Genomic DNA, 288,358 nt, shown 5'->3' with positions numbered 1-288,358 from the left:
AGAAATTCTAGGAATAATAATCATGAGATATGATATATTCTTTTCTTGTAGGGAAAGGATACTGAACTAAGAATTAAGCAACTTGAATCAGATATTTCATATCTTATTCTGAAACAAGAAGCAGAATTGTCTTCAGGAGTCAACAGTGCTGCATATCATGGGGATGTATTCAGCTTGAAAGGCTTGATTAGTGCTGGAGCAGATCCATGTAAGATGGACTACGATGGGAGAACGGCATTGGTTTGTCTTCTTTTCCCCACATTGGCAGCTTACCACCTATTTCTTTTGCTTTCCTTCACAATGCTGACATAAACTTCTCATTCAAAATGATTCTTTTCACATAATATCCAACATATTAATGAATTACTATTTTTGTTTATGAATTTTTTCTTTTGTTACGTACGTCTTCCGATGCTAATGTTTTAGTTCACTTATTACACGATATCTTTTACAGCATCTAGCTGCATCAAAAGGATATGAAGATATTGTAGTTTTCCTGATACAAAGAGGAGCAGAGGTCAATTGTATAGGCAAGTGATTAAGGCAAACGTTTTGTTCTGTCCATTTTTGCTTGCATTTACTGTTTTGGTTCCGCACGGATGTTGACAGTCGTTGATTGTAATTTTTCATTATTGATAACCGTGTCCTACCATGTGGACAGTACAGACAATTTTGGAAATTCACCTCTGCTAGAGGCTGTCAAGGCTGGTCATGATCCAGTTGCTGCAATTCTTGTCAAGAATGGAGCTTCTCTAAATTTAGAGGATGCCGGAAGCTATCTGTGCAAAGTTGTAACAGAGAGCAATGTTGATCTTTTGCGACGACTGCTGGCCGGTGGAATTGATCCGAACTCAAAGAATTATGACCAACGGACACCTCTGCATGTTGCAGCTGCCGAAGGGCTGCACATAGTGGTGAATATATTGATAAAGCATGGAGCAAATGTACTCTCTAAGGACAGGTATTCACAACAATGCGTTTAACGTATATAAAAAATAGTAAAAAATAAGCCGAATCAACTCAGTGCGAATTGATTTTGGGCATATACGATATGAATCGGCTAATTCAGAATGATACTGACCACGATGATCTACACCAACTTGGACCAGACATTCTAATGTTTGAACCAAGAAATTAATCAAATCAAACAAGTTGGTCTTTCAATGTTGAACGGATTTCACTTCATTAAGTAGATTGGTGTCCAGTTTCATTAGAAGATTAATACACCAAAGGCTTGAGTGTTTTAGTATGCCTCTACTGCACGTAAGATAACTATATATCTGAAGTATCATTTCGACTTTCTCTCTCTAAAAAAAAGTATCATATCGACTTGATTGGAGGAATCTGGAGATTTGATCTTTGAGCTCCTTGAATTACTTGAATTAATAATTTCAGTAGCAACCTTTATGTATAATACCTAGTTACAACAGACACCTATTCGTTCAATTTAGCTTGATAAGATCTTCCGCTATTAAGCATGTGCTGACAATATATTAGATCCGTATTGTTAGGTGGGGTAGAACTCCTCTTGATGAAGGACGAATTTGTGGAAGCAAACCGTTGATCAATATTTTGGAACGTGCTAAGGAAGAACTCATCACGAATCAAAGGCTTCAAACAATTATAAAGGTGAAATATTTTTGTTAAAAGTTGTGGCTATCATTTAATATTTATTCTTTTTTTTAGAGAACATCTGTAATATTTATTCATATTCTAAGGTAAAAAACTTCTAATGCTAATGTATGATATTTTTGAACGTTGCAGGAATAAAGGAGCACGCTCTTTGATGGCTTTGGATAGTTGTTCGTGTAAAGGAAAGTAGCATGAGCTGGAGGCACATGTCACATGTGGAGCTAGATTGACTGAGTTCACCATCTCCCACCACAATAATAGTAGTGTTCACATTATATGCAGCGGCGCTGCATCCACTGCCAGCCATCCATCTTGGTGTTTCTTGAGATGGGTGTGGTCTGCATCTTGAGAAATGTTGAGATGGGTGGCTGTCAGCGCAGCAGGGGCACTGCATAAAAGATTCCCTCAGTAATCATCTCTCTCTTGTACATATGTGTGAAATGTTCATTCAATGCACGTGTTCGGTGGAAACATATTTTATGGATTTCAGTCCACATTAAAACACTAATAAAATTCACAAAATTCACGCAATTGATTTGCCCACAAGGGTTTCACTCATATGGTAGATTCGACTCTTGAACCTTTACCATTTGACATTCAAAAGTTTAAATGATCAGGGTTCTTTCCCACGACGCTAAAGCTAAGGGCACGTTTGAAAGAGAAAAAAAATCTCATAGAAAAAGAAAGTTTTGCTTACGAGAGATTTTGATATGAGAAGTTTTTCAAAAAAATAAGTTTTTCGCTTGTTTGTGTAGCATGACAAAAAAGAGTGAAAAAATGTGACAAAATGAGAGGGAGGAGGAGGAGGGTGGTGGTGAGATGGGTGGTGAGGAGTGTAAAAATAAATTTTCTCTTGGTAAGAAACATTCCTCTACCCTCCATGGAAGAATGTTTCCTACCAAAAAATGTACTTTTTTAAAAAAATCTTACATCAAAAAGGTCACGTTTGGAAGCATTGAAAAACCCATACAAATTTTTCATTTTGCATCACTTTTCTTCCAAACGTGCCCTAAATGTATTCACTCACGAGTAAGGGAGACCTGGAGTTTATACCAATAAACATGCAATTGAGGTAGTTTTCCTCAGCTATCTAAAAAGGAAAGCTCTATGGTAAAGCTGCTTGGAATGTTTGACGGCCTAGATTCAAATCCCATGGGGGACTCTCTGGGGTCAAGGAGTAAGCCCTCAAAGTTTTACGTTGACAGGACAACAGCCATAAGTATGGCAGGTTGAGCCAACATGGTTAGGTCTATGCGCTTGTGGTAGTTTTTTTTAGTATAAATAAAAAAATTGTTGTTAAAATCATTTCTTTAAGTGAACCAGTAACACCTCGAGATTTTGAACCTTTGAAAAATGCATAAAAATTAAAAACTTTCTTTTTCTTTTAATGTAAACAGCGGAAAACATATTTATCTTCGGTTTAAAACCTCGAGCAAGAGAGTGGTGTGTGTTCTCTCCGAAACACAAATTACGTGTTCCTGTGTGTATGGAGGAATATCTTGGGACATGCAATAATTCATATGCCAATGTTGCCCACGATGACTTTATAATAAAATAATATATAAAAAAGGTAGATATGATTTTGACAAAAATGTTCTTCGATAAGATAGATATGTGTTGGATGAAAATGTCCTCCCGCTCTCCGTAAATAGATTTGCATGTATCGCATTTGTTTTTAGCTTGTGTTACAACACATGGTCGCCTTCTTGTTCCTACCTGATGAGTTATGGAGCCTGATTCATAGTTTTTTGACTTACAGAAAGGGGGGTCCGGGGGTTCTCCCGGCGCGGGTCCTAACTTGTTTAGGTTTAGGGTTGTCGTCCTTGCCTTGTATAAATTCTTTTTTTTCTTTCTCTTTTGTAATTGTTGAAAAGAGTGATTAGATTTCTCTCTGAGCGGCCATGGTTTTTCTTATTCTCTCTCTGTTGAAAAGAGCGATTTACAGTAGAAATCAGATAAGAGAGTAGCGATTTACAGGAAAAATCAAATCAGAGAGTAGCGATTTATAGTATAAATCAGATAAGAGAGTAGCGATTTACAATAGAAATCAAATCAGAGAGTACCGATTTACAGTAGAAATCATATCAGAGAGTAGCGATTTACAGTAGAAATTAGATTAGAGAGTAGTGATTTACAATATAAATCAAATCAGAGAGTAGCGATTTACAGCAGAAATCAGATAAGAGAGTAGCGATTTATAGTAGAAATCAAATCAAAGAGTAGCGATTTACAGTAGAAATCAGATCAGAGAATAGTGATTTACAATAGAAATCAGATCAGAGAGTAGCAATTTATAATAGAAATCATATTAGAGAGTAGTGATTTACAATAAAAATCATATTAGAGAGTAGCGATTTACATTAGAAATCTGATTTGTACTGTAAATCGTTATTCTCTTATCTGATTGCTACTGTAAATCACTACTCTCTTATATGATTTTTATTGTAAATCGTTACTCTCTAATTTTATTTCAACTGTAAATCGCTACTCGCTTATCTGATTGTACTGTAAATCGTTATTCTCTGATTTGATTTCTACTGTAAATCGTTACTATCTGATCTGATTTCTACTAAAATCTCTACTCTCTGATTTGATTTTTACTGTAAATCACTACTCTTTGATCTGATTTCTACTGTAAATCGCTACTCTCTTATTTGATTTTCATTGTAAATTGCTACTCTTCGATCTGATTTTTATTGTAAATCGCTACTCTCTGATTTGATTTTTATTGTAAATCGCTACTTTCTTATCTGATTTCTATTATAAATTGCTACTTTCTGATTTGATTTCTACTGTAAATCGCTACTCTCTTATCTGATTTCTATTGTAAATCGCCACTCTACACAGTTTGACTTTGCCATCATTATCTCTATTGTAAATTGTTATTCTCTGTCTACTCAGTTCGACGTTTGCCTCTCGTATCATGATGAACAATAGACAAAATGTTGATTTTTTTAGTAGTTCAACTATTTCTCACGAACAGACAACGACAAAGGGTGCTTCGGCAATAATAGACGACGACGGCGGCAAATGATGCTTTGGCAACAATAAACGACGATAAAGGGTGCTTTGACGACAACAGACAGCAACAAAGGGTGCTCCGACGATAGCAGACAATGACAAAGGGTGTGTCGTCAATCGAAGTTCCTGTTACAGCAAATGGTGCATTGCCAAAGGGTGATCCAGAACATTTAGGGTGACATATTGTGAGGAGCTCCTATTAAAGCAGAGGAGTTTACTCCTTAGGGTGAAAACGATTATAATTTTAACTCTTTCTGGCAGGAGGACATTTTTGTCCTTTACTCAAAACATCATTTTATGGTGCTAATGGCGGGAAAGGGTACTTAAGTATTTGCAAACGCACTAGACTCCGATGCTAAGTGATGTTGACACACATGGGGAAATGAGCCTCACGTGCTTACATACGTGGTGCTCATTCAGACCCAAGAACACGCACCTGCATGTTTCGGGGGGAAACATATAACCTGCTTCGACCTCGAGTAGATTGTATTTCACAAACCATAATATAAGAAAAGACAATTAAATTTAAACAACCATTATTTACACAGTCTTTTACACAAGGTCCGGACAATTAAAACATTTAGGATTAAAATTTAAAATAAATCCTAAAGTAACCTCGAGATCTTGTAAATCTAGATTCTTCAATGCTGCTCCTTTCCAATATTGACTACAATATAGATTCCTTTATACCTGAACTTGTATTCCCCACAAAATAGGGTCTGACTTATGATAGCCTAGTAAGTAAATACCAATTACAAGTAACTTTAAAATATCAAATCATATTAAGGAATCATGATTTAACTCTACTTATGTCATTCAGATTTATATCATAAAAATAAATATAAATATATTCAGTATCATGCAAATAATCACTCGTGCATTTAAAACAAATAACAATTCATGTATTTAATACAAATAATGATATGGTTCACTGTTTTGCAAGTAGTTATTCATTATTAGAGTTTTTGTTTCGATATTTATTGCAAGTAGTTATTAATTATCCCAAATGACTAGTGTACGGATCTTAAGGAGAACGATTTGTAATCGAGAGAATTTTCTCAAGGACCACTAAAAACATTGATACTGATGCATCCTGAAACTTCTGTAGAAATTAGGCTAGTCATTTACCCCACTCTCCAAAACCTATGAGCGACTAGAGGCTCATGGGAATCTATCGCTCAAAAAAAAATCATATGTCACGTAAGGCTTGTACCACCTACCCTCTCTAAGGTATACCACAATTGTATTGTGCCATGTTTTTTCATTAGATTTTTTAATTTAGTCAATGTTGCTCTGTATATATAGACATTGAGCTTATGAAAGTAGAAAATCACTTCAAGTTTATGTGTAAGCATGATTTATTTAACAACTTGTACATAAGAAGAATTTTAATACAATGATACTTTTCAATAATAATCACATGCTACACATTCATCAATATGCTCCATGACAATAAATATTACTCAAACCTTGACTATAGTCTGGCCAAAATAATTTATTTCATAAACAACAATTTCAAGCATTTTAATTCAATGTTTGTAGGGTTTCATTAAACCCTAATCTTATTATTGAATAACAATCTCTATAAGAAACATTCAAGGCATACTAACCTGAATTAATGCTTGTAAACAAGATTTAATGTATGTAAACACGGTTCAAAGCATGTGAACATGGATCAAGGTATGCATACTAATCTTAATTGATGCATGCAAACATAATTCACATCTATAATTCTGATACAAGTATCCATAATATATTTAACATTTTAAATTACAAGCTTTTCATATAATAACTTATCTTGATTTTTATGTAGTAACCAGTATATCGAGGTAGGATAAAAGGATCATTGTTGTTAGTATTCTGATAAAAAATCTATTATATTAGATTATATTTTTTAAATAAATTTTGGGCAGTATCTGCCCTATAAAAACTAAATAAAATCATTTTTAAATAATCTCTAAAAAATTTTAAAGCTATTTTAAAATGATCTTAAAAATTTTATAGATTTTTTTATAGAGTTTCCTCTGTAATAACTCAAATATTCGAAAAAGGTCTCGAACTTGAATTCGAGTTGTAAAACTTCTAACATGACTTTGCGTCACAAATATTTTTATAGAGGTTTTTCAAAATTTTTGATTTGAATATCTAAAAAGGATTTCAAAAAAAAATGGTAGAATTTTCTTTATAAAATTTGTTTTTTTCTAAGATGCTTACAAAATTTTTGACATAATTCCTACTAAAATAATTCAAAATTTATAAAATATCTCAAATTTTTTTTGCTAAAATTCTGATTATAATAATTCAAAAATTCTTAGAAAAAATTTGCCAGAACTATTATTATACTAATTCTATTTTTTAGAAATCTTAAAAAAAAATTGCCAGAACTACTGTTAAAATAGCTCTATTTTAAAAAAAAACAGAAAAATTTTGCCAGAACTTCTGTTATAGTATTTCTGAATGTTTAAAAATACTTACAAAAAATTTAACAGAACCTCTTCTGTATAGAGGCAGGGCTACATTAAATTTTGGCAAAATTATCGTAGTTTAAAATTCAAAGAAAAGTCCTAGGTTTCATGAGAAGAATAGGAGGTCCTACAAACATAAATTAGGCTTTAGAAGAAGGATAATAGTACTAACCTGGTTTAAGAAGATTTAAGCAGCGCTTCTACAGCCCTACTTAAGAATTTATGCTAACTTAAGCAAAACTTCTACTGGTAGCACTCCAGAGGCCAATTCTGACCCATCAAAACTCCTTCGAGGGGATGGAGACCACTTGTGAAAAGAGAGAAGAAACTAGAAAGGGGTTTGTCAGAAAATTTTTGGGTTTTGATGAGAGTTCAGATTGAAATTTTAGAGAGAAGGGCTATTATTTAGAAAGAAAAAGAAAAAAATTTAGGAAAGAGGGAGAGCTAGAGAGAAAAAAGTGGGAGAGATCAAACATAGCAGAAAGAGAGGAGGTATTTATAAGGGGGAGAGGAGGTTCTGCCCCCCCCCCCCCCCCCCATGAGCCCCACTTCTAGCTAGGTGTCACCTTTTTAGGGAGAGATGAGAGGTGATGACTTACCCTTCTCTCTTTGTCAAGTGTTGGCAAGAGAGAGGATGGGTGTCACCTCTCTTTTGTGAAGATGACACCTCAAGCTCAAGGTTTTGGGTAGGTGGTTTTCTCAAAACCATGGGCTGGTAAATATTATATATTAAAATATTAATATAATATTACATCTTATTTTACTAACTAGTTTTTATACCCATCAGGTCTCAAGTTTCACACATGCCATTTTAGAAATAAGAAGTTACCTTTTTACTCTTTTGGTAGTTTAGAAATTTATTGGACCTGCCATTGGGGTAGCAAATTAACGTTATGCCTTGATAATTTTATTAATTTTTTGAAAATATTCTTGATATAAAAAATACATTTTTATCCCTATATAATTGAAGAATTTATCAAAAAATGCCACGAGAGTGGTAAATTGCTATTTTGCTCTTAACAATTTAATTAATTATGAAAATATTACTAAATTCTGAATTTTGAACATTTATTTGCTTAGTTCCGTCTAGAGTTCATATCATTATTCGGATTCACTAATTACTCAAAATCAGGGTTTGTAGACTTTAAATCATATCCAAACTAGTTCAGAATTCAATAAGACTTGATTTTCAAAATTTATTAAACATTGAAAATTTTTGAATGTTTCATAACTGGTTTCTTAAAAAAACCTAAGATTCAAATTAAAATAAATCATTTGTAAATCAACAACTTTTTAGCATCAGATGATGCATGCTAATTGAAATGAATCATTTGTGAATATCAACAGCTTTTTACCATCAGATGACATGTGTTATTAAATAAAAAAATATTAAAAAATATTAATTGAAATTACACGTGAATCAGCCCTTTTGAATCGGCTAAGGGCCGATTCAGATGGATTTTAACATCGGTTTTACGAATATTGAAATCTGCATGCACATTCAAAGTTTTCAAAGTACACTGAATCCGAATTTGGTTGATGTAGCCATCGCACATCAAATAGACCCATCACTTTGCCAAGAAAGTGCTCAAACTTTAAGGGCATGTTTGATTTGGTCACTTGTGGGGATGAGCCATCATTATTGAAAAAGTTGAAGCATAAGAAAGTAGGTCATTAGCCTAGTCACAAGACCAACTTTATCAAGAGTTTTTAGAGATCAACATTCTCAAGTGAACATCATAGTCACAACTTGCACTTGCTCATGTAAAAAAGGTCAATTTTTTATATAACCCCACCATTTACCTAATATTCATGTCAGGTACAAACTTTTTTGAAATTTTGTATTCAGTGTAAAGTTTTCTTCAGATTGGTCAAATAGGGGTCTAATTTTATTTTTATTTTATTTTTTAACAAACCATGAGAATCGTATCAAGGTGTAAGAAGTTTCTATTTTGCCCTTACCCATTAAAAGCACATGATTGCCTTTTTTTAACACATAAAAGTAACACATCTACCCCACTCATCCACCCTTTGATGATGAGCTTATGAATGGATAAGAGCTCCAACTCAGGTTTGAAATGGATTTGAGTCATATTTTGATTGTGAATAGAGGATATTCAAGTTTGGTTAAGATCCGGAAATATCTAGGTTTATTTTATATATTAGAATTGAATAATCATTACACTGGGGTTTAGATTAGAATAGGATAACCCAACTATTTGTACATAAAAATCAATAATTTTAACTTGTTTTTATTGCATCCTGTATCTAGGGGTGTCAACTGGTCGGTTTTGTTCAGACCCAGACTTGATTGAGATGCTGGTACCAGGTCCGGACCCAGGTCCAATCAGACACACCATAAGAGAAACCGTACCCAAATCCTATAAGGATTACATAAACCATAACCGAACCATACCTAAGTAAAATAATATTTTTTTATATTTTTTACATTGAAAAATTATGGATCATAATTAGAACTCGGGTGGGGCCGGGGTCTGGTATAAAATTTCACAAACCATACCGGGCTCCAAGTTTGATCCGGATTAAAAGAAGAACCAATCCACAAAAACCAAATCTAAAACATATCTGACTAATGGTTTTGTATTGCATAACATATTTGCTTGGCTATCCCTAAAAAAAAGGAATGTGTGAATGGCTTTGTGTGCTTCACTTTTATAGGTATAGCTTTCTTAGCAATAGAGTCGCGGTGACCTCCACTCTTTTATTGGATTAGGTGCACTAACTTAAATACCTTTTTTACCGTCGCTATTGCTCCCTCATTCCTTTGGTAGCTTTGCTCCCGCTTTCATTAGTTCACTAGCCATAACAAATATGTTTGGTTTTATTCAAATTTTAGGTTAAAAATGGATAAGCGTTATAGTTGGGTTTGGATTAAAACTAGTTCTAACCCGCGTCACTTGAAAATCAATTGGTTTAAATCGTTTTGAGCATATCCAACATCACAAAGCTTGCGTTTTGTAAACCATTGATTTTGTATCGCATTCAATTTTGGAATAACGTTGCATGATGTTGGAACCAAATCCCAAATCAATGGGTTACACAATGCAACCTTTATGATATTGGTTCTGCTCAAACTGAGTTAAACCAATTGATTTTCAAAAAGAAAAAAAAAGTTAGATGAGTTTGACTCATGCAATTTTGGCCCGAACCCAACCATAGTTTATTCCAATATAAAATCCAAATGAACCCAAATATATTTGTTATGTATCTGACTCCAACTTATATATGCAATCTAATACGAAGATATGCGTCAGATCCAATTTTTGGTTTTTGAGGATTGATTCATTTTTTATATATGGATCCCACTTGGATATTATGGTAAAGTTCTGAATCTAGTTGAAAAATGAGACCCCTATGATATGGGATCCAAGAGAAGTTGAACATATTGGTTTTAATGTAAAACTGGGTTGGCTTAAAACCTGGTTTTAAACCAAATCTGGATTTTATGTGCAAATGACACATTATTTTTTATGTAAAAATGGATTGGAATCCAATAGTTCTTGTTCAGTTCCAATGTGAGTCCAAGTTTTGTGTCTGTTCCTATTCGAACCGACCTAAATTTGGACATATGCTACCGGAGATGCGACAGAGAATGAGATGGGGGTGCTTTCTCCGGTTTTTTTTTAAAGGCAAGCTAGGGTTAGGCAGACCCCTACCAGTTAAACTATACCATTGGGTTTTAAACCTACAACGTCCCAACACAAGGTAACGTTCACTAGCTGCTCCTACCAGACAAGCTGAGCCCATGTTGGTGTGCTTTCTGCGTCCCTTGCCACAATACACTCATGTGTGCTATTAGGTGATAGGAATGCTCTTCCCTTCTCAACCATAGAACCCTTTCCCTCGCTCTACTCACTATATTTTGCGTCCAAGCATGAAAATCTGACCTACAACTTTCTCCACTTTTAGCATATTTTCACAGCATAAAACAAGGTTTTCTTATCTGATCAATCAACAGTAAGATTTACCAACCAGTTTGGAATGAAATGAGTTGTTTTCTTATCTGATCAATCAGCAGTAAGATTTACCAACCAGTTTGGAATGAAATGAGTTGTTTTCTTATCTGATCAATCAACAGTAAGATTTACCAATTCACCGGTTTGGAATGAAATGAGTTTGCTAATTTATGTTGTATACCCCTCCCTTAGCTCTCCTGGCCTTAGCGGGACCTTGTTGCTTAGAAGACTTGTGTTTGGTAAGAAGTGCAGGCTCTTATGTTACCGATAGGGATGGCAGTGGACCCAGGGCGGGGGGACAAGGTCTCGACTCCACCCCATCTCAAAATCCTGCCCTCTATCCCCACCTTCATCCCTGCACGGGTCTTGATTTTAACCTTCATCTCCATTTCATGTCTTCCATCCCCGGTCCAAACGGGATGGGGCGGGGAGCATTTTCCTTTGATCCATTGTCATTCCTAAAGAAGGATCAGGGACGGGGCGCGGTGGGGCAAGGCCGGGATTTGATATGGGGACAGGACAAGGAAAAGCATAAGGCCATCCAAGCCTCCATCCCCACACCAGTTTTGATTTTGACCTCCATCCCCGGTCCAAATAGGCGGGGCGGGGTGCATTTTCCTTCGGTCCATTGCCATTCCTAAAGAAGGATCAGGGTCAGGTGGGGCAAGTCCGGGATTGAAGACGGGATGGGGTGGGGAAAAGCATAAGTTCATCCACGCCTTCATCCCCGCACCGGTTTTGATTTTAACCTCCATCCCCGTTTCATGTCCTCCATCCCCGGTCCAAATGGGACAAGGCGGGGCGGGGTGGGACCCCATTTGGACCGGGGATGGGGCGGGGCGGGGCAGGAAAAAGCGTAAGTCCATCCCTGCCTCCATCTCTGCACAAGTTTTGATTTTAACCTCCATCCCTGGTCCAAATGGGGCGAGGCGGAGCGGAACCCCATTTTCCCGGTCCACTGCCATCCCTAGTTACCGAGGCATAGGTCATACTGTTCCAAACCGAGCTAAAGGCCGATTTGTAGAAGGTAATTTTATGGGACTTAAAAGGCAATGAGGTGCTTTTGATGGGAAAGGGCAAAATGCTAACTTTTCACACCTTTATACGTTTCCTGCTGTTTAAGGTCTTTATTTGGCCATTTCTAGAAAAAACTTTAGGTTCTATCAGAAATTCTGGAAATGACAGTACCTGACATGGAATTTTAGGTAAAAGGCGATCTGTATCACGAAATTGTCCTTGTAAAATTTTGAAAACGTCGTTAACACGCTCTTTCATGTGAAGCGAGGTGTTTCATATGAATTCCGTGTTTAGTGGACTTCAGGTGTGCCAAATCTTTTGACCTTATCATATATATATATATATATATATATATATATATATATATATATATATATATATATATATATATATATATATATATTCAAGAGTTGTTTCATAGGTTTTCGACCATGGAGATCACATCTGTACAGTTGGATTTGCCGAAAAACACCTCTAGATATGGTTTTTGATGGTGAGAACCATAGTGCCAAAAGTTAAAAATGGCAAAATCTCTACAGGAAAAAAATTCGGGAGTTTTTAAAATTTTTCATAAATCTCATATTTTTTTGGCAAAATCTCAGGAATAGAAAATAAAATTAAAAATATAAAAAATATTTTTTATAAGAAAATAAAAATAATATACATTTAAAAATAAAATCTCAAGGGTTTTCACGACAAATATCTTTTAAAAAATATAAATATCATGATATTTGTCACAGTTTGAAAATCTTGTGAGAAATTATCATTTTTAACTTTCAAGCAGTTTCTCATGATATATCAGCAAGATTTTTATAAATCTCACTATATTTGTCACATAGGAGAGAACTAAGAGGTGGATCATTTAGAGTGAGGAGTACGTGCTTAATGAAATATGCTTAATGATACGTGTTTAATGGGTTTTTCAGGGTTTTTTTTATTTTATTTTTAAATTTGACCATACAGATATAGATAGATATGATCTATGTACTTGATTTTATAGGGATCAGCTCTTGAAGTGTTCTATTCCGACACATGGGTGGGTTTTTGTAAGGTTCGAAAAATCAACGGTTCAAAATCTTTGTAAATTCTTTAGGCTCCATGAGTGAATGGGTGGGTTTTTGTAAAATGCTTAAAAAACATTGATATAGCATGAATGAGCTCTTGAAATAGAGCTAAGAGAAGCACAAGAGAGTTAATGGAGCTAGTCCAACTACTCTATTTGTAAGAGTTGGACTAGCTCCCGTAGCTCTCAAACTAGTCAATAATATGTTGACTAGTTTAAGTTTAGTTCAAATGGAACTAGATAATAAATAAATAAATATATATATTATATAAATATATATAATATACATATATACTACATGTATATACATTGGTATGTACACATTATATATATATACATACTTTTTAACACTTTTTCTCAAACTTATGGTACAATGACCGAAAGTTTGTCTAAGAGAAAATGAAATGTAAGAGTAGCGAGAGGTTTGGTGAAGAAATCTGCTAATTGATATTCTGAGGTAACATAAGGCAGATCAATAGTCTCATGTAGATACTCCTCTCTGACATAGTGACAATCCACTTCAATATGTTTGGTGCATTCATGAAATGTTCGATTGATGGCTATGTATATTACACTCTTGTTGTCACAGCACATGCATGATGCTTTTTGTCACTTCAACTCACATATCAACCAGCAATCTTCTGAGCCAGGTTACCTCTATGGTTGTAGTTGCCATAGCTCGATATTCAACTTTGGTTGACGAAAGAGAAACTTTTTGTTGCATCTTACACTGTCACCGAAATCAACGATTCTTCTAAGAAAATACAAAAACCAGTGGTTGAGTGTCTATTATTGGGAGGTTATAAGACATGATTTTGGCATGCCTCATTCTTTTCACTTAATCTACTTTTGGATAGAAATGGACTTCAATGTGGTTGGCTTCACCTAACACAAAGGAAGGTGTGTCCAAGTGTCGCACCTGCTTGGGTGCAGGTGCGACGCACATGCGGTGCCCTGTTAGAAGAGTCTGTGTAACATAGAAAACAGGTAATCAAGATCCTAAAAGGAAATAGATGAAGTTAATGACTTAACATTGACTGTGTCCAACATTGGTTTGACTATGTCCAAGAAGTGTCCTAGAGTGTTCAAGTGTCGTATCATGTTGACATGGGATATGCATACTAAGTGAAGTGTTTGTGTGACATGTCTTGTCGATTTCCCTTTAAACTGGATCAGATCTGACTTCATATTTTTTTGACAAAAGGGCGCTATCTCTAATATGTCCTCCCTTTTGTGCAGGTAACAATACCAGACGATATGTTGCTTGCAGAAAGTATACCGACTATAAATGCAGAAAAAGCTTGACATTTCTCCAATATATCTATTTGGAAAGCAATCTTATTGGTGCATCCTACTTTATCTCAGGATCAATTATCTTGGATTGTGCCATCTGACCATAACAACCAACCTGCTATCACATATCTAGATTTATCACATAGACCAGCCTCTACTTTATCTCAGGATCAGTTACTGTGACATCTGATCATAACAGTCAGCCTGCTATCGCATAGGCCAACCTCATTTGTGCATATATGTTACCAACATTTGTTGTGTTTTTACTGTTACCATTATCTTTTACTATTATTGTGTAACCATCTCTTGTAAACTTTTATATTTGTTAAATTCATCAATGAAATGATCAATGAATTTCTGAGCAGTCTCACATTCCACATGGTATCAGAGCTTGAAGGATCCATTTGATCTTGTTACCCTGTTGTTGAGCCAGGTCATCATTCTTTTAGCAGCAACCTCCATTGGTGAATCAACCACTCTGTTTGGTCTACTCAGAGATATAAAGTTGATCTCACATTTTTTTCTATGGCCGATCAAGTTTCATGTTCTAAAATGTAAGCTGATGTCATGTCACCATATTTGTTGCACCATTCTGACAACCCTAGAGTTGTTCTTGTTTCCTCTGTACTAACCAGTGACAATTACTCGACCTGGCGGCATGCTATGAGGATAGCTCTGAGCACCAAGCATAAGTTCGTATTTGTTGATGGCTCTCTCCCAAAGCCAATAGTGTCGTTTATGCGGTGTCGATGCAAGGATATGGTCTTGTCTTGGCTTCTCAATGCTCTTTCTAAAGACGTCGCCAATAGTGCCATTTATGCGGACACAACTCGGAATGTTTGGGTAGATTTAGAAGAACGTTTTTCTTAAGAAAACACTACTCACATTTACCAATTAAAGAAACTTATTTTCGATCATCGCAAGGCACAGAGTTCCTTCACTGCTTATTTCACCACCCTCAAATCACTTTGGGATGAACTCGAATTGTATTCCTCTCTTTCAACATGCAACATTCAAAGACTTTAATACTTGTTTTGAATGAAAAAAAGTTTATCAATTTCTCATGGAATTGAATGAAACTTTAGTTGCAATCCGAAGTCACATTTTAACTATCGAACCTCTTTTGAACATTAGCAAAGTCTACTCCATGCTTCTTCAAGGAGAAACCCAGTGACTTCTCATACCACTTAGTGGTGGCACTAATGATAATCTTGCACTTTCGACGAAATATCACCTGTCACATTCGACGGTTAATCATTTTTTCTACCAAAAGCAATAAGCCCCAACCAAAGTGTAACTATTATGGGCTATTAGGCCATGTCAAAAATTATTGTTATTCTCTTCATCGTTACCCGCCACGTCATCTAAAAGTGAATTCCAAAAGTGAAAATTGTAGATCAGCCAATGCAGACTCTCAACAAGAGCATGCATCACTTCCCAATCTGCCTGAATTTAAATTTACTTTCATTCTTTTACAGCTTACGAAAGATCAACTTGGAGAAATCGCTTATTGGCTTAATGTTGATGTCAGACCAGCCTCTTCCAACTTGGCAGGTAATCCATCTTTTTATTCATTTTTTTCCTGGGTCATTGACACATGAGCTGCACATCACATGGCACCCCATTTTCAAATTCGTTCTAATATTATTGTTTTATCTAAACCACATCTGATTAGCCTCCCAAATGGTGAAAAATTTCTCGTTACCCATATGGGCAAAGTCAACCTTTACCCCCATCTTAATCTTGTTGATGTTTTCTATGTACATAATTTTCACTACAATCTTTTATCTATCCCGAAGCTAGTATCTTCTATTCCCTGCATAGCTACTTTATTTTCCGCTTTTTGTCTTTTTCAGGACCCTTTAAAGAGGACGGTGATTGGAGGGGGTAGACTATGTGATGGCATTTATCATCTCATCCTTCTCAACACCCATCATGCTTTGACAATTTTTACACCAAATAAAGGCATCCTTTAGCATATGCAATTGAGTCAACCCTCACGTGATCGAAGGTTTTTATTAAATAAGTTTATCTCATATTTTTTTCTTGATTTCAAACATGTTTGTGATGTTTGTCATCATGCTAAGCAAACACGATTTTCATTTCCAACTAGTTTAAGTCGACATGCTCACCCATCTGAACTTGTCCGTTGTGACATTTGGGGTCCCTATAATATGATATCTCATTCAGGCACTCATTTTTTTCTTACCATTGTTAATGATTTTTCTCGCTGCACCTGAATTTTTTCAATGAGATATAAAACTAAAACTTTTTATTATTTTCAACGATTTTGCGCTCTAGTTTTAGAATTTCTTTCAATCCTCAATAAAATGCCTTCGTAGTGATTATGGAACTGAATTTACTTCTCGTTGTTTCTAAAATTTTCTCCATCAAAATGGCATCGACCATCAGAAATCTTGTGTTGGGACACCTCAACAAAATGGGTGGGTTGAACATAAGCATAGACACCTCTTAGACGTGGCTAGCGCTTTATGTTTTCAGTCTCATCTTCTGACTCCCTTTTGAGGTGAATGCATTCTCACTGTCGCTTACTTGATCAATCGCCTCCCGTCTCTACTTTTGAACAATAAAACACCTTATGAATTACTTTTTGAAAATAAACCTCAATACCTTATGAATTACTTTACGGGTGTTTGGATGTCTATGTTTTGCAAAAAAATATGAATGCACACCAAAATAAATTTTTCTCTCGCACCAGACGTTGTTTATTTGTTGGATATCCAGTTGACCAAAAAGGATATCAACTTTTTGATCTTGAGACAAAACAAGTATTTGTTAGTTTGCTCTACAAGGTCATGTCGAAACCGATGACATACCCATTGTTATGCCACTTCCATTACTTGACACTGATGATCCGGATCCAGCTAGTATACCTTCGGACCTACCTCCCAATCCCACCTACACATCATGATCCGGATACGGCTGATTCACCACCCATACGGCGATCTCAACGAGTTCGCTCTACACCATCTTACCTTAAAGATTATGTCTGCTCGGCTCTCACACTGGAATCACATAGTCTATCACCCACTTCGAGACCCGTTTCTTCCAAGTGTCAATATCCCATTGACATTTTTGAACACTTTCATTCTCCATCCCATGTTGCTCTCCTTTCATCTCTTCTTTCCGATGAAGAGTCTAGACATTTTGGTGAGGCAGTTAAACATTTGCATTGGCGCAAGGCTATGTCCAATGAAATTTTTACTTTGGAAGATAATCACACCTGGTCCATCAAAACATTTCCCCAAGACAAGCACCCTATTGGTTGTCGTTGGGTATATAAGGTCAAACATCGAGTAGACGGATCTATTGAGTGCTATAAAGCATGACTTGTGGCAAAAGGGTACACGCAAATTGAAAAGATTGATTATCATGAGATGTTTGCACCGGTAGCCAAACTTACTATCGTTTGGTGCCTAGTCTCCTTGGCAGCTATGAAAGGTTGGCTTATCTATCAGCTTAATGTCAGTAATGCATTCTTACATGGAGATTTACATGAACAGGTCTACATACAGCTCCCTCCTGGTTTTCATGTAAAAGGCCGAAATCAAGTATGTCAACTCCACCCAAACAAATGTTTTGTAGAAAGCAAACTATGTGCATGGTACCAATCGTGCACAGACACCTACTAAGGGGGTAACCTACTCGGTAGGTTGTGAAGAAAAAGTAAGTTGGTCTCTAGTGCTCATAAGCATGTGGTTCTACAAGCCTAAGTACTGAAATAAACTAACAATCCTAAGTAATAAGTAGAAAAATAAACTAGCAGCCCTAATTAAGTAACAAAAAAAAACTAGCAATCTTAAGTAAAACGAGAACACGCAATGGGCAACAAAGTGAATACTCGTATTTCTATCATCGTTCCCTGACAACGGCGCCAAAAATTTGGTGTAAATTTTATAAAATAAATTTTTAAAACAATATCTTTGATGAAAATGATTTATGCAAGCCAGACACCAAATAATAAAAACTGACTCGCATGAGTGGTGGAGTCCGGGTTGATTTCAGGGAAGGGGAGAAACACTTTGTATTCCACAGAAAACTAATCTACTCTTTATTGCCTTGAAAATAAAAATAATTAAATAAATAAATGAGAGTGTGGCCCTCTGTGGAGGGCTTAAACAAATAAAAATAATTAAGTGACCTTATTACAAACCCAATAAATAAAATAAATAAAATAAATCCTATGCTAAAAATAAAAGAAAAATGTCTTTAGTGCTTTGAGCTTTTAGTCCCTTCTTTGAATCGATGTATGTTCTTCTTGCTTATTTGATTCATAAGGGGCTCTTTGAAGGACCTTTTAAAGGGACCTTTTAGGGACCTCAGACAACTCTTCGAGGGTACTTTTAAGGGCCTACCGCACGTCTAACCACTTCTCTATAAAACAAAAATCACAAAACAAGACAGAACAAAGAGAAACTACACAAAAATCTAATGTTAATTCAAAGAAAAATAACAAAAACAAGAATTTAACTACTAAGAACAAACTAACTACATGTAACAATTATGAACTAACCTATAACAAACTAAACACTAAATAAAAAAAATAGCAAAACAAACTAACAAGCAAGAAACTAATTTATAATAAATTACTAAAAGACAAAAATTAAAAACAACTAAATGAATCTAATAAACTATATGTTGTACATATTCAACTTCTTTAACAAATCTGAAGCAAACTGACGAAGAATTAACTAAACTACCTAGAATAACTACTTAATTTAAGTAAATTCACTCTAAATGCAAGAACCGACTATTGTATTTTAAATTAACTAAACATGCAATATTAAAATTTAAGCTAACTAAGATTCACTTAACATGAGGCAATGTAAACTAAATCTAACTAACCTCTAATCATACTGTACAGAATTCACAACTGAACTAATTTAAATAACAAACATAAAACGATAATAAAATAACAAACCTAACTATTTAATTTGATGAATTAAAAATCAAAAGCAAGAAATCAGCTAGGTTGTATTTAACTAATTTGACTATGAAGGATAAAAAAATATCAAGACAAACTAAACACTCAGATCTAGATTGTCGTGAATTAAACTAATATCTTGCAGCAAACATGAATTAAAACATCACTAATATAAACTATGCTAACAAAAGTGATAATTGAATTAAGAAGAGAATCAACTAAGTAGTTTTCATCTAAATTAATTATGCTAAACTAATTAATCTAATGGCATAAGACTAATTACCAAACTATTCTAATTGCTGTGAAACTAAAATTTGACCTGAATTAAAACTGCAACAAAAAAAATTAATGCTTAATATCTAATTTGGCTAAGCTACTCTATTTAATTAAAAACAATAATTTAGCAATAAAACAATTATTGTCTAATCTAATTAACAAAAATCAAAATGCTGGAATTAAATTAACACAAATCTAACTAATAACAAATAGGAATTAAATCTAATTTATTTGGTTGAAATAAATAAAATAAATCTAATTATTCTGTCTATTTTACTCTATCGATTTCTAATTAGTTACTAAATAACGATAATTATAATTAATTAGAACTAATTTGATTATGATGAAAACTATCAGGATGTGATTCATGCAATAAAGACTAACCTTTAATAAATACAGTTGTAGACGTTAGATCTAAGAGCCAAAAAAACAAAAAGAATTAAAATTAGTATCAAAACCCTAATCAACTATTTTAGAAATAACACTAAATTAATTTTAATTGATATCAAAAATTTAATCTAAACTAACCTAACCTAAATCTAACATGAATTGAATTGAAATCATTAAAATATCACAAAACTCTATATTAAATCTATTGATTTGAATAAAATAATATTATTTTATACGCAAATTAAGAAAATCAGCTAAACTAGAGTATTTTATATTTTTTTATATTTTCATATGATAAAAAAATAAAACTAATCTAAAGTAGATGTGATAAATATGCCATGAATAAATAAAACTACATGAAATGATATGATGTATGCTATGAAGAAACTAAAACTACGAAACTACGAAACTACGAAGAAACAGGAGAGAAGAAATATACCTTTCAATCTGTTTCTGACTGAGGGATTGAGAAAAAGAAAGTAGCCTTACCTTCAAGTTGTACGTATCTCTGATGATGGGGACAAAGAGAAGTTGGTGATAGAAGGGATTAGAAGGAAGACGAAACAAGAGGGAAAGAAAGAACCGAGTGAGGAACCGGCCAAGAGTGAAACAAGAGAAGAAGAGAAGAAGGGGAGAGACAGAGAACTGTGTTTTCTCTGAAGGCAAAAACGTGGGTTGCAGCTGAAACAATACTATTTATAAAAAATAAATTAGGTTTACATGATTTCTATGGAAGTTTGGATAATTTTAAAAATTTCACAAAGGGTCTTTCAATAAAAACATGTTTTTCAAAAAAGAGTACTTCTAAACAAACTAAAATTAATTAATACACTCTTAATCTAGTTGGACTACAGATTAGAAATTTACAAACTAACTAAAACTCTGGAAAACGCAGGGAAGAGCTTAAAAAATGTGATTCTACCTTTATTTTCAATTTCAAAATAATTTCTCAAAAATACTGATAAGGATGAGTTTTTAATGCAATTTTTTACTGGATCATGCATAAACTAGTATGAATAAAATGATAAATATATGCATGATCAACCGCCTCTTATAAACTTTTATATTTGCTGAATTCGTCAATGAAATGATCAATGAATTTCTACGCCGTCTCAGGTTTCACAAATCTGTAAAATTTTCATTTCTTTTGGTGGCATATAAGAAATAGAGAACCAAATCTAGAAAGCACTTCGTAATACTAGTTAGAGAAAGGTCATGGAACCGAAAAGTAAAAACACTCTACTTAAAACTCCAATAAACAGATGATCATTTTTTTATTAAGTTTACATTAACTGAAATGATGTTATTTCCTTTCCCTTTTTCTTTCTGAACAGCAGTCAGAATTTGGTACCAAGAAGTGTCTTTTTATAAGGCTCTCACTACTGAAGTTGAGAAGTTTTATAGCAACATGATCCAGAGAAAGTTAAACTGCTTCTCTATCAGTTCCCAGATGAATCATGGGAAGTCATTATCCCTGCCAAGGCGATCCCTCAGAATCGACCTTGCTGGGAACAATATGCAGGAGAAATCATCGATTGTTGCCTTTCATAGTGACGTCTGGCTATGTTGATGTTGCTTTCTACTTTGGTGAAGTTTTGGCTTTGACAAGAAAAGGAGGCTCTTCAACATCATGACATCATCTCCCAATGATATTCGAGGTTGTGATGGGGGTTTCTAGGAAGCAAGCTAGAGAGAAGTCAACAGTCTACTACCAATATCAGCAGAAAGAGCAAGTCGTGCAAAGTTGCAATTCTGACAGTCAGAACCTCAAGCAAAATTGACAAAGGCGCCCCGAAAAGGGGTGATGAGGAGAATGACGATGAAGTGGAAAGATGAGCATGGTGATGCATTTTGTGGGACGTGGTAACAACAATGCATCTGTTGAGTTCTGGATCTGTTATGATGTCTGCAAAAGATGGTTCAGTGGGAAGTGTGGGAAGATTACTCCAGCAAGGGCTGAGCATATTAAGCAGTACAAATGCCCAGCTTGCAACAACAAACGGGCTAGAGTCTACAAAGTAGGGGAACGATGGAATGTGTACAGGACTGCCTTTTCTGAAGCTTTCAGAGGTGTGCGAACCACTTAGCAGGTTTCTGATATGGGATGCGTTCGAGACTTGTTTAGTTGCATTTTTCAGATATGCTTGTTCTTGTTAGGACATGCAAAACTAGGAGGCTGTGTGTGTGCGAGAGAGATTATCCACCCCTTTTGGATGATGAAAGAGTACACATTAGCAGCCTAATTGGTGGGCGTCCATTTAAGATAGGAACAGCACAAGTTTGTTTTTGCTCGTCTCCATGTGGCACGCTTGGTTAAGGTACATTGTTTTGCATGCACGATTGACATTGACTCGGTTGCTGGGGTTCATGATAGGTTGGAACGGATGGAGCTAAGGCCTCTGATTGAGTTCAGTTTCAGCGATAAACAGCCCCCGAAGATGCAACAAGTTCAGCACTTGGGAGCAGCTTCCAGAGAGAGAGAGAGAGAGTATAACTACGTAAAGTTTGTTTTTGGTAATATTTGATTATGGAGATACTTTGTCCACAAAAAACATGAGGATTAAGCACTGATACTCTAGGGCATCTGGTGGCTGTGTTAGTATTATTTAGTTATCTAAATGCTTTTACACCAAAACGCATTAGGGGATTCAAGGCTGTTACTCTATGAGGCGCTAGTTGTAATACATTCGATATCCAGGTGTGACTTGCCGTTAAGCGGTTGATTTGTTATGGAAGCTGCTAGTAGCCAGGAAAAAAACCACAAGGAGGGTTGGTGTAGTGGGGTGGGGCTTTGGCTGCTAGGTTCAATTCCCATGGGCATCAACCCTCTGCACAAGCCAATGCCCAGCATAGGCCCCAGGGGCAGGGGTCCTAGCATTGGAGTTTTATGCAGCCGGCATGTCTTGCCAGCTGAACCACGGCGACCAAGTCTTCATGCCGGGTGCTTCAGGTTGTAAATCCAAAAAAAAAAAAAACAGGAAAAAAATCCAATGAAAAAGATGGATAATTTATCTTGTAATTAGGCAGAACATTCCTATCAATACATCTCTTCAACTCCAAGACGCAACGCTTAATAGATGTAATTCTTAATTTTCGTGCAAACCCCTCTTGGAACCAAAACTTATCAAGTCTTGTTTAATCTGCCACATCTGACGCATGAACACCATCCGCATCCGTGAGACCGGGCTGTTTTCACTTGCTTTGCCTGCCATAAATGCAATATAAAGAAAGAGGATCAGATTGAGGAAATTGAAATTCTCAGCAGCCTCCAGTAATATTAAGCGTTGAGAATTTAGATTTTTTTAGCACATCCCAGTTTGTGTACCTTTTCCTTGCGAGGTCTGATGGTTTTCCAGCAAAGAATTCCATTGCAACCTGGCCCGGACTCATATCCCCTACAAGACATCAACCTTCAAAGTAAGAACCAACCAAATGATATTTTGAAAAACTGGCAACAAAACAAACTTGACAGCTTCTTGCACTGAGATTTATTGCTTAGGATAACGCTAAATCCATGCACAGGCCCCAAACTCATTATCTCAGCTAAAAAATCCGTTTTTTTTTTTTTCTCCCTTTTTCTCTTGACCAAGCGAGCTGGGAGATACCTCAGGCTGGATCAAAACCCAAGACCCCTCAGTTGAAAGAGTTGGATTCAACGATCCAGCTATTGCAATTGACTGAAAGCTGCAGTGAAAGGAGATTATTTTGAAGCAAGTCCATCATGGATTACAAGATTAACTTACATGTCAGATTCATATTTGCGGCTGTTGGTGTGAAGTAAGCTGGGCGACAGTGGATAATGATCACCCCTATACCTACTTTGGTCCTGGCCCCTGTTTCCAACAACCCCTGTGGATGGGATTTTAAGGTTGGCATCCTCCACAGGGCATCCAAGGGTGGTAATGGGTTGCATTGTGGTTATGTTTTGGTTGTGACAGAAATCATCTTGTGGGACTACTTGATTTCTCATATGTTTGGACTGATTCATGGATCCTGGTGTACCTTTTTCTGCTGCCTGTAACCAAGCAGATTCCAACCTCTGTTCATCAATAATGGCATCTGCTCCATCAACAGAAATCTCATGATCCATATATTTTCTGATAAAAGGCCCTCCATTTCCCTCTGTGGAAAATACTGGCAAACTTGACCCGTGGAATTTCTCTTCCATTGCTGAAGAGCCTTCACACGAATCATCAGTGCTGCCTTCCAAAGTCTCCTCAGGATTGCTCAGGTTACAAATGGCTGCTTCCTTCTGTAATTGCTGATCAGAGTGATCATTTTCATTGATAAGATCTGTTTTTGTCTCTTTAACCATGGTACCACTCAATTCTGTCTGCTTTCCTGGTACAGCATTTGGCACCTCATCTGCAAATCTAGAAGATACATCAGCCATTTGAGATAGAAGTCCTACTGTAACCTTTACATTGTGCCTCAAAACAATTTCCATTGAATTTGTTATGCTTTTCAAAAATCGTTCAGCTCTGTCTTTCTGATCTTGGTGCTTAAATGCTATAGAAGCAACTAGAATGCCTGCATGTAGAAGCACACTGACAATGTTAGGATAAGTAAGATTATGAAAATAACAATTTCTAAAGACATTTTCCAACAGCATTTATTTTATCCTTGAGTCCATTCACTCTTCTAGTCCAAATGTAATAGGTGGATACCGGTATGGTAGAAGCATTCAAAGTTTCAAACCCATTCTATGGAAGACAAAAAGAAAACTATTTTCTGGCACACTCCACAACAAAACTGGCACCAATGCTTGTTAGCCATTAACACGTTTCAGAGAAAATATGTTCAACTTATGGAAAACACAACAAATGGAATGGAAAAAAGTACACAATGACAGCTGAATGAATGAATTGTGAACTTCATAAAAGCCAGCAACCAGCAGTTCCAAGACAGAAACTGTCACATAGGTGCGGGTGCAGCGATGCAGCACTTTAAAAAAACTTGGGTGCGGGGAGGGTATATATATATATATATATATATATATATATATATATATATATATATATATATATATATATATATATATATATATATATATATATATATAATATAGATAAAACTGGACTTGGTTAGGGTTAACTGAATCTACTTTTGGACAGAAATGGACCTCAATGTGGTTGACTTCACCTAAAACAAAGGAAGCCGTGTCCAAGTGTTGCACCCTCATGGGTGCGAGTGCGACACGGGTGCAGTGCCCTGTTAGAAGAGTCTGTGTTACACTATTAAAAAGTATTAACTAAGTAACAAGGTAACAGATAAGCAATCACAGTTACTAATATACGAATAATCAACAGTAAAGTAAATAAATACCTAGTGTAAGGACCATTTAATAATCATGATGGAGTAAACCCTTATGGTTATATAGGATCCTGGCAGATGTGAAAGAAAGAACCTAAGGGAAACTTTCTTCCCTTGGAGAGAGAGAGAGAGAGAGAAGGCATTTCTCCCTTGAAATTTGCCTCTAATGGAAACTAATGTCTAATTTGTGCCTTCTACAGCAAGATAAAGAATAATTCAGAAAAGCCCTTGCAGAAGTGGGAATTGGAATAAAACACAAATATCCAATGAAAAGCAGAAAAGAAATTATGACATGAGCATAATATTTTGTAAAGGGTAGATAACAATCCACGTTTGTACAGCAAGATAGAGACTAGTTCAGAGAAAGTCCGCCTTTTGGTGGGCCACAGTAGTGGGGATTGGAATAAAACAAGAATATGCATGATAACTAGAAAGGAAATTTTGACATAAGCATAATATTTTTGCAAAGAGTAGACAAGAATCCACATCCAATGACAATCAAAACTTACCATTATCTTCAGAAACTGATACCAGCTTTCCATCAGTAAATAACAACTGCCGTAAAGTCTTCGAATGACATCTTTCTACAACTCTCCTCCAGACCTCATCCAGCTCACATCTGTTTATGCATACAAATCTGCTACTATTTGTCTCAATTTCTTCCTCAGCAGCAGCCAAGGTACCATCCACTGATCTGCTGCATGTTGGCAGATAATCCTTGATATAATCATCTGTTTTAGAATTATAAGATGAAGGAATAATGTGCCATGAAGCATCTCCGTTTCCTGATCTAGAAAGAGGCATTGATGTTGCCTCCTGCTGCTCATTTTCAATATCTGACTTCATCTTATGCTCAATAGCTTCTTCAGCAGGCAAATTGACATGTTTCCTTGCATTGTCACCACCATCCTTAGTATTTTGTTTGGTTTTATTTGTTGTGAGAGCCAGAGAAGTATAATGATTAGAACCAATCTGCAATAAAGCTGCAGTGAACCATGTCGAGCGATCACTTGACAGACGTAGCTGTTTTTCAGCTTCGGAAAAAATTTTTAGAGCATGCCTTAGTCTTTCCAACTCAGCTTCGGTCACTGGATGATCATTTCAAAAGATGTAAATTTTTGTTAGTACCTTTGCAGTGACAACCATGACCTAAAGAAGATTTGCTTCTGAAGTAAACTTATGGCAGATTTAGTTTTCTTTTTTCCTTTCTTGTTTTTGTGAATGACCAGGGTTGGGCACGAGACCATGATCCATTTGTTTTAGGATGCTACATCTCGAACTGTTCAACCATCACATCCCATAGTTAATATTTTCAAATTGCCTTCTAACAGATCAAATGTATGTACTGCTGTTGGTTACTAGTGAATGCTATTTGAAGTGGAAGTTTAACATGCTCTGTCTCTTACACCAATTTGATATAATATTATATATTAGAATGTAGAGAAGGCAAGCATATTAAGCATGTCATTGAACTAACAGAAAATAGTAAGTATTTATAACTTCCATCTGTTGGAACTTTGAACGGAACTGCCTTATGTTAGAATATATATATATATATATATATATATTCTTTGTAATAGGTAATACCCTCTAGGGGTATTGTGGTAATTTTATACATGTAATAGGCTCTGCCCTTTAGGGGCAGAACTGACCTCTTTTTATTTTATTTGTATTCTGTCCTTTACACTTTTGTAAAGGGAAATTTTGTCTTTTAGTCAATATAGTTGTTGGGAATCTCCAACAGCTATATTCAGTTTTGTCTTTTAATGAATATGGCTGTTGAGAATCTCTATATTTCTAACTGATGGAGCCTTTCCCAACAGCTATATGGGTCCTCTTCGCCCTCTTGTTTGTATATAAATAGGGACCTCTTGTCCCATTAGATGTAATGCATATTTGATACATAAAGATTATTTCTAAAAATTGTGTTCTTGTGTTGGCTTTACGAGTGCCCCTTTGTGGGTTCTTGTGCTCTTGCCTATAGTAGGCATTCTATATTTAAATCCTTGAGGATTCATTACACTGGCATGAGCATTATATTGTACCTGATGCTTATGAACAATCAAAAACATTAATTTTCAATTTTCCCTTCAAAATTTTTGGATGATCATATCTTTTCTTAAACCTTTATGATAACATGTCTTCCAACACATTGTTACTTCACACTAAGGCCCATCGATGTGTTAGAAAATAATACATATATGTATATACTTGAATATATATATATATATACACACACACATATACATACTCTTCGTAATACAAGAGTATGTATATGTATAAGTATATTTATATAAATACATATTTAAAGTATATACATATATTCTTGTATTATTTATTTACTTATTTTTGTAATTTCTCATTTTATTTATTTTTCTTTTTCACTTTTTGTACCCTTTCTCTGCACAGTCAGTAGCTGACTGTGTACAGTGTACAACAGTCAGCCACTGCCTGTGTACACAGTCTCTCAAATAAGAGTCGTTGGGCTGAATTAGAGCTGTTGGGAATAGCCCAACGACTCTTTCAAGGTGTAATGCATTATAAATAAGGGCAATGAGCCCATTGTAATAGTTCATTCAAGAAAGGATTTTATCCCCTCATATTAATGACATAGTGCATTTGACACACTTGTTCTCTTTTGTGATGTGAAGCTTTTTTATGCTATTTTGTGTTGGCATACGTTTTGAATATCAAGTTATTTGGAAACTTGAATGTGTGTAAGACTTTTCACATGGTATCAAAGCTTAGTGTATGATCAACCGTGCATTGGAGGGTTGCCTCGAAAAGCGTGCATATTCTCCTTCATGGTGATGATTAGTTTTTCTCTTATAATTCACTATGGGTGAATTTTTTCCACACAATACAAGCAACTCCAACTTTATTTCGCCATTCAAACTTGAAAGCAACTATAACATTTCAGCGGGACACTTAGAGACATTCATCAAGGGTCAAGGTTTGTGGGGATTCGTAAGAAGTACTATTCTTGAACCTACTCCCAAAATTACATTAGATGAAAATGGGATTGAAACTAGTCTTGATGAAAGAAACAAAGCCATGACAGAATATTACAAGAAATTAGATAAACGAAAAATAAAAAACGCAAAAATTCTTTAATGAATGCTAAGTGGAGTTGAGACAAAAATTGCCTCAAACCTATTATGCTAAAAAAAGGCTAATGAAGCATGGGAATATCTTAGAGGTATGTTTACCGAAAAAGATATGGCCCACAAGTATTATCTCCAAGAAAAAGTTAGAAATATCAAACAAGGAGATAAAAATGTAAGAGATTATCTTATGGAGTTATCTTCCATATGGACCCAACTTGCCCAATTTAAACCCAAATGGAAAGGTAAGTGTATAGAAATACGAATAGTTCAAGTTGAAGAAGATAGACTCTTCACTTTTCTCTATGGTTTGAGGCCCGAGTTTGAACCAGAGTTACCTGAAACTTCTTAGATAGGTGGGAAGTTCGCTTCCCGGAAACTCGCTTCGGAAGCGCGATACTCCCTGCTTCCGAAACTTGATGAGAACCTCAATTCTTCCACGCTTCTCATATGCTTTCCACACGCTTCATTTATTCTTCTTATATGTTCTCTTACTCAACTTGTCTCGTTTTTTATGTGTTTTCTCACTTTTCTCAATCACTTCCATGTGATTTCTCTAAATTGGTAGTCATTATTTTTAGATTTTGTTAAAAAATTAATTTTTACACTAAAAAACATGAAATTTAATATTTTTCACTTTTATTTTAGTTTTTATTTGTGTTTCATTTTTATTCTCATTCAATTATTATATTTATTTATTTTTTTCATTCCTCGCTTTCGCTTCCCGTATCGTTTCCCGCTTCCGCTTCCTCGTTTGACAACCTTGGTTTGAACCAGAGTTACCAGTCGAGGAAGCGGGAGCGGGAAGCGATACGGGAAGCGGGAGCGGGAAGCGAGGCACTTTAAAAAATTTAGGAAGCGGGGAAGCGTGGGACCACTTAGAAGAAAATTCCGAACCGTCTCGGAAACGACCTAGGAAGCGAACCGGAAGCGAGGGGAAGCGAAAAAAAATGAAAAAAATGGGGGAAGCGAGGGGGAAGCGTGGGGGAAGCGTGGGGGAAACGTGGGGGAAGCGCGCTTCCCATTTATGGGAAGCGCGTTTCCCATAAAAGGGGGACGCGCTTCCCATAAAAGGGAAGCGCGCTTCCCAAAAAAGGGGGACGCTTCCCCTCACGCTTCGGAAGCGCGACGTTTGGCGCTTCCGAAGCGTGCTTCGGGGAAGCGCGCTTCCCCTTTTGCCTAGGCGCTTCCGGTAACTCTGGTTTGAACAAACAAGGGTCTCCTTGCTATCATCTTCATCTCCTCCTCCTATTCATGAGATTCTCACTAAACTTAGTGGAGAATAAACTAGACTAAATATGAGTAAAAATGTTAGTGTGTTTGCTACTTCTAGCAATGGCCAAGAAGAGGATTGTGCATTTGCCGCATCAAAACCAGGGCATCATATCAAGCAATATAAACCTTTTCATTTTACCAAGAATAGAGGATAATAAAAAATCATTTGCCATAACTGCAATGAACCTGATCATATTAGGCCTCAATGTCCTAGATACAAATATAGGCCTCAAGAAAAACGTGTTGTCGCTACATCATCAAAATAAGATAAGGATACTCTGAATCTCAAAGACCTCACCAAATCATTATCTCAACTAACGGAAGCATTGCAACCATTACTCAGATGATCTACCTTAGAAGCGGCCATTGCATCCTCTTCTACTCCTGGTATGTGCTCTTAGCTTCTTGATTCAGGAGTTTCTTTTCATATGACCCCACATAAGTCTATATTATCCGAATGTCAACCTAATTTGAATGCATCTTTTGTTTCCGTTGCCGATGGCATTGCCTTAAAAATAAAGGGTGTTGAACTTTTAAAAATGATTTGTCAAAACATAACAAATTTTACATTCCAAAAATAAGACTTATACCAAAACTTTATCTTAACCTACTTTCAGTTTCTCAAATATTGAATCATGGATATAATGTCATTTTCTCATCAAGTAAATGTTGAGTGCAGGATCGCCAGTCCAAGAAATTGATTGGAGAAGGTTCTAGGCAAGGAGATCTCTATTATATGGATTTCCTTTGTATTCCAAAGGAATCGTTTTATAACACTGCCCAAACAAAAGACATACGGACTTGACATCATATACTTGGGCATCCAAATATAAGTAAATTAAATTTTGTACCAATTATCAAGAATCTTTGTAAAGATAATTTTGAATGTAAAGAATGTTTACTTGGTAAAATGACAGCATTGCCTTATGGTCAAAGAACTTTTTACTCTTCAATACCTTTTGAATTAGTTCATTCGAATGTGTGAGGTCCTGCTCCTATTGCTTCTAAAGGAGGATTCTCCTACTACGTTATGTTTATCGATGACTTCACTAGATATTATTGGATTTACTTCCTTAAGTTTAAATCAGATGTATTTGCAACCTTCAAAACATTCCATAATATGATTAAAAATCAATTTGAAAGTAAACTCAAAATTCTCAGAACTGACTCTTGAGAAGAATATTTGTCAAATGAGTTTAAGCAATTTTTAGAAAACGAAAGAATTTTACATCAAAAATCATGTCCTAGAACCCCACAACAAAACAAAATTTCAAAAAGAAAACACAAACATATTATGGAAACTACAAGAACCCTTTTTATTGCTAAAAATGTTCCTAAAAATCTTTGGGTTGAAGCTGCATTAACAGCAGTATATCTCATAAACAGGATGTCTTCAAAAACTTTGTCAAATGAAATTCCTTTTGAAAAATTATTCAAATATCAACCTGACTATCAAAGACTGAGAATCTTTGGTTGTAAATGTTATGTTTTAAATGATAAACGAGATAAACTATACGCTAAGGCTATCCCCTGTGTGTTCATTGGTTACTCTGAAACACAAAAAGGATTTAAATGCTACGAAATAAAAAATGATAAATTTCTTGTCTCAAGAAATGTTAATTTTGTTGAAAATAAAAGTGGATTTGAAGGAAACACGTCACAAGACATAAATTATTATTATTCTTTATTGTTTAAACTATTGTCTAATGATGAAAATAGTTACGTAGAATCTCCTATTAAAGATAGAACAACAGTTGAACCAATAGTATATACTAAAAGAAATCAAAATGCAACCAATGAAAGTGTAAATCAAAGTAACAATGAAGCATTAAAAATTTATTCAGAACAAACAACGATTTGTAGATCTGAACGAACCTCAAGAATTCCAAATAAATTTGTGTCTTATGACTCATTCTCCCCTAGACATAGAGCATGTCTTATAGCTATTCATTCATATTTTGAGCCCTCATGTTACAATGAAGCAAAAAATTTACCCGAATGAATAAAAGCTATGCATATAGAATTAGATGCTCTTAAAGAAACTAACACTTAAGAAATTCTATATTTACCCATTGGAAAGAAGACCATAGGATATAGATGGTTTTTTAAAGTAAAAACCAAAAGTGATGGATCATTGGAAAGACATAAAGTCAGGCTAGTTGCCAAAGGATATTCTCAAGAATATGAAGTGGATTACGAAGAAACTTTTGCTCATGTTGTCAGGATGACCATTGTTCGAATGCTTGTAGCTATTTCAACGTAATATATTTCAAATAGATGTTAAAAATGCTTTTTTGAATGGGAATCTTAATGAGAAAGTATACATGGATGTTCCACCAGGATTGATAATTCCTTCAGGTAATGTGCTTAAATTAAAAAAGGCATTGTATGGTCTCAAACAAACACCTAAAGCTTGGTTTGATACTTTTAATAATGTTATTACAAGATATGGTTTTAAACCATGCTATACTGATACAACTTTATTTATTAAGAAGTTTTTTGCAGGTATTATAATTTTACTTTTATATATTGTTTACATGGAGTGACAAAGAAGGAATCAAGAAAGTAAAACAGTTTTTAAAAAATTCTTTTGAAATGACAGATCTTGGGTTCCTAACATGCTTTCTTGGTATAGAAGTATCATATTATAACAGAGGGTACATATTGTCACAAACAAAGTTTGCTTTAGATATTATTGACAAGTCAGGACTATCAGATGATAAAGTTGTTGACACACCAGACACTGTTGGAATGAAGATACGAGCTGATGATGAAGTTACTTTAGACAATCCAACTCCCTTCAGACAGCTCGTGGGATCTCTTATGTATTTGAGTATTACAAGACCAGACATAGCCCATGTTGTACATATAGTCAGTCAATTTCAACACACTCCAACATCAGCTCATATGAGTGCAGTGATATAGAATTATCAAATGCATTAGAGGCACAATAAATAAGAGAGTTTTTTTATCCTCTTCTTCCTCCTTAGATCTTATTGAATATTTTGATGCTGATTGAGGAGGGATCCAAATAATATGTGATCAACAACTGGTTTTTGTGTGTTTCTAGGTGAATCTTTGATTTCATGGAAGTACAAGAAACAACAGAAGGTGTCACTATCATTTATAGAAGCTGAATATAAAGCAATGGAAACTACTACCATGAAAATCGTGTAACTCCAACAACTAATTTCAAATATGAGAATTCATCTTCAGAACCCTACAAGATTATGTTGTGACAACAGTCAGCCACTGACTGTGTACACAGTCTGTCAAATAAGAGTCGTTGGGCTGAATTACAATTGTTGGGAATAGCCCAACGACTCTTTCAAGGTGTAATGCATTATAAATAAGGGCAATGAGCCCATTGTAATAGTTAATTCAAGAAGGGGTTTTATCCCCTCATATTAATGACACAGTGCATTTGACGCACTTGTTCTCTTTTGTGATGTGAAGCCTTTTTATGCTATTTTGTGTTGGCATATGTTTCAAATATCAAGTTATTTGGAAACTTGAATGTGTGTAAGACTTTTCACACAATGTCCTATGAATTAACAAACTGACAATCTTTAACATCAGCCTCTCATGCGTACACTTACATTAATATTTTTAAGAGATGAAACATGTCCAAGATTAGATGTTTGTGAAACTATGTCTAAGAATCTTGAAATTATGAGCTATTTGCATTTGTGAATCATCAATCAATGCATATTTAACATGCTGATGCTGGTATCCATATTTTTTGTAACAGTTCAAAATAAAATCCAAGACTAAGATCCTATTACAGCAAGTTGTTTAAAGTGTTTGCCCAATACACTATTCATGAAACCAGAAAAAAAGAAAAAACAATAAAAAAACTCCAAAACTGTGTCACATAGACATGGATGGGGTAAAGGGACACAATGTAGATAAATTTGGTACGATATGGCAGTTCTTAAAAATTAGGATACAGGGACATGGCAGTATCGACACAGATATTATGTGTATGTGTGTGTGTATAAATTGGGAAAATATTGGCTACACTTCAGGGTAATCTCAGGCTGAATCTCATAGGTGTGAGCTTTATTTGACCACATGAATACCTTGAGCATGATACATTTATTAGGAAATGCACTTTGTATCAGATGGTTTCGACATAAAACTAAGACTTTCTTAATCAAATTTTAACACATTGTAAACTATTGAATTTTTGTTACCCTTAGAAAATCAGCTTATACAACACAATTGGATGATCTAAAACAATATTTTGACGGAACAAACCCTATAGATCATATCTACAGGGTTTGTTCCACAAAAAATCAAGAAAATGTGAATGAACAAGTGGTTTCTACTAGAGGATTACATACACTCAACGGTAGCCAATATTTTCCACACACACACACACACACACACACACACACACACATATATATATATATATATATATATATATATATATATATATATATATATATATATGTATATATATATATATGTATATATATATATGTATATATATATATGTATATATATATATGTATATTCTAAAATTAAGTGTACCTAGTGCCTACAATCTAGTTAGTATGACAAGATGCCAGTGATTTTCTACTCAATCTAAATGCGCAGATGTGTTCGGTCTTCGAATGGTTGATTTAGTGGGAATCGACCCTTGGGTCGTGTTTCCGATGAAAAAATATGTTTTTTTAGTCAACATATTTTGGTGCATTTACGGCAATGTCACTGATATCACCGATATTTTGAAAATATTACAATAATATTGGCATTTTAAACTGAGCCGAAGATATCAGCAAGAAATTGTGATATTTTCAAAATATCAGCAATATATATAGATATATATATATGTATATAATATTACAATATTGTTGTGATATACAAGTACAAAAAAACAACCCACTTTTTGCCTTAATAAAAATCCAATATTTTTTTAGAGATAACCTGCTAGATTTTATCAGATTTAGGAAGTTTTTTTTTCAAATAAGAAAGAAAAGGAGAAGGAAGGAAGGAAGGGCAAAAGGAAATAAGGAAGTGAAGAGAAAAAGAAAGAGAGAAGAAAAGAAGCCAGAGGGAGAAGGAAGAGAAGGAAATTAAGGGAAGAGGAAAGAAGAGGAGCAAGAGGCAAGGAAGGAAAAAGAAAGAAAGAGGAAAGGAGAAAAAAAAAAGAGGGAAGAAGGAAATTTTCTATTTTATCTTAGTTTCTTTTTTTAACTTTTCTTTTTTTGGTATTTTTATTCAATTCTTAGAAATTTCATTTGAATTTTTACATTTCCAAGATTTTTCTGAGAAAATGACTTTTTTAAAAAAAAACTCCAAGAGAACCCTTAGCATGTCGAGATTGATACTCCTGACTATGATTTACAGCAATCAAGTTTTGCATTGCCAGAAAAAACCTGTACACACATTGAATCCAGTGATTCAAAAATCTATTCCTACTAAATGGAGTGTGTAGATCACATTTATGAGGTTAAACTAACCTAAAGAATGGGTTGTGCTAAGACAATGTGTGTGTGCACTAAATCACTATAACATCATATAACAAAACTAAATTGAAATTTAATATAATTGATGGCAAATTAAAAGAAAAAGAACACAACTGAATACACATAAGTAATGAAGAATATAAAAAGAAAAAAATAAAATTAATGAGACAATGTTGACCTTGTACATGAAGTGGCCCGGTGTGTCTGAGTGCCATGTCATGTTGACACAAGATACACATACTAAGTGATGACATGACACAAGATAAACATCTAAATGTTCGTGTGACGTAGCTCCAAAATAGCACAAATTCCAAAGGCTCAATCAAGTTCTATTTCAGTATATAAGACCATGACAGTTTCAAAGAAGTCATAGTACCAACTTAACCAACCACCATAACAAGATAGTAACAACTAAAACTCAAATCTTGTGTTCTGTTGGGATTTCTGCTGCAAAACTTAATAAATAGAGGTAATGCATATTAGAAGAATGAACCCAAAAAACAACAAACACTGGAAAAAACATGAATCGGCATTAAAATGGAAAAATGAAGGATTTGATTTGAGTTTTTATTTGTACAGTAGAAAGTTTTACGAAAATTGTTTGTAACGGTATCTACAGTGTTGAAGGTTCTCCTCCTGTATCACGTTAGAGAGAAGCAGATAGTAAGAAGAAACAGGGAAAAGAGAGAATAGAGAAAGAAGAAAGAAAAAAGATAAAGAGGACAAAGGAGGAATACAGCCTATCTTCAACACCCCTTAATCAATTAAAGTGTACTAGGGGCACAATCAACAACAAAATACCCCTTAGTCGATGTTTAAGGACAGCATATACATATATATAGAGAGAGAGAGGGGTAGGTGCTTAATGAAATATGCTTAATTGTCTCGTAATTTTTTCCATATTTTTAAGACCTAAAATATAATTTTTAATTAAATATTTATGTTGAAATTACTTAAAATCATTAAATATGGCTGATGTCAATGTGAGTCTGGACCTGGTCCAGGGCCCATTCAAGATATTTAAATATGACATGTAAAACATGTGAAATTTATTTATTTTAACCTTTAAATTTGAGTGAAATTCAGGTTAAAATCAAGTTAAATTCAAGAGTGAAATGGATCTAGGACAATAGTTAGATCCGTTATGGAATGTAGATCTCGTAGAAGATCTGTTTTATCGAATTCGGATATGAGTTGGTTCATAAAATGCATTTTTCTAATTTGACTGACCTCTATTTTGGGTCCTTTTCGATTTTGATCGGAGTCGACCAGCTCCATTTACATTTGAGTTGACGTCAATATGGATTTGTACCTAGTCCAAGATCCATATTGACTAGTTCCCATGAATGGGCTAGGATCCAAATGGATATGGACTTGGATCATGGGTCCAACCCGGACCGATAATCCATCCATAACTTATCTAAAACACAAAAAAAGGAATTTAAACTTTAAGAAACATATTTATAAGTAAAATATATATATATATATATATTTATTTTTTTATTTTTTTAAAGAGGACATGATAAGATGGAGTTCTACCTTAGAAGGGGGTGTCCCCCCTAATGTGGAAACTTCCTCCACAAGATAAGAAAAATAAATAAATAAATAATAATAATAATAATAAGGGTAAATAAAAATAAGAAAGAAAGTAGCCCAATCTATCTAGAAGGGGGCGTCACCCCCCCAAACGAGAGAGCCTCTCATTAACAAATAGAGAGATGTTAAACCTCTCTCTAAGTTATCTAGCTGAAAAAAAAAGTCAATAGAGAGGAAAAAGGAAATAAAAGAGAAAAGGAGAGAGAGAGAGAGAGAGAGAGAGAGAGAAAGAGGAAAGAAAAGAGAAAAAAAAAGGGAGGGTGCGGCGTCAAAGTCACCACCATCATCTTCTAACTCTCTAAGTTTTCGCAGATCTTCAAGTCAAGGTACAGGATTTTCTCTTAACCTAATAGAAAGGGGTTTAGCTTAGGCTGAATCAAGCATAGTTTTGAAAAGGAAGAAATCAAATATGTGCTCCATACACATTTCTTTTTATTGTTCTTGGTTTTATAAATCAACGATTTTTTTTTAAATACCCTGATAATCTGAACAGATTAGCGAGTTAAGCAATATTTTAACAGCAAGCACGGATTTATTTTAGATTGACTAAATTCTGATTTTTTGTTAACATTTGGATCAGGTTTAGGACTCGTTCAGATTTATCGTTTGTTCATTGTTTATGTACTGGTTTTTATTGATGCATAGGATAAAGACCATTGGAATGCGACTTCTTGAACTATCGCATGTTCTGGCCTCTTTTTAGGGTCAGATCAACGTGCGCTCTGAACTTTGACCATACACAGTTGATTGTGTGTTCAAAAAAAAAGAATTCTGTTTATCACATGTCGAAATGGATTTTATAAGAGTATGTACAGATTTATGTTTCCTCTAAACCTTGCCTGTTTTTCACTGATTGAAGTATTAGTTTTCTGATTTGGATTCTTGTGATCATGTGAATGAATCAATATGTTTCTCTTTATTTATTGAGCATGTGAATGAATCGGTATGTTTTTGCTGATTAATTGTGCATCGTAAACTGGGTACTGTATAGAAATCGAACCCGTGTATTGATTCCTTTTTTACTCACGTTAACTCGACACCTGTGAACCCATGTCAAGTCTGGATATGAGTTAAATATGCATACTGCTTGGTTATGTGTATCGGTATCCTTAATACAGATAAAAACCTGAATTTGTTTATAGTCTGTATCATTGTCAGTGAAAAACCTGTGTTCTTCTGTCTAAAATCTGCATTATTGTCAGTAAGAACCTGTGGTTTCTCTTGCTTAGAATTTTGAATTCGGTAAGTTTCATTATAGTTATTTAACTCAATATATATATTATGTTGGTTAATTAAAATCTGCCCATGTTATGTTTATCATGGCTGAAATAAATTGTAATATACCTAGTTTTCTGGGATATTTTCTGTGTACAGCATGAATGAAATCCTCTATTTAGAACTCGTGTGGGATTGCTGAATTAGACCTGTTGACAGATCGGTTCTGTATATATATATATATATATATATACCAACGTTGAGCTTTGTGGTCTGTTAGAAATCCAGCATGCTGACTATGCCTTGGTTTCACAGACAACCTACATAAATTCAGCTTCCCCTATTTTGGTAAACCTGAATTTGAACTATTATTTAGTATGGTCTTGGATAAGGGTTTTTATAAATTAAGTGTTGGTTTCTGTTTAAAAGTCTGGTTTTCTTTATGGTTTAAAAAGAAACAAGCTGATTTCCTTTTTACAATGGATAAAATTGGTCTGTTGTGGTCAGTTAGTAAAATCAAAATTTTTATCAATCCTAAGCTGGAATTTAATCTATAGAAATATGATTGTTTCCTACAATCTGATTTCTATTAGAAATCGTGATACCTCACTTGGTTGGCATGGATCGGGTTTTACATTTATTCTGAAACCTGATCTGATTGGTTAACTGTCTAAATGATTTGAAAACCTGATGTGGAAATCAATTTAAAATTTTGATATTCTTGAAGTTCTTATAATCTGCATTTTTATTTAACCTGATAAAAATCTGATTTCTATTGAAATTGTGAAATCTGATCGGTTTTGGATATTTAATCAAATCTGAGAAGAATAGATGCTGAAAGTGGTCAGTTTGAAAAGGTTTGAGTTTTGAAAATTGGCCTGTTGTGGTCAGTTAGTAAAATCTGAATTTTTATCAATACTAAGCTGGAATTTAATCTATAGAAATCTGATTGTTTCCTACAATCTGATTTCTATTAGAAATCGTGAAACCTGGCTTGGTTGGCATGGATCTGATTTTACATTTATTCTGAAATCTGATCAGATTGGTTAACTATCACAATGATTTGAAAACCTGATGTGGAAATCAATTTAAACTTTTGATATTCTTGAAGTTCTTATAATCTGCATTTTTCTTTAACTCGATAAAAATCTTATTTCTATTGAAATTGTGAAATCTGATCAGTTTTGGATATTTAATCAAATCTGAGAAGAATAGATGCTGAAACTGGTTGGTTTGAAAAGATTCGAGTTTTTGGTTAATGTGATAAATCAGATTTGCTTGATAAAATTGCATTCATTCATTCATTGACCATGAACATGCATTGATGTTGTGTATCGTGAGCATAAGTTTGTATATATATATGTGATTTATATTCACTTAAAATTGCAATGTCATAAATTATTATTAAATTGAATAGTGGTTATGCATGAACTACTGATAGGCCTTTGGAGGCCAGGAGCAGGAGCATGTGTTGCTTATAAGTTAGTGAAACTGTTTATGCATTGCAAAATGTTTTCTAGAAAGTTGGTTTCTAAATTAATTACACTGTTGAATTGATAGGGCAAAGTCTCAAATTTGTTATTGCATGATGATTTGCATAATTGTTCTTCTGTAAAGAACTTTTAATTGATTAAGATGGTAAAATAGACCAAACCGTGTAATAATTTTTTTTCCTAGTGTCACACTGAAAGAGTAGAAACCTTGGATGGCGGTCATGGAGAACCATGAGGATACTAAACACCGTGTGCAATTGTTGTCCCCAAGAACCCGATGTGTAGTTCATGTTCCCGGCCACGGTTGTAGGAAACTTTCAGCGACTTTGTCTGGGGTGGTGTTGTTAACTTAGTTGTAGTTATTGGTATACCAAGAAAGTGACATGAATGGATGCAGATTTCTTTGATGTTCTAACATTAGGTAACCAATTGATGGTGTTGATTTTTTATATCGGTCAGGAAACAAGAATAGAACCCAGTAATTAAAATACAAATTGTGTGTTAAACTATAACCGAGAACTGCATTGAACCTTGGACACTTTACCCGCTTTGAGTATTTGTGGGTTTGTAAGTGAAAATTAAACTTGTGTGCATTTAATAGAAACATGCATGCAAAGGCAATTCTAGTGAGTTACTTAAAAAGTTATTCATTCATGTTGCATTGATACATGCATCCTTAAATATTTATCATTAATTTCATACATCATTGAATGTTTGATCTAACATGAAATTGTTGAATGCTTGCTTGAACTATTCGGATGGTAAGTTAATTCTGATGATTTGTTGCATGTGATTCCTCTTAAACTTGTAATTAATTTAATTTATGTTATTTCCATAATGTTGGATTTTTAGAGAATCTCGTACGAGAACTTCGGTTCTTGACCGTTCTCTAAAAATGTTTTTCAAGCACTGAGGGTTAGTGATGAGAGCAAATAGCTGGCTGGAGGACTCGAGGTTTATAATTTGGTGGCCTGGGTTCTGATGCGCATCGGATTGGCTAGAATGGATTTTGAATTTTATAAACTTTATCGACATGTTTGATTTAATAAATAAAGTTTAGTTCATGATTTTAATTTACTCTATGTCTGAAATGATTGATGGGCTGTGAATATTAAATTTGTAATGCACTCATGGTCCTTGGAAGGTTTCTTGCAATTGTTTAAAAAAATCTGCATTTTTTTTAGGGTCAGTTTGGGGTCGTTACATTAATCATACGTGCTCAATGGGTTTTTAAGGTTTTTTAGTTTTATTTTTAAATTTTGACCATACAAATGTGGTCTATGTACTTGATTTTATGGGGATCAGCTCTCGAAGTGTTTGATTCCGACACATGAGTGAGTTTTTATAAGGTTCGAAAAATCAATAGTCCAAAATCTTTATAAATTTTCAAGGCTCCAAATATCACTTTTCATCGAAAACACATGATCCAGGTGTGGATTCCTCATAAATCGACCATGCCCAACACATTTATGGGGTCGAAATTGCGAAAAAAACACTAAAAGAGCAAAAAAAAAACAATAAGCATGTATCATTAAGCATATTTCATGAGACAGCTATGCTCTACTATATATATGAGTACCTCTTGAGGTACCTCGATACACTTGAATCAACATGAGTTTGATGAATAATAGAAGTGTACATACTCTGGTTAGGACTCCAACAACATATGAGATATCTGGCCTTGTGATGTTGAGATAAAACAACTTACCAACCAACCTCTAATACTTAGCAACATCTTCATATGGTTCTCCATCTTTTTTATGCAATTTGTAGTTTTGGTCCATGGATGTGTCCATGGGTTTCATCTCCTCCATATTTGTTTCTTTTGGCAAGTCCAAAACATACTCTCTGAGCAAGTAGGATTCCCTTGGACGATCCAAGAACTTCAATTCCCAACCAGTACTTCAATGCTCCATGGTCTTTGATACGAAAGGTTCTCTTCAAATAGTTGTTAAGTCTTGAGATTTGCTCATCATTATCACAAGTCACAATTATGTCATCCACATAGAGTATGACCACAGTAATATGAGATTGTTTCTTGACGAAGAGAGTATGCTCAAAAGTACATCGAGAGAAGTCAAACTCAATAATAACTTTGCTAAACCTTTCAAACTATATACTCAAGGTGATTGCTTAGACCTTCGAGAAGTGTTCATACTCCATAGTGCTTCACATTGACTTTTTGCTGAGCCTATACATAGCTTTTTAAACTTGCACATCATAGCCTCTCTTTAATCTGGAAGAAAACCAAATGAAAGTGACATATACACCACCTCTTTAAGGTTTCCATGTAGGAAAATATTTCCTACATGCAACTAATGTAATGATCAAGATTTATAGACTGCAAGAGAATATGATTCTAGTGAAATTTAGTTTTGCTACTGAGCAAAAGGTTTCTGATAATAAATGTCATATGTCTGTTAAAATATAGACATGTATCATATATATATATATGTACATTTTTTGTAGTATCCAAAATACCCGATAGGGGTATTTTGGTCCTTTCACCATGTAATTTTATTTTTAGGGTTTTTCTTCTTTTCTTATTTTTTTTTCCTTTTGTATTTTTTTTATTTTTCTATTTTCAACTTGGGACCATTGAGGGCCCCACTTGTATAGACGTTAGGGTCCCCAACGGTCATTAATATGACCGTTGGGGCGCCCCAAAGTCTACCTAGTGGGAGCCCCAATGGCTCCCTCTCTCTCCCTTTTCCTATTGTATATAAAGGGGTGCAACCCCCTTATTTCCTTGTGGAGTTTAACTCTCACCTCAATGAAGATATAATTTATTTTAGCCTTTTGGCTCTTACCCTTTATGGGTTTGTGTGCTTGCACTTCATGTGCTTACGGTTACCCCTTAGTGGGTTTATGTATTCGCAGCTTATGTACATATTTATCGGTTCACTTTTGAACCTCTTGTGTTTAAGATCAGTTTCTTAATTGGTATCAGAGCTAGGCGGTGATCAAGTTGTTCTTCGGTGCATCGAGAAGCGTGTCACTCAAGAAACTTCAAGAAAAATGGTGAAGTATTTGTTGTTTCTCTTCTCTTTCTCGAAGTTATTCGGTATGTATTCTTTTTCTTAAAGTATCATGCATTATGAAGCTAATTTCTTGATCATTTATATGCATGTGTTTTCTCTATCATTATGTTTTTTAAATCAAAATATATTTTGCACATTTAGTGCTTGTGTTATTCATTGAGCTTTTGCCCTTTTCGCTCTTGCACATTAAGTACTTGTGTTATTTGGGTTTTCATTGAACCCTTACTTTTCCGCATATCACATTTCACTTATTCGCATGTTTTGAAATTTTTTAAATAATAATCGGTGAACTTGGTTTTCTAGATATATGATTGCTCAAAACTTGCTTTAATGGGTCGTTTATCATGTTTATCTTCCAAGCATAATTTGATGTCAATCTTACTTGAACTCGTGTGTATGGATTTAGGAGTTTTTATGATTATATTTCAAGTCTTGCATGTGATTTAAAGCTTTGCATTGATGGCCATACGTGGTTGTGATAAAATCGGTGACTCTTTGAATTTAAATTTTTATAAAATAACTTTGGTACCTTGAAGTTATATGTTTAACGTTGTTTGAAAGCATGAATTACATATGTGTGGGAAGTTCTTAAAGAAAGTTGGGTTGAGATTGAAATTTTTAGTATATGAAAGATTGTGATAATTTTCGTACTTTTCTACAAAAACCATAATGGGTAGTGATAGGATGTTTATTAGAGATTCCTTACATGTTTGTGCCTATCCACTCAAAGTCTGGTTTTTTATAATATTGTGTGTTTTCGGGAAAAAAACTTGACATATAATTGGACCGTCCATGAAATTTCTATAATATGATCAACAAAGTTTACTTAATGAGTCATTTCATATATATTTGAGAAATATTTGGTTTAAAACTACTCTTGCTTTATTTATTAAAAGGAATAATCGTGACTTGGTATTTGTTTTGAGATTTCTCTCTTATGTAGTGATGTTTTTCTTAAGAATCTCAAATATGATTATCTTCAATTATGTGTCTCATTGTAAGCTTTATACATGTCCATTATTTGACTAGATTAATGCTTGCTACATTCTTTTTTCGCATAATTGTTTCGTGATTGACTTATGAGTTGGTTCTAACTTCGAAAATCATGTGTTTTATTGCTAATGAGTCTTATTGATCTTTGCTTAATGCACTTGACTCTCATTTGTAATCTAATCACTTTTTGTGAGGTTCTCTCATTTAATAGTCTTGTTTGTGTGTCTTAGTGCACTTTTGTTACTCTTTGTGTAATTAATATATGAATGCTTTTAGTAATTCTTGAGTGTGGATTTCTCCCATTTGAATTCAGTTTTATCTTTCCTCTTTGCTTTGCATACTCATTTTTTAGTGTTGTAGTTCTTGTTGGTGAATACTATTTGTGAGACTTCCACAGTTCTTGTGAGAAGAATGTTTGTGAAGATCCTTCGAAGTTTTGGTTTGTGAAGGATTGTTGTTTGAGAATCTTGGTGGTTCTTTTGGGAAGTTTTGTTGTAAGCTTTAAAAGGTCTAATTGTAGAATTCCATTCCGTTCTACAAGCTTAATCCCTTACTTTGGATTTTCTCCTAATAATGCAAGTTTGTAAACTTCTCTTTTGTGTGTGAATTTTTTCACATGAGATTTTTAAACTTCTTAATTTTATCATCTCTATTAAAGGATGCCTACGTTGGCCGTGATTTTTTCAAGATTTTTTTGCATTGAATTGCACTTGTTGTGCATATAAGTGCATAGCTAAAGCTTTATTTGATTCTTGGATTATCCCAAAATGATTCTTTCACATGGCATTGCGTATTTGAAAGAATATCTTTTTAAGAGTATTCTTTGCCTTTTATGGCACTTATGTTGTCCATCACAAGTTGTTATATGATGCATCAATCCTTTTTTGCCTTATTATTGTTTTATGTTCTCTAATTATGAGTGTGTGATATCACTTGGTTTCTCTTTGGCCGTTGATTTTACTATGGATGCTCTTTATTATGAGTACATGTGATGGATACATATTGTTTTTTAAATCATAGTGTTTCGAAATATGTTTAAAATTATCAATTTTATTTGCATTAGTGTTTGTCATTACAAGTCTTCTTACCTCAATTGACTTTCTCCTTTTATGCTTCCGATCTAAGTATCACCTTACGTAGACAAGAAATGTTGTTCACACCTTCATGTGTGTTTTTAGCCCATTGTTGGCTTTGTTTTCTTGATCTAGTAGTTGATACACTTGTCTTGAGAGTCATTATATGAAGACAAAGCTTGTCATTTTACACCATTGTGTGTGATGTTGGCCCATGGTTGGCTTTTATGTTCTTGTTCTAGTCGCTGATACACTCATTTCAAGTGTTATTTTATGTAGACAAGAGATGTTTTGTCACACCTTCGTGTGTGTTTTAACCCAGGGTTGGCTTTGTACTCTTGTTCTAGTCGTTGCACATACTTGATTTTGAGTGTCATTATATGTAGACAAAAGATGTTTGTTCACACTTTTGTGTGTGACTTCTAGCTCATGGTTGGTTGTTGTACTCTTGCTCTAGTCGCTCATACACTCACTTCAAGTATCATTATATGTAGACAATGTTAAAATATGTAATCTCATATAATATCTCATATGTAATCTCATAGACATGTAATGTTTTATCTCCTTTCTAATTAGGATTTTTCGTTTAATTAATTCTAGTTAAAATACAACTAGAATTAGCCAAACCAGTCCATCATTGGACTGATTTGGCCTTTACCTTTTTGACTAGTCAAAAAGGTACCTTTTTGACCAAGTCAAAAAGGTAAATCCAAAAAGAGTTGTTGGACTCCCCAACAGCTCTATTAGAGCCGTTGGAGAGTCCAACAGCTCTCTTAAGGCTTCTCTCTACCTCTCTATAAATATGGGGCTATTCCCCTTGTAAATACTTACTCTTGTTTTGGGTTTTTATCTCAAATCAATAAAATTGTTTATTTTTCATTTTTATACCCGTTTCGAGTTGTGTGTATTCTTAAGTTCTCTTTGTGAACCTTTGTGGTTCTTATGATGTATTTGTGAGAACTTGTTGAGAGACATTTGTTGTAGCGTATTTTTCACTTTCTTACATGGTATCAGAGCAAGGTCGGTGGACGTGTATTGGGAAGCGTGCCATGCAACTACTCTTCAAGAAAGTGAAGTCTCTTTGAAGGAGTGCTCGTGTGTAGCCTTGAAGGGCGTGGAAGGCTACTTATTTTCAATCATTGTGGTTAAAATATTCCTCTTCCCACTTGTTTTTCTTCTTCCCCTCTCATTCCCAAGCTTGTAAAATGGATGACAATGATAATGTCACCATTAAGTCCATAAAACTCAACGATTCAAACTATGTAACATGGGCTTCAATCATGAAGCATCTTATTTGAGGAAAGGGTCTATGGGGCTTAGTTGATGGAACCGATAAGGAACCTAAACTAACGCTCATTAAAGAAGAAGGTGGAAGAGAAGTACCTCTTTCGGAGGTGGAAAAAACTAAGGTCATCTCCACATATGAAAAGGAATGGAAAGAATGGAGAATGGGTCACGCCAAGATCATGTCTTGGCTAATTTCTAGTGTAGACATAAAGAAGTGTTCAAGTCTCGCAAAATTTGAACATGCTAATGATGCGTGGGAATATCTTAAGAGAATGTATTCTCTTAAAGATATTGCTCATATATGTAACTTACAAGAAAAGGTTCGGAATATGGTTCAAGGAGAGAGAAGTATTAGAGAATACTACAATAGCTTATCCAAACTATGGGAAGAGTTGGCTCTTCTTGAACCAAAGTGGCATTGTCCACAAGACATTGAGCTTCGCCAAAATCAAGTAAATACAGAGCATTTTTTTCAATTTATAAATGGGTTGAGACCCGAATTTGAATCAACCAAGTCTGCTCTTCTACATCGAGGAAATGTTCCCTCTATTGAAGATACCATTGAAGAGCTAAGTATGGAAGAAAATAGACTCAAGAAACGAGTCGACAAAAGCGATGATGATACAGTTTTAGCTGTATCTAGACAAAGTATTCACATTCGCGCATACAAACCTCCACATATTGGGAGAATAAACAATGAAAGGAAAGGAGGCGATTTTGAAAGGAGAAAAGTTATTTGTTATTACTGTCATGAACCCGGACATGTTAAAACTTATTGTCCAAAGTTGAAAAAATCTTATGAGAAGAAGGTAGCTGTTGTTGAATCAAAAGAATCAAATGAGACATCTATTGAAAACATGTCCCTGTCTCAGCTGGTGGAGGCTCTACAACCTCTTCTTAAAGGAACTTCTCCCTCGGCTGGAGTTGCGATCTCTTCTGTTGGCACCTCCGATCCAGGTAAACCCCTATGGCTTCTTGACTCTGGTGCTTCTTTTCACATGACACCAAATTTAAAATTATTGTCGCATTGTTATGACTCAAGTGGATCGAGTGTTTTTACTGCGGATGGAACATCTTTTGAGATAAAAGGAATAGGAAATTTCGAAAATAACTCTCAAAACTCAAAAGGATTTTGTGTTCCAAAGATTAGATATATCCCCAAACTTAATCTAAATCTCTTATCTGTTTCTCAATTAACTGATCATGGGTGTAATGTTTCCTTCTCTTCTCATGATTGTCAAGTACAGGATCACCAGTCAGGGAAGCTGATTGGGGAAGGCCATAGAGAAGGAGGCTTATATTACATGGATTTTTTGGAATTACCCAAGAAAACATTATGCTGCAATGTTCAAAAAGTAGGCTTGGATCTTTTACACCAAAGATTTGGTCACCCTTGTATATCCAAGCTTCAGTACTTTCCAAACATGGAAAATTTTTGTAATTTTGAAACTTTCACTTGTGAAAAATGTATTCTTGGAAAAATGAAATGACTAGCATTTCAAGAAAGAACTTTTGTCTCCACTCGACCACTTGAATTAATTCACTCTGATGTTTGGGGTCCTGCACCAGTTACGTCAAAAGGTGGGTTTTTATACTATGTAATTTTCGTGGATGACTTTACACGATATACCTGGATTTACTTTCTCAAACACAAATTTGAAGTGTTCTCTTTTTTTCAAATATTTCATATGGGCAAAAATCAATTTAAGAATGATATTTCAATATTTCGCACTGATTCAGGGGAAGAATTTTTATCAACTGAATTTAAAGAATATTTGAACTCACATGGAATTTCACACCAAAAATCTTGTCCCTATACCCCTCAACAAAATGGGTTAGCTGAGAGAAAACACAGACACATTATAGAAACAACTAGAACACTACTTATCACACATCAAGTTCCTAAAGTTTTTTGGGTCGAAGCTATTTTAACTGTTGTGTATCTTATTAATAGGATGCCATCATCCTCAATAAAGAATATTTCTCCTACTGAAAAGCTTTATAAACAAAAACCTGATTATTCTAGACTGAGGGTGCTTGGGTGCAAGTGCTTTGTTTTTACAGATAAGAATGATAAATTCTCTCCCCGTGCTATACCTTGTACTTTTTTAGGATATGCAAATAATCAAAAAGGATACAGATGTTTTGACCCTAAAAACAACAAGTTATACGTTTCAAGGAATGTATCCTTTCTAGAAAATGAAAGTTTTTTTGAAAACAAAAATTCTACTGAAATAGATGAGTATTCCTTCTTGTTGGATCTAGTTCCAAAGGATAGTGAAAGAGAAATTGATCTAGATGATCAAATGGAAGTGATTGATTCTGATCCTCATAGAAATAGTCAAGATTGTATTCAATACTCTAGACGAGGAAATTTAGAAAGACAGTGTGTCCTAGATAAATACACAAGGGAACATGAATCTGCCTCTTCATCTAGAAAATCCACTAGGATCTCGAGGGTTCCTGCAAAGTTTGTGTCATATCAGTCTTTTTCACCAAAACATCAAGCCTTTATTGCTCTAATTTATTCCTATGAAGAACCTCCCAGTTATGATATAGCCAAGGATCAACCAGAATGGGTCAAGGCTATGAAAGTCGAATTAGAAGCCTTAGAAAAAGCAAATAATTGGACCATTCAAGACCATCCTTCAAACAACAAGAAACCTATTGGTTGTCGCTGGGTGTACAAGGTGAAAACCAAGAGTGATGGCACTCTTGAAAGATTCAAGGCCCGGTTGGTGGCAAAAGGCTATTCTCAAGAATATGGAATAGACTATGAAGAAACCTTTGCCCCAGTAGCTAGAATGACCACTGTTAGAATCCTAATAGCTCTTGCATCAATAAAGGGATGGCATACCTTTCAAATGGATGTTAAAAATGCTTTTCTAAATGGAACTTTAGCTGAAGAAGTATACATGGACCCACCACCAGGAATGAATATACCTAAAGGGAAAACACTTCGCTTAAACAAGGCTTTATATGGTCTTAAGCAAGCTCCAAAAGCTTGGTATGATAAGTTTAGTAAGGTTATGCTTGATTTTGGTTTTCGATTTTGTCTTACTGACACAGCTTTGTTTGTTAAGAATTCTGATGCAGGTATTATCATCCTTCTACTCTATGTTGACGACATGATCATCACTGGAAGTGATAAACAGGGAGTTTATGATATTAAAAAATTTCTCAAAACACATTTTGAAATGAGTGATTTGGATTTTTTGAAATATTTTCTTGGTATAGAAGTTGCCTACTCACCTAGAGGTTACTTGCTAACTCAATCTAAGTTTGCATTAGATATTGTTGTCAGGTCAGGTATTTCAGATGAAAGACATGTTGATACTCCTGAGATTGTGAATGTCAAAATGAAGATTGATGATGGAGAGCCACTCGAGAATCCGACTCCGTATAGGCAACTTGTTGGGGCTCTATCGTATCTATCTATCACAAGACCTGACATTACACATGCGGTCCATACAGCCAGTCAATTTCAACATGCTCCAACTTCTATTCATATGGGAGCAGTTTTGCGTATTATTAGATATATCAAAAATTTTATTTTTCGAGGATTATTTTTATCCGCTTCCTCTAACTTAGAATTGCTTGCTTATACTGATGCAGATTGGGGTGGTGATCCAAATGACCGCCACTCAACTACAGGTTTTTGTGTCTTTTTAGGAGAATCCTTGGTGTCTTGGCGATGTAAGAAGCAACAAAAGGTCTCTCTCTCATCAACTGAAGCTGAATATAGGGCAATGGCTACAACTACTATGGAATTACTCTGGCTTCGACGTCTACTTTCCGATATGGGAGTTGAAAGTCCAAAAGCATCAAATATGTGTTGTGACAACAAGAGCTCTATCTATATTGCAAGCAATCGGACATTTCATGAACGCACCAAGCATATAGAAATGGATTGCCATTATGTTCGAGAGGAATTTTTGCGTGGCACCATCAATCTTCCCTATGTTGCTTCAGAATATCAGTTGGTTGATTTCTTCACCAAGCCTCTCGCTGCTCCTAGGTTTCACTTTCTCTTAGGCAAACTTTCGGTTATCCAACCGTAAGTTTGAGGGGGAGTGTTAAAATATGTAATCTCATATAATATCTCATATGTAATCTCATAGACATGTAATGTTTTATCTCCTTTCTAGTCAGGATTTTTCGTTTAATTAATTCTAGTTAAAATACAACTAGAATTAGCCAAACCAGTCCATCATTGGACTGATTTGGCCTTTACCTTTTTGACTAGTCAAAAAGGTAAATCCAAAAAGAGTTGTTGGACTCCCCAACAGCTCTATTAGAGCCGTTGGAGAGTCCAACAGCTCTCTTAAGGCTTCTCTCTACCTCTCTATAAATATGGGGCTATTCCCCTTGTAAATACTTACTCTTGTTTTGGGTTTTTATCTCAAATCAATAAAATTGTTTATTTTTTATTTTTATACCCGTTTCGGGTTGTGTGTATTCTTAAGTTCTCTTTGTGAACCTTTGTGGTTCTTATGATGTATTTGTGAGAACTTGTTGAGAGACATTTGTTGTAGCGTATTTTTCACTTTCTTACAGACAAGAGGTGTTTATACACACCTTCACGTGTGTCTTTAGCCCATTAGTGACATTATATTTGTGTTCATGTTCTAATCGCTTATACACTTGATTTGTTGGTTTTGAATGACTAATGAGGTTATTGCTTGTAATGGATGAACTTGTTAAAATGTAAAATTTTTTTTTTTTATTTAGTGTTTTGGTCAAATTCCGATTGAAACTTGACCAAACTCTAACCGTTGGAGCTAGTCCAACGGCTAGAGGGAGAGCTCCTTATGAGCTCTCCCCTCCTCTCTATTATAAATAGGGGTACATCCCCCTTTGTAAAGCACTTGTAGAAAATGCTTTTTAAGCATTTCACATTTTAATAAAATTCCTTTTTTTCTTTTTGTGTTTTCCATTTTTACCCTTTTACGGGTCTTGTGTGAAGTGTTTTTCTAGACACTTGTTCGCTTGGTTCAAGTGCTTTGGTGGAACACCATCACTTTCTTACATGGTATCAGAGCCGCAGGATTATTAGATCTTGGAGAAAGTCTGCATCGGTTTTCTTGCCCCTTGTGCAAAAGGTGTGTTATCACCTTGTTCTTGCAAAAGTGTTTCGCCACTTGGAGAGAAGTGTTTCATCACTTCATTATCGGCTTCAAAATGTATCATTTAAAGGGCTTCAACATCATTGTATTGTATCTCTTTCCCTTCTCACACAATTTTTTTTTCTTTCATTTCTTTTCTTCTATCCTTCTTCTTTCTCCTCCTTGTAAACGATGGATGATAATGAAAAAGTCATCATCATCCCCATGAAATTAAGTGACACAAACTATGTAACGTGAGCTTCAATCATGAAGCACCACATATGGGGTAAAGGCTTATGGGGAATCGTGGATGGTTCTGATTCGGAACCTAAAGTATCCCTTCCAAGAAAGAGGGAGATAAGGAGGTCCCATTATCGGAGGAAGAAAAAATCAAGGCTTTAGCCTCCTATAAAAAAAAATGGAAAGAGTGGAAAATGAGAAATGCAAAAATAATGTCATGGCTTATCAATAGTGTTGACATTAAAAAATGTTCTAGTATTGCCAAGTTTGATCATGTCGATAAGGCATGGGAATACCTTAAAAATATGTATTCCCTTAAAAATATTGTGCATGTGTGCAATCTTCAAGAGAAGGTTCAGATGATGACCCAAGGCGACAAATCAATTCGATAATATTACAATGGGTTATCTGAACTCTGGGAAGAACTATCTCTTTTGGAACCCAAATGGCACTGTGCCGAGGATATTGAGTTTCACCAAAAGCAGCTCGATGTTGAACATTTCTACCAGTTTTAAGGCCAGAATTTGAGTCTACCAAATCGGCCCTCCTTCATCGTGAAAAAATTCTCACTATTGTGGAAACTATTGAAGAATTAACAATGGAAGAAAATCTTCTTCGGAAAAGCACCCCTAAAGCTGATGATGATTCCATCCTAGCAGTATCTAGGCCTGGGAATCATACTCGTACTTATTGGCCACCTCACTTTGAAAGACAGAATGGTGAGTTTGACAAGAGGAAAGTTATTTGCCACCATTGTCATGAGCCAGGACACTACAAGCCCTAATGCCCTAAACTAAAAAGGAGGGATGAAAAAAGGATTGCCACCGTTGACGTCGAACCAAAAGATCAAGATGTGCCTGTTTCCATGGCTCAACTGATGAAGATCCTCCAACCTCTTCTCAAAGGGGTATCATCTTCAACTAATGCCTCAACTGGAGCAGCAGTTGCATCTGTTTCCGGTCCAAGTAATTTTTCTTGGCTTTTAGATTCTGGTGCTTCATTTCATATGATCCCAAATGACAAATGCTTATCCGAATGTCTTAAAAACAACTTAAGTATATCAAAAGTTTTCACAACAGATGGAACATATCTTGAAATAAAAGGAATAGGCTATTTTGAAAATTATCAATGTTTTTGTATTCCCAATGTTAGATATATAGAGATAGAATTATGGCACAAAAGACTTAGCCATCCTCATATGTCTAAAATCCAATTCTTCCCAAGTTTGGGAAAATTTTATAAATCTGAAAATTTTGCTTTTACAGACGACATTCTTGGTAAAATGAAAAGATTACCTTTTTCTAGTAGAACCTTTATCTCTACAAAACCTTTTGAGTTAGTGCATTCGAATGTTTGAGGACCCGCATCAGTTATTTCTAAAGGCGGTTATGCATATTATGTCATCTTCGTTGATGATTTTTCTAGACACACTTTGATTTATTTTCTTAAGCATAAATCCCAGGTTTTTGTTCATTTTCAAATATTTCATAACATGATTATTAATAAATTTCAAAGTAATATCGTCATTTTTCGCACCAATTCAGGGGGAGAATTTGAAAATTATTTTAATCTGTGTGGCATTACTCATCAACGATCATGCCCACACACACCTCAACAAAATGGTCTTATTGAACGCAAGCACCACCACATTATGGAAACCACTAGGACTTTGCTAATTGCAAGTCAAGTTCCAAAAGGCTTTTGAGTTGAAGCAGTCCTAACTGCCACCTATCTCATCAATAGAATGACATCCTCTTTAAAAATATTTCTCCAATTGAGAAACTTTATGATTTAACACCAGACTACTCTAGGTTGAGAGTTTTTTGTTGCAAATGTTTTGTATTTACAGACAAAAATGATAAATTTTCCCCTCGGGCAATCCCATGTGCCTTTTTTGGATATGCTGAAAATCAAAAAGGTTACAGGTGCTATGATATTCAAAATGGCAAATTATATGTATCAAGGAATGTGTCTTTTCTAGAAAAAAAGAATGCTTTTAAGAGTGAAAAACCTAAAGATATTACTCAATATTCCTTTCTACTTGATTTAACCTCAAAATTTGGTAAAGAGGATTTCGAATGAAACTTTGACAATGATCAAAGCTCATTTATTCCTGACACTGATAGCAGAGACCAAACCAGTAGGGATGTTGGATTGCAGTATACAAGACAAAGAGTTGGAGAACCGCATCCTCCATGTGCGTTAGAAAGGTTCTCTGAAGTTCCTCCTTGACGGACTTCTAGAATTTCTAGACCTCTCGACAAATTTGTTTCTTATGACACCTTTTCACCATCATATAGGGTTGCCTTAGCATTAATCTAATCCTACGTTGAACATTCCTTCTACTCTGAAACCAAAAATCATAAAGAATGGGTTGAAGCCATGAAAGTAGAATTAGATGCTTTAGAAAAGGCTGGGAAGTGGTTCATTCAAGATCTTCCGCTTGAAAAGAAACCAATAGGGTGTAGATGGGTTTATAAAGTCAAAACCAAAAGTGATGAGACCCTAGAAAGATATAAAGCACGACTCGTAGCCAAAGGTTATGCTCAAGAGTATGGCATCGACTACGAAGAAAAACTTTAGCTTTTGTAGCCCATATGACTACTATCAGAACCCTAATCGCCTTGGCCTCTGTTAAAAGGTGATATATTTTTCAAATGGATGTCAAAAACATTTTCTTAAATGGAAGGCTTGTTGAAGAAGTTTACATGGATCCTCTACCTGGTATTTCTATTCCCACGAGTAAAACTCTTCGTCTTGAGAAGGCTCTCTATGGTCTCAAACAAGCACCAAAAGCCTGGCATGACAGGTTTAGTCATGTTATAACAGATATTGGATTTCATTCTTGTTTAACTGACATTCTTTTGTTTGTTAAAAAAAATGATGCAGGTATCATCATTCTTCTCCTCTATGTGGACGATATGAACATCACTGGTGATGACAAACAAGGAGTGGCAGATATCAAAACTCTTCTTAAAACTCATTTTGAAATGTCTAATTTAGGATTTTTAAGATATTTTTTAGGAATAGAAGTTGTTTATTCTCCTCGAGGATATCCAATCTCTCAATTTAAATTTTCTTCTGATATTGTTTTCAGGTCTGGCATTACAGATGAAAAGACGGTGGACACCCCTGAAGCAGTTAATATTAAAATGAAAATTGATGATGAAGAGCGTCTTGATGATCCTACCTCCTTCAGACAGCTTGTTGGAGCACTCTCCTATCTTTTCATCATTAGGTCAGACATTGTGCATGCAGTACATACAGTCAGCCAGTTTCAGCATGGTCCCACCTTTGTTCACATGAGAGCAGTTCTACGTATTATTAGATATTTAAAGAATTCTCTTTCACGAGTACTCTTCTTGTCTGCTTCATCATCATTAGATTTAATTGCTTATACCGATGCTGACTGGGGAGGTGATCCTAATAATAGGCACTCAACCGCTAGTTTCTGTGTGTTTTTAGGTGAATCTCTCGTATCGTGGAGGTGCAAGAAGCAGCAGAAGGTTTCTCTATCCTCCACTGAGGCCGAATATAGAGCTATGACAACCACTACAATGGAGGTCGTATGGCTCCGTCGTCTGCTTGCGGACATGGGAGCTGTAGCAACACATGCTTCACGAATATGTTGCGACAAGAGTGCAATCTACATTGCAAGCAATCGGACGTTCCACGAACGCACCAAACACATTGAAATGGATTGTCATTATGTCAAAGAGGAGTACTTAAATGAAACCATTGATCTGCTATATGTTACATCAGAATACCAGTTAGCAGATTTCTTCACCAAGCCTCTTGGTGCGCTCCCCCCCCCCCCATTTCACTTTCTCTTAAACAAATTTTCGCTCATTGTACCGTAAGTTTGAGGGGGAGTGTTAAAATATAAAATATTTTTGTATTTTTATTTTTTATTTATTTTTTTATTTTTTTATTTTAACTATCTAGTTCAAATAGAACTAGATAGTTAGAGTTTTGGTCAATTTCCGGTTGGAACTTGACCAAACTCTAGCCGTTGGAGCTAGTCCAACGACTAGAAATCTAGTCGTTGGACTAGCTCCAACGGCTAGAGGGAGAGCTCCTTATGAGCTCTCCCCTCCTCTCTATTATAAATAAGGGTACATCCCCCATTGTAAAGCACTTGTAGAAAATGTTTTTTAAGCATTTCACATTTTAATAAAATTCTTTTTTTTCTTTTGGTGTTTTTCATTTTTACCTTTTTATGGGTCTTGTGTGAAGTGTCTTTCTAGACACTTGTTCGCTTGGTTCAAGTGCTTTGGTGGAACACCACCACTTTCTTACCGAACTAGTGTTCAGATTTGCAAAATTTCATATTTATGGGAATGTGTAATTTGGTTTTCATTTGCATATGAGATTTTCTAACTCATGTTCATGTTTTATAGCACAATTTGTATGTGCACATGTTCTTTGGTATCTAAGAATATATCTTTGTCACATAAGTGGATTTGCATGTGTTTTTACACTTTGTTCTGGTGTAAGGTTCATACCTTTTCTTTTATCATTTAAAGCATTTCCTTTTGAAAAAATTCTCTCAAGAGAATTGCTCTATACTTGTTTTTGCCTCTTGTAGGCTAAGTAATATACTTGATTGAAGTATGAGCGTCCATAAGTCACTTATTCTAGTATCAATTCATTACATGATATTGTATGCATATGCTCATAATAACTATTACTCTTGGGCACTTATTAGAATTTTCTCATTTTTGCTTATTTTCAAGTATAGGTTCTTGAAAGTTGGTCTATATGAGACTTCTTTAAGTACAAAATTATTGCATGATTCAATTTTGCCTTAATTGCTTCTAATTGATTCAATGTTTTTAAGTGGTTGGGCATCATTATTTTGTTTCTGCATACTGAATCATATGTTCTTTAATGCTCAATGTTATGATCACTTGAAAAATGAGTTGATATATCTTACTTATTTTAAAATTATATATTTTTGTATACTTTGAGCTCCCTGATTTGTGTCACCGGATCTTAAAAAAGGAGATGGAAGAATAACCTTGATATAGACCATCTGAGAGAGTGCTTGGGGATTATCACTATTGAAGACAATTGAAGGCTCCCCGTTAAGACCAATTGAAGGATGACAGTTGCCAATTTCACTGACATGCTATAAAGATGGCGTTTTTAATGAAGACTCTTGAATACTTGAAATTCTTTCTCTTGTATTTTTTCCTATTTTCAACTTGGGACCATTGGGGGCCCCACTTGTGTAGACGTTGGGGCTCCCCAACATCTACCTAGTGGGAGCCCTAATGGCTCTCTCTCTAGCCCTTTTCCTCTTGTATATAAAGGGGTGCAACCCCCTCATTTCCTTGTGGAGTTTAACTCTCACCTCAATGAAGATATAATTTATTTTAGCCTTTTGGCTCTTCCCCTTTGTGGGTTTGTGTGCTTGCACTTCCCTTAGTGGGTTTGTGTATTCGCACCTTATGTACGTATTTATCGGTTCACTTTTGAACCTCTTGTGTTCAAGATCATTTTCTTACAATGTCTAAGTATAACCCTTAGCTATCAGTCTGGATTTATACCTTTCAACTGATCTATTTGGCTTGAATTTAATGGTATATACTGACTTACAACCAATCACTTTCTTTCCAGGAATAAGGGCCACAACTACGAAGGTATGATTCTTATACCTCCATCTCTTTGATCATTTCATCTTTCTACTATGGAAACTTTAGGACCTCTTCAACATTCTTTAGGACAGGGACGTTTTCATTGCTTGTAACAAAGGTTTTACAAGGTTCATATATGAATTGATATGAAACAAAGTTACTCATAGGTACAAGGTGCATCTTCTCTTTCATTTCCTTATTGCAATGGGCAAGTCCAGATCACTTACTTGCGGAGGTAATTCATGAGTCTCATGCTCACAGGTGGCTTCAAATAGCCTTAGGACCGGAATAACTTTTGGTATGGCTATGGAAGGCATAAATTAGCTCTTTCTACTCTTCAATAGGTATGAGAACTCTTGAGTTACCAAGGGTCTCACGACTCATAAGACCCCAACCACATACCCTATACGAGCAATGGGCATATAGAATATATATAACTCATTCCCATTCTAAGACTCTTCAATATCACAATTGACGAAATGTGGAGTACCATCAAAGAATGTAACATTTATAGACACATACCTCCTCTTAAAGAGGATCATAATGCATATAGCCCTTTTATGATAGGTGATATCCAATAAAGACACATTTTCAGGCTCTAGGATCCAACTTATTTCTATAGATACCAGAAAAATAAACATAGCATATACATCAAACACCCTGACAGTGATAGGAAAAGTAGGAGCCTGAGGATGAAAAACATTCATGGGAGACCTTTCTTCCAAAGTATCAGTAAGCATATAGCTAATAAGGCACACTGCGGTAAGAACTACACCAAAATCCTTTTGGTATATTCATCTCAAGAAGTAATATCTGAGTGACTTCCAACAAATGATTTTTCCTTTCAGCAACTCCGTTCTGCTGAGGCATATTAGGACAAGAGGTCTAAGACTCGATTCTGTTATCTTTACTATAATTTTGCAAACCCTGAGTGATGTTTTCGACCATTGTTAGATTGCAATATCTCAATAGATACATGGTATTTTCTCAATCGTTCAAAGTAAACTGGAAACACAGTACATACTTCATCCTCATATTTCAGCATCAAAACTGTTGTCATTTTTTACAAGTCATCAACAAAAGTTACACAATATTTATAGCCAAAAATAAGGAGTACAAGAGTTGGACCCCAAACACCTAAATGAACAAGCACAAATGGCTCAACACTTTTAGACTCACTAACAAGGAAAACTATCCTACACTACTAGCTTCTGACATGTTTCACATTGTATGACAAAACCACTATCAACTCTCACAATGTTGGGGATACAAAACTTGCAAGACAAAGGAAGATGTCCCAGTCTCAAGTGTAGTAACAAAATTGACTTCAAAGGCAACAAGGCAGTCGAGAGCAGAGTTGTGAGTCGAGGAAGTGGAAGCGGGAAACGATACGAGACTTTCAAAATTTTAGGAAGCAGGAAGCATAGGACGACTTAGAAGCGAATCAGGAATTGTCTCGGAAGCGACCTAGGAAGCGAGGGGGAAGCGAAAAAAGAGAAAAAAATAAAAATGAAAATACAAAAAATATAGAAAAAAGGGGAAAGTGCGCTTCCCATAAATAGGAACCATGTTTTCCCTAAATTGGGAAGCGCGCTTCTCAAAAATGGGAAATGTGCTTTCCAAAAAAAAATTGCGCTTACTAATGCATTTTGGAAGAGCAACATTTCGCGCTTCCCCACTTTCTTTGGCGTTTTCGGTAACTCTGGTCGAGAGTATATAACCCTTGCTTTTCACATCCACGACAAAATATCTTCCCTTTCTCTAGGTCTTGAAATACAAAACATTCAAGATAGAAAGTTATACAACAATTCAAATCTTTTGTGAGACAGAGTGTAAGGAGAAATCAATTATATAAACCTCTTTCCAAGAATTGGTGATGGAAGCCCATCTGTCAATTTTAAGTTCATCCAATGATCTGATGCACAATAACTAGAGAGTAAAGACCTCATATCCATCATGTGGCCTATAGCTCTTGAATCTATGATCCAGGAGGCAATGGCCGAGTGGCAGGCATCAGTACCTTGATCAACATGATAAGTCGGCCACCGATGAGGATGGGTTCTCCTTGATGTGATCCCTGTTAAGATGTAACATAAGTATATATATATATATATATATATATATATATATATATATATATATATATATATATATATTTCATTTATTTATTTATTTATATACATATAAAGATGTATGTTCATATCATTGTAATAGGCAATACCCATTAGGGGTACTTTAGTCATTTCAATGACATGTAATAGGCTGTGCCCATTAAGGGCACATATGTCATTTCATATTTTTCTTTTCCCTTATTTTTTTATTTTGTAAAATATATTTTTGTAATGGGCATTATTGTTATAAGCTAGTCGTTGAAAGCTCCCAACAGCTATATTTATAGTCATTGGGATGCTCCCAAAGGCTCTATAGAGCCTCTCTCTCTCTCTCTCTCTCTCTCTCTCTCTCTCTCTCTCTCTCTCTCTCTCTCTCTCTCTCTCTATCTATCTATCTATATATATATATATATATATATATATATATATATATATATAAAGGGGTACTCCCCTTTAGTTGGGTATGCTTGCCTCAAGCACCTACACTTTCAATAGTATTGATATTTTTACATGTGTTTTTGCCCCTTTAGTAGGTTGTGTGAATGTGTTTATGTATTGACCCATAAGTGATCCTTGTTCTTGAGCTCTTATAAGCCCATAGCAGGCATTCTATTGTTTTGTTATTCACTCTTTCATTACAATCTCTAGACTTCAATTCCAACTCTTCAATTATTTTCTTAAGTCGAGCATCTCAAAATCCTTTAGATCACCCTTATTTTCCTAGCTAGCTACAGGAGCATGATTTCCTTGAGAAGTAGGTCTACCAATAAGATCCCAACATTGTTCTTTGGTATGCTTGAATTTCTCATGGTGAGTGCATTTGAGTCGATCTTTTTCACTGTTGCAATATGGTGAGTGCTTACCACAACCACAAGAGGACATTCCCAATCGTCCTCTGCCTCTTTCACTTCCCCACCTTTGAGAAGAGCAAGATCTTTCTACACTAAGCTCTTGAGAAATGACTAAATTTTTTCTATCTTATCCTCTTTTCATGAGAGCATACATCGTGCCAAGAGAGGGCAATTATTTATGCCCCATAAATATTGACTTGATGTGATCATACTCACTATCAAGTCCCCATAGAAGTTGAAATACTTTCTTTTCCTCAAGTTTCTTTCACATTTCCTTTTGGCAAAGCTGACACTTAACTTTGTCATACAAGCTCAACTCTTCTTAAGCCTCCTTAATTGTTTGTAATATTCACTTAAGGATCTACTTCCTTGTTTGCACGTGTGGATTTTGTCCATCACATCACACTTCTTTGTGATGTTTGTTTTCCTAGAGTAAGCATCCATGATTGCATCTCAGATGTCCTTCATGGTATTAAAGTTCATAAAGGTATCACCTATTGTAGGATCCATGGATTGTAACAAGCATGCCATCAAAGGGTAATTCTCACTCTCCCATCAGGAAAATTTGAATCCCCTTCGTTTTGCTTGGAAATTGTCCCATTTATGTAGCTGAGTTTCTTTCTCACACATAGCTTTTCATACCAACCAGGACCATGCTTCAAAATTTCTTACATTGAATCGGACATTAATAATTTGGAAGCTGGAATTCTCACACACATTTGATGTATTCATATTCATGGGTTTCACCTCAACACATTGTTCGCTGCCTTTTCTTTACATGGCTTCATTATAGCCTTTGAACTCAGATTTATCTATGTACAAAGTCCTATGCATATGTATGGGTTACTTCTAGGCCTACTTAGCAGTACCCTAGGAACCAACTGTTAAAATATGTTGTAATTTCGTATATATATATTTTATATATATAAGGTGATACATATACATATATTACATATGTATATGTATCTACCTATATATATAAAATATATATATTGATAAGGGTAGTTTAGGTAAGGGTAGTTTAGGTATTTTACACATATTCATTTTCGTGAATATGGTCTTGTATTTTTACCTTTTTTCTTTTTTATTTTTCCTTTTTCATTTAATGCCTTGTACTTGCATTGGGAGGGGCCCAACCCACTAGTCGTTGGATCCCTCCAACGGCCACATTTGTGACCGTTGGAGGGGCTCCAACGACTATGTGGAGCCCCTCCCAAGGCCTCCTAAAAGCCCTATAAATATGGGCAGATCCTCTTGTATTTCTTCAAGGGGTTTTGGGATTATAGCCCAACCTTTTAGTGGTTTATGAATCTTATGAGTGCATTTGCACATTTGTGATTCCGTGTGTTGTGCTTGTTGTGCACAAGTGTTCTTGTTGTGTGTATGTTCGCACATTTATTCTCAAGGTTATTGCATTATCAACTAAAGTATATTGTTGAAGATACTTTTACATGGTATCAGAGCCTCGTTGAAAAAGAAGAATTGTGATTCGCCCTCTCTTGCATTCCTCGAAAAGCGTGCCTTCAAGTTTTTTGAAATCAAAGAAGATCACCTTCTTCGAGCAATATTTTAGGAGCCTCTCTTGTCAAGGAAGACGCGAAAAGTAATTGAGGTACGTATTATTCTTTGGCTTCTTTCCTCTCTAATGGGCGAAAAAGACTCCCATTTCTCTCTTGGGTTTAAGCTTAATGGCTCAAACTATCATGTTTGGGCCGGTAATATGGAAGCCCATATTAAAGGAAAGGGGCTTTGGGGTTACATTCATGGATCCATACCGGAACCGGAACCGGAACCCAAAATTACCGTTATTGAAGGAGGGGATATTAAGATCCTTGAAGGGGATGAAAGACAAAAGGCCCTTGAAGAGTATTCTAAAAAACATGATGATTGGGAAATGAAGAACTTCAAGATCTTATCTTGGATTTTCTCATCCGTTGAGACCAAGATAAACGCCAATATCATCAAATTTAAAAAGGCTTCCGAAGCTTGGGTATATCTTGAGAAAATGTACACCTCAAGAGATCTATCCCACAAGTATTTTCTCTAAAAGAGGGCTTTGACCCTCCAACAAAATGACATGACCATTCGTGAGTACTTTGCCGAATTATCCTCTATTTGGGACGAGCTCGCAATTCTTGAACCTAAATGGAGTGGAGAGGCAATCAAATTAAGGCACAAACAACTTGAGGAAGACCGGTTCTTCAATTTTTTAAATGGCCTTAGACCCGAATTTGAACAAGTTCGGTCCGCTTTCACATCCCCCTCACTTGAAGATGTTATCTCTCCACTTTCACATCCCCCTCACTTGAAGATGTTATCACCAAGCTAAGTGGTGAAGAAACCCGTATGGGGATTGGCAAAAATAATTCTAGCATTCTTGTTACTTCCTCTACTCAAGAAGATGGTGAAATGGCTAATGCCGTGTCAAGACCGGGAAATAACATGAAGTCCTATAGACCTCCTCATTTCAAGAATCAAGGTCAAGGAGGAAATGATCGGTATGGCAAAAGTGACTATAGCAAAGTGAATTGCTACTATTGTAAAGAACCCGGACACATCAAACCTTTGTGTCCTAAATGGAAGAAATTGATTGCAACAGCTATGGCATCCCAAGTTGAAGAACGACCTTCTTCATCAAGTGAGTCTCTTTCTCTTCAACAAATTGTAGAAGCACTACAACCTCTTCTCAAAGGAGGTACTTCCGGAGCCGCTATGTCATCCTCTACCCCCGGTAAGACATCTTGGCTTTTAGATTCCGGAGCATCCTTTCACATGACCCCTAGCTCTTGCTCTCTTTCAAATTTTTCTAAAAATTCTTTTTTATCCTTTGTCTCAACCGCGGACGGAACATCTCTTGAGATTAAAGGGATAGGTAATTTTGAAAAACAAGACTTCTTTCTTCCAAAAATTTGTTTTATCCCAAACCCTAACTTAAATCTTCTTTCCGTCTCCCAACTCTCGGACCATGGTTGCAATATAAAATTATCTTCTAATAAATGTTGGATACAGGATCGCCAGTCCGGGAGATTGATTGGGGAAGGCTCTAGAAGAGGAGACCTCTACTACGTAGATTTTCTTCAAGTTCCCAAGAGTCAATTTTGCAACGTCGTCCAAAACAAAGATATTCATGTATGGCATAAGAGATTGGGTCATCCCAATATTGTTAAAATCTCCTATTTGCCTTTTGTTAAACATCTTTGTAAAAGTGACTTTTTGTGTAATGAATGCATTCTTGGGAAAATGAAATGTTTGCCTTTTCCTCAAAGATCCATGTTTAAGACAAAACCATTTGAAATTGTCCATTCTGATGTATGGGGACCGGCTCCGGTAATGTCAAAAGGAGGATTTTCATATTATGTGATCTTTGTGGCTGACTACACTAGGTTTTGTTGGATTTATTTTCTTAAACATAAACATGAAGTTTTCTCAATCTTTAAAAGTTTTCACATGATGATTTCAAATCAATTCAATGAATGTTTAAAAATATTTAGGTCTGACTCTGGAGAAGAATACCTCTCAAATGAATTTAAAGGTTATCTTGAAAATTTTGGTATTCTTCACCAAAAATCTTGTCCGAAAACCCCTCAACAAAATGGGTTAGCCGAACGAAAGCACAGGCACATCATTGAAACAACTAGAACTTTACTCATTTCTCAAAACATTCCAAAAAATCTCTAGGCCGAGGCAGCCCTTACTTCTGTCTATCTCATAAACAGACTCCCATCAAAAAATTTAAACAAAATTTCTCCCTTTGAAAAATTGTACGATAAGGAACCTGATTATAGCAGGTTAAGGGTCTTTGGGTGTAAATGTTTTGTTCTTACTGATAAGAATGACAAACTTTCTCCTAAAGTCATTCCTTGTGCCTTTCTTGGCTATTCTGAAACCCAAAAGGGGTTTCGTTGTTATGATATCAAAAGTGATAAATTGTATGTTTCCAGAAATGTGAGTTTTTTGAAAAATATTAGTGGATTTGAACGTTGTGAACCTCATAATGAAAATATGGATTATTCCTTTTTATTTGATTTACTGAATAAAGACGATGATACTAGTGATAATGAGTCAGATCAAAGTAACCCAAATGAATTTGAAACCGAGGAAAACATCTCCTTGCCTCCTTCGTCACATCAACCTATTGATGAAGAATTACCTAGAGACCCTATCACCTACACTCATAGAGATCAAAACAACTTTAGGAGTGCTCTTGACAGATATAATGATGCCAATCCCAGTGCCTCTCAAAATGAAGTGATTCCTCGTAGAACCGAAAGAAGTAGAAGGTCTCCTTCTAGGTTCATTTCCTATGACTCTTTTTCACCAAGATATAGAGTTTGCCTTAGTGCCATCCACTCCTATATAGAACCTAGAAATTTTGAAGAAGCACGTAAGTGCTCTGAATGGATTAATGCAATGGACAATGAACTTGAGGCTCTGAGAAGAGCCAAAACTTGGGAGTTTCAAAATCTTCCTAAAGGCAAGAAAACAATAGGGTGCAGATGGGTTTTTAAAGTAAAAACTAAAAGTGATGGATCCCTTGAAAGGTATAAAGCTCGCTTGGTTGCAAAAGAATATGGTATTGACTATGAAGAAACTTTTGCTCATGTAGCTCGTATGGTCACTGTCTGATGCCTTATAACAGTTGCCTCTATCAACAAATGAAACATCTATCAAATGGATGTTAAAAATGCCTTCTTAAATGGCGATTTAAGCGAAGAAGTTTATATGGATGCTCCTCCTGGAATGGAGACTCCTAAGGGAAAGGTGTTTCGTCTTCACAAAGCACTCTATGGCCTAAAACAAGCCCCCAAGGCTTGGTATGATAGATTTAACTCTGTAATGATTGAGAATGGTTTTTCCTCTTGTTTTACTGACACTGCTCTATTTGTTAAAAAATTCAATGCAGGGATTGTAATTTTACTTCTGTATGTTGATGACATGCCCATCACTGGGAGTGACTCTAACGGGGTTAAGAGTATAAAATCTATCTTAAAAGATAAATTTGAAATGTCTGACTTGGGTTTTCTAACTTATTTTTTGGGAATTGAAGTAGCATACTCTCTTAGAGGATATTTCTTATCTCAAACTAAGCTTGCTTCTGAGATCATTGACAGGTCAGGTATTACAGATGAGAAGCTTTCTGAAACTCCTGCGGTTGTAGGAGCAAAGATGAAAATTGATGATGGGGTTCCCCTTTTGGATCCTACACCCTACAGACAGCTTGTAGGATCATTGATGTATCTGAGTATTACCAGACCAGATATACCCCATGCAGTCCATACTGCAAGTCAGTTTCAGCATGCGCCAACATCCGTTCACATGAGTGTCATCTTACGGGTCGTAAGATACATAAAGGGTACTCTAAATAAGGGAGTTTTTTTGTCCTCTTCTTCTGACTTAAAATTGATTGCTTATACTGACTCAGATTGGGGAGGTGACCCAAATAACCATCACTCCACCACTGGTTTTTGTGTATTCTTAGGAGACTCACTAATATCGTGGAGATGCAAGAAGCAACAAAAGGTGTCACTCTCCTCCACAGAAGTTGAATATCGTGCCATGGCAACTACTACCATGGAGATTGTTTGGATTCATCAATTGCTAGAAGACATGGGGATTACAATAGAAGGGCCCACTAAGCTTTGTTGTGACAATAAGAGTGCAATCTACATTGCGAAAAATCACACCTTTCATGAGCGGACTAAACACATCGAAATGGACTGTCACTATGTTCGTGAAGCATATCTCAAAAGAGTCATTGATCTTCCTTATGTCACGTCCGAATATCAGTTGGCAAACTTCTTTACTAAAGCCTTGTGCGCTCCGCGATTCAACTTCCTTCTTGGCAAACTATCGGTCATCTTGCCCTAAGTTTGAGGGGGGTGTTAAAATATGTTGTAATTTCGTATATATATTTTATATATATAAGGTGATACATATACATATATTACATATGTATATGTATCTACCTATATATATAAAATATATATATTGATAAGGGTAGTTTAGGTATTTTACACATTCATTTTCGTGAATATGGTCTTGTAATTTTACCTTTTTTCTTTTTTATTTTTCCTTTTTCATTTAATGCCTTGTACTTGCATTGGGAGGGGCCCAACCCACTAGTCGTTGGACCCCTCCAACGGTCACATTTGTGACCGTTGGAGGGGCTCCAACGACTATGTGGAGCCCCTCCCAAGGCCTCCTAAAAGCCCTATAAATATGGGCAGCTCCTCTTGTATTTCTTCAAGGGGTTTTGGGATTATAGCCCAACCTTTTAGTGGTTTATGAATCTTATGAGTGCATTTGCACATTTGTGATTCTGTGTGTTGTGCTTGTTGTGCACAAGTGTTCTTGTTGTGTGTATGTTCGCACATTTATTCTCAAGGTTATTGCGTTATCAACTAAAGTATCTTGTTGAAGATACTTTTACACCAACACCTTTTCAAACACGGACTCTTCTAACAAGACACCGCACCCGCACTCATGCGGGTGCGACACTTGGACACGGCTTCCTTTGTGTCAGGTGAAGTTAACCACATTAAGGTCCATTTTTGTCTAAAAGTAAATTCAGTTAACCCTAACCAAGTCCAGTTTTATCTATATTATATATAAAAATACATAAATGCACACATACACACATTGTTAACTTAAAAGTGTTAAAAATTATATATATACCCTCCCCGCACCCAAATTTTTTTAAAGTGCCGCATCTGCACCCACACCTATGTGACATAGCTGCCAACTAGCACATTTGGCTACATAGTATACAACATATTCTTCATATCATGTATTTTTATAGTATTGTATATGAAGCTCTCTCTCTCTCTCTCTCTCCCTCTCTCTCTCTCTCTCTCTCTCTCTCTATATATATATATATATATATATATATCACTGATATCGCCAATATTTTAAAAATATCGCAAGCCGGTAATATCAAGAATATATCGTGATATTTTCAAAATATCATGATAATATCATGATATTTTTTGAGAAAAAAACTTTTTGTTATTTAAAGTTTGCATTTCCTATTTTTTATTTTAAGTTTGAGAAAAATAATGCAAAGCTTATTATTTTCTAACCTTTTTTTTGTTATTTATATTTTTTTCAAAATTTTAAACTCCCAAGATTTATCAACTTTTGACAATATCTCAGAGAAATAACCTTTAACGATACAGGTGACTATGAATATATATATATACATATATATATATATCCAATTATCCATCTTTAGGATCGTCCAACTAACATAAATTTTAAAAAAATAGGAGTATGTTAAAAGCTTTTTTTAAGAAAAAATAAAAATCAAACAAGATTTCCAGCATTAATGTGTTCAATGGACAAAATGAAGAACTTGCAACTCCTACTAGTGTGATGTGACTTCCACCAATCCCAGGGCAGATAATCCTAAATCTACCATCATATAAATGTAGAAATCTAAATCAGTTTGTCCCAAAGCATTTTTTTACTATAATACTCAATTTAAGAAGAATTTTGAATACAATACACAATTTAAGGACACCATTTTTTCCATTTCCCACCATTGCAAACAACTCCTTGTGCCACTTGTGTAACAGAATTGCAGCTAATATATATGTCATGTTATGCAAATTTAATTCTATAGCTCCATATTTTGCTCAAAGCCTCAGACAAATATCGATGCTTTCTATAACTGACCCAAAGGAAGATGGTATTAGAGGTACAAAGAAAATCCCATCACTTTCATTGAAATTCATATGTAGGTACTCTCCTACCTACCTGAACTGAACTTATTGAACTATAAGAAATCATAATTCAATAGATAAATCAACCAAAAATATGATGCTCTTCTTTCCAAGTATGCAGATCTGGACAGTTGCTACATATTGATTTCTCTGCTACATTTATCCACAATCTTCACAGGGAATTCTGAAAAGAAAAAACACAATAATAGAACCTGTATTTGATGGAGGAAGCAATCTTTATCTCTTCATACTTTCTTTTAATGCCATCTTTGTTACTTTATACTAGAACTAAGATAAATCCTCAATTCTCACATTCTCTATTCATCTAGTTATATCAGCCCAAGAGGATGAACAGCACTAGCAAATGGCCCATGGGATGGTTTCATCTTTTTCAAAATAAAAATAAAAAACAGATCGATGTTTTATGCATAATTTTAATGATCCCAACTCTCTTGTGATTCCCTAGTGTTGCGGAAGAGATAAAGTGCACCGAACCCTAGGTAGAGGGGGAGAGAGAGAGAAAAGGAGAGAGAGAGAAAGAGAGAGACGGCTGCAAATAATAGAACCTGTTAACCCGTTATTAGGGTCTCTCTCTATGTTAAATAGAGAGAGGCTGAAAAGAGTAGTTACATTTAAGCCTACTATAAAATCACAATTTCAAATAGCCTCTAATATATAAAAAGACTTCACTTAAAACCACCTATTCTCAATACTCCCCCTTGGAGCATAGATATCAATCATGCTCAGCTTGTCACAACATTTTGAGAAATTTGGTCTAGCAAGAGGTTTTGTAAACATATCTGCAACTTGGTCTTCAGACTTTAGGTATTTGGTAGTGATATGACCAGCTTGAACTATATCTCTTACATAGTGGCAATCAACCTCAATGTGCTTTGTTCTCTCATGAAATACAGGATTGTTCGCTATATATGTTGCCGCTTTATTATCACACATCATGGTCATGGGAGAAGAAACTTTCACCTGAAGATCATTAAGAATAGTACGAACCCATATCAATTCAGCAGTTGTTTGGGCCATAGCCCGATATTCTGATTCTGCACTTGACCTAGAAACAACATTTTGTTTCTTACTTCTCCAAGAGATCAAGTTGTCTCCCAGAAACACACAGAATCCTGTGGTAAATTTTCTATCCACTACAGATCCTGCATAGTCAGCATCAGAATAGGCCACTATCTCCAGATTTCCACCTTTTCTGAACAATAACCCCTTTCCAGGAGAAGATTTTAGGTATCTGAGAATCATAATAGCTGCATTCCAGTGTACCTCAGTTGGTTTGTCCATAAACTGACTAACTTTGCTTACTGCTAAAGCAATATCCGGCCTAGTCACAGTTATATACAGTAGCTTCCCTACTAGGGAGCGATAGCTTTTGCTATCAACCGGTTTTGACCCTTCTTCAAACAACTGAACTTTATAGTCCATGAAAATATTTGTTGGTTTAGCTCCCAACATTCTTGTTTCCTTTAATAAGTCAAGAACATACTTCCGTTGAGACAAAACCATCCCTTCACGGCTCCTGGCAACTTCTATACCCAGAAAATACCTGAGTGAACCAAGGTCTTTTGTAACAAAGTGTTTTTGGAGATGAGCCTTTGTGGCTTCAATAGCTTTCACATCATCTCTTGTAAGAATGATGTCATCCACATATACCACCATAACAACTATTCCAGAGCTAGTTTTCTTGATAAATAGTGTATGATCTGTTGCTGACCTGTTAAAGCCAAAGCATGACATCACTTCAAACAATTTTTGAAATCATGCTCGAGGACTCTGTTTCAAGCCATAAATCACCTTTTTCAATCTAGACACCTTCTGACACTCCCCCTCAACCCCGAAACCAGGAGGTTGGTGCATGTAAACGGTCTCAGATAGATCCCCATATAGAAAAGCATTCTTCACATCTAACTGACACAAGCTCCAACCAAGCTGAACAGCTACTGAGAGAACAAGACGAATGGTACCCATCCGTGCAACAGGAGAAAAAGTTTCAAAGAAATCAATACCATATGTCTGAGTATATCCTTTCGCTACTAATCTGGCCTTGTACCTATCAATAGAACCATCAGATTTGTACTTTATTGTATATACCCATTTACATCCAACAATGTCAGCATCTGCTGGGGAATCAACTAGATCCCATGTATGCTGAGATACTAAAGCATCCATTTCTTCTTGCATAGCCAGCTTCCAACGATTATCAAGCTTTGCCTGTTGATAGTTTAGAGAAATAGTTTCAGCAGATAAGGCTGAAATAAAAGACTTCATCTGATTTCCAATTCTGGCATCGGAGACAAAATGAGATATGGGATATAAGGTACATTGTCTTGTCCCCTTTCGTAGAGCAATAGGCCTATTATCATCATCCTGAAGATCAACAGTGTCAGTAGAACTTACCTCAGGAGAAGAAGAAGATGAAGGCTCTTGCGGAAGTGGAGCTCTACGCACATATACCAATGGAGGATTATTAAATCTAGAAGAGGATGAAGTTTGGTTCGGTAATGAGGGCACAGGTTCCAAAGGAAAAGGAGGTATAGGTAATGGAAAAGACTCAACTGGATCAACCTGCAGCGGGGAACCGGAACTAGAGTAATATGGAGAGGATTCCAGGAAAGATACATCTGCACTGACATACTCTCGGCGAGAAATAGGATCATAACATCGATAGCCCTTTTGATTTTTTGGATAACCGATAAATATGCATTTTGTAGCTTGAGCGGCTAATTTATCACGGTAAGGGCCAAGTTTGTGTACAAAACAAACACATCCAAATATTTTTGGTGAGAAAGAAAAAAGTGGGGCATTAGGTTTTAGGATATGTAATGGAATTTGATCACCCACAGAAGACGAAGGCATGCAGTTGATCAGATAGCAAGCAGTGGTAATCGCATCACCTCAGTATAACGCAGGAACATTGGATTGAATCATAATGGTCCTGGCAACATCAAGGAGGTGACGATATTTTCGCTCAGCCACCCCATTTTGTTGAGATGAATAGGTGCAAGAAGTTTGGGGTTGGATGCCATGATCTTGGTAAAATTGTAACAGACCTTTTGATTTAAACTCGAGAGCATTATCAGTGCGAACAATCTTGACAATAGATTCAAACTGAGTTTTTATTTCAAGAATTAGGGATTTGATAATACTTGGAACTTTAGATCGTTCTTTTATTAAAAAAACCCATGATAACTTAGAGAGAAGTTCAAAAACTTTATTACTAGACTGACTCTGACTCGAAGGGAACGAACTTCGATGATGCTTGCCCAACTGACATGCTTCACACTGAAATGATGTGGTGAAAGGAATCTGAGGAAAGACCGACCGAAACTTTGACAATAAAGGATGACCAAGACAACGATGCCACTGAACAGGACTGAATGAATGTTCCACTGCAGCATGAACAGTACCCATTGGATGATGTAGGTAGTAAATTTCATTTTCTTCATAGCCTCCACCAATCTTCTTCCCCGTCAGCAAATCCTGAAAATGACAACCCATTGGATCAAATATTACTCTACAGTTTTGTTCTTTTATAAGGCAACTAACAGAGAGAAAACTTTGAGGAAAGTTCGGAGCATGAAGAGCATTTTTCAACTGTAATGAGGAGGATATAGAAATATTTCTCTGACCAACAACCGGGGAGGAGCTCCCATCGGCTAATGAGACGCCAAGCTGAGCCTTAATATCTTTTAGATCTGAAAAAACACGTGAATTTCCACACAAATGTCTGGATGCACCAGAGTCAATAACTCACTTACTATCAGTCGGATGAAGATGATGTCCGGTTGAATAGGCAACACCAGCTACAGGAGGGGTAGAACTCAAAGGTCGAAGAGCTATCAGCTCATCATATTCCGCACGACTAAGGGTGATACTACTTTCATTTGCAGCGATATTCTCGTGTACATTTGTTGCCTCGATAGTAGTAACATTTGCTTTTGGAGTATATGACTTTGACGAAGAAGAGGTTGGCCGACCATGCTTATCCTAGCAACGATCTTCTAAATGTCCAGATTTTCCACAAAATGTACATTGAAGCTTTCCTCTGCCTCCCATACCACGTCCACGTCCACGTCCACGTCCACGTCCTCGTCCTCTGATATTCTGAATATTTCCACGCCCATAACTAGATGGGACAACAAGAGCAGATGACTGAGTCACGGACTGAGATTGTGGCAGAGAGATCGCAAGTCTACTCAGACGATTGTAAGCATTAGCAAGAATGGGAACATCTGATCCAGTCAACATTTAAACTTTTGCAACAGAAAAATCTAAAGAAAGACCTGTAAGAAAACGAGCAACCATGGTTTGTTCTTGATGATCCTTTTGCTTCGAGCAACAAAGAGGCTTGTGAGCATTAAGTCTTTCAAACGCAACTTTGAAAGAGGCATAGTATTGGGCCAAGGTCTGATCTCCCTGTTGCAAATTATATATTTCTTGTTCGACTTGCAGGATACGACTCACATTCGTTTCTTGTGAGTATGTATCACGAAGATTGTACCACATCAGTTTGGTTGTATTATAGTAGATCAATCCATCTGCAATATGGGGTTTGACACTATTCATGATCCATGACATAACTATGTCATTATCTTCATCCCAAGTAACATATTTTCCCAATTTCTCAGTGGGTTCGCCTTCCAACAAAATATGTTTTCGACGATGTCCAGATACCGACATCATAAAAGTTCTGGACCACCTGGCATAGTTGGTTTTATTCAACCTTACGGAAGAGCCATACGAGAAGGGGTTGGCAAAAGCCTTATACTCCCCAATATGTTCCATTTTGAAATCACATTTTGAAGTTTCAGCCATACTAAAAATATACTCTTGTTTCAGCAGGGACAGATTTCAATAACGTGTGTTACACTCACACAACAACCCAGCAGTTGTTACAAAAAAAAACACTGACAATAAGGAACAGTAGGCCACAAGAAGAGTATTTTCCCAGCACAGCAGGGAATCAAGCCTGCAATTTCTGCTACAGTAGTGGACAGCGGCCCACACACATGAATATTGAACAGGTGCACACACATATGAGACAATCACGCATCAGCCAGAACCGACGACCAGCATCTATCCTCCACACAGACTCCCTCGGCAAAAAAACTGATAATTTTCATCACAGCAGATAAAACCAACTTGTTGTTTCCACTAATCACGACAACATGAACTGAGAGCATGAACTGATTAACTAATCACGACAACATAAAAAAACCAATAACGACAGATGCTGCAATCACGATAGATGTTGAAGTCACGCCAGCAGTTGCAATCACGACAGTAAAGAAATTAACGACAGCATGAAGAATCACGGCAATCACGACAATCATGACAATCACGACAGCATGGAAGGTAAACATTGTTATCAGCTGCCAAATCCAGAAAATATCAGCAGATCTCGATCAAGAGAAGGAGGTTACGGCTGCCAGACCTGAAGATACACTCCCACGATGGTCATTAGATCTGATGACAGATCTGGCCCAGATCTGATATCAGATCTAAAAAAAAAATTAATCCACACCTGGTTCGAGATCGTTGCAGGTCACGCTCCTGATGTAGGTCACGCTCCTGGTGTAGATCACGCTCCTTGGTGTAGATCACGCTCCTGAGATCGTAGGCTTTGATACCATGTTGCGGAAGAGATGAAGTGCACCGAACCCTAGGTAGAGAGAAGGAGAGAGAGAGAGAGAGAGAAAAGGAGAGAGAGACGGCTGCAAATAATAGAACTTGTTAACCCGTTATTAGGGTCTCTCTCTATGTTAAATAGAGAGAGGCTGAAAAGAGTAGTTACATTTAAGCCTACTATAAAATCACAATTTCAAATAGCCTCTAATATATAAAAAGACTTCACTTAAAACCACCTATTCTCAACACCTAGTATTTGACCCTTCAATTCTGAGGAAAACAACCCCCCCCCCCCCCCCCCCACCCCCATTGTGTATGTTTTTTAACATCATAATTTTCATTCTGATTCACCATGTAAGTATGCAAGGAATTTTTTTGATTAAGAGATGGGTCATTTAATCAAAAGAATATAAACAAGGGACCAATATTTCAATCCATTCTTTGTATGCAAGCTGCAAGGTTACAAGTATATATACTTAATCTCAAACCCCTAAGCTGCATTCATCGTCTCCAACATAACAAGCAGGAAGAGAGGAGAGGGGGGTGTGGGGAGACTTACAACTTTGTCGGTCAAAAACTGAACCATTGCATTTGGAGTCCGCTAATCTGTCAGTTCCTGCGATGATATCCATAATAAGGGCTGCTAACTGGGACATGAGAGCCAATGGATCAATACCCATATCCATCAGCTCTCTTGCTCTTTTCACTGTTTCTGAGGTATCGGACGACATGGCTAATTCAAGAAGATCAAGCAATTTGTCATCTGGTACAATGCCAGCCTACGTGATAAGGAAAATATAGCGCTCAGACGGAAATCAAGCATCATCTTACCAACACGCAGTTAACAAAAGTATCTGTGAATCAAACTTACAAAGTCATTGACTAGAGATAGAGTGATCTTCTTTCCCAGCAAGCCCAATTGCTCAAGCATCGTTTCTGCATCGCGAAGAGAACCATCGGAATGCAAGGCTATCATATCCAGTGCATCTGGTTCAACATCCAAGTTTTCTTCCATAGCTAACCTCTCAAGCCTTCGCACAATATCCGCATCCTTGATATTGGGAAAGAAATACCTCTGGCACCGAGAAGAAACAGCTCGAGGCAAATTCTCTGGCTCCGTGGTAATGAATATGAAAACCAAATGTGATGGCAGTTCCTCCATCAGATTGAGAAATGCTGTCCATGTTTTGATGGATAACATGTGGCATTCCTCTATGAGAACCACCGTGTAATTTGACAATCGCGGAGATGCAGAAGCATCCTCCAGAAGTTGTTTCACTTTAGCTATTGCCTTCCTGTTGGTGGCATCCAACTCTACAGTGCTCACAGTTTTTCCGGAAACATTTTCAGTGCATTCCTTGCAAAAGCCACAAGGCTTTGCTTCATCAGCGGACGAACAATTCAGTGCAGCTGCGAAAATTCTCGCCACTGATGTTTTTCCTGTTCCTCGAGGGCCTTGAAAGAGGTACATTGGTGCTATTCTTCCTCTGGACAGCGCATTAACAAGCGATTGAACGACAATTTTCAGCCCCACTAGCTCGTCGAAGGACCTCGGCCGATACTTCTGGCTCAAACTCCTGGGTGTTTCTCGGTCAGGCACCGCATGTCCTGCTCCGGTGGTTAATAATGCCGGTAGTCGTTGCTCCGGGCTCCTGCAACAGGACCATCTTCTTCCATCCAGACGACTCGATGCCTCCAAATCAGTCTCCCCAAAATCGGTCGATAGCTCGTCGATTAGAGTTTCGCCAGACGAACCATTGGTCAACAATGGCAAGCCCTGTGAAGGCTTGGAGGAGGAGGCCTTGGGTTTGTGGCGGAGCGAAGGCGAGCGTTTGGCGCATGTAGATTGGCCTGCGCACAAGATGCTATTGCCCCTCCTCCACAATGCATCGGAGAAGGAGGGAGAGCAGCATTCTCGAGTTCGGGAGGTCTTGTACCTCATCTTCTTCGACCAGTAACAGGGGATGCCGCAACCTTGTCGTCTCTGCACGTCCAAATAATCCTCCAATTCGTCGTCGCCGAACGAAGCGGTTCCATCCCAAGAACTGATTAGACTGGGGTTACGCGTCGATGCGGTATAGGAGGATTCCTCTCTCCTGGAGCCCCTCACGAGCTTGGATGAACGGATCCATTTCCCATCCTTGGGGATGTGCTCTTCCGAACCCACCGAGTAGCCGTGCAGCAGCGGCGATTCAGTGCGTGAACGGGATTCATGGGCCAAATCGTACAGAGAAACTCCAAAATCCTCAGAATTGCAGTAGTCCGAACGACCTTGCTCCTGCTGCTGCTGCTGCTGCTCCGGCTCGATAATACCATGGTGGTGCTGATTCGAGCGGCCATTCCTCGTACCGCCACTGCCACTCCGGAGCCTCCTCCCGGATCTCCTCAGCACCACCGAGGATTCATCCACACAATCGAGGCCATTCGCGGGCTCTTCCCTCAGAGAATCACTCAAACTGTTTTCGCCTACTCCGATGCTGCTGCCATTAACCGATCCCAGCATGTCGTCCCTCTTTGGGTGAATCTGGCTGTTCTCGCCACCCAAAACGTTCGGGAACAACCATCTCCCCTTGCCGCTGGACCGATTCCTCCAATTGTAGAGGAAGATCGACTTATCCCGGCCACCGGGAGCCGTCGGATGCAAGCTCGAATCGTCGAGCTCGAATAACCCATCGTCATCCTTCTCCGCAGGGGCAGAGATCGGCACCCCGGTCTTAAAACCTCCTCGTCCTCCACCTCCACCTCCACCTCCACCTCCACCTCCTCCTCCACCGGGCGAGCGATTCAGGAGGGCAGCGGTGACGGAGGAGCGGGTGGTGCTCAGTGGGGACCTCCAGGAGGAACACGTCTCCGGGTCACGCAGGAATCGAGCCTTTCTGAGGGCCGTGAGCTCCTTCTTAAGGCGGAGCTCGCCAGAATCACCCGCCGAGTGCCTGACCATCCTCCTGTCGACCATGATGCCACTCCTGAGCAACACCCGCCGACCAGTGTCGTCATAGAAATTCAGCAGCAGCAGCAAAGAAGCAAACGGAGGTCAGGCGGCCCCCAACCGCAACGGGGACCCAATTAATTTCATCAATGCATCCAATCTTTCTCCTTTTGGGCATTGGTAGCAGCACGAGAGAATCCTCTCACCGGCCCAGCAGTTACAGCTACCCAGCCAGGCAATTACACCACGATTTACTACTCAAGAAGAAAACTTACCGAAGAATAGCAAACACAGTTGATTAATGATTGGTGCCTATACTGCTTATAAGAACAGGGGTCTTGGGAATTGAAGGCGAGGACATAGCGCACGCGCTAACATCACTCTGGGGAGATGTTGAGGGAAACCCAAAACTTACAAGCAGAGGAAAATATGTAAAGAGAAGCTTGAGAGAGAGAGAGAGAGAGAGAGGAGGAGGTGCAGGAAACGCGTAAACTGGAGAGGGAGAGATGTGATTCAGATGTGATATTTTCAGAAAGTGGTGAAGAACATCTCACACACCCCTTTTTCTTTTTCTCTCTCAAAAAAAAAACACAAGGGTCTGGGACATCGAGGGGGGGGAGGGTTCCTGTTGGCGCGTGTCTGACAATAAACAAAAATCAAAAATTTCCCTCCCATCCCAACCGGTTGCTTCACTCACGCACGTGGGAACACCAGCCTTTGCCCGTTCACCTCCCTCTGAAGAGGCTTTGATGGCACCGTAGTTTTTTTAGAATTCATTGCCAACCGGAAGTTACTGCGAAAAGCTTTGTGTACTTCAGAGATTTACCCCTACAGTCTTAGTCTTAGAAGACACAAGGCTGCCCTTTATCTTCAAAAACAGTCTGTGATGGGGCTTCCCAACTAATAAAATCTACCTACTTACAGGTTTTCCTCCAATCATAATTGAGATGGCTCTGACTTGAATATGAGGATATCTTTGTTTTCGAGATTTATTAAGCATTTTAATTTGGAGCATAATTTGCAAAATCTCGAACATGGGATTAATTCTTTCACCCGAGCTGATACTTTATTGATCTGACGTGCAATAATAATGTCAAGCCTCCGGCTGTTTTGTCCTGTGTACACCCTCTTTCTACTCTTGTCTGTGCAATGGGAGCAGAGCCGGACCTGTAAAGAGGCCAATGAGGCTTGGGCCTGAGGGCCCCTGGGCCCAAAAAAAATTTAGGGGCCCATTTTTAAGGCCAATGAGTATTGTTTAGGTATTTTATATAAATATTTTATATGTTTTTATTTAATATAATATAAATATTTGAAATATTATATTTATTTAATGTGAATGCAAATTTTATTGTTATTTTGATTCTTTAAAAAAAATTGGGAGGGCTGCCCCCGAACTCCTACTATTAATAGGGGGCCCATTTTGAGAGGTCCTGTTTTCCTAGTGCCATTATGCTCCAGTTCCACTACCGGGATGTGTTTTTTGACCCCTCTCTATTGTATTCATTTTTTTTTAAAGACAAGCTGGGTTAGGCAGACTCCTACCACTTACACAACTATAACCATTGAGTTTTGAACCTGCAACGTCCCAACACAACCTGCACTAGCTGCTCCTACCAGTGAAGCCCCCGTTGGTCTCTGTACTGTATCAGTTACTTGTATTATTAGATGCTTGCAATCAATTCAGTCTCCAGCTAAGGATGCTCTTTCCTGTACCAGACCCGGACCAAACCCTATAGGGTCCGGGTATGGTGATAAATAATAAGGCCCGATTAAGACTTGAGACCGGACCCGAAGGTCGGATTAATACGTGAATCCGGGTATAGTTTGTGAAATTTTATAGCAGACTCGGCCCAACCAGAGTTTCATTAAGACCCACAAATTTTCAATGTAAAAATGATAAAAAAATATTATTGTATCGAGTATGGTCCGGGTCTGATTCATGTAGTTTTTATCGGGTAAGGGTATGGTTTCTCTTATAGTGGACCCGATTAGACCTTGGTCCGAACCCGATACCATACCAGAAAATCGGGCTCAAGTCTGATTTTACCTGGATCTGAACCAAACCCTACCCATTGACAACCCTATGTAAGGGATCTAAAACAAAACCCATCTCGCTGGGTAAGTCATCCACGCTGACGAAAATTTAGAACAAAAAAAGGAAAAAGCGACAACGATCTCTATCATGCTTGTTGGATCACAGGGGATTTTCAATCAAATTAGAATAATTAGCAATATAATTTAATATTAACAAAGGTATTGCTACTTCTGTAATAAATATCACAAGATTTATAAAAAACTTGCAATAATATCGTGAGAAATTGTCCAAAAGTTTAAAACTGCAATTTCTAGCAAGATTTTCAAACAGTGACAAATATCGTGATATTTACAGTTTTAGCAGATATTTATTGCAAGTTTTTTATTTTTAAATGTGTTTTATTTATATTTTCTTATAAAAAAATTATATCTTTTAATTTATTTTTTATTACCGAGATTTTGTCAAAAAATGTGAAATTTATGAAAATTTTCAAACTCAAGTTTTTTACTCCCGAGATTTTTCCATTTGTAACTTTTGTCACTATGATGGCTACCGAGAAATTTTTTTTGTTATAAATCGTCATTGTCCTGTAGTCTCTTTTAGTATATTATAGTTTGCTGCATTTTGTGCTACCCTCTCAGCATTACATTGATCCTAATTCTAAATCCTATCTTATATCTTTTTTTTTAAGGCAAGTTGGGGTTAGGCAGACACCTATCAATTATACAACTATACCGTTGGGTTTTGAACCTGCAACATCTCAACACAAGGTGACTTTCACTAGCTGTTCCTACCGGGCTAGTGGCCATTGGTAAATCTCATTAAAGCAGAACCAGGGTAGTTGAGGGAAAAAAAAGGCTCTTTATAACTTTTCTCTAAAGGGAATTTTTTTTATAAAGGCGGCACTTACAGCCACCCATCTCAACATTTCTTAAGATGGAGACCACTCAACGTCAAGATGGGTGGCTGTGTGGGCAATGCAGGGAAGTTGCATTTTATGTAAACACTTCACTAAATGACAGCTTTGTCATGTGTTCAATGAATGAAAACACAAAAATTGTTGGATATTTGTAAGCATTTTTTTCAAAAAAATAGAATGTGTTAACTTATATAGCAACCATGTAATTTTTTTAACAAATTAAGAGTAGCTAACTTTTTATAGTCACTAGAATATTATAAATAGAAATATAGGCATTTCCAACACTTTTTTTGCAAATCCAACCACGTGTATATGTGCTTGGCATGGTGAATTTGCTAGGAATCAACAACCATTGGATCCTGCATTTTTTATGAAAAAATATGATTTTTGAATGCTTGAATATTTTATAAAAATTATGAGTCATTGATTTTGAAGCCTTAAAAAACCCTCGTTTATGCATCAAAATAGGACGATACAAGAGGAGGTTCTTATAAAACCAAGCATGCATATCACATCTGTACGGTTGGATTGCCGACATGTATACAGTCAATGGTTATGAAGGTACCAGTTTTTTCCGGCTCATAAAAACATGTTTTTTGATAAAAAAATATGATACAATTATAAAACACTTAAAACCTATGTGGCAGAATGAGAAATGGGGTTTAATATATATATATATATATATGTGTGTGTGCGCGCGCGCAGGCGTGCCACCCTAAGGTGGCATGAGATTTTTAATTAATTAGGTTGTGACGGCCAATCTATGAATGGGGGAGGGGGCAGGGGATCCCACAAGAATACTAAAGTAATGCATGCTCACCCAATATACTAATAATGGAAGAAACTTGAATTGACATTCCAGGAAGGGGGGACTCCCCCACCTCATGATTTAAACGATATACTGAATTAGTCCAAAGGGGTTACGACGATGGGCTATCATTCTTATCAGGATGAGGCTGTGACGTGTCCCCATTCACCTTCCAAGACTCGCAACTCGTATCGTATGGCAGCTATCTCTGATTGGATTCGTAGTGAAAACCTGATGGTGATGTTTCACATGAAAGTGGGTCTCCTTCTTACAAGGCGAAAGTAACACCCAAAGGATCATTGAGGACCACCACTAAGTAGAGTTGCACCTCTGTCCTTGGGGAACGAATTTCTTTTGGCGGCATCTGTTTCTGCAAAAAAGGGGAGTTTCTGACCCAAATCCGAATCCAATTAATCGGAATCAGTAGCCAAATGTAGATCGAATTAATAATCTGATTCGGGTTTGGTATTGAGTTTAGCATTCAAAACTTAACTTGGAACTTACCAAGATCCGAATCTGACCATCAAATTAAGTGTAATATTTGGTTTAAAGCTAGTCGGATCCAGATTCAGTTTTATCTGATTCCATTCGACTCTTAATCTGATTGAGTAGAACCAAAAGGAGGAAGAGAACACTCCAAAGGGGGGCGCGCTTCGCATAGCTTGCTTAAGTAAGAACCGATTAAGCTGCACTCAGTAATGCCTAGATCTGACACGAATCCAACCCGTTTACATCCCTGAAATCCTATGTTTGAACCTCGATCCTTGGATCGTAAAGTCCCCAAAAACCTAACTAATCCAGGGACGAAATCGGTTCAGAACAGAATCAGCCAAAAATTGCAAAACCACCATCATGAATCCGACCCATTTGCATCCTTAGTGCCATATATGATTTGAGAAGAAACATCATCAGCTACGGACCTCAAGCGTGGCTAACGAGCATGGCGATCCCCCAAAAAAACAGCTTTTTCACTTGAATAAAACACTTGACTTGTGACGATGGGAGAGGGGGCGGGGATCGGTCAAAGATCTAGCAGAAGCACCGGGCCTCACTGGGTCTACTAAGATTCATTACAAGAAATAAGGGTTTTACTTGAGAGTGTAAATTGCGCCAGTAAAAGCTTAAAACTGATTTTTTTTTTGGTGGACAAGTGCTCACCCCCATCCCGAGGAAAAGAGCCGTTACCTGCACGTGCTTCGCTGGTCGCCCCCCGTTCACCACCATTATTTTTTATAGCATTATCACGTGATGTGTAAAGTTGTGGAAGGCTCCCCACCACCGCTTGCCTCCACGTTTCATCCCCCCGCACCATCTCCACGGAACAAGTCAAGAAGGGAACAAAATCACCTCAAGTATCTGAAATGAAAGGCAAGCTTTACACAGAAAAATTGTTACATATATTTCATTGGATCATGCAACTCAATCTAAAGGTCACGTTATACTTGTGTAATTACTGAACTGAAGATGAATTGTTTCCAAGGAACGGTACTGTTCGGTGGACGTGATTGATCCAAATTCCCAACAACAGAATCACTGCAGTAAGTTCGTGAGTCTCCCATAATGTCAAAACGATGACCACGGGATGTCATGGTACATGTCTTACTGAGGAACGATGGAACCAGCTAGATCATTCAAGCATGATTTTACCGTTCTCAATTTAGGTCCAACTATTCTTATAAGGGGATTTACAACCCACACGGGTAGCCAAACATTTTCTTTTCATGATCCTTGTCCTCTTTTATTTTTCTGTCATTTACCTTTGTGTTGCCGTCGCTTTTTGTGCCTAGACTTTAAATTTATGTTTTTACACTTTCTGTACTTTCTTTCTGTTGCAGTCACGCTTTATGTTCCCATTCTTTTAATTTATGTGTTAGCTCTTTCTGCACTTTCGTCATTGCGCTTTATGTGCTCAGGCTTTTAATTTATGTCTTTACTTTTCTTACACTTTTTTTTTTGTTGCCCCACGCTTTATGGACCATGGCTATTTACTGTTTGATTCCAATAATTTTCTTTCTGTTGCTTCGCGCTTTATGCATCATGGTTTTTTACTTTCTACTTTTAATTTTGACATTTTTTTATTTTTGCCCTGCGCTTTATGCGCTTAGGCTTTGTTTTTTGTCTTAGTTGCTTATATTTACATTCATGCCTTTAAATTACTGTTGCATTTCTTGCTTTTGTCGTATATTGCTATTTGCATCCTTTCATTGACTACTTTTGGGCTTTGGCCACCCAAGATGCCAGGATTCTGTCTCTTATGATTGCTTACAAGATAAAACCTCATAAGATGCGAGTGCACATGTACCAAGGTTCGCTCTTTTTTCAGCAATGCAAATTTGATTACTAACAATTTGGTATCGAGAAAATATACCTTATAGGGACTCTGTTTTCTCTCAAGAATGCTTACATGATTGGACTTGTTTTGAGTCATTTTGAGTAATCCTTGCCTATCATCATAATTGAGTCATTTGACAGTGACGTTGTGTGATACTACGATATATAGCATGAGAGGTTGCTAAACCTCATGGTGTGCAACAAGACATAATTGTTAGAATTTCCAAAAATGGTAACTAAGGGCTTTCACAGGCAAGATGCTCAAATGGGTCTAATGAACCAAAGCATGTAGAATGAGGCGTCTGTTAAGAAACCTCCATCATACTTGTTTAAAATGGCTCATCAAGAGAGATGATAGATGGTATAAAAACTCTGATGGACATACCATTCATGGCTATTACGAGCAAATGACTCAGCTTCCTCAGTCATCGAAGTTAGAAGAAAAAGGGCTACCATAATTATCCTAGGTGGTAGTTGCCTGACACTTCTGCAGAAGTTGGATGCATCCATAGGCCATGGTTTTGCCTTTAAAGATTTACTTTTTTGGTCACTGGCCGTCCCTTGAAGAGCAGACTCAGTTAGTCATTTGGGGAAGCATAAAATATATGGCATAATAGACCCCCAAATTGATCTCGACTATTTTTATGTTTTGTGCCTTATGCGTACCCACAATGACCAACTAATAATCAGAACAAAAATATGATTGGATCTCACCACTGTTAGATTTGCATTTTGGTAGAGTTACGATAGTTAATTTGCTCTTGAGCTTAGTTACCTGCTTTACCTTACTACTTGTGGTAGTTAATGGCATGCATGGTTGACCTTGTGGTAACTGTATGATTAGCTTGATTATAACTGCTTATACTTAATTCTGTTATAAGTGATTCTGGCTAGTACTTGACCTTTGTCTGTGGAATCGATTTTATCATGGATATATGCTTGCATAGTTATGAGCACCTATCAGTTTTTTACGAAACTGACTCATTTTATGGGTGCAGGTGACAAGTAGGTTCTCCATACAGTCGATGGCATGGTGCAACATGGATCAAGGCCTCACTCTTCTTTCTGAAGTCCTGGGTACTTGTTTTGGGTTTTGTACTTTTGCTTTCAGGAGAGAAAGACCCCAAATCTTGTACAAGCTGAAATATTTATCAGTAAAATATACCTTTTTGTTCACTAATTGCTTTGCTATAAATGGTTTCGATGGGTTTTTCTGCTAACACGCTCAAAAGTATCAACTTGTTTCCTTTTAAAAAAAATCTGCTATTGCTAAAAGTTTTTGCTTTACAAACTCTGAATTTTGAAAGGATTTCACTAAACATTTTCCTAATTACAATTTGAATTTTTGGGGTATTACAACTTTTGGTATCAGAGCCAGGACAAAAAGAGTTGAGCCTTAACCATTGAGCATCCCATCGCGCAGTAAGTAGGCCTCTATTATTGTTAAGTATTTAATATTTGTAAACTAAAATGTTGTTTTTGCTTTGTCAGTGCTTTTGTTTGATGGATCTGTCGGCTGGTCCTAGTGGCTATCATGATAGGGGTGCACGTAAAATGTGTGCCCATTCTGTTGAGGGAGGGGGGCTCTTCATAGAAAGGGAAGGACATAGAGTGTTCTGGACAGGTTACTGGGCTAACCGCCCACCCCCACCGACCTTTATAGATGAGTTGAGAGGTAGCAACTTGGGCTTTAGTATATGCAGGATGGATGCGCATGTGCCTTCGTATGTTCAGGTGAATCAACATGCTACGCCAGAAGCATCAGAAGGAGACTATCCTCTAGAGGTCCAGGTTCAGTGTGTCTTCTGTGGTGATTTGAGGCACACCATAGATTGTTGTCTCTGCAAGGCTGAGCGCGATGAGACTTTTGTGGCTCAGAGATTTACAAAAACTGTCATTCCAAACCTGAACATGTCGAATCTACCACTAGCGGTTGTCGAGCAGCCATTGCCCCCAATAGCCTCTGAGGGCCACATATCCCCCATACATATTGTTGATTCCCTAATAAATATTTCAGATTTGACTGTGAGCGTTTTGGGCTCACCACAGTACACGTCTGCGATGCTGCTTTATAGGGAAGAGTCTCCCTATGATGAGCCACTCCCTTTCACCCCTCGATGTAGGTTTAAGAACTCGAGTGATAAGAGGGAGTATCTTCGACAATTCACTAGCCGTCCCTAGAAGGAGTTAGTGCATATCCAGTTTTTTTATAGGAGTCTGTGAACTTCATTGCAGATAAATCCTTTCTTTTTGGCCTGTGCACCAGCATCGCTAAAATTTTGTGTTAGATACACCTATAATGACCTAAGAGTTATAAAGTATTATGCTTTTTTTATAAAGTTTGGTGCATTCTGACTTGTACCTTATGATTATTTTTAAGGATGATGCGAAGTTCGAGTGGGGATTCAATTGATGACTGATCAAAGCAAAGGGGATTTGTAATGGATTTCCTTAATACGTTGGCAGAAGCAATCATGAGTCAGGTCATTGTCCAAGGGAATATGGCTACTTTCATAGAGCAAAGGGTCACTTTTAAGAAATTTTTGAAGATGGACCCTCTAATTTTCACTAGCAAGGTGGATCCAAATGCGGTTGAGCATTGAGTTAAGGAAATTGAAAGAGTTTTTCAGGTTCTCCTAGTCCCTAATGAGAGGAAGACTTTGTTCAGGTCTTTTTGGCTAAAGGACGAGGCATGAGAATGGTGGGATACCACTCGGGAGGTACATTTTTTGAGTATCGTGGTGGTTCCCTGGGATGCCTTCAAGAAGGCGTTCTTCAAGAACTACTTTCCCCTTCATGCGAGGGAGAAAAAAAAGACCAAGTTTTTGGAGTTGTGCTAGGGCAGCCTACCTTTGAGCGAGTATATCGCCAAACTTCAGTGGTTGAAACGTCCATGTCCCCACCTTTTTGGGGACGAGCGTGAGCAGGTAGGAAAGTTCATTAGAGGCCTGAAGGAAGGGCTCAGGCACAGGGTCCTTACGAGTATGCCTACGACCTTCTCTACGACTGTTGCAGCAACTACTCTTCTTAGTGAAGACTAGGAGCATTCAAAGAGTGTTCCGACCAAGAAGCTACCTGCGGCAGGTGGCAAGCAGAAGAAGGCCCAACCTCACGACCAGGTTCGGTGGCCGCTTTTACCCGTCAAGATCGAGGGAGAAAAGCAACATGGCCTTCCAGCAAAGAGACAATGGTATCAGAGTCATCCACCACCCCAACAACCCTCGAGAGACACCTATGCCAGATGTGGGATATCGCATGGCGGTCAACCTTATCTCTACGACACGAATGACTACTTATATTATGGCAAGATGGGTCACTGTGTTTGAGACTGCCGGAAGAAAGCGTTAGATGATCTCAGGCGATGCACACCAGCCTCCCCAGCAGCAACAACAGACATCGCAACAGCAACAACAACAACAAACCAACGGTGTGAAGAAAGCATCAGTGCGAGTATATGCTGCTACGATCGAACAATTGACAAAAGGGGATCTCGTGCAAGGTACTTTTCTAGTCGCAGACCGAGCAACTTTCATTTTTTTTACTGTGGTGCCACCCATACGTTTATTTTCGTAAGATTTGCTGCACAATTCTATTTATCTGTATCACGACTGAACTCTGCCTTAGACGTGTATAACCCGATTGGGAAGAACATGGTGTGTGCCACCAACTTGCCAGAATTAGATGTAGTTGTGGTGGATCGACACTTACTTGTGTCAACCTACTCGAGATGATGGAGTTTGACGTTATCCTAGGCATGAATTGGTTGCATAAATACCATGCTAAGGTCTTTTGCTGCGAAGACAAGATTGTGTTGTGCTCTCCAGGCTTTCCAAAGGTGGAATTCTGGATTCCCAGACTAGTGCGTAAGACCAAGATGATTTCAACACTGAAGGCACAAAATTTTTTGTGTAAGGGATGTGTTGCTTTCCTAGTCAGCGTTATCCAATTAGACTCGGTACTGACTCTCATTTGCGAGCTGGATATGGTACATGAATATCCGAATGTCTTTCCCCAAGAACTGTCAGGTCTTCTTCCGCCTCAGGAGGTGGAGTTTTGTATTGAGTTGTTGTCCGATATCGTGCCCATCTTTAAAGCACCATACCGTATAGTACCCGCAAAACTTGAGGAGCTCAAGAAATAACTTCAGGAGCTTCTGGATCAGGGGTTCATTCGCCCTAGTGTGTCACCCTAGGGATCCCCTATTTTATTCGTTAAAAAGAAGGATGGATCCTTAAGGTTGTGCATCGATTACCGAATATTCAACCAAGCCACGATCAAGAATAAATACCCACTATTACGTATCGAGGATCTTTTTGACCAACTATAGAAAGCCAGAATCTTCTCTAAGATCGACCTTAGATCTAGACATCATCAACTTCGGATCAAGGAGCGCGATATTTCAAAGATAACTTTTTGAACCTGTTATGGGCATTATGAGTTCACTATCTTGCCTTTTGGACTCATAAATGCCCCCAAAACTTTTATGGATCTTATGAATAGGGTGTTCAGGTCCTTCTTGGACACTTTTGTGATCATTATTATTGATGACATCCTGGTATACTCAAAAAATCGGGAGCAACATCGAGATCATTTGAGCATTGTCTTAGAGACCCTCTCAAGGGAACACTTTTTCGTTAAGTTTTCTAAATATGAGTTCTGGCTTGAAGAGGTAATATTTATAGGTCACGTCATTCCGAAGAAATAAGTGTTTGTAGACCCTGCGAAGGTTGAGGCTGTGTTGAATTGGCAGCAACCGAGGAACGTGGGCGACATTCAAAGTTTTCTTGGATTAGCTGAATATTATCGAAGGTTTATCCAGGACTTTTCCAAAATTGCGCTGCCTATGACAAAGTTGCTAAAAAAGAAGACCAAGTTTGTTTGGGACGATAGTTTCAAGCCCAGTTTTTAGTTATTGAAAAAACGTCTTACCACTGCTCCAATTTTGGCCAAGGCGGGTTCATGATTTACACTGATGCCTTAGGATCGAGTCTCGGTGGCGTCCTTATGAAAAATGGTAGGGTGATAGCTTATGCCCCTCATCAGCTCAAGCCGCACGAGAGAAATTATCTGACACACGATTTAGAGTTGGCCGCTATAGTCTTCACATTAAAGTTATGGCAACACTATTTATACGGAGTTCAGTTCGAGGCCTTCACTGACCATCAGAGTCTTAAATACCTTTTCTCCCAGAAAGAACTGAATATGCTCGAGTTCCTTTAGGACTATGATTTTACCATCTCCTACCACCGGGGGAAGGCAAACATTGTGGTTGATGCCCTCAGTCGCAAGTCTTTCGGGGCTTTAGTCAATGTATTATCTGTCGGGTTGAAGTTTGTCATCATAAAAAAGGAGGAGATTGTTACGACAATGAAGCCGTACATGATAACTCAAGTACAAGGTTTTGATGATGTGCAAGTGAATCAACTGTATTTCAGCTAAGGCAATAAAGAAATATGACACGCATTGAAGAATTCAATGAAGAATCTTTGAAGACTAGTGTGCAAATGTTATATTCATTAAAAGTCATAGATTCTTGTAAGAGCCTTACTTAGAGTGCATATTTCGATTGCATTTTAGCTAAAAAGTCTTTAGAAAAACTTTTCTAAAAGAACCTTTCATGAAAATCTTTTTAGAAAACTCTTTTCTTAAATATTCGTGTTTATTAGTCGACCAATAGACTCACCAGTCGACTAATCCTTTCGTGCCATATTTTCTAAAATATCTTTTTTGTCAAATTAGTCGACCGGACAGAATGTCTGTTTTCTAAAATTTTAGCAGCAATCGACTAATGCTTTTATCAGTCGACCGGACAGAACTTGTGTTGTTTTTCAGAAAAATTTAGCAGCAGTCGACTGAAAGGTTTCAGTCTACTGATGATATTATCAATCGACTAACTTTTCTCTAGTCGACTAAGTTTCAAAACTTCAGATTTTTCGAACGGCTTGATAAACAGATCAGTCGACCGACGATAATTGTCAGTCTACTAATAGCTAATTATTAGTCGACTAACTACTGTTCCAGTCGACTAATTTTGTCATTTTTCCTGAAACTTTAAAATGGCGTGTCTTTTCATTTTTCAAACGTTTTGATCGTTCAAAATGGACTGTTTTGACACCCTTTCATACCCTCAATGTATAAAAACTTTCAACTATAAATATGAGTGCATTTTACGCTCAAAATCACTACAATTCAATCAATTTGAATCAATTACTCTTTGCTTTTCACTCATATTCATTTTCTTACTCACGTGATATTTTTCACTTCAGTTTTTCACTCAAATTCCTTTGAAAGACAGTGAATTCGTGAGTAGAGTATTCTAACAACCTCAAAAGCCAATTGCAACTCATTTGCATTCATAAGAAGGGCTCATAGGTTGTATTGTAAGTTGTTACTTGTTTCAATTTTCTGTAAAAGAAAGGACTCCTTGGTTTAAATGAGTTGTTTGCTTTCAGTAGGTGTGTTACTAGAAGTGGGACCAAATTTGGTCTGTATGATCTTGTAGTTACACAAGATTGATAGTGGAAATCTCAAGCTGGTTTTGCTTGGGGACTGAATGTAGGTTGGGAAAGACCGAACCAGAATAAATTATTGTGTTTTTTGTGTATTTGCTTTGTGAATTACAAAATCCGTCAAGATTCCGCAGATAATTTTTAAAAGCACTATTCACCCCCCTCTAGTGCTCGTTGCCTCGATCCTACTGCACTTTCATTTGGTATCAGAGCAGGTATGCTATTATTTTGATTTGACCATTATCTAGCATGACAACTACAACATCTCAGCACAAAGAAGGATGCTCCTCTGTTCGTCCTTCTCTCTTCGACGGAACAAACTATGGATACTGGAAAGTGAGAATGACAATATTCTTACAATCCATGGATCTCAAAATTTGGAGAGTCGTTTCAAAAAAGTACCAAATGCCATCAACTGATTTCAGCCGATGGACCGATGAAGAAAAGAAGACTGCTTCACTTAATGCCAAGGCTATGAATGCATTGTATTGTGCCGTTGACAAGGTAGAGTTCAATCACATCTCTCAATGCTCTACAACAAATGAAATCTGGCATACTCTTCTCGTGACTCACGAAGGTACATCAAAGGTAAAGAAATCTAAAATTGCTTCTTTAGTTCATAATTTTGAATTATTTAAAATGAAGCAAAATGAATCTATATCGGACATGGTAACAAGAATGACCGATATCACTAACACTCTGAAATCCCTTGGAAAAGAATATTCACAAGTGGATTTAGTCAGAAAGATTCTAAGGTGTTTAACTCCTGAATGAGAGAGAAAAACCACAGCTATTGAGGAATCAAATGATTTAAACACTCTCACTCTTGAAGATTTAGTTGGTAACTTAATGGCATATGAAGTCCAACTTCAAGACAGACAAGAAGAAGAACCCAAGAAGAAATCTCTTGCTTTTAAGGCTACTTCTGACTTTGAAAATTCAGAAGAAGATGAAGATGAAGATATTGCCCTCATCACAAGGCAATTCAGAAGATTCATCAAAAATGAAAGATTTCAAAGAAAGGTAAAGAAAGCAAATTCTTCCAATCTCAATGAAGTCAAGTGCTTTAACTGCAAAAAGACAGGACATATCAAGAAAGATTGTCCTCTTCTCAAAATCAAGCCCAAGGACCAATTCAAGAAGAAAAAGGCATTTCAAGCATGTTTGGATGATAGTGACTCCTCTTCCGATGAAGAATCAAATGAAGAAGTCGTCAACATGTGTTTTGTAGCACAAGAAGATTTGGTAAGTAAATTTGAATATAATGATTTATTAGAAGCATTTAATGATTTATATGCTAAATTTAAGAGTCTAAGTTCTAAAAATAAAGAGTTAAAAACTAAAAATTCAACTCTTGACTCTCAAAATAAAGTGTTACTTCAAGAGATAGAAGATCTCAAGAAGAAAAACTCTTGCCAAGCATTTGAGATAAAAGAAATTGGAATTAGAACCAATCTCTTACAAAAAGAAATAACTAGTCTAAAAGAAAAATCAAATGATCTTCTTTCTATAGTGACCAAATTCACAAATGGTCAAAAGAATCTAGAAAGACTTCTTGGTTCTCAAAGATGCTCAGTTAATAAAACCGGATTGGGATATAGCTTATTTGATACTCAAAATAGACCAAACTATGTTGTGAAGAATCAAAGACAATATTCTCAACCATTTGTTCAAAGAACTAAATTTTCTAGAAATGTATTTAATCATGGAACTTATAATGCTTATAAGCCTAGACATGATTACTCTAGAAATGTTAAATCTTTTTATAGAAAGAATATTTATTATCAAAGGAAACCAAAATCCAAATGGATATGGGTTCCTAAGGCTAACTCTCATGGACCAAAAAATAGAAAGGGGTCAAATTCTTTGTCTTCTAATTTTGTTGTAGGTACACAAAATAAGGAGCAAATGGATATTAGACAGCGGTTGTTCCAAACATATGACTGGAAGGCCAAGTTTTTTTTAACCCTCCAAAGTAAGGATGGAGGAATCGTCACCTTTGGTGACAATAACAAGGGAAAAGTAATAGGTATTGGTAATATTGGTAATCCAAAATTTAACTTGATAGAAAATGTTCTTTTAGTAGATGGTTTAATGCATAATTTATTATCCATTAGTCAATTATGTGATAAAGGTTTTCTTGTTTCTTTTGAACATGATTTATGCTTAATTTCTGATTTTCAATCTAAAAGGATCATTTTTAAAGGTATAAGAAAGAACAATGTGTATGAACTTTATCTAGATGAGTTACCCACTTTTAATGAAAAATGTCTTATTGTTTCAAATGAAATTCAATGGTTATGACACAAGAGACTTGTACATGTTAACTTTAAAATTATTTCCAAGTTATCCAAGAATGATCTTGTAAGAGGCCTACTTAGAATACCATATAAGAAAGATCACTTATGTGATACTTGCCAAAGGGGTAAACAAATCAAGAGTTCTTTTAAAGCAAAAGATATAGTTTCAACAAAACGTCCTCTTGAACTTTTACATTTAGATCTATTTGGACCATCTAGAATTCAAAGTTTGAATGGTAGCAAGTATGCTTTTGTTATAGTAGATGATTATTCTCGATTTACATGAGCGATTTTTCTAAAAAGCAAAAATGATGCTTTTTCTGAATTTTCCAAACTTTGTAGAAGAATTATAAATGAAAAATCTACATCTATTATTAAAATTCGTAGTGATCATGGTGGTGAATTTGAAAATGAATCTTTTCTAAAGTATTGTGATTTACATGGTATATCTCACAACTTTGCTTTTCCTAGAGCGGCTCCACAAAATGGAGTTGTTGAAAGAAAGAATAGAACTTTGCAAGAATGTGCTAGAACCATGCTTCAATTTAAAAATTTACCAAAATATTTTTGGGCTAAAGCAATAAATACATGTTATGTTTTAAACCGTGTTCTTATTCGACCAATTTTACATAAAACATGTTTTGAATTGTATTATGATCGTATACCAAAGATCTCATATTTCAAAATTTTTGGTAGTAAATGATTCTTGTTAAACACCAAAAATAATCTTGATAAGTTTGATTCAAAATCAAATGAATCAATATTTCTTGGATATTCTTCTAGAAGTAAAGCTTATCGTATTTTTAATAAAAGAACATCTTGCATTGAAGAATCTTTAGATGTTGCATTTGATGAGAATTGTGAGCAGGTTATACCTCTAAGCGAAGGAGAAGAATTAATACTTCAAGAAGAACCTTTGATAGAGACTACTTCTCAAGATAATGTTCCTCTTCAACCAGTTTGGAAAGAAGTTCACAATCATTCACATGAACAAGTTATTGGAGAAATAAAGAGTGGTATCCAAACTAGAAGGCAATTGCAATATATTGCAAATATTGCTTTCATATCTAAAATAGAATCAAAGAATATCAATGAGGCTTGTGATGATGAATTTTGGCTTTTGGCCATGTTTGAAGAACTTAACCAATTTACTAGGAATGATGTTTGGGATCTAGTTGATAGACCAAAGGATCATCTAGTAATTACAACAAGATGGGTCTTCCGAAATAAGCTGGACGAAAATGGCAAAGTTATTCGAAACAAAGCAAGGCTTGTAGCACAAGGCTATAATCAAGAAGAAGGCATAGATTTTGATGAAACATATGCACTAGTGGCTCGACTGGAGTCAATTCGAATGATGCTTGCTTTTGCTAGTTACATGAACTTTAAGTTATATCAAATTGATGTTAAGAGTGCATTCTTAAATGGACACATCAATGAAGAAGTTTATGTAGAGCAACCTTCAGGCTTTGAAAATGAGAAATATCCAGAAAAAGTCTATAAATTAAAAAGGGCTTTGTACGAACTTAAACAAGCACCAAGAGCGTGGTATGAAAAACTACAAAATTTTCTAGAACAATCTGGTTTTTCCATTGATTTAGAGAAGGCATACGATAGAGTACCTAGGGACGTTCTCTGGTGGACAATGATGAAGAAAGGTGTTTCTCTCAAGTACATTAGTATAATTAAAGATATGTATGAAGGAGTAGTAACCAATGTCCGCACTTGTGGAGGGGTGACAACCAATTTCCCGATAACGGTTGGGTTACATCAAGGATCTGCTTTAAGCCCTTTCCTATTTGCGTTAGTGATGGATGAGCTTACGAGATCAATTCAAGAAAATGTACCATGGTGTATGTTGTTTGCTGATGATATTGTTTTGATTGATGAGTCTAGAGCTGGGGTTAATGCTAAGTTAGAATTATGGAGACAGACATTGGAAGCTAGAGGTTTTAAGTTGAGTAAGAGTAAGACTGAATATATGGAATGTCGGTTTAGTAAGCAACGAAGTAGTGATAGGAGTGTAGTGAAGCTTGGTGAGCAAGATATACCGGTGAATGATTATTTCAAATATTTGGGATCCATCATTCAAAAGTATGGAGAAATTGATGGAGATGTAAATCATAGGATAAAGGTTGGGTGGATGAAATGGAAAAGTGCTACTGGAGTGCTGTGCGATCGTAGAATGCCATTGCGGTTGAAGGGAAAGTTTTATAGGACGACTATTAGACCTGCTTTACTATATGGTACGGAATGTTGGGCTGCCAAGAGACATCATATTCAAAAAATGAGTGTAGCTGAGATGCGGATGCTTAGATGGATGTGTGGAAATACAATAAAAGATAAGATTCAGAAAGAAGAGATACGTAAGAAGGTAGGTGTTGCACCCATTGAAAATAAGATGCGAGAGAATCGTTTACGGTGGTTTGGACATATTCGGCGAAGGCCTAATGATGCTCCAGTTAGAAGGTTGGAGAAATGGGAAAATATATTAGTTAAAAGAGGTCGGGGTTGGCCTAGGAAGACTTGGATGGAGATGATAGGAAAGGATATGAATGCTTTGAACCTCACCGAGGACATGGCGTTGGATAGAAATGATTGGAGGAAAAGGATTCATGTGGAAGACCCAAAATGAATTTCTTTTTTGGTTCATATCGCTGACCCCAATTGTTTTGGGATGAAGGCATAGTTGTTGTTGTTTGTTGTTTGGTTGTAATCTGGTTTTTCCATTGGTCGGGTAGACTCCACTTTATTTATTAAAAATCTTAATTCAGATATTCTTATTGTGCAAATTTATGTTGATGACATAATATTTGGATCTACTAAGGATTCTCTTTGTAAAGAGTTTGCTAAAGCAATGCAGGAAGAGTTTGAAATGAGCTTGATGGGCGAATTAAACTACTTCCTTGGACTTCAAATAAAGCAAACTCAAGAAAGAATCTTCATCAACCAGGCTAAGTATACAAAAGAACTTCTCAAGAGGTTTGAGATGGATTCATCGAAATCAAGAAGAAATCCTATGAGTACAACTACTTCTCTTGATAAAGATGAAAATGGTAAAAATGTAGATACTAAGCTCTACAGAGGTATGATCGGATCTCTATTATACTTAACTGCTAGTCGACCTGATATAATGTTTAGTGTTTGTATGTGTGCAAGATTTCAAGCTAATCCAAAGGAATCTCATTTAACTGCAGTAAAACAAATTCTTCGTTATTTAAAAGATACTTCAGATTTTTGTTTGTTTTACCCAAAATCATCTTCCTTTGATTTAATTTTATATAGTGATGCAGATTTTGCAGGAAGTAAATCTGATCACAAGAGTACTAGTGAAACTTGTCATTTCTTAGGAAATTCCTTAGTCTCTTGGTTTAGTAAAAAGCAAAATTCAGTGTCACTCTCAACAACTGAACCTGAATATATAGCGGATAGTTTAGAGTGTTCACAAGTACTATGGATGAAACAGATCTTAAAAAATTTTGGTTTGAATTACTCCACAACAACTATTTATTGTGATAACACTAGTGTTATAAATCTTTCGAAAAATCCTGTTCAACACTCAAGAACTAAGCATATTGAAGTTAGACATCATTTCTTAAGAGATCATGTGTTAAAAGGAGACATTTCGTTAAATTTTATTTTCACTAATGAACAACATGCCGATATCTTCACTAAACCACTTAAAAATGAAGATTTTATGAGAATTAGGAGAAAACTAGGCATTTGCTCATTTTTGGATTTATAAAATGCTAATTTTTTGAACAAAATCTCAAAATCGCACCATATTAGTCGATTGATAAATTTCTAGTCGACTGATGCTTTAAAATTTTTTAGAATAAGTCACACCTTATTAGTCGACCGATAAAATTTTAGTCGACTAAATTTTTTTTTAAATTTCAACTGAAGGGACCCGATACCCCTTGGATTTTTTTTTACCCGATTTTTTTTAAAAGGGCACCGTTTCATTTTTTTATGCACCTTTTTGTTTTTCTTAAACGAAACCCTTTGAAAAATGAAACCCTCTCTCTCTCTCTTCTCTCACTCTTTTGAAAAACCCTCGGAGTGCAGTTCGAACCTCTTCTCGCCAAAATCCTCTTGTCGTGACCGGTGCATCTTCAGTTCTCGCCGGAATCCTCTTGCCGTGATCGGTGCATCTTCAGTTCTCAGAATCTTCTTGTGGCAACCTTCTCACCCGCCATCAGCCACCGTATCTTCCTCTATTTCTGTTGCACGACGCACGACAACATCTTTCTCCCGCCAAACATCATTTGGAAGCCGACATCAACTGTTCTTCTCAACGACTGTGTTGATCAATCATTCTCTGCAACTGAAAAAATTTTTTGGGTGAATTTGTTTCAACCATGGCTCGTCAGAAGACTGCATCCGCAAAAGGTTCTCCTCCTCCTACACCTCTAGCAAAATATGGATTTTCTCTCAGATTACTCCAAAATCCTCTTTTATATAATACTTTTGGATCAGTTTTTACACTTTTATTACTGCAATCAAGGACTTGCTCAACTCACTTTTCTGTCTTTACTAAACTGTGATACTTTATGGGTTGTAATATTTTGAACTTGAATTTACATTTTGTTTATGCTATTTCTGCCCTTACTCTTTTTTATTATGACAAAGGGGGAGAAAAAGATAGAATTTGGTAGACACATGCATGGAAATTGCAGAAGAAAAAGATAGACCTTGCATGAGAAATGCGAAATTAAGAGAAAAAGATAGAAATTGAATATTGCATTATGACATGAAAATTACATCATGAGAAAGCATTGAAAATTGCATGTGCATGAAGTAATGATGAAAATGCAAACCAATCAATATGTGATATATGTACTAACTTTTAATGTTTTGCAGCATATTGATAGGGGGAGTAAAATCTCCATCTATGCATCTAAATGTTTCATCTTTGATTAAGTTTGTCATCATAAAAAAGGGGGAGATTGTTACGACAATGAAGTCGTACATGATAACTCAAGTACAAGGTTTTGATGATGAGCAAGTGAATTAACTGCATTTCAGCTAAGGCAATAAAGAAATATGACAAGCATTGAAGAATTCGATGAAGAATCTTTAAAGACTAGTGTGCAAATGTTATATTCATTAAAAGTCTTAGATTCTTGTAAGAGCCTTACTTAGAGTGCATATTTCGATTGCATTTTAGCTAAAAAGTCTTTAGAAAAACTTTTCTAAAAGAACCTTTCATGAAAATCTTTTTAGAAAACTCTTTTCTTAAATATTCGTGTTTATTAGTCGACCAATAGACTCACCAGTCGACTAATCCTTTCGCGCCATATTTTCTAAAATATCATTTTTGTCAAATTAGTCGACCGAAGGTTTTATTAGTCGACCAGACAAAATGTCTGTTTTCTGGAATTTTAGCAGCAGTCGACTAATGCTTTTATCAGTCGACCGTACAGAACTTGTGTTGTTTTTCAAAAAAATTTAGCAGCAGTTGACTGAAAGGTTTCAGTCTACTGATGATATTATCAATCGACTAACTTTTCTCTAGTCGATTAAGTTTCAAAACTTCAGATTTTTCGAACGACTTGATAAACAGATCAGTCGACCGACGATAACTGTCAATCTACTAATAGCTAATTATTAGTCGACTAACTACTGTTCCAGTCGACTAATTTTGCCATTTTTCCTGAAACTTTAAAAAGGCGTGTCTTTTCATTTTTCAAACATTTTGATCATTCAAAATGGACTGTTTTGACACCCTTTCATACCCTCAATGTATGAAAACTTTCAACTATAAATATGAGTGCATTTTACACTCAAAAGCACTGCAATTCAATCAATTTGAATCAATTACTCTTTGCTTTTCACTCATATTCATTTTCTTACTCACGTTATATTTTTCACTTCAGTTTTTCACTCAAATTCCTTTGAGAGACAGTGAATTCGTGAGTAGAGTATTCTAACAACCTCAAAAGCAAATTGCATCTCATTTGCATTCATAAGAAGGGCTCATAGGTTGTATTGTAAGTTGTTACTTGTTTCAATTTTCTGTAAAAAAAATGACTCCTTGGTTTAAAGGAGTTGTTTGCTTTCAGTGGGTGTGTTACTGGAAGTGGGACAAGATTTGGTCTGTATGAACTTGTAGTTACAAAAGGTTGATAGTGGAAATCTCAAGCTGATTTTGCTTGGGGACTGGATGTAGGTTGGGAAAGACCGAACCAAAATAAATTATTGTGTTCTTTGTGTGTTTGCTTTGTGAATTGCAAAATCCGTCAAAATTCCGCAGACAATTTTTAAAAGCACTATTCACCCCCCCTCTAGTGCTCGTTGCGTCGATCCTACTGCACTTTCACCGGCCACCCCTCTGATAGCCGCCATCCCCCCTTTTTTCCCTCTACGACCCATCGCGTGCTCCTCTTGCTCCGGCAACTCGACCGACGTTCATTGATGACCGTGCCAGCAAGCTGATTTTCCACTGCCTCCTGCACTCTCTCATCCTTGCTGGGTTCTTTGACAGTTCCACTGACCACTCGACTTTGTTGCCCTCTCCCTATTCTTCTGCGTTTTCCAGTGATGCCAAAGATGCCACCTTCGATCTCTTCATCAGGTAACCTTCTCTCTCTCCCTCCCGCCCTTTTCTTGTCGTTCGGTCGGCAGGGGGAGAAGCTCCCTACCAATGTCTCTTGTCGACAGAAGGATCTTGCCTCCCCTTATCTCTCTTTAAATTTTGTGATATTTTGAAAATCTCACAAGAAATTACCATTTTAAGCTTTCAAGCAATTGCTCATGATATTATCGCGAGATTTTTCATAAATCTCAAGATATTTGTCACTCTAATAGTATCATTAAGTTGTCCTTTATTTAGTCAAACCAAACAACTAAAATGCTCTTATTATTGATCTCTTTAATGAAAGATAATAAGTTTAGTTATTTGATTAGCAAAAGGATAAGAACATCATTTTACTTTTACACTTCAGGCTAGTATTTGGAATGTATCCACCTCACAAAGTAGGCTGTTAAAAACCAACGGCGGGTTCCGCTTTTCTGGCAGGAGCAGTTAGCGCACCTCACCTTGTGTTGGGACGTTGCAAGTTCTAATCCCAATGGTATATGGTTGTATAACTGGTAGGGGGTCTGCCTAACCACAGTTTTCTCCGTGATAAAATAGGATGTTTTTGGTAGGGGGCTCTGCTCCCTCGCCTTTCTTTTCGTTCGACCGACAGGGAGCTCTGCCCCTTGCCTTTATTTTCGTTTGGCCAGTAGGGGGACTCTGCCCCCTGCCGTTGTTTCTTCTTAGCGAGGGGTTGAGCCCCTTGTCTTTGTTTTCTCTGGTCGGCAGGGGACTCTGCCCCCTAACGTTGTCTCTTCTCGTCAGGCAGGGAGGGCGAAGCCCTTGCCTGAGTGTTTCTTTTGCCGACATCGGGGGCTTCACCCCTTATCGTGTTTCTCTTTTGTCAAGCAGAGTGGGGCGGAGCCCCCTACCTGTGTCTTTCTCTTTGGCGGCAAGGGGCTTCACCCCCTGCCATTGTGTTTTCTTTTGGCTGGCAGGTGCGGGTTCCACCTCCCTGCCTATCTTTATCGTTTCGCTTTGTGGGCATAGAGGGAGGGCTGGGACCCTCCCTGTCGCCCTATTTTTGAGAGGGAAGAGCTAAGCCTTCCTTGTTTTCCCCTGTCACATGGAAGGGGTTGAGCCCCTCCATGTGTTCTGCCCTTGTCGGGGAGGGGTCGGGGCCATCTTCGCATTTTTCTTTCCTTCTTTATGTTTTGCCTGGCAGTCAGAGACCAAGCCCTTATCTCTGCTTTTCTTGCAGGCCGGAGTGGAGTCCCCGCCTCTACGCCTTCCTCAAGGTTGGTAGGGAACTGAGCCCCATAGCCCTCTCTGTCGTTCGGACAAGCAGGGACCAGGGCTCTCTACCTCTGCCATGGCTTGCAATCTACTGTCAGCAAGACCCTGACAGGGGCCTTTGCTGTTCCAGCAGGCATGGAACCTTGGGCTCCTTGCCTTGCTGCCTTTGTTGCTTCTTTATAGAGAGCTGAGCTCCCTACCTACCCTCATATCGAAGTCCGATGCTACTGCAGTTCTTACTAGACCTGTTTCTTATTTTTGCATACTAATGACTTTACGCTTGCGGTTGCATGATGGAGCACGCTTGTGCCCCATGGCCTGAGGTCATTCGCACCTACGCTCAGAGGTGTATGAGAATCCACAACTCCCAAGGTAGGAGAAAGTTATGTGAAAGAACTATGAATGAACAAAACTAAAATAAAGAAAAGATAACTAAAGTAAAGGACAATTATATATGTATACATATATATATATAGTATGTCTTTTAACTTAAGAACGTGGTTTCACGATCCTTGTCCACTTTTATTTTTCTGCCCTTTACCTTTTTGTTGTCGCCGCGCTTTATGTGCCCAAGCTTTTAATTTATGTCTTTGCCTTTTCTGTCCTTTACCTTTTTGTTTCCGCAGTGCTTTATGTGCTCAGGCTTTTAATTTATGTCTTTGCTCTTTCTGCACTTTCTTTGTGTTGCCGCCACACTTTATGTGCCTAGACTTTTAATCTATGTCTTTACTCTTTTTGCACTTTCTTTCTGTTGCCGCCGCGCTTTATGTGCTCAGTCTTTTAATTTCTATCTTTACTTTTCTTGCACTTTCTTTTTTGTTGGCTTGTGCTTTATGCGCCATGACTATTTACCTTTCGATTCCAGTACTTTCCTTTTTGTTGTCACGCGCTTTATGTGACATGACTTTTTACTTCATGCTTTTAATCTTGACACTTCTTTGTTGTTGCTCCACGCTTTATGCGCCTAGGCTTTGTTTTATGTCTTAGTTGCTTATATTTATGTTCATGCCTTTAAATTACTGTTGTACTTCTTGTTTTCATCGTATATTGTTATTTTCATCCTTGCATTTACTACTTTTGGACTTTGGCCACTTAAGATGTGAGGATTTTACCTCTTATGATTGCTTACAGGATAAGACCTCGCAAGATACGAGTGCACACATACCAAGGTTCACTCTTTTTCAGGTGATGCGAAATTCGGTACTAATGCTTTGATCTCAAAAAAATGTGCCTTACATGGACTTTGTTTTCTCTCGAGAATGCTTACATGATTGGACTTGTTTCATGTGCTTTTGAGTAACCCTTGCCTACCATCGTAATCACGTTCTTTGACAGTGACGTTGTGTGATACTATAATGTGTAGCATGAGAGGTTGTTAAACTTTATGGTGTACAACAAAGCACAATTGTTGAAATTTTCAAAAATGGTAACTAAGCGCCTTCACAGGCAAGTTACTCGAGTGGATTTAATGAACTAGAGCATGTAGAATGGGGCGGCGGTTAAGAAACCTCTGTTGTACTCATTCGAAATGGTTCATCAAGAGAGAGGATGGATGATACAAAAACTCGGATGGACAGACCATTTATGGCTATTACGAACAAATGACTCGGCTTCTGTAATCATCAGAGTTAGGGGGAAATAGGCTATAATAATTATCCTAGATGGTAGTCGCCTGACACTTCTGCAGAAGTTGGATGCACCCCTAGGCCTTATTTTTGCCTTTGGGGACTTACTTTCTTGGTCACTGACCATCCTCTTAGGAGCGGACTCAGTCAATCATTCGAGGTCACATAAAATACATGGCATAATGGACCCTCGAATCGATCTTGATTGTTTCTACGTTTCATGCCTTGTGCATACCCATAATGAACAACTAATAATCAGAACAAAAATATGATTGACTCTCCCTACTGTTAGACTTGCACTTTGGTAGAGTTACGATAGTTAAATTGCTCTTGAGCTTGGTTATCTACTTTACCTTACTACTTGTGATAGTTAATGACATGCATGATTGACCTTATGGTAACTGTATGATTAGCTTGGTTATAACTGCTTATAGTTAATTCTGTTATAATTGCTTGTGGCTAGTACTTGCCCTCTGCCTACAGAATCAATTTTATAATGGACATATGCTGACACAGTTATGAGCATGCTTTATATTAGTTGTTGTTCTTTTTGTTCTTTTGCGCACCTACCAGTTTTTTGCAAAACTGACCTATTTTATGGGTGCAGGTTATGAGTAGGTTCTCCATACAATCGTTGGCGATCAAGGCTTCACTCTTCTTTTTAGCATGCTGGTTGCTTGTTTTGGGTTTTGTACTTTTGCTCTCAGGGGAGGAAGACCCCAAATCTTGTACAAGGTGAAATGTTTATCAGTAAAATATAGCTAAATCTGCTATTGCTAAAAGTTTTTGCTTTATAAACTTTGAATTTTGATAGGATTTTACTAAATATTTTCCTAATTACAAAAACTTTTGGGGCATTACAGTTTGACCCTTATATATTAGGTGATGAATAGCTATGAATGAACGAATAAGACAATGGCTTTTGAATCAGCTTTCTATCTTTGTTTCATGTCCTAAATTTGGTTTTTGAGACTTCATGATTTTAAAATGTTTATGACTTATGTATGGGTGTTTGAAACCCTTTTTAATGCTTCTTATATCTTCTTCATGTTTTGAATGGTTTGTGAACATCTATGTCCAATCAGCTACTCGAGTAGATTTAGAACTCAAGACCAAACCACGGTTGGGTTCAATCCATTGCCATGTTTGTGTGCTCACATGTAACCCACTCAAAACTGTATAATTCAAAACCAAAAGAAAGATTTTCTCTGCCTAATACTCTCATTTAAAAAAAAACTTTAAATTTTTTGAGTTACAAAATCATTTAACTAAATGGGTTGAAATTCTTGGGGTATTATAGTTGTAGTATCAGAGCTAGATAAAATAGAAATGGTTCAAGTCCCGTTCGACCTCCGACATCTCACTACAAGTATTTCTAACCCAAGTGTGGATTTCTGTATATCTTTTGGTGAGATGCTATTTAGAACTTAGAAAGTTTTCTTTTGAAGTAAATGGTTTATAAAGATAAGTGCAACGAGATTATTGAAGCATTGCACGACCTTGCTGGGGCAGTACTACAACAAGCAAATGTCATACATGATCTGCAAATGACAATTTGAGAAAATGAAAACCTCAAGTTGGTCGAAGCCCGATCACAACCACGACATGAATGCCAAAGGTGCAACCACATTCATGAGGGACAAGGATGTCCCAAGGACAATGAAGACTATCATTACTTCGATGAGGTAGGACATTCCATCCAAGAGTGTCAAATGAAGAAAGAAGATGATAGGAAGTGCACTGCGGTGGAAGCACTCGCCAATGAGTCCTTGAGCTGCAGGGATACACAGAACACATCAAAGTTAGTATAAATATTCATGCATCTAAAAATCATGTTTTATTGTTGAAAATACACAATCCAACAATCGATTATAGCATATGGACTATGCCGAACATATTTACATGATCATATTTGCAAAAGAAGTATCGGAAATGCATAAATTACACTCTTGTTCACATATTTCCTGTTAACACACACACACACACACACACATATATATATATATATATATATAGAGAGAGAGAGAGAGAGAGGCCAGGGAGTGAGAGAGAATAATGTGCAGCTTCCTAACCATTTATCTCTTAGACCCTTTTAAAAAATATACTTGCATGTGTTTTTTGCTCCAAAGATGTAATCCCTATGCTTTATTTAGTGGAGTACATGTAAACTTTAAACATTTTTTATGTTTAATTTTTTTTCTCGACAAAACAATTAATAGTTTATGTTACACAAAAAACTTGATTAACTAAAAATCAAGAATTATTGTTAAATATTTTTTTTTTGAAAGGCAAGCTGGGGCAGTTATACAATGAACCATTGAGATTTTAACTTGGAATGTCCCAACACAAGGTGACGTGCACTAGCTGCTCTACTAGACAAGAGCTCCCGTTGGTAAGAATTATTGTTAAATTGATTCACTACAAAGCATCACTTTTAGCTAATAAGTAATGATAGATACATCCACAGGTTTGGTTTGTAAGCTACACAATACTCTCTCTCTCTCTCTCTCTATATATATATATATATATATTGTGTTTGGTTTCTTTTAACGGTAGAAAGGTGCACGCCGTTGTATTGTTCCATTTTTACTTCTTTTTGGGAATATGACCTTATAAATGTGATTTACATAATCTGTTTAGTAAGAATAGACTTTTGGATTACCCAATCCTAACATTGAGCAAGTTTTTACAAGGCTTAAAAAATTGATGACTTAAAATTTGTATAAATTTAAAGACTCATGACGAAAAAAGATCCAATAGTTGATTTCTGGCAAATGGATCATGTTTAACACATCTGTAAGGTCAATTTGCCAACAAGTTTTAAACAACAAAATCAGCACTGTCTTACGCCATATGGACGGTAACCAATATATATATATATCTGTGTGTGTGTGTTAAGGTTTGCTACCCTCGTGGGTAAGAAACTCTCTAGGTAAAAAAATGTAATATTTTCATTTTTTTCAGTTTTTTCTACATATCAAGTTTATTTGAAACTGACCTTTGGATCATGTTTTTCTGTTGTATATGTCAGATTTTACAATTGCTGAAAAATCAACTGCCTATAATGTACCAAATTTTTTAACATGAAAAAAACATATTTTTATGTTAAAAAACTATGATCCAAAAGTTGATTTTTACTATTTTGACCAAACTCATCCATGAAGTCAGATTTTGTCAAAACATCCTCTCTCCTATGAGTTCTAATTAAGGGTTCGTTACCCACGTGGGTAGCAGATGCTATATATGTATATATATAAAGCTATGTCACAAATATCGTGAGATTTATAAAAAATCTCGCTGATATACCATGAGAAATTGCCTGAAAGTTTAAAACGGCAATTTCTGGCAAGATTTTCAAACCGTGACAAATATTATGATATTTATATTTTTAAAAGATAGTTATCAACTTATCGTGAAAACCTCCAAGTTTTTTATTTTTAAATGTCTTATTTATATTACCTTATAAAAATTATTTTTATAAGGAAATAAATATATTTTTTATTTTCGAGATTTTGCCAAAAATGCAAGATTTATGAAAAAATTCAAAATCTCTCGTTTTTTGCCTACTAGATTTTGCCGTTTTTAACTTTTGTCACTATGATAGAGAGACACCTCACATTCATTAAAAGGGTATAATCTTTGCATACGATCTCCATTTATGGGCACATCCAAAAGGACATCAGAGAAAACAATAAAGAGCAACATGCCACACTCAATACATCAAAATTGCATCCCATATCACCTCCTATTCTAAATAATCACTCAAGATGGGCCCTGAAGTCTTGAGAGAGATCTGACATTCATATGACATGACCCTGGCCTACCTGATATTTTCTTAGATCCAAACGGGCTCAGCCTGCCATACCTCCAGTCGTCATGTTGGCAGAGTAAAACTCAGAAGCTAGGACCCTCGCCCCCGAGCCTATGCTATGTGTTGGCTTGCGCAGAGGGGCGACACCCATGATAACCAAACCTTGACTGCTGGTCTAGCAGAAGGCCCCACCCCCACTAGGCCAACCCCCCTTGGGGACTTCACCAACCCAGTTGAGTCTGAGATGCCAATTTCACATTAGGAAGAACTTAGGAGAACCCATCAAACTGAATTTTAAACTCGTTAAGCCCAACAATATTACCTAATGGAACACTTCTCGGACTATTAGCATTGAAGAACAGACGTATAGAATATGTACTTAGGAATTTATTTATTTATTTTATTCGAGAAGGAAACTTCTGTAAAGTTAACAACAGTCGGATGCTGCTTATCTTTTTTCTCTTTCTTTCTGAAGAGGAAGGAAAGCAATATTTATTAAAGAGCAAAGAATCGTTCGGAATTCAAAACAGAAAATCGATTCACATCAACGTGGCTGGAGTCTTTACGATTAGTTGTCTGTTGTTTGCAAGCCGTTTTTGGGGTCCACTGAATAGAAAACTTCCACTTATTTTGCTGGACATAATTTTTTCCTACAGAAGATCTTGTACTGCCAGATTTAACAGGGTAAATCTCTATACTGTGATTCTTTGACCGATGGGAAGAACATAAAATATTCGAGCCTTCCAACTCAATCTTGTAGGTCACCTGAGAATTGATCCTATACTAATAAAACACTCGTGTTCAATTTCAGTATCAAACGGCACCTTAAAAAAGAACCCGAGCATAGTGACAATTCCCTCCAAAAGCAAAACAATTGTCAACCATGACAAGCTTAGCTCTCATAGCTTTGGCAACATGCCATAAAACTTCTTTGCATTATTTCATATATATATATATATATATATATATATATATATAGATAGATAGATAGAGAGAGAGAGAGAGAGAGAGAGAGAGAGAGAGAGAGAGTGAGAGAGAGAGAGAGAGAGAGAGAGAGAGAGAGAGAGAGAGAGAGAGAGAGAGAGAGAGTAAGTGGTAGTTGCCTACCACGTAGTTTATAGGCGAGACCCAACCGGAAGCGCGGGTGCACATATGAATTTTTGTTTTTTCAGCCCAAAAGGGCTTTAGCGGCAGTCGCTCTGCTAAAGGCCATTTTCATGACTCGTTGCTGTCTAGCAGAGAGTGGTTGGCAACACACACACACACTCTCTCTCTCTCTCTCTCTCTCTCTATATATATATATATATATAATGGAGACATGAGGTATAAACACTTCATTTTTTAATTTTTTTATTTGTTTTCATGAAATCAATCTTACATATGTGATCTACATGCTTTTCTTAGTGGGAATCTGTTTTTAATTGCCTCATTACCACACACAGGTGTGTTTTTATAAGGCTTCAAAAATCAATGGCCTACAATAAGTGATATTTTTTCTGGTCATAAAATTATGTTTTCATCAAAAAAATATGATTCAAAGGTTGGTTCATACTATTTTGAACATTCTAGCACATTTATGAGGTCCGATTAGATCAAAACAATAGGGCATGTCATTGGGGCCTTCGATTTTTGCTTTCTTGTGCCATTGCTCCCACGTGCTTGATGGCGTTTAGCTCAATTTTCATTGTGTGCTTGAAAGGCCGTTCCGGTGTTGGGGTACACCGGGGCACATCATGAGGGCCTTCACTTTTAGCCCATGACAAGTTGGTACCAGAGCTTTGATAAAGCTTGAGACTAGGATTCAACATTTTTTGTCCAGTATGCCTTCGAAGAAGCATACAAAAAAATCTTCAAGTAGTCAGGTTCCTCTCGAAGATGACTTCATGGTTGATAACCGTGTCATAGCCCTTATGCACGATGTCGTCGAGCTGACATAAACCATGATTAACGTGAAAATGTTGGTTAATGATACTAATATTGCTTTTAGGGGGGTTGATTAAGAGATCAAGACTGCAGTAGAGGGAGTGGATGATTCTGTGAAAGATCTTGCCACTATATATGAAAACTCTATTCAGAGTCTTAATACCAAGTTCGACGATGTTGTCTGATGGAAGAATGATCACTTGAAACAATAGTTGAAGAATGCTCTAGCTCATGGAGCAACAACACATGTGGATAGACTGCATATTAAGTTGCCTGAGCCTATAAAGTACAAATGCACTCAGAACTCAAGAGATCTTAAGAATTTCATTTACTTGATGGATCAGTACCTCGAGACTGAAGCTATGATGGAAGGTGCAAATTTATTATGCACTACAACATGTACCTTACGAATGACACTATGCATTAGTGGAGATGATGAAAAGGTGATATTGAGCATGGGCATCCTGCTGTAAATTCGTGGGTGAATTTCAAGAAGGAATTTTGTGACTTTTTTTTTGCCCAAGAATGAGAGTAGAATTATCAACAACAAGATATTGGCCCTGAAGCAGCCTAGGTCAATTCATGAGTATGTCAAAGCATTCACCATGATGTCGTTTTGAAATCGTTTGTAGTTTTGAAAAGATTTTTAAATGAAGATTATGTGAAAACCAGACATCAAATAATAAAAACCGGTTCTCCCTAGTGGATGAGACCGGGTCAAACTCATAGAATGGAAATATTTCGTATTCAAACAAACAACTAAACTATTCTTTATTGTCGAAAATGAAAAGTACGAAGAAAAGTAAACTACTTGGCTATTACACTGAATGAATACCCTACGCAGAGGGCGTAAAAGACATTATTTACAAACTCAGAATTAAATTCCTAATTCTAAAATTAAAACAAAAATCTTCTACTCTTGTGCTTCTGTGTCACTCGATCACTTCCGCTCCACTTCTGTGCAATCCACCACAAGTCAAACGAACACGAGCAGTACAAGAGATAGAAATAGAAACTATACTAAACTAGCTAAATGCTAAAAATGCAAAGGAAATTATGCAGGAAATCTAAATGACAAAATAAAATTGATTTCTAATTAAATCTAACTAACTAATTACTAATTATTAATTACTAATTACAAACTAAGTACAAGTGCTAATTATCTTACTTAACTAACAACAAACTCAATTAACTAATGTCTAATAGGAAAGTCAACTAATTACGAAAACAAAATAGGAGATTAGAAATTCAAAAATTTAAAGACAGGAAAATACAACAGATGTAATGAAAACCAAGAAACTCAAAATGTAAAAGAAAATAGGAAATTAATAATAAAAAAAACAAGAAATAAAGGAGTTAAAAAACAGTAATTTAAAGCATGAAAGAAAACAGAAAAGTGTAAAAACAAAACTGGAAAAATTGAATGTAAAAAAAAACAAAAAACAAAAAACAAAAACGAAAACAAAAACAAAACAAGCGACAACTTTGTAAAACAGGAAATAAAGGATTTCAAGAAAACAGGAAATGAAAGGAAAAACCGAAAAACAAGAAATGAAATACAATGAAAAAATAAGAAATTAATTGGAAAAATAGGAAATACAATGATTAAAAAAAATCAGGAAAATGAAAGATAAAAACAGGAAACGATTGAATTGAAAAACAAGGAATCAATTTAAAAAATGGGAAATGAAATAAAGGAAAAACAGGAAACGACTTTGCAAGAAAAACAAGAAATAAATTTAAAACTACAAGAAATACTAAAATACAATAAAAAAATCAATTGCAATGCTAAGAAAGTAAATGCGATGAAGGGCAAACAATAAATGCAACAATAGGAAATTAAAATTTCAGAAAACAAGACATGCGATGAATGAAAAATAGGAAAGAAAATGAAATGAAAGAAGAAGACAGGAATCTGAAAGTGATTTAAAACAAAAAATTGAAAATAAAGAAAACATGAAATCACAAGAATGAAAAAAAAATAGGGAATGCAATGCCGAAAAGAAAGCAAACAGAGAATTTAAGAATAAGAAAGAAAAAAGGAAATCAATTAGCTTTGTACACAATACCCATAAGATGTATTAGCTACAGTCCAGAAATCAGAAAGCAAACTCATCCAGAACTTTAATCCAGAAATCCTGAGTTCAATCGATCATTATTCAAACACTACTTGCTAGAAATCAACTACAGTTGATCAAGACTCAAACATTTGATCCATATTATGTATAAATCAGATCAGATCGTTGGATTTGACACAATCAATTGCCAGAAAAATCATATTGTCCAGACTTCAATAAACAAAAATCAGATGATACTCGATCGGAGAATCGATTAACATTTACACCGGCCAAAGAGCATAAATCTCAGTTCAAAATGCTATCCGATCTCTGATTGGATCCAGAAATGATTACAAACACGATCTAACTTGAACAGAGATCCATATGATCGATCAACTAATTCTGTAGCAGATACAAGGCCATCAAAATCAGTCACCGTGAAATCAAAACGATATTGCAGGATAAAAAAAATAGGGAACAGGAAAGGTGCGGAAAATCAGAAATGAAAAGATGATGCAAAAATCAATAGCTTATTTATTTATTTTTTAGTTTTTATGTAAACAAACTTAACTAATCTACATTACGTACAGAAAGGAGAGGAAGTAGAGAAGAAGATGCAGAAGATGAGAAGGAGTTGAGATGCTTACCGTGAAATCAGAGGGGTTAGAAGAGAGCGATCTCCTCCCGTACGCCATCACCAGACTGAAGAGCCTCCACTGGATTGAAAGAAAGGGAAAAAGGAAGAGGGGAAGATAGGGAAAAGAAAGGGAAGAAGGCCAGTGGTGGAGAGGGGGGGAAACAGAGGGAAAAGAGGGGGAAGGAGAAGACTTAGGCGCACAAGGGGAGACATCAGATTTTTTCTTCTTCGTTGAATTTAAAAGCAAATCCGGTAAGTTATTACCGAATTTTTATTTTTTTCTCAAAGGTTCTAAAATTTACTAGAAATTCTATTTAAAACCTATTGTAAGAACTTATTTACACAATACCTCATTTTAACTATGTTTTGAAAAATATCTAACTCTAATTCTTGTTACTACTATTATTATTATTTTTTAAAACTAAACTACTACAATTATGTTAAAAACTAAAATATGCATTAAAATGTAAAATAAAGCTATTTTTCATGCATTTTCTATTTTTAAATCATTTTAGCTCATTTACTCAAAATTAGCATAAAATTAGGGTTTTTAAATCATTTTCTTATGAAATCATGCATATTTTTATCTGAAATATCCCTAAAATATATGCATGATCACACCTCATTGATGCTAGACATTAAAAACATGGGTGATACAAACAGGTTATTCCACTTCATGCAAGGATTGTAGGAGTAGGCAACTACAGAGCTCAATCGACAAGACCCTCAAATTGTTGCTATAATACTTATTGCTATTCAGAAGCTCACTAAGATTGATAGTTACAATATGACATCCCAGGAAATATAGTTTGAGAATGATCATAATAATAATAGAAGAGATAATCAAGGAAATGATTGAGGGAACAATGTTGGTAATGAGAACCATCAGGGTAATAACCAACAGAATCGTGGCCAACAAGAGGGGCAACACAATAACCAACAGAGAAATAACAACTATCGATGACAAAATTATGATCATCAAAATTGTTACATATGCCATGGCGATCACTCGACAAATCGTTGTCTGAATAGGAATCATGGTCTAGAGAATGGAGATAACCGCGATCCTAGAGCTACAAACATCGTCCAAGCAAAAGTTGGATGTGTCGTTGTATAACAGTCGATAGTTGGAGTTATACAAATGAACACAGAGAAGGTGACACCTGTTGTCAGACCACCTGTGAGCAAAGAGTTGATGTACTTTGAAGTCCTTTTGAGAGACTCACCAAGTTATTGGTTGACACGAGCCTCACACATAACTTAATTTCTCTTGAAGAGGTAGAGCGATTAGGACTACAATGAAAAAAGAAAGAGAGCTGGATGAAAGCGGTCAACTCCGAAGCCAAGCTTATATACTAGTGAGAACCCTGAGTTGGTCTGGAAGGGCCACATTTTTTGTAGCACCAACGAATGATTTCATGGTCATGCTAGGGATGTAGTTCCTTCCAAGCAACAAGGTTGTGTCGATGCCTCATCTGAATGTTATCAATTTTGAGGACGATAAGCAGTCTTGCACGATTGTCGCACTACCTATGGTGAAGCCTTGTGAGTATTTTGTGTCCGCGCTCCAATTAAAGAATGGTCTCAAGATAGGGGATGTGACCTTCCTCATGATGATATGCAAGATTGATGAAGAGGAGAGCGTTGCAAATGTCTCAGAAGCCTTAGTGTAGTACTGAAAGAGTTCAATAATGTTATGCTCATCGAGCTGCCCAAAAATCTACCTCCACGAATAGAGGTAAATCATGAGATTGAACTAGTGTCGGGTTCATAATCACCTACTATGGCACCATACCACATCATGACTATCAAGTTAGCAGAGTTGCGAAAGCAATTAGATGGCATGTTGGAAGCTGAGATTATTCGACTATTCAAAGCATTATTTAGAGCCCTTGTGCTATTTCAGGCGAAGCGTGACAGGTCAAAGCACTTGTGTGTGGATTACCAAGCATTAAACAAATTGACTATGAAGAACAAGTGTCTACTTTCTTTGATCGCAGACTTGTTTGATTAGTTGGGTAAAGCTCGTGTCTTCTCAAAGTTGGATTTGTGATCGGGCTATTGGAAAGTAAGAATTGCAAAAGGAGATGAAGCCAAAACCACCTGTGTGACACGGTATGGGGCATTCGAGTTTCTTGTTATGTCATTCAGTTTGACGAACACGCTTGCAACCTTCTCTACACTATATGACATAGTGGTGGTTTACCTATATGACATAGTGGTGCACAACAATTCTATGGAGGATCATGTTCTTCACCGTTAGATTGTGTTCCAGACTCTGAACGATAATGAGTTATACATGAAGCGGGAGAAGTGCCTATTTGGCAAGAAGGAAATACATTTTCTTGGCCACATTATAGGTGGAGGCATGTTGAGGATGGATCATCAGAAGGTAAGGGTGATTTAAGAGTGGGAGACACCTACCAAAGTCCTAGAGTTGCATTCTTTCTTAAGGCTTTCCAATCATTATTGGTGATTCATTCATAGATATTCTGTGATCGCCACCCCGCTTAGTGGTTTGCTGAAGAAGGATAGATCATGGGTGTGGCCTGATTTTTGCCAAGAAGCTTTTGAGAAGATAAAGTGTGTGTTGACTGATGAGCCTGTACTGAAGTTGCTTGATTGTCATAAGTCATTCGATGTGTAGACCGATACGTTAGACTTCGTATTTAGAGGGGTGTTACTGCATGAAGGATATCCAATTGCCTTTGAGAGACTCAAGCTAATGGATGTCGAGCGATGCTACACTATGCACGAGCAGGAAATGTTAGCTATCGTGCATTGCCTCTACATGTAAAGACACTATCTTTTGGGGTTGCAATTCGTTGTGCACACTGACAACATGGCAACGAGTTATTTCCAAACTCAAAAGAAGTTGAGTCTGAAGCAAACTCATTGGTAGAAATTTTTTATGGAATTTGATATGGTCCTTGAGTATAAGCTTGGTAGGATCAATGTCGTTGCAGATGCCCTAAGTTGAAAGTCAGAACTCGAAGCACTGCACGAAGGGAAAGGCAACACCAACCAACCGATAAGTGATCTTCTCGAGCAGGTTTGAGAAGGGTTATAGAATGATTTGATGGCATACTAGATTATCATGTTGGCAAAGAAAGGAAAGACCTGTCGATTTTGGTTCGAAGATGATCTGCTTTGCACCATTGGGGATCGTCTGCATATCCTGAGGTGAGGTACTCTACGAAGGAGCTTGATGCAAGAGTGCTATGACATACGTTGGGTGGGCCACCCAAGGCATCAGAGGACACTAGCATTGTCGGAGCATGTGTATTTTTGGTCAAAGATACGGGATGACATAGATGCATATATGTAGACCTGCTAGATTTGCCAACAAGACAAACCTGTAAACTAGAGACTGAGGATTGTTGAAGCCACTGCCTGTGCTGAGTTGTCCGTGGGAGTGCATCACCATGTGAAGGCACAGGGTTACAATTCAATTCTTATGGTTGTGGACAGGTTCTTGAAGTATGATATCTTCGTGTCTAACCCTACTACATCCTCAGTTGCTGACATTGAAAAGTTGTTCGTGCAGAATGTGGTAAAGTATTGGAAAGTTCTAAAGAGCTTTGTCAGTGATCAAAATGCTTGCTTTACTGGAAAGTTTTGCATGAGGTATTCTGATTGCTGGGGACAGATTTGTATTTCAGCATCGACTTTTATTCCTAGACTGATGGATAGATAGAGTGAATTAATGGCATACCGGAAGAGTATCTTTGACATTTTGTGAGTACTAACTAGAGAGACTGAGTGGACATGCTTGACGTTGCCCAATTCTGCTACAATATCTAGAATAGTGAATCATCCAGTCATAGTTCATTTGAAGTTGCAATGGAGCAGCAGCCGCATACTTCTTACTCTCTTGTTACACATGGACATGGGAAAGCACCATACGCATACCAGTTTGTCAGAAACTGTCAGGACCAGGCGGAGTTGGCGAAGGTATATCTAAATAAGAGAAAGAAGTGCATGAATAAATGGGTGGCTGGGAAGCGTCGACCTGCAGAGTTAAGCGTTGAAGATAAGGTATTGGTGAAGCTCTACCCCGAACACAATGCTATGTTTTAGGGTCACCACAGAGGCCTCATTGGAAATATGACAGCTCCTTCACCATCACAAAGTACGTTGGGAACTTGGCTTACAAGTTGAATTTATCAGCATACTTTCAAGTGCATGCAATCTTCCATGTGTCCAATCTGAAGTCGTTTTATGAAAATAAAGGAGATCCACATTGGAGCACATCTCGATCCACATTGGAGCACATATCAACGTGCTCTGATCTCGCACTGCAGGTTTTTAATAACCAACATCCTAGGTAGAGAACCAAAAGTCATCCTCAACCACTCCAATAATTATCTTGTCGAGGTGAAGAAGTACTTGGTGTAGTGAAAATGTCTACCAGTATGTGAAGCTACTTAGGCAAAAGCAGTCAGCATGTGAAAGCACTATCAACTTGTAGTGGAGTACCCCTCACAGATTTTTGCTGAGGACAATGCCAAATTAAATGGGGGAGAGTGTTTCTGACCTTCAAGTTTTTTACTTTTGTTGTTTGATGCAGTTACCTCTTTTGCTTTTTTTTAAGTGCATGTAATGGCCTTTCAGGTAAGAACCTCTGGGTACAAGGTGTTTTCGGGCTCCCTCCATTAACTTACTAATAGAAGTCTATGCTTTCTTGTCTTTATATTTGCTCTCTTGCCTACCTGCTCTCTCTTTATGTGATTGTGTGCGCACTTGCTTGTGCTATTGTGCCTGCACGCTTGATGCACAACATTTTGCTTGATTTTTGTTGTGCGCTTGAAAGGTTGTTCCGGTGTTAAGGTACACAGGGACACGTCACAAGCATAGTGACAAATATCACAAGATTTATGAAAATCTCTCGATAATATCATGAGAAATTACCTGAAAGTTTAAAACGGCAATTTCTCATGAGATTTTCAAAATGTCACGAGATTTGTGAAAAAAAGCATAAATACCGCGATTTAAGCGTGATATTTACGTTTTAAACAGTTATTTATCATGAAAAATCATGTATTTTTTATTTTTAAACCATTTTTATTAATATTTTCTTATAAAAAATAATGTTTATATTTTTAATTTATTTTTTTTTGCCAAGATTTTTCTAAAAAAGCACGATTTATGAGAAAATTTCAATTTCTCACGAGTTTTTGAAAAATGCGATTTTTGCCTATAAAAAATGTTTGTCACTGTGGTCGCAACACAAGGCCTTTGCTTTTATCCCGTGACAGTAAGTGTTTTTTGTTTAATCTAAGCTTGTAAGAATGTTTTGTTTACACGTTCATTTTCAGATCAAATTAATTTAATATAAAAACATTTTTATTCTATGAAGTCCCAGTACAACATGAGCTGTTGATTTTTTATCACTCTAAAACTACTTCTAAACATGAAAAAAACTAAACTAATACAAATTTTCTGTTAAAATATAAAAGACGCATCTTTAAGTTGAGATGATGCGAACACGCTAAACTTTTTATGTTGGTGATATGAGAGAGAGAGGGTTCCATTATATTGGGCATTGTTCTTCTTTCCACTAAGGGCCACAAAGTCAAATAAATAAAGCGTGCACAGAATCGATCGCTTTGATCCGCTTAAACTTTTCATCACACCCAAAAATTTTAAAAAAGTATGATGTTGATGAACGAATCTGAAAAAGCAAAACAAAAAAGTCAAAAACAATATAACAACAGGAATGCATAAATGGCGAGGGGCCTTTTACGCAGAAGAATTCATTCCGCGCAGATGACATCTGACGCATAGGTTCCTCTCTACCATCATAATGCCGTTGACTCCACAAGTGTAATTGAAAAAGACAGCAATGTTCGAGGATAAGTACAGGAGGACCATCATGATTAAGAATTATATGAGGCTATGGTGGTGGGCATGAGTGAAATGAGCACGCAGTAAGCCAAGAAGTTATTTATATATGTATGTATTATATATTTTATTTATATTTATATATGTTTATTACTGAATAAACTGTGATAAACACACATTTCGGGCTTTGATCAAGTAAAAAGGACGTATGAGTAATGATTTTCCAGGGGTCCTAGTGAGTGACCTAACTTTTTGGTGGCATGAAAGACAGAGATAGATGTGCCACAAGGTATGGGAAAAAATCATTTTCTTGACCATATTATGTGCGTGCCATTTGAAATTTTGCCTTTCTTAAAGACCAATTTAAACATTGAAATGGCTTCAAGAAAGAAGGGAAGATGGGGTGCTCGTCCCTATCATCTCAAGCCAATTTAAACATTGAATATTTCAAATTCTGCCTGATTTCTCGAAAGAAACATAGATGGCACTATGGTACAAAATGAATTACAATGGTTTTATCATCCATTGGATTCTAAACGATGGAATTCATTGTTCTGGGCAAGATGGATTGGACCCGCCAGAATGATGCGGGGCATATGTGTGTGTGTGAGAGAGAGTTCAACTTCAACCCATTGGCTGGGGCTACAAACAGAAAGATACTCCATTATCGTCTCCCTTAAAAAACGGTCTCAATCTTAACTAATCTAGAGAGAGAGAGAGCATCTAAACCTTTACTTTGATTGCTTCCACAGTCTCTGTCCTCCATCCAACGGTCAAACAAATTCCCATCGATGAGTGTCGACGCCTTCTTCTTTTTTTGGTTTTGGAGAAGGAAAATACGCACCCGAATCGCATTCAGTCAACTCTGGGGTGGAGGGAGGAAGGAGGGGGAATAATAATGGTGAGCACCGTCCGGCGCAAGCTCCGTCGAGCCGTGGGGCTGGTGAAGGACCAGGCATCCCTCACGAGGGCGATGATGTTCTCCGGAAACGGCATCGGCGCGCTAGAGGCTGCCGTCGTGCAGGCCACCACCCACGACGAGACGTCGCCCATCGACGAGAAATACGTGCACGAGATCCTCTTCATCGTCTCCAACTCCCCCGACTCCGTCCTCCATCTCGCCACCTTCCTCACCAAACGCCTCGAGCGGACCCGCGACGCCGTCGTGGCGCTGAAGCTGCTGATGCTCGTGCACCGCCTCCTAAGAGGTGGCCACCGCCGCTTCGAGCAAGAGCTCCGCGACACCCACCACTCGGGCGCACTCAGACTCAGGTTCTACGGCCTCCCTCCTCCTCCTCAAGGAGGTCCCAAACCCAATTCCGTCCTCGTCTCTTTCCTCAGTGCCTACTCCTCCTTCCTCGAGCAACGGATGGGATGGTTCATCAACCAGGCCGGCCGCCTCGAACCCATCACCACCTTCGCCGCCAGGAACAGGATCGAAAACGACATATCAGATTACAAGATAATGATGGTCGAGTCGGTTCTAACGGTGTTGCCCAGATGCCAGGAGATACTGGATCGCGTAGTGGAATGCTTCCCGGGCTCGGGGATCGTACGGAGGAACCGGTTGGTTCAGTCGGCGCTGGACGGCATCCTGAGGGAGAGCTTCCATCTGTATGCCAGCTTCAGCGACGGTGTAGCGACGCTGGTGGAGTCGTTGAAGCAGACGTCGACGCAGATGGGTGGCGGTCTCGCCCTGCAAATACTGAGGAAGGCGTCTCGCCAGAGCCGCGAGCTCGTGGGGTTCTTCGAGAGCTGCAAAACGGTCTGCAGCGTCAGGTGCGAGGATTACCCCAGCGTGAAGATCGACATATCTCAGGAGGACATCTGTAGGATAGAGGAGAAGCTGAGGAGAAGCGTTTCAGCAGAGGAGACCTCCAGACTCGATGATGATAATGATGATGATAGTGAAGAGATATGTTCGGGTCTTGGCGGCCGAACGTCGTCGACGCCGGAGACGGTGACCAACAACGGGGTGAAGCCGCCTGAAGAACCTCCTCCGGTGGCGCAGCTGGAGAAGCTCTCCTCTTGTGGGTGGGAGACTAAGGTTAGCACTCAGTGGGTCGTCTTCGACGATGAAGAGGAGACGAGCTTCATGAAGTTGTTGGATTCTTCTTCTTCTCCTTGGCGCGGTAATCCTTTTGTCGAGGTTTTGATGAAGGAAACGGAAGCAAACGGTGGAGGAGACCTGTCGTTTCTTCTCTCCTCTCTCGGCAACAGATGACTGCTTTGTTTACGATGACGACGAAATTGGCGGTGGTGATCAATGATGATGATGATGACGACTTCGATTAATAAAATTGATCAAACGAGAGCAGTTTCAATTTTGTTTTGTCTTGTTGGTAGAGGAAACCCAATAAATTTATGAGAAAGGGACTCGATAAAGGTATTTCCTTCAGCGGGTACGTATTTGTCGCTTGTTTAAATATGTTCATGTTTCTTTGTACGCAAGCGATCCTTTCTTCTCTCACAGAGTAGATCCGGTCAGTCATCTGTAGCATCTAGTAATAGAATCGAGTAACTTGCCAGGTACTCGGTCCGTTCACTCGATCTCCGCCCTCGAAAATGATCAGAGCATATCCAGTGATCCGTCCACAAATCATAGAAAATCGCTGTGCATGAAGCAATTTTTTGTGTTTTGTATTTTACACACAAAATAAATTACTGTATGCTTAGCGAAATTTTTTGTATTTGTGTGTTATACAATAGATGGCTGCACACAGTAGCAACTTTGTGTGTTTTGTGTGGCCAGAGTACCTTGGCCCGATCACCTAACCACGCATTGTTCAATGATGCAAACCAACTAAAGCGGGTTGTGAACAAAGAAAGGGATAAATAAATCATCACCTAAACGGCTCCACTGGTGGGCTGGCCACTGATCGATCACCACCACCACGATAGGCACTTGTGATGATGCCAAAACCACCCGTTGTAAGCATCTCCCATCAGCCACCTTCATCTTCTCTGGATGCTGTACGGCCCAAGCAACTTGATCAGTCAAACGCCTAGCGAGCGAGTGATGCAGAAAAGCTTAAAAGGGGACGACGAAAAGAGAAGGAAAAAAGCGTCGGGAAACGGTTGAAAGCGTCACCATCTACGTCCGCTGGCCAGAATTTATGCTAAAGTTCAAGCAAGTTGTACTGTCGGTAAGTAACCAATGTGTGGGAGGTGCGTGGGGGATTAGATGAGATGACTGCTAGCAGATATCAGGGGCCTGGTCCTGTATTAAACGACTCCAGGGTGATCTTCCTCATCTACATTTGTTTGTCTTGGGCTGCTTCTGTAGCACCCCATGCTGATCCTCCTGCTCATAGGTACAAAGCATTTTGCCTAGCGGCCAAGTGATCGTTTCATAAAAAGCGTGATTCTTATGAAAAACCTTTTTAGTGCGAAGCAGGTTATATGTTCCCCCCTCGAACAGGGCAGTTAGCTACATCTCATGTTCGGGGGTCCCAAAGAGCACCACGTATGTAAGCATGTGTGTCTCGTATCCCTATGTTTGTCAGCATTAATTAGCGTTGGAGTTTGATGCAATTGCAAAGACTTAAGTACCCTCTCCTCCATTGGTGCCAAAAAAAATGACGATTCCTGAAAAAGAGTGGTTGTAAAGACTTAAGTGCCCTGAAGATGATTATTTAAGACCCAGTCTCTGCACTGCAGGATTATCTGAGAAAGAAATCTCCCCTGGAGGAGGCCATGAACATCAACCCTCTCACTCTCTCTCTCCCTTCTATTTCTGCTTCTATGCACATCCAACAGAAGATCTTACATTGCTTCATTAAGCATCGGCTGACCTGCACATTGACTGTTGTGGAGCCTGATTCAGAGTTTTTACCCTTACAGGAGGAGGGTTTGGGGGCTCATCCCAGCGTGGGTAGCATCATTCAACTTGAAGAGTTGTGGAGTCTGATTCAAAGTTTTTACCCTTACAGAAAAGGGGGGTCTGAGGGCTCTTCCCAGCGTGGGTAGCATCATTCAACTTGAAGAGTTGTCGAGTCTAATTCAGAGTTTTTACCTTTATAGAAGGGGGGTCTGAGGGCTCCTCCCAGCGTGCGTAGCATCATTCAACTTGATGAGTTGTGGAGTCTGATTAAGAGTTTTTGCTCTTATAGGAGGAGGGTTTGGGGGCTCCTCCCAACGTAGATAGCATCGTTCAACTTGATTCATTGTGGAGCCTGATTCAGAGTGTTTGCCCTTACAGAAGAAGGGTTTGGAGTCTCCTCCCAACGTGGGTAGCATCGTTCAACTTGATTCGTTGTGGAGCCTGATTTAGAGTTTTTGCCCTTACAGGAGGGGGGTTCTGGGGCTCCCCCCCGGCACGGGTCCCGGGTGTCATGGTAAAAAAATGCACAGGGTGTCGTGGTGAGAAAGACATATGTTTGTTCCAAGCAAGGTTGGAAGAAATCAATGAAAAATTCAACAAGGAGCATGCCAGAATTAAGATGTGGATGTCAAGCGAGAATAGTGTTGTGCAACTCAAATAACACAAAATAATAAGGGTCTGATTTTTAGTTAAAATGGGGAATGAAATGACAATATAAATTGCTTAAAATTTATAGGAATAAACTAGACTCAATAACGAAGACACCATTTTTTACGGATTTGGAATATGACATCCGGTTAAAGAGATATGGCCCTGACAAGTTTGTCCTAATCCGGGTAGCGATTTACAGCGATTTGCTTATTGAATAACACTATAAATCGCTATAAAGATTTGCGGAAGACACTACAAATCGCTATAGTGAGATTCAAAAATACTATAAACCGCTATAGTGATTTGCGGAAGACACTACAAATCGCTATAGTGAGATTCAAAAACACTATAAATCACTATAGCGATTTGCGGAAGACACTACAAATCGCTATAGTAAGATCCAAAAACACTATAAATCGCTATAGCGATTTGCGGAAGACACTACAAATTGCTGTTGAAAAGTCGGATAACACTATAAATCGTTGTGGGGCTCGTTGGAGACCCGAAAATACTACAAATCGCTGTAGGAAAGCTCGATAACACAAAAAATTGTTGTTGGAAGGCCTCTAAAAAATTTTGGTCCGGAGGGCGCTGCCCCACGAGCCCCCGCCAGGGGCGCCCCCCCTGAACCCCCTCCCACTGACCGCTCAGCGGAATCCGCGCCGGGGGGGGGGGGGGAAGGGGAGCCCCCGGACCCCCTCCCGTAAGGGCAAAAACTCTAAATCAGGCTCCACAACGAATCAAGTCGAACGATGCAAACCATGTTGGGAGGAGCCCCCAAACCCTTCTCCTGTAAGGGCAAAAACTCTGAATTAGACTCCACAACTCTTCAAGTTGAACGATGCTACAGTCAGTGTGCAGGTCAGTCGGTGTTTGATGAAGCAATGTAGGATCGTCTGTTGGATGTGCACAGAAGTAGAGAGAGAAGAGAAAGAGAGTGAGAGGGTTGATGTTCATGGCCTTCTCCAGGGAGAACTCTTTGCTTCCCTTGATTTCTTCTCTAGAGAGAGAGAGAGGGTTTTACAGTGTTTTACGGAGAAAGAAGAAGAAAACTTTGAAGAGTCAACATCATCCTCGACTTTCTAGATGGAGGACATGTTTGTCTTTTTTTTGAACGGAGAAAGAAGAAGAAGACTTTGAAGAGTCAACATCATCATTGACTTTTTGGATGGAGGACATGTTTGTCCTTTTTTTGAACGGAGAAAGAAGAAGAAGACTTTGAAAAGTCAACATCATCCTCGACTTTCTGGATGGAGGACATGTTTGTCCTTTTTTTGAACTGTTTGCCTTTTCTTTTTTGAATGAAGGGCATTTTTGTCATTTTCTCAAACCATCACTTTATGAAAAGAATATCAAGAAAGGGTACTTAAGTCTTTGCAACAACACCAGAGTCCGATGCAAAGTTATGTCAACATACACGGGAATACGAGCCCCATGTGCTTGTATACGTGGTGCTCATTCAAAGCCCCGAACACAGACGTGGGATTCAGTGAATCATCGGGGGGGAACATACACCACCCTCTCTTTTTAGTGTAACAAACCTGAATCAAACCCTGTCAAACTAGGCAATGGATCAAATATGTGCCAACTCACGAACCAATGGTGTTTCGACATCGTGACTGTTCACTCCTGTAGTCACCACAGTTTATTGTGTAAACAAGCATGGCCCACACTGATATGACTGATGGCCGCATGAGGTCATCAGCAGCAACCCTTGATCTCTTGACCATGTTAGTAACGAGAGCACTTTATGGAAGGAGGAGGGACCCCTTCCATAACGTGCCAACGCCTACCTTAATTACAAAATGACAGTTTTTAGAATCGACTTTTAAATATCAAGAGGTGTTGTTGGAAGTGGTAGACGTCTGAGAAATGAATGAGAGGGAGCAATATGCAAAAGAAAATTATATTGAAAAAAAAAACAGGAAAATCTAAGACCAACAGAGCTGAAGAATTACATTGCCATTCACAGGAATTCTCAGTTTCACGACACCTTACTCTCTCTTCTTCACTGCTCAAACCTCCATAAGACCTTACACTGGTATCAAAGCACAGGTCATGTACCATCCTTTCATTAAACTAACTGCCCTTTGATTATCTCTCAACTATCTGTTGCATTCTTTGTTGGTGCTCCTGAGTCCAAGTTGTCAACACATAAGGAAGTTTGTTTGCACTATTGTCTCTCTCCAATCTTGCAAGAGAACGATTGTTGCACAATGTATCATGCTAGTTCCATATTTCATTCTTTGTGAGCTTCAAAGTCAAGGTACACAACATGTCCATTTGAGATTTAATCAAATAGATTGAGGACAATCTTCTTGTTACGCTGCATCTTTCTTTAGGCACTCAACCAAGAGGTTGAGTTGAATTGAGGATCTATCAGTGTGGGGAGGGTGTTGTGTGTTCTTCCATGAAGACTAATTTGCGTGTTTCGGTGTGTACGAAAGAAAATCTTGCGACCCGCAATCATTCAATTGCCAATGTTACTCATGATGATTTTATAATAAATTAATATATTAAAAAGGTAGATATGTGTTTGACAGAAATGTCCTCCCATAAAATAGATATTCGTTTAACAAAAATGTCCTTCCGTAAATAGCTTTGCATATTCCCGCGACTCTTATCATTGCCTAAGTTGGAGCCCATCGGCTCCTTCAAGGGGACACTCCCTGAGCTAAAGTTTGTGAAGCATATTCTCAAGAGTGCACCATTGCTAGAGTCTCTAAAAATCAGTCACAGTTCAAGGAAAAATGGTGCAGTGGGCTGCCATTACTAATGAGCTCATTTGCTTGGAGAGGATGTATCCTCAGTTTCACATAGAATCGCTTTGCAGCAGAAAATGAACTCGACGATGAATGTTTTGGATAACCCTTTGACAATGCACCATCTGTTGTAACAGGAGCTCCCTTTGACAATGCACCATTTGCCATCGTTTGCTACCGTCGGAGCACCCTTTATCGTCGTCTGCTGCAACCGAAGTACCCTTTATCGTCATCTATTACCACTGAAGCACCCTTTGTCATCGTCTGCTTGTGAAAAATAGTTGAACTACTAGAGAAATCAACATTCTGTCTATTGTTCATCATGATATCAGGGTGCAAGCGTCGAACTGAGTAGACAAAGAATAGTGATTTACAAAAAAGATAATGGTGGCAGCGTCGAATTGAGTAGACAGAGAGTAACAATTTACAAAAGAGATCAGATTAGAGAGTAGCGATTTATAAAAAAAATAAGATTAGAGAGTAGAGATTTATAGTAGAAATCAGATCAGAGAGTAGCGATTTATAGTAAAAATGATATCAGAGAGTAGCGATTTACAGTAGAAATCAGACCAGAGAGTAGCGATTTACAGTAGAAATCAGATTAGAGAGTAGTGATTTACAGTGAAAATCAGATCAGAGAGTAGTGATTTATAGTAGAAATCAGATCAGAGAATAGTGATTTTTACTCTAAATCGTTACTCTATAATATGATTTCTACTGTAAATCGCTACTCTGATCTGATTTCTACTATAAATCGCTACTCTCTAATATGATCTCTTTTGTAAATCGTTGCTCTCTGTCTACTCAGTTTGACACTGTCACCATTATCTCTTTTGTAAATCATTATTCTTTGTCTACTCAGTTCGACGCTTGCACCCTGATATCATAATGAACAAAAGACAAAATGTTGATTCCTCTGGTAGTTCAACTATTTTTCACGAGCAGACAATGACAAATGGTGGTCCAGTGGTAATAGACGACGACAATGGGTGCTCCAACGATAACAGACGACGATAAAAGGTGCTTTGGCGGCATCAGACGATGGCAAAGAGTGCGTCGTCAAAGGAAGCTTCTCTTACAGCAGATTGTGCATTGTCAAAGGGTGATGCAAAATGTTTAGGGTGAAATATTGCGAGGAGCTCCTATTACAATAGAAGAGTTTACTGCTTAGGATGAAAACAAAATGTTTGGACTTTAAAGAGTTAAGATCATCCTCCTTTTTCTAGATGGAGGACATTTTTGTCCTTTTCTAGAATCATTGTTTCATGGCGAGAATGGCGAGAAAGAGTACTTAATTCTTTGCAACAGCACCAGACTCTAATGCTAACTGATGCCGACACACACGGGGATATGAGCTCCACGTGCTTACATACGTGGCGCTTAATCGAACCCCCGAAAATGCACCTGTGTGTTCGGGGAGGAACATATAACCTGCTTTTTCAGATAAAAAAGCAACACAACATGCTTCTTTTTATTTAAAACATGAAGAGAGAGATTTTTTACGTGTTAAAAGAGAAGAGAAGGCATTGGTCATAATCCTCCTTTGAGTTGAACACACCAACCACTAGCAATCACCTATTGGTGGTTGTGCATGAAACCCTCACATAAAAATCAAGTACAACCACATGGCACAAAATTTGAGAAAAAAACACTTGATTACCCTTCATCGAGCCTTGGCCCATAACTGACTGGCCCTGTCCCCAAGATGGATGGAGGGTGATCATGTAATGTGCTTTTGTGCAATCATATTGCGCCTCATCTTTTCAGGAAAGCTTTGTCGTTTTGTGGTTAGACTCTTGTACAAGGGTATTAGAGGGAGTCTTGTTTTTGTGCCCTTGTTGTAGAGCGTGAGAGGTCGAGAGGGTAAAAGTAGAGGGAGAAAAGAGTGTGAGGCAAAGTGCTTTGTTTGCTATACCAATAACCATAAGGTAGCTGGTCAACCCTTAGCTACAACCCGTGACATCTTTTCTGAGATGGTTGTGTTCTCTTGTTAAAAAATTAGAAAAGTGGAAGCATTCGTAAAACCCTTTTATGTCTTTGATTAATTGATATTCACTTTTAAGGATTCAATTAAAAATATTTGATATTTCATTATATTTTCACATAACTATACATGTTTTTAGTATACACAATTAGTTGTTTATGAAAACATTTACTAAAATTTACATGTAGTCTTCTTATATTTACTGTTCAGTACACAGTTTCTGTATATTTGTAGAATAGTGCTTCTAAAATTGCAATTTGTTGAATCCCACAAAAGAGAATTTGGTTTGTTACAAAAATTTTACAATAGCATTAGAATATTTAAATAATAAAATATGGCATAAACTATTGAAAATTGCATAAAGAACTTAAACTTTTAAAATTTACAGAAAAAGGTTTTGAGACCCTTTTTGGTTATCCTAAAGATAGACAAAGGCATATTAGTGGCTAAAGCTTCTTTATTAATCTTGATATTGTTTTCTTAAGGTATAAGTATGGCGAGCAAAGTTCTTGCAAATGAATTGTAGAAAATTGTTTAGTTGAATGCTTCAAACTTTGACATTTGGAGCCGTAGAATGGAATATGTTTTGATCCTTGAAAACATCCACTATGTTTTAAAAGAGGAAAAACATGTTCTTTCAATCAATGTGACTTATCAAGAAAGAAGTTAGACAACTATCTTGAAGATCACCTTTATGCAAAAACTACTTTGCTTACTTTTATGGAGGACAATTTGATGAAGGTTTTTGAAGATTGTCCTACTACCAAGAGTATGATGGGCATCGTATAATGTATGATACCAATTCTAAAACTTGTATTCAGTTATTCTTGAAAAGGTATAATTACTTAACAATGAAGGAGTCAGATAATATAGTGGTTCATGTGAACACTATGTTGGTCATGGCAAAGGACCTTGCTACAACCGAAAATGTGACTATAGGAAAATTTCAACCATTTTGAATAGTTTTTCTAGATCATAGAATATGGTTGTTGTTGCTTTAAGATTGAATTCTTCATTTGCTTAATAAACTTGCTATTGAACAAGAGCATATAAAAGAAAAAAATGGGCTACTTTCATCCAAAAGACCTGAAAATGATCATAGCACCGGAGCCTTCCAACAAATTCAAAAAGAGATGGCAACAAGGAAAACTGTTTCAAAAATAAGAAAGCAACAATCTTTTCGAAAGAACCATATCCCAAGAAAGATTGGTGTTTTTATTATGGAAAACCTGGGCGTTTCAAGCAAAATTGCCCATATTTAAAAATGTCTAACAGAAATGAACCAAAAGGTGGGCAGCGTGAAATAGTAATGCTTGTTTCTGAATGCTTGATTGTCAATCGTGATATTTCAAGTCGGTGGATTGATTCAGCTTCAACTCATCATATTGTTAAAATAAAAAATGGGTTGGTGTATCTAAAGGAGGTAGATCCAAATGAGCACAAAGTGTAACGCCCCAAAGTCTGACGCGAGAAAAAGATTTGCATAGAAATACATTTAAGAAAAATCAGAGTTTGCAGCAAGGATTTTCGAAGATACCCAAGGGTTTTTAAAAACACGAGTCAATTCTTCTGGGTACGTTAGCAAAAAGACTCATTGCAAATACAAGTTCATTTTCTAAGCCAAAATAGTGAGCAGAGAATAAAAAGTATATTTATAAAAGAAAGAGTTTCATTTATACAAGGCAGAAGGGTGTCCACCCCCAAAACAACAGAAAGGTACAAAAAGAAAGCCAAAAGCCAGCGTGTCGACGAGAGAGGCAAAGCTTCGACCACGTAGCATCTGCACCACCACCTATAAGAGGAGCTACCTGTCACCTACACCCATAAAGAATGAGGTCAGTCCTGAAAACTGGTAGGTACGCAAAAGGAATAAAATGAACTAATCTAAAACATGCTTGAACAGAAGCAAGCAGAAACAGATACCATCCACAAGTAACCAGCAAGACTGATCGATATAACATAAATTCAAGCAAACTAGTGGTACAATGATATCAATGTAACCGTAAGCAATCATAACCAAGCTTATCATGCATACCTTCCAACTATCGTAAACATCAGACGGATAGTAGGTAAAAGCAAGCAGTACGAGAATAAGTAATTGTGAGCATGCCATACTGTGATCTGATTATTATCTGGACATTGTGGGTACGCACAATGTATAAACGTAGAAACAGCCGAGATCCTTTCGGGGGGTTCATTATGCCATGTATTTTATCATACCCCGAAGGACTCGCTGAGTCCGCTCCTAAGGGAACGACCTGTGGCCGAGAGAGCAAGTCCCCAAAGGCTAGAAAGGGCCCACGGATGCATCCAACTTCTGCAGAAGTGTCGGGCGACCACCACCTAGGATACTTATGGTGACGCCATTTCCCCTACCTCCGATGACTGGGGAAGCCGGATCTTTGCCCGAAATGGCCATGAATGACCTGTCCACCGGAGGGTTTGTACCATCCATCCTCTCTCTTGATGAACCAGTCCGAACAAGCACGATGAAGGGTTATTCATCATCATCGCCTGGCTCTAATATGCCCTGGTCTATTCGACCCACTCGATCATCTTGCCTGTGAAGGCGCATGCTTATCATTTATTGAGATATCCAAAAACAAAGCATGAAACTCATTTACTTTGTGCTACACATCATAGCATCACATAGTACTGCCAAGAGACGCGGCTGAATCTATAGCCACAGGTCACCAAAAACTCAAAAGAACTCAAGTACTGACAACAATTTCTAAGGGTACCTGCGAGGTAGAACAATAGCATAATTTAAGTCTATATGACACAAGCATAAAAATAGGTCAGCATAAACAGGTGAGGCAATAAAGTGCAAGGACATAATAGCCAGGGCGCATAAAGCGCGGGGCAACAGAAAGTAAAGTGCTGTACAGAAAGTAAGGTACTGAAAAGTAAATAGGACAAGGATCGTGAAACCGCGTCCTTGAGTTAAAAGACAGAAAAGAAAGCCTAGGCACATATAGCGCGGCGGCAACAAAAAGTAAAGTACTGGAAAGTAAACAGGACAAGGATCGCGAAACCGCGTCCTTGAGTTAAAAAGACAGAAAGGAAAGCCTAGGCACATATAGCGCGGCGGCAACAGAAAATAAAATGCTGGAAAGTAAACAGGACAAGGATCGCGAAACCGCGTCCTTGAGTTAAAAAGACATATATATACGTATATAGGCAGATTGTTTAATTATCTTTCCTTTAGTTCAGTTTAGTTCATTAAAAATCCTTTCACGCAACTTTCCCCTACCTTTGGGATTCGCGGGTTACTGCACGCCTGCGGGCGTAAGTTCGAAGGGTCTCAGACCACGAGACACGCGGGCGCTCCGTCGTGCAACCTGCACACGCTAAAGAGGTCAGCACAAGTCAAAAGCGAAACAGTCTCGAACGTCAAGCGGCAGCAAGGGCTGAGCCCTGCTGACAAACAAAAGAGACGACAGGGGCCCCATGCTCCCTACCGGCAAACAGAATGATGACAGGGGCCCCCGCCCCCTGTCAGAAAACAGAAAGATCACAGAGGGGGGGGGGGGTGAATCCTCCTGCCGACATGCCCAACCACGACAGAGGGCTCCCCCCCTGTCGGCAAACCAAAAACAGCGACAGGGACTCGGCCCCCTGTCGGAAAACAGAACGACGAGAGGGGCCAGCCCCCGTCAACCAACCAATGGTGATAGGGGGCCAAGCCCCCTGTCGGCAACCCAAAGGTGACAGAGGGCCAAGCCCCCTGTCAGCAGACAGAGCAACGACAGGGGGGGTGAATCCCCCTGCCGGCAACAGAGTCGACAGGGGGCTCGGCCCCCTGCCAGCAAAAATAAAGGCAAGGGGCCAGGCCCCTTGCCGCCAAACAGATAACGGCAGAGGGGCAGGCCCCCTACGACAAACAGCAAACGGCAGGGGGCCAGGCCCCCTACCGACAAACAAAAAATGGCAAGGGGACAAGCCCCCTACCGACAAACGGAAAACGGCAGGGGGCCAGGCCCCCTACCGACAAACAGAAAACGGCAGGGGGGCAGGCCCCCTACCCACAAACAGACAACGACAGGGGGCCAGGCCCCCTACCGAACAAAAAGCTGGCGATAGGGGGCTAAACCCCCTGCCGATCCAACGTCGGTGTCAGAGGGGCAAGCCTCCCCCTGATACACCGACGGTGGCAAGGGGGAAAGCCCCCTGCCGACAAACGGACCTCAGCAGGGGGAGCGAAGCCCCCTGCCGACGAACGGCCGGCGACAGGGGGCTAACCCCCCCCCCCCCCCCCCTGCCGACCCAAAGTCGGTGTCAGGGGGCCAAACCTCCCCCCTGACACACCGACGATGGCAGGGGGGAAGACCCCCTGCCGACAAAGAGGCACGGGCAGGGTGGCGAAGCTCCACCTACCGACGAATGGCCGGCGACAGGGGGCTAAACCCCCTGCCGACCCATGCACAACAGCAGGGGGGGCGAAGCCCCCTGCCGACGCACCGTCGGCGACAGGGGACTAAACCCCCTGCCGACCGACAAGCCCGCAGCTCAGGGAAAGGAGAGGAGAGCGCTTACTTGCAGCAGTCCGGCGGCAAGACGCCGAAGAAGAAGGAGAAGCCGGCGATGAACGAGCACGATGGAGGGGGGGGCACCACCAAGGTGGCTGCCGGAGGGCCGATCGGACCCTCGCCGGTCGGCGCGCCGCCGGAGCAGAGCCGAGAACGGGAGAGTGAGAGAGAGAGAAAGAGAGAGAGTCAAGCGAGGGCAAATGCCCTCACCCGAGGCACCCTACCCCCTTTTAAAAGGGGGGGGGGCGTACCGGTTTCTCGAATTTTCGAGAAGCCAGGTCCGGGTCCGGCATAGATCCGGGTCCGGCCCGGATCTGGGATCGCCAACTAACCAGGACACGTGTCTGGCGTGTGTCCGACACGTGTCGGAGTCGGTTTTTTTTTTTCCAGACATTACATCCTTCCCTCCTTAAAAGAATTTCGTCCGCGAAATTTCATTGCGAAAAGGCTCAAGCATACAATTCAGGGTATTTATCTCTTACATCAGCCTCTGGCTCCCAAGTACACTCATCGAAGCCATGGTGTCGCCATCGAACCTTAACAAAAGGTATCGTCCTGGATCTCGTTACTCGCTCGCAACGATCAACAATCTCCACTGGTTTTTCTTCGAAGGTCAGGTCATTTCGAACATCCACGTCGCCAAAGCAAATAACATGGGATGGATCGTGGACGTACTTTCGCAACATAGACACATGAAAAATGTTGTGAATTTGAGCATATTGCGGAGGTAACGCCACCCGATAGGCCGTCCCACCTATCCGTTCTAAAACCTCGAAAGGTCCAATATATCTGGGACTCAATTTCCCTTTCTTTCCGAAACAGAAACACCCTTTGTCGGAGATATCTTTACAAACACCATATCTCCAACTGCGAATGAAAGCTCTCGATGACGGCGATCGGCGTAACTCTTTTGCCGGCTCTAAGCAGTACGAAGACGCTTCCGAATACATTGCACTTGTTGGGTATAGTGCTGGAGTACGATGGGTGACTCAAGCCTTCGCTCACCTACCTCATTCCAATAAACTGGTGCTCGACACGGTCTCCCATATAAAGCTTCGTATGGGGCCATGCCGATACTTGCGTGGAAGCTATTGTTGTAGGAAAATTCGGCCAAGCATACGTGAGAATCCCACTCTCCATGCCAATCGATCATACAAGCACGTAACATATCTTCCAGGGTCTGAATAGTGCGTTCTGACTGCCCATCAGTCTGAGGGTGGAAAGTTGTGCTAAACTTTAGTTTAGTTCCCAAGACTTGCTGGAGCTGCCCCCAGAATCTCGAAGTGAACCTCGGATCACGGTCGGATATAATAGAAATTGGCACTCCGTGCAGACGAACGATCTCCCGAATATACATATCTGCAAGGCTGTCGAGCGACTGGCCGAGACGGAAAGGCAAGAAGTGCGCGGATTTTGTAAGTCGATCAACTATTACCCAAATAGCATTGTGCTTTTTCTTTGTTTGAGGTAACCCAACAACAAAGTCCATAGCGATATCCTCCCACTTCCATAGCGGGATCTCCATTAGCTGGATGACTCCACCCGATCGCTGGTGTTCGATCTTAACCTGCTGGCAAGTCAAACATCTAGACACGAACTCTGCTACTTCACGCTTCATGCCGCTCCACCAAAAACTCCTCTGTAGATCTTTAAACATCTTTGTGCCTCCGGGGTGGATGGTATACTTCGATCCATGCGCTTCGGCCAAAATTTCATTCTTCAGGGCAGGGTCACTAGGGACCCACAGGCGATCTTTAAACCAATCACTACCGTCTTCCTTCAGACGGAACGAAGAACCGTCCTGAGCCGCACTCGACTTAAACCCCTCATAGCGTGGATCCATCTTCTGCCCTGCAATAATTCGGGCAGATAACTCCGGAAAGACTATGAGGTTTGATAAATGCAATGAGCCCGTTGAGGAAAAGAAAGGTTTCCACGAGACAAAATCCTTGATCATCCTCCATTCAGCAGCCAACGTGCTGACCAAAACTCCAGAGGATTTGCGGCTAAGGGCGTCTGCTACAACATTCGCCTTTTCTGGATGGTAGGAAAGCAAAAAATCGTAATCCTTAAGAAACTCGAGCCATCTCCGCTGACGCATATTTAGATCATTTTGAGAAAAGAGGTATTTGAGACTCTGGTGGTCAGTGAAAGCCTTAAACTGCACACCATATAAGTAATGTCGCCATACCTTTAATGCAAAGACTACCGCGGCTAACTCAAGATCATGCGTAGGATAATTCTTTTCGTGCGGTTTGAGCTAACGAGAGGCATATGCTATCACTCGACTATTCTGCATAAGAACCCCGCCCAGGCCCATGCCTGAGGCATCGGTATAAATCACGAACCCTTCCTGGCCAGAAGGCAAGGCCAGGATAGGGGCAGAAGTAAGGCGCTCCTTCAGAGACTGAAAGCTTGCCTCGCAACTATCGTCCCATACAAACTTAGTCTCTTTCTTCAGCAGCTTGGTCATAGGTTGAGCAATCTTGGAGAAATCCTGGATAAACTGGCGGTAGTATCCAGCTAATCCCAGAAAGCTTCGAATGTCACACACATTTCTTAGTTGCTGCCAGTTCAACACGGCCTCAACCTTCGCAAGATCCACGGACACACCATCCTTCGAGATGACGTGCCCAAGAAACATCACTTCCTCGAGCCAAAATTCGCATTTGGAGAACTTAGCAAACAAGTGCTCCCTTCGCAAGGTCTCCAAGACAATGCTCAAATGCTCCCGGTGCTGCTCCCAACTTTCTGAGTAGACCAGGATGTCGTCGATAAATACGATCACGAAGGTGTCTAAGAAAGGCCTGAACACTCGGTTCATAAGGTCCATAAAAGTTGCTGGGGCATTAGTGAGTTCAAAATGCCCGTACCGAGTACGAAAAGCTATTTTCGAAACATCGCCTTCCTTAATCCGAAGCTGATGATATCCGGATCTAAGATCAATCTTGGAGAAGACCCTAGCTTTCTGCAGTTGATCGAACAAATCCTCAATACGCGGTAACGGATATTTATTCTTGATCGTGACCTGGTTGAGCATTCGATAATCAATGCACAACCTCAAAGATCCGTCCTTCTTTTTCACAAACAGAACAGGAGCCCCCCCAGGGTGACACACTAGGGTGAATAAACCCCTAAATCATAAGCTCCTGAAGCTGCTTTTTTAGCTCTTCAAGCTCTGCAGACGCCATATGATACGGAGCCTTTGAGATGGGTGCGGTGCCGGGCAACAAATCAATACAAAAGTCTACTTCTCGGGAGGAGGAAGACCAGGTAACTCTTGGGGAAAAACGTCGGGGTAATCACGTACTATATCCAACTCGCCAAGGGGGATAAGTGTCTCAACTGATTGAATAAGATTCACGAGAAAAGTGAAACATCCCTTTCGTAAGAAGCTCTGCGCTTGAAATGTTGAAATCATCTTGGTCTTCCGTACCGACCGTGGAATCCGAAATTCCACCTTCGAAGAGCCTGGAGGATATAGAACAATTCTACCCTCACGGCATAAAACCTTGGCATGGTATTTGTGCAACCAATCCATGCCGACATCTCGAGCAAAATGGCACAGGCTGGCAAATGTCGCTCAGCCACAACCACATCTAAATCTGGCAAGTAGGTGACGCAAACTGTATTCTTCCCAATCGGATTATAAACATCTAAAGCAGAGTCTAATCGAGACACAAGCAATTCCAATTGTGCAGCAAAACTTGCAGAAATAAACGTGTGAGTGGCACCACAATCGAAAAGAACAAAAGCCGCACGATCTGAACTAAAATCGTACCTTGCACGAGATCTCCTTTAGTCAACTGCTCGATCATAGCTGCATAGACTCGCGCAGGAGCTTTCTTCACGCCGCTGGTCTGCGGCTGCTCTGGCTGGGTCGACGATGGGGTCTGCAGCTGCAGGGGAGGCTGGGACGCACCAGTGGTCTGCCTGAATTCGTCTGCCGCCTTCTTGCGACAATTGCGGATGAAATGGCCCATCTTGCCACAATATAAATAGCCGCCTGTCTCGCGGGGACAAGGCTGGCCCGCATGAAATCTCCCACACTTACCGCAAGCTCCACTAGGAGGTCGCTGCGGCGGACGGTACTGGTTTCGCTGCCTTTTTGCCGGGAGACTTGACAGTTTCTCTCCTTCTACATTTACAGGCAGAACTGGCTGCTTACCTCCTTCAATTTTGACGGGCAACAATGGTTGCTTGGCCTGACCGCGTGGCTGCGCCCGTCTTCGATCGCCACCAGTCGAAGGTGGCTTCTGGGTCTGAATGCTCTTGGAACATTCCCATTCGTCATTGAGGAAAGCAGTTGTCTCGACAGCCACTGCTAAGGTTGCAGGCATGGTAGTAAGAACTTTGTGCTTGAGTCCTTCCTTCAGGCCTCTAATAAACTTCCGTGCCCGTTCACGCTCATCCTCGAAGAGGTTGGGACAATGCCTCTCCAGCTGTTGAAACTTGGCCGCATATTCATTCAAAGTCGAGCTGCCCTGACACAGCTCCAAAAACTCAATCTTCTTTTTCTCCCTTACATGAGGGGGAAAATAATTGTCGAGAATTGTCTTTCTGAAGGTCTCCCAAGGCACAGTACCGATGCTTGAGAAACGAATCCTACGGGTGGTATCCCACCAAATACGAGCCTCATCCTTTAAACGAAAAGACCCAAATAAAGTCTTTTTCTCCTCAGGAACTGTGAGGACGTCAAAGACTCGCTCAATCTCACTGACCCAATATTCTGCCTCATCCGGGTCCGCTCCACTAGAAAAAACAGGGGGATCCAACTTTAAGAATTTCTCGAAAGAGACCCCCTGCTTCGAAGCCTGACTTCTCTGCGTAGTCCCTTGATTTCGAATTGCTTCGGCTAACGCATTTAGAGAAACCATAATGAATCCCCTGCGTTCGATCCCGTCCTCCGACAAATCCTCATTTGGTCGACGAGCCATCCTTAAAAACACACATAAAATACGTCAGAATACACCAAGACAATTAAGAAACAAAAGATATTTTATAGATCTTCAAGTCACCGCATATACAAAAATCCCAGCGATGCTGGTATACAAGCCAAAAGGAAAAACTTCATCCGCATGAGAGTTCACAGCCTCTCTCTTACAAAAATTGAACAAAGATTTACAAATACTCCCTTCTAGGGACGCTCAAACTGGCGAAGGTATTCTCTCTTATTCCCCGTACGCCTAAACCTGCGTCGAGGGACAAAAGGGAGCGGCTCATCCGAGGGAACTTCCACATCACACATTGGAGTCGAAGGTGTATAATCCAAAGAAGCCGAACCACTAGTAGACGAATCTGAAATTTCGATTGGAAAATCAACCCCGGGAATTGGGAGAGCAGGGCCCTCAGAGATTACTGGGGGCGAAGGTTCGAGGACCGCTAAAGGTAAATCTGGCACGTTAAGGTCAGGGATGACAGCTTCAGCAGAATCCTGAACTACGATTGCGCTATCCTGCTCTTCTTTAAGGAGACAAAACTCTAAGGTGTGTCCGGAATCGCCACAAAAGACGCACTCAAGTGGTACCAAAGCAGGACCACTACCATCCGAAAATTCCGGCGTAGCTTGCCGACCTGCCAGGACTTGCGAGGGTAGATGTCCTCCCATCCAAACATATACCGAAGACCAGGTTGCTGCCAAAGGTACCTGAAATTCTGGAGGCAGTGGGCTACCTGTCTCATCTGTGAAGACCGGTGGGGGTGGGCGATTAGCCCAACACTCTTCGCAGGAAACCATATGTCCTCCTCTCTCAACATGGAGGCCCCTACCTCTAACCGAACGAGCGCGCATTCTGCGCCCACCCCTGCCGTGGTGGCCACTCGGACCAGCTGACGGATCCATTACACACAAGTACTGTTCAAAGTAAAAGCAATGCATTAATTTTATCAAATCAAGAAAATTAAACATCTACTTACAGTGCGGTGGGAAGCTCAATGGTCAAGGCTCAACCGTTCTCATCCTGGCTCTGATACCAAAAGTTGTAACGCCCCAAAGTCTGACTCGAGAAAAAGATTTGCGTAGAAATACATTTAAGAAAAATCAGAGTTTGCAGCAAGGATTTTCGAAGATACCCAAGGGTTTTTAAAAACACGAGTCAATTCTTCTGGGTACGTTAGCAAAAAGACTCATTGCAAATACAAGTTCATTTTCTAAGCCAAAATAGTGAGCAGAGAATAAAAAGTATATTCATAAAAGAAAGAGTTTCATTTATACAAGGCAGAAGGGTGTCCACCCCCAAAACAACAGAAAGGTACAAAAAGAAAGCCAAAAGCCAGCGTGTCGACGAGAGAGGCAAAGCTTCGACCACGTAGCATCTGCACCACCACCTATAAGAGGAGCTACCTGTCACCTACACCCATAAAGAATGAGGTCAGTCCTGAAAACTGGTAGGTACGCAAAAGGAATAAAATGAACTAATCTAAAACATGCTTGAACAGAAGCAAGCAGAAACAGATACCATCCACAAGTAACCAGCAAGACTGATCGATATAACATAAATTCAAGCAAACTAGTGGTACAATGATATCAATGTAACCGTAAGCAATCATAACCAAGCTTATCATGCATACCTTCCAACTATCGTAAACATCAGACGGATAGTAGGTAAAAGCAAGCAGTACGAGAATAAGTAATTGTGAGCATGCCATACTGTGATCTGATTATTATCTGGACATTGTGGGTACGCACAATGTATAAACGTAGAAACAGCCTAGATCCTTTCGGGGGGTTCATTATGCCATGTATTTTATCATACCCCGAAGGACTCGCTGAGTCCGCTCCTAAGGGAACGACCTGTGGCCGAGAGAGCAAGTCCCCAAAGGCTAGAAAGGGCCCACGGATGCATCCAACTTCTGCAGAAGTGCCGGGCGACCACCACCTAGGATACTTATGGTGACGCCATTTCCCCTACCTCCGATGACTGGGGAAGCCGGATCTTTGCCCGAAATGGCCATGAATGACCTGTCCACCGGAGGGTTTGTACCATCCATCCTCTCTCTTGATGAACCAGTCCGAACAAGCACGATGAAGGGTTATTCATCATCATCGCCTGGCTCTAATATGCCCTGGTCTATTCGACCCACTCGATCATCTTGCCTGTGAAGGCGCATGCTTATCATTTATTGAGATATCCAAAAACAAAGCATGAAACTCATTTACTTTGTGCTACACATCATAGCATCACATAGTACTGCCAAGAGACGCGGCTGAATCTATAGCCACATGTCACCAAAAACTCAAAAGAACTCAAGTACTGACAACAATTTCTAAGGGTACCTGCGAGGTAGAACAATAGCATAATTTAAGTCTATATGACACAAGCATAAAAATAGGTCAGCATAAACAGGTGAGGCAATAAAGTGCAAGGACATAATAGCCAGGGCGCATAAAGCGCGGGGCAACAGAAAGTAAAGTGCTGTACAGAAAGTAAGGTACTGAAAAGTAAATAGGACAAGGATCGTGAAACCGCGTCCTTGAGTTAAAAGACAGAAAAGAAAGCCTAGGCACATATAGCGCGGCGACAACAAAAAGTAAAGTACTGGAAAGTAAACAGGACAAGGATCGCGAAACCTTGTCCTTGAGTTAAAAAGACAGAAAGGAAAGCCTAGGCACATATAGCGCGGCGGCATCAGAAAATAAAATGCTGGAAAGTATATAGGACAAGGATCGTAAAACTGCGTCCTTGAGTTAAAATGACACATATATATACGTATATAGGCAGATTGTTTAATTATCTTTCCTTTAGTTCAGTTTAGTTCATTAAAAATCCTTTCACGCAACTTTCCCCTACCTTGGGTATTCGCGGGTTACTGCACGCCTGCGGGCGTAAGTTTGAAGGGTCTCAGGCCACGAGACACGCGGGCGCTCCGTCGTGCAACCTGCACACGCTAAAGAGGTCAGCACAAGTCAAAAGCGAAACAATCCCGAACGTCAAGCGGCAGTAAGGGCTGAGCCCTGCTGACAAACAAAAGAGACAACAGGGGTCCCCTGCTCCCTGCCGGCAAACAGAATGATGACAGGGGCCCCCGCCCCCTATCAGAAAACAGAAAGATCACAAGGGGAGGGGGGGGGGGGGGGGGGTGAATCCCCCTGCCGACATGCCAAACCACGACAGGGGGCTCCCCCCCTGTCGGCAAACCAAAAACAGCGACAGGGACTCGGCCCCCTGTCGGAAAACAGAACGACGACAGGGGCCAGCCCCCGTCAACCAACCGATGGTGATAGGAGGCCAAGCCCCCTTTCGGCAACTCAAAGGTGACAGAGAGCCAAGCCCCCTGTCAGCAGACAGAGCAACGACAGGGGGGCGGGGGGTGAATCCCTCTACCGGCAACAGAGTCGACAGGGGGCTCCGCCCCCTGCCAGCAAAAACAAAGGCAAGGGGCCAGGCCCCTTGCGGCCAAACAGATAACGACAGGGGGGCAGGCCCCCTACCGACAAACAGCAAACGGCAGGGGGGCAGGCCCCCTACCGACAAACAGAAAACGGCAAGGGGACATGCCCCCTACCGACAAACAGAAAACGACAGGGGGCCGGCCCCCTACCGAACAAAAAGCTAGCGACAGGGGGCTAAACCCCCTGCCGACCCAATGTCGGTGTCAGGGGGCCAAGCCTCCCCCTGATACACCGACGGTGGAAGGGGGGAAAGCCCCTTGCCGACAAACGGACCTCAGCAGGGGGAGCGAAGCCCCCTGCCGACGAACGGCCGACGACAGGGGACTAAGCCCCCCCTGCCGACCCAAAGTCGGTGTCAGGAGGCCAAACCTCCCCCCTGACACACCGACGATGGCAGGGGGGAAGACCCCCTGCCGACAAAGAGGCACGGGCAGGGGGGCGAAGCTCCCCCTACCGACGAACGGCCGGCGACAGGGGGCTAAACCCCCTGTCGACCCATGCACAACAGCAGGGGGGGCGAAGCCCCCTGCCGACGCACCGTCGGCGACAGGGGACTAAACCCCCTGCCGACCGACGAGCCCGCAGCTCAAGGAAAGGAGAGGAGAGCGCTTACCTGCAGCAGTCCGGCGGCAAGACGCCGGAGAAGAAGGAGAAGCCGGCGATGAACGAGCACGAAGGAGGGGGGGGCACCACCATGGTGGCTGCCGGAGTGCCGATCGGACCCTCGCTGGTTGGCGCGCCGCCGGAGCTGAGCCGAGAACGGGAGGGTGAGAGAGAGAGAGAAAGAGAGAGAGTCGAGCGAGGGCAAATGCCCTCGCCCGAGGCACCCTACCCCCTTTTAAAAAGGGGGGGGGGCGTACCGGCTTCTCGAATTTTTGAGAAGTCGGGTCCGGCACAGATCCGGGTCCGGCCCGGATCTGGGATCGCCAACTAACCAGGACAGGTGTTTGACACGTGTCTGGCGTGTGTCCGACACGTGTCAGACTCGGTTTTTTGTTTTTTCAGACATTACACAAAGTCAATATGGGTAATAATACTTATTGTGGAGTGTTTGGTATTGGGTCATATCGTTTAATGATTAAGGGCAGAATTGTGTTATTGATGAATGCTTTATATGTGCCCTCTTTGAGGAGAAATCTTGTTTATGTGCCAGAATTAGTCAAGAAAGCTTATTAAGTCAGATTTCTTTCAGAAAAGTGACTAGGTATACATAAACGTGCTGTGGTAGAAGGCCATTTTGATTTTGAACACTGCATGTTTTTCTTGAATGTAATTAAAAATGATGTGAAGAAGGGTTCTTTTTCTTTATTGATTGTGTTTTGAATGTTGATCCTTATTTGTAACATTCATGTTTAGGACACATAAATATTAACAAAATGAAAAGAATGGTTAAATCTGGACTAATACCTTAATTAAATAAGTTAGACTTAGGTAAATGTGAACCTTGTTTTTTAGAAAAATGACTAGAAAACTATTCAATAAAGGTACTAGATCATTAGAACTCTTAGGAGTAGTACATTCCACATATGTGGATCATTTGCAATAAAAACATATGATAAAAAAATTTATTGTATAATCTTCATAAATGATTTTTCAAGATTTGGTTATGTTTATCTTATAACATATAAATTTGAGGCTTTAGAAAAGTTTACGGAATATAAAAAATAAGTTAAAGCACACTTAATTAAGAAAATTAAAATACTTATGATTGATTGAGGAGGTGAATATAATTCAATAAAATATAACACTTTTTGTAAGGAGCATAGCATCACTCAACATAAAATTATGTACTATATGTCACAACAAAATGAGGTTGTTGAAAGGAGAAATAGAAGTCTTTTAAAAATGATCTATGTTAGCTCATGCAAATCTACTTAGGAAAGTTTGGAGAGATGTCTTAACTATTGCAATGTACATTTTGAATAAAGTTCCTACAAAAGCTATAGACAAAATACCATATGAGTTGTGAACATGTAGAAAACCAAACGTTAGCCACCTTAGAAAATTGAGATTACATGCTTATGTGTTGGTACCTAGCTAACAAAGAGACAAACTTGACTATACGACTATTAAGTGCACCTTTGTATCCTATTAGATCTAAAGGTTATAGATTTTATCATCCTAAAAATGATGGATAAAGAGTAGATATATAAAAATTTTGGAGGATCAATGTATTGAACCTAGCCTAAATACATGATGAATGATTTAAACTTATAGAAGACCTACTAGATAAACAAAATGAAGAACCATATTCCATTAGATGACAATTCTATGTAGAAGTTGGGTCACCTTCTATAGTTATTGATGATTTAACTTGTTTTTCTACTCATAAAAGGTCAAAAATTTTACCTATTTATTTAGATGATTATTATATGTAAATTATTGAAGAATTGTGTTATTTTGTTGATATAGATGAATTAGTTGATAATCTCACTTTCACAAATACACTTAATTCATTTGAGTCATCTAAATGGATCAATGCCATGCAAGATGAGATAAAGTCTATAGAAAAGAATAATGTTTGGGAATTAACTAATCTAACAAAAAATCATAAAGCCATTGAGTGCAAATGAGTTTTAAAGAAAAAGTTAAAATCAGATGGAACAATAGATAAATTTAGTTATATTAGTTGATAAATACTTTTCACAAAAAAAATAAATTGATTGTGCTGATGCATATTATTTGGTAGCTAAGGTAATATCTATAAAGATTATTCTTGTCATAGTAGCATCTCTTGATTCAAAGTTGCACTAAATGAATGTAAAAACAATATTTTTAAATGGTGATTTGAAAGAAACAATATATATAGAACAACCTGAAGGTTTCATCATTGAGGGTCAAGAAAATAAAGTATATAAATTAAAGAAAGTTTTATATGGACTAAAACAAACCCCTAGACAGTGGTACCTAACTTTTCACAATGCTATTATCAAAATGGCTTATGAAGCAAATCTTTTAGACCTGTTTATGTTAGAAATGGTGAAAGTAACTTTGCAATCTTATCTTTATTTGTTGATGACATATTCATTGCTAGTAATGACATCTCTATGATAAATTAAACAAATTCATGCTTGAACTCCCAATTTGAAATGGACATGGGAAAAGCTTCTTATATCATGGGAATTAAAATTAAAAGAGATCAAAATTCAAGGTTGTTAACTATATGTCAAGATAGATATCTTGAGTACATCCTTAAAAAAATAGGATGAAAAATTCTAAACCCAAAACTACCTTTGTTGTTAAAGGGTTAAATTTAAGTAAAAATGATTGTCAAAAAGATGAGCAAAAGCCATTAAATGTTCTCTATGCACAAGTTGTTAGAAGCTTAATGTGTTATGTTGTGGACTAGGACAAACATAAGTTTTGTTTTTGGTCTTGATAGCAAGAATCATAGTAGCCTTGGTATTCCATGTTGGGATGCGGTAAAATGAATATTTCAATATATTAAGAGAATGAAAAATCTTAAATTGTGCTTTCAAGCTAGTTCTTTAAAATTAGTTGGTTATTCTAATGTCAACTTGGTCTTGTAAGAAATAGGAGTGTGTTGCACAACACACAAGAATCTGAATACATTTCATGCAATATGGCTACTACATTTGGTGTAGAAATGAAATCATTATGAATTATATTCCCTCATGCAATATGATTGTGGATATGCTAACAAAGGGAATATTTAAAGATTTATTCAAAAAGCATGTCAACTTCATGGGACTCGGGTAAGTTCGAGGTTGAGAGTTACCATGGAATAGCTGCTGGGAGCGTGAAAACCCACATGACAAAAGCACCACGAATAGTGGTGGAAAATTTTAAAAGCTTCGTAATGTTATAATGGAAAAGTCGCTGAGATTATGAAAACCATCATAACAAGTACTTTTCAAATAGTGGGAGCAAAAATCTAGTTGTTTCGATTGTCATTATGAAATAACCGTTGGGAGCGTGAATATCCTGATGAAGGTGATGCCAAAAATAGAAGTACATTTCTTGGCAAGTGGGAGATGTTAGTAACGTACCCATGAAGAGCACGTTAACGTGCCAATGCCTACCTTAATTACAAAATGACAGTTTTTAGAATCCGTTTTTTAAATCTCAAGCATGTTAAAACCTACCAAAATCCATTAAGGTAGACATTTGAGAAATGAATGAGGGAGAGTTTTCCTTGTGAACGTTGGCATGCAAATATCCAGCTCTATAAATAGCAATATGCAAAAGGAAATTGTGTTAAAAAGGCAAGAAAATCCAAGACTAAAAGAGCTAAAGAATTACCCTGCCATTCACAGGAATTCCCAGTCTCACGACACACTCTCTCCCCTTCACTGATCAAACCTCCATTAGCATAGGACCTTACAGAATATACAGTGACAATGCCGAAACAATTCGTCTGTCGTTTGTTATATCACCTGATCTAGTCTAATTAAACCAGGTTTAGATCGTCCTGCCCATGGAAAGTATGATGAAGGATGACAAGATCTCAACCGCCAGGGCTCTGTTCGTTTGGTGTGGTTAGCATGAACATCACCAAATTAATAGGAGTTACAAGTTTGAAATCCGTAGGGGACGTTCCTCCTGCAAGGTTGAAGCAGGGTGCACTTCTTGATGGGCAGGGGACCTCAAGGATTTTACCAATTAGAGGGCTGTCAACGTGTGGTCAGTGATGAAGGTTTTCCCTTGGCTTAACCAAAAAGAAAAAAAAAGAAAATTTCTCCTCCAAACACGAAGTCCCATCTCTTAATTTACTCGGGCCTGTAACTGGTCAGGTAGTGAATCTCTCTCTCTCTCTCTCTCTCTCTCTCTCTCTCTCTCTCTCTCTCTCTCTCTCTGTGTGTGTGTGTGTGTGCTGAACTTGTTGAATCTTTGTGGGATGATCTATCGATGAACTACTCTACCTATTCTAACCTAACTCGAACCCGAGCAACCAGGTTCAAAGTCAATGGCGCATGCAAAACAATACACCTCATCCAAGCACGCTGCATGGAGACACAAAAACAGTTTGGTGCAAAGAGCCGGGCTGTTTTCATCTCAAGTGAGCCTAGAAGCCACAGTTTCGTTCATTCGTAACCACGACGATGCCCGACCTTTATTATTAGACAGACTGGATAAACTCAGAGTGATGGTTGTTAAGAGAGAGAGAGAGAGAGAGAGAGAGAGACTGGAGCTATTTAACAAGACATACTCAACTTTGATCATTACCGGGGTTCAAAACAGACTACACGTGAAACGTCGAGGAATTGTGGGTGACATCTCTTAGATAAGTTTGTCAGCAAAGTAGAAATGGTAACAGGCTCATCCGCAGAAAAAAAGCTTAAACTTCAACCCCAAAATTGGGCACCAGAAATGACACATAAGGGGTAAGAAAACCAATCACAGAAAACACAGCATAGTTTTGCATGGCCTGACAAAAACAAACATATCTGAAGAATGCAACTAAACAAGTCTAGAACACATCCCATATCAGAAACTTGCTCAGATGTTCATACACCTCTGTCTTAAAAAGGGGGTTCTGAATGTGTTCTATCCTTCCCCGCTTTCTAGACCCTAGCCCGCTTGTTGCTGCAAGCTGGGCACTTGTACTGCTTAATGTGCTCAGCCCTTGCTGGAGTTATCTTCACACACTTCCCATGGAACCATCTTTCGCAGACATCACAACAGATCCAGAACTCATCAGATGCATAGTTCTCCCCACATGCCCCACAAAGTGCATCACCATGCTCATCTACCAATTCATCGCCACTCTCCTCATCATCCCTTGTCGGAGGTGCCTTTGTTGATTTTGTTTGAGATTCTGACTGTCGTGGCTGCATTTTTACACTTGACTTGCTCTTGCTGCTGCTATTGGTGGTGACTGTTGACTTCTCTCTCGCTTGCTTCTTAGAAACCCCTGTCACAACCTCGAATATTGTCGGGAGATCATTCATCATGTTGAAGAGCCTCTTCCTGCAATCCCATATCATTTTAGAAAGTAGATAGAATATGAAGATAAATCCATGATCTCCGATCAACCACAAAAGGAGTGCACAATAAGTGCTTGCACCAGAATGTTCTTTTCCCATTCTTCTATTGAACAAAGTCCTCATTGCACATACTCACAGAATAACATTTGTGATAACTTTAACTAGATTTATAAGTAAAAGAGCACTCACAAAGAAATTATTTTCTGATACTCATGCATGAATCAAGCAACCAAATGAAAACCATGATCATTCCCAACAAAATGCATTTGCATGTTTATTCAACATGTTCAGGACATACAAAAACACATCTTGCAAACCCAGAACGAAGATTTGGACTTGCAACACTCGGAACAGAAACTTGATAGCATCATTCATATCAGCAGCATCAATCAATATATCAGGAATTTTGTAAGCTGATGTTTAAACAAAGATAAACAGGAGAGAGAGAAATAGAGAAAAAAGGGGAACATAAATCATAAATGTGATCAAAGGAATGTATCAATCTCACATTTTAGCTGGAAAGGGAAATTTTCAAGTATCATATCAGACATGCCAAACCAAGGTTATGCAAGATCCACGTTCCTAACAACTAACATCCAAAAGCATTATCCAATCAAGTCAATGGTTGCAGCAGATGTTGCCAGCAATTATATAAACTAATATTTGTAAAGCAAAAGTGTAAAAACAGGATATCATAAGACACAGTATCAAATAATTAATTTAGGATCAAGTTTTAGTTCAGCAAGAATGTGCATGAAATAAATTGAATACTAACATCAGACAAATCAGCAAACAAATGGAAATACTTATATTATAAAGATTGCTCCTATAAAAGTTTTCTCCTTACTAAGAGAGATTGATGGAACCTGTGCATTGTTATCAAACAACACATACCACCAGCTGAAAAGAATCATCTCCATATTTTCCCCAGTTTGGATCCCAAACATCCATATCCAAATCTAGCCATCATATAAGGTCTTTGCATCCCATGACAATGTCTGCTCCCAACTAGCATTCCAGCATTGAGATTCAGTAAAAGGGAAACATTTGTGGTAAATGTGTTGCATGGCTACAAGTTTCTTCCAAATAAGACACATCTATCAACCTGCAACACCCTTCCATTTCAGGTCATCATGGTTGAGAGAACATCCAAACTATAAGTGAGACAAAGCAAATAGTTCCTATGTTTCTTGGAAGCACTAAACATATTGTTAAGTGAATGCCCAAATGTGCTAAAAGAAACAAGTAGCATGTTAACAGAGAAGGAGACCCTACCACCAGAGATTCCTGATCCCTCCATCTACAACCTCCATGTCTAAGGAAGGCAATCCACCATAATTAATGCATGTACACTGCAATAAGCCCATGAAGTGCAAGGTTATAAACTAAACGTTGTATGCCATTCCAAAATATGATGATCCAATGACTGTACTTAACAACAATATATGCTAGTTCCTCCATATAGTAGTAGTTAGAGAACCCAGCCCCAGGGAGGAATGGATTCTACAAAAAGGCCTCAAGAGGGCGTGCACAAATAGGTAAAGAAAAGGGAGGGACGTGCAATGTTGAGGGACAGAGTTGTCTCTCCTGGTCGGCTACATAGGGCAGCGTGAGGTGAATGGGGGGTTGGTAGCTAAAGAGGGAGAAAAGATATTTCCTTCGAGTCGATGACGAACGTGGCGAGAGAGAAATATGTTTCCTCATAAAACAAGAACAAGAACCAAGAACGAAGCTTAGAGAAATCTCTAAATAAACTTCGTTAAGAATAAACTAAACAGGATACATCTATATATAGCTTTACAAGAGAGCAAATTAGTAAAAGTACAAACCTGTCACACGGGTGCGGGTACGACAAGGGTGCGGAGCAATTTCAAAAATTTTGGATACAGGGACACGGCTATATATACATATATATTTTAAAATATATATATATATATAACAATAATAAGATTATAAATTTTAAAGCAAAAATAAAAAAGTAATTCTATTGAAGTAACAACACACGAAGAGTGCAACTGGAGTGTTGTGCGATCGTAGAATGCCATTGCGGTTGAAGGGAAAGTTTTATAGGACGACTATTAGGCCCGCTTTACTATATGGTACGGAATGTTGGGCTGCCAAGAGACATTATATTCAAAAAATGAGTGTAGCTGAGATGCGTATGCTGAGATGGATGTGTGGAAATACAATAAAAGATAAGATTCGGAACGAGGAGATACGTAAGAAGGTAGGTGTTGCACCCATTGAAAATAAGATGAGAGAGAATCGTTTACGATGGTTTGGACATATTCGGCGAAGGCCTAATGATGCTCCAGTTAGAAGGATGGAGAAATGGAAAAATATATTAGTTAAAAGAGGTCGGGGTAGGCCTAGGAAGACATGGATGGAGGTGATAGGAAAGGATATGAATGCTTTGAACCTCACCGAGGACATGGCATTGGATAAAAATGATTGGAGGAGAAGGATTCATGTGGAAGACCCAGAATGATTTTCTTTTTTGGTTCATATCGCCAACCCCAATTGTTTTGGGATGAAGGCGTAGTTGTTGTTGTTGTTGTTGTATTGAAGTAACAACACAAACTTACCAAAATATAACACATAAAGAAGGAGGAAGATGATCGAAGATCGATTTTTTTTTTTTTAGTTTTTATACATCTTCTTAGACAACTTATTGAAAGATATAGAGAGAGGAACAAAGATTTGCATATGGTTTTTATTGATTTAGAGAAGGCATACGATAGAGTACCTAGGGACGTTCTCTGGTGGACAATGATGAAGAAAGGTGTTTCTCTCAAGTACATTAGTATAATTAAAGATATGTATGAAGGAGTAGTAACCAATGTCCGCACTTGTGGAGGGGTGACAACCAATTTTCCGATAACGGTTGGGTTACATCAAGGATCTGCTTTAAGCCCTTTCCTATTTGCGATAGTGATGGATGAGCTTACGAGATCAATTCAAGAAAATGTACCGTGGTGTATGTTGTTTGCTGATGATATTGTTTTGATTGATGAGTCTAGAGCTGGGGTTAATGCTAAGTTAGAATTATGGAGACATACATTGGAAGCTAGAGGTTTTAAGTTGAGTAAGAGTAAGACTGAATATATGGAATGTCGATTTAGTAAGCAACGAAGTAGTGATGGGAGTGTAGTGAAGCTTGGTGAGCAAGATATACCGGTGAATGATTATTTCAAATATTTGGGATCCATCATTCAAAAGTATGGAGAAATTGATGGAGATGTAAATCATAGGATAAAGGTTGGGTGGATGAAATGGAAAAGTGCTACTGGAGTGCTGTGCGATCGTAGAATGCCATTGCGGTTGAAGGGAAAGTTTTATAGGACGACTATTAGACCCACTTTACTATATGGTACGGAATGTTGGGCTGCCAAGAGACATTATATTCAAAAAATGAGTGTAGCTGAGATGCGTATGCTGAGATGGATGTGTGGAAATACAATAAAAGATAAGATTCGGAACGAGGAGATACGTAAGAAGGTAGGTGTTGCACCCATTGAAAATAAGATGAGAGAGAATCGTTTACGATGGTTTGGACATATTCGGCGAAGGCCTAATGATGCTCCAGTTAGAAGGTTGGAGAAATGTGAAAATATATTAGTTAAAAGAGGTCGGGGTAGGCCTAGGAAGACTTGGATGGAGATGATAGGAAAGGATATGAATGCTTTGAACCTCACCGAGGACATGGCGTTGGATAGAAATGATTGGAGGAAAAGGATTCATGTGGAAGACCCAAAATGAATTTCTTTTTTGGTTCATATCGCTAACCCCAATTGTTTTGGGATGAAGGCGTAGTTGTTGTTGTTGTTGTATACGTCTTTTACCCTAAAAATTGACGAAAATAGACTCGGTCAAAGTTGACTGAGTCCAAAATATGGACAGACTCGACCCCGGTGCGTTGACCGAGTCTGCCACTTAGTTGACTGTATCCACCCCCTGTTTGAAGCCGCACCCGTGTCGGGTACGGTCGACACGGGTGCATCGACCTTTTAGCCAACTCCATGTGACTTAGGTACAAACACACTCCCACCCTTGATAAAATTCCATAGGGGGCGTCTCACCATAGTCTCAGTCTAGATCAGAGTTGCCAGTCCAGGAAGCGGGAGCGGGAAGCGAGGCACTTCTAAAATTTTAAGAAGCGGGAAGCGCGGGACGACTTAGGAGCGAACCGGGAAGCATCTCGGAAGCGACCTAGGAAGCGAACACAAATCATTGCTTATATACATAAATGTATGCACATTAATATATACTAGCAAAAAATGAAAGTAGAAAATTGAAATTATGTTATTAGTCAAAGGTAAAATCTATTTAGCCAAATTATCAAACAAGAAACAGATCCATTAGGATGTTATAGATTACAAAAATCACACGTTAATTCCTGGATAAACGACATAAAAGAAAATAGACACAATATTGATCGTGAAAGTATAACATACATTAGTATGTTTTCCATTATAGCACTATTCTGACAGTATAAACTGAGTGGCTCTGATGCAACGAGTTGATAGAAAGAGTAAAGAAGTAAACTGTGCAAAAATTAGAAGAAAATCCTATTGACTTGTAAAGCTTATTTGCAGATTCTGCAATGTAAAGTAAATCCATTGAACCAGTCGATACGAGCAGTTGGTGCTTCTGGAAGCGCTTGGAGACAGCCCGTTTTTCTTACCGAAAATCTGATGGATCAAAATCGGATTACATAAAAACCCCAAAAATCGATGTCGAGAACTACCAAACGAAGCAGTGTAACCCGACCCCTTAACAGAGGAAATGAAACCCTCTTGAAAGGGAAGAAAGAAGGAGATTAGGGAGGAAGAGAGAGCGACAACCAGAGTCTAGTATGTCTGCGTAGAGGAACAGACGACAGTCAAGGATGGTGAACTCCCTTGACGGAGCGTGAGTTACCAGAAAACCTCTATTCTCCGGATTCCCCCTCTTTCTCTTTCGAAAACTCGTGGAAGGCAGCAAAATCAGGAGCGTGAGTTGCAGTGAGGATGCAAGCTCCATTTCAGTGGCAACTCTATCGCCTACATTTCCTGTTTAGTCCTATGAAATTGCATGCTACCTTCGAGTTACGTGAGATGGAGATACGTGATGGAGAGAGGAGATGGAGATACGTGAGATGGAGAGAAGAGATGGACAAATGGGTACGTAGTACGTACCTGAGTGGATTCATCGTCAGTCGGTGGAGGTCGCCGGACGTCGGTGCAGGTCACCGGATTTTGGATTTCGCCGATCGGTTGATAGAGAGAGGAGAGAAGGGAGGAGACTCAGATTCAGCAGAGGCGTAAAAAAAAACCCTAAACCCTTTCGAGTTTTGTTTTCACGGGTTTTTCAAAATCTCTTTTTTGCCTTTACTAAAAAAACTCGTTTTTTTAAATTTTTTTGAAAAAAAACTTTTAAAAAAAGGATAAAACAGTAAATCTCCTTGCAGTACCCCTTTAATGGGGTGCGCGTACCACATTAAAGGGGTACGCGTACCCTATTAAAGGGGTACATGTACCCCATTAAAGGGATACGCGCTTCCCAAAATAAATGCGCATTTCCCTATGCGTTTCGGAAGCGCCGCGTTTCGCGCTTCCGAAGCGTGTGTCGGGGAAGTGCGCTTCCCCTACTGGACATGCGCTTCCGGTAACTCTGGTCTAGATAGGACTCCAAGCTGGGCAGGTTTCTCTAGAGAGTCTTGGGGAGAGGGGGATTCCCTCTAGCAGTCCCAGCTGAGTAGGACTCTAGTTGGGCGGATCCTGGGCTAAAGCGGATTTTTAAAGGGTTTGTAACAATAGTAGCCACCTCTTAGGTAATAGGCCCATCCTCCTACTACTACTTAAAAGTATTGGTCAACAGGAGATGGGGTTAGGTCAAGGGTGGGACCAAAATGGTCCCACCCCTTTGACCAAGTTACATACATACATATATAGTAATGATAAGGTGCTCCCAGAGTACCTACTCCCACCTAATAGAAGATTTAGATTTTCAAATTTCTTAAACTTTTTTTGTTGATCAAGATTTGATCTGTAAGTATTATATAGTAGAAAACAAGTTTTGGATCATGTGATTATAGCATACATGTATGTTTTTTAAGACCTTTAAAAATCAATGGTTCACAATGTATCAAAATTTCATGACTTAAAAAATCCTATTTTTATGTCCAAAAAGTGAAAAAACACGATCCAAAGAATGATTTCTATCAAATAAACTATGTTGAGTACATCCATAAGGTTTAATTGAGAAGATACAACCTGCAACCATGATTTCAAGCCAGAGCACTGTAGCATTTCTCATATATATATATATATATATGTGTGTGTGTGTGTGTGTGTGTGTGTGTGTGTGTGTGTGTGTGTGTGTGTGGTTGAATTTCAGGTCTAAGCTAGGTCCAGCCCAACTCGTACCCATGTCAACATGGACTCTACCCTCATACCCATGTTACATAGACCAGGGGCCTCATAGGCTGGCTTAGTTCGACCTTTGTGGAGCTGCTAACCATGTCATGAATAATTCAGGTTTGCTATCTAACTGTTACAGGTACACCATTTGGGGTGCTTTGGAGTCATTTGGGTTGGATCTCCTCTACAATGGCCCATGTCCATTTGGGTTGATGTATTGAGTTTGACTGTTTGAGAATAAATTATAATAGGTTGGGCCCAGTGAAACTTGAGTGTAATAGCTTCTAGAAGAAGCCACCTAGGGTTAGCTTGTGAGGGAATCCACCGTATCAGGCTACAAATAACCCACTCATGCTTGTATTTGATATGCATCCATCCATTAATGAACTTGTTTTGGGGATTTCTTTAGAATTCATCTTGGGAGGCCTCTCTTGCCTCCACATAGGAGAAATTGGGCTCTTATAGCTAGACATAGAAGAATAAATTACACTTAATCTTGTCCCTAAAATCCTAAATCCAAACTAGCCTAGCTGAGCACTAGCCTAGTCAATTTTCCCATACTATTCTCCTATTTTTATACCATTTCCTATCATTCTCCCATCTTTTTCCCATCATTCTTCCTCTCTTTTTCCTAAAAATCTGGATCCTTAACATCTGATTTTAGAGCATTTTCGGAAACACAAGGAGATTTCGCAAAAGTTACATCAAAATAGAGTAGATCAGATTATTCTCCCATCTTTTTCCCATCATTCTTCCTCTCGTTTTCCTAAAAATCCAGATCCGTAACATCTGGTATTAGAGCATTTTCGAACCACGAGGAGATTTCGCAAAAAAAATCATGAAAATTGAGTAGATCAGAGCTATACCAGATCCTATTAATTTTCCAGCAAAATTTTGAATATTCCAGAAGCTTGATGGGTGCATTTGTTGTCAAGTTTACTAGACTAAATTTCACATCTGAAGCCTTTGTAGACCAATTCAGATTTGTAACAATTCATCAAGATCGTGATTAGATTAAGGCTTGAAAGGATCTTGTTCATTTCCCAACAAGAGATCAAGAGAGGAAAAGGAATTTCAATGGTATTTTCACAAAATCTAGCATAAGAAATCCATGGGTCAATAAATCTGGAGTAGAATTGAGGTGTGAATAGACTTTAAGAGGATGTAAATCATAGATTTGGGGCAAGCAGTTTCCAGTGGGCTTTGGAATTGGTTCACATTCCAGCTGATCATCTTCAAATTCCAGCCAGATTCTTGAATCCTCAACTGGTACTTGCTGAGAGTGACTGTATTGGAATTGTTGGTGTCTAGACCATCAATGACGAATTCAAAGAGGGTTGTGAATTTTCCCCAGAACCTGTTGCAGTCCAGACAGTCTGTTGAAATCATGCACCAGAATTCTGGGATGTGAGCGCATCAATTGAGGTAGGATCTATACCTAACCTTGAGTCTACTAAACCTTTAATCCAGGGCAAATTTAGACCAATCAGACTGAAAATTCAATCCAAATCCAATCGAACTTGTCCCTTGTTTTTTGGGTGAAAACCTGTGGAAAAATCTGTGTTTTCTGAACTGTCCTCTTCTATACCTACCTCTAAAAACTGTAAAAAAAAATCTTCAAATTTGGATCAGAAACTGCTCATTGTGCCTGACTCCAAACAGCAATCAAACCAAAAAATTGCAAAAAAAAAAACTCTGATCTGGAATGAAAATACCAAAACTGGCCTGACAGTGCTTGTTTCCAGCCAGTTTCCATCCATAGGTATTTTGCAATACCAAAGCCCTTCAAAAACACCCAAAAATCGGTAAAATACTCACAGTTGAGCACTATCGAATTGGAAAATTTTGAATTTTGATTGTGGAGACCAGAATCTGGAACTCTGTTTTTGTGGTTCAACATTGAGTTTTCTGGCAAGCATTTTACCAGAATTCTGTCCAGGATTATCCGATCATCTTGTATAGTCAAGCTTGCTGGGTTTTTGGTGTCAGATTTATTCCAAATTTGAACCAGTGATAGATCAGTATAGATATTGATCAAATAAAAAATCAGCCCAGTAGCTTCCCAAAAGTCTCGTCTACAGTGTATTTCTGTATACTGGTTTGATAGAGCCCTGTTCAGCACAAAATTCAGAGTATAGCTATTTTTTACATGAAATTCGCATCAGATTTGCCAGAAAATTGATACAGAGAACGTTCTCAAACTTCATATTGCTACCAAATTAGAATGTGGCATGAGTTATTGCAAAAAAAATATATTTTAGAATTGTAAATTGCAGACTACTGCATTATACTGTTGTCTTGGTGCAGTGTGGTTGTGTCATGACCTATTTGGTTCAAATCAGTATGTCACAATAATGAATCGTGCTCAGCAGTTGGTAGCTAAGTGGTTAAAACTGCCAGTCAGCACCTACGCGCCGGTCCCCCTAAAAGGCCTCATTGGTGCCTAGGTGGGACTAGTCGGCCTAGTCAGGACCCAAAAAGGAAAAACTAATAAAAAAATAAGAATTACAATAAATTCTTAAAAAGTAATAGAAAATAAACATTCAACACAATTTATGAAACTGAAGAACTGACAGACACATAATTCTTGAACAAAGCTAAACAATCAAAACATAATTACATTCCTAAGATTCAAATCCATGTAGACAGATATTTGTTGGTTGTGTCACCTAGAGACCCACAAAATAATACAATTATTTAAAATAAAAATATAAAACATAAAAACATTGAAAAACTTAAATGTATCAAAATACACAGTCAAATCCAATTATAAGGTTCTAAATATTATTTTAAAAAAAGCATAAATTATCCACCTTGGTTTCTCCCCACCTAGGTACTCGACTAGGCACCTAAGTAGCCTAGGCAGGATTTTAACTACATAAGTTGGTAGAGGAGTTGAGGGTTGAACACAAAGAAAAAATCTCTTCAATTGAGGAGAATTTTGAAAACATGGATAAAAAATTAGAGATGATGATGAAGATGATGGCCGAGATGCGGTGCATTATTGCCGTAAAACCAAGTGTGCCTTCGCAACTAAAGGCGAGTTCCAACCAAACTAAGAAATTTAGGGAAACATTGAGCATAGATAATTTCAAGGTACTCGTAAAATTGATCGAACAAGAAGAATTGGAGGAACTGGATCAAATCTTGATGGAGGCACTCCTTGGGGAATTCTTCTTCGTCTATGCGAGGAATGCACTGTTATGGATTCTTGCATAGTCATCATTAATCGCACCAAGTTCTTTGTTGAACCTACAAAGCATGATGAAGTTGACGCTAGCCATAGTCAATTGCCACTAGGTAGGGTCACCGCAATCATCAAAGCTTAATATCCATAACTGAACTCATTGGGAAGAAACAAGGCTAATTCGAGACCCAAATGGAAAGTCTTGCATTTGTATGATTATCAAAGCAAGAAGATGAACTCTAGAAGAGAGAAGTTGAGAAGAAACACAAAAGAAAACTTCATTGCTTCTAAAATGAGAGTTATAACAATATATGGGTGACATTGCCTCTATCTCACTACAAGACAAAAATTGTTGACTTTATACTAACTAAAAATGTACAAGAACAACCCTAGAAAGAATAAAATGCACACATATATACAATAAAAGGGTAGCACTCAAGATGCGCATACATATGACACACAAGTCTTAACACTCCCCCTCAAACTTGAGATGATGTAAGAGGAATCATCCCAAGTTTGGAAAGGAATGAACTAAAATGTAAGGGAGCAAGACTCTTAGTAAACACGTTTGCAATTTGATCCTTAGAGATCATGTTCTCAAGAGAGATAACTCCATCTTCATAAGCTCTCCTAGTGAAGTGACAATCTATCTCAATATGCTTAGTCATTTCATGAAACTCTAGATTCTTTGCAATATGAATGACGCTCATATTGTCACAATACAATGAAGTTCATCCACAAATAGGAACTCCTAATTCTCCTAATAACCACGTTATACAAACAATTTCAGTTGTTTGCTTCTTGCTTTTCCAAGATATTAAAGAGCTACCAACAAAATCCGAGACTATCCCGTGTAGAGCCTCCAAAATCTGCATCGCAAAAGACTCTAAGATCTATGGAGGAGGACGAAGAGAAGAACATTCCATAATGCACTGTCTCACATATCTAATGATATGAAGTACCACAACAAGATGAACTGGCCTGAGGAAACTTATAAACTGACTGACTACATGAACATAGGTGATATCTGGCCTAGATATGGTCAACTAAATCAAACTCCCAACTAGTTTCTTGTAAACAACTAGATCCTCTAGCTCTATTCCATCTGAAGCCTTCAATTTTACATTTGCTTTCATAGGAGAACTAACCTTTTTAGAATTATCTGCTAACCTCGCCTTTACAATAAGATCAATTGCATACTTATATTGAGACAAGTAAAGTCTTTTCTTTGAGTATGCAACTTCCAAGCCAAGGAAATATTTCAAATTTCCTAGGTCCTTCATTTCAAAGATGCTAGCCAACTTCTTGGTATCATCCGCCTATAAATCATCACCTGCAATGATCATATCATCAACATAGAGAAGCAATACACTTTCCCTAAGAACAAGATGACACAAACAACACTGGACCATAATAGTTTTGCTCAAAACCAAGAGACTTAACAGTTGAACTAAACTTTTCAAACCAAACCCGAGATGCGTGTTTGAGTCCATATAAGGCTCTCCTCAATATGCAAATTCTACCCTGCAAATTTGAATACCTCTATGGCAATTCTATATATACCTCATCCACATCCCCATTCAAGAAAGAGGTTTTCATATCTAACTACCACAAATTCCATTGTCTTACTGTAGTAACCGCAAGCAAGGTCCTTACGGTGGTCATATGAGCCACAGGTGCAAATGTTTCAACAAAGTCAATCCCAAACTGCTGACTATAACCATTTTACACCAACCTTGTTTCTTATCTTTCAATGGATCCATATACCTTAGTCTTAGTCTTGTAAACCCATTTACATCCCACTAAATTATTTTCAGATGAAAGTTTCACAATATCTCAAGCATGTATTCTCTCTAAAGCATTCAACTCTTCAGTCATCGCCAACTACCACTCCCCTTTAGAAGTTGCTTCTGCATAAGAGTTAGGTTAAACATAGGAGTAAATTAAAGCCAAGAATGCATGATGCTTAGGAGAAAAAAAATCATAAGAAACAAAACGAGTAGGATGCAGAGAAATTTGAGAACTACGACGTGCCTGAATAGGAGAGGAAGGTGTAGGATCTTGAACTATGTGCCCATAATCAACTGGAAGGAAATCAGAATTGGCTTATAAAACATCAGCTTCTTGCAGAATTCAATCTATGAAAGGAATACTTAGGACACCCTCTTATCTTCTATCATAGGTTTGGCCAAACCTATTATTAGGAGCTTGAGACTTAGACTGAATGTTAGTATTCCTATAAAACATTTCTATTGGAAATGGCACCAAAAATGATCAATCAACCCCATTCTTATTTTCATCCTTAAGCTGAGAAAAATATGGTCTATGCTCATGAAAGATCACATGTCTAGAGACCCAAATCTTCTTTACAACCAGGTCATAACATTTATAACCTTTTTGTCCATTAGAAAAACCCAAGAAGCAACATTTCACGGCCCCAGGAGAAAGCTTATCTATGTAGTGCTCAGGTAACAAAACAAAAGTGCAACCAAATATTCTCAACAGTCTGCAATTGGGTGCAACACCATACAACTTTTGAAAGGGAGAGATACCTTTAAGAACTCCAGCATCAACCCAGTAGATCTTAGGCACACAACTAGAAAACAAAAGAGCCATGGTAGTTCCCAGAACATGTCTATTCTTTCTCTTTGTGACTTCATTCTGCTCAGGCATATATGGATATGATTTTTTATGAACAATTCCTTCCTCTTGCAAGAAATTTTGAAATACATGACTAATATATTCTCCCCTTGAATCTGAGCGAAGGATTTTAACCTTAGCAGAAAACTGAATCTCAATTATAGAACAAAACTTTTTAAAGATCTCAAATAGCTCACTTTTGTTCTTCATGAAGTAAATCCAAGTAAATCGTGTATAATCATCGATAAAAATGATAGCATAGGTAGAACCACTCTTCAACAAAACTGGTGAGGGACCTCAGACATCTGAATGAACAAGACCAAAGGCTCTATTTGAGCTTATCTCCCTATATCCAAAGGGAAAGGCACGACGCTTTGCTAGCCTACAACTTTCACACTCCTTGACATGATCTGAAACAGAGACTTTAGGCCCACCAAAGCTATCAGAAGAAACAAGATATTAGAGTCTAGAACTAGAAATATGACCAAGCCGTTGAAGCTACAACATAGACTCGTCCAAAATTGTTGTTCCTAAGCTACCTCCAAGCCTCTTTTGAGAACTCAAATCTAATAAGTCTAGGTAATACAAGTCCCCTCTTCTATGGCCAATCCCAATCCTACTTCCTGAAAGTTGGCCCTGCATAACACAATCTATAGGAGAAAAATTTACATTGTAATTATGTTTAGTAACTTGACCAACATAAATAAGATTCACAGCTAACGAAGGGACATGAAAAACTTAAGAGATATTGAAGTTGCTCCCAAGAGAAGAGGTGGGAGTAACAGACCCAACTTTGAAAAGTCGCATAGAGGATCCATCTGCCGTGAGGATGACCATTGGTTAGAATAGACTCTTGCGCAGTCATATGACATGATGCACTTGAGTCTATTAACCATCTTGAGGAACTACTTGAAAAACCAACAAAAGCAGTACCAAAAGAGGTAGACAAAGTAGAAGAAATTGAAACATCAGTCTTTGCTGAATCTTCTCTAAAATGTTTGACGGGAAGCAAATGAAGAATCTGAAAATTTTCTTGCAGAAGGAATACAATGTGCATGGTCACAAGGGGCAAAGTATCCTTAGGCTTTTCTGCTTGTCCAGCACAAGGAACTATGAGAGCCCCGTACTTTTTCTCCAACATAGGACATGATTTCTTCATGTGACCAAGCTTTTTACAATAAAAGCAAAGGCTCCTATCATTTCTGAATTTTTCAGAACCACCTCCTTTGAGTACATTAATCCTTTCAATCGTTTGTCCCAAGGCCCTAACATCCTCGCCAAGCTCAGCCCAATAGTCCTTCATACACACCAACCTCCAAGCTACAAGGTAAAAATGACTACACGAAAAAAAAAAGAGCAACAATCACAGCAACCAGGCACCAAACAAGAACCACAATATGTAGTTCACACCCAGGGTTACCGGAAGCGCCTAGCTAAAAGGGGAAGCGCGAAACGTCGCGCTTCCGAAGCGTGGGGGGAAGCGTGCTTCCCTTTAATGGGGGATGTGTTTCCCTTTAATGGGGGACGCGCTTCCCATCACGCTTCCCCCTCGCTTCCCCTGTTTTTTCAATTTTTTTGTATTTTTTATTTTTTATTTTTATTTTTTTCGCTTCCCCCTCGCTTCCGAGACGCTTCCTAGGTCGCTTCCGAGACACTTCCCGAATCGGTCCTAAGTAGTCCCACACTTCCCCGCTTCCTAAAATTTTGAAAGTGCCTCGCTTCCCCCTCCCGCTTCCCGTATCGCTTCCCGCTCCCGCTTCCTCAACTGGCAACCATGTTCACACCACAATTTCTACAAGAAGACCCCCACAACTCGTCAAGGATGTTGCAAAAAAACACAAAACATAGTAAGAACGACGTCCAAAATACTGTATATAACAGCACATCAAGGAACTATCTCAACCGATATTACAATATCAAAGTGCACAAAAAACAATATCAAAATAGGTCTATCGATATCACAAAAGTGACTCAAATTCAGCCCAACAGCCACATCCAATGCCAAAACTCAATCACAAAGAGAAACACAAGGCATTCTTTCATGCCACTACAAACAGCATAATATATAAGCAACCAAGAAATCTGATAGCCTTGAAATGCCTAAAAATAGATCCCAAAAGTGACCCAAATTCAGCCCAACAGCCACATCCAAAGCCAAAATACAGTCACAAAGAAAAACAAAAGGAATTCTTTCATGCCATCAACACAAATAGTATATTATATAAGCAACCAAGAAACCTGATAGCCTTGAAATGCCCAAAAATTGAGTTACCGCCTGAAATTCCTCCCCAAACTTCAATAAACCTCACTCAAAAAGCCAAGATTCACACCCATACTGATATCAAGCCACAGTCAACTCAAAAACGACTCAAATATAGAATGAGCAAATTTCACAAATATGGACACTCAAGAACATAATATCCAGAAAATCTTCAAAAAAACACCAAAAATCCAAAACTACTCCATTGGAATGATTCTTGATTTATTGGACTTCTAAAGCCAAGCCCTTATCTCAAAAAATGTAAATCTGAAACTTTTTCCTGATGTGATGACATCAGCATGGCACGAATCCCAATGCAATACCCAGATTACCGATAAATGGAATCTCTTTCCCCTTCTGGGCAAAATCTCAGCCCTCTCTTTCAATTTGACATGGCTTTGATAACATATCAAAGCAAGAAGATGAATTCTAGAAGAGAGAAGTTGAGAGGAAGCATAAAAGAAAACTTCATTGCTTCTAAAATGAGAGAGTTACAACAATATATGGGAGACATCCCCTCTACCTCACTGCAAGACAAAAATTATCGACCTTACACTAACTGCAAATGTACAAGAATACCCCTAAAAAGAATAAAATGTACACATATACAATAAAGGGTAGCACTCAAGATGGTCATACATATGATACCCAAGTCTCAACAATTATGACATCGATGAGGACGAAGTTGAAGACATGCCTGATTTAGAGAAAACAACCCATTCACATGCATTTTGAGGTTTAACACCTTGGAAGCAGCTTGCTAGTAGAGTAAGTTAGCAGTAAGATAGTTTGATGTTATGTTATGTCTTGGTTTCCATGTTGTTATGTTGTACCTTGGGTTCATGTGTAGTTGGGCCATGAGTCAATTCATGGGTTAGGACCTTGCCTTAAGGGCAAAGAAGATTTTAAAGAGGGTGAATTGTTACATGTACACCATTGGGGTGGTTTGGAATCATTTGGGTTTGATTTCCTCTACACGGGTCTATGCCCACTTGAGCTGATGTGGTGGGGGGTTTGGGAATACATTGTAGCCACTCCATAAGATTATAAATGACCAATTGTGCTTGTATTTGATATCCATCCACCCATTAATGAACTTTTTTGAAGAATTCTTCAGAATTCTTATTGGGAGACCTCTCCTGCCACCAATAGGGGAAATTTGGGCCCATATGGCTGGTAAAAACCTAGTTATAAGAGAATAAACTACACCTAATTTATTTCCCTAATCTTAGGTCTAAAATAGCCTAGTCCATTTTCCCATCATTCTTCCTCTCCTTTTCCTAGAAAGCTAGATCTATAACACTAACCTTATTTCTTATAAAGACATACCTATATTATTACTGGAAATGAGTCAGTGCACTATAGGAGTTCTTAATCTTGAATTTGCAGGTCTCATTACCATCCATAATGTCTTGCTGGTACATAGTTTTTAAACAAATTTTATTTTGGGCACTCAAATGTCATGTGAAAATAATCTCTCTGTCTTATTTACTTTCTATTCTATTTTCTTGAATAATAACCTGTCAATGGGAGGCACATGCACTACAGGATTGCAGCATGGTGAACCTTATATCAAGACAGTTCCACCAACGAGCTCCAAGTATTGCTTTATATCAATTATGATGAACATGATTTGGCATCATAGATTAGGCCACTCCAGCAGGGAGTCCTTGTCTTTATTTTGTAAATAAAGGATTTGTTCCCAATTCATTTCATGGGCTGGATGATGGTTTATGCTATGGACGTCAGCTAGGAAATCACATTCGCTTACCTTTTTATGAATAGTAATAACACATTGATGCCTGGGGCATGGCCTCTGTTCCTTCTCTTATGGGGCCATGTTATTTTGTGATATTTATTGATGATTACTCTAGATTTATTTGGTTGTTTTTCTTGAAGAATAAGTTCCAAGTATATAAGACCTTCATTAATTTCAAGATTTTCAAAAAAATCACCTAGTATGATCTCCTTCCTCACAATGATGGGGGAGAAGAATATTCTTCTATCTCATTTTAAGAACTACATTGAGACAACAATATAGATTGGAAAACATCTTGTCCACATACTTTAAAGCAAAATAGTATGGTGGAAGGGAACACCAACACATTACTGAAGTTGATCTAACCCTCAAGTTTATTAGTGGAGTTTGTAAGTTTCTTTGGACCGATGTTATTAAAAGCTTTCCTTGAGGAGCAAAAAGCGTGCCTCCCCTCAAGGAGAGCTCCCTTTTGCTATGAGGTTCACCCATAAAGCGCATAGGTCTAGAGGTATGCACCTCATTGCCCGGTAGAGCATGCCATGTTGTGAGGCGCGTGTCAAAAGGTGAGGCGTGTGCCTCTTATAAGGCTGGTCAAATGGGAGACAAAGCCCCCATTTGACTTAAATTAAAAAAATGAATGAAAGGGAGGGGGCCCAATAGGTGGGGCTCCCTCTCAAACCTTTCCCCTTTCGACTCTTATCTTCAATGACAACAAGGGTTTGGGTGACCACTTCTAGGGCGGAGGAGTTCCTGCGACCACTTCTGGCACAACGACGAGGTTTCAGACAAAGATATGCTTCTCCTCTCTTCTTTCTTTCTTTTTCCTTTCTCTCTTCTTTCTTCTTTCTTCTTCTTCTTCTTCTTTCTTCCTTTCTTTCTTCTTCTTTCTTTTTTTCTTTCTTTTTGTTTTCTTATTTCTTTTTCTCCATTCGTTCTCTTCGTCTCTCCTCTATTCTTTCTTGTCTCTCTTCTTTCCTTTTTCTTCTTTTCCTTTTTTCTTTCTTTCTTTCTTCCACCTCTTTGTTTTGCCCTGAATAGTTGCTTTATTTAAAAAAATCATATTTATGTTTCTATATTTTTCCCTTTTTATTTTCAAATTTTGGGATTTTCCTGATATATGTTGAGATTTATAGAAACTCCTATAAATTTGAGTGTGGTAGTTGCATATTATAATTGGATCACTTGTTGCCTTGCAACAATCTTATGATTCTATGTTTGATGCATTTTTTCCACTACTATGCACACGGTGGCCTCATGCTTTGCATTGGATGTTTCTTTTTCTATGTATCAAACGATGTATTTGCTTGATTTCTGAGATAGGGATGTGGGTTGGGCTGTATAAAAAAAATTGCTAAAATCTGCTCTATAAGTAATTGTTGTGTATTTAAAAGTATATTTTCATATGCTTTATAATTGTGTGTGTTGTGGATTCAAGGATGTATTTTCATGTGCTTAGTGATTTTACTACTTATTCTTTGGTTGAATGCTCATATTTTATTTTGTTAGATACTTAGATAGATCAAGTTATTACCTTGGTGTTATTGCTACATATTGGTTTTGGACCTTTCTATATTTATTTCGAATTCTCTATTTGCTTATATTTATTTTTGCTTTTCAAATTTTTGTAAGTTTTTAATTATTTATTTGTGAGGCGTATGCTTTACGCCTCACTTCATATTTGGGTGCCTCGCTACGCCTCAATGCTTTTCACAACATTGCTTTGGACTGAATCTTTACATACCAGATGGACATAAAATTAATAGGCTACCAGGTGAAGTTTTGAATGGGAAAACACTGTATGAGTTTCTTACTACTAAAGTTCCTAAGCACTCTAAAGACAGGAACTGTGGGTGCTGGTATTATGTTCATGCTGATGAATCCGAAAAGAAAAAACTAGATCCTAAGCCATGTATTTTTGCGGGTATCCTAATAATTATAAAGGCCAGAGATGTTATTCTCCAAGGCCAAAGAGAATTCCAACATCAAGACATGTGACCTTTTGATAAGCGCATATTCTTCTCTCCACCTAAGCTTCAAGATGCAAGAAAATAATAGATCCCTCAAAGTAATGCAAAGGTTGAGCGACAAGAGTCTTTTTTATCATTGTTATAGGAAGGTCTAAAGATTCAATAAATAAACCAGAAAAGAGTGGTCAACCCCCAATAGTCCTAGTGAAGATTCTGAAAGATTATTTTCCAATGAAGAGCAAAATAATAAGATACTTAACAAAGACTCCATAGGTAATCACAGACTAGTATGCAGCAATCTCCATCAAATGAGCTGATCCAAAACGAGGAATTGAGAGTTGACTTCAAATGTCCAAAGCAAGCATCAAACATGAAGGTACTTGCTCAAATATGGATCACACTCAATATGCAACAGCAAGCACTCAAGTTTTTTTCCCAAAAACAAAAAGGACCAGCACATGATGGTTAAAGAAGGACAACACATAAAAGGCATCCCATTGAAAGGTGGGTATCTTATAAAAGGTTTTCATCAATGAATTTTAGAGGGATATGAACCTAGTAATATATTGAGGCAACTAAAGATAAAATACACGGGCATGCAAAATGAAAAGTTTGAGGCAATGTATTATAATAAGACTTGGGATATTATGACTAGACCCAAAGATAAAATTGCAGTAGATTGCAAGTGGATCTATATAATTAAATATAAATATCATGGGAACTTTACAACCAGCCGTATGGTTTACACTAAAACATATTTGCCTTGTGAGGAAGATTGAGACAGTTGTTTTATCCTTGGCACTCTCATTTGATGGAACTTATATCAACTTGATGTTAAAAACACATTCTTGCATGAAGATTTGAAGAAGTGCTCATGGAGCAACTAGCATGCTTTCATGAAGCAGACCTAAAAGCTATATATGCAACTCAAATAAGTCTGTTTATGGTTTAAAACGAGTATCCTGCACTTGACTTTATAGTTTTCATAAAGCATGTGGAAAGAGGTTTCTTGAGGACAACTATAGATCACTCCTTATTTAGTCACAAGAAAAAAGAAAATATGGTCATTGTTTTACTTTAGGTAGATGATATAATTATTACAGGAGACTCTGATGTGTTGATAAATAAGATTGAGGAATTTTGCACCAAACATTTCAGATCAAAGACCTTGGCATTGAAGTCGACAAGTCATATTGCTATAAAGTTGAGTCAACAAAAATGTGAAATAGATGAATTGTGCAAATTCAATATACTGAATTACAAGCTCATAGAGATTCTGTGTGTTGTGAATATGAGACTATCAAGAAAAGGAAAGCTACTCCAAGAACCATGGTGTGCTTCAATATCTGACCATAACAAGGTCAGAAATTTTGTGAGCAATAAATCAGGGTTTTCAGTTTATGCGTGCATGCATAACCACTCACATGGAAGCTAAGTCACAGGGACTCGGCACACGACCCTGGGTGCGGTCAACGCACCCAGGGTCATTTTCGTCCACATTTTGGACGTAAAAAAAAACCGATGAAAAGGAGGATAAGGGCAAAAAGAAAAATTGCCCTAATCTCTCCTCTCCTCTCCCGCGCAGCTCAGCTCAAGCTCTCTCCTCCCGACGCCACCTCCTAGGCTCCTCCTCTCCCTCATCACAAGTATGTACCCTCTAGCTCCCTCTCGCTCTCTTCTTGTGTCGGCAATGGAGGGGCTGAACCCCCCTACTCCCTCTCGCTCTCTTGTTGGGTCGACAGGGGAGGGACCGAGCCCCCCTGCACCCTCTCGCTCTCTTGTTGGGTAGGCAGGGGAGGGGCCGAGCCCCCCCTGCTCCCTCTGATTTCGGCAGGGGAGGGGCTGAGCCCCACCTCTCGTTCTCTTGTTGGGTCGGCAGGGGAGGGGCAGAGCCCCCCCACCCCCCTGCTCCCTCTGTTTTCGGAAGGGGAGGGGTTGAGCCCCTCCCTGTTTTCGGCAGGGGAGGGGCCGAGCCCCCCACCCTGCTCCCTTTGATTTCAGGGGAGGGGCCGAGCCCCCCCTCTCGCTCTCTAGTTGGGTAGGCAGGGGAGCCCCTCCCCCCTCTCGCTCTCTTGTTGGGTCGACAGGGGAGGGGTTGAGCCCCCCTTGCTCCCTCTGTTTTCGGCAGGGAAGGGGTCGAACCCCTCCTCTCGCTCTCTTTTTGGGTCGGCAGAGGAGGGGCTGAGCCCCCCGTGCTCCCTCTGTTTTTGGCAGGGGAGGGGGTCGAGCCCCCGTCCCTGCTCCCTCTTATTTCAAGGGAGGGGCTGAGTCCCTCCCTGTTTTTGGCAGGGGAGGGGCAGATCCCCCCTCCTTGCTCCTGATTTTATTATATATATATATATATAAAAATATATATATATATATTATATATTTTTTTATATCAAGATAATGTATGTATAATTGATTTGAAATTTTGAATGTATTTTTTTTTCAGGATAAAAATGACGGATAAAGGGAAAGGACTTGCATCATCCTCATTCCAACATGTGAGGTTAGATGCTAGTTTTGCTAATAGTTGTAGTGTGATTGATGATGTGGGGTCACTATGGGTACACGTAGATAAACTTGCAAAAACTGGAGAAGGAGGTGGTGGAAACAAGAGATTTCGATGCAAGCTCTGTGAAAGAGATTTTGTTGGGTCTTACACAAGAGTGAAGGCACATTTGTTGAAGATATCAGGACATGGCATTTCAGGATGCAGAAAAGTTGATGAGGCAATGCGAAGATAATACAAGAAAATACAAGAAGAATATGAGAAGAGAAAGACAATGGCTGATTCTTGTGCAGTTAGTGTGACATTTGCAAGCCACCAAGAAGATGCTGAAAAAAAAAAGTCAATTTAGGAGGTAGAGGAACGATACAAGCAACATTCAATACATATGGAAAAGAAGAATTGGATAGAAAAGTTGGGAGGTATTTTTATTCTAGTTCACTCCCATTTAATACGGCTAGAAATCCTTATTGGAAGGATTTAGTAACATCCTTGGCAATTTGTAATTTGAGTGGTTATGTGCCTCCAAGTTCAGAAAAAAATACGAACCACACTTCTTGCAGAAGAGAGGGCAAATATGGAAAGGTTGCTAGAGATTAAAAAATATTCATGGGAATAAAATGGAGTTTATATTGTCTCTAATGAATGAACAGATATTCAAAGGCGTCCACTGATCAATTTCATTGCTTGTTCGCTTAGTGGCCCAATATTCTTGAAAGCAGTTGATGCATCTGAGAATATAAAAATACAGAGTATTTAAAGGGATTGTTTATAGAAGTCATAAAAGAAGTGGGTGATCAGAAAGTGGTACAAATCATTACAGACAACGCTCCAGTTTGTAAAAGTGCAGCGTTGAGTTTGGAGAGTGAGTACCCTCATATTTTTTGGACTCCCTGTGTAGCACACAACTTAAATCTGGTCCTAAAGAGAATCTGCAACCCAAAAGAAGAAAAAAATTCACAAGCATATGCTTTATGTTCATGGATTGAAGATTTAGAAAGAAATGCCATACGCATTAGAAATTTTGTTGTTAACCACCATCGTGCTAATGCTATATTTAATAAGCATTTTTACCTGAAATTGTTGAAGGTCGCTGAAACACGTTTTGCGTCCATCATTGTGATGGTGAAGAGGATTAAAAGAGTGAAGAATGCTTTGATTAACATGGTGAGTGATGAAAATTGGGCTTTCTATCGTGCTGATGATGATATCAAGGCTCAAGAAATTAAAAAATCCATTCTTGATGATGAGTTTTGGGACAGAGTGGTATACTTCTTTCAATTTACGCAACCTATTTGGGAAATGTTAAGAGAAGTTGAGAAGGATGAGCCCATGCTTCACAGAGTTTATGAAATGTGGGATAATATGATTTAAAAAATACAAGCTATAGTTTCAAGCATGAAGAAAAAAATCCTGCATTGGATAATTCAGAATTTTTTAATCATATTCATTCAATTTTAGTCAGAAGATGGGATAAGAGCAACACTCATTTGCATTGCATGACACATTCTCTTAACCCAAAATATTATGCAAATAAGTGGCGGGCTGGTGGTATTGCTCGTGTCCCTCCAAATTTAGACCCAGAGCTATCAAGACATAAAAATATGTGTATGACAAGACTTTTTCCAGAAGCATATCTTTTACATCAAGTCACACAAGAGTTTGAAAAATTTTCATCTTCGAGATTATATGGACCGACATTATTCGCGAGAGAAGAGGATAATATAGATCCTATCACATGGTTGTCAACATTTGGATCAAAAACACCTCTTATCCAACGTCATGCATTAAGATTGCTATCGTAGCCTGTTAATTCATCTTGTTATGAAAGAAATTGGAGCACATATTCTCAAATCCACAACATGAAGAGAAACAAACTCACCAGCAAGCGTGCAGAGGATTTAGTATATGTTCATTTGAATCTTCGATTACTTTTGCGAACCAATGATGAATACAAGTACTAATTTGCTCTCTTAGTTATTTGATTATTTTTTAATTTTTCATTTAAATATATTTGTATTGTATTTAACATTTTCAAATTGGGTTTGTAATGCAGACAAGGAACATCCAAATTTTGGGATGTAAACCCAGAAGAGTGTGACTTCGAGGGAGAGTATGATTTCAACATAACAAACATGGATTTAGCTGAGCCCAGTATTCCTTCTAATGATGCATTTGATGATGAAGAAGAAAATTATTAAGATTCATTACTTCATCAGGATATACTTTGGTATGTAATTTAGTTCTTTTCTACTTTACTTATTTGATTGATATTTAGGTTGATTTATGTAATTGCTTTACTTATTTGAATGATATTTAGGTTGATATATTGCATGCATGATGAATGATATTATGACAATGTTAATTGTTAAATGTTAATTGTTAAAACTTCAAAATTATATATATATATATATATATATATATTTTATATTTTTGCCCTGCCGCACCCCCGCACCCGCACCCACACCCATGTGACATAGCATGGAAGCCTTGAACAGAATCATGACATATATAAAAGGGACCATTAGCCAAAGAAAAACCTATAAAAGGATTTCGACAAGAAAAAATATGTTAAAAACAATGATTGGATACTCAAAGGCAGATTGGGGACACTAGATGATCTATCTCAAGTTATGGCATATTTCTTAGAAGAAATCTTATATCTTGGAAAAGCAAAAAATATAAGTGTTGCAAGTGAAAAGACGTGTACCTCTTGTAATGGGTCACGGGTCAGGGGATCCAGACCCGTAGTCATTGCTATTTCATTAATGGTAGTATGTAATTTCTTCTTGTTGTAATAGGGGTATTTTAGTACCCTACAATTTGTATTAGTATGTAACTATAAATGAAGTAGAAGAGCAGCCGATCCTATGACTGGAATCGGGTTTTCCTGCAGCTCCTTCTCTCTCTCTGTTCCTCACCCTTCACGTGTGGAAGAACTTGAGTATTGCAAACTTAACATGGTATCAGAGCCACGCTACAGTTGGATCTGGGATTGACTCCAAAGGTATGTCTAAAAAGATCTGAATCTCATCGTTTTACTCTTCCAAGTCAACAAAATTTCTTTTCTCAATATTCTTTCTATTTGCCTCCTCATCTCATCCAATATTTCTCTTGGTATCTCGATCTTGATAAGTTCTGATCAAAATCAGATCTGATCAAGTTTTCTTTTCTGATAAAACTAAATTGTCTCGGTCTAGGTATCTTGATCCTAAGCATTCTCAAGGCTGCCTTCTTATCCTTCAATCTGTTTTCAATATATCTTATTGATCAGTTTCGATCAGAGCGTGATCTAGTCACGTAATCGGGTGTCAGTTGATCCAATCATATCCTTTCTTGATCAGATCTGACCAGACTCAGATCTGGATTCTTCTTCCTTTTGACGTCCTCCTTACCTCTATTTCTTTCCATACTTGAAAGGAACTACATTAATATCGGATGTGATTTTCTATTCATATGTTTTTTTTGTGGTTTTCGTATTTAGTGATTAATTATTTATTCCTTTCTGGAAATCAGAAATCTGATCAGAATTCAATATTTAGTTTTAAATCAGATATTGATTTTGAATTAGATATCGAATCAGTTTTCTTCTCTTAATCTCTATCTAGTGCCATTTACATAGCCCGTTATAGTCCTCTCTGCAAAAAAAGAGGAGAAGAGGTTGCAGCAGTTACATTAGTCAGGTGCGTGACCTTTCATCAAAAAAAAAGGAGGATTGCAGAAATTGCAGACGGGTTGTGTGCTGGACACATTCTTAATATTGTGAAACATGGATTCATTTCCTACTCAGTCTGGTCTTTCTTCAAGCTTCCTCAGTCAACTCGTGTCTGAAAAATTAAACAATTCAAACTTCTTGACTTGGAAGAGGTAAATCATTCCTTTCATTAGGAGTCAGGATCTTTCTGGACATCTGGATGGATCTGTTTCAGTTCCTCCAGAGTTCATATCACGAGAAGAAAGAGACACTAAAGGAGCATCTACTACGGTATATGTTAGAAATCCTGAATTTGTAGCCTGGATGAAAAGAGACCAGGCATTAGTTTCTTATATCACATCTACGTTGTCACAAGAGGTGCTTGTGGCAATTCCAGACGATTGTACTGCCATGCAACTTTGGGACAAACTTGTTCAGACATATTCACATGTTTCTTAGGCTAGGATTATGTTTCTTAAAAAAGAGTTTCAGATGTTAAGAAAGGATTCCATGACTATCATGGAATACTTGAACAAAATGAAGATCATCACAGATCAACTAGCAGTTGTTGGGTGTGGGTGTGCAGTGACTGATAAAGATTTGGTACAACAAACTCTCAGTGGATTGGGACCTGACTACCATATGATTGTTACTTGTTATGTTTACCTGAGCTGCCCAACTTTAAAGATCTGCGCGCAAAATTATTTCAATATGAGATGAACTTAAAGGGATTTTCTGAAGAATCATCTATGCATACAGGGACGCAAGACGTTCTTGCTACAGGGATGGCTTATGCACGAGGACGAGGAAGTTATGATATTAAGGGAAAGGGAGGAACATGGGAGAAGTGGACAAGGAGGCCGTGGATTATTGCCTACACCCAACACATATACCAATCCACAACGACAGAGGCCAATTCTTACTTGTTTTTTATGCAATAAAAAGGGGCACATCAAAGCTAATTGTTGGTTCAATCCCCTAAATAAAGGAAAATCAACACAAGCTGAAGCAAAGAGAGGTACAGACAGTACAAGGACCAACGGAGAAGTAAATGAGTTATTGTTGTTAGCTTTAGCAGGATTGAATCTGAAACAGAATGAGCAAGGTACTTGGTACGTGGACTCTGGTGCAGCGACTCACGTTACTGGTGATGCTGGTAAGCTCCTAAACCTTGTTCCTTACATTGGTAGAAGTAGTATAGTTACTGGGGATGGATCCCACCATTCTATCTCTCATATTGGAAACTCCGTTATACCTTTGTCAAAATCGTCTCTCAACCTTTCAAAAGTTCTTTATGCCCTTAACATAAAAAAAAAACATTGTTTCGATTTCTAAACTTGTTGATGATATTAATGCCTCAGTTGAATTTACTCCCTCTTCTGTTCTTGTCAAGGATCTTTGCACGAAGGAGACGTTCACTAAAGGAAAACGGCAAGGCAATATGTATGTTTTCAAGAAGATCCTTTAGCACATATTCGTCCTGTAGACCCAAACTTGAAGCTCTCCTCATCGTTGCCTTCTGAGAATCCTACATGTGTCTTTAGTGTTTCTGAAATCAATAAGCCAAATCTTTGGCATGGTCGTCTTGGTCATTGCAGTAGTAGTTTCATTGAGAAGCTTGTCTCAAATAACCTCATTCCCAAGTCAAGTTTAGGAATAAATGTCAATGACAACAAATGTTCTAGTTGTCTCTTATGTAAGAGTCATGTTTTACCTTTTCATTCTATAAATAAAAGAGCTTCAAGACCTTTTGAGATTATCTCTTCTGATGTTTGGGGGCCTGCCCCAGTTGCTTCCATATCTGGAACTAGATATTATCTTATATTTGTTGACAGTTATTCTCGTTATACTTGGATTTTCTTCATGAAACACAAATCTAAGACCTTAAAGTTGTTTCAAAGCTTTCATTCCTTTGTCAAAAATCAATTTTCTGAAAACATTCTTTGTTTCCAATGTGACGGAGGAGGTGAATTTTCTTTCATTGACTTTACTTTTTTCAAAGTAATGGGATAAGGAGAATGATGTCTTGCCCTCACACACCTCAGCAGAATGGGATTGCTGAAAGGAAGCATCGCCATATTGTTGAGAGTGCGATGAGCATGATGCATGATAGTAATCTTCTGATTACTTTATGGACAGAAGCCTTTCATTCTACAGTCCATGTGATAAATCAATTGCCCATGACTATTTTGGAAAACAAGTCTCCTTACTTTTCTATTTGGAGTTCATCCTAACTATCATGATCTGCGTGTGTTTGGCTGATTAAGTTATGCTCATATTGATAGTTCAATGAGACATAAGTTTCAGGACAAGGCCTTGAAGTGCAGGTTTGTGGGTTATGCTGATGACTATAAAGGATACAGGTGCTATGACCTATGAGCAAGCGCATCAAAATATCAAGAAATGTTATCTTCAATGAATTGAATTTTGATTGTCGATGCATTAGCCCTTCAGAATCAAATTTCAGAATTGAGGTTTATTATCCTTGGTTGAATTCTGAACTTTTCTCTGAAACTAGTGATGTTTGTCCTTCAGATTGTGCTCAAAAGGATAAGGAATCTATGTCTGATGATGAGATGATTGCACATGAGAATACAGAGCCATCTTTGGATCCCAAAAGGTATAAAGGTCTTGTTTACACCCGATGAGGAAGAGAGGCGCCCACTATCGTTAATCCAGAAATGGACGCATCCTCTACATCCACTTCTACCTTTGATGCTAGAAGATCCACTCGTTCTCGGCATCCGATTGAAAGATGGGTCAGTTATGAAAATTTCTCACTGGATTTTCAACTTTTTCTAACAGCCTTGAGCAAGGAAGATGAGCCCACAACGTTTTCTCAAGCATCAAATTCTAGAAGATGGATTGAAGTAATGAATGAAGAAATGAAAGTTCTACATGAATGTGGTACGTGGGATGTTGTACCAAGACCACCTGACAGAAATGTTGTTGGGTCGAAATGGGTGTACAAAATAAAGTATAAACCAGATGGGACTATAGAGCGATACAAGGCAAGGCTTGTAGCCAAAGGATTTACACAGGAGCAAAGACAGGATTGTGATGAGACCTTTAGTCCAGTGGTGAAAATGGGGACAATCAGAGTCATACTTTCTTTAGCTATTGAACATCAATGGATTATTAGTCAACTTGATGTGAAGATGGAAATTTGAAAGAAGAAGTATACATGGAACAACCCAGTGGTTATGCAGAAGGGAATCCTACAAAATATGTATGCAGATTAAAAAGGGCGATATACGGATTGAAGCAGGCATCTCGTTCTTGGTTTGATAGTTTCTCTCTTGAAATACAAAAATATGGTTTTAGGAAATCTCTTCTTGACCATTCCTTATTTATATTCAAGAACCAGGACACAGTTACTCTGTTGTTGATATATGTAGATGATATTATCATCACTGGTAATTCCAATAAGCATATTTAGGAGGTCAAACATCTCTTGAATCAGAGATTCAAAATGAAGGACCTTGGTAAACTACGATACTTTCTTGGAGTTGAAGTCGACAGTACCCCTGAAGAAATGACTCTCACTCAACATAAGTATACCATTGATGTCCTCAATAAAGCAGGTATGAAAGATTGCAAGCCCTTGGGAACTCCTAGTGTTCTTCACCAGAAGCTCAGTTCTCAAGATGGAGACCCATACGAGAATCCCACACAATATCGTAGCACAGTGGGCATGTTACAATACCTCACTTTTACTCGACCTGATATTGTTTACTCTCTAAATCAAGTATCTCAGTTCATGCATGCACCATGTGAAGGGCATATGGAAGCGGTTAAACAGATACTTCGGTACCTGAAGGGAACTGTTGGGGATGGTCTTTTGTATAAGAGAAAGACTAATGGGCAAAATGCACATGAGATTACTGTTTATTCAGATGCAGACTGGGCGGGAGACCCAGATGAAGGTAGACCAGTATCCAGCTATTGTGTGTTTGTTGGGATGAATTTGGTTTCCTGGAGTAGCAAGAAACAAAAGGTTGTTGCTAGATCCAGTACAGAAGTCGAATACAGGCCAATGGCAGCCGCTACTGCTGAAGCTACCTAGATTAGGCATTTACTGACAGAAGTAGGGGAATCGATCTCTCGATCGCTTCTTTTATGTGACAACCAGAGTGCCATTAGTATGTATTTTAATCCCATCTATCACAGTCGTGCCAAACATATTGAAATAGATCAGCATTTTGTGAGACAAAAGGTAGAAGAGAAGGAGATTGAGCTCGAATTTGTACGAACTACAGATCAAGTGGCGGATATATTTACAAAAGGACTGACATAAGACAGATTTTAGATGTTAAAAGGCAAGTTGTTCATGGTTCAGGACCATGCACAACTTGAGGGAGGGTGAAAAGACGTGTACCTCTTGTAATGGGTCACGGGATCCAGACCCGTAGTCATTGCTATTTCATTAATGACAGTATGTAATTTCTTCTTGCTGTAATAGGGGTATTTAGTACCCTAAAATTTGTATTAGTATGTAACTATAAATGAATTAGAAGAGCAGCCGATCCTATGACTGGAATCGGGTTTTCCTGCAGCTCCTACTCTCTCTCTATGTTCCTCACCCTTCACGTGTGGAAGAACTCGAGTATTGCAAACTTAACAGCAAGGTCAAGTACTGAAGAAAAAAAGAGGGAAGTGGAAACTATAATTTCTAAGATGGTATGGATCAGAGGTTTCTTGAATGTGAAGGGATTAAAGCTTGAAATAGCCCCACATTTTGTGATAATAAGGTGTTTTAACATTGTCCTTAATTGTGTTTTCCACGTAGATCAGAGCATTTTTGGATACATTATGACTCTATGAGAGAAAGTATTAATTCTAAAAAATTAAAGGCTAAGTGGTTGATAGTTTCATAAAGGGACTAGTGAAAAGCAATGTTGTTAAAAACATGTCTCAAGGCCCCAAAAGTGCACCTTGAGGAAGGAGCATGTCAAAAAGCCTCAAGGTGCACTTAAAAGAGTAGTTATAGGTTGAGGCATGCACCTGATGTGCCTCAAAGTGTGCTTTCACCTCAATGCACCTTAAGCATGAAGCATATGCCTCATCCAAGTCATGGTCAAATACGGTCAAAGCTTCTACTTGACCTTTTTTCGTTCTTCAAAAAATGAAAAGGTAAAAGTGGGGGGCATCCCGATCAATTAGCACAACAGCTCCCCTCCCCCACTCTTCCCCCACCACCCCCTCCCAACTTTTCCCCTTTCTTCCTCCTTCCTTCTCCCTTGTAACAGTGGCCCTCCAGCTACTAGAGAGTTATATGTATAGGGGATTTTTGGTAATTTTTGACCAATCTATTTTGTAGGGGTATTTTTATCCACCATTTATCTTCATGCTATATGTACCCAAAAATAATGAATGAGAAGGTTAAACCATGCATTACTATTCTCTTTTATTGTCTACCTCTCCACTCTTCAGCTTCTCTTCGTTGACTTGATAACACAGGAGCTTTCTTAACTAGATCAACTGCATCAAGGCAACAAAGACATAGCTCTTTACCAGGTAAAATGGTATCAGAGATGCAACTGCAATATGTGAGAGGAATCAGCCATTTTCTCATACCGCACTTGACATCACTAGGAGATCCAGGACTGAGTAAGGTGAGCATCCTCATTTGGGCCTTGTTGCAGCTACAACAGATTGATTTTAGAGAAACTTTAAGGCCTTTTGCATGAGATTTGGTGTATCGGTTGGAAGGCTGAAATTTTTTTGCAGTCACAGCAACATCAAACTCATTCATTGCGATTTGCGACTAATAAAGCCATTTTATGCAAAGCTCTACAAAGGCAGGAAACAACAGCTATAATAAGATTGTAGACTTAATAGACATTCCAAACTAGTAACAACTAAATTCCAGAACTAGTTCATAGCTAGAAAGTCAATTGTTGCACTTTGATGGAAGCATAGCGTATAACAGCACAATCCACACAAAGGAAATGTATTCACAACTAATCTCTTCTTATGATGACCAAATATGACTTATCGATAGATGATACAACATAAACAAGTGCTAAACAAAGGAAATTTTTATGAAAAAGGATGGTGGATATATACATACACACATGTACATATATGACAAAGGATGGGAGTGTGTGTGCATGTGTACGAAATTAGAGGTAAAATCATAGGTGCAAGTTTTAACGACTTAATCTGACCACATAGATTTGTTCAACACGCTTTATTTGCTACAGATTAGACCATGGATCGTGTTTTTCAGACATGATACAAGATTTTCCAAGTCATAAACGTTTTGGCACACTGTGGACTGTCGTTTCTTTAAGCCCTTGTAAAACCTACTTACGTCACATAACATGAAACCAAACCCATTTGCTATTTAAAAAAAATCATGTATATCACATTCGTAAAGCCTAATTTACAAAAAAAATAAATGAAAAGGAGGTGATTTTTATTGAATAGTTTAGTATATATATATATATATATATATATATATATATATATATATATATATATATATATATATATATATATATATATATATATATATATATTGATTTATCTAACATTAACTAGTTGTATTTAACATTTGTATTCAACTAATTAAAATGATAAATACACCTTAAAAACAATGACATTTTTGAAAAATACATGGTCAATTTTTAGGGTAACAAAAGTAACTTTCACTTTTCAAATTACACCTTGCCTTTATGAAAAAAAAATGTTTGAATTTTTGTTTTCTTCCAAAACAAAAGGCTCACTCAAAAAGTTGTCCAAAACATATCTTACACACAGTGTCATAACAAAGTTTACCTATCGTTCTTGTCAAAGCCAAAGCGTGCCCCAAAGTAGAAAGCAACAGAAAGCAGCCAAGCATCGCTGTGAACAGCAACAAGCGACAACCAATCCTTCTCTTGCATGCCATCCCTCGCAAAGTTAATTCCGAGAGCCGGCTCAGGAAGCTCAGGAGGAACCTCTTCTGCGGGGAGATTGACTTCCCACGACTCGTTTGGGAACCCATAGAGACACAGGTTCTCTTTGTCTGCAAGGGAACAAGAAACCCATGAACTAAGCACGCATAGGGCACAACCCAAGACCCAGTAATCGTCAGCCAACCACACAAACGAACAAGACCAAGAGAAGTTAAACGAGGAAAGGGGGGGAACATGTTGGAGAGATAGAAAAGGAAAAGTTCACCTGGATCACATTGCTGGTAAAACTTCTCGACCTCTGTTCACAACAACAGCAAGCAGCTGTTAGCCACCATGAACTGCACAGATAGACAGATAGATAGATGGAGAAAGGGGTATATACATATATAGAGAGAGAGTACCGGTGGTGAGAGCCTTAATCATGCCCGCGCGTCGCCCTCTGAAATCCTTAAAGACCTCCTCGACGGTGCGAGGGTTGTAATGGCCGGACCCTCCTTCCATGGCCTCGCCCAAATTGAACCGCCCACGCCCTCCTGTGCGCAAAAACTCCGATTGAGCGAATTGGGGGCCAAGCGGGATCCTATCGGTCTTTAGTTTTAGTGGAAGAGGCCGACGACTACGAAGGCGAAGGTTTAGTCATCACTTTCATTTCCGTTAGGGTTCCTAAAGAAGCAAAGCGAGAAAGGGAGAGAGAGAGAGATTTAATTAGAGCGTAGAGGGGGAAACGATCATCGTCGTCATCGTTGGCGTGGGAAATCAAGAGCGACACAGAGAGTACCGGCAGGAAAGGAGAGTGGGGAGGGAACGATACGAGACAAAGTGCCCTCGGTCAAAAACAAACCTTGTTAGTACTGGCCTCTCGCTATCTGACGCGGGCAAAGCCTGGCAGCTTGGACTTGGGATCGTGGGTTGTGGCGACGATAGCGTTAAGAAGACCAGTTTTCCGGTCTCTGGCTGCCTATTTAACCGTACGCATCAAACCTATCTGACGTCTGTTTGCAGGTTTCTATTAGTTGAAACAACTTTTTTTCAACGTGAAAATGTAGTTTTTGGTGTCACAAAATTTTGGCATATTGCTGGTTGTTGATTTTCAAAGCTCAGGAAAAACCAATTTACACGTTGGAAAAACATGACACAAAACATGTTCCGTACTAAAGAAATTATATAAACCACATTTATAAGGTTAAATCTAAAAAAAAGTGAAAAATATGGTTATTTTCTATTAGCATGATAAACTATTATTATATATATAAGAAAAGAGACACTACAACCAAAGTAACGTCCAAAATTTACAACCTACAATAATTGACCGTGTCTTTCTCTAATGATTTCATCCAACCACTTTACATATTAGATTTTTATCGTTCATTTAGTGAGCCACATGTTTTGCATTATGAATTTTCGATATTTAGATGTGTTTTTGAAAGCACTAAAAATCAACCGCCATAATATTTTATATTGTAAAGTTTTAAATGCATGTTGAAAAACATGCCTATATATTGTAAGGTCTCCGTGTAAAATATATTTTTTACTAAATAAATTATAAATAACAAATATGTGAGGTTCGATCAATGAGATGTTCAAGCATTGGAGAAGGGGAGTTGTCCGATAAAAAACTTAGTTGCACTGGCTTTACCTGCCATACTTACAATTGCTGTCATGGTAGCGTAAAACTTTGTGACCTTACCCTTTGCCGCTAGGGAGTCGCCATGCTTTGGCTTGTGAAAGGGATGATGCCCATGGGATTTGAACTTAGAGCACCTGCCTAGCGGCCTAGGTCCCATCCTACTATACCAAACCCCTTTGGGGGCAAAAGTGGAAGTTGCTAACCACTTTTCTATCTACTCGACTAGCTAACTGGGTTTTCAAAGAGATTTTTTGTGTTTTTCTTAAACTAACGGTACATGTGTTCCACATGCTTGATTTTTTATGAATCGACTCTTGGATCATCCAATTCAGATAAGTTGGTATGTTTGTATAAAGTTTAAAAAATCAATGGTCTAAGATTTTTCTAAATATTCAAGGCTTACAAAATCATTTTTTATCAAAAAACATGATCCAAGTGCCATTTTCTAGTAAATCAACCATGTCAAACATATATGGTTAGGTTTAACTTTTAAGCCATGGGAAAAACCTTTCAAAAGCATGGTTAGCTGATGACGGCTAACCACCTTTTTAGTTAATTGACATGCTAATCAGGCTTCCAAAGGGTTTTCCCCATGTATTACTTAAATCTGACCGTATAGATGTGTTTGACACATTCGATTTACTAAGAAACAATACTTGGATCATCTTTTTTATGAAAAACAAGATTTTTTAAGCCTTACATATTTAAGAAAATCTTAGATCAATTTTCTAAACCTTATAAAAACCTACTTACGTATCAAAATCGGATAATCCAAGAGTCGGTTCCTATAAAATCAAGCATGTAGAATGCATCTATATGGTCATAACTAAGGAAAACATGAAAAACCCTTTTAAAGTTTGGTTAGCTCGGTGGTTAGCTAGAAAAGTGGTTAGCAGCTTCCACCTCTTCTCTCTCTCTAGATATATATACATTATAAATATTTTGTACTACAAAACTTTCGAAGTGTAAAGCATAGTTACAATATGTGTCAATTCAATCTAAACATTTAGATGTATTGATCATGGTTTGTTTGCTAAAGATCAGATCTTGGATCATGTATTTCCAATATAAGAATGCAATTTTTTTAGCCATCAAATTTTAGTACATTTGGGGCAATTGATTTTTAAAGCCCTTGAAAAGCCTACTTATATATCATGGTCACATGTTTTAAAATACGATTATTTTATTGTCCTTATAAAATGGCATATTCTTTGAAATGCCTCATAATTTGTTGAAATCCTCTCCATATCCAAAATTTATTATTCTTGACTTTTTTAGGATATTTTTGTCATTTCATAAATATAGTACGACCTTCACAAATCATTTTTGTGAATGCCCTTAAAATGTGTGAACCTTCTTTAACTAAATACTTTTAAAGTAAGACCACAAATATAGTACTACATTCCTAAAAAAAATTGTGAATGTCTAAAAAATGTGTGAACCTCCTTTAACTAAATACTCTTGAAGTAAGTCAATAAATATATTACGACCTTCGCAAATCTTTGTTGTGAATGTCCCCAAAATGTGTGAACCTCCTTTAACTAAATATTGTTGACGTACATTCGCAAATATGTCCTAAAATTCACAAATATGTATGGTTAATGTCCTTACCTTGGCATGTTGTCTGATTTGAGCTCAGGAAGTTCACATCACACATTTGCAAACCTTACAATTTTTGCTTATATTGCATTTTTTTTTGCTTTTTCATGCTTGTTGATTCATATATAAAGTCACTGCAGTTAATTTTTTGTTTTTCGTTATAACCTTAACCCTTTTTTCTCTCCCCTTTGTATCTTTTTTCTTTTCTCTTTGCGGGCATTTCTGTGAAATTCATCTTGCATCATTTTGGCGAGGTTGCAACATCTTTTTGGTCAACTTCTCCTGTCTTTCAGTCAACTCTAGTAACTTAGGTCGAAATGTGAGTTTCATATATATGTATTGTTTTCTTGCATTTTGAAGTATTTTTTTATAGATATATATTTAATAGTCTTGTAGTATTTGTATTTGGTTGTTGTTATAGATGATTTAAATGTGTTTGCATGTATTTTATTTAATATTTGACACCAGATTATATGTTTAGGGTTGTTTTTATATATATTTGGTATTGTAGTATTTATGTTTAGTTGTTGATGATTTATGTTAATTTGCTTATTTTTTATTTAAGATTTAGTGGTTTTGTCTTGGGGCAATGGGTTAGGGTTGAATGTGCACAAACATATAAGGTTAGGGTTGGTTGTACACAAGCATTCAATTAATATAATGTGGTTAGGGTTGACTATGCATAAACATTCAATAGAGGTAATGGGGTTATGGTTGAAGTGATTGGCTTTTAGAGTGGTTGTTGTAGGTAGTTGTGTTATTTGAATGTATAAAGTTAAGCTATATAAATGACATTTTCTTACATCTATTTTTATTTGATGAATGATATATTGTGTGGTTGATGTAATCAGTTAATTATGTCATTATAAAGGGTTAAAGTATATCATTCTCTTAGTGTTTACCCTAATTGGAGATCAATAATGGTGTCTAAAAATAGTAGTTTTAAAGAATTTATGGTATTGATATCTCATTAAACTGGATATATGAAAGAGTTTTGGGCATTCGGTATAGTTATTCTTTAAACATAAAAAGCTAACAAATATGAAAAAAAGTTTCAGATGATGATGACATGAACTTAATGTTATGCAGTAGTGATGCTTACTTAACTGCTTTCAAAGTTACTCAAGAAACAGATGAAAGTGATGTACAAGAAACAATTTATGAACAAAATATCCAATTAAGAAGAGGTGATGGGAATAATGAGAATCTTGTGTTAAATGTGCATCTATCTTAAGCATTGTCTATTGAGTTTAATCTTGAGACAAATATCCAAATGTCACACACAATTGACAATACTGATGTTCTTAACATGCACGTGAAGGGCATGCAGTTGATCGAACTAATTAGAGATATAAATGTCGTACATGCAGGCAATAAACAACGTGCACCAATAATTAATGTTGCACATGATTAAAGGATGTTGAGCTACATCAGCAAACCAATGATATTGATGTTCACTGCAATAATGCAGATAACATCCAACTTTTAAGGGCGAATGACATAACTATATATGAATTTATGGACTTTGTAATCTATGCTTGAGATGTACGTGTGATGATAAAGGTGTTATTTTTATTGTTAAATATAAAACTTAAAAATACAAAAATGATGTATACATAGAAGCAAATGAAAAAATAAATATGATGATTTTTTATTTAGTTTGTTTATCCAAACAACCAATTAGTGGTAACAACGATCATATAGACAGCGGAGAATCAGGTGATTATGATAATGATTGTACCATGTTAGATGAGGATGACTCTAAAATGATATGAGAGGACCAAGACACCGATGACATAGGGTAATTATTGATAAATGTAAATGAGGCACAAATGATAATTAAAAAGTTGAACCCTTAGTATGTTGTATAAGCTATATAAGCATTTATTGACCAATACTTTTTTTTTGTTTTTATACTAATGAGATGTGGTTATATAGGTTATCATCCAATAGATTTTCATACAATTAAGAACAATTAAAGCTTATTGAAGTTGACACATCTCAAATGATTGATGAGTTGGGTAATGAAAAACTTAATAATTGAAAATCTTTTCAGTGGCTAACAACATGCTCAAATGATGGAGACATTGTTGTCGGTCAATGTTTTAATGATCTAAAGCATTATTGTGAGTTTTTAAAAGATCATGTGATCATGAATAACTATAAAACAAAATTATTGAGGAGTTGTAATAATAGAGTGATTGTTGTATGCACGAGAAAGAACCCATAGACTATAATTGATTTCTCCTAGAAGATCCATTACACAAAGGTGCACGAAGCAATGTTCTTTTAAATGCAGAAGTACAAAAGAGAGCATGTGTGGTGGTTCATTGGGCAACCTTCGAGTAGAAAATGTCTTCCACATGGATTGTTGGTGTTATTCGTGCATGCATGCATGATAACCCAAAAATGACTAAGATAAATCATCAATGGCAAGAAAGGTATGGAGATTAGTTACAAACAAGCATGGTGTGTGCGAGAACACATAAAGGAAGAGTTATATAGTACATTTGAAGAGTCTTTTGGGATGCTTACTGCCTATTTGGATCATTTAATGATAACAAACTATAGATTACTAAAGGCCATTGAAACTGATAAGAGAAATCGATTTAAGTACATGTTTTTATCTTTTCATCCTTGTATCGATGAATTTTTAAAAGAGTGTCCTCCAATTCTTATGGTAGATAGCACATTCTTAAAAGAAAAATACATGGGTATATTGTTGTCAGCTTATAGTATTGATTCTTATGGTGAGATGTTTCTAATAGCGTTTATAGTTATAGATAAGAAGTCTAAGAAGTCATGGGCATGTTTTTTTTAGCGTCTAAAGCAAGAACTCATACACTTGAATGAGTTTAGAGAGAGAAGGCAATTAATAATTATCTTAGATAAGCACCCAGGGCTCTTCTATATTATCCCCCATACATGACCAATGTGTCATATTGGATATTACATAAAGCACTTGACAGAGAATTTTGTTAGGAAAATTGGTTCACCGTTAATGCATTTTGGTGGAGTGTTGCCCGAGTAGTCACAAAACTATAATGCAATTATTTTATTAAAAAAATTGAGAGCAAGATCAAGCTGCATATAATTATATTGTGACCGACGTGAACTCATAGTTTTGGACTACATATCACTTTCTAAAAAATAATATTTGTATTTAACATCTAATATAACATAGAGCTTCAATTCATGAATTATTCTCATATGTGATAAGTACTTAGTGCATCTTCTTGAGAAGCTTTGTCTCATGTTAATAACATTCTTTGAGAAAATAAAGAATATCAGGTAAAAAATGTTAGACGTTATTGTGTTTGAAGTAAAAGAAAAGGTAGAGGCATTGAAGAAAAAAACATAACAACTACATATAGTTGTCATACATTAACGGCTATACGAGGCCCATGATCGATCTCATGGTTACAGTGTTAATTTTGAGAAGATGAGATGCTCTTATAATGAGTGTCAGGTAAGTGAGATTCCATAATATGTGATTGCATGCATTTTGTATGAGGGCATACTATCAAAGAATTACTGCAATAAGTATTTTAAAGTTGATTCATATATAGCTGCATATCATACATTTGCATTCTTTTTTATTATGGATAATGTCTCATACAATGCTCTATTGGTTCTTATTTCAGTATATCTATCGAAGGTGATGCATAAACTAGAGCGACCTAAGGTGAAGAGATAAACAATACCAAAAGATGTTGTATTGTACAAATGTAGTATATGTGGTGAGGTTGACTACAACAAGTAGAAGCACACATAACAGTATGTTTGAGTATCTCTTGTTGCGAAATGTGTGTGTATTTGTTAAGAATTGTTGAATGAATTGCTTCTATGTTTTTATCAAATTTTGTTTAATGAACTGCTCCAATGTCTTATCTTTTATGTCTTATATGTATGTCTTAGGTCGTTCGCGATATGGGTACACCAATTAAAAAGAAACGTAGCAACAAAAAGCCATGATTCAAAGCCTCACCCAAAAGCATTGATCTAATTACGGTAAGATGTATAATGAAATAAGTTGTGTCTACACAATTAGTGATACTATACATACGTATATATTCAATTTTAATTGGCCATGAAAACAGGTGGATGTGAACCAACCACATGAGCAACAACCAACATAAGAGCTACTCGAGTATGATTTTTTCCTGGACACTTTGTTGAACAATGATGTAAGTGTTAGGTTTGTGTATTTGTTTATATATTGGAGAGTCACTCATGTTAGATTTGCATGTTTGTTAGGTTTGTATATAGATTCATTACTATCAAACATGAATGCATCACATATGTTGATTATGTAGCATTTAAAAAGATTCATAGGCAAAATTGAATCTAAATACAAACATGATGTGGCAGAAAAAATAGGATTACCAAAGACCATTTACTTGAACTCGCAGTTCTCGATGAGTCCTGAAACTAATAGTCATTTTTTCTATCAACTAACGTTGCGCTAACTGCTTAACATTAATTATGCACATCAAATGGTTGCCTCACCCATTTCGCGACTTGGAGCTCGTTCTCTCTTAGAAAACCAAAAGTTATTGTTTCCTTTTTAGAAATATGACAAGGTATTCACTTAACAATATTACATACTTACATTTACATTTATATTTACACTACATACGATGTGTGCTTATGTCTTCAACTAAATTTATATTGTATATCTTAATTTCTCTCAACTGGGGCAATCAACATTGGATTTTGTGGGAGATGATCAAGAAAGAAAAAGAGTTTATGATGTATAATTCCACAAGGGTTTGAGACTCTTGTGAATATTGCATATCCTTCCCTCATACTCTTAGTTTCTTATCCTTGAAAGATAGCAGCTTTGTCAGTGCATGTACAAGCTCATGATGGGCTTTTAGAAGGACGTCCTTCGCAGTGAGTTGCTTATCATTTGCTGCAAGAAAATCCTGCAGCCTATGAAGTTCAGCTTTTGCAAGAGCTAACTTCATCATTTCATCTACTCTACTTGAAGTCCTTCTAAGTTTCGAACTCCTAGTCCCAACTTACTTGACTCCCTTGAATTTGTAATAAAAGTATATATATAAGTGTACGAGATAACAAATTTGTAATAAAAATAAATTTGTAATGAAAGTATAGTTTTTTTATGAGAAAATGAAAGTATATATGTATAAGTGCATTATTATCTCATTATCCCTCTTGGTGTTGGAACTGTTGGTTATGAACATGTATGTTCTCCTTGCGAACATGTACAATGAAATAGTATTCGATGTTATCGCCACCATCGTGCCAGTTTTGCAGTTCAGTGAAAAACATGGTGGAGTAATTGTTTGACTGATCATTCAAACAACATTAAACATTTCTGCTAACACAAGGAGGGTGATGAAGTTGTGGTTGAGTATATCCAAACCGTGAAACTACTCGGTTGGTCATTTGGCGTTCAACTTCATTCATGTTGTTCAACCAAATGTCCTTCGCGAGCTCTATGATATGGACAACCACGTCCTCATCATCATCTACATCTTCTTCATAGAAGAACTACATTACCTACAAAATAAAGTTTTATTCATTAATAAGTCATATTATATTATTTATAAAATATATAACCACTTGTTTCATATATACTTACATGTGCTTCAGACAACATGCACAATTTTGCACTCTAAAGGGCCCTTCCTATAGGATGACCCTTCCTCTCTTCCTCTCCCTCTTTGTTTTCTCCCTTGCGTGACCTACTTCACATAGCAATACATAAAAATATAGAGACTTGGTTATGTTTAAGGGCTCATATATCCAAACCTGCAAGGATCAATACACGAATTATTACACAAATTAGTACATAAAAATAATAAATTCATATTTTTATATGAATCAAACCAAATCAATGAAACAATTTCAGTACTTTTAACGAAACCAACATGTCGGCCAAGTTTTCTTCATCCTCGCTTCACTTGAATCAAACTTACATATAGGTGTGCAAGTGAAGCTGCTGCTCATGCATATTCATCGATATGATCCAAGTATTGCACCAGTTACACATAGGATGCATGGATTGACTTTTCATCAATGTCGATGAATATACACGTTTGAAAAAAGTAGAACAAGAATGTCCTTAACTCCTTATCTACCCTAGGACCGGTCTTCCCTCTCACACATGGCATTTTTTCCTTCAATCCCCTCACCTTGTTGTTGTCATATATCTTTCGTAACTATGGCAACTTCAACTTTTCACCTTCAAATGCATCTTTAGTTGCTCTCAATAAAACTTCACATTAGTACTTAAATTTTTTAAACTAAGGTGTATTTACTAGCTCTCCATGACACTTTAATCCTATAATGCATGTCACATCTTTCAAGGTGATGTCATCTCAAAATAAAAAAATTAAAACATATTTGTTGCAGAATTTCAGAACTGCACCATGGGATCTACAAGACTATGACCAATGTTTTATGGTGAAACCTCCAAGACTCATCAGAAGTGCATTCAATCCAGTCACTCCTTCGCATCCTCTGATAGCGTTAAGAATCACTCGTGTGTTTGGAACAAGTAAAACTAATGCACATACATTATTGGATCATTTGCTCTTTTTTGTTGCAGATCATGCAATCTCAATAGAATTTATATAGAATCAATCACATATCATAATTTAATTATTGAATATAACACTCAAATTGATTCATTTTAATAGCCTAATTACAATTACAAACATTAACAAAAATTAGCATAAAATCAACCACATATCACACATCAACCATTGATTATAATACTAAAATTAGTTTATTTTAGTAGACTAAATACAATTAAATATAATAATGATTTATTATTGCATTGAGTACATGATCATAAATTATATTATCCAAATTGGTTATCTTACAAATATGTTTCACAAACACATTTCAATTTAATAATTGAATTGCAATATTCAAACTGATTATCTTACAAATATGCTTCAGACACATATCACACTTTTATCATTGAATTACAATATTCAAACTAATTATTTTACAAACATTTTTAGTTGAAAACTTATAGTTGAAAACTTATAGTTGCAAGCCTTATAGTTGCAAGCTTTATTTGATCAATCTTACCCACACAAATGCATTGAACATGGTCCATGCAGGAGTAAATACACTTTCGATTGAGCTTGATGTGAAAACATTAGTTCATACCATAAATTTTAATGCATCATGGACTGTTGAATTTTGCTCTTAAAGTTTTGCTTACAGAACACAATAGGATGATCTAAAACGTTTCACTAAAATAAACCATTTAGATCATATCCATAGGGATTGATCCACAAAAAATAGTAGAAAATGTGAAGAAAAAGTGGCTTCTACTAGAAGGTTGGGCACACTCAAGCTTAGCCAATGGTTTCCCTTATGAGAATGTTCATAATGATTGGCATGTTTATGTGGTTATTACATAATATAACTGACTGTCATTTTGGATTCCTGTTACTTATGCAAACTGACTGGTGCAAGACCGCAGGACTGCTTTTCAAATATCTAAAATCCCAACACTGTTTCCTGAAACCGTTATTACTTGTTTTCCCTGCTTAGATATGTTTATTTTGTTTCTGTTTTGCTTTTTATATCTTCTTTAAGTGTTTTTACTTTGCTTCTTTTTCTTCTCTTTTCAGCGCTTTCAGTTTTGCTGCTTCTGTTTCATTCATCGCTTCTTAAACACATACATAATGCATTATAAAATGATCCATGCTTCATGCATCCATAATTTTCAGAACTTTTCGCTCCCTTCTGTTTCGTGTGTTCCTTTTTACATCCACTTCTTGAACTGGTAGCTATAGTCACAACCACTAGAAAGAAAGATTCTAAAAACAAGTCCAAGTCCAACGAAACCAATCTTAAGAAGAATGTGAGCATAACGGAGCCTCAATACTAAACCCAATAACCAAATCTTTGCAAATAAATGCTGAACCACTGTACAAATTCAGGGTGAAAAAAAAATAGTTGCAGTTCGCTGTACTATACACATCATGAACAGACTTGGGATGATAGCAGAAAAGAAATACAATGCCAATCATATAAAAGCAGACCATGCCCAATAGCAAGATTCTAGGACAAGAGTCGACCGACTAACAAAGGCAAAAGCCCTATTTTAGCGGCAAGCTAACTTCAGCTTGTTTGGTAAGCCCATCCATGCTTGTCCAAATAATCCTGTACAGCTTCCTTAAGTGCCAGGTTTGGTACCAGGTGCTTCTCATCAAGAGGTTCCCGAGTGATTGGATCAAATTTACCCACCTAGATCATGATGAATTTGGATTTAGTAGAGGCTTCATCAACAAATACTGTGGATGGTCAAAAAAGCAATGAACTTTGATCATACATCTACCTTCTGAAGATGCTCAAGAATCACGGCTCTCTCATATGTAACTCCAGAAGGTGTAATGATGGGATCACGAAAGATATCCAATGTGATTTTACAGCAAAGATAATCTGGCACCTATTGAAGTTTCAATAAAATTTTCTCAGCCATTGACAATCTAACTTACAAAATAAGCCGCATGGAATATAAAACTGCGGATTCCAAGAACTGACCTCAGCTGGGATGTTGCGCTCAGCTGCTTTACTGAACACTTGGGCAAGGCTTTTTACCTGTTCATCATAGATAGTTGCACTCTCCACAGATCCTCCACTGGCTACAGAAACACTACGTGCATACTGCTCTGCCAAAGCATCCTCACAAGCTTTTCTATAAGACAAGCCACAGAACAAAGGACAATAGAACTTTAAAATTATGCTCCAATTTCCACAAATGCAATCACCGCAGCATATTGTTACAATAAAGAAACAAAAGGCCATAAAAGATCTTCAAAACTAATTTGAACTTCCATTAATCCACAGAAACATGCCTTATTCGTTCTAGGCTCTCAAGCTCTCTGGTAGAAACATGCACCCACTCCCTATATTTTGCTTTGGCAAGTTCACGCCATATTTCCTCAACCATATAGCCAACAGGATTTGCAACTCTACCAAGATCCAGAGCCTGTTTCACATAGAGAACAATTAAGAATTGAAAGCCAGCATACCATGGATGAGAAAGCCTAGCAGTGTATCAAATAACACTAAACAAGCCCCTGAGCTTCAGTCAACGACAAAAAGTTTTTCCCAACTTCTCATGAAATCGCAACTAAATACGAGTGGTGATAAACATAGCATACCTAATGCATAGGGGTACTCACAGGTTATATGTGCATTTTTTTACATAAGCACTTGCTCTTTTCAGGAAATCTTGGAGCATAAAATTCTTAGTCATGTTTTCTCGGGTTTATAAAGAGAAAAAGGTCCTTTTATAGAAATGTAAATATGTTGCATTAATCCAGAACAAGAGAATGAGAATGTATAACTATGAAAATTGTGAAAAGGAGGACTAACATAAATAAAAAATTTGTACAAATCTATTTTTTTGCTGAATGTTGAAAGCAGTGTTATTAAAAACGCGCCTCAAGGCGCAAAAAGTGTGCCTCGCCTCAAGGCGAGGGTCTTTGTGCCTTGAGGCGCAGGCATAAAGCGTAAAAGCCTCGAGGCGTACGCCTTGAGGCAAGGCACGCCTCGAGGTGAGGCGTTCATGCCTCATTTGTTTGGTCAACTGAGGGTCAAAGCCCTCATTTGACCAAAACTGAAATTTTATAAAATCAGGGCCCCCAACCCAAATGAGGGTCGGGGGCCCTAATTTTTCTATCTTCTCTCTTAATCCCTCTCTCTCTCTCTCTCTCTCTCGTAGCCCCTCTCTCTCTCGTCTCGGTCTCTCCCACCTCTCTCTCTCTCTCATCTCTCGCAGTCTGATGCAGTGGAGGTGCCGGATTTCTTGAATGCTTGGGGGTCGGCTCAGAGGAATCCACGATCTCAGCGTGGGGCAATGAACAGGAGTTGAGACAGAGAACAGGCCACCGAACTCGGTGGGGTAAACTGAATGTTGTATTCCTCTTTTATTTCAATACGAATCAATCTAACACAGAACCCAACTTAATGAAAAGTAAAACAACCAATTTAATCCTTAACCTAACAAGGAAAACCAATGAAATGAAATGAATAACAGGGAACGTAATAAGAAACAGGAAAAGAAAAAAAACTGCGGCTGAAAGGGAACAAAGATGCTGCACTTCTGAATATTCTTCTCGGCCTGCGCACAAAACCCTAGAGGGGTTTTCAAAGACTTTGGCTGGATCCGGGTAGCGGGTCCAGCCCCGGACCCGATGCTGCTCCGGCATGATGTTGGATCTGGAGCTGTCCGACCCGTACTTACTATCTATGCTTGCCTGGCATTGGTACACAGTGGTACCTCCCCTCCATGTCTTGGAACCAGTATGGGAATTGGATCCACTGCTTGGATCCGATTCCCAGAGTGCAAACCCAGTCCCCTACGTGAGTCACGCTGTATGAACCCGGGTCCATCCTGCTCTGCATCACAGTCCCTCTCTCTCTCTCTCTCGTCTCTCGCAGTCCTCTTTTGGGTTGGAGTTGGTGTAGCACTGTCAGCATTATTCTCTTGGGTGAGGAATAGTAAAAAATTCTGTTTACTTAATCATAGTTATTATAGTTTCTCTTTTTATAACCATGTCTGTCTCTGATTTGGAAACAACTACTTTTTGCAGGTAGCGACAAAATTAAAGGTGTGTCTCTTTTCCATTTAGCAATCTAGTTTTAGTCAAGTGTTTGTAGAATTTATTTGTCTGCTATAGTTAAGCTCTCTATTGTTTTGGTTATAGTTGTAGTTGCTGATATGTTTAAGGATATTCATATTCTTTTGTCAAGAATTTAGACTGGCTATGCCTGTTTTCTCTTTACGTGACATAGGATGCAAATATTGTTAATACATTCTGCTGTTATTTGCAGGGGTTTAACTCCCTGCCACACTCTATTTTTCTCTACTTTTGATCTAGAGTGCAATAGCTCATCACACTCACACCTTTGTAACATTGGTCTTTATGTTCAGTACATATATGTTTCTGTCAAAAAGAAGAAAAAAAAGGTTGGCCCACCTCATACATAATAAATTAAATTTGGATAATTTTTTATTTATAATTTTAGATAATTTTTATAGTTTTTTTAAGTTAAAAAAAAAATTTGAGGCTTACGCTTTGCGCCTCACCTCAGATTTTGGTAAAGCGCCTCGCTACGCCTCAACGCTTTTCACAACACTGGTTGAAAGTAAAAGAACAGGAATGAACTTTCAGCTGAAAAGTCTGTTTTGACTGCATTGCGATGTTTACTACCATTACTGCAAACAAGTAATACAGATTCAAGTGCTGAAAGTAAAAGAACAGGAATAAACTTTCAGCTGAAATATCTGTTTTGACTGCATTGCCATGTTATCTACAACCATTACTGCAAACAAGTATAACAGATTCAAGTGTGTCCTCATTAGAATAAAAACAATATAAGAATTGAATGAGAATCGAAATGGAACACAAATAAAAACTAAAAAAAAGGTGAGTATTCTTAAATTTCATGATTTTTTAGTGTAAGAATTAAATTTTTAACAAAATCTAAAAATGATGATTGCCAATTTAGAGAAAGCACATGGAAGTGAGTGAGAGAAAACACAAAAACATGAAAAGTAGAGTGAGAAAACATATAAGAAGAAAAGATGAAGCATGGGAGAATCGAGATTCCCATCAAGTTTCGGAAGCGAGGAGTATTGCGCTTCTGAAGCGAGTTTCTGGGAAGCGTGCTTCCCACTTATCTAATAAGCTTCCGGTAACTCTGGATTGAACCCTTAGTTACTTGGGTTATTTTTTCACTGGAAAAACTTCCCTAAATTGATTGGCTATTTATATTTTCTTGCTTGGTTGCTCCCTAATGTCATACAGACAATACTAGGATATGTATGGTCGATATGCAATTTCAGTTTAAGCTATAAGAGTTATTGCTTGTATCTATTCAATTATATTTTTGACAATCATCTGTCCATTGACCATCAAAGATGCATGGATTTCAAGACTTTATTTCTGCATTAATAATGCATAACCTTTTTTCTTCACCATCTTTATGTGAATGTCTATATTTTGATTCATCCAATATTCATTCTCTTAGGGTATGTTTGATAGCACGTCCCGCGCGTCGTGAGGGACAAAAAGCACAAAAAGATCATGTTTTTAAACAAACATGAGACGCGGCAGACGGCGCTCCGCGCGTCCGCCATGTCTATTATTCAGTGTTTTTTCGTTCCACATATCCCCTTGTTACAAAAATAACAAGGACGGGTGGAACAAAAAAAAACATTGACGAGCGCGTCATGCCCATCGATGCGTCGTCCCTCACTCATGATGGGGGTGAAGTCGGCCATCGTCCTCAACCCCGCCCTCTGTTTGGGCCCGTCCACAGAGTGGAGAGAAAAGAGAGTGAATAGTGCCTCCCCTCTTCTTCTCTTTTGTCTCCATCCTCCCCACTCCTCCTGTAAATACCAAAGGTTGCAAGACTAGGAAGCGGAAGCGGGAAACGATACAGGAAGCGGAAGCGAGAAGCGATGCATTTTAAAATGTATAGGAAGCGGGAAGCGAGGAATGAAAAAAAGAAATATAATAATTTAATGTGAATAATAATGAAACACAAATAAAAACTAAAATAAAAGTGACTAATATTAAATTTCATGATTTTTTAGTGTAAGAATTAAATTTTTAACAAAATCTAAAAATGATGATTACCAATTTAGAGAAAGCACATGGAAGTGAGTGAGAGAAAACACAAAAACATGAAAAGTTGAGTAAGAGAACATATAAGATGAATAAATGAAGTGTGTGGAAAGCCTAGAAGAAGCGTGGGGGAATCGAGGTTCTCATCAAGTTTCGGAAGCGAGGAGTATCATGCTTCCGAAGCGAGTTTCTGGGAAGCGAGCTTCCCACCTATCTAAGAAGGTTCCGGTAACTGTGGTAAATACGCTGTTTTGCTCGCTGAAGAAGATGAAGGTACATTGGCTTCTGCTCTACCAACTATTTTCTTCTTTCTCCTTCTCAAAGATGAAAATCATACCCAGTTTTCCAAATAAATAGGGCTAGAACAAAGAAAAGAATCAACCGTTGATGATGACAAGGATGATGCACAAAAGGATGTTGTTTGCAAAGTTTCACTCGCTCCAGAAGATCACAGTATATGGAGATTCTGCACTACCAACTATTTTCCTTTTTCACTTTGGAAAGATGAAAATTTGATCTTGTTTTCCAAATAACAGGGCTAGAACAAGCAAAAGAATCAAGCATGGATGAAGTTGATGGCTGCAATGCATCTGAGACATTAGGTGTGATTCAGAAGATGGAGGAAAGAATGAAACACTTCTCTCTCAGTTCTGAATTCAATGAGATTGAGGAAGAGAAAGCACCTGAGATGCCCACTTACATAGAAGGCATCCACACACTGCAGAAAAGGTTGATTGAGAGGAAAGACTTGGGAACTGATTAGGGTTTCTTCTTCTCCTTCATTCTTCCCCCATCAAACAAAGGACATTTGTTGGACTTGGAACAAAAAGAACAGAATGAACAGAATGAACAGAACCAGAGTTCTGTTCCGTTCTTTTTGTTCTTTTCATCCAACCCTGGACAAGGGATCAAACATACCCTTAAAGACTAACATTACAGTGAATAACAGATTAGAGCTAGAAAGCAAGCACCAAAAACACTACTGCCAATTGTACAAAGATGAAGTAGATAATGGGCAAGAAAAGGCATAGTATATTTTTAGATAACTGCTACACCTTTACACATGGTGTCCACCTCCGAGGGCTTGTCTAAAAGCAACCTATGTGGTCCTGATCTCATTTTCTTTCTGTATTCAGTATGTATGTTCACATGTCTGTTTGATTAACACAGGTGACAAGAGGCCTCTTTTGACACAGCAAAATGGATCTTGTAGGTACCTGGGTGAACTGTCTGCAATTCAATTAGCTGATAAGGTTTGAATGCCTATTCCAAAATGCATGATTAGTCAGTGCATCTCAAAAGGAAAACACAAAGAACCCTAAGGTTAAAATCTTTCCATAGGTTTCACATGGCAGGTGAAACCAGAGAATCAGGCTCCAACAAGTAATTTGTTCCATGCAAGGCCCAAGAGAATTAGACACAGATGGAGACAGTAGATGTCTTTAAGCTTGAAATCATAGACCATGGATCCCATTTGCAGAAGTGTAAAATGTGTTAAAATATAGCTTGCGTATGGATCTGGATCCAGATCCATACGCATGGTATGTTAATGAAACACATGCTGTTTTACTCTCATTAATGGCATCCTTGTAATATCTCTGATATTACAAGGATAGTTGTATATTTGCTGCATATATTAAATGGTTAGGGCTTGGAGGTCGAGTATTGTGAGCCGCCCCAGCCATTGTGTTCTCTCTCTCTCTCTCTCTCTCTCTCTCTCTCTCTCTCTCTCTCTCTCTCTCTCTCTCGCGCGCGCGCGCCCTGTTTCCTGTAGATGTTGTACCAGATATAAAATCTAATATGGTATCAGAGCAAGGCCATCCTGTGCGTGAAGAATCTCTGAAACAGCAGCAGCGTGTTCTTCCTTTCGCAGATCGTGAACTGCGTGTTCCTCCTTCAGCGTGTTCATCGAGATGGGGTCAGCGTGAACAACAGAACTCCCTGTGCGTGATGAAGTTCTGAAACAGCAGATCTCCCCTTCTGAAACAGCAGCAGCGTGTTCCTCCTAACAGCAGATCTCCCAGTGCGTGAAGAAGTTCTGAAACAACAGATCTCCCCTTCTGAAACAGCAGCAGTGTGTTACTCCTAACAGCAGATCTCCCCTTCTAAAAGTTGGTACTTTCAGCGTACTAGATATAAAAACTCTGAAACAGCAACAACGTGTTCCTACTTTCGCAGATCGTGAACTGCGTGTTCCTCCTTTTAGCGTGTTCCTCCTTCAGCGTGCTCATCGACTGTGTTCATCCTAAGTTCTGTCTTTTCTGTTACTCTATCATCTGTGTTGGTTCCCATTTTTTTTTAACACATCACTGACTGTTGTTTCTCTTTTTTATTTCAAACCAGTTTTGATTCCACAAGTTTCCTTTCCTTCCTTCATTGCTGTTTTAGTGTTCTTTGGGCAACATTTTGGTCGTACAAGTATCTGTCTTATTACAGTTTACTGATTGATTAAGTGATCTCAAATCTGTTTATTTCTTTTCATTCATCTTGTTTGCTTATTCATTATTCTACTGATATAGATTACTCTTCGTCTTCATCATCCGGTCCCTCTGCCAATTTCTCGAGTCAGCTTGTTACAGAAAAACTTACTCATTCTAATTTTTTGACGTGGAAAAGGCAAATCCTTCCTTTTATACGGAGTCAGGATCTCGATGAACATTTGGATGGTTTAGTTCCTATACCACCACGGCTTATTTTGCAGGATACCAAGGATGAGAAAGGTGACACAATTACCATTTCCATTAAGAATCCAGAGTATACAGTTTGGAGGAAGCGGGATCAGTCTTTAGTTGCTTATATTACGTCAACACTCTCTCAAGAAGTGTTGGTTACTCTTTCAGATGATTGCATTGCGGCGGATCTGTGGAGTAAGTTGTCACAGACTTACTCTCAGATATCAGAATCCCGAGTTATGCTCTTAAAAAATGAATTTCAAAGTTTGAAGAAAGGCTCCATGACAGTCATGGAATACATAGGCCGCTTGAAGAGTATTACTGATCAATTGGCAGTTGTTGGAAGTGCTATTGCAGATAAAGATAAAGTTCAACAACTCCTCAATGGATTGGGTCCTGATTTTGACATGTTTACCACAGCTTTATCATGCCTTCCTCACTTGCCCACTTTTGACGACCTCCAAGCGAAACTTCTCCAGCATTAGATGATTATGAAGCAAAGGGCAGAAGGAAATGAATCAGCTCGTCCTCGTTCAGTTTTGGCCATGGACACTTCTGTAGGTTTTGGACGATGGAATGGAGGGCATCAAGGAGGCAGAGGCCGCAGACGTTTTGGGCAGGGAGGACGTGGTATCTTGCCTACACCTAATATTTCAGGGGGTTTTAACACAGGGAATCAGAGGAGAGTGCCCACTTGTTTCTTATGTAACAAAAGAGGACATGTGAAAGCTGATAGTTGGTTCAATCTACAGAATAGAGGAAAAATAAACAAAATTGAAAATAAATCCGCTACTGCTGTGGACACAAAAGGGCCATCCACAGATGTACAACAACTTTTGTTATCAGCATTATTACAGATGACGATCAAGCAAAATGAACAAGGCGAATGGTATGTTGATTCAGGTGTCGTCATGCATGTTACGGGTAATGCGGGTAAATTATGTCACTTATTGCCTTATTTTGAAAAAGGTAGTATAGTTACGGGAGATGCAACTTATCACTCCATTAGTCATACTGGTAATGCAGATATCCCTATGTCAAAGTCCTCACTTCACTTGTCCAATGTCCTTGCTCATAATATTAAAAAGAACATTGTTTCTGTAGCTAAACTTGTTGACGATATGAATTCTTCCGTCGAATTTACTCCCTCTTCTGTTTATGTTAAGGATCTACGAACGAAGGAGACATTCGCTAAGGGGGATCGACAAGGAAACATGTACGTCTTCAAGGAGATTCCTTCAGTGTCTTCGTCTTCAGTCCCAGTCCTCCAGTTGAAGTCGTCCAAGCATTCTTCAATGTCTTCACCTTCAGAGTCTTTGTTTTTTCCTTCATTGGCAGTTTTTAATTCATCTCATTGTAATAAGCCAGATATTTGGCATAGTCGTTTGGGACATTGTAATCGAGGTTTCGTTGAAAACCTTGTATCTGATGGTCTCCTTCCAGAGTCTAGTTTATGTTCATTTTCTGATAATAATAATAAATGTTCCTCATGCGAACTCTGCAAAAGTCATGTTCTTCCTTTTCATATTATAAATAAAAGAGCTTCAAAGCCATTTGAGATTATTTGTTCTGATGTTTGGGGACCAACACCTATTCCTTCTCTTTCTGGCAGTCGTTACTATGTTATCCTTATTGATTCCTATTCCCGTTATACTTGGATATATTTCTTAAAACACAAGCATGAAGTTTTTCAAATATTTCGGGAATTCCATTCGATGGTCAAAACAACGTTTGCTTGTGATATTGTGCATTTACAATGTGATGGTGGAGGAGAGTATTCATCGAACGAGTTTATAGACTTTCTTCGGGATAAAGGAATAAGTCGACAGGTTTCTTGCCCTCATACTCCTCAACAAAATGGGGTTACAGAGAGGAAACACATGCATATTGTTGAGAGCACGATGAGCATGTTACATGATAGCAATGTGCCCGTTAGTCTCTGGACAGAAGTTTTTCACACATCTGTTCATATCATAAATCGTCTTCCTATGGCACTTTTGGATCGAAAATCTCCCTATTATACTTTATTCGGGCAACATCCCTCTTACGATGAGCTGCGTGTTTTTGGTTGTGTATGTTATGTACATATTGATTCATCTCTGCGAAATAAGTTTCAGGACAAGGCTGTCAAGTGCAGATTTGTTGGGTATGCAGATGAATACAAAGGTTATCGATGCTATGATCCTAATACAAAACGTATTAGGACCTCCAGAAATGTTGTTTTTGACGAACGAAATTTTTAGGTCAATGACTCTGCAGCGTTGCCATCTCGAGAATTAGAAGTATATGATCCATGGATGAGTGCAAATCTTTTTGCTAATACAGGAGAAACATGTCAGACAAATTGTCCTTCCTTCGGCTTGAGTAGGGAGTTGAATGACTCACAAATACATGTTGAATCATCTCAAGTTGAGCCACCCCCAGTAGAACGCTTCTCTGGGCAGATATACACTAGACGGGACAAAAATACAGAGCCGAAGAATGTGGAAAGCATCGCCAATGATCCGGCTCAAAGGTCGTCACACATTAAGCATCCTATTCAACGATGGGTGAGTTATGAGACCTTCTCCCTTGATTTCCAGTTGTTTATGTCTCAGCTCAAAAAACAGGCTGAACCCACTTGTTTTAATCAAGCTCTTCAATCCCGTCATTGGACTGAAGCTATGAATGAAGAAATGGAAGCCCTTCATGAATGCCAGACTTAGGAAATAGTCCCTCGGCCAGAAGGAAAGAATGTAGTTGACTCAAAATGGGTTTATAAAACAAAGTATAAGCCTGAAGTAAGCATTGACAGATATAAGGCACGACTTGTTGCTCGAGGATTCACACAACAATATGGTGAAGACTACGATGAAACTTTTAGTCCGGTAGTCAAAATGGGTACTATTCGTGTCATCATATCCCTAGCAGTCGATCGAAGTTGGAGCCTTAGCCAGATGGATGTTAAAAATGCATTTTTGCATGGAACTTTAAAGGAAGAAGTGTATATGGAGCAACCTCCTGGTTATGCCGAGAAGGATCCTACTACCTAGGTGTGCAAACTAAGGAAATCTCTGTATGGGTTGAAACAGGCGTCCCGTTCCTGGTTTGAAAGTTTCTCTATGCAAATTCAGAGTTATGGTTTTAGAAGATGCTTTTTGGATCACTCACTCTTTATTTACCAAAAGGCAAACATTGTTATACTTCTTCTTATATATGTTGATGACATTGTGATCACTGGGAGTTCAGATAATCATGTGCAAGACGTGAAGCAGTTTTTAATGAAAACTTTCAAAATGAAAGATTTAGGGGAGTTGAGGTACTTTCTTGGTGTGAAAGTTGACACACAACAAGACACATTGACACTCATGCAACAAAAGTACACTCTTGACTTTCTGGAAAGAGCCGGGATGACGAATTGCAAACCAGTCAGTACTCCTAGTGTATTACATCAAAGGCTGAGCTCTGAAGATGGTCATCTTTGTGTCAACCCTACTATGTATAGAAGTCTCGTGGGAATGTTACAGTACTTGACCTTTACCAGACCTGATATAGTTTATGTTGTCAATCAGGTATCCCAGTTTATGCATGCTCCAACAGAGGGTCATATGGAAGTTGTGAAGCGCATTCTACGTTATTTAAAAGGAACTATAGGAGACAGACTTGTTTATTGCAAGAACGATAATTTGCATAGATGACATGAACTCATCACTTATACAGACGCAGATTGGGCAGGGGATCCAGATGAGAGACGATCTGTCGTTGGATATTGTGTATATATTAGACACAATTTAGTGTCCTGGAACTGCAGAAAACAAAAGGCAGTGGCACGATTGAGTACAGAGGCTGAATACAGATCGATGGCTGCAGGCACGGCAGAAGCCACATGGATTAGACACTTATTGAGTGATCTTGGGGACACAATTATTCGATCTTTTCTTCTATGTGACAATCAAAGCGCAATAAACATTGCATGTAATCCTATCCAGCATAGCAGAACGAAGCACATTGAGATTGATCAACATTTCATAGGGCAGAAAGTCGAGATGAAGGAGATAGAACTACGTCATGTTCGAACAGAAGATCAAATGGCAGACTTGTTTACCAAGGGGTTAACAGGACGTCAATTTTGGCTATTGAAGAGCAAGTTGTACATGATCCAAAATCACGTACAACTTGAGGGAAGGTATTAAAATATAGCTTGCGTCCATACGCATGGTATGTTAATGAAACACATGTTGTTTTACTCTCATTAATGGCATCCTTGTAATATCTCTGATATTACAAGGATAGTTGTATATTTGCTGCATATATTAAATGGTTAGGGCTTGGAGGTCGAGTATTGTGAGCCGCCCCAGCCATTGTGTTCTCTCTCTCTCTCTCTCTCTCTCTCTCTCTCTCTGTTTCTTGTAGATGTTGTACCAGATATAAAATCTAATAAAATGTTCCATACAAATGTGTCAAAGATTGGACTACCCTCGAGCCTCAGTATCCGTGAGTGAGAACAAGAAGTTGTGAAGCAGCAGTCAGAACCCCATGTTAGATAGGCATTGGAGTCGGTTGTCATATCATTACCTTTATAAAGGTTACAATAGGGTTCTAGAAATTAACCACAATACCCTTCACTAGAATACAACACATCAAATTCATACAAACATATCTGAAATTACAGCAACAACCACACTTATAAATAAATTACTTTCCTAACTGCCTCCATCAAGCTATACATGTCCTTATCTATCATGGACAACTTGCCTTTAAGAAACCAAAACTGAGCTTTGGTGAGGCCTTTAATAAAAATATCAGCCACTTGATTTTCAGAACCCACAAATCATGCTTCAATTTCTTTATCTTCTATCTTCTCCCTTTTGAAGTGCTGATCTATTTGGATATGCTTCCTCTTTCCATGATAAACTGGAATCCAAGAAATTTTTATAGCACTTTGATTATCACGGAAAATGATGGATCCCCTTATTTGTTTTGCTTCAAAACAAATAGCAAATGCCTTACCCAAGTTACCTCAGTAGCCAGAGAAGCCACAAGCCTGTATTTTGCTTATGCACTAGATCTTACCACAATCCTCTGCTTCTTATTACTCCAGCCTATCAAATTCCCCTCAAGAAAAATACAAAACCCAAACATAGATCTTTTCAAATCAGAATTTCCTACCCAATCAACATCAGTGTAGCCAGCAGGAGTAGATATTCACTTACAATCTTTTCTTCCACTTCTCTTTAATAAGTCTATGGCATACTTTTGTTGTGAAAGAAACTCTTTCTTCATTCCGATCAACTACTCCAAAAAATAATTCAATTGTCCCAAATCCTTCATTTGAAACATTTCCTGCATATAACCTTTTAACTAGTTTATGTGATCTAGACATGTCCATGTTATCACAATATCATCCACATATATAAGTAGTATAATAATACCATGGTTTCTAACGTTTATAAATAAATCCGTTTGACTCCTTTGAAGGCCATAAACTCGAATCTCATCAGCAAATCTCCAAAACTAGGCTCTTGAAGCCTGTGCCAACCATACAAAGACCTTTTTAGTTTACATGCCCCTTTTGGTGGGTTCTTCTTCTGCATATCCTAGTGGATGCTCCATATAAACCTCCTCCTTGAGATTATTGTTGAGAAATGTAATGTGTATTACTAGATCTTGTGCTACCCTTCTACTCTTGTACATATGGTTATTTTTGTACTTATTCATGAGGTTATGTAGTCAACTATTTTTGTCTTCTTGTGTAAGCCAAGGAGGTCAACCCATATATGTTGTATTCCTTCTTATTCTTTAGTTTAATGAAGTTTCTTGTTATCTCCTCTATCTCTCCTCTTGCTTTTCTTGTATCCTCTCCTATGCTTGAGATTGACTTTATACAATCATCATATAAAAACACATTTTTGACATTCATCTGAAATAATTGCCAACCATGAATCATGGCCAAAGACAATACTAAACGAATTATTTTCATTTTTACAACAAAACTAAATGTTTTGTTATAATCCAAACGATACTCCAAAGCATAGTGACAAAAAGTAACCAAAAAACTCGCGAAAAATATTTTTTTTTGTAAATCTCGCATTTTAGCAAAATATCGACAATAAAAAAAAATCAAAATACAAAACTAAAATTTTATAAATAAATAAATCTAAAAAAACAAGGATTTTTTTATGATAAATAGCCGCTAAAAACATAAATATCGTGTTTAAAATACGATATTTATGTTTCTGACAAAAAAATTGAGAGAAAATGCCATTTTTAACTTTTAAGTACTTTCTCATGATATTTTGGTGATATTTTCATAAATCTCGCAATATTTGTCACTATGCTCCAGAGTGTATCACTTAGCCACTAAACATGTTTTGAATCCTTCTATACCTCTATCTGCTTTATGTTTATCTTTATAGACCCAGTTGCGTCCTAAAATATTCTTATCAGAGGAGCCTATCCACTATGTCCCAAGCATCACATCACATGTAAAGCATTCATCTCTCCATTCAATGTTTATAGCCATCAACAATCCTTGCCTGTGCATAGCTGATAGCATCTTGCACTTGCTGGACAGCATTGAAAACAACTGGTACTCAACACAGAAAGTGCCATGTGAAACCTACCTGACAATAAGATGCTTCTCTCAAGTAGATATGCAGAGAAAAGGCTGTAATGGATGCTGCAACAGGTGACCAGTATCACATGAATCTTCAGCATGAATTGAGGACTCGGCAAAACTCTTTGAATCATTAACAAGGGCATGTGATCTATGTGATGATTGGGTAGCATTATGTGAATCATTCATGGGGGCATACGATGGCATATTTGATGCACCAACATTGTTGCTTTTAGGTTGACTTGTGTCTGCATTAAGAAATTTTATTCCTTGATACACTTAACCATTGTACTTGTCAAGACCTCCTCTACTAACGACTTGCTGCTCATTTTTATTTTCAGACTCAAGGCAACTATTGGGAATTTCATGCTGATGTTCTGACTGGCTATTTGTGGATGCAGCTGCTGGAATAGGAAGCATGGTATTATGACCATCATCTTGGGCTGAATCACGGTCATCCTAACTAGGCTGATTATTATGTATTTCACATGATCCACCAACTCCTTGTAATAAAGATAAACTCATCCAATGGCCAATGTCATTAATAAGTGCTCAACGATGACTATTTGGGTAATTATACCTCCCTTCTATTCTCTATAATATCAAAATTTCCTTCATCAAAGATAACATGCCAAGATATAATGATGCATAGCTTGGTAAAATTCCAACATATGTATCCTTTATAGCAGTCAACATATTCCACAAATCTACTGTTAAAATGTAATATAGATATATATAATAATAATATATTTTTATTATATATATTTATTATTTTTATTTATTATTTTTTATTTTCTTTTAATTTATTGTACAATAAATATTATCTAGTTCGTATCGAACTAAATAATATTTAGTTTGGTTAAGTTCCACTTGGAACTTAACCAAATACTAGCTGTTGGAACTAGTCCAACAGCTAGATTTCTAAGATTTCTAGCCGTTGGACTAGTCCAACAGCTAGAAGGGAGAGCTCTTTATGAGCTCTCCCATTAGCTCTTGTATAAATAGGGGTGCAGGTCTCCCATTAGCTCTTGTATAAATAGGGGTGCAGCCCCCTTGTAAACTTAACTTCTTGTAATGCTTTTCAAGCATCCTTTTTACATAAATAAAATTATTTATTTATGTGTGTGTTGTTCCTATTTTACCCTTTTTTAAGGGCTTTGCTTAAAGTGTCTTTTAGACACTTTGTTCAATCATTCCAAGGGCGTTCGTGGAAGACCATCATTTCATTACATGGTATCAAAGCTACGGGAATATTAGATCTTGGAGAAAAGCTGTCTCGGTTTCCGTGCACTTTGCAAAAGTGTTTCGCTGCTTGAAGGGAAGTGTTTTATCACTTCATTTGAAGAGCTCCCACATCTTGTATCCATTTCCTTTTTCATTCTTTTATTGATCTTCTCTTCTATCCCTATTCTTTTTCTCCCCTTGTAATCGATGGATGACAATAATAAAGTCACCATCATTCCCATGAAGTCAAGTGATACGAATTATGTAACATGGGCTTCTATCATGAAGCACCATATATGGGGAAAAAGGTTTATGGGGGATTGTGGATGGTTCCGATTCGGAACCTAAACTATCTCTTACCAAAAAAGAGGAAGATAAAGAGGTTCCTCTATCGGAAGAAGAAAAAAACAAAGCCCTAGTGTAACGCCCCGAAATCTTAACCCAAATTTTGAGAATTTTTTTTTAATTTTTTTTTTCAATACAGCGGAAACAAGTCATACCGTAGGGCTAAGCATTCCAGAACATTACAGATGGAGCAAGACCAAAACATTCTTTTTATTCCAATATCAATGAAAATTAAGATCAGAGTTCTTACACTATCCTAGGAACAGTAAATCCAAAAATCCCGATCGAAGCCTCATCCTGCAGTCGTTCCTAAATCCAACTCTTCACCTGAAAATTTATAGGAATTAGACTACAACTGTCTAAGTAGGAATTACTGTAATTTTTCTTGCAGGTGTATTATGTGTCAAGTATATGGTGTGGGTGCCGAATGTGATTTTCAACCCATACAAGAATAAGTAAAGAACTATGCTACAACAATCAACAATTTATGAGAAGCAATCTAACAAGTATCATCAAAAGCAATCATTTGAATATCACATAATCACAGATACAAATTCATACAATGATTCAGAGAAATGCAATTATGACAATTCATAATTCAGGTACGCATTCATACCACAAGGTACATCCATTATGCATAAAGAAACATTAAACCATACCATGATGCATCATTTTAGTACAACAAGACATTTAACATACATTGACAGTTAAACATCATGCATCCACCAAACATATAACAATTAAGGAAACAAATAACATATGCGTGTTCTAATGCATAATAGGAAAATGCATGATTATGTGAAATGCATGATTTCTTTTGCTGTCTTTCATTTAAGTTTCATCTTTCCATATGCATGCCCTATTAAATGCACGCAGCTTTAAGTTCTTCTTTTTAATTACCGTTGCTCGCGGATACACCAAACGGGTACAATCCCCGAGGTCAAGTAGGGTTCCTGGGGTAGCTTAACACACAATTTGTATCTTATTACCGGGTTCCAAACTTAGCCCTCGACCGATATCAGGAAACAACACCATCCATCGGAACCTTGGAAAACAACATCCAAAGTCGGGGACATTAGGGAAAACAGTATCTACTGGTGCCACTTTCTTGGTATACCAAAACAGACTCACAGTTGTGACTAACACACCACTCCCGGGTAAAGTGGCGGACTCTCCCTAAAACCGTGGCCAGGAGAAAGAACCTCAATATCGGGTTCAGGGGACAAATTTACAGCACACGGAGTTTTTGTATCCTCACAGTCTCCCCAAGACCGGATCTCTAAAATTCTCATACTCCAGATGAGACATCTCAGATCATATATTACACTGTTCTTAATCATTATCTTTTTATTAAGAGCCAATTATTGAGTTTTGCAGTTCCACATGCAAAAACAAGGCAAAAGCTCGCATCAACCCCTGCGAGAACCATCACGAGACTTCAGCCCGTGGAAACACATCGAACAATGCAATATAGAACAATAATATAAAGTATGATTTTTGCGATGCATTCAACCAATTAAAGAAAAAGCAAACCCAAGCTTAAGGCTCTCCAGGCATGTGATGATTCATCTAGACCATCGATGCATCGTATGCAAAAATCATAACAACTTGCAATGTATGCAATAATACCAACATGATTCTAAATGCGCATTCATTCATACTAATTTAACAATGTGCATGAGCTACCACAATCATATGCATGTGTTCACCATCCATGTGCAAGTGCTTTCATGAAATCACCTAACACACATGCATTCATCCAAGATTTCATAAACACATGAGGACATTTATGCAAGATTGTACACGCCAATACCATCGATGCCATGTACGCACTCGTACCAAGCCAACTTTGCGGAAATCAAATATCTCACATGTTACAAACTATAAAGCATGCTAACACGTGTCATTAAATATTCAAAACTCAACTTTACATTCAAAAACTCAACTTTACGTACATAATAACAAATAGAGTTATCAACACAAATTTTGTTAACATTGAATAATTTATGTATGCCCTGCACATGCTTAGACATTGCCCTGTGCCAAAAACCCAAAGTTTCTCAACATACACTGTGATCTGAGTATTAACCTGTGTAGTTTAGGTGATGCAATTAAACATATATGAAAAGCAACCCAGCACATGTCGATTCCATGATCTTAACAACAATTGCGTAAGCATATCACTGCATATTCCCATCATGTGCACACGTACTTGTAAATGCATGTTTTTCATTGAAATAAACGTCAAATGCACATATTCTTTCAAATGTGTGTAACTATCAAGGCCCTGGCTCGGTTTGGAAATGTCATCTGCCCATCAACACAAATTTCTATCAAGCTCCACCTGATTGTCAACTCAAAATTTTAGTAAGTGCATGCCTATCTTCTGCATAATTTGGTCAAGTACAGACAACATGCAAATACCGATTCTTAACACATATATTTATATATATTTACAAACGTATTTAAAGTACGAAGGTCTCTCTTCATCAAGAGATTCACATCCAGCCGACCCAGACGACTGAGGTCCCAACCAGGCTCAGCCGACACCGGTCAGCTGGGTCGGGTCTGGCAAACAGACTGGATAACTAAGCCAGCCAACCCCATCGGCTGGGACCTGACAGCACCTGCACTGGCCCAACCCAACCTGTGTGTGTTGTCGAGGCTGGACAGTTACCCACCTATTAATGTGTATATATATATATATATATATATATATATATATATATATATATTATAGGAACAATTACACGGTTATATATCTGATAGGAGGCATGATTATTGAGCAAGTATGCAGCTAAAACATTCAACACTTAAGAAACAGTTACACACCTACACTGGAGAAAATTTTACATATATAAATTAAGAAAAATCTGTGAAAGAATTTTAATTCAACCTACATGCAAAACATGTATCTTGGTGTGGTTACTTATCTCCATGTTTTTCTCTACTAAACCATCTTGCTCATACCCATTACTTGTCTTCATCCATTTTAGGGTGCATAAAAGGTTGTTATGCTCCACTACCGAATGGTGTTTGAATATACATACATACATGCATACCCATATTCTTATAAATTCCCATGTTGTACACTACACACAGGACATGACTCCTTACCTGTGTGACATATCTTCAATTAATTAAATGTTGCTAACATTAATGTAAAGTATTCAGTGTTAGATAAACCTTATATAAGTAGTTACAAATATTTCATTTTAACTGCCCATCCTAGGCACCTACCTAGCATTTAGGTATTGGGCCAGCACCTAGACACACTTCTATTTACAAATACTCAATAATACAGCTCTAGCCATCTAGGTTATAAATTAAGAAAATAAAGTCCAGTGAATCTAGTGGAAATACCATCACAGACATGAACTTTGTTAGGACTCCAACTACAAATATTGGCATCCATAAGCCTGGAGTATGCAGCCAGTGTGGAAGGTCCCTTCATGCCCACTAGATTTCTTTCCCTTAGTAATGAAATTGAGATCTTAAACAAACCTAAGTTCATATATATTGGAAAAGAAATGACAAGGAAGCAAATTATGAGGTCTCTTATAACAAAGTATGTTCCATATAGTCAGTTGATAGCATATGATGAAAGGAAAGCTTTGTACAAGATGCATATATAAAGTATATGAAAAAGATAAAACCTCTAACTGAAACCCAAACCCATTTAGCTTTAATAAACCCCAAATCCCCCTTTCATTATTCGAAAACCCCATTTTCTTTCAATCGATTTGGAGCCTCACCGTAACCCCATCAATGCTTGGACACCGGACACACCAAAACAAGAAAAGAAACAGTAACCCCTACCTTTTTCCGGCGAGGTGGTTGCTGCTACAACGAGAGGAGGTGAAGATCGAAAGGGAGAGAAGGGCTCGGCAGGGCCGACAGCGTCGATCCAGTCACACGTAGCGAGGGTGCCGGCGAGAGAGGCTCCAGCGAACTCCAGGGCAGCGTCGATGGCTTGCGCAGAGGGAGACGAGAGAGAGATGAGAGAGCGTGAGAGAAAGAGGGTGAGACCCTCTCCCTTCCCCTTTATCGAACGAAGGCCCTTCCTCCGCGAAAGGTGGAGTCGGTTACGCTTGCTGTAACCTCCCCTCCCCTTTCAAACTTGCAAGAATTGTTTTCGGGTGTTTTATAAAACAAAGCCCGGTTCCGGGTCCGAACCGTGACCCGCAATGCCAGATCCACTCTAACGTGGATCCGGGTCGGCTTTATAGTGTTGGATCCAGCCTAACGTGGATCCGGATTCGGTTTTAAATGTGGATCCGATCATGTTATAAAGGTGGATCCACAGGTTGGATCCAAATGGTTCCAACTGTGAATCAAACCCAAAATAATTTTATTTATTTCTTTATTAAATATTGTTATTATATATAGTTTTAACACTCATATATAGGTATATTCCCTTTTTTTGGATCCAAGTAACGGATCCCGGGTCCAATATGAATAAAACTACCCATCGAATTTTTACGGGTATTACACCTAGCCTCTTATGAGAAAAAATGGAAAGAGTGAAGAATGGCTCATGCAAAAATAATGTCATGGCTTATCAATAGCATTGACATTAAAAAATGTTCAAGCCTTGCCAAATTTGATCATGCCGATAAGGCATGGGAATACCTTAAAAATATGTATTCCCTTAAAGATATTGCACATGTGTGCAACCTCCAAGAAAAGGTTCGAATAATGACTCAATAAAATGATTTGTGAATATTACAATGGATTGTCGGAACTTTGGGAGGAACTTTCTCTCTTAGAACCAAAGTGGCATTGTGCCGAAGACATTGAGCTTCGCCAAAAGCAACTTGATGCTGAACACTTTTACCAATTTATAACTGGGTTAAGGCCGAAATTTGAAACCACCAAATCGGTCCTCCTTCACCGGGGAAAGATTCTCTCCATTGTTGAAACTATTGAAGAACTAACAATGGAGGAAAATCGTCTCCGAAAAGGTTCCTCTAAAACTGATGATGATTCCGTCCTAGTTGTATCTAGGCCTGGGAATCACACTTGAACTTACAGGCCACCTTATTTTGGGAGGCAAAATGGTGAGTTTGATAAAAGAAAAGTGATTTGTCATCACTGTCATGAATCGGGGCATTATAGGCCTCAATGTCCAAAATTAAAGAAAAGAGATGAAAGGAAGGTTGCATCAGTTGAAGAATCAAAAGATCAAGATGCACATGTTTCTATGACTCAACTTATGGAGATTCTTCAGCCTCTTCTTCAAGGGGTCTCTTCTTCCGCTGAAGCCTCAACTAGAGCGGCAGTTGCATCTGTTTCCGGTCAAGGTAACTTTCCTTGGCTTTTAGATTTTGGTGTCTCATTTCATATGACCCCACATTATAAATGCTTATCCGAATGTCTTAAAAAAAACTCAAGTATTTCAAAAGTCTTTACAGCAAATGAAACATCTCTTGAAATAAAGGGAATTGGGTGTTTTGAAAAACACAAAACTTTTTGTGTTCCAGAAGTTAGATATATCCCAAAACTTAATTTGAATCTCTTATCTGTTTCTCAAATTTCTGATTATGGATGTAATATATCCTTCTCTTCTGATGGTTGCTGGATACAGGATCGCCAGTCAGGGAAGCAAATTGGGGAAGACCATAGAGAAGGAGGACTATATTACATGAATTTTTTGGAGCTACCCAAGAATGTTTTTTGCTTAAATGTTTAGAAATTGGAAACAAACTTATGGCACAAAAGACTTGGCCATCCTCATGTGTCTAAAATCCAATATTTTTCAAATTTGGGAAAGTTTTGTAAATCTGAAAATTTTGCTTGTAAAGACTGCATTCTTGGAAAAATGAAAAGATTATCTTTCTCTAGTAGAACTTTTGTCTCTTCAAAACCACTTGAGTTAATACATTCGGATGTTTGAGGACCCGCACCAGAAATTTCTAAAGGTGGTTTTGCATATTATGTCATCTTTATAGATGATTTTACTAAACATACTTGGATTTATTTTCTTAAACATAAATCTGAAGTTTTTACTCACTTTCAAATATTTCATAAAATGCTCACAAACAAATTTCAAAGTAATGTCTTCACTTTTCGCACTGATTCAAGGAGAGAATTTATGTCTAGAGAGTTTAAAAACTTCTTATTTCATATGGCATTATTCATCAACAATCTTCACCAAACACCCTGCAACAGAATGGTTTTGCAGAACGCAAACATCGTCACATTATAGAGACCACTCGGACTTTGCTAACAGCAAGCTAAGTGCCAAAAGGGTTTTGGGCAGAAGCAACTTTAACTGCTACTTATCTCATAAACCGAATGCCATCTTCTTCTTTAGAAAACATATCTCCGGTTGAAAAACTTTATACCTTAGCTCCAGACTAAGAGTATTTGGTTGCAAATGTTTTGTATTTACAAACAAAAACGATAAATTCTCCCCTCGTGCAATCCCATGTGCCTTTTTAGGATATGCTGAAAACCAAAAAGGGTACAGATGTTACGATGTTCAAAATAATAAATTATATGTGTCAAGGAATGTGACCTTTCTTGAAAAGGAGATTTTTTTTTGAAGTGAAAGACACAAGGATATTACTGAATATTCCTTTTGAATTGACTTAACTTCCAAATCCGATGAAGAGGATTTTGAATGTAGTTTTGACAATGACCAAAGCCCTACTAGCTTTGATCTTGATACTGAAGATCAAACTAGTAGGGATGTTAGTCTTCAGTATTCAAGACGAAGAATTGGAGAGCAACGCCCTCCATGCGCGTTAGAAAGATTTTTTGAAGCTCCTCCTCGTAGGACTTCTAGAATCTCTAGACCCATCGGGAAGTTTGTGTCCTATGAATCTTTTTCACCCTCATATAGGGCAGTTCTTGCTTTAATTCAATCCTATGTTGAACCTTCTGTTAAAATATGTTGTATATATATATATATATATTTATATATATAGATTATGACATATACACATATATATAGTCATATATATGTCTATATGTCTATCTATATATATAAATATATATATTTATATTGTAATACCCGATAGGGGTATTTATGTCATTTCACATGTACACGCATATCCTAGATATGCTTCTTTTTCTTTTTCCTTTCTTATTCTTTTTCTTTTTTCTGTTTTTTATTTATTTCTTTTTTATTGTTAAAGGGGGTCCCACATAGAGACGTTGAACCCCCCTCCAACGGTCATAAATATGACCGTTGGAGGGGCTCTAACGTCCCTATGGGAGCCCCTCCTTGGGTCCCTTGCTGTGTATAAATAAGGGGCATGGCTCCATGTATTTCTTAAGCTTCTCGTGAAGCATTTAGTGAATGAAATATATTTTTTTCTTCTTTGTGTGCTTGACCACTTTTTGTGGTTTATTGTGTGCCCTCTAGTGGCCTCTTGTGTATGTGCGAGCTTCCGTGCTTGCTCTTGGAGTTCTTGCCTCTCTCGGTTGGCACTTCATTACATGGTATCAAAGCCTTGGTTGAAAAAGCTTCATCGGATCCTCTTTTGACAAGCAATATCCTTCTCTTTCTTGCCTTCATAGTCTTCTTCTACAAATGGCAAACAAGGATGCAAAAATCGATCTCTCATTCAAATTGGATGGGACCAATTATCGCATGTGGGCAGCCGCAATGGAGAACAATCTCAAAGGTAAGAAACTTTGGGGTTATGTATGTGGAACCGTTCCGGAACCACAATTGAAGTTGACTAAATTTGAAGGTGATGAGGAAAAAGCATTAAATGAAGAAGAAAAGGAGAAGGCTATCCTTGACTATTCTTCTAAAATAGAAGATTGGGAAAGTGAGCATGCTAAAATCTTAGCATGGTTCATGAACAATGTCGAATTGAAGATTTGTGCAAATCTTGCCAAATTCAAGAAGGCTAATGAAGCTTGGTTTTTTATGAAAGGCATGTACACTCAAAGGGACCTTGCTAGACATTTTTTTCTTCAAGAGAAGGTAAGGGCTACCAAGCAAGGTGATATGAGTATTAGGGACTACTATAGTGCCCTATCCTCTCTATGGGATGAAGTTGTCCTTCTCGAACCTCAATGGGAAGGTAGTGCTATTGCCATGAGGCAAGAGCAAATGGAAAAAGAAAGGTTCTTTCAATTTATTCATGGGCTTCGCCCCGAATTTGAGCAACTTAGAGGATCCCTTCTTCATAGGGCTTCTACTCCTCTAAGTGATATTTTAGCCGATTTATGTCAAGAAGAAACTCGTTTGGCTTTAAAACGAGATGTTGATGAAGTTCATGCCGTGTCTAGACCCGGCAACAATGTAAGAACATATAAACCACCACATTTTTGGAAGAATAATGGTGGTGGAGGAAGGAAAATCATTTGTCATAATTGTAATGAACCGGGCCATATTCGTCCGGATTGCCCCAAGTTCAAAAAGAAGGTGGCTTCCGTTGGTGAAACTCCTCCAAACGCGAATGAAGATTCAAAGAAGGATGGAGACATAAAGGAGTTCATCGCTCATCTAACTGAGACTCTCCAACAATTCATAAAGATGAACTCTTCATCATCGTCTTCACCCTCCACGTCCGGCGCCGCCATCTCTTCTTTTCCAGGTATGACCTCTTGGATTCTTGACTCGGGTGCCTCATTCCATATGACCCCAAATGCATCACTTTTGTCAAAACCTAGTCTCAATAAATTTAAATCATACGTCTCCACTGCCGATGGAACATCCTTGGGTGTTGAAGGCATTGGAAATCTTGAGAAAATCTATGACCAAAATAAAGAATTTTTTGTTCCCAAAATCCGTATTATTCCAAAACTTAACCTAAATCTTTTTTTCGTTTCTCAAATAACCGATTTTGAGTGTAATGTCTCCTTTTCACCTACTCATTGCTATGTGCAGGATCTCCGGTCCGGGAAGCGGATTGGGCAAGGCCATAGAAGAGGGGATCTTTACTATATGGATTTTTTGTCTTTGCCATCCAAATCATTTTGTAATCATGTCCAAATTAAAGATATTGAGACTTGGCATAAGAGGCTTGGACATCCTAGTATTTCCAAGTTAAATCTCTTTCCATTTTTGGAAAAATTTTGTAATACAAATACGTTTACATGTAATGATTGTATTTTTGGAAAGATTCACTCTCTTCCATATTCACATAGTAATTTTGTGTCAAAAAGACCTTTTGAACTTGTGTATTCCGATGTATGGGGGCCGGCACCCGTCATGTCCAAAGGAGGTTATTCTTACTATGTCTCTTTTATTGATGATTTTACTAGATATACTTGGGTTTACATTATTAAAAATAAATCCGATGTCTTCACTAATTTTAAAGAATTTCATGTTCTTATTCAAAACCAATTTCAAAACAATATAACCATATTTAGATCGGACTCGGGAGGAGAGTACACGTCTAAAGATTTTCAAAATTACTTTAAAATAAATGGAATTGTGCACCAACGTTCTTGTCCTAAAACTCCGCAACAAAATGGTCTTGCGGAAAGGAAACATAGACATTTAATTGAAACCACAAGAACTCTTCTTGTGTCTAAAAATGTTCCCAAAAACTTTTGGGCCGAAGCCCTTCTTACCGCAACATATCTTATAAATCGTATGTCTTCCTCCTCTTTAAAAAATATTTCACCTTTTGAAAAACTATTTAAAATTACTCCAGATTTTAATAGACTAAGAATCTTTAGATGCAAATGTTTTGTACTTAGTCAAGGACAAGATAAATTGTCTCCTAAAGCTCTTGATTGTGTGTTCATTGGCTATGGGGAGAATAAAAAAAGATATAGATGCTATGATATTCGAAATAATAAATTGTATGTGTCAAGAAATGTGACCTTCAATGAAGAACAAAATGGTTTCGATATCCACACATCCAGGGAAGTCATTGATTATTCTTTTCTATTTGACTTAGCTCCTAGACTTGAATCCCCTGAGGCAATTATTTGTGATACTTGTGATGGCATCTTACACTATAATGATATCTCACAACAAGATAATGGTTCCCAAAATGAAAGTCTAAATGATATAAATATATATACCTGGCGGTTAGGAAATGAACACCAACCTGCTATTGACAGATACTCTCAAGACTTCTCCTTAGAAGAATCTATTCACAACAATCCACCTAGGAGATCTTCTCGTACTAGTAGGCCACCACAAAAAATTGTGTCTTATGAATCCTTTTCTCCGAATTATAGGTCTTGTCTTATGTTAATACATTCGTACCATGAACCTTCGTCATTTAAGGAAGCTAAAGATCATCCACATTGGATTGAAGCTATGAAAATTGAATTAGATGCTCTTAATAAAGCCCAAACCTGGAGCATAATTCCTCAACCAATAGGAAAAAAAGCAATTGGGTGTAGATGGGTATATAAAGTCAAAACCAAATGTGATGGATCCCTAGAAAGATACAAAGCTCGCTTGGTTGCGAAAGGCTACGCCCAAGAATATGGGATTGATTATGAAGAAACCTTTGCTCCTGTAGCTAGGATGACTAGTGTATGAACCTTAATTGCTCTAGCTTCCATTAAGCAATGGCCGATATATCAACTTGATGTTAAAAACGCATTCCTAAATGGAAATCTGTGTGAAGAAGTTCTTATGGATCCTCCGCCGGGTCTTGAAATTGAGAAAGGAAATATTCTAAAGTTGAACAAAGCTCTCTATGGTCTTAAACAAGCACCAAAAGCTTGGTATGATCTTTTTAGCAAAGTAGTGCTTGATAATGGCTTTTCTTCATGTTACACAGATACTGCTTTGTTTGTTAAATCCTCTAATGAATACATTACTATCTTATTGCTATATGTTGATGATATGATTATGACAGGTAATGATAAGAAAGGTATTGACCTTATTAAAAATATTCTTAAGAAAAATTTTGATATGTCTGACCTGGGTTTTCTAAGGTATTTCTTAGGTATTGAAGTTGCATACTCCCCCAAGGGGTATGTCCTATCTCAGATGAAGCTTGCCTCTGACATTATTGCTAGGTCTGGGCTGACAGATGACAAAAGGGTGGAGACTCCAGAAGTAATCAATGCCAAGATGAGAGCCAGTGATGACACTCCTTTAGCAGATCCCACGCCTTACCGTCAACTGATTGGATCTCTAACATATTTATCTATCACCAGGCCTGACATTTCTCATGCAGTTCATAGTGCAAGCCAATTTCAGACTGCTCCATCTACTATTCATATGGCAGCAGTAATGAGGATTATCAGATATTTGAAAAATTCCATAACTAAAGGAGTATTCTTATCCTCTTCTTCACCTCTTACTTTACTTGCGTATACTGACTCCGATTGGGGGGGTAACCCCGATGATCGTATTTCTACCACAGGTTATTGTGTGTTTCTTGGTGATTCACTTATCTCATGGAGGTGTAAGAAGCAGCATAAAGTCTCTCTCTCGTCTACCAAAGCAGAATATCGTGCGATGGCCACTACCACCACCGAGATTGTATGGTTAAGACGCTTGCTTAAAGATATGGGTGTCTCCTTCTCAACTCCTTCAAAGTTGTGTTGCGACAACAAGAGCTCTATCTATATTGCTAGCAACCACACCTTTCATGAACGAACAAAGCACATTGAGATGGACTGTCATTATGTCCGTGATGAGTTCTTACGGGGCACCATTCAACTCCCATATGTTCCTACTGAATATCAGCTGGCGGATTTCTTCACCAAAGCCTTGCCATCGCCTCGCTTCTTTTTTCTCCTTAGCAAACTCTCGGTGATTTCCCCGTGTGTTTGAGGGGGGGTGTTAAAATATGTTGTATATATATATATTTATATATATAGATTATGACATATACACATATATATAGTCATATATATGTCTATATGTCTATCTATATATATAAATATATATATTTATATTGTAATACCCGATAGGGGTATTTATGTCATTTCACATGTACACGCATATCCTAGATATGCTTCTTTTTCTTTTTCCTTTCTTATTCTTTTTCTTTTTTCTTTTTTCTGTTTTTTATTTATTTCTTTTTTATTGTTAAAGGGGGTCCCACATAGAGACGTTGGACCCCCCTCCAACGGTCATAAATATGACCGTTGGAGGGGCTCCAACGTCCCCATGGGAGCCCCTCCTTGGGTCCCTTGCTGTGTATAAATAAGGGGCATGGCCCCATGTATTTCTTAAGCTTCTTGTGAAGCATTTAGTGAATGAAATATATTTTTTTCTTCTTTGTGTGCTTGACCACTTTTTGTGGTTTATTGTGTACCCTCTAGTGGCCTCTTGTGTATGTGCGAGCTTCCGTGCTTGCTCTTGGAGTTCTTGCCTCTCTCGGTTGGCACTTCATTACACCTTCCTCATATTTTGAAGCCAAAAATCATGCAGAATTGATTGAAGCTATGAAATTAGAGCTAAATGCTTTAGAAAAAGCCAATACTTGGTCCATCCAAGACCTACCTCTTGAAAAGAAACCTATAGGTTGTCGATGGGTCTATAAAGTCAAAACCAAAAGTGATGGGACCCTAGAAAGATACAAGGCACATCTTGTAGCCAAAGGCTACACTCAAGAGTATGGCATTGATTACGAGGAAACCTTTACTCTTGTGGCTCGAATGACCACCGTTCGAACTTTAATTACCTTAGCCTCTATTAAGAAATGGCCTATATTTCAAATGGACGTTAAAAATGCATTCTTAAATGAGAGCCTTGTTGAATAAGTATACATGGAAGCTCCTCCTGGTATTAGTCTTCCTAAGGGTAAAATTCTTCGTCTTGAGAAAGTGTTTTATGGTCTTAAACAAGCACCAAAAGTCTGGTATGACAGGTTTAGTCATGTTATGACTAATATTGGTTTTCGTTCTTGTTTGACTGACACTGCCTTGTTTATTAAGCAATCTGATGCAGGTATCATTATCCTTCTTCTTTATGTGGATGATATGATCATCACTGGATGTGACAAACAGGGAGTTGCTAATATCAAAACGCTTCTTAAAACTCATTTTGAGATGTCTGGCCTAGGACTATTACGATATTTCCTCGACATAGAAGTTGCTTATTCCCCTAGAGGGTATTTGATTTCTCAAACTAAATTTGCTTTTGACATTGTTTGCAGGTCTGGCGTCTCAGATGAAAAGTAGATACTCCAAAAGTAGTTAATGTTAGGATGAAAATTGATGATGGAGAACGACTTAAAGATCCTACTCCATTTAGACAACTTGTTGGAGCTCTTTCCTATCTTTCTATCGCTCGGTCAGACATTGCACATGTTGTCCACACAGCTAGTCAATTTCAACATGCTCCCACCTCTATTCACATGGAAGCAGTCTTACACATTATTAGATATTTAAAGAGTTCTCTTTCACGAGGACTTTTCTTGTTTGCATCTTCTTTAGATTTAATTGCTTATACTGATGCTGACTAGGGAGGTGATCCTAATGATAGGCACTCAACCACTGGTTTTTTTGTGTTCTTAGGTGAATCTCTCATATCGTGGAGGTGCAAGAAGCAACAGAAGGTCTTTCTTTCCTCCACTAAAGCCGAATATAGAGCCATAGCAACCACCACAATGAAAGTTGTTTGGTTCAAAAGATTGTTAGCTGACATAGGAGCTGAAGCAACACAGGCCTCGCTCATGTGCTGTGACAATAAGAGTGCAATCTACATCGCAAGCAACCGGACCTTTCATGAACACATCAAACACATAAAGATGGATTGTCACTATGTTCGAGAGGAGTACCTACACGGCACCATTGATTTGTCATATGTTACATCTAAGTACCAATTAGCAGATTTCTTCACCAAACCTCTTGCGGCTCCCAGATTTCAATTCCTCTTAGACAAACTTTCGCTCATTGTACTCTAAGTTTAAGGGAGAGTGTTAAAATGTAATATAGATATATATAATAATAAAATATATTATTATTATATATTTATTATTTTTTATTTTTTATTTTCTTTTAATTTATTATAGAATAAATATTATCTAATTCGTATCGAACTAGATAATATCTAGTTTGGTTAAGTTTCACTTGGAACTTAACCAAATACTAGCTGTTGGAACTAGTCCAACAGCTAGATTTCTAGCCGTTGGACTAGTCCAACAGCTAGAAGGGAGAGCTCTTTATGAGCTCTCCCATTAGCTCTTGTATAAATAGGGGTGCAGCCCCCTTGTAAACTTAACTTCTTGTAATGCTTTTCAAGCATCCTTTTTACATAAATAAAATTATTTATTTATGTGTGTGTGTTCCTATTTTACCCTTTTTAAGGGCTTTGCTTAAAGTGTCTTTTAGACACTTTGTTCGATCATTCCAAGGGCGTTCGTGGAAGACCACCATTTCATTACATCTACACCTGCAACTTGAGAGCAAACTTAGTTCTTTGTGAATCATCAACAAGAACAAAGCACATGCAGTCCCATTCCTTCAAATCATCATAACGCTGATGATTACCATATAAAGCATAATATGGTGAATTATTTTGAAGAATTCTCATTGGCAATCAAGTGGCACTCTACTCATATGTGACTTTTACAAATTTGACAACTCGAAAACAAAAACTTAGTCACCAATTCTTTATTACATGAAAACTTTCAGAAAAGACCTTTATTGAACAAAGTCTTTAAGGAAACCTACAATGATGTCAGAGGTCAACTATCTTCCTACTAGAATCAACTTCAAAAACCAACAACTCTAATTTGGAGACTAGAAATACCACAGACTTCAGAATCGGACTTGGACAGACCACAAGCAGGAGCGCCCTTGACGAGATGAAGACTCCCGTGGCTCACCCCTTCAAAAGCTTAAGTTTAGTCCGCAGTTTGTGCAAAAGTCCTTCACAAACATAGGAGAAGGGGTAAAGACAACATGCAAATTAACTTTATTACATAACTGAGACACTGAAATTAAATTCTCTTTAATGCCATTCTTGCATAATTTATATTGTGCTGCCCACTTTTCTTTGCACTGGCTGCAACCTGTATACTGGCAGATTCCAGCAGTCTGCTGCGCCATGGCCTCTCTTTGTGCATAGTTAACATACCACAATGCTCCTTTCCTCCGATTAATAGCATTAACACTTTGTGGGTGAAGGCGAGTGATATATAAATATATGCATCTTCAAGGAAGATCCAACAAACAAGTCTGTGGAGTCAATTTCCAAGCTAAAGTCAGAGCTATCTTCGTCACTACCTTCGTATGTTTCTAGTGTACCTAAGTCAAATAAACCTAAAATATGGCAGTCATCTTGGTTACTGCAGACAATTGTTTATCGAAAGACTTATTTCAAGTGGTTTGACTGTTGTGTCGAATTTGAGTCATTCATATGAAAAAGTCATTTTCCCAAGTTATCAAGTATGAAAGTCATAATATTACCTTTTCCCTCACTAAATAAACGAGCTTCAAAGCCATTTGAGACTCTACTTTCTAATGCATGGGGTCCAACATCTAAAGATTCCCTTTCTGGTAGTAGATACCACGTTTTTCTCATTGATAATTATTCCTGTTATGCATGAATGTATTTTATGAAACACAAATCTAAAATATTTGATAGCGTTAAGAAATTCCATGCTCTCATAAAAGATTAGTTTTTATGTCTATCTTGAATTTCCAAAGTGATGAGCATAGAGAGTATTCGTTAAACCAATTCATTGAATTTTTACAAGATAATGGAATTAATCGAAGATGTCTTGCCAACAAGCACCTCAACAAAATGGTGTGGCTGAAAGAAAACATTGCCATATTGTAGAGAATGGATTAGCAATGATCCATACCAACAGTGTTCATATGAGTCTTTGGAGTGAAACTTTCCATTCATCGGTATATAATATAAATCAATTGTTCATGAAAATATTGAACAAGTTCCCATATTTTGTTTTGTATATAATGTCCTGATTATGGTACACTAAGAGCATACGGATGTGCCACATGGATAACACCCTATGTCACATGGGTGCGGGTGCGGGGATTCGGCACTTCCAAAAAAACCCGGGTGCGGGGGTGCGGCAGGGGCAAAAATGTAATATATATATATATATATATATATATATATATATATATATATATATATATATATATATATATATATATATATATATATATATATATATATAAGGAGGGTCCGGGGAAAGGGAAAAAAATCTGTATAAAAAACAAAAAGAGGCAAAAGCAAACCCTGAAAAGTTGAATTTTCCGGTTTTAATGGTAAGATGTGTAAGTATGGTTAAGAAGCTAACAGTTATATATATATATATATATATACTAGTTCCAAATCCAGATCTACATCATCAAATCCTTCTGGATTCAAAATCGGATCAACTGTAATCCAGTCTGTATCCAACCTACTTTCCTCCCTACTGCAAGGCGTTTTTCAATTGGTGACCCAGGTCATGGATTGCATGTCAGCATAAAGGTTTAAGTTGGATATCGGACTGGTGTGGGTTCGTTTTTTGTTCGGATCTGGCATCCCAGTCAAGATCAGTTACACCATATTGTAGTTGGTTATTTCCCGGATCAGGTGCGAATTGAAACCATAGTGACCCACGACTTGTGAACGGGTCACGTATGAATATGACCCAACACCAACTAAGATCGGATTCAGTAGGGCACAAAAAGATGCAGACTGACACGGACAGACACTCACATTGGCATTCACGCAAAACCCTGAACCCTCTCTCTCTCTCTCTCTCTCTCTCTCTCTCTGAAAATCCATGGCGTCCTTCCCAGAAAACCCTGACTAATGGTGAAAATCCTACGAGAACATGGCCGGAAAATGGTCGTCTACATTCCTCTTCGCCGTCGCCTTCCTCACCGTCTCGTCTCTTAGATCGGCCTCCAGGGCGTCAACAGCAGAAAACACAGTGGTCCACGCCACACCCCCAACCCATCGCCGATACACTCGAGAAGACCTTCGGTCGAGCTCGAATCCCTCCAGAGATCGAAGGTTGCAGAAAACTGGACCAAAATGACCCTGGGTGCGGTCAACGCACCCAGGGTCGGGTTGACCGCACCCGGTGCCGCACCCGCATCGAGTCGCGTCGACGCGGGTGCGGCACCCTGCTAGCTGAATCCCTGTTACATAGATAACACCCTAAAGAATAAATTTGAGGACCTATGCCACACAAGTGAAGGTGCGGATGCGGACACGGGTGCAGGTGAGGAGGGTGCAACACGACAACTTCAAAAAACTTGGGTGTGGGGGGTTGCAGATAAATGCACACACACACAGATATATATGTGTGTATATATATATATAGATAGATAGATAGATAGATAAAACTGGACTTGGTTAGGGTTAACCAAATCTATTTTTGGACCGAAATGGATCTCAATGTGGTTGACTTCACCTAACACAAAGAAAGCAGTGTCCAAGTGTTGCACCCGCATCGGTGCAAGTGCAACGCGCCCTATTAGAAGAGTTTGTGTTACATAGTAGAGGACAAGGCTCCTGTATGTAGGTTAGTTGGCTATGCTGATCAAGGTTGTAAGTATGGTATCATAACCCATATTGGTTAGGTCCAAAATAAGATACATATCGTATCGTAAAATTATAAATTTTGAAAAAAATCAAAATTTCTAAAAAAATTAAAAAAATCAGAAAAAATAGCAAAAATTCTAAAAAATCATAGCACATGAAACAATGATAAAATGCACAAAATGCAACCATAAAATCACATTTAAAGCATTTATATCTCTACGAGCTACACAAGACATCATCATCAAACATCAACTATCTCACAAGAACAATGAAAAATATTAATAGGGGTTTGTTTACCTTACCTTCTTCCTTAGTAAAAAAAATGGTGAAAATGCACTCTTGATGAAATCGCAAAAACCCTCTCCATTGCGCATGGATCGGCCCCAAATCGCTCTCACGGCTTCTAGGGTGAGTGGATACCTCTCTAATGACCTCTATACAAATGAAGAAGTCGGCCCTCAATAGGTGTTTAAAACCCAAAAATGCAAAATTAATTTTCGGTGCTTTTTAAAGTGCGTTGGCACTGTATCGTATGATACAGATCCATATCGTACGATACGTATCGTTACTTTTTAGAAAAATGATATGATACACACTCATATCGCGATACGAGTGTATCGTATCGTTTTTCTAAAAAGTAACGATATGTATCGTACGATACGCTACGATACAAACAACATTAATGCCAATAACTGTAAGGGTTTTCAATGTTACGACCAACTAAGGAAATGCATCCAGGTTTCAAGGAATGCAGTTTTTGGTGAATGTTCTATTAAAGATGCTTCTCAAGGTAATTTGGTCCATGAAGTTGTCTCACACTATTGCAATTGAATTCTATCAACCTCAGATGAGGGAAGAATTCCTTCTTATGCTACCAACAATGACTATCAACAAAAGGAAGTGGTTGACAATGTTGAATAGCATGCAAAATTATTAAGACGACAGAACGAGTTGCAACAGTGAAAATGAGCAGCCAATTAAAGAAAATATGGAAGTAAAGAATACATGAAATACAAAGATGGTTCTGTTTATGCTAGAAGAGAGAAATGTGCAGATTCAGATCCACAACAAGAAAGTAATTGGAGGGAAAAAATAGTGGATCAGCCCATTGTGAGAAGGTCAACGAGAATTCAACATCACATACAAAGAGGAGTAAGTTATGAAAATTTTACTATGGACCATTCTTGACAAAAATAAAAAATGCAAGATGAGCTCAAGTCCTTTTCTCAAGTAACAAAATGAGAAAGATTGGATAGAAATGATGAATGAAGAGATGACAGCTCTAGAAAGAGTGCTAGACATGGGACATAGTTAGAAGCCTAAAGATGAAAGCAGTTGGATCAAAATGGCTTTATAAGATAAAATATAAACCAGAGTGGCTGCTTAGAAAGATACAAGGCTAGATTTATTGCAAAAGGCTATACTCAAGGATATGGTTTTCACTATGAAGAGACGTCAACCCTTTGTTATTGATCGTGAATGGTCTCCAAATCAATTATATGTAAAGATAATCTTTTCACATGGGCATCTCAAAGAAGTTTATATGGAACAATTTGCAGGATATAATAAGGACCCAAGTTCCTATGTTTGCAAGTTAAGAATAGCAATATTTGGTTTGAAACAACTATCCAAGTTCTGGTTTAAGAGTTTCTCTTTAGAAATTCAAAAGCATGGCTTTTATCAATGTCCTGTTGGCCACTCACTTTTCATATATAAAGGTAAAGGCTGTGTCACACTTTTAGTCATATGTTGAAGATATAATTGTTACAAACAATTCTAGAAAACATTAAGGAGATCAAAACACTCTTGAGTAAGACATTTCATATGCAAGATTTATGAAGGCTTAAGTATTTTCTAGGAGTGAAAGTAGACAAAATGAATGAAAAGCTTGAGTTGACTCAACCTAAATATTTGTATATTTATTAAAGCAAAACTGGCATGAAGGATTTGAAAAGACATCATTCACGACTGGGTTTGGATCTCAGGATCCAAACCCAACTCGGTTTTATTTTAACACATGCTCATTAATGGCATACTGTAATTTTAACCTGTTATGTAATAGGTATTTTCGTACCCTAATAGTTGTATCAGCACATACTTAATGAGAAGCCAATACCGCAGACCCTAATTGGGTTTTCTGCAGCCACGAACATCTCTCTCTCCTTTCTACTCCTCTTCTTGTGATTGAATGGTAGAGTGTCATTTTCTAACATGGTATCAGAGCTGAAGATCCAACCTTGAAGATCGTGTTCTTCTCATGAGCATCCAGTCAAGCCTCTTTGTCTTCTTTTGAGGTATCTCTCTATCGGTTCATATCATTCCTCCTTTTTATTCCATAATCCAAAATCTTGGATTTGCTCTAATCAACATTCTTTCATTCCCCTGATTTCTTCTTCTCTTATTGTTCTTTCTTTTATATTGTTGCACGTAATTTCACCCAAACAATAACTTTACATAATCACGCGATATCGGATTTCATATATGCGTGATTTCAAAAGTTGAAATCACGTCAAACTCATTCTTTCCATTTTTTCCAAATTGACGTCAGATCAGATTCTGATCTGGACATGATTTCAGTTCTGTCTTGATTGATTGATATCACTTTGAACATATTTCCCTCTTTGCCTTGGACTTCTTCTCATTTGGAAAAGAAAACACGTTATTCTCAAAGTAACGTGCTTCTTACTAATTGAAGTCTTATTTTTCTTCAGAACAGTTCTTTACTGCATAGTCTGGTTTTCCGCCTCGGGTCTGCAAACTATTAAAAAAAAAAGGCAGCCAAGTTCTCTGAAATTCAAATATTTGTTCTGAATTTTTATTTTGTTTGCTCTAAAGTGAATTTTCCTTAGTCATCCTAGTTTTCGCTTCCTATCCACTATGTATTCATTTTCTTTTTCTCAATCTGGTCTTTCTTCCAACTTTCTCAACCAGCTTGTGTCTGAGAAACTGAACAATTCTAATTTTTTAACCTGTAAGAGACAAATCATCTCATTCATAAGAAGTCAGAATCTTTCTGGGCATCTGGACGACTCTGTTCCTATTTCTCCTGAGTTCATATCACAAGAAGGAAAGAATGGAGAGGGTGTCACTCCAATTACTTTTGTCAGAAATCCAGAGTATATATCATGGACAAAGCAAAATCAGGCTTTGGTTACCTACATCACTTCCACTCTGTCACAGAAGGTACTTGTCGCAATCCCAGATGACTGCTCAGCTATGCAGTTATGGCATCGTCGTGTTCAGACGTATTCTCATGTTTCTCAGGCCAGAGTTTTATTTTTAAAGAAAGAGTTTCAAATGCTGAGAAAGGACTCAATGACTGTCATGGAGTACTTAAACAAAATGAAGACTATCACAGATCAGTTGGCGATCGTGGGTTATGCGGTCAGTGACAAAGATATGGTGCAACAAACTTTGAGCAGACTCGGACCCGATTATCATATGATTTACTTCCTTACTGTGTTTGCCAAACTTACCTACATTTGAAGACCTTCGTGTTAAGCTCTTACAGTATGAGATGACTTTGAAGGGATTCTCTGAACGTATTCACACCCCCATTGGAACACAAGACGTTCTTGCCACAGGAGTTACCTATGGTCGAGGACGTGGCAGGTATGAATCTCAGGAAAGGGGAGGTCAAGAGAAGAATGGACAAGAAATTCGTGGAATATTACCTACTCCCAGTATGCCTCCTAATCTATAGAGGCAAAGGACCATACCTACTTGCTTTTTATGCAACAAAAATGGGCACATCAAGGCAAATTGTTGGTTTACCCCGCAAAATAAAGGAAAGCAATTGGAGACAAGAAAGAGAACAGATACATTGAAGAATAGTGGAGAAGTCAAAGAGTTGTTATTATCTGCCTTGGCTGAATTGAATATCAAACAGAATGATCAAGGCACTTGGTATGTTGATTCTGGTGCAGGCACTCACATCATTGGTGATGCTGGTAAGGTCCTAAATCTTGTTCCTTGTGTTGGTAGAAATAGTATAGTCACTAGAGATGGGTCTCACCACCATATTTCACACATTGAAAATTTTGTAATTCCTATGACCAACTCTTCTCTTGCTCTTTCAAATGTCATTCATGCTCCTAATATCAAGAAAAATATTGTTTCTGTCTCTAAGCTTGTAGATGACATTAATGCTTCCGTTGAGTTTACTCTTTTTTGTCCGTGTTAAGAACCTTCACACGAGGGAAACATTCGCTGAAGAAAAACAATAAGAGAATATGTACGTGTTCCAAGAGAATCCTTCCTCTTGTGTACCAGTTGATTCCACCTTGAAGCTCACATCATCATCTTCAGTTCCTCCTGAGAGTGTTTTTAGTCTTTCTGAATGTATTGAGCCGAATCTTTGGCATGGTCATCTGGGTCATTGTAGTAGTCGTTTTATTGATAAGCTTGTTTCAAGCAGTTTTATTTTCAAGTCAAGTCTAAATTTAAGTGTCGATAATAAAAAATGTTCTAGTTGTCTTCAGTGTAAGAGTCATGTTCTTCCATTTCATTTCATTATTAAAAGAGCTTCAAGACCACTTGAAATTATATGTTCTGATGTTTGGGGTCTGGCTCCAGTTTCTTCCATGTTTGACACTAGATATTATCTTAATTTTGTTGATAGCTATTCTCGATATACATGAATCATCTTTATGAAATGTAAATCTGAAACCTTAAGTTATTTCGTAATTTCCATTCTTTTGTTCAAAATCAATTCTCTGAGATTATTATTTGTTTCCAATATGATGGAGGGGGTGAATTCTCTTCAAATGACTTTATTAATTTCCTCCAGACAAATGGAATAAGTAGGCAGGTGTCTTGTCCTCATACACCTCAATAGAATGGGATTGCTGAACAGAAGTATCGTTATATTGTCGAGAGTACAATGAGCATGATGCATGATAGTAACCTTCCAGTTACCTTTTGGGCAGAAGCTTTCCATTCAACGATTTATGTCATAAATCGATTGCCCATGAACATCTTGAAAAACAAATCACCCTATTTCTCTTTGCATGGTGTCCATCCAAATTATCATGATTTGCATGTATTCGAGTGTGTATGTTATTTCATGTTGATAGTTCAATGCGGCACAAGTTTCAGGATAAGGCCTTAAAGTGCAAATTTGTGGGGTACACTGATGATTATAAAGGATACATATGCTATGATCCCGTGAGCAAGCGCATCAAAATATCCAGAAATGTTGTGTTTGATTAATCAAATTTTGATCATAATGCTAACACTTCTCATGAAATTGAAGTTTATCACCCTTGGTTAAACTCATATCTCTTTTCTAGTGTAGATCATGTTTGTTCTTCAGAATGTAATCAAAGAGATGAAAGAAACGTGACTACTGCTGCACAAAGGACTCAGAAAAGTGTGATTTCGAAACCACTATTGGCTCCCGAAAGGTATAAAGGCATTGTTTACTCTCGACATGAGAAGGAGATACTCCTCAGCTCTAATCAGGATTTGAATTCTCCTTTTGTTTCCATTCAATCACCTGTTCACAGAAGGTCTACCCGGCCTCGACATCCTATTGATAGGTGGGTTAGTTATGAGACTTCACGATGGATTTTCAACTCTTCTTTTGGGTAAGAAAGAGCAACCCACAACATTTTATCAAGCAATAAATTCTAAGAGATAGATTGAAGCTATAAACGAAGAAATGGAGGCTCTTCATGAATGTGGCACTTGGGATATTGTTCTCAGACCACACAAGCGAAATGTGGTTGGGTCAAAGTGGGTGTATAAGATAAAGTATAAGCCAGATGGTACTATTGAGTGATAGAAGGCTAGACTGGTTGCCAAGGGCTTCACACAGGAGCAACGACAAGACTATGATGAGACCTTCAGTCCGATCGTGAAAATAGGCACTATCTGAATCATACTATCATTAGCGGTTGAGCACCAGTGGACTCTCAGTCATCTGGATGTGAAAAATGCACTCCTACATGAAACTCTAAAGGAAGAAATATACATGGAGCAACCCACTAAGTATGCAGAAGGGAACTCCAAAGAATATGTGTGCAGGTTAAAGAGAGCTATATATGGTCTGAAGCAGGCATCTCGATCTTGGTTTGACAGTTTCTCTCTTGAAGTAGAAAAATATGGCTTTAGTCGATCTCTTCTTGATCATTCTCTTTTCATATTCAAATGCAAAGATATAGTTACACTGTTATTGATATATGTAGATGACATTATCATTACAGGTAACTCTAATGAACATATTGATCAGGTTAAAGAAATCTTGAACCATAGATTCAAGATGAAGGATCATAGTAAACTGCGATATTTTCTTGGAGTAGAAGTTGACAGAACTATTGAAGGCATAACACTTACCCAACATAAGTATTCTATTGATGTTCTCAGCAAGGCAGGTATGAAAGATTGCAAGCCTCTAAGCACGCCCAATGTACTTCATCAGAAACTCAGTTACCAAGATGGAGATTTGTATGAGGACCTTACAGGATATCACAGGATAGTAGGAATGCTTCAGTATCTTACCTTCACTCGGCCTGATATTGTCTATTCTGTCAAACAGGTATCTCAGTTCATGCATGAACCGCATATTGGACATATGAAAGTTGTTAAACACATTCTTCGATATTTGAAGGAAACTATTGAAGATGGTCTTCTTTACAAAAAGAGTATGCATGGCCACCACATGCATGAACTTCTTACTTACAGAGATGCAGATTGGGCAGCAGATCCAGATGAGCATAGGTCAGTCTCAGGATATTGTGTTTTCATTAGCCTAAATCTTGTCTCCTGGAGCAGTAGGAAACAAAAGGCCATATCTAGGTCGAGCACAAAAGCTGAATATAGATCAATGGCAGCTGCTACAGCCGAAGTAACATGGATCAGACACCTGTTGATAGAAATAGGAGAATCAATTTCTAAATGCATTCTCTTGTGTGACAATCAAAGTGCCATCAACATGTCATTTAATCCTATCTATCAGAGTTGTGCCAAGCATATTGAAATTGATCAACATTTTGTAAGATAGAAGGTCGAAGAGAAGGAAATTGAACCTGAATTCGTTCAGACTGCTGATCAAGTTGCTGACTTGTTTACAAAAGGGCTTATCAAGGACAGATGTTAGATGTTAAAAGGCAAGTTGTTCATGGTTCAAAACTATGTACAACTTGAGGGAGAGTGAAAAGACGTCATTCACGACTGGGGATCCAAACCTAACTCGGTTTTATTTTAACACATGCTCATTAATGGCATACTGTAATTTTAACCTGTTATATAATAGGTATTTTCATACCCTAATAGTTGTATCAGCACATACTTAATGGGAAGCCAATACCGCAGACCCTAATTGGGTTTTTTGCAGCCACGAACGTCTCCCTCTCCTTTCTACTCCTCTTCTTGTGATTAAATGGTAGAGTGACTTTTTCTAACAGGATTAAACCCGTGTTGATGCATGTCCCTGCACATTAAAGATTGAATGCAAATGATGGTGACTTAATCCTACAAGATATTGAAAAATAGCAAACATACTTCAATATCTCACCTTCACAAAACCGAATATAGTTTATGTTGTAACTTGTAAATATGGTATCTCAATTTATACACATGAACGAACCGTTTATCATAAGGAATCAATACAAAATAATTTTGAGATAATTGAAAGGCACCATTGGAGATGGTTTGGTTTATAAAAAAAAGTCTCAAGGTCAAGATATGCTAATTGTAATGTCATTCTCTAATGCAGATTGAGCTGAAGATCTAGATGAAGGGAGTTCAGTTTTTGGATAGTGTGTTCACTGGTATAAATCGTAATGAAGTGGATCGAATCCGATGAATATGCAAGAACACACACCTCAATTAAGTGGGAACACTTGATTGAATAATCACACCACCCACACAAGGGTCAAATGAGAAAGTATATTGCATACAAAACTCTCTTGAAAAAGAGATGAAAAATACAAAGGCCATGAGGCCTATTTATAATACAAGAGGCTAAAGGGGGCAGCCAATATAGCTATTGGGCAGCTCCCAGCGGCCATATTTATGACTGTTGGGAGCAGCTCCAACAACTATATTGGAGTTGGCCCAACAGTCAAAAACAAAAAATAAAAAACAAAAAATAAAAAGGTGAAAAAGGGTTGTCAACCCCTAATGGGCTGATGCCTATTACAGTGAAAAGACTGAAATACCCTTGCTGGGTATTTCAATTACAATATATATATATATATATAAACAACCCCCCTCAAACTCATGGTGGAACAATCGAGAGTTTGCCAAGTAAGAAGTAAAATCTTGGAGATGGAAGCTCTTTGGTGAAGAAGTCTATATAAACACCCCCCCTCAAACTCATGGTGGAACAATCGAGAGTTTGCCAAGTAAGAAGTAAAATCTTGGAGATGGAAGCTCTTTGGTGAAGAAGTCTGCTAATTGATATTCAGACGGAACGTAGGGCAATGTGATGGTCTTTCTCAGAAATTCTTCACGAACGTAGTGGCAATCAATCTCAATGTGTTTCGTCCTCTCATGAAATGTATGATTGCTTGCAATGTATACAGCGCTCTTGTTGTCACAACATAATCTTGAAGGTTCTGCAATATGAACCCCCAAGTCTTCGAGAAGTTGTCTTAGCCACACTAACTCATGGCACGATACTCAGCTTCAGTGGAGGAGAGTGACACCTTCTGCTGCTTTTTGCATCGCCATGAAATTAGGGAGTCACATACAAATACACATAAACCAGTGGTTGAGCGTCTATCATTGACATCCCCTCCCCAATCAGAATTAAAATATGCAATGACTTCTAGTGAGGAGGAGGAGAATAAAAGCAAGCCAAGATTAATAGTTTTTTTAATATATCTAACAATTCTCATTACAACGCTCATATGCACTATAGTGGGAGCATACTGAAATTGACTGGCAGAATGAATAGCATGAAATATATCAGGACGGGTAATAGAAAGATAAGACAAAGCCCCAATCATTTGTCTGTAGGGTGTTGGATCTTGCAAGGGCTCTCTATCATCTTTCTTCATTTTGGCATTTATGACTTCCGGAGTATCGACCAATTTTTTATCTGAGAGTCCTGATCTTTCAATGATCTCCACTGCGTATTTAATCTGTGACAAAAAATAACCACAATGTGAGTAAGCAACTTATATTCCAATAAAGTATCGTAAAAAACCAAGATTTGTCATATCAAAGTTGGCTTTAAGCACATCTTTGATATGGTTAACTCCGTGCTTATCATCTCTTGCGATTATCATATCATCTACGTAAAGAAGTAAGATCACTATTCCTGCATTAGAAGACTTAACAAACAATGCAGTGTCAGTAAAGCAAGATTTAAAATGAATGTGTCATCACATTACTAAACCTATCATACCAAGCTTTGGGGGCTTGTTTCAAGCTATATAAGGCCTTACGTAACCGAAGAGTTTTTTCATGTGTTAAAGTCAAGCCTGGGGGAGGATCCATGTACACCTCTTCATCCAAATTACTATTTAAAAATGTATTTTTAACATCAATGAGAGTTCTAACATTAGTTATTCGAGTGACTGGGGCAAACGTCTCATCATAGTCTATCTCATATTTTTTATTGTATCATTTGGCTACTAACTTAGCTTTATATCTTTCTAATGTTCCATCGTACTTTGTTTTTACCTTGTATACCCATCTGCATCCTATAGTTTTTCTTCCTTTAGGTAATGTTTGGATTTCCCAAGTTTTTGCTCTTTCTAATGCTTCTAACTCATCGTTCATGGCCTTAACCCATTCTTGATGATGTTTAGCCTCATGATATGACTGAGGTTCAAAATACGAGTGAATGGTCATTAGACATGATCTATACCTTGGTTCAAAAGAATCATATGATACAAATCTACTATGAGCTTTTGAAATTCTTATAGATTTTCTAAGGCTAGAAGAATTTTCTTCTTGGGTTTGAGAGTATCTTTCTAGGGCATATGGTGGGTGACCTTCGGTACGTCGAGCATAGATCTGTAAATTATTGTGAGATAGGTCTATATCATCAAGATTTCTTTTAACATTCTCATTTGCCTCATGCATATCTTCACTTTCATGAATATTTTCACACTTATCATTGACTAGGTCAAAGATGAACGAATAATCACAACTCTCTTGGATTTTTTCTTTGCTAAAACCGTTTTCATTTTCAAAGAATGTAACATTTCGAGAAACATAAAATTTGTTTCTTTCAATGTCATAACACATATATCCTTTTTGGTTTTCGGCATAGCCTAAAAACACGCAAGGAATTGCTTTAGGAGAGAGTTTATCATTCTTGTTGGTAAGAACAAAACACTTGCACCCAAAGACCCTCAACCTTTTGTAATCAGGATACATTTTACAAAGTTTTTCAATAGGAGAGACATTTTCAATATTTTTTAAAGACATTCTATTTATCAAATAGACCACCGTAAGGGCGGCTTCGGCCCAAAAATCTTTTGGAACATTTATTGATACTAGAAGTGTTCTAGTGGTCTCAATAATGTGTCTGTGCTTTCTTTCGACAAGTCCATTTTGTTGAGAAGTGTATGAACATGATTTTTGATGAACAATCTCATTTAGGTCAAGATAATTTTTAAACTCTTACACAAATTATCCCCCGAAATCAGTTCTAAAGATCTGAATACAACAACAACAACAACTACGCCTTCATCCCAAAACAATTGGGGTCAGCGATATGAACCAAAAAAGAAATTCATTTTGGGTCTTCCACATGAATCCTTTTCCTCCAATCATTTCTATCCAACGCCATGTCCTCGGTGAGGTTCAAAGCATTCATATCCTTTCCTATCATCTCCATCCAAGTCTTCCTAGGCCTACCCCGACCAATTTTAACTAATATATTTTCCCATTTCTCCAACCTTCTAACTGGAGCATCATTAGGCCTTCGCCGAATATGTCCAAACCACCGTAAACGATTCTCTCGCATCTTATTTTCAATGGGTGCAACACCTACCTTCTTACGTATCTCTTCGTTCCGAATCTTATCTTTTATTGTATTTCCACACATCCATCTAAGCATCCGCATCTCAGCTACACTCATTTTTTGAATATGATGTCTCTTGGCAGCAACATTCCGTACCATATAGTAAAGTGGGTCTAATAGTCGTCCTATAAAACTTTCCCTTCAACCGCAATGGCATTCTACGATCGCACAGCACTCCAGTAGCACTTTTCCATTTCATCCACCCAACCTTTATCCTATGATTTACATCTCCATCAATTTCTCCATACTTTTGAATGATGGATCCCAAATATTTGAAATAATCATTCACCGGTATATCTTGCTCACCAAGCTTCACTACACTCCCATCACTACTTCGTTGCTTACTAAACCGACATTCCATATATTCAGTCTTACTCTTACTCAACTTAAAACCTCTAGCTTCCAATGTCTGTCTCCATAATTCTAACTTAGCATTAACCCCAGCTCTAGACTCATCAATCAAAACAATATCATCAGCAAACAACATACACCACGGTACATTTTCTTGAATTGATCTCGTAAGCTCATCCATCACTATCGCAAATAGGAAAGGGCTTAAAGCAGATCCTTGATGTAACCCAACTGTTATCGGGAAATTGGTTGTCACCCCTCCACAAGTGCGGACATTGGTTACTACTCCTTCATACATATCTTTAATTATACTAAAGATCTGAATATTGGTTTTAAATTGATTCTTTATATAACTATGAAATTTTTTAAAACAATCAAATACTTCTTATTTGTGTTTTAAAAAGATTATCCAAGAGTGTCTACTATAATCGTCTACAAACACAACATAATAGGAAACACCTCCTTTGGACACGACCGGAGTCGGTCCCCATACATCTGAATGCACTAATTAAAATGGATTCTTAGCTATAAGGTGTCTTGGTCCAAAAGGTAAAGACTTCATTTTGCCAAGAATGCAACTTTCACATACAATTTTTTTTCTTTACAATTTGAAAAAAATAAAAACAATTGTAATTTGGTCACACTAGGGTGTCCTAGCCTTTTGTGCCAAATTTCTATATCTTTCTTTTCCACAAAATTACAAAAAAGTTGTTTTGGTAATTTAAGATTGTCCATGACATAGAGATCTCCTCTTCTATGGCCTCGCCCAATCGGCTTCCCGGACTGGAGATCCTGTATTAGACAATAATTAAATGAAAAAACTATTTTGTAACCATAATCCGCAATTTGAGAAACCGATAAAAGATTTAAATTTAATTTTGGTACTACTCTAATGTTTGGTATGTGAAAGATAGGTGTTTTTTTTATAAATATCAAAACTTTTAATTTTAAAAGATGTGCCATCGGTAGTTGAAACACAAGAATCATTTGGATTAAACTTGCGTTCGGTCAATATAGACTCATTAGGGGTCATATGAAATGAAGCACCAGAGTCAAGGACCCAAGAGGTCTTACCATGGTTGTCACTTGTAGATATGGCCGCTCCCGAATAAGAAGTAGCGTGAGCTTTAAGCATAGGTTGTAGTGCCTTCATTAGTTGAGCTAAAGAGAGTGAGTCGATGCATTTGGAGTCGTCCATTTCACTCCTTTCAATCGAAGTCACTCTTTTGTCTTCTTTATGATCCTCCTTCTTTCTTTTAAGACAAAAAGGTTTGATGTGTCCCGGTTCATAACAATGATAACAAATAATTTTTTCACTCCTTTTAAAATCATGATCACCTCTCTTTTCATAGTTGTTGGGATTTCTACCATTCTCATTTCTTAAAAAATAAGGTGGTTTATAGCTCTTGGTATGATTTTCAGGCTTTGACATAGCAAGCACGGATTCTTCATCTTTAGAAGTGGATGGCTTTTTCAATCTATTTTCTTTCAGCGTTAATTCTTCAAGAGTTTCAACTATGGAAGGGATCCCTCCTCTATGAAGAAGAGCGGATTTAGTTCCTTCAAATTCGGGCATAAGCCCATTTATGAATTGATAGAAATGCTCCGCTTTGATTTGATTTTCGCGGAGTTCAACATGTTGTGGGCAATGCCACTTTGGTTTAAGAAGAGCCAATTCATCCCAAATGAGAGAGAGAGAGAGCATTGTAGTATTCTCAGCTCATCTCTTCTTGAGTCATGGTCCTTACTTTGTTTTAGATGTTACATATATGTGCGATATCCTTAAGATTATACATGTCTTTAAGGTATTTCCATGCATCACTAGCGAAGTCAAACTTCGCCAAACTAGAACACTTGTGGATGTCTACACTATTGATGAGCCATCCAATAATTTTGGAATGACCCATCCTCCATTCCTTCCATCTTTTCTCATACTCATAAACGGCTTTAGCCATTTCCTCTCCTTAAAGTGCAACTTCTTTTCCATTCTCGATTTTTGTAAGAATGAGTTTAGGCTCCTTTTCGGTGCCGTCAACCAATCCCCAAAGTCCCTTTTCCCATATTTTATGTTTTACTATGGATGCCCACATCACATAGTTTGTGTCATTTAGGCGTATGGGAATGAGGACTATTACCTCTCTCTCATTCTCCATTTACAACAAGTGGATAGAGAGAGAACGAGGAAGAAAATACAAGACTTTTTTTCAAAGTGGTTCGCTTCCCGATGCAACAATTCGTGATTTGTTGTATTTTGCCAAGCTCATGATCCTCCTCTTGATATTGTCACGATCTTCTCTAAAAATGGCTTTTGGAACACCCAAACTCTGATACCATGTAATGAAGTGAATCGAATCCGATGAATATGCAAGAACACACACCTCATCAAGTGGGAACACTTGATTGAATAATCACACCACCCACACAAGGGTCAAATGAGAAAGTATATTGCATACAAAACTCTTAAAAAAGCGATGAAAAATACAAAGGCCATGAGGCCTATTTATAATACAAGAGGCTAAAGGGGGCAGCCAATATGGCTGTTGGGCTGCTCCCAAAAGTCATATTTATGACTGTTGGGAGTAGCTCCAACAGCTATATTAGAGCTGGTCCAATAGGCAAAAACAAAAAATTATAAAAAACAAAAAATAAAAAGGTGAAAAAGGGTTGTCAGCCCCTAATGGGCTGACGCCTATTACAGTGAAAAGACTGAAATACCCTTGCTGGGGTATTTAAGTTACAATACATGTATATATATTAACATAAATTTGGTGTCTTGTAGTCAAAATAAAAAGACAATGGTACAATCGAGTATAGAGGCAAAATATTGATCAATGATGGCAGTGACGTTAGAATTCACATAGATCATACATTTGTTAAATGAATTAGGTGAGAAATTACAAAATCAATATTTTTTTGTGACAATAAAAGTGTCATCATAATTTTGTCCAATCCAATACAATATAGAAAGACCAAGCATCTTGAGATTGATCAGCACTTCATTAGGTAAAAGATTGAAGATCAAGATTCACAAGCAATGTTTACTGGCCTGAATAAAATAAGAAGATTATTTAAAAAGGGCTTGGCAAGACAAGGATCTTGGTATTTGAAGTTCATTGTCCATGATGATGTCCCATGTAAACACATGACATGCAAAAGAGAGGTTTGCAATTCAAATCTCATTGTTGTCAATGTCAAATTACATGTATTTTTTTTAACAAGTCAGCTCATGGCTCGGTTCAGCTAACTCGAGCTTGGCTCATCTAGTTACGAATATGAGCAGAGCTTGAGCGGAGTTAAATGCTAAACGAGCCAAGCCTGAACAAGATGGGCTCGAAGCGTTCGGCTCATTTACCAGCCCTAGAGGTGGGAGATTTGTAATATTCTGATTTTGTTATTAATATATAAGAGCCAATACAAGACATGATCCCGTGTTCGAAATCATGTCTTTCAGCCCTAACATCCTCTCATCTTCCTTGTGCAAAATCTTCACAAAGACCATTTGGCTTATCATATCTAATAAAAGTCCCTAGAGAACTGAATCAAATGCCTTTTTGAGATCCATTTTTACATAAAAAGCAGCCTCTTGAACTGCAGGAAGAGTTCATCATCTCATTTACAAGGGCAACACACTCTTGAATGCGATGACCCTATGAGAAGACACATTGAGCATAGCTAATACAGCTGCTGAGAATAGGTAAAGATCAGGTTCAAAGGACTTCTGCTAGAATTATGTCAACTGATCCCAATAGGGAAATCAGCCTATAATTGTTCATAACATTGGCTCCATAGTGTTTGGGAACCAACAGTATTGTCTCTCTATGAAAGTACCTTAACAAGTACCATTTACATAAATTTTTTTGAAATATTAGAAAAGATTAGGCTTGTACAGGTCCCAAAGCCATTTGAAAAAAATCACGTAACTGTTCGGCCCCGAAGCTTTCTCCTTTGCCAAAGCCCAAATGCTTCCTAATTTTCTGCTTCTATGAACTATTATATAACAAATTAACAATGCATTTTCATATTTGGTGACTAGCCTTGTTAGCAAATTAACAATGCATTTTCATATTTGGTGACTAGCCTTGTTAGCAAATTAATCAGCTTGCTCCCACCCCCCAAGGGTGTAATTGCCTTTTAAAGTAATCAAAGATCTTCGGCAATAAACCTTCTTGCTGAATCGTTAGTCATTTGAGAAATTTGATTAATTTAGTTCGTGTGATGCATATTGGTGGACAAACCTAGTGTTGATATCGGCCTCTCTCAACAGTGTACTCAACCTTTGTTTCGACCTAATTTCATTTCTGATCTACTGCTCTTTGATCTGCAAAATAAACTCCTTAATCTTCAATTTTAAGTCTGACCTCTCATCCAGGGGCATAGCTAAGATTCATGTGAGGGGGGGGGGGGGGGGGCAAACATGGGTGTAGGAAAAAAAAATTATTTGTGTGATAGTCGGGGGTTCGGGGGCAGCGCCCCCGAAAATTTTTTTTTTAGATAAAATAAAAAATGGCTACAATTATTAATAAAAATCTATTTCATATGGACAAATCAAACTATTTGCTGCAGTCAGGGCTGGGCTAGGACTGGGCTTTTAAAAAAAAAAAATTTAAACTGTTTCGGGAGGTAGGACTGGGCTACAGCCCAGTCCTGCCCCCCCCTAGCTACGCCCCTGCTCTCATCCATGTTCGCAAACTCACTGAGATATTGTAGTTTAAGAAGATTGTCCCCCAGCTCTGAATCAAATGGAACTTGGACTCCCCTTACTGCCTTAGCCACTCTTTCAAATGAGATCTCATTCTATTAAGCTTGACAGCCAGTCAAAAGCCCACCCACCTACCCATCACCGGTTGTTTCCACCATCGGGCAATCAGACCTTGCATCATGATCTGCCATTTCTTGAAACAAAAATTTTGGTATGAACAAAACATCCAGCCCCTTGAATTACTCACACACAAATGGGTCTTCCACATGACAAGATTTCATCTAGATCGATTTCCTTTAGATTTTGGGAATGGTTCTTGCTCCTGATAGCTAACTGATCATTTCCTTGTCAATAGTCACCATTTTTGTTTCTAATATACAGAGATCTTGAAAATCAACACAAATAGTTCTCTTCTAAAGCTCTTTAAAGCCTCTAGCATGTTCCAAGCATAGGCCTTCATCTCTGCCAGCCTTTGGAGCTTGGCTTGTTATGAGGAATGCTTACTTTCTGTCATTTGTAAGCTTACAAATATTCTATTTTCCTAATTAAATCTGCTCCAAGACATATGTACATACCCTCTAATCCACAATAATGTAAAGCACAAACTATGCTAAGCTACAGCAGTTCAAACCTTATAGAATTTAAAGCATAGTCCTATCTTGTTTCTTGCAACAGCTTTACAATTTGGCCTTTTATGAGAACCTACTTGCTGCCATTTATAAGCTGACAAGAGTTTTGCTTTCCTAAAATTTTCAATCTACTCCCAAACATATATGGATGCACCTACTCGGATCTATCATAACTTCCTCCAAGTCCACTTTCAATGTAAAAATAGCAGCATCCTCCTATAAGCAAGCCTATATATGGCCAGGTGGGCAATGTGAGACAAGCTCAGAAGTAATGAGATTTAACGACCTTGTGATATCTTGCATGCACCAAGCACAGGATACAGTTGCAGTCTCTACAAAGAACTCCACATAATATAGGACTGCTTATTATTCAAGAAAAATAGAAACCAATAATGACAACATTTCATGATAAGAAAATAAAATGAATGACAGAGGCACGTGAGTAATTCAACAGGAAGTTTTCCTTAATTTACAGGCAAGAAATCATCAATAGTAAAATGTAGCCAAAAAAGGGGTAACATGAACTTAAAGGAGCAGAAGAAAAAAAAAGGCGCTGTAATGTGCTTTGGAACAATAATAACAACTACCTACCAGCAAACAACCAAGGGGAAAACATGTTATATTTTTTACACTATGACTGGTTAAGATATACAAAACAATACCAAGAAGAGAATCACAGTGATCCAAGTAAAAGAAAGAACTTTAAACATTTAATACCACAATGTTGTTTGTATGATTTTTTTTTTTCTCAAAGGCAAGCTGGGGCTGTATGGAAAATACTTCCCAAAGAACAAAATTAGAAAAATAATTTTCTATTTCATACTTAGTTGTTAAAAACGTCCTGGGCGACCTAGGTGCAGCCCCACCGCCTAGGCTATTGGTCATAGGTAGTGGGGCCCTATTTTTTCGACTAGGCACCGCCTAGCCCACCTAGGTGGTGGGGACAATCATGTCTTTTTTTCTATTAACTATGCGGAACAGGTTTGGAATAGTTCAAACTTAGTCAACTGCCTATTAGGGCAACTATGAAAGGGAAAGGACCACTAGGTACATTTTTTCCCCATTTCTTCTTTTTTTTTTCTGCTGCTTCCCCGTTTTTCTTCTCCTCTGCCCTCTCGCCCTCCACCATCTTCATTTCCTCTTTTTCTTCTTTTTCTTTTTTTCCATTTTTACCTTTTTTCTTTCTTTTTCTTCTTTTTTTACCTTCTTCCCATTTCTTTTTTTCCTTTTTTTTATCATCTTTTTTTTCTTCCTACTCTAAACTCATGCCTTCCACCCTCTTCTTTTTCCTTTTTTTTTTCCTTCTTCTTTTTCTTCCTTTTTCCCCTTTTTTTCTTCCACTTTTTCCTTCTTCCCTTTTCTTTTTTTCCACTTTTTTCACCTTTACTTCTTCTTCCTCCTCTCACCCTCCACTCATTTTTATATATATAGTGTTTTCACAGGTACATAATCAGTGTTTTCAGTAATATTATATAATCTGTTTCACAATATTATAATACGTTATATAAAATCTGTTTCTCTGTATCAATTTTCACATGAATATAATATATGTTTATTTATATTAGTTATTATATATATTTTAAACAGATACAAAATTAAAAATATAAACATGTTACATGCATTTGTAATATATATATATAGACCAGAGTTATCATAAGCTTCATAGATAGGTGGGCAGCGTGCTTCCCCGAAACTCACTTCGGAAGAGCAAAACTCCTCGCTTCCGAAACTTTATAGGAATCTTAATTCTCCCACGTTTATCCTATGCTTCTCACATGTTTCTTCACTGCTTCCCTACATAATTCCTATACGCTTCTTTTTATGTTTTTCATGTGCTTCATTTCACACATCCCGCTCACTTCTCATGTACTTTTTTTAAATTGGCAACCATCATTTTTAAACTTTGATAAGAGTTTAATTCTTACACTACGAAATCACAAAAATTTAAGAATAATCATTTTTATTTTAGTTTTTATTTCTTTCGCCTTTGATTTGTATTTTGCTTCCCATTTGATCCCATATCATTTCCTCTTTTTTGGGTTCCGCCTAGTCCGACTAGTCCCGCCTAAGCCCCGATTAGGTCTTTTAGGGTTCTTCTGCCTAGTGCTTTTGACAACTAAGATTTCATCAAAGGAGGTTCCACAAGCACAACAATCACTTATATCTACTGTTTAAAATGCAAAATCCACAGGAAGAAGCAAAAAATCCAAAAGGTGCTATTTTGCTTATAAAGTTTAACCACAACAATATCATTTTTACCTTTTCCAATTCCATAAGACCTACTTCACATTCATCTCGTTCTAATAATGCAAGTCCAAGCATATAATGAGCCTGTCAAGCATTTAACACTTATCATCAAAATCCGATCAAGTAAAATAGTGATGTCAAAACATGGTAAGACTATACATATAAAAAAATCATGTAAATGAATGTAGTTAAAAGTGGCAAAATTCAATTCTGCAACCATTACTCACTGAATTAAGCTAGAATTTCAAAATTCATAATATTTCCCTAAAAAAGGGAAAAAAAGAGCTACCAAACTAGTACAAGACACCACAGACTGAAAGTTCCCTTGTTTTTCTTGATGTTATTTGCCTCATCATAGCAGCTATTGTTACCATCATTTGAGTTTTTAATAACAATAATAACAATAATAAAATAAATAAAACTAAATGATCAACAATAACTTAAACCTTAAAGTTGGCCTACAAGATCAGTTTGACCCACACCATGCACATGCATCAGTAGGACTTCCCATTCCACGTGATTTTATGGGTAAAAGATTTGATAGTGATTTTATAATAAGAACTTGCACAAAATTGAAATGGAAATAATATTTTAAAGTTTTATTTTTAATAAAATAAAGGATTGTATTTTTCATAAATCTAGCTCTTAGGACAAATTTTTTAGGAATTTTGAATTGAGAGAGAAAAGGAAATGGAGGGAAGAAGAAAGTGGACAGGATAGAGATGTGGATCTAGAAGTAGGATCTAAGATTCAGTTGATGGAAGTAGAGTAGGATGGATGAGAGGGAGTTTATTCTCCTACAATTAGGAAGGATCGTAACTATAAGAGCCCAATTCTCCTAATTAGTGTAAGGAGATAACCACCCAAGAATTCAGAAAGAACTCTCAAATCACTGTATTAGATGGATATCTAAAGAGACTACAAAATTCACCTATTTATAGGTGTGGCTTACTTTCTTCCCAAGAACCTCCTTAGCTTCCTTCACAAGGGACTATTTACAATCACAGAATGCCCCAAAATACCCCAGTTATTACCCAAAGTACCCTATCTAGTCCAAGAGGGGTATGGACCCAATACAAAGAATTCCAACCCATACAAGTAGACCCAACCCAATACAATGACCCAAAACACTACAAGATACAACATAGTATCCCAAATGGATCATATATGAGACATGGACCCTAAAATGGACATCCAACACATATCTAACATATGAAGACCCCCAAAGGGTGTTTGTATGTAATGGCATAGGTATGCTATGATGAGGCCTAAAACTACACCAGTGTGATGGGATGACAATAAGTAGAGAAATGAAACACTATGGCTTGACACATCCTCTAGCTTTAATAGGAAAGGATGAAAAAGAGGACCAGCAAAGACAACCATATGCGAAGGGGACAAGGTAGCATCGATTATGATGGTTTTAGAATTTCATTTGAATATTACCAAAACATGTTTTTCATATTTCCAAGATTGAAAATTTTAATTTTTCCTTGTCTCTTTTTTCCTAAAATTTTCTGATGTTTTCCAACATAAACCCTTCTCTAGAAAATATACCATAAATCCTTATGAATGGGTATACTCCCAATACTGACAGAAAAAAGTAATTGATTTAGACAAACAGACAAGTAACTTCGACAGATCTTACTTGTCAATAACCTTGGAGCAATCAATAGAATGGTCATTATTATGTAACCAATTAAACACTACTTGAAAATAGTTCTTCTACTTAGAAACAAAATGCTCTAAAGGCTCATGGAAATCCTTGCTCGCATTTATATGCATTAGGATCACCGTTCATGGATTTCTCAATTCAAGAAATAAGAGGATTGAGCCATTTCTTCTGGCTCCAAGAAATGCCAAGGGCGAGATTTGTTTTTGTCATCCCAATCAGGACCAGATCATAAGCCTTGCTGAATGACCAGAGAGCCTTGGTGCAATTATACATGAAAGGAGCATGACACTAAGTCAAAACCTAGACTAAGCATGTTAGCACATGGAAGCTCATACAACATCCATAAAGCAGACACAGCCTCATCCAATTGAGTCTGCTAATAGGTTGATCCAAATCTGAATGGTGGGCCCATTAAACACGAAGGGACACTAACTATCGGATAATGCCTCAAAGAAGTCTACAGCTTCCTACACGAGGCTCAAGATTTGGCATGGGTCACTGGTCGATATGCTAATAACTATATATTACTATGAATATCTAATTTAGAATTAATACATAAATTCGAGTTTTCTAGAGTTTGTCTTAGACAAGGTTATGGCTCCATAGGAAACCAATGGTTTAGGGAGTAACTTTAACTTAATTATACGATGAAATATTGCACCCTACCATGAACCTCAAGTTGCATGTCTTCCAAACGGTACAACCAGTGTTATTAAAAACGTGTCTCGCCTCAAGGCGAGAGGCTTTTTGCCTTGAGACGCATGTGTAAAGCGCAAAACCCTCTAGGCGTGCGCCTCATAGGCCTTGAGGAGCACGCCTCGAGGCGAGTCGGACCTCAAGCTGAGGCGTACACGCCTCAAAGCCTTTGGTTAAATGAGGGTCAAAACCCTCATTCGACCAAAAATTAGGGATAGACCCCCGACCCTTTATGTGTTGAATCAACAATTTTCGAACCCCTCTTTCTGTTTTTTTTCTCACAGCAATCTCTCCCTCTTGACTCTCACAGTTGCAGCATTCTCTTTGTCTCTCTCGTGGTGGAGCCGAAACAGGCACGCCTCGCTCGTGGTGGAGCCGAAACAGGTATGTCTCCCTCTAGGCTTTCAGTCGGTTCTCCTGGCAGATGATGGCGTAGCGGGCGAGCCCGTTGGCATTCTCGTGGATGGAGAGCTCAGAGGACTCATTGGGTCCGATCTTCAGGACAACCCTCCACTTGGCAAAGCGAGCGCCGGCGTTGTAGTATTCTGCGCACCGCTTGCCAAGGCCATCGAGCCCCTGGGTGGTGGTCTCGCCGTTGGTGCCGACGAGCTCGACGATGCCCTTGTCGACCTTGATGACCGGGAGGACTCCGCCCTCCTTAAGCACCTCGACGAAGGGCTTCCCGGAGGCGGTCTTCTGATAGAGGGTCTCCTCGAAGAGGATGACTCCGCTCAGGTACTGGAGGGTGCTAGGGGTGCAGAAGAGGAGCTCACGGAGGGTGTGTTTGAATCGCAGAAGCCGCTTGAGAGGGGACTGATGGGGAAAAGCCCTGTTCCTCCTCGGTCCACTGCCATCCCTAAAAGTATTTTAATTATTTTACTAATGGAGATTGGGGATGGGGGATCGAGGTGGGGCGGGATGAGGAAAAGCGTAAGTGAAGTCCATTCCCGCACGGGTTTTTATTTTAACCTCCATCCCCCCGGTCCAAAGGGGGCGATGCATAGACCCATTTTTCCCTAGTCCACTGCCATCCCTAATTGGATGGTTCGCAATAAAAAATAATTTGTAGTAGTTTTTGATATTGTGAACTAGATAGAATCAATGCACATTGATTACAAACTTAACTGATTATATATATATATATATTAAATTGATTTCTTAGTAGTCAAGGAATGGAAACATCGAACTTGCGTGTCCAACTTTTCAAAATAAAAAGCATCCGAGTAGTTTGAGCCTCTAAAAGTGCAATTTCCTTTTATCTTAGGGAGACCTCTTTCTTTGACCAGCAGGGCACTTGAGAGGAAAAAAAATAAAAAATAAAAAATCAAGGGAAAAAAAGGAAGAAAAGACAAAACATGAGCAATGTATTTTCATGCAAATCGGTTCTTCTCATCAAGGTTTTAAAACCCGTGACTCGGAACTCGACTCGTTCTTTATTGACTCGTGACTCGGCGGGTCAACTCGATGACTCGGACCGGGTTTTGTTAACTTTTGATTTTAAAAGAAAAACAATATATAATTTGTCTGAAACCATGTTTTTGAGTAAACATAGTCTCCAAATGTCTGTAAGAATATAAAAACAACTGCAAAGAGCTATAGAGGTTTGCTTGAATAATTGAATTTGATATCTATACAAGCACTTTGACAGTCAATTTGTCATGTGCCACAGAAATCTGGGAGTTTAAAGATTAAAAGTTTTCATATCAATCCCAATTTTGAGGTAAACAAGGTCTGAAACTGAAAATAGACCATTTTTTATTTGACAAAAGCAAATGCATACAAAAATCTCCTGGTTTTACCAATAGAGTAAGTTTTTCAATGTATGTTTTTACACAGTCAATTGTACATACAATCTATTAGAACACAATTTTTTTTTTCAAATAGTTTGTCAACATGTAAGCAAGTTTCTCAAGGGATTCACAAATCAACTTGCACCTATGACAGACAGTAAACAGTAGACTGCATATATGTATATATATCATTACTATTTGAAACTCAAAAAACAAATTTCAAACATCCCAGAACTCGCCCGAGTCAGGCCGAGTCAGGCCGAGTCAAGCCCGAGTTTTGGCAAACCGAGTTTGCCTTGCCGGGTTGACTCGCTGGAGGGCCGAGCCGAGTCAGCCGAGTCAACGAGTTGACTCGGCGAGTTTTAAAACACTGCTTCTCATCCCTTTCGTCATCCTTGTCATCAAAGTGGAAATAACAACGAATGAGCACAATCGATCATTAGGATCGCTTGCGCACGATGGATCGAATCACAGTGCCAATATACCGGCTTGTAGTCCTCGGTTTGGCTATCATCTAATGGAAAAACTCAAATCTATCAGAGCGAAGAGATAATTTGATCGATTACTCGATAGATAAAAAAACAAACACAAATGACAAAAGAGAAAATCGACAAATAATAAGCAGATACTGTCATGGTTTGATGTTAGGTGTATGATATATTGTCACGGTTTGATGTTAGGTTTTATATGTTAATCTCATATTTTTTAGAATAATCTCATATATTTTAATTTTTGTTAGTTAATCTCATATATTTTCCAGTTATGTAATCAATTTTTTAGTTACTTTTATATGTTAATCTCATATATTTTAACTTTTATAGATTAATCTCATATATTTTAACTTTTGTAGGCTAATCTCATATATTTTTTAGTAATGTAATTAGTTTTTTAGTTACTTTTATATGTTAATCTTGTTATTTCATCAATAAAGCATTTCTTTATTTATTTGTATTTTTAGATATTTTTTTATAATTTTTTAAAAGTTTTCAAAAAAAAAAACGCTTTACGCCTCGAGGCTTACTCCTCGCCTCGGTTTTTGGTGGAGTGCCTCGCTATGCCTCAACCCTTTTCACAACACTGGGTACAACGCATATTTAAGTAGTGAGACTCTCTGGTGTCCAAGCGTCATGAGAAACAAAGATCAAGTTGGAGAATATCAATTGACACATTCACTTCTTCTTTTCTACTGTTGCTTATACACACTTGGTTACAAAACACTCCAGTTTTGCACATATTCTATACATATTTCTTCACATTCTTTCAGACCCAAGTCATCTCTGCATGCCTAACAACCACAATCGGAGAACCTGTTATTGGACGATTCTCATATGGAAAAGGGAAAAGCAAGAGACAGGTTTTCTTTTCAGCTACAACTTTCAAAAAAGCAACATGCAACTACACTCGGAAACTCAGAAGAGAGAGAGAGAGAGAGAGAGATTATCGATTTACCCATAGATGGGTCACAATATTCAAGCCAATGGTATAATAATCGGGAAAGAAGAGCCACCATGGGCAATCAATTCCGACAAATACAAAATCATACAAAGCAAAAGAACGCTCTGACAGCTACCCAATTAGGACAATTTTGAAGAACCAGAGGTGATGAAACGATTAGTATTGAACAATTCAAAAGCGAGACAAACAAACCTTAACAGAGCTACTATCAAGCTCCAGCGCCCTTTTACAATCCCTTTCCACCTTATCCCATTCGCTGTACAATAATACCCCGGAAAAAAAGAAAAATAAAAGCTACTTGAGAAGAACGAAAAAAAAATACTAGAAAGAAAAGGAGAAGGGATGCACATGATACCCACTTGCGCTTTCGATAGCAAATTGCCCTGTTGGTCCAATAAACTGGCTTGTTAGGGCAGAGGGCAATGGCCTGCAACGGTATTCCAAACAACCAATCAGGCGTTCCCAACTCGCAGGAGAAAGACAGAAAAAGCGGATGCACCAAATTCGAGAGAAAATGGGGGGTGGTATTAAGACAATACCTCCGTGTAGGCGTCGATGGCAGCACCGATGCGGTCTTTCTTGAAGAAGGTGTTGCCGTCCTGCTTCAGAAGCTCCGCTTGTTTCTCCGCACTCGCAACCATCGGAGCCATCGGGTGCCGCTACTTTTTTTTTGGTTTTTTCCCCTTTTTCCGTTGTTTGTTTGTCTGAGAGGCGCGGGAGGAAAACTACACCCTTTGTCCGTGAGCGGTGCGTAAAACAGACGAAGAAGAAATCAAATCAGCGTTTCCCTTACTTGCTTTTTATTAGGAGCCGCTGCTGCCACCTATTAATTGCATCCAGTTTGTTGCTGCTGGTGCTGGTGCTGGTGCTGGCTATCCTCCTCCTCTGTCTTTCGCCGATGCTGATAATATCATCACACGCATTCGTCGGCTTCTCGTTTACCTTCCGGTAATGGAATGGAACTTTGAACGCGTCGCTCCGTCATCCTTCCTCCCCATCGATTAACTTGGAAGGTTCCAACGCAGCTGCTCGGGTCGCCCGTGGGCCCCGCTCGGCTCGCCCCATCTGGACGGGAACGGAGGACATTAAAAAGGAGAACAGACCGGGGCTCCCGCTCTACTCGTTACCATCTCGGTTAAAAAAAATTTATTACTATACTCTTATACATATTATAAAATCTTTTATATGTTTATATATATATTCTTAGCCCTAACTTAAAACCTTAATCTCGCCTATCTTCTTACTCTGACGAATCAGAGAAGCTCTCATTTCTTTTCTCTCCTTCTCTTCGTAGCTAAAGGTGGCAATGGCAACGACATCATGGGAAGGAGAAAACAGGTCCCTCCTCACCCTGTTCGGATTCGAGAGAAGATATATAATGAAGAATGAACAGAAGATGGAGGTTAAAATCAAAACCAGTGCGGGATGAAGAGCAAAATTTTGAGACGGACCTTATCCCCTTCCTGCCTCGATCCACTGCCATCCCTATCCACTACCATGGGGTGTGATGTATGTCATGTGTTGTAGAGCCTGTAGGGCTCGAAACCCCGCTAAAACAGGTGGGTTCAAACCTGGATTCGACCAAGTGATGCAGGTATTGGATTTAGATTCAAGTTCGATAAGATTTTTTATAAGAAAAACCATACCCAGATCCGATAAAAATTACATAAACCAAACCCAGTCCATACCAGATAAAATAGTATTTTTTAATTTTTTTTACATCGATCCAAAGGACGATTGGCATAGTGGGGTGGGGCCCTAAACACTAGAGGGGTGGTCAAGGTTCGATTCTCATGGGCTCCTCCTCTTTGCGCAAGTCAGCGCCTAACTTAAGTCCTGGAGGCGAGGGTCTTAGCCTTAAAGTTTTGCATTGCCAGCATGATGACCGTAAGGTTGAGCCAGCAACCAAGTCTTCATGACGGGTGCTGTTTCTCCAAGTTATAAATCCAATAAAAGTTTTTTACATTGAAAATCTGCAGATTTTTATCGGAACTCAGATCGGATTAGGGTTTGGTATAAAATTCCATACACCATACCTGACTCATTTAATAATCAAACCTCAGGAGCCCGACCCAGATAGTTAATTTGACCCCCTTATTTGTAACCAAACCCTGACCCTATAGGATCCATTACAGATCGGGATTGGGTCATACCCGATCCATTGACACCCTATGTGCATGGGAAAGTGCCTTTAATAGGCTCTGTGAGAACTTGCGTGTTGGTGACCCCACTCAAAGCATGCGTTTGTGTGCCATAGAAACAATGGGTTTTCTGCAGAAATGCACGAAGAACGATGTGTTACAGCAGAACCCACCGTGGCTACACAAATGCAGTATTGAGTTTCGGCATGGAAAAAAGGACACCAAATCAACAGGATTTCCCCCTTTCCACGGAAACCATTCCCTTTGGGGGGGGTGGATTTCTTTTCCACAGTAGGATACTCCGTGCAGATTGCAACGCTCAATCCGGGCGGAGCATCCTTCTGCGGTAGACAAATACACCCAAAGTTTTTTCTCACAGAGAGGTGGACTAAGCGCAATAAAATGTGATGTCCAGCCACAAGTTGACTTGTGAATGCCCCTGATGGCTTTGCTCCTCTTGGGCTGCAACCCAGCTGCCGCGATTTCATTTTGCAATGAAGCTACCGCTACAAACTACGCACATGAATCAGCAAAGTAATTAACTTGGAGTGCGGATCAGGTCGGCACGCCAAATGCCATGGTTTGAAAATAGTTCTCAATCATCCATTTTGGGGAACTAGATTTCATTCATCTAGAGCACCAATGGCTCTGAAAAAAAAAAGTTGTGGAACTAAAGTAGCGGTTCAGGAAGATCGTTATCAGGCTGATGCAGGTGGATGGACTGTCTGGGATCAATTTATTTCCGGCATCCCTGCACATTCTAATATTGTCACTGAAATGTCCCATATAGGATGAAGATGCTTTCACGTTGCTTGGAAGGCAGGGTTTGTAATAATCCTTCTGTATTGCAGGTGGATGGACTGCTCTCTGGGTTTCATAGAGTTCACTGCAGGTGGATTCCCAAGTGGAATAATCTGGTGGCTAATGGATTGGCTTAGTTGGTGGTTGCAAACCATCTAAACATGGAGAAGATGGTCTCTTTGATTCTTGCAGTTGACCTTTTTTTACCTTCCAAGAGTCCATGTTGAAGCATGCTTCAAGAATCGAAAATTTTACTGGTAGACCGGACTCATAATGGTTCTGTTTAGTTTTGATAATCATCTGCTCAAACGTACTGTTGAAAGAAGAGGTGCAACACCATGAAGAAAGAGGATTTTACCAAGTCGTCAGGCAAATCGAAGTAAGAATCAGTCCCACATAACCGAAGTTTCTTTTCCACAGCTTTCAAAGAATGGCTGTAACGAACAAATGGGGAACTTAATTTCCAATTCAATCAATTGATACATTCAACACCCAAATGTAGACCTTCATGTAAACATACATATAAACTGACGGCGTTCATGAGATTCCTTCATACGCGATCATAATTGGAACTGGTCACCAGCTTCCATGGAATTTTTAATGCTCCTTTTTATGGTTGAGCTTCTTGTATTATCGCATGGAACTTCTTGTATCATCACACATTAATATCTGCACGTTTTGATTTCATGTTCATGAGATCTGGTAGTGCAGCCATTGAAAACCTTGGGATACTGAAGTTTTCCTGTAGGGAGATTGGCTGTTGTGGGGACAATGTTGGAGGTGGTGTAAGATTCCGTTGAGCCGGAAGTGGAGGCAGAGCAGAACTGAATCTATAGTCTTCACTGCTCAAGCTGCATCAAACAAGAATAGAAATAAGAATGAAACCAAGACAGCAAAACAAGAATCCTAGTGCAAATCACGACTAAGGTTTCTCAAGCCAGTTGGTGTTCATGCTGTCTAAGATGATTAAGAAAAGCAAAATAAATCATATGTTGGTCATTTTCAAATGCTATTAGGCTCTGTTTGGGAGCGGTAATGAAATCGGTCGATTTGGCAACATGCTCATGACGATGTTTTTGAAATCCACCTATTTATAACACCATCTCCCCTCCCAAGACTTTATTTCTGGCTCCCCTCCTGAAACAGTAACTCCAATCAATGGGGACACTTGGGATTTGGTGAATCCCCCATCACCACTCCCAACAACGGCTCTCAAACAGAGCCTTATTTATGTAAGCTTCTTGAGCACGGAAAAAGAAAAAAAACAGTCTTAAATTAAAAAACAATTGCATCTGTAAGATGGTTAAGATAGCATCCAAGAATATATATTAGATGGGCATGGAACTGAACCTTGCACGTGAGTACATTGGCTCATCCTCACTTATGCTGTCACCAGACCGGTGGACTGGTTTCTGAACGGGTGTGACAGACCACGATGGCTGCTTTGGTAGCTCATCTGGAAAATATCTCCTCCTTATCAACTAAGGGAGGGAAAAACAAAAGAAAAGAAAATCAGATATCATTAGCACTCAAAAAGTTTTTAATAACGTCCATCTCCAGGGGCAGAGTAAGGTCATGCCAGCCAAACATGGCACACTCTAGAACTCAGCATTAGTTTAGAGCCACATAAATTCAGATCAATGGGAACAGCTTGGCCAAGCTGCTCAGCTTGCGCAACACGTGAACCTAATTTCAGACTAGTGCTGTCTCAAATGAAAATTAGAGCCAATAACTAAACAGTCCAACTTATCTAGGAGCCCATGTTTCCTCAAGCTGGACTGACTACCTGAATGTGTTTGAGCTCAAGCCAGATTAACAGAGTCAAACTCAGTCACCAGAACACCAAATTGAATTTGTTAGGAATTCAAAATGCCAACACATGAGCACAGAGGGAGGGGAAAAGAACAAAGAAAAACGAAAACACGCACCAAGAGAAAGAATTTGTTCACAGCTTCCTTGTCAAATCTTGCTTCTTTTGCTGCCTGTGAACGGGTAAAAACAGAATGTTTAGAACAGTTTCATGTCTGAAATCAGGAGTTGGAAGTTCAGTTGAATCTGCTAAGACACTTGAATGATTCAGACAAAAATCTGGTAACGAGACAAATATAAACCAGTCATTGGAACAACCATGGGCTAGATTGCTAAATGCCCCATGCAATTTGACAGTGGAATTATTAACTTAACCCATGGTCAACTTCAATGATTTGCTGAATCAGTCATCTTCCCAAACAAAGCTCTAAATATTCTAGTCACGCATTGGACACTAAGAAAGTTGCATACTTTCAAGCAACCAGCTCCCATTCACCTTATGAATTAGGGGAAGAAAATTAGGACTTATTATAACTGGCACATCAATTGATGGGCAAACATGGCTGCAATAGTGGCTTAAAATGTCTCTTCACAAATTTGCAGTTTTAAGATTATATATCATAGTCACAAAAATCATCGTTCTCGAGAATTTCTCGGCAATTGAATATCTCGGGAGATTTTCAAATTTCTTATTCTTTTCAGGAAAATCTCCGGAAAATATAGGTTTAAAAAAATATCATATGAAATATATAATAAAAATATTGTAAAAAATAATGAATAAATACATTGGTATGGGGTGGTTACAAAATATTATATTTTTATAAATACTATACACAAAAATTGTGAAATCCCAAGGAGCCTTCGATCATAAAGCAAAAGTCCACCCAAAACCAAAAGTGGACAAGGACAAAAGTGGTCTCTATGGACACACTCAAATCCCACAAAGATAATACACACAAAGAAGACTCAAATATTAAAAAATAATATTTTATTGATCACATAAAATGCAAGAAGCATTACCTAGAATGAGGAGGTTAGCCCCCTTTTATATACACAATAGAGAGCCCAAATGTGTCGTTGGAACTAGTCCAACAACTCTATTTGTAGTCGTTGGAATAGCTCCAATGGCCAGTGAATGACTACTCAACTCTACGTTGACTAGTCTAATAAACAAAAATAAATACAAAACAAAAAGAAAAGTTTACAAAAATGTATATACTTATGCATACAATAGATATGTATATACAATTTAACTCCCTCAAACTTACGATAAGATAATCGAAAGTTTGCTAAGAAGAAAGTGAAATCTAAGAGTTAAGAGGTTTGGCAAAGAAATCTATCAATTGGTACTCTGATATGACATAAGTCAGATCAATGATGCCTTGAAGATATTTCTTTCGTACATAATGTAAAGAAGCACTAATATTAGTGCTAATCAAGTCTACTAAGGACTTTATAAGAATATTCCCTCATAAAAGTGCACTAAGGCACATAAAATATCAAAAAATGCACTCAAACACATATAAAGAATATTGCGCCTTTATTATGAGACATCCTCACTAAAACACATATAAACAATGGGGCCTTTAGCCCACTATATATACAGGCTGGAAAGAGCTAGCCGTTGGGCATCTCCCAACAGCTCTAAATAGAGCCGTTGGGAGGTAGTGATACATTGTGGGCCATTGATACGTTAGTGATTCCTCATATTGATTGAGGTTGATAGAGCAATTTCAGTAATGGTACAAAAAAATAATCACTTTCACTTTCAAAAAGACTAGTTTTTCACCATGAACCCAGAATCTTATCAAAAGTAATAACCCTTTCTTTATTTCACAAACTACTGAAGTACATCTCATGGTGCCCAATCTATACTAGTCAGCAGCATGATATTTCAACAAAAGGTCACATTAGCTCCTCTTTCTATTTGGAGTGATAGAAGACAAACCAACCCTCATTTCAATCTTAGTTGTCATAGGCGCTAGGCGGAGCCTAGGCAGTGAGCCCCTAAAAAGGCCTAGGCAGGGCCTATGCGGTACCCAAAATAAAAAAATTTAAAAAAAAAAAACATAATAAGAAACATGCATACAACATAAAATCAATCAATAATAAGCAATAAACAAATAATATGTGGTTGAACACTAAGAAACAATTATATAACATAACCTTAACCTTCTCAAACAAATTAAGAATAAATTAACAATTGAATAAACAAACCATACAAACAATACACAAAAAATAGTCATGTATACAAAAAATTTAACAACAATAGACATAATACAAGCAATAGACAAATTGTAAAACCCATAATTTTTAAGGATTATTAATAAATAAAGAACTCATTTTTTTATCTCCAAATTAGAAATGTGTTTCTAGCTTTTGAATTTTATTTATTTATTTATTATATATTCATTTGTTCATTCAAGTCAATCAGGGTATAATTTGCATTTATAGAACTATTTTGGGCTATAAATCACTATATATATATATATATTATAATTAAATATATTTTTAATGGAGTTTATAAATTATTAGAGTGTATTTGTGTGTTATTTGGCTCTTGGTAATGATTTATAGGGTAATTTGCTATTTTTGGCTAATCTTATTATAATTGGCACTTTTTGAGTTTTTGGCATTTGCGATCGCACACGAAGGGTTCGTTGTATTACTTGGGTAGCGGTCTTTGCGGACTTCAAAACTCCTCGGTCTTTTGAATTTCGATTCATTGTTCTTCACGTTATTAAGGTAAGATACCTTAACTGAACTTATAGAGAGCATGTTTATGTACTAATTATGTAAGCATGATGTTGCACTGAATATCTAAATGAATTGCAAATACAAGTTATGCTCACACACTTCACTTAGTTGTGGATATCTAGGACTCTTGTGATTGTAGTTCGGAGATCATGCTTGTCATGATCGTAGTTAGCGGAATATGGAGTCTGTTTGTTGCAGGTACACCTGTGTGTGGGTTTGAATGCTTGTGCACTTATGAATGTATAATATGTATGCAATGTGTGTCATCATACTTTAGTTTGCGCATACTATGTTGCTTTGTGTGTTTGTATGAATTTGATACATGGTGCACATATAATTACTATGGACATTTATAAGTCGTGTTCGATGCATACTGTGAATGTTATATATATTGTTTTATCATATGATGGACTCATTTATTCTTCTATAGAAGAAAGCATGTGAATGCTATAAATTGTTTTGAACTTGTATATCTTGTTTGCTTAAGAAATATATGTGTATGATGTACGGTAGGATAGTCAATGAGATTTTGACTAACCTTTACGCAATTATATCTAAGGTGATATATCAATTCATGTGGTGAAAAATGCATATGACTTTTATCGTGTGTGCAAATCTCGAACTACGTAGGAGTTACATATGTTGAGATTTAGTTGCTTCATATTATAAAATATGCATGTTCACGTATGCGTGCATAGAACTCATATTTTGTTTACGCATGCTTCGATGTTCAATTTACGGAGTGCAATGTTCTTTGTAGCGATGATATGATGTGTAGGATAATATGCTTATGTATGATATGATTCAAATGCCACGTGAAATGAAATTATGAATGCATGCGATAAATGTTTAAGTTCAATAGTGAACTTTGGTTCATGAAGCCTTATTGGTTAAATGTGTGATTTTATAATTTTAATGCCATATGATGTGATGTATGGTGTGATGCTTTGATTGTATACATGTTTATGCCCGTGTTGATGGCCATCGGCCCTGAGAGTGGTCAATTGTATTAATGCATGTATCACAATAGTTTTCACTGGATATGGTACTCGTTGAGGAATTGTTCCCAAAGGATTCTCTGTGAGGGTGTGCATGACCAGAGCGGTAAGTCCCTGTGAAGAAGTGCATTGTCCAAGAGCGGGTAGCCCGCGAAGACGATATATTCTTGTGAGAAAGTGCATTGTACAAGACCAGGCAGACCATCCGTCTAAGGCGGTAACTCCTTGTGAGGGTGTACATTTTCCAGACTAGGTGATCCGGCGTGGATTTTGTAAATCTTTATTATGAATAAATGAAATGTTATGATGAATTGTGATGATCTTCTGAGTTGATTGAGATAGTCAGTTATGAATCTATAGATTTGACTTTTCTATTATAGCATGATTATATATTGAACTCAGATATGATAATCAGATCCTTATTGATTTTAGATCTTGATATGAGGTTATGATTGTGACGCTTATGTTAGCGTATAGGTGAATGACACATCACGCCTACAAATGACTAGTTTTGACTTATTAGGTGAATGATACATCACACCTACATAGTTTCATTGCAAATGATTGCATTATGATTGTCTGAGTAAATATATCACACATATGTATCATGATTGATGTGTATCATGAATATCTAACTAAATTACTTATAAGGTATATGTGTGTGTTTCACGATGGAATGGTCAAATGTGATTTGACTTATTGTTTATAAGAAATATGAATGCATATGAAAATGATGCAATGATCTGAATGTCTTATATATATACATATATATATATATGTGATGACTTGTATGACTTGAATACATATAAATTATTCTTTATTACGTGAGTTAAGGTTGAATAGAATATTAAATGATGAAATGTTTTTAAATGCTTTATGTTCGAATGTTTGAAATGAATGACTCATAGGATGTTTTCTTGTATGGATGAATAATATATCTTTACCATTAGATGTTTGATATGTTTTCTTTAAGTTTGAGTTTGGGTTGCTTTACCAGACTTTAGCGAGTCTGACCCCGTTTTATGAGGAACAGGTAATGCAAGTAAAGTATGATGAGTAGTTTGAGCGAAGGGTTGCTCGAGCTGCATCCTCAAGGGTCCACTCTTACCTTGCGATCTTGGTATTCATGATCTTTTCGTTTTAAGTACTTGATCATGTAGAGACAGAAGTATTTTTTCATACTGATTTGAAATGAAATTAAAACTCTTCATATTTCAGTCTTATATTGTACGTGGTTTAAAATGTGTATATCTCGTACATTTTGATTTGATTATCTTTAGTGTAACCACACCCAAAGTCTTAACCGTTTTTAAAAATCGTTTTCGCATTATAAGATCTGATTTACTTATACTTATAAAAAAAATTGGTTTCAAAATTTCAATATTTGAACTATAATAAGGTTAAAATTTTTGAGGCGTTACACAAATAAATGATGATATGTCTTTGAAAAAAAAATCTTAAAAAAAAAACCTAGGCGGCAAAATTGGGCCCCACCGCCCAGACCTTAATGCCCGAGCAGTGGGGTTGTGCCTAGGCGCTGCCTTTGACAACTAAGATTCCAATTGGTTTTAGATGTCAAGTGTCAACAATTTCAGAGTATAGTTCAAAAAAAAATTCAGACCAACCACCAAGTTTCAGGCCAACCAGCACCAGAAATCTTCATTGGTTTTTGTGCCCCATAGGTGCACAGGCAAATGGTTGGGCCAAAAACTTATAGCAACTCAGACATAGTCTGCACAACTGGATACCTTTGCAATGGTCAAAAGAAAAACTTAACAATTTAATCCCCACTAATTTATGTGAATCTCTTCTCTTCGCTTCTCTTCTCTTCTTGAATGGATGGACTGATATATCTGTGAAAGTGTCTTCAAAAAGACACTATGATCAAGACACGATGTTCTTGATGGAAAACAAGTGCACAAATGCACAATAAGAACACTTGTGCATAAAAGCACAACCCACAATATCTCACAAATGCACAAATGCATAAAAAAGAATGGAAAACCTTATTAGATCACACATACGCTTTGACCCAAAGCCTTGAGAGTTACAAGGGGAGAACCCCTATTTATAACAACAAGAAAGGAGGCTTGGAGGGGCTCCACTCATAGACGTTGGGAGGGGCCCAACGTCTATTTGAGTGGGGCCCCCAAGGTACCTTTTGGTACAAAAGCAAAAGATAAAAAAATAAAAAAAAGAAAGAAAAGAAAATAAAAAAATAAAAAAGATTACAATCACATTCATGAAAATGAATGTGCGTAATAAAACTGTGAAAATGACTAAACTACCCCTCTGGCTAAAATAAGGAAATATATATATTATATATATATAAGTGGATAGATACATATACATATATATCATATATGTATCATTCTTTATATATATATATATAATATATAATATTACAAGGTTTCGGTAATATAATTTAACACCCCCCCTCAAACTTAGGGCAAGATGACCAAAAATTTGCCGAGAAGAAAGTTGAAACGCGAAGCACACAACGCTTTGGTGAAGAAGTCTGCCAATTGATATTCTGAAGTTACATATGAAAGATCAATGACACCTTTCAGATATGCTTCACGAACATAGTGACAGTCCATCTCAATTTGTTTGGTACGCTCATGAAATGTGTGATTTTTGGCAATATAAATTGCACTCTTGTTATCACAACAAAGCTTGGTGGGCCCTTCTACATTGATCCTCAGGTCTTCTAATAGCTGATGAATCCATACAATTTTCATGGTAGTAGTTGTCATGGCTCGATATTCAACTTCGGTAGAGGATAAAAACACTTTTTGTTACTTCTTACATCTCCATGAGATCAGCGAGTCTCCTAAAAACACAAAAAAACCAGTGGTGGAGTGACGATTATTTGGGTCACCTCCCCAGTCAGAGTCAGTATAAGCAAATTAATTTCAATTCACAGGAAGAGGATAAGAATACTCCCTTATTTAATGTACCTGATGATCCGCAAAATGGTATTCATGTGAACAGATGTTGGTGGATGTTGAAACTGGCTTACAGTATGAAGTTATGAATCGCATGAGAGATATCTGGTCTAGTAATACTTAGGTACATCAACGATCCCACAAGCTGTCTTTAGGGAGTGGGATCTGTGAGGAAAATGCCATCATCAATCTTCATTTTGACTCCTACTATAGCAAGAGTCCCACAAACTTTATTATCTGTAATACCTTACCTGTCAAGAATCTCAGAGGCAAGCTTAGTTTGAGATAAAAAATACCCTCTATGAGAGTATGTCACTTCAATACCCAGAAAATAGGTTAGAAATCCCAAATCAGACATTTCAAATCCATCATTTAAAATTGATTTTATGCTTTTAACTCCTTTAGTATCACTTCCAGTTATTAGCATATCATCTACATACAAAAGCAAAATGACTATCTCTGCATTGGTTTTTCTAACAAATAGAGTAGTGTCAGTGAAACAGGATGAGAAACTATTTTGTAACATTACAGAATTAAATCTATCATACCAAGCCTTGGGAGCTTGTTTTAAACCATAAAGTGTTTTTCGAAGACGAAACACTTTTCCTTTGGGAGTCTCCATTCCTGGCGGGGCATCCATATATACTTCTTCATTTAGATCATCATTTAAAAAAGCTTTTTTAACATCCATTTGATAATTGTTCCATTTATTAATTTAGGCAACAGTGATGAGGCATCTGACAATGACCATTCGGGCCACAGGGGCAAATGGTTCTTCATAGTCAATCCCGTGTTTTTGACTATATCCCTTCGCAACTAGTCGAGCTTTATATCTCTCAAGAGATCCGTCGCTCTTAGTCTTTACCTTAAATACCCATCTACACCCTATTGCTTTCTTACCCTTGGGAAGATCTTGGAATTCCAAGTTTTCGCCCTGTTGAGAGTTGTAAGCTCATATTCCATTGCTTTTAACCATTCATCATTCTTTTTGGCTTCTTTGAAGTTTTTGGGTTTTACACAGGAGTGAATGGCGCTAAAACAAGCTCTATGTTTAGGTGTAAAAGAATCATATGAGATGAACCTAAAAGGCACCTTTCTATTTATCTCAGTTCTTCATAGGTTTCCTTCATTTGTTGAAGTGAGGCCACTAGGTTCACTGTATTTTTCAATCACTTCTAAAATTGTCTCTCTATGAGTATATGTTATAGCATCTCTCGATGCTCCTTCATCACTGTTTTGGTAGGTAGATGGATGAAAGGAAATATTTTTCTCATCTTCGTTATCATCATGAGTGAGTTCATCATCACTATCATCATCTTTCGTTAACAGCTCCAATAAAAAGGAATAATCCATATTTTCTTTATAAGAGTCACTTTTTTCAAAACCATTAACATTTTCCAGAAAACTCACATTTCTGAAAACATATAACTTATCATTCTTAACATCATAACATCGAAACCCTTTTTGGGTTTCGGAATATCCAAGAAAAGCACATGCAATGGCTTTCGGTGAGAGCGTGTCATTTTTGTTAGTAAGAACACAACATTTGCGACTAAAAATTCTCAACCGACTATAGTCAGGTTCTTCGGTATACAACATTTCGAAAGGCGAGATTTTGTTCAAATTTTTATATGGTAGTCGATTTATAAGATAGACAGTTGTTAAGGCAGCTTCGGCCAAAAAACCTTTTTGGATGTTTTAAGAAATAAGAAGGGTTTGAGTGGTCTCTATTATATGTTTATGCTTTCTTTCGACTAATCGATTTTACTGAGAAATTTTTGGACAAGATCTTTGATGAAGAGTACCATGACTTTCAAGATACATTTTGAATTCACTTGAAAGGTATTCTCCCCCAGAGTCGGTTTTGAAAATTTTTATGTTTTCATTAAATTGATTTTTAATCATCATATGATAGGTTTTGAAAGTCTAAAAGACTTCATATTTGTGCTTAAGAAAGAATATCCAACAATATCTCGTGTAGTCGTCAACAAAAATTACATAATACGCAAAACCCCCTTTTGATAAAACAGGTGTCGGTCCCCATACATCTGAATGGACAATTTCAAAAGGTCTTGTTGTAAACATAGATCTTTGACAAACAAGTATCTTTTTCATTTTTCCAAGAATACAATCATTACAAGTGAAATCACTTTTACATAGGTGTTTAACAAACGGTAAGTAAGAAATTTTTACAACATTTGGATATCCAAGTCTCTTGTGTCATGCATTAATATCCTTTTGTTGGACAACATTACAAAAAGGGTTCTTTAGAATTTGAAGGGAATCGACATAGTATAAATCTCCCTTCCTAGAGTCTTCCCCAATCAACCTCCTGGACCGGTGATCCTATATCCAACATTTGTTAGATGAAAAATGAAAACTTTATATCACACACATGATCTGAGAGTTGAGAAACCGAAAGCAAATTTAAGTTTAGTTTTGGTATAAATCTAATTTTTGGGATAAAGAACCCTTGTTTTTCAAAATTTCAAATTCCTTTTACTTTAAGAGATGTTCCATCTGTGGTTGAGACGAAGGATGGTGAGAGATTGTTTGAGTATTCGGAAAAGGTACTAATACTTGGGGACATGTGAAAAGAAGCACCCGAATCTAAAAGCCAAGAGGTATTATCGGGAGGTGAAGAGGTTGACATGGCGGCTCCAGAGATTGCTCATTTAAGAAGAGGTTGAAGTGCATCCACAATTTGTTGTAACGAGAGAGCTCCATTTGAAAATGACGTGCACTCTTCCTTTTGAGGTTGGGATGTGGTAGCCATAGCTAACAACTTCTTCAACTTTGGACAAATTGGCTTGATGTGCCCCGGTTCCTTACAAAAGTGGCACACAAGATTGCTATAATCTCTCTTTCCGCCTTGACCACTTGTACCTTGGCTTTGATTCCTGAAGTGGGGAGGCTTGTAAGTTTTTAAGTTGTTCCCTGGTCTTAAGACGGTATTAACACCTTCACTTTCTTCATGGTTGAAAGATGTTGATAGAACACTTGGGTTATTTTTGCTTATGCCCATACGAGTCTCTTCCCCCACTTAGTTTTGTAATTACATCTTCAAGAAAGGGGGAAGTGAAAGAGGAAAGAAGGGAGGATCGAATTTGCTCAAATTCGGGCCTAAGCCCGTTCAAAAAGTTAAAAAAGCGATCATCTTCTAATTGTTTATGCCTAAGTTCAATAGCCGCTCCACTCCATTTGAGCTCAAGCATAGCAAGCTCATCCCAAATAGACGATAATTCTGTGAAATACTCTCTAATAGTCATTTCGTTTTGTTGAAGGGTCAAGGCCCTTTTTGAAGATAATACTTGTGGGACAAATCCCTTGAAGTGTACATCTTTTCAAGGTATTCCCACTCTTGAGAGGCTTTCTTGAACTTGATGATGTTGGCATTAATCCTTGTCTCAACAGATAAGAAAATCCAAGATAGGATTTTGAAATTCCTTATCTCCCATTCTTCATGTCTCTTACTATAGTCTTCAAGAGCCTTGACTCTTTCTTCTCCTTCAAGGATCTTTATTTCTCCTTGTTCCATCAATGTGATTTTAGGCTCCGGTTCCGGAATCCAGCCTTGGACATAGCCCCAAAGCCCTTTTCCTTTAATATGGGCCTCCATGTTTCTGGCTCAAACGTGATAATTGGACCCATTAAGTTTAAAACCAAGAGAGAAATGAGAATCTTTTTCACCCATTAAAGACGAGAAAAGAGAGAAAGAGATACGTACCACAAAAGAATTTTAGATCTTTCTTGGTAAAAGGGGCTTCTCAAATATTTGATGAAGAGAAGAGTCCACGCCAATCATCAAAATTTTGAGGGCACGTTTTTTCGAGGCACTCGAAAAAGGTGAGGAACCACACGATTTTCTTTCTTCAACCTTGCTTTGATACCATGTGAAAGTATCATCAAAAAGACACTACGATCAAGACACGATGTTCTTGATGGAAAACAAGTGCACAAATGCACAATAAAAACACTTGTGCACAAAAGCACAACCCACAATATCTCACAAATGCACTAATGCATAAAAAAAATGAAAAACTTTATTAAATCACATAGGCTTTGACCCAAAGCCTTGAGAGTTACAAGGGGAGAACCCTTATTTATAACAACAAGAAAGGAGCCTTGGAGGGGCTCCACTCATAGACGTTGGAGCCCCTCCAACGGTCACAAATGTTACCATTGGAGGGGCCCAACGTCTATTTGAGTGGGGCCCCCAAGGTACCTTTTGGTACAAAAGCAAAAGATAAAAAATTTAAAAAATAAAAATAGAAAGAAAAGAAAATAAGAAAATAAAAAAGATTATAATATCTTTCATGAATGTGCATAAAACTATGGAAATGACTAAACTACCCCTATGGCTAAAATAAGGAAATATATATATTTTATATATATATAAGTGGATAGATACATATGCATATATATCATATATGTATATGTATCATTCTTTATATATATAAAATATATAATATTACAAGGTTTAGGTAATATAATTTAACAATATCACCATGGCCAGAGAAACTGAGCTGTGCATACATTTTCTTTACAAATATATATCAATGTCTTATCTCAGACATTACATGTTCAAATAGTGTGAATAAATAAGTTAAAAGGGGACAAGATACTTACAGCAAGAAGTCCACCACTTCCAGGAAAGCCTTCTGTCAGAGGTAGCTCCTCGCTTGATGGAAGCAACCCTTGTTTCTCAACCCAGTGGCGAGCAACATCAACTAAATTCCCACTGCTGCCCTTTGATCCCTCACCAGCAATGTCAACTTTGTTTCCAATTACAATGTATGGGACAGGAAGGCCACCAGGTCCTCCAGAACCAAGGGGAGCTGAAAATGTCCCTGTCGTGGCAACTTCCACTGCCCACTTTTGCAATCTTGCTTTGGTCCTTCGTTGTGAGAGATCATGAACAAATATAACACCTGCACATGAAAATCATGTAAGAAAAAGAACCTTTGTCTGGCATGCATAAACCCAACAATGCAAAAGAAAAAGCACATCCTAGCTCTAGAAACACTAAGAGCATCTTCCTCAATGGATCCATCTTTTCCCCTCTTCTTTGCTTACTTTTTCCTGGAAGGTGCACTGTTTGCCTGCAAGATTGAAATGCATAATGCAAAAAAACAAAAGGCAGAAGAAGGCAACAGAATGGAAGAAGTAAAACTTCTATAATCTTTTGAAGACTTTAGATATGAACTACGGAAAGGTGTAGCCTTAGTTGTCAAAAGCGGTAGGCGGAGCCTAGGAGAAAGACCTCTAAAAGGCCTAGTCAAGGCCTAGGCAGAACCAAACAAAAAATTGTTGAAAAAAGTAGAAATAACACAATAAATTGTTAAATTAAAGTAACAAACATATGATTGTGCCTATGAATGAAGTATAAGTGTGTAATTCAGCATAATATAATTGCATAACATTGAACATAAATAGAAATAATTTGAATATATATATATATAAACACTGATTATATAACTGAGAATCAAATTATATATTATGTATATGTGAAAACACTGAATATATATATATAACCGAGTGGAGGGGTGAATATAATATCGTGTATTTTCATACTTAGTCAAATTCGAGATTTCAAAAATTTGGCTAGGTATAGGAGAAAAAACGGTAAAACCATGTGATAGGTGTATGTCCTTTGAGTCTGGGTTTGGTCCAGGTCTCATCGACAAGGCCTAAATGAGCAAATGAAAAGGTGAGAAAAAGTTTTTTTTTACCTTTAAATTCAAGCAAAATTCGAGCAAAAATTGGGTTAAATTCAGGCGAATTTTAGAGGCAAAATTCAAGTTATATATTGTTAGATGTGTCTTGAAATTTTGAGTATAATGGTATTTTACTTTTTCGAACTCAGGCTACGGTTGGCCCGAAAATCGCATTTTTTTCTAAAAAGGATCGCCTCGATGGGTTGGGTCTGGATTAGGATCGAACTGGATCAAATCCAGTGGATCCAAATTAATATGGATTTGGACTCAGTCCAAGACCCATAATAATTAGGAATTTATCCAGCCCAGGATCCAAATGGATTTTGGATACAGATTTGGATCTTGGATCAGGATCCAGATCCAAAATCCATACCCAACGAAAATACAACTTTAAATTCAATTTTTATATTTAAATTGAAGTTAACTAGAGTTAAAAAGACTCCCAGAGGGATAAGGTACCCTCTGAAAGTTTCTGGATATTTAATTACTAATAATTAAATAAATATAATTAATTTAGTATTTCATAATTTGCCAACTAATTAGGACACCTTAGAAGAGTTCTTACTAGTTTAAGAAAGGTTAAGAGTAGAGAAGTCTAGAAAGAAGAAAGATTACATGAATTAGGAAAGAATGAAAAAAAAGTCAACATAAAAGAATTTCAAAAAAAATGGAAAGAGGGTGGAGAGGGACTCCCAAATGGGGAAGTCCTCTCTCCAACCCACATTAGAAGGGATTGGAAGGATAAAGGCCTATTTTTCTATAAAAAGGTCAAAAAAAAAAAGAAAGAAAGAGAGAGGAAAAGAGAGAAGGAGAAAGAAGAAGAGAAGATCATCTTCCTCTCTAACCATCCGACGTTTCACCCATCTTCCTTTTCGAACGTCAACAAGGTACGGGTGTTCTCTCTTGTTTCGAATGAGAAAAAGGGCATAAATATACTTTAGGCAATACTTTTGTAAGGAGCCATTCATTCTTTGTTAGTTGTTCACCTTTTAATCCATGAAAATTAATTTAAACAAGTCTAGAATATGTATTTTTATTTTCATATTATTTCTGCATGTATGTTTGTGTGTTTTCATGGATATAAATACATATATATATATATGTATGTCTCCATGGACAGATCTGTCCCATGTGTTCAGCAGATAAATCTGGACAGATCTGGCCATCGTGAAGATGGGCAGATCTGAGCCCCTGTCCGTTCTGGATAGATCTATCCGTTGGACAATGGGATGTATCCGGACAGATGGACAAGGGACCGTAGTTCTTAAAAATCGAACCTGATCCATGGAAGAATATATATATATATATATTCAGTTAAAAAGAAGAAAAAAAATCTGGATTTTTGTGCTTTTTGTTCGGGGCGAGATGGTCAGTTGTCCAGTCCCAGTCTGGACAGTCGGCTGGGACTGGGCCCCTGTTCAGATTTTTTTTTTCTTATACAGTATATATATATATATATATATATTCTGTTGTTGGCACTTGGCAGTGGGTTAGACCAGCCGACTGGGTCGGCTGAGCTCTGTCAAGGTGGGGTCTGAGCCCCAACCGACCCAGTCGGCTGGGCTCAGATCTGAACAACAACAACTACGCCTTCATCCCAAAACAATTGGGGTCGACGATATGAACCAAAAAAGAAAATCATTCTGGGTCTTCCACATGAATCCTTCTCCTTCAATCATTTCTATCTAATGCCATGTCCTCGGTGAGGTTCAAAGCATTCATATCATTTCCTATCATCTCCATCCAAGTCTTCTTAGGCCTACCCCGACCTCTTTTAACTAATATATTTTCCCATTTCTCCATCCTTCTAACTGGAGCATCCTTAGGCCTTCGCCGAATATGTCCAAACCACCGTAAACGATTCTCTCTCATCTTATTTTCAATGGATGCAACGCCTACCTTCTTACGTATCTCCTCGTTTCGAATCTTATCTTTTATTGTATTTCCACACATCCATCTAAGCATACGCATCTCAGCTACACTCATTTTTTGAATATAATGTCTCCTGACAGCCCAACATTCCGTACCATATAGTAAAGCGGGCCTAATTGTCGTCCTATAAAACGTTTCCTTCAACCGCAATGGCATTCTACGATCGCACTTGCATTTTTTCATTTCATTCACCCAACCGTTATCCAATGATTTACATCTCCATCAATTTCTCCATACTTTTGAATGATAGATCCCAAATATTTGAAACAGTCATCCACCGGTATTTCGTGCTCAACAAGCTTCACTACACTCCCATCACTACTTCGTTGCTTACTAAACCGACATTCCATATATTTTGTCTTACTCTTAATCAACTTAAAACCTCTTGCTTCCAATGTCTGTCTCCATAATTCTAACTTAGCATTAACCCCATCTCTAGACTCATCAATCAAAACAATATCATCAACAAACAACATATACCATGGCACATTTTCTTGAATTGATCTCGTAAGCTCATCCATCACTATAGCAAATAGGAAAGGGCTTAATGAAAATCCTTGATGTAACCCAACCGTTATAGAAAAATTGGTTGTCACCCCTCCACAGGTGCGGACATTGGTTACTTCTCCTTCGTACATATCTTTAATTATACTAATGTACTTGAGAGAAACACCTTTCTTCATCATTGTCCACCAGAGAACATCCCTAGGTACTCTATCGTATGCCTTCTCCAAATCAATAAAAACTATATGCAAATCTTTGTTCCTCTCTCTATATCCCTCAATAAGTTGTTTAAGAAGATGTATAGCTTCCATAGTTGATCTTTCAGGCATAAAACCAAATTGATTCTCCGATACCATGACAATCTTCCTCAACCTATACTCAATCACCCTCTCCCAAAGTTTCATAGTATGACTCATGAGTTTTATACCACGATAGTTTGTGCAATGTATATCACCCTTATTCTTATATAGAGGCACCAAAGTACTCTTCCTCCACTCATTAGGAGTCTTATTTGTCCGTCAAATCTTGTTAAAAAGATTTGTCAACCATTCTAAACCTTTCTCACACAAGCATTTTCAAGCCTCGATAGGTATACCGTTTAGGCCAACTGCCCTTCTTGATTTCATTTTCTTCAAAGCCTTTGCAATTTCTTTCTTTTGAATCTTACGCATGAAGTCATGATTCATCTCATGAAAAGAAATGGAGAAGTCTCCAAGATCCTGAGCATGACTTCCATTAAATAGCTTATCAAAATAGTCTTTACATCTCTCCTTAATCTCCTCATCTTTGACTAAAACCCTTTGCGTTTCATCTTTGATACATCTAACCATACCCAGATCCCTCGATTTCTTATTTCTCATCTTTGCAAGCCTATAAATATCCTTCTCACCCTCTTTGGTATCCAACTTGTCATAAACCTCCTTATATACCTTATCCCTCGCATTTCAAACTACTTTTTTAGCTTCCTTCTTTGTTATCATATACTTCTCAAAATTCTCATTATCACGACTCTTAGATTTCTATAACACTCTCTTTTAACCTTAATAGTTAATTTGACATCCTCGTTCCACCATGATGTATCCTTACCTAGCGGTGCACCGCCTTTAGACTCACCCAATACCTCCTTAACCACCTTTCTCATGTCACCCGCTATCTTATTCCACATTGATTCTGAATCCTCCTCGAGACACCAATCAGCTTCCTTAACTACCTGCTCTACAAACATTCCTTGTTTAGCTCCTTTGAGTGCCCACCACTTAATTGTAGGATCTATCATATGTCTATCCCTTTTGCGGCATTTTCTAATTCTAAGATCTAAAATTAAGAATCTATGTTGTGTAGCTACACTTTCTCTCGATATAACCTTACAATCGATGCAACAACCCCTATCTCTCTTTCTAAGTAGGAAAAAATCCATCTGACTCGTATTAACCCCACTTTTAAATGTTACTAGACGAGACTCCCTCTTCCTAAACCAAGTGTTTGTTAGACGAGACTCCCTCTTCCTAAACCAAGTGTTTGTTAAGATCATATCATAGGACAAACCAAAATCTAAAATCCTTTCTCCACTGAACCTAGTTCGGCTCAGATTTGAACCCATTAATTAAAAAAAATGGTTTTCAGTTGGGCTGGTACGGGACCTGTCAGGCCCAGCTGAACCTGGTTCGGCTAGGGCTAGGCTGAACCTGGTTCGGCTGGGGCTAGGCCAGGTGCCTGCAAACGAAAAAAAAGAAAGACGCCATAATAAGCCACTGGCCTGATCTGCTAACGCTGAGCCTGGATGTGAATGCGCATGGGGTTAAGGTTGAGAGTGTCCCGGCTTTCATGAGGCCATGTTCTTTTGCTTCATGACTGGGTTAAACTATACATGCGTAGTGAATTATTTGTGGTTCTTATTCTTGATCTGTAGCTATTTGTATAATACATTATGAAACATTTCTCTACTTGGGCCATTTCAGTAACCATGAGTTTTATCCTCTCCCTGCAAGTGTAAATTTTATTTTCTATTCACATAATATTCAGAGGATGTGTTTCCGAGGTGGCTTCTTAAGGAAACTGTACTGGCTAGAACTCATGTTTTTTGTCAAACTTAGTGTTTGTATCCCTAAAATAGGGAGAAGTCTTGTCCGATAATAAATCTGAATGCACGCAAAGTGCCTTGCATTACCATTACTGCTGGTTTCTCGCAACGAAAGTAGCACGCCACCTTATAAGGCGCGGCAGGCTGGAGTCAGCCTGACACTTTTCCTTCCTTTCAGGTGACCAGTAGGGTGTGCCACCCTGCTGGTACGTTTCAGGCCCTGATAAGTGGTGTGTTGTATAACTAATAGGGGTCTGCCACAGCCCAGCTTGCCTTTAAATATATATATATATATAAGAAGCACCAAGGGGCTCTGCGTGGCTGTAGGAACTGTCAGTGCACGTCTCCATGTGCTGGGACGTCTCCGCGTGGCTGTAGGAGCTGTCAGTGCACGTCTCCATGTGCCGGGATGTTGGAGGTCCAAACCCCACCCAGTGGTATGTTGAAAATATTAATTGGTGGGGCCTTTCTAACCCCAGCTTGCCTTTCAAAAAAAAACAGTTTGGCAGGCTCAGCCGAACCCGGTTGGGCGGAGCACAGAAAAAAAATGTGTATGAATATGGGCTGAATGTCTGAAGAAAAAAAAATGAAAGCGTGTATAGTGGACCCAGCCAAGTGTCGGCTAGGCAACCACTTGTATGGTTAAGCCCAGCCGACTGTTGGCTGGGCAGCACTATCAAAGGGGCGGATCTCTTTATCTACCAAAGAGAAAGAAAAAAATATATTTTTTTATGGGAAGAGTGTGAACAAAAAAGAAATAAATTAAATAAAGATCAACACTGGGCAGATCTGCAAAAAAAAAAATGGTACGGGCTGGACAGATTCACATTCTGTCAGGAATCACAAAAACAGAAAATTTTCCGAGCAGATTCTAGGAAATTTTTCTAAGGTCCAGATTTACATGCTCTTGTGTATAACCAGAATTACATGTATGATTAGAATTACATGTTCTTGTGCATGTTTTGAATTCACCTGTTTACATGTACAAATTTATTGTTCATGTTTAGACATGTTCAGATTCATACATGTTAAATGCCCCACAATTATGTCTAGATTCGCACATGTGAAGCGCCATGTTACTTCCCGATTTACTAACGTTAAAAGTTTAGTTTTCATGCATCTAAATGAAGGAATTTATGCATGCATTATATGCAGTTTTACAGGACTGTACATGTGCAGAATTTTGTAAGATGGTTACCAGACTGTTATGCATGTTTTCATGAAGATATTTGAATGTATTCTCTGTCCCCGTGTACGGGCAATATGGGTTGGACTCGGTGGGTATGTGTGTTGTATTCCGAGCTTGCCAAAATGGCAAAAAGAATTTTGGTTATGCATGATTGGATTTATAAAATGTTGTTTACATATGTATGCATGAAATAAACATGTAAATCCTGAAATTTGGATTTTTTTTGTGCATTGGCATGATCACATGTATGGTTGCATATTGAGCATGAGATGAATCATGAAAATAAATATGTATCTTTGCAATCATGTGATTATATGCATGTGAAATTGGTTATTTATGTACATCCTTGATTAGCATAAATGAATGTGCATTGAAAAGCATTTGACATGAATGCATAAGTGACATTTTTGCTTTAGACTGTATCGATGATCAAAAGTGTATCATCGTAGGTTATGTGAGCCCTGAGCATGTGTTGCTCCTTGTTTAGTTGTTTTCATGCATCGCAAAAATCAAACTTGACATTATTATTCTAATTGCACTATTTTATGTTGCTACGGGTTGTGGTTCTATGATGAGTTTAGCATGTTGATTTGTGAAACGTATGGTGTTGGTTTTGCATGTTGATTTGTAAAATAAAGAAATTGAAATAATAAAAAAGATAAAAGAAGAGAACAGTATAATTTACGTTAACTGGATGTTCCTTCTTTCATGTGGGAATCCTGAACTTGTGGTTTCGAGAAACCGTGGGGATACTAAAACTCTGTGTGCATTGTTGTGCCCCTAAACCCAACCAGGTAGTTCACCTCCCGGCCACGGTTTTAGGAAGATTCCGCCACTTTGTCTGGGGGTGGTGTGTAGACACAAGTGTTGTTTTTGGTAAACCAAGAAAGTGGCATCAGTGAATGTTGATTTCTAATATTCTGATTGATGGTGTTGATTCCTGATATCGGTCGAAGGCTAAGTGTGGAACCCAGTAATAAAATACAAATTGTGTTAAGCTACAACTGAGAACCTAACTTGACCTCGGAAATTTGTTTACCCGTTTTGAGTATCGGCAGGCAATGGTAATAGAACGATGAACTAAAGTTTATTTGCATTTAATAGATACATGCATATAAAAAAAACTCTTATAAAAGATAATAATTTATTCATGCATGTGCACTAAAATCCTGCATATTCCTGTTATGCATTAGATCATGCATATTTACTTGTTTCTTTGTGTTAAATTAATGATTGCATGATATTTGTTTTCTATTGCATGATACATGTTTTCTATTGCTTAATTGATGTTTCATATACTTTAACAATTGTTCTCTCTTGCTTAACAATTGTTCCCTAATTCATGAATGGTTAATTGCATTATAAATTTGTTATAGTTGCATCCCTCTAAAATGTTGCATGAATCCTATTTTTGTTCTTTTTACTTATGATTCATTAGAGGGACTTTTACGCAGAATCTTTAATTCTAACACCCCTACTTTTGTGTTTTTCAAAGTCTCTGAGGTCCAGTAAGGACAACTGCTATTGCGAAGAGCTACGAGAGTTACACCACTACTTGACAGATTCTTTTAGGGACAGCATAGCTCTACATTTTGCTTTAGTTATATTCATTTGCATATGTCTTCAGACTATATAATTTTAATTAATGAAATTGGTTTGCTTTCGCCGATGGTAATGTAAGATCCCTTGTAGTTGTGAACGTGGTATAACTATAAAGGCCCAGGGTCTTTAGGAAAGTTTTCACAAATGTTTAAAAAAAAATTGTCACTTTTTAACGGGTACGAGTTGGGGTCGTTACAGTGAAGGAGGAAGAAGAAAAAAAAAAAGAAGCTCAAAGGAAAAAATAAGAGGGTAGACTCGGGTGTGAGTTCAGAGGAGGAAGTAAAAAAAGAGAAGGAAAAAAAAAGGAAGGAAAAAGAACAGAACAGAAAGAAGAAGATGGTGGAAAAAAAAGAAAAGAAGAGCAAGAGGAAGAAGAAACGAAGAAGAGAAAAAAAAGGAAGGAAAAAAATTGTATATGGTCTTCTTGCAACCACGACCCGAAGGAGAGCTCTGGGGTCATGGCCGCGAGAATAAGAACTCTCTCTCTCTCTCTCTCTCTCTCTCTCTCTCTCTCTCTCTCTCTCTCTCTCTCTCTCTGGAAGGGTTCTTCTTCTCGCAGCCATGACCCCCGCATGCACGCGAGAGAGAGAGCAAAAAGGGGAAAGGGCTAGCCCTTCCCCGTTTATGTTTGCCCTAATAGGGATGAAAATGGGTTGGACGCAGGGCAGAACTGAATCCGAATCTGAAATAAAAACATGGATTCAAATATGGATCAAATATCTGATCCATTTTCAGCCCAACAAAATTTAAGAAAATGACATATGTGTCCCCGCAACCTACACAGCACCTAGTCAGGAAAAAAGGGCCCCACTTCCCAAACCCATAAGCCCAAGCGGTGGGGCTGCGCCTAGGCGCCGCTTTTGACAATTAAGGGCTTAGCAAGGACCAACCACATAATCAATGGACAAAAAGAAACAAAAAAAGTTAAAGAATATATGAAATAATAAACTAAATACAATATATAATCATATATTGAACTGAATTAACAGAACATACAAAACAAATGCTCCACCTACGATGGGACCACTGCCCTTTGCTTTGGAACTTCTAAATGGCTCAAACAATGTGATAAAATTGCAACCCATTTGCTGCTTTTTAGCATCAAACACTTGTTTAACTAGAAGTTTATAATATTTGTTATACTAACCAGATGCAACCTTTATCAGCAAGTAGATTTAGGAAGACAGAAAAAACAAGCACTTGAAGATAAGACAATACAGGGCACCAGCAATTTGCATCGAAATTACAGAACAAACTTTTTATGACGTTACGTAATCTAAAATGTTTAAAATATGATAAAAAGATAAAATTGTAGATCCAATAAATCCGAAAAAAAAGCAGAAATTTTGTCTGAAGATGACACTTAACAGCCAGCATGTTCTTATTGCTCTGTAGATCATGTAAACACAAAAAAAAAAATAAACACCATAGTTAGCATGTGCTGATCTAATCAAGCAAATCCCACCCTATGCCCCTACTATCTACAAGAAAGAATGCGCTAAATTACTAAATAACTCTTTAAGGTACAGAAAAATAAAGAATCAACTGCCCAAAAAGTAAAAATCACATGCCAAATGGTTTATTACATAATTTAAGCAGCTATCAGAAGAAGAATTTAAGCAATCTCTCACCATTGATTTGTGCATAGAAAAGGGAGCGACAGTCTTTGTATCGTTCATGTCCTGACACATCCCACAGTTCAACAAAGAAGTCCCTTTCACCATTTCCACTTATACTACTGGAAGAGCTGCCAGAACTTCCATATGTGATGTGCTGGATATGCAAGTCAAAGAAAATTAACTTGGTAAAGAGTCCAAAGCTTAAAACATAGTTCATACTTCACATTTATAAACTAAATAATCACCTTAACATCAACTGCACACCCAACTGTCTGTCGAGGGTGAGAAATGGAAGAACCTTTAACTATTAGGTGAACAAGAGAAGTTTTCCCTACACCTGCCAAAAGAATTTCAGAGTGTCTGTTTAGGAACTTTGGAAAATCAAAGCAAACAATAAGCAGAAGCTTAAAGATAATAGCCAAAGATCATGAGCATCAGATAAACCATGCAAAAGTTTTGGTGTTATAAGAGTTACCCAACATGGTAAATGAAACTCTTGAAATAACATGGAAACATTACATATCCAGGATTCAAGTAACACGATATTACAGTGAAACACTATATCAAAGGTTCGAGTATTTGTACGCGAAAGTGTAAAGAGAAGGCCTGGAAGGGCATTGCCATCTCAGGCTCATAACAATTGGCACAAGGCCCATGACTGGAATATAAGAACAATATGAAGAATATGTAGCCTGAAAACCAGGCATTAGATGGCGAGGCATTACATTTTTCTTTACCATTATTGCATAATAGCAAACCCTTGTGGAGTATTAGTTTCCTGAAACACACCTAGAAGCAAAGATGAGAAAGGTGCTAGATTAGCTATTTACTCTCCCCTTATTAGGGACAATATGTAAAAATAGAAATAAAAGAAATTTCACAATGTAGTTTTTTACTATTAATAGTATCTTATTTATCCAAGCAGCACGGAATCCAACATGTTTTCTTGTGCATAACATATAGTAGAAAGAAAAGTATGAGGAATATGACAACCAAACCTTTATATCCTAAAACTCCTTCCCTAGATTGCACTGAATGTACAATGCAAAACAGTTCATAATACTGCTGATGCATATTATATTACACAATAATAATCCATACTCCTTTTTAACATTATATGAATTAACGATACAATTCTGGTTATGAGTATCTGGTTATTTTCCAAAATGAGTCTAGGAAATTATATAGCATACAATTTTAGTACTACTTGTTACTTTTATCTACTTACAACTTTCAACCAACAATCATTGATAATGCAAGCATCAGTAGAAAGCAAGTGCTACAGTGCACACATTACCAAGAAGAAACAACACACAATGAGATGCAGCCACCATCTATTCAGTCAAAAGCTGTAGGCGGTCGTACTCTGGGCACTTAGGCATCACCTAGAAACCCAAAAGATATACACTACCTTCAGAAGAAAAATTCTAAAAGAATTTATAAGGGAATCTGAATATCATAAAAAATTGCCAAATATGATTCAAAGTTTTAATTTATCATAAAAGAATATGAAATAATCTGAATATTATAAAAAATCGCCCACATGAATTAAAATTTTATTTAACATTATAAAAATTCGCCCACAAGGAAATCCCGACAATCCTAACATATTCTTATGCAAGTTAGAGCATTTTCAACAAAAATTCCGAAACAGAAAAGCCAATAACTCCATTAATCACACAATAAACTCTCCAAAATAACCAAATCACCAACTACCAATAACAAATAGCAGTCCTTCATTCGGATGAAAACCAACTTTACATTCAATTGCCACAAATAAATAAGCAAACAAAAAACAGACAATGCAGGTTCCCTAATGAGGAATTTACCTGAATCACCCACGACAAGAACTCGCACCTGCCCACAAGGAGGGATGCCGTTCTGCTCCTTCTCCCTCTCTCTCTCCCTCCAAAACATCTTCCCAACACAAAATCCACCTACTCGTGAACTATGAATTAATCATATCAACAAGAAAATCATTAGTTCTATTTATATGATTATATGGTGCATTTGTTCTATTAATGTATTTACTTTACTCCATTATGGATAACATAACAAGCACCATAAACATACAAGGAGAAGGAGAACCCAATCCTTTCATTGAATATTCAACCATAACATATTTGCATCCAAGTTGCAGCATTTTCAGCAAGAATTACATAACAGAAAAGATAACTTCATGAAAAAAATAGACAAATTATTATCTCACAACAATGAAACTGATCACACACTACCAATGATAACAAAAAACTAAGTCTCTTATTCATACAACTAAATGATGATATCATCTTTCAGTATATTACTCCATTATGGATGCAAAAACAAGCACTATGCATAAATAATTTTTTGTTAAACATACAAGGGAAAGGAAATCCCGATACCATCATTGAATATTTGACAATCCTAACATATTCTTATGCAAGTTGGAGCATTTTCAACAAGAATTATGAAACAGAAAAGCCGATAACTCCATTAATAGCACAATTAACTCTCTAAAATAACAAAATCACCAACAACTACCAATAACAAATAGCAGTCCTTCATTCATATGAAAGCCAATTTTAGATTCAATTGCCACAAACAAATAAGCAAGCAAAAGCCAGACAATGGAGAATCCCGAATGAGGAATTTACCTAAATCACCCACTACAAGAACTCACACCTACCCACAATGAGAACTCGCATTTTGCACATGAACCCGGCCCGATTATCTAATTGGGCCAGGCCAGGCCCGACTTTATTCGAGCTTGGGCTGCAAAGTGCAGTCCGAGCCGATTTGGGTCGGGTACCCGAAGCCAGACAGGTAACCCAGCCCAATGGCCACCTTAATCTAAACCCTAAACTGCAAGAAAAAACAAAGCCCTAACCTAAAAGCCTAATCCTTACGAATCCACCACAGAGAGAGAATTGTGGTTTTCGAAGACAGAGAGAGTGTACCTCCAAAAGGTCGTTGTTGGAGGATCATCGTCAGGGACAACGTCATCAATGAGAAGAGAGAGAAGGGTCGGGGAGCGAAATGAGGGGCGTTGGGGGTATTACCCTTCCCAATCAAACACTCCATAAGGCTCTATTTGGGAGAAGGGTATCGAAGGAGCTGGGAGGGTATCGCAGACGGTTACATGATGTGGCAGGGTTTAAACAGATTTGGATTGTGTTTGGCAGAGGGAAGTGGAGGGAAGCGTAAATGTCGTCTAGGAATCAACCAACTCCAAATACTAGAAATTTCAAATTTCAACTCCTCTAATAAAGATGAGGTATTTACAACTCCTTGACTCACAAGGATTCTGAAGGGTTCCTGAATTTTTGATGGTTCAAATTTTTTACCCCATTTAAACAACAACAACAACTACGCCTTCATCCCAAAACAATTGGGGTCAGCGATATGAACCAAAAAAGAAATTCATTTTGGGTCTTCCACATGAATCCTTTTCCTCCAATCATTTCTATCCAACGCCATGTCCTCGGTGAGGTTCAAAGCATTCATATCCTTTCCTATCATCTCCATCCAAGTCTTCCTAGGCCTACCCCGACCTCTTTTAACTAATATATTTTCCCATTTCTCCAACCTTCTAACTGGAGCATCATTAGGCCTTCGCTGAATATGTCCAAACCACCGTAAACGATTCTCTCGCATCTTATTTTCAATGGGTGCAACACCTACCTTCTTACGTATCTCTTCGTTCCGAATCTTATCTTTTATTGTATTTCCACACATCCATCTAAGCATCCGCATCTCAGCTACACTCATTTTTTGAATATGATGTCTCTTGGCAGCCCAACATTCCGTACCATATAGTAAAGCGGGTCTAATAGTCGTCCTATAAAACTTTCCCTTCAACCGCAATGGCATTCTACGATCGCACAGCACTCCAGTAGCACTTTTCCATTTCATCCACCCAACCTTTATCCTATGATTTACATCTCCATCAATTTCTCCATACTTTTGAATGATGGATCCCAAATATTTGAAATAATCATTCACCGGTATATCTTGCTCACCAAGCTTCACTACACTCCCATCACTACTTCGTTGCTTACTAAACCGACATTCCATATATTCAGTCTTACTCTTACTCAACTTAAAACCTCTAGCTTCCAATGTCTGTCTCCATAATTCTAACTTAGCATTAACCCCAGCTCTAGACTCATCAATCAAAACAATATCATCAGCAAACAACATACACCACGGTACATTTTCTTGAATTGATCTCGTAAGCTCATCCATCACTATCGCAAATAGGAAAGGGCTTAAAGCAGATCCTTGATGTAACCCAACCGTTATCGGAAAATTGGTTGTCACCCCTCCACAAGTGCGGACATTGGTTACTACTCCTTCATACATATCTTTAATTATACTAATGTACTTGAGAGAAACACCTTTCTTCATCATTGTCCACCAGAGAACGTCCCTAGGTACTCTATCGTATGCCTTCTCTAAATCAATAAAAACCATATGCAAATCTTTGTTCCTCTCTCTATATCTTTCAATAAGTTGTCTAAGAAGATGTATAGCTTCCATAGTTGATCTTCCAGGCATAAAACCAAATTGATTCTCCGATATCATGACAACCTTCCTCAACCTAGACTCAATCACCCTCTCCCAAAGTTTCATAGTATGACTCATGAGTTTTATACCACGATAGTTTGTGCAATCTTGTATATCACCCTTATTCTTATATAAAGGCACCAAAGTACTCTTCCTCCACTCATTAGGCATCTTATTTGTTCGCCAAATCAAGTTAAAAAGATTTGTCAACCATTCTAAACCTTTCTCTCCCAAGCATTTCCAAGCCTCGATAGGTATACCATCTGGGCCAACTGCCCTTCTTGATTTCATTTTCTTCAAAGCCTCTGCAATTTCTTTCTTTTGAATCTTGCGCATGAAGTCACGATTTATCTCATGAAAAGGAATGGAGAAGTCTCCAAGATCTTGAGCATGACTATCATTAAATAGCTTATCAAAATAATTTTTCCATCTCTCCTTAATCTCCTCATCTTTGACTAAAACCCTTTGCGTTTCATCTTTGATACATCTAACCATACTCAAATCCTTCGATTTCCTATCTCTCATCTTTGCAAGCCTATAAATATCCTTCTCGCCTTCTTTGGTATCCAACTTGTCATAAACCTCCTTATATACCTTAGCCCTCGCGTTTCGAACAACTTTTTTAGCTTCCTTCTTTGCTATCATATACTTCTCCAAATTCTCATTATCACGACTCTTACTTAGATTTCTATAACACTCTCTTTTTTACCCCATTTACCTAAGTAAATTTTATATTCACCTATTTTACCCCATTATTGACTGTAATAATGGTGCAGTCAAGAAGCTTACAACTACACTCACCTACAAGAGGAGTTGAAAGCCTAAATCCTTGAAAGAGTTATGCTTTCAAACAATAGAGGAAATCCACAACTCCTTTGAAATCCATTTCCCTTGAAGTCCAGTTTTTGTATTTGTCCGGACTCCTTGCAAATCCCTCCAACACCGGTTCTCAAATAGAGCCTAAATGTTTTCAAACTCCATATCTGGTGGTGCAATATTCAGGTCTACAATCAAATCCAGACCATTGGATCTATTTAGGATTTGGAGTCTTGGACTCACTATTATGGATTTGGATCAGCATGATCCAACACACATCTTATCCATTTGCAACCCTAATAATGTAGAGAGAAACCAAATGGTCTTAATTTGGATATCTGACCCTTATGAATCCATCTATTCAAGATGGGTAGATCCATACTGGACCTGACCAGGCAATTGGTACAATGTTTTGAAAGTTTTTTCATTTCCAGATTTAATAAATTAACTTGGATGTATAAGGTAGCGTGTTAAATGGGTTAGAATTTGGTTGGGAAGCTTCAAACCCGAGTGGGAGCTCAAGCCTCAATCGGATCTCATCTAGCAAGATCTCTGATTTGGTTTGATTAGGTAACACCTGGATCCAAACTGTACCCGACCCATTTGCATCTCAAATTGATTAATTATAATTTATAAGGAACTTTGTGTAAACTGTAAAGTGCCAAACTTTTAAATATTATTTTCCTCCAAATCATTTGCAAAACTTCAATAGCTAGTGGTCCGTAATCTTGGTCCTACTTTGCCCCTCATAATTTGCATATATGACTCAATCATGTGGAACACCTTTTTTGTCATCCACCAAACTACGTCGGTGATAGGGATGCAAACGGGCCGGATATGAGTTGATCATGTTCAACCTGACATTGTATCACACTATAAAGAGTAGGTCCAGTTATGGATCCAAATTTGACTCAGATCACATAATGAAATCCCATATCTGGGCATAATCTGAGCGCCTTGGTACTAGATCTGACTAAAATTGATTAAAGTCTATCAATTTTCATGTGAAAGACGTAAAACGGGGAGTTGGACCTCATTTAGACCAGGATCCAATCACATATGTTTACCTGATTCTGATTCTGATTTGGATCCAACTAGACCTGAACGAATTTGTTCTGAATACAACACGGATTTGAATAAGTTCCACTCAAATGTCATAATTTGAATTGGATCCGGATCAAATCCTGGTTGAAACTCTGACTGGTTGAAGTATCAACATATCAGATTGGGAACAAGTTACATAGCTCCTGACAGGATCCAGAACACATTGCATCTGATATATTTAGATCCAGACTGATTCCTAATGAAAATCAATCCAATTACTGATTTTAAGCATCCAATATTGTCCGATGCAAGCAGACAGGTGCATGCAGAATTTTGGATCCTGGTTCTGGTTCAAAGGGTTTTTCTTTGGGTTATAGATAAAGGATCTGATTGGGCATGCTTCAACCAAATCTCGATCCGACCTGTTTTTAAGATGAATCCAATGGGAAGGTCCATAATCAATTCAAACGGCCATGGATCTATACAATATCCAGTGAACTCTGTTAAGACCCCTTGAGAGTGGATTGTAGAGGCTAGACCACATCATTATCATGGATCATGGCAGATCAGATCCATAGATTTTTTACCATGACTCCATCCAGATCTATCAGTTTAGACCATGTATGACCAAATAAGGTCAAAATGGATCTAACTTAATTAAAGATATTATTAACATAGTAAACAAATGGGTCAAAAGACTCAAAACCAACATAATGCAAGCAGCAAAAATTATGAACTCCAAGCTATTAAAGGAATCAAGAAAACTTTATTAGCACATGACAGTACCTGGACACTTTACTTGTTAGGAATCTTCGGCATGTATGGAACCTTTTTTGGCTAGGCCAAGGGAAAATCTCCCCAGCACCCCCCCCCCCCATCACGACAGCACATTGGCTGGCTTCTGGTTGGTAAAACCCTTGAGGTATCCTCCCTGTCCACTAAGGAGTACACCCAGCTTTGACCTTGCGGTAAAGGACAACCCTTGTGGGTTTCGAACTCATGACGTCCCGCCAACTTGGTGATGTTCATAAGTAACCTTTATCAAATGAATGGAGCCCTAGTGGGCACTAAGGGCACCTTTGAATGCATTGGATCTTAACTTTCCATGTAGGATCTGGCATGAGCACCATGCCGAATCCACCATGTTACTGGGACATGCCATTTTAGGTGGTGTACCAGTGTCAACACGGGGCCGGGTACCGAACATGCCATTTTGCATGTCCTATAAATTTTTAATTTATAACTTTATATTTTCAGTTTATAACTTTATATTTTCAATATATAATATATATTTTAGATATATCATATATATTTAGATTATATTCAGTTTATTCTGAATTTATTTTGTATTTATGTGATATTTAATATATATATATATATAGCTGCATCCCCATACCCACATTTTTTGTAATTGCCATGTTGTACCCTCTGTACCCGTACCCACACTCGCACACGTACCCAGGTGACATAGCTGATTCATCAAATCAAGAAAATAAGTTTTTTTTAGATTGAAGATCTGAGATCTTCAAAACCCCTACAGTATGTGCATCTTTGACATCTCAAATTGCCTTGGATCTTTAGATCCAAGGTAATTAGACACACCCTAAGATATGTGGATATTGAACCACTCTCTTGAATCTGCAAAGATTGCAAATGGATAGGGTTCAGAAAGACTATCAATCCTGATCTGACATTATTTTTGGAGATGCAACTGAAAATGTTTTCGTATCATGGTCAGGCCTATATAATCGGTCACTTCTTGGATTAGGATCCGCATTTTCTGTTGAATCTATATTCATATTGAAATCAAGTCCAAACCTTTTGTTCCTTTTATATGTAAAACATGTTTTCAACGTTGTTCATAAGATTCAGTATTACCATACAAGATTTAGATCTGGATTTGATTATAGTATATTGGTACTTGTTCATATTTTTTTTTTAATACGCCAACTAAGGCATAATCCTCATGGAATTTAAACTTTAGACCATTTGTGTATGATAATACAACTTAACCATCCAGTTATCTCATTCAAAGTATTTTTATTAGAACTTATGGATTATAATTTGCACTTGATCCGGCCATCTACTTTTATACCAAAAACTATGATCAAGATGGGAGCTGAATTCTTGATCCAATTTCTTCGGGGGGGGGGGGGTTCTTTTTTTATTGGCAAGCTGGGGATAACTCCTTGGAATTCAAACCTGAGACTAGGGCTGGCAAACAAGCTGAGCAGTTAGTGGCTCAGCTCATGTTTGGCCATAAAGAGCTTGTTCAAACTTGTAAAATAGGCTTGGCAAGCTGAATATGAATAGGTATTCAGCTCGGCTCGATTCATATAAGCTCCTTAGGTAGTAAGAAATGTATTTTGATATATTTTACATGTAATTTTTTATATTCTTGTTTCTTCCAGCTCTAAAACAATGTATTTTTTCTATAAACAAGCCAGCTCAAACTCGGCTCGTTTAACTTGGGCAGATTATGAGCTCAAACCCCTTTGGCTCGTCACAAGAATGAGCCAAGCTTGAATACTTCAAGTTCATCTCATTCAGCTAGGTAAAAACATGTGTCCTAATAATTTTTTTTTTTCTAATAGTCAAGCCAAGAGATAACGCTCAAGAGATTCAGACTCCTCAGTTATGACAGTGTGAGATTATGTTCCAAACGTCTCATTAGACCCTCATATAGGGGTGCAAACGGGTTGGATTCAGGTCGGATTCTATAGATCTGAATTCAAAATGCAAAGAGTAAATCCGAATCTGGATCCGAATTAGATATGAGGAAGTAAGGTTGAATTCTAATCGAAAATACAAGTGATAATACTAGATCCAAAAAAAAAATGAGCTATTTACATGTAAAAAATGTAAATGGAACAGATTTTGATTCAGATCAATTATAGATCCAAATTAAAACACTAATCTGAATCCACCCGAGTTCGAAAGTAATCCGATTGAAGAGAGAATCCAACCCAAATTTGAAAGCAATCCAATTAAAGAGATCCGAATCCAACCCGAATGCACATTCAGATTTTACTTGAAGGATCTAAATATGAAAATAATATTCAGATAGGATATCCAACCATATTCGATCCATCTGCAGCCATAGCCTGATGCATGCAGAAGCGAAGCAAAAAGATCTAGGTCTAGCAGAGTCCATTTGGATTTATTTTAGTTTTTTTTTTTTTTGTTATTTGAGTATTTGTATTTGGACATTTGTATATTTTGTGTTTGGATACTGGATCATTATGTCTGATCCATATTTTAGGATAAGTTTTAATCTTTTTAAAAGGTTATCATAATAGGTAGTTTGTTTGATTTAGAATTAAGAAATGTTTATCTATTTAATGATGAAATCTTTTCATAGTTAGGCAGTTGAATGTGATTTGATATATCAGTTACCTTTCCTTTATTTCAAATAATTTCTTGCATTTTCGTTATTTCCAGTTTTTTCCAAATAAAGTTAGATATTCGTATATAATTCATAGTTTGGTAGAATTTCTCTGCAAATCTGGTGCCAGATTTGCAGCATACCCTCGTATATCCTAGTACTTAATTTCGTTTTGATAGGCAAGCTGAGAGAACCTCACGGACCTGAGACACTTCAATCATGATAATTTGACCTAACCACCAATTGGACCCGTGTGTCCCAATACTTGTGGCAGAATGGTGATGATTCCTTTCAAAGGGTCATGTCATCCGTGACCTTGCACCATGACATAAATGGCAAAGATTGGTAAAGAATTTGATCCACAGATTTTGTGGTTATTGGATTCGGCAAGACTGGAGTTCCACTAAATTCTAGATTCTAGGTAAGTCACATTTCATAGAGCTTGAGTTTCACCTAGTCACGCATGTGGACAATATTTCGAAAGTATCACAATTTCATGATATGGCTTTCCAAATCTAATAAAATATTTAAAAGCTCAATATTTTTAGAATATCGCATATATAAGATATTAGGATTTTATTGCGACATTAAAGTCATTATATAAATTTCGCCGACCCCAATTGTTTTGGGATGAGGGCGTAGTTGTTGTTGTTGTTGCTGTTGTATTAAAGTCATTATAATTTTATTGAAATATATAATATCATTATATTAACACTTTTAAAATCAGAAATTTGATTATATTATATTTTATATTTAGAGAATTTTATGTATGTCAATATTCTTTCTTGGTTTATTGTGAAAAATTCCTTTACAAAAGTTTGATAACATGATTGGCATGGGGGAACCAGAAAAATTATATAAGTGGGGCCGACTATATATATATATATATATATGGGCCACTAGAATATGCTAACTGGAAATATGTGAACCGGAGTGTGAACTAGAGATGTCTCTTCTACACTATTGTTTGTTTTACAATACTTAGAACTCTTTGTATTTCATTATTTCTTATGATTAAGTAATCATGTATGTCTTTGTAGCTTATATATTATAGTTTTCAAACAAATTTGGTACTACAAGGTGAAGAATTGCTTGCTTCTTCTCTAGAATTCTTCCTATATGGTATAATCTCTTAAAGTGGGTACATTTAGTGTAACAATTGTAGCAGTGCTTTTCAAAAACTTCAGCCGCATTGACCTTGGGTGTTGCACTTCTGCAGGCTGACCAAAGATTCCTTTGTAACAATTATATGCTAGAGGTGCTTATAGATAACAAGGTGTGATGTAAACCATTGATTTCTATAGATCAAGATTCCTTGGTGTCCTCCGACAGGAATGCTGTGTGTTCTTTATATCAACTGTTTTAAGCACTAATCCTCCTCTATTCTTTTTATGCAGCTTGAACCATACGTACTGCCTGCTATCCAAAGAAATATCCTTACATTACTGAGATGTCGTTTGATGTTAATTGCCTTTTAAAATGGTGCCAAGTCTCTACAGCTAGAACCACTGAGCCATGGGAAGGGGGCCAGGAACCTAACCGTAGCTATGCATATTGGGGGGTGGAATGAGCCGAATCTTCATTTTAAGTCTTGCTGCCGCTCTAATGACTTCCTATCGCCCCTTCTTGTTGTCCTATTCAAGGCACAAATCGGTTCACAATGTGACCTTTAATGGCAGTTTTGTTATTTTTAAGGTACAAGAATATGGAGAATAGGCGCTGAAACTGAAGGTTACACAAAAAATTTTGTTGAAACAGAGCAAATTCACCAACATGTGTTCCAAAATACCAATATTTCCCAAGTTTTTTAGGAAAACCTATGTATCCCCAGAAATAAACCCCCACAGTTGGATCAGTTCGATCATCGTTTCAAACCCTCTAGGGCACCTTAAGAGAAAGGACTCAAATAGGAAAAGTAGTTAAAGCGTTTCAGTGTTTGGGATTCGGGTGATGAAGAATGTAATCTCCAAAAAAAAATTACACTGAACGAGAAAGTTGTTCCCGATTGCTTACCAGGGACCCTATTTTCTTCTGGGCAATGGCGTGGGTGACGCTGAGGGAGAGGATGGGTCGCCGGATCGGACCCAGGGGAGAGCGAGCTCGCCTGGGTGGGTGCTGCCAGAAGGGAGGAGACTCTGTTCAGGTGGGTGACGCCCGATCTGATGAAGAGGAGGGGGGGGCGAGCTCTGCTGGGTCGGCTGTGTCTCCAGATCAGACGACGAGGAATGATGAGGCTCGGCTAAGTCGTCGCCTTCGACACTGCTGCGGGAGGCGGTTGGTCGTCGCCGGAGAGGAGAAGGGAGGCGCGCGCGCGCGAGCGAGCGAGAGAGACAGGGGAACCGTGTTAAGCTTGGAAAAGCTCAAAATACCCGCTCAACTTTTACAAATACCCGGCCAACCTTTGACCTATTTATAAATACAGACCTCACGTTTGAAATATTAGAAAAGGATGCTAGGTTTAGAAAGTAATTCTCAAAGACCCGCTCACCGAGTCACCCCCAATAGGGATGGCAGTGGGGCGGGGCGGGGGACAAGGTCTCCACCCCCGCCCCGCCTCAAGATTTTATCCTCCACCCCCGCCTCCATCCCGCGGGGAATGGATTTTATCCTCCATCCCCGCCTTCATCCCTGTTTCATGTCCTCCATCCCCGGTTCAAACGGGGATGAGGCAGGGCGGGGATATTGCGGGGAAAAGTGGTCGGGGCGGGTTTGGGGTTGGGATGAGGCGGGGACGGGGCGGGGAAAAGTGCACGTCCATCCGCGCCTCCACCCCCGGACGGGGATGGATTTTAACCTTCGTTCCCGCCTCCATCCTCGTTTCATACCCTTCATCCCCGGTCCAAACGGGGCGAGGCGGGGCGGGGCCACGCTTTCCCCCGGTCCACTGCCATCCCTAACCCCCAACTCTTGTGCTTCAACTTCGGTATGGTTTCTTGACATAAAATGACTTTTTTACCCCTTTCTCAGCCCTTTACCATCCCCTTCATTCTTGTGGGTGAAAACAACTCTTCTACAATACCCACTGGAGATACCCACTGGAGATTCACCTCCCTTCAATCATAACACATTTGTCAGGTTATTTGTCAAATGAGATCAACTCTCATTTGACAATCCTGACCATGGGTTTGCTCTCCAGGATTGCTCCACATGGCAAATCAAGTTAACTCAAGAAAAAATAAAATATTAATAAAACGTACCACTCCTGAAACAGTGTTTTTGGTTTCCTTTCTCTAGAGAGTAGGGATGGCAATGGACCGATGCAGGGGCCAGGGTCTCCACCCCCGCCCCGTCTCAAGATTAGAACCTCCATCCCCGCACGGGGATGGATTTTAACCTCCACCCTTGCCTTCATCTATGTTTCATGTCCTCCATCCCTGGTTCAAACGAAGATGAGGCGGGGTGGGGCCCTGTTTCCTCGTAGTCTATTGCCATCCTTAAAAATGACTGGGGATGGGGCGGGGCTAGGCGGGGATCGTGGAGGGGACGGGGCGGGGCGGGGAAAAGTGTAAGTCCATCACCGCCTCCATCCCCGAACGGGAATGGATTTTAACCTCCATCCCAGTTTCATACCCCTTCATCCCTAGTCCAAACGGGGTGAGGCGGGGCAGGGGCCCTCTTTCCTCCGGTCCACTGCCATCCCTACTTGGGAGGGTGTTGTGTGTTCTCCCCTGAAGATGCATTGTTTGCTACAGTGCATGATCGGGGGTCCGAATGAGTGCCATGTATATAAGCACGTGGGGCTCGTGTTCCCGTGTGTGTCGGCATCACTTAGCACCAGAGTCTGGTGTGGTTGCAAAGACTTAAGTATCTTTTCCTGCTATTCTCGCCATGAAACGACAGTTCGAGAAAAGGACAAAAATATCTTTCATTCAAAAAAAGGAAAACGACGGTATATCCAGTAGTAGACTTTCTACTGTTAAGACATCCTCCTAAATCCGCATCAGAGTATCCAATGACCTCTAGGTGATCAGCCTTTCTATAGGTCAATATATAGTCCTTCGTTCCTTGCAAATAGCGCATGACATTTTTTTTTGCCTTCCAGTGCGCAATGCCTGAATTTGACTGATATCTACCAAGCATTCTCACAATAAATGTGATAACAAGTTGTGTGCAAGTCTACGTGTACTGCAAAATCCCAACTGCTAAAGTATATGAGATAGTCGTTATCTGAGACTTTTCATTATCATCATGAGGACAGTCCTTGAGGCTCAATTTATCCCCTTTCAGTATGATTTTTTTTGTGCAACACAACTAGATGAAGATGAATATGCTGTGAATATGTTTTGGGCAGATTCAAAGTCAAGAATTGATTATGAATGCTTCAATGATGTGCTTATTTTTTATATGACATTGAAGATTAATACTAAACAGTGGCCATTTGCGCAGTTTGTTGGAGTGAACCATCACTCACAGAGTTGTATATTAGGCGGCAATTTTTTTTATGACCAGACCAAGAAAAGCTTTGAGTGGTTGTTCAGAGTATTTACACAAGTAATGAATGGGAAGCAACCTGAAGCTATACTTATAGATGGTGATCACGCAATTGCGGTTGCAGTGTCTCATGTATGGTCAGATGCATATCATCGCCTATGTTTGTGGCATATCTTTCAAAATGCAGCAAAGAACATAAGACACATATTTAATTAGAAGACAGGGTTTGACAAAAAAAATTTAAGGTGTGTACTTGAGAGCGTAGACGATGTCACATTTATGTTTGATTGAGGGACAATGATTCAGATATACGACCTTGAAGACTGTTTGTGGTTACAAAATTTATATGTAGAAAAAGAGAAGTGGGCATTGGCATGTGGGAGACAATACTTTTGTACATGTATGATAAGCACACAAAGAGCTGAATTTATGCATGTCACACTGAAGAAAACCATGTATTCATGTTTAACAATGTTCTGTTTCATGAAAAATATGAATTATTTGTAGACGGTCTTAGATAGAATGAGCTTGAACATGATGTAAAATGCTTCAATACACGCCCTGTAACTTTGGGTATGAAAATATTGATGCGACCTGTAGATCTGTATACACTAACTATATTTGAATGGATTAAAAAGGAAGATATACAGGTCAGGAATTGCAACATAAAAGGACACGTGCAAACCGAGAATATGCAAAAATACCATATTGTATGAGAGGACGAAGAGCATCCGAAAAGACAATAAGCACATGTTACGTATAATGTTGACAACGAAACAGTTGAATGTACATGCAAAATGTATGAATTCAAAAGTATTTTATGTCGCCATGCATTAAAGGCACTTAATCAAGAGAAGATACAAGAAATACATGAGTCATATTTAATGCGAAGATGGATGAGACAAACAAAGATTGAATTGTTGGATAAAAATAATATCAGTCAATTTGGTATTGATGAGAAATGCCACATAGTCTCCCGTTACCAACAACTATGTAGGTCACTTATGCATGTTGCAGATTTGACATTGAAAAGTGAAGAAACCTATGTATGCATGAGAAAAGTGTCAAGGGAGTTACTTGAAAATGTGCAGTTAATTCACCATCAGTTCGTTGTAGTTGATGAAGATCAGTCCAAGAAAATGGGAGCGAACAACGGAGGTAAAAATCATGCTTCCCTTAACACTCATGAGAAGTTGGGTTGAAGCGTAAACATCATCTTCAACAAGTCATGAGCGAACGATGTAGATTATGATGGAAAGATTCACTTAGCGAAGGGTATCAAAAGAAAACTTGTCTCTCATCACAGTCGTCGAAGGACAAAGGGTGTACTAGAATTGGTTGTCAAGAAAAGGTCTAAGAAATAACTAAACTCTAAGCAAAAGCAACAAAGCCCTTCGCATGAATAGGTATGTAATACATTATATTACTTCCAATGTAAATTGCATTACGTACAACTTATCAATATCTAACTTGTATAATTTCCAACATGCAACAATACACTACAGACATGCACTATAATGTTGTAACCATCAATCCTCCCGACCAGTTTTTCCAGAATGATAGCTTCAGTTTTACAAGTGTTTTGGTATGTAATCAATGTTGGGAGGATGCTTGCATTTCTTATAAAACTTAATATAGTGTCTTATATTATTCTGTTTCATGACAGGCTCATATCAATTCGAAAGCGAGCTATAGAACACATGAATCATGTGTGAATTATGTTTAAGTCTTATCATAAAGTTAGTTGTTATGCCTATTTGCATGACCCAATTTTCACATTGTCAAATTTGTTGAAAGTTTAACAAAACAAAAGTTTAATATGCTTATACACTGGATGGCCGTATTAAGAAAGAGTTTTCGGATGAAGCCATTTTCATGAATCCTGAGCCACAAAAATAGAATTGTTAATATTTTTGTGGATCATTGTTCATGAAGATGGCTGCATCAAAAAGTTATGAAACACAAGAATGGCGTGTGAATTCTATTTAATAATGTATATTTCACATGTATAAATTGTTGTAATATGTATCATTCACATGTATAAATCGATGTCGCATCTAGCTTACAGAGTTACAATTTTGATACCATAGGTAAATCACCATTGCTTAGTACTTATACAATTAGTGAAAATCGTTATCTCATCCAACCTTCACATATACAAATCATAAACATATATTGTATCGTCCATATTGTATGAGATGACCTCTACCCCATCCGGTATCGTCCATTCACTTAGTATATGCAATGTATCACAAATCGCGGTTGTAGTAACATACTACTTATTTGTGAGATATTGTTTTGTTTGTTAATATCAATTTATAAGTTATTATGTTGCATTTTCGTATCGATTTATAATATATTTTGTCATATGTATATCGATTTGTACAACTGGATAAAAATCATAATGCGCATGAGTACAAATCGCGATAAAAGTGCACAGACAAATCATTGTCTCCTCTACAAATCGAAGTGAAATTCAAAAAAAAAATTTAAGGTAAATTTGAAGTGATTTATAGCATGATATCGATTTACATTTTATACAGAAACAATATTTTAGTAATAGTTACAAATCGATGAGTAAATTGCAATATTATATATTGATATCATTCACAAAGACAAACAAAGATATATCGTTGTCGCGGTAGCTTCTTAAATATAAATGGACGTTATTTACAACAATATTCATTTACAAAAAATATTAGTATCTATTTACAATATATAATGACCAATGGCCGAAATGACTGATTAATAAATAACCAAAAAGAAAAACAATAAACAAAGCCACACGATGTATAGATTTAGTAAAGAACAAATCGAGATAATTCAACGATATAAATCAAGGTAACTTTATAAATATAAATCGTTTTCATTCACAAAGACTAAGAAAGACATATCGTTGTCGCGGTAACTTCGTAAATACAATTTGATTTCGTTCACAAAGACTAACAAAGATATATCATTATCGCGGTAACTTTAAAACTACAAATCGATGTGATTTACAACCACAATCATTTATGAAAAAAACTAGTATTTTTTACCTAATCATAATGGTTTGGCTTAGATAAAATACATGACCATCATCATAAAAAAAGCAGATATCATCACTAGTAGGTAATTATCGGGATGTCTAATTGTATTTATGAAGTAATTGCACCAACAATATGTCTTTGTTTGTCTGTGTGAACGATATCGATATGTAATATCGCGATTTACTCATAACATTTTGCAACTGTTACTTAAATCGATTTGTACTTTACTAAGTCTAAACATCATGTCGATTTGTGTACACGTGTGTAAGACCCTGTAAAATGTAAAACCCTAATATAGATCTATATATAAAACCCTACCCGACCCGTTGTCTAGGTCTAAAACCCTAATCTATTTAACCTCTCTTCCTCTTTCTTTTTGCGGCAGCACGGCTTCTTCTTATTCTTCTTTTTTCTCCTCCGCCTTTGTCTTCTTCTTTTTCTTCTTTGTATTTTTCTCTCTTCTTTGTTCTTCTGTGTTCCTTCTACCTGTGCTTGATAGATGGGGTTTGATGTTGATAACGTAGTTGTTTCACGTTATGAAGAAAGATTTGTACAATCTTTGATGATGATTATGGTGGTTATCTTCTGTGTATACATCGATATATTCATGACACATACGACTGTGGCATATTTGTCATGAAGTATATCAAAGCTTACTTAGAATATAATGACCATAATCATCTTCAATTGTTGCCGTCATACCGAAACAAGCATAGATATTCTGCATGATAGGGGTAATGTTGATGTCCATCTATTTGATTTATTCCTACTGCTGGACCCTTCATTGTTCGTAAACCATACTTTACAGTTGAAAAAATATTTGTCTAATATTTGATATACTTTAAGACAAATACGTAAAAACAATTTATCACGTAGCCCATCGGCTCCTTCAAGGGTACAGTGCCTGAGCTGAAGCTTGTGAAGCATATTCTCAAGAGTGCACCATTGCTAGAGTCTCCAAGAACCAACCTCAGTTCGAGGAAAATAGTGCAGTGGACTGCCATTACTAATGAGCTTGTTTTCCTGGAGAGGATGTATCCTCAGCAGCACATAGAATCACTTTGCAACAAGAAATGAACTCGACGATGAACGATATGAATGTTTTGGGGATCTCTTCTGTAAAAATGGGAGTCTCTAAAAGATATACATTTGACCATAATGTCCTCCCATAGATATTATAACTAAATACTAATAATTTTTATATATGAATGTGGTTGTAAATCATGTGGATTTGTACTTACGAAGTTACAGCGAGAACGATATGTCTTTGTTTGTCTTTGTGAACGAAATCAATTTGTCTTTAAGAAGTTAACTCGATTTATATCGTTGAAGTAAATCCCAAAATCCTTAAACCTAAAACCTAAACCCCAAACCCCAAAACCTAAACCCTAAACCCTAAACCCCAATCGCTCGTAAAAGCGATTAGGAAATATCGTTGAAATAGAAATAGCCCGTAAAATTAAATCGCGATAGCACATAGCCTTCATATGTCATTGTGTAAATTGCGATGATACATATCGTTCACTTAGACAAAGCTCATTGTCTAAAAGCTAGACGTCGTTGTGTAAATCGCCATGGTATAATGATTTACACAATGACGTATATGTCTGCCACAACTGGATGAAAATCGCACTGTGCATGAGTGCAAATCCTAGTAAAAGTGTACGGTCAATGTTTGTGTAAATCGTTTCAGTCGTTTATCAATGTTTGTGCAAATCGTTTCAGCCTTATATAAATGCTTGTTCGATTTTATTTTACGAAGGTCGATCATTACAATAATTTTTCTAGTGACATTTGTGTGCTACACTGATTAAAATAGATTTATACACTTATAGAATGTCACGTTATAGAAAATGACTTGTTTCCATTGTACACAACGCTAATTGCGTTTATGATTTCTATTTATGAAGGGCGAACATAACAACGATTTGACTTTACTACACGTAATAGTCCAACTTATTGACGTGTTTAGTAAAATTGAAATTTTATTTATTTCAACCCAGAGAGATTTACATAATTTGTATACACAGTCTTACAAAATTTGGTTGTACAGTCTATAAAATATGTTAGAAGTCGTTGTATATCATATTACTCCTAGGGGGGTACGTCATTCATTGCCTTCTAGGTATTCTTGCCGGTTGAGTTTTTTTCTCTTCTATAATTAGAAACTCCATCAATTTTTCACATATTTTTG

General features: G+C 37.8%; 6 protein-coding genes across 7 annotated transcripts in view; 2 read left to right on the top strand and 4 right to left on the bottom strand.

Annotated features, from left to right (window-relative positions):
- The window catches only part of LOC149838113 (potassium channel KOR2-like), an 8,248-nt gene extending 6,267 nt beyond the window's left edge, over positions 1-1,981 (top strand). The window contains exons 9-13 of the mRNA XM_090008189.1: positions 52-240; positions 455-530; positions 667-961; positions 1,512-1,587; positions 1,850-1,981. Coding sequence (XP_089864315.1) covers positions 52-240; positions 455-530; positions 667-961; positions 1,512-1,587; positions 1,850-1,981 — 768 coding nt within the window. The remainder of the gene's footprint in view (positions 1-51; positions 241-454; positions 531-666; positions 962-1,511; positions 1,588-1,849) is intronic.
- A 21,097-nt stretch (positions 1,982-23,078) lies between these two features.
- On the bottom strand, positions 23,079-76,707 carry LOC149838112 (protein STICHEL-like). The gene is made up of 6 exons (XM_090006385.1): positions 74,131-76,707; positions 73,819-74,038; positions 25,902-26,480; positions 23,823-24,609; positions 23,405-23,474; positions 23,079-23,284 (listed from the first exon to the last, which is right to left on the bottom strand). The coding sequence occupies exons 1-6, from the start codon at positions 76,213-76,215 to the stop codon at positions 23,204-23,206; spliced, it is 3,822 nt and encodes a 1,273-aa protein (XP_089862511.1). The 5' UTR covers positions 76,216-76,707; the 3' UTR covers positions 23,079-23,203.
- A 38,994-nt stretch (positions 76,708-115,701) lies between these two features.
- Positions 115,702-117,027, top strand: LOC149838111 (putative clathrin assembly protein At1g33340). Its single transcript, XM_090008188.1, has one exon. The coding sequence runs from the start codon at positions 115,702-115,704 to the stop codon at positions 117,025-117,027; it is 1,326 nt and encodes a 441-aa protein (XP_089864314.1).
- A 25,222-nt stretch (positions 117,028-142,249) lies between these two features.
- Positions 142,250-175,113, bottom strand: LOC149838110 (PHD finger protein ALFIN-LIKE 3-like). 2 transcript variants are annotated; one of them, XM_090006383.1, is made up of 5 exons: positions 175,035-175,113; positions 174,595-174,726; positions 174,459-174,491; positions 174,075-174,303; positions 142,250-142,875 (listed from the first exon to the last, which is right to left on the bottom strand). In XM_090006383.1, exons 2-5 carry the CDS (start codon positions 174,692-174,694, stop codon positions 142,470-142,472), a joined length of 768 nt encoding a protein of 255 aa, XP_089862509.1. In that variant the 5' UTR covers positions 174,695-174,726; positions 175,035-175,113; the 3' UTR covers positions 142,250-142,469. The 2 variants fall into 2 exon arrangements, with proteins under 2 accessions (XP_089862509.1, XP_089862508.1); XM_090006382.1 differs by having other exon boundaries at positions 174,595-174,856; positions 175,035-175,112.
- Positions 175,114-185,298: 10,185 nt separating this feature from the next.
- On the bottom strand, positions 185,299-243,885 carry CHIP (carboxyl terminus of HSC70-interacting protein). The gene is made up of 9 exons (XM_090006381.1): positions 243,611-243,885; positions 243,357-243,542; positions 243,177-243,244; positions 243,010-243,073; positions 237,214-237,285; positions 186,269-186,402; positions 185,955-186,108; positions 185,749-185,859; positions 185,299-185,657 (listed from the first exon to the last, which is right to left on the bottom strand). The coding sequence occupies exons 2-9, from the start codon at positions 243,465-243,467 to the stop codon at positions 185,532-185,534; spliced, it is 840 nt and encodes a 279-aa protein (XP_089862507.1). The 5' UTR covers positions 243,468-243,542; positions 243,611-243,885; the 3' UTR covers positions 185,299-185,531.
- Positions 243,886-246,192: 2,307 nt separating this feature from the next.
- LOC149838108 (small GTPase LIP1-like) lies at positions 246,193-280,990 on the bottom strand. The gene is made up of 8 exons (XM_090007588.1): positions 280,718-280,990; positions 270,744-270,862; positions 269,160-269,251; positions 268,927-269,068; positions 258,901-259,202; positions 247,688-247,741; positions 247,110-247,240; positions 246,193-246,610 (listed from the first exon to the last, which is right to left on the bottom strand). The coding sequence occupies exons 2-8, from the start codon at positions 270,829-270,831 to the stop codon at positions 246,415-246,417; spliced, it is 1,005 nt and encodes a 334-aa protein (XP_089863714.1). The 5' UTR covers positions 270,832-270,862; positions 280,718-280,990; the 3' UTR covers positions 246,193-246,414.
- Between the last annotated feature and the right edge of the window lie 7,368 nt (positions 280,991-288,358).

The sequence above is a fragment of the Nuphar pumila genome, chromosome 5 (genome assembly GCF_984573655.1).
Source record: "Nuphar pumila chromosome 5, dmNupPumi1.hap1.1, whole genome shotgun sequence".
Taxonomy (NCBI): Eukaryota; Viridiplantae; Streptophyta; class Magnoliopsida; order Nymphaeales; family Nymphaeaceae; genus Nuphar; species Nuphar pumila.
Note: the sequence above shows the minus strand (reverse complement) of the source record. Positions and strands in the feature narration are given on the sequence as shown.

Excerpts from the sequence above, each read along its gene's own strand:
- LOC149838112 (XM_090006385.1), bottom strand. The coding sequence starts at position 76,215 with ATGGTCGACAGGAGGATGGTCAGGCACTCGGCGGGTGATTCTGGCGAG. Across the intron at positions 74,039-74,130 it reads TATCTCTAGTCAATGACTTT|GCTGGCATTGTACCAGATGA; the intron begins GTAAGTTTGATT and ends CTTATCACGTAG. Across the intron at positions 24,610-25,901 it reads ATCAGTTTCTGAAGATAATG|GCATTCTAGTTGCTTCTATA; the intron begins GTAAGTTTTGAT and ends TTCTACATGCAG.
- LOC149838111 (XM_090008188.1), top strand. The coding sequence starts at position 115,702 with ATGGTGAGCACCGTCCGGCGCAAGCTCCGTCGAGCCGTGGGGCTGGTG.
- LOC149838110 (XM_090006383.1), bottom strand. The coding sequence starts at position 174,694 with ATGGAAGGAGGGTCCGGCCATTACAACCCTCGCACCGTCGAGGAGGTC. Across the intron at positions 174,492-174,594 it reads GATTAAGGCTCTCACCACCG|AGGTCGAGAAGTTTTACCAG; the intron begins GTACTCTCTCTC and ends TGTTGTGAACAG. Across the intron at positions 142,876-174,074 it reads GGCTTTGACAAGAACGATAG|GAAGAGGCTCTTCAACATGA; the intron begins GTAAACTTTGTT and ends ATGGGATTGCAG.
- CHIP (XM_090006381.1), bottom strand. The coding sequence starts at position 243,467 with ATGGCTCCGATGGTTGCGAGTGCGGAGAAACAAGCGGAGCTTCTGAAG. Across the intron at positions 237,286-243,009 it reads TTGATAGTAGCTCTGTTAAG|GCTCATTATATGCTTGGACT; the intron begins GTTTGTTTGTCT and ends AATGCTTGACAG. Across the intron at positions 185,860-185,954 it reads AGCGCAACATCCCAGCTGAG|GTGCCAGATTATCTTTGCTG; the intron begins GTCAGTTCTTGG and ends AAACTTCAATAG.
- LOC149838108 (XM_090007588.1), bottom strand. The coding sequence starts at position 270,831 with ATGTTTTGGAGGGAGAGAGAGAGGGAGAAGGAGCAGAACGGCATCCCT. Across the intron at positions 259,203-268,926 it reads TTTCTATGCACAAATCAATG|GTGTTATATTTGTTCATGAT; the intron begins GTGAGAGATTGC and ends TTTCATGTGCAG. Across the intron at positions 246,611-247,109 it reads CCAATGTACTCACGTGCAAG|CTTGAGCAGTGAAGACTATA; the intron begins GTTCAGTTCCAT and ends TGTTTGATGCAG.